The 243,793-nt window shown below is 46.7% G+C and overlaps 1 protein-coding gene across 1 annotated transcript; it reads left to right on the top strand.

Annotated features, from left to right (window-relative positions):
- The first annotated feature begins 7,091 nt into the window (after window positions 1–7,091).
- Window positions 7,092–167,474, top strand: VAPB (VAMP associated protein B and C). Its single transcript, XM_078651956.1, has 6 exons — window positions 7,092–7,294; window positions 97,299–97,451; window positions 112,171–112,274; window positions 130,316–130,396; window positions 154,846–155,022; window positions 166,249–167,474. The coding sequence occupies exons 1-6, from the start codon at window positions 7,237–7,239 to the stop codon at window positions 166,405–166,407; spliced, it is 732 nt and encodes a 243-aa protein (XP_078508082.1). The 5' UTR covers window positions 7,092–7,236; the 3' UTR covers window positions 166,408–167,474.
- The last annotated feature ends 76,319 nt before the right edge of the window (window positions 167,475–243,793 follow it).

Genomic DNA, 243,793 nt, shown 5'->3' with positions numbered 1-243,793 from the left:
GTCCCGCGGTCCGAAACTACCTCCTTCGGAAATCCCACCCGGGAAAAGATCCCCATCAGGGCACGGCCCACCACTGGGGCGGTGACTGTCCTGAGCGGAAGGGCTTCCGGGTACCGAGTGGCATGGTCCACCAAGACCAGGATAAACCTGTTGCCTAGGGCTGTCTTGGGATCCAGGGGCCCCACGATGTCAATGCCCACCCGCTCAAAAGGGGTGCTCACCACGGGGAAGGGTTGGAGGGGTGCCACGCGCTTCCCTCCACTCTTGCCACTGGCCTGACAAGTCTGACAAGACTTACAAAAGGCAGAGACGTGCGTCTTCATCTGGGGCCAGTAGAAATGGGTGACAAGCCTGTGATAGGTCTTGTCTTGCCCCAGATGTCCTGCGAGAGGCACGTCATGAGCCAGACCCAGTAGGAAGTTCCTGAAGCGCTCCGGTACCACCAGCACACGGGCTGCGCCGGGCTCAGCGAACTTAGGCTCACTATAAAGTAAGTCATCCTCCCAATAGATCAAATGCTCCTTGGACCCCAGGCCGGCGGCCTGGTCTGCAGCCTGCTGCCGCACACCAATGAGAGAAGGGCACTCCTTCTGAGCCTGGCAGAATTCCTCCCTGGAGGGACCACCCTCTTGCTGCCACTGGGACAGCTCAGGCAATTCCCCTAGTTCGGCCACCTGCTCCCCTGTAGGTTCCAGGGCATCCCCCTCTGGGTCTGCCTCCTCCTGGACCGTGGGAACAGTGGGGGCCGGTTTCCCGCGCCCTCTACCCCTTCCTCTCTTGGCAGGTCCCTGGGCCATTGTTCCAGGCTCCAGCTCTGTTAGACCGCCCTCTCTTGCTGTCATTGCACGGGTGGACACACAGATCCACGCAGGCAAACCCAACATCTCCAAGTGAGTCCTGTGCTCCACCTCCTTCCATGGGGAGCTCTCCAGGTCATTACCTAATAGACAATCTACAGGCAAGGCATCACTTACAACAATCTCCAAAATACCGGAGACTCCTCCCCATTCAAATGGAACTTTCGCCAGCCTGCAGTAGCGCACTGAACTGTCAGCTGCCACCACAGGCCGGAGTACCTGGGGAACAATTTGCTCTTCAGACACCCACTGACACCTAACAGATGTCACGCTGGCCCCTGTGTCTCTCAGAGCTTCCACCACCTGTCCATTGATGGTCACCTTCTGCCCGTATTTCTTAGTGTTTTGGGGCAGCAAGGTTTCCTGGGCCATCTCTCGGTCTCCTAAAGAGACAAGGGTCATCACTGCTAACCCTTCCTCCCCACTAGAAATCAAATCCCCTCCCAAAGCTACACTGGCCAATGCCGGTGTTGGAGCACCAGAGGGTGCTGGAGGTTTCTTTGGACATTTGGGGGCAATGTGCCCCACCTGCCCACATGTAAAGCAGGTAGGCGGGGGCCTGTTGTCCTGCTTGCCCTTACGGGGCCAGGACTTCTTAGACTTGGGGGGTTGAGACACCTTCTCCTGGGAACCAGTTTGGGGCCCTTTAGAAGACTCCTTTTGATTACCCGTGTCCCCCCCACTCTTCTGCGGAGGACCCTGTCCACCCTTGGCTGGGGTACTTACCACCCCCTTGTGGACCCTGGTGCTAGTCCACCGGTCCGCCTCTTTAGCAAGCTCACTGGGATCAGTTAACTTACTATCCAAAAGATGCTGGCGCAGCTCTGGGACACACAAACTACTTAAGTGCTCCCTACTAATCAAGTGACACAACCCCACATAATCAGTAACTTTGCTGCCCTTCATCCAACCTTCCAGTGCACGCGTGTACATACTCACACACTCCACCCAAGTACTTGAATCAAGCTTCTTGAAGTTCCTAAACTTCTGGCGGTACTGTTCAGCAGTGAGCCCATACCTGAGGCACAAAGCCTCCTTCATGGCGGAGTAGGACAAAGCATCCTCTGCTTCTAAGGGTGCCAAAACATCCCTCCCAGAGGCCTCAAAATGCTTCCACAATCCTGCTCCCCAATTCTTCTCAGGCACTTCATTCATCCTTAGGGCTAGTTCATACGCTCTAAACCACGCATAAATATCATCACCCCCCTGATAATTCTGTACCAGATCCTTTGGTATGTATACCTTACCCGCCTGTACTGGTTGTGCGCTGCCACCATTAGAACTGGGCACCCTCTCTTTATATTTGATGGCCAATTCCTTCATGCCCCTCTCATGAGCCAATTCGAGCTTCTTCTCCTCCAAAGCGAGAGCATCCCTTCTCTCCTGCGCCGCTCTCTCCTGCGCCTCCCTCTCAATTTCCAGGCGCAGTCTCTTCTCATCGGCGTCCGCTCTGAGTTTCAAAAGCTCAATCTCATGGGCCCTAGTTCTCTGATTCTCCTCCACTTCCTCTGGAGAAATATTCCTACTGGAGTGGGTGCTGCCGGCCCTAGACGCTGGCTTCGCCACTGGCAATTCACTGGGCCAAAACCCAATCTCCTGTGCGCCACCCTCTTCCATAGGAGCTTCTGGGACACCATGTTTGGCCTCCCACCAGGCCCTCAGAGCTGTCTGTAGCTCTTCCTTATTTGCGCCGCCCCTCACTGGGCATTCAAGCTGTTTGCAGACCTTTCTCAGTTGCTCCTTGTTATAGGTTAACAACTTCTGGATTTCAAATTCCACCTCCACGTCTCCATTCACGCTTGGCGCTTTCCGAGACATGATGCTTCCTACCCTTTTTCAACTAAAAAGGTTTCACCAAAAAGAAAAAGTCTTGCGCAACCTGTTCTGCTAAACTAGACTAGTGATGTACAAGAAATCACTGCCGGTCAAGTGCAATTATTAGTTCAAAATCCGCACCGCGAGCCACCAATGTTAGAACCGGGCGTCTCTGGTTGGCAAAGGTAAGTACCTTGGCCCAAGTAGGGACCCCTAGCTCCGGTCAGGGCAACGGAATAACCCTCTGAGATAACCCCTGCTCACCCTCTAGGTAGCATGGCGCGAGCAGTCTAGGCTAAACTCGGAGACAATGTGGATAACATTTGCACTTAACACAACAGCAATTCCCAATCCACCACAAACTGAGACCACACAGGTAAGTATATATAAAATATAACTTTATCTAGTTTCAGCATGTAAATGAAGCAGTTGCATGATAATCACTTCTTTAAAACACATAGCATTTCTAACTTAAAGGTTGCACGTTAAACACTTCATTTAGAACAAGGTTGCACTTAATTCTTAGTAGGTCTTGTAAATAGGCAGTTCTTAGCATAAAAATAAGAATAGTCTCTAGTCTCTTAAATCAGCACTCAAAAATATGGCCACTGATTTATATGCAATTCGCTCTCAAAACGAGCCAAGGATCATGCCAATGTTTTATAACATAAACGGGACCCGGCCCCTAGCGTCAGGGACCCTTCGCGCCTCTAGCGCGTCTCACCGCAATGCTGTTGGGAGGGGGGATTCCCCTCCAGGCGCACCTCGCGGCGAGCGCTCACTAGCGCTCCAGCCCGGCCAGTCTCAGGACGCTCCACCGCCCGCTCTCGGTTCTCCAGGGAGCAGCGGGGAGCAGAGACGGCAGGCCGGGGGCTGGAGCACTCTTTCAGGTCCCTCGGCGAGGTCAGGTCAGTCTTCCCCGGGCCCGGCGGTGATCGCGGTGAATTCTCGGCTCCTCCAGTCGAGCGGGCCAATCCAGACGCGGCAGAACGGGCGAGCCTCCACAGCACCCGGGAGTCAGCCTATGGCAGTGCGGCTCCCGGGTCAAGCCTGCGATGACGCTCCTCGCCCTAGCCAATCACCGCACGGCAACAGTGATGACGCTGCGCCGCACGGGCCAATCCCGTCGCGGCGTTTGGTGAGGGGGCCCGGCTCTCTCGGCCAATCGGAGAGCAGCGGGCTCGCTTTCGGTCGCGTTGGTACCAGCAAGGTACGGGGCCCTTCGTCGGGGGTTTACTGACCCCGGGTCGCGGTGGTGAAGCTGCACCCAGGTTGTTTTAGTGCGCTCTGCTCGGGGAAGGCTCACAAACCTTCCGTCTGCACATAACCCGTGTCGATGAACACGGCGACCTCACAGCACGGCACAGCAGCCGGTTGGGCAGACAATGCACAGCGCAGCACCCTCCAGCCAAACAGAGGGTCGACGGTCAGGCAAACAGCAGGGCTTCACGATCTCTTCAGCCCACAGCAGCTTCAGGGGACACAGCAGGGTCTTGGCAGTCCTTGGGCAACCTTTATGTCCCTGGGTTGCAGACAGGGGGCCAGCTCTTCTCAGGCCCTTGGAGATTCAAGCTGTAGGCACAGCACACAGCAAAGTCTCAGCAGTTTCAAGCAGGCAGGGACACAGCCCACAGCAAAGTCCCTTTCCCCTCCTCAGCTTCCAGTGATACAGCAGAACAGGTCAGCCCTTAGAGCACACAGCAAGGCAATCTTCCTTTAGTTCTCTCGCCGTCCTCCTTCCAGCAGAGGGTCCGTCTTGATTGTAGAGTTTCAGAATCTAACTTTCTGCAGACAGGGGTCCTTTCCTTATACCCCCAATGTCTTTGAAGTTCTTGGTGCATGGAGGCCCTGGGTCCAGTCTAAACCAGTTCTGGGGGTTGCGGAGCACTGAGGTGTCTCTGGCTTTCTTCTTCCTGTCAGCTTCAGGGCCAGGGGGGTCAGTTGACCACCAGGAGAGAGCGAATGTGGGGGAGGTAGGCAGGCACAGCCCAGCACTTATCTGGCATTCCTTCCTCCCTCCTTCCAAGCAGGCAGATGTGCCCTTTCATCCCCGGGATGGCTCCGACCCTCTCCTCTGGGGCTCTGCAGCCCCTTCCTGTCACATCCAGACCAGGCAGACATTCCACAAACCCAGGCACACAGAAAAAGGTTTAGACAAGAGAACAGCCACTTTCTAAAAGTGCTATTCTCCAACACAGGATTTAAAAACACCCTTCACTAAAAGATGTGTCATTAAATTCTGAGTCCAGGGATATCTTTCACTTATGTCCCATCTTGTTCCTATGGGGAGATAGGCTGGTATCACATGGGCCCAGCCCCCCTCCATGTTACTCTATGGAGCAAGATAGCCTTACAGCAGTGAGCACACAAAAATGGCTGTAGCCCACTACCAGAGCATAGTACCTGCACTAGCACATGCTCTACCTTATCCCTACACTGCACCCTGCCCAGGGGGGTACCTTGAGCCTTCCATAGGGGTGACTGATGTGCACAGACAGGGAAGGATTGGACCTAGCCAGTGGGGACACTGGCCAGGCTGACATGGCAGTCACTGACTGCACACAGGCCCTGCGCTGGCAGGCCTGAGTCACCTTTTAAAAGCTACTCATGTGGGTGGCGCAATCTGCGCTGCAGGCCCACTAGTAGCATTTGTCATCACCAGCCCTGGCACACACAGTGCCCTCTACTAGGGACTTCGTGGTGATACAAATATGCCAATTAGGTATACTCAATCAATATCACAATTTACAGAAGGAGCACTTACACTCTGACACTGATCAGCAGTGGCAGAGTGTCCAAAACATCTAAATCAGCAAAAACGAAATCCAGCACAGCATCAAAACACATGAGTCAGAGGCAAAAAGATGGGGGAAGAACCACGCCAAAAGGTGTCAGGTCTAACAGCATTGTAAATGACAATGTCATTTCTTTATGTTTTCAAAACAAAAACATTAAAAAAAATAATGTCATTAGCAATGCCAATGGCTCTAACTTTAACAATGCCGAGACCATTGCATTGTAAATGCTTGTTTATTATGCATAGACAGATGCCACTGAGAAACATGACACGTCTTCAGTATTCGTTTAACAATGGGTTGTGTTCTGGGATTATAGTCTAGTATAACTTATTTTCCATAAGAGTTCAACATTTTGCACAAAGAGGCCGTTTACTAAAATTTCTCCCATGACATGATCATTACAGGGTTGTTCTCTTACTTTAAGTGTCACACATATGGGGTGTTAATGCCACACATAAACACACAGAAAACATTAAAATGTCACACATAAACTGAAAACTTGGCAGGCATACAGACGTCAATGATTATACCCATGAGTGAAACCTTAAAAGCCGAAACAGCAGCTCCTCGAGAGTACGGCTTTTTCCAGTTAAATGCGTCCGGCAGTTGACACTTTGCTATATTTAAATGGTCGTCGTGGACACCTTTGAGCAATTGCATTCTTCTTTAAAAAACGTGGAATCTTATGCCCATCTCTGAATGAAAACAAACAGAAATGCCATCATTATAGCACAATAACACGAGTGTCGTACAGAATTTGCAAATTGCAACATGGCTTTTACCTTACAGTACGCAAAGGTGGGGCTCCTCAAGTCGTGCCTTCGCTCTATTGGGTAGGCTTCCTCCGAAATGTAGCCAATGGCGTTTTGTAAATACGATAACCAATCAACCAAATGGAGAAATCTACACGAATGCTAAGAAAACTACGGAGTTTACAATCGCTTTAAAAGAAATTTAGTATTGACTGGAATGAACCCGTTTGATAAACGAACTTGACATTAGAACTATAACGCATAAAAAATCATTTAATTTCTTGACTGAAATAGAACTGTATTATATAAAGATAAAAAAGTGCATTCTTTATGACAGTTGTGAATGTGGTTGAGAAATAGGAGGAACAAAATTGATTCAACATGTAGTGTTTCAAGTAATTGAAATAATTTCAAAATGGCGGCATCCCGGCGAAACAGACGTAGGACTGGCATGTGAAGGTCTCTCAGTTCCACTTTTGGTAGGCATGAAACCCGAGGCTGTCTTCTCAGTGTAACACGAGTAATCTTTTTTTAGTATGCTCCTTCTATATGGAAATACACAATGTTATTAATCCACAGTGTTTTCAAGAGATAATAGTCTCGTTCTTGCAATCGCTACAGATTACTCCAATTACAATCTAGTACAATGCTCTTGTGTTTCCTAAATGGAGAAAATTCATATATGTAATACCAATGTGTTATATATTTAATTTGACAACAGTGGTTTCTAATTTCCTGTTATGGCCGAATATCTACAACAGATTCAGGACTACTTTAGTTGCAGCCATCGGGACGAGGCAGTCTTCCAACATGGCCGCTTTCTTAGTCCACCGGAAAAGCCGAGGCTTTTACGCCTGCGCGGTTGCTAAGCCCGCCTCCTGCTGCAGCCGCCGCATCCCCACCCTCAGTCAGCCTCCCTCTCTGGAACCTCCTCGTCCTGCCGCTTGCCCGGCCGCTGCAGCAGCACCCTGACTCCCTGACCCACGCTAACAGCGCTCGGCGCCCCCCCCCGACATGGCGAAGATAGAGCAGGTGCTGGTGTTGGAGCCGCAGCACGAGCTGAAATTCCGAGGTAAGACGCGAGGGCCGAGGTAACGCCTGCCCGAGCCAGGCCCGGGGTGGCAGCCATCTTCATAGAGCCCCGGTCCGGCCTTATATTCCGCCCGGTGAACCGCCTGTCACTGCCCTGTAGTGCCACTCGGTAGCGCTCCCATCCCAGGAACCTCTTCCCCTGTACCGTTTGCTTTATCAACACAGTTGCGTCATGGTGTGAGAGCATATACCGGCTTCCTTTAATGTTATGTTACGCCAGAGGACATTCGATAACTCCTGCACTGCCTGACCTGATCGCTCTGAGTGTGTAGGGTTAATTATGGCTAGAAGGAATTTAAATGCCTTTGTCAGCGTCCCCAAAATAGCTGTACCAGCACTACTGTTAAAGGTTTGTCACAGCCCAGTTGCATCAATATGAGGGTTTGCTGGAGCAGCCCCCATTGTGCTACCTATGCCACTCTGTTGCTCCATAGCATACTTTCATTGATAAATTGTGAAGCCATGGTCAAACAATACCCTTATGTCTACTTTAAAATAATACGTTTTGTGTTCTGCTCACACCATTAGTAGTTAACCATACGTAAGTCATGTCTCTTATCCTTTCGTATCCATCACATCTCATTTTAGAGCATCTCCTATTTCCATAAATCTCTGAAGTTTCCGCATATAGGTTTGTTTACAATCACATGCACCTTTTCATTTTCTCCGAGTGTTGTTGTATTCTCAGAACCGTATAGATAAACCCACTGTATAAGATGTACTTCTACTTAGTATAACCCACTGTCATAACATGTTTGTGTTCAGTTAATGTGCTAAAAAGCAAATGTGAGCTACTATGCGAAAATAGATTTTACAGCATTCCCACGAACGTTATAAGAATGAAATGCATCGTGTCGTTTGTTTTTGGATAGCAAGCCTGTAACTGAGCAATGGTTGGACAAGATGTAAATGGTGAATTCTTTTGAAGAATGGGAATTTATAATTTTGGGTGACTTAGAGTTGATTTTTCCTTTGAGAAACGACGACACCTGTTTCTGGTAGTCTGTGACCTGACCATTTAAAAAAATAAATTTGCATTCAACACGAAGGTCTATGCATGTTGTATGATTTCTAGTCAATCTATGGTATTCAACAGCGACCAGCTTTTTTTCCTGTAGGGTACCCTTTGATTGAGACCAGCTGAAAGCTCCTCTAGCAAAATGCAGGGCATCTCTGAAAGCGAAAGCATGTGCACAGAGCTCAGCCTACCGTTTTGAAAAGTGCTCGCCACCCAAAGTATCTGTGTTGTTTTTGTCTACCTGTGAGTATTTCTTTTCATGAAGCCCTAGTGTATAACCTCAAATCCAAGTTTACCTTTTGAGAGTTCTATACTTGACATTTCTATCAAGGAACATGTTGAGTGTAAAAAAAAAAAAAAAACAGCACACTGCTACATGCGCCTTTTGTTTATATGCAGTGATGGGGGCAGTCAAAATCTACAGAAGAAATGGCAGAATTTTTTGTTGTTTCGTAGAGCTATATATAGTCCAAACGGGGCTCTCCATGTTTATTTTCACCATTCTCGAATGGATTGTAATCAAGATAATTGAAATATTTAGTTACTCTGTTACTTATGCTTCTTTTCAGCTACAGTTGGTGAGCCTTGATGGCCTTCGTCTCTCACATAACCCTTTCTGTGTTTTGGTATCAGAATATTCACACCCCTATACACCTTTCTCAGGCCCTCTTTATATATTTATACACCTGACAATACAGCCATGCTTGTTGCATTCACCTATATAGTATATTGGTCTAGGTGGCTTCACTGCAAAGACTCACTACACGGATACTCGCAACTCAGCCAAACTGGCATGTGATCTGCTGTCAGAGAGTACCCAAGGCAATGGTGATAATCTGTAAATAACCACTACTGCGGCTATGCCTCATTGTTTTCAGTCATACGTCTTACCATTCTGATAGTTCTACATGCCCTCTTTATGCCTGGAAATTTAGGCAGGTATCTAAAATGTGCAGGTTATTTAACATTTTTAGAAGATATGCAGAATGTCTAGATTCTGGGGAATAGCTTAAAAATTACAATTTCAGTAGCGTAATGTGCACCGTAGAGTATATTTATTGTTCCCAGCTACCGACCGATGCACTTTTTAGGTCGCAGCCTACCAGACAACGCAGCTGTCTGGTTTGCTAAAGACATAATGGGTACTTTAAGAAAGTTGATCTAGGAAGGCATTCCGCCCATAGCTTACCATTGGTTTTGTAACTCACATTTTCTGGCTTTCTGTTTGCTGGCTTTATTTGCTTTAGGCTGTCCAGCTTGAGTTCGTCCTTTCTGTTTGCCAAACCTTGTTTACTGTATTCTTCCACAAACTCACTTTCTGTAGACAGGCCTCTAAACCTTGTCTTTATCTTGTCACATTGCTGTGCATTCAAAGATAAAGATCACATTTTAGGCTGTGCTTTCTAGTGAGCTTGGTGTTTGTTTTTCTTTCTCTGACTTCAAAGTGAGAGGATTTATGTGACCTTCATGCTGTCATGGGGAGGCGGTGCTCCTGGAGTAAGGCTGTACAGAGGATATGTTTACTTTCTAGCACACAACAAAGTTTAAATGTCTAAATGAACTGTGATGACGTTCAAATCAATGCATTGAGGGATGATATTTCCACATATCATTTGTGCGCTGTATACTTTTATCAGTAAAACTGTATGAGTGGAAATGTAATGGTCGTTTCATTTGAAGAAATGTTGTATGTAGTATGCTACAATACAATGCGTACTTCATGTTACCCACTTTACTCTATTCTGCTCCACGCCGCGCTTCTCTGCGCAGCTCTCCTCTGCCAATGCACTCTACCCCACACTACTCTACTATGCATCACTACACTCTTCGCCACTTCACTGTACACTACTCTGCACCACTGCACTCTACTTCAATGCATTCTGCACCACTTTACTAAAACTGCACTCTACAGAATCTACTCTGCACAATATTACTCAACGTAACTATACTCTACGCCACTCTATTCTACTCTGCGCCACTACCCTCTCACCACTGCTCCCTGCGCCACAATACTCTTCGCCAGTGCACTCCACGCCACTCTACTTCTCACCACTGCACTCTACAGCAGTATTCTGTGTACCACTGCACTCTGCAACACTCTACACCTCTGCACTCTGACACTAAAATCTACTCTGAAACAATCTACTCTGCCACTGCATGGATCGCCACTCCATACTACACCAGTGCACTCTACACCACTTTACTAAAAACCAATACACTCTACTTCACTGTATGCCAGTCTACTCTGCACCACTGCACTGTATGCCCCTATACTCTACGCCACTGCATTGTACCTCACTCTACCCCACTACATTCTACAGACACTGCTGTGCAGCACTGCACTCTGACACTGAACTCTATGCCACTCTACGCTAATCTACTCTATGCCACTGCTCTTTACTCTGCATCACTCTACTCTGCCAGTGCACTCTACCCCAATCTATTATGCACCACTGCACTCTTCGCCATTGTGTTCACCACCCCACTTTGCATCACTTCACTCTACTGTGAAACAATCTACTCTGCCACTGCACTTTAAGACGTACTACTCCATTCCACTCTACACCACTTCAATTAGAGCTACTCCACTGCCCTCTACCCCACTACTCTATGCCACAGCACCACTATACTCTACACTGCATTGCATCACTCTACTCTGAAACAGTCTACTGTGTCACAGCACTTTATGCCACTGCACTCTATTCTGTGCCACTCTTCGCTACGCCTCTCTATTCTAAACCACTGCACTCAATGCTAATTAACTCTACACCACTGAACTCAAAACCAGTGCACTCTATGCCACTGTACCTATGCCAACTACTTTGCACCTCTGCACTTTACCCCACTATACTCTACAGCATTCTACTCTATGCCAGAGCACTCTACTCCACTGCACCCCATGTCACTTCATTCTACTATGTACCACTGCACTCTACTGCACTCCACTTCACCACTCTACAACACTGTACTCTGCATCACTTCACTCTTATGCCACTGCATTCTACCCTTCACCACTTAGCTCTACTCTGCACTCTTCCAATGTACTCCACGCCACTGTACTGTGTTGCTCCACTCTAGGCCACTTTTCTCTATGCCAAGCCACGCCACTCTAGTCTATACCACTGCACTCTACAACACTCTACTCTATACCACTGAACTCTACTCTGAAACAGTGTACTCTATGCCACTGCAGTCTATGCCACTTTGTTCCCCTCTGCGCCGATCCACTCGACACCACTCAATTTAATTGTGCTGTACTCTATGCTGCTGCACCACTCTACTCTACATAACTCCACTCTTATGCCAAAGCATTCTACTCTGCACCACTCCACTTAACTGTACGTCACTCTACTTTCTCCGCCCCTAAACTCAACACCACTCTTTTCTGCATCGCTCCACTCTTTGCCACTATACTATATGCCAAGCCACTTTAATCTACTCTGCATAACTGCACTCTACAACACTCTAATCTATACCACTGAACTCTACTCTGAAAAAATCTACTGTCACTGCAGTCCACGCCACTCTAGTACACTCTGCGCTAACCCACACTGTGCTAATTCACTCTATGCCACTCCACAATACGCCGCTCAATTTAATGCATCTGCACTCCATGCCAATGCTCTCTACAATACTTTACTCAAAGCCAATACACTCTTCGTCACTGCACTCTATTGCAATATACTCTCCACCACTACACTGTACTCCCCTATACTCTACTCCATTGCACTCTACACCAGTACACTGCACTAATCTACTCCGTAGATCTGCGCACACTGCCACTGAACTCCATGTCCCTCTACACCACTTCACTCTGCAACTGCACTCTACTCCGCGCACTCTACACCCGTGCCCTCCATGCCACTCAAATCTACTCTGCACCACTGCACTCTGACACTGCATTCTACACCCTGCCAGTCTAGGCCACTCCACTCTGCACCGCTCAGCAACACTGCACTCTGTGCCACTACTCTATACATCTCAACTCTGCATCACTTCAGTCTAATCTGAAACAATCTGCTGTATGCCACTGCACTATTTTTTTTGCAGAGTTTTATATAGCGCAAACTTGAACCGAATCAGTTATCAGAGCGCTTTACATAGCACCACTTGCGTTACATGAGGACTCACTTTCATTTTTTAGGCACGGGGAGATTAATTGATTTGCCCAGAATCACATGGGTTTTTTGGCGTCGTTACCGAGACTCGAACCCAGATCCCCAGGTCCGAGGTCGAGCGCCGTAATTGCAGTTGAGCGTCACTCAACTGCAATTAATGCTGTGCCGAGGTCGAGCGTCGTAATTGCAGTTGAGCGCCACTCAACTGCAATTAATGCTGTGCCACTCTACGTTACACCTCTGTAATCTGACACTGCTCTCTACCCTGCACGACTGCACTCTGAAGCAATCTACTCTGTCCTCTACTCTATGCCATTGCAGCCTACGCTATGCCACTGTACTCTAAACCACTGCAGTCTGCGCCAATGCACTCTACGCCATTTTAGTTAAAACCAATGCATCCTATATGTCAACTACGTTGCACCAGTGCACTTTAATCTACTATATACTACCACGTTCTACTCTATGCCACTGCAGAATACTGCGTGACTGCGCTCTGTGGCTCTGCCCTGCACGGCTGCGATCTGCTGCTCTGCCCTGCACGGCTGCGATCTGCTGCTCTGCCCTGCAGGGCTGCGCTCTGCTGCCCTGCACGGCTGCGCTCTGCTGCTCTGCCGCTCTGCCCTGCACGGCTGCGCTCTGCTGCTCTGCCCTGCACGGCTGCGATCTGCTGCTCTGCCCTGCACGGCTGCGCTCTGCTGCTCTGCCACTCTGCCCTGCACGGCTGCGCTCTGCTGCCCTGCACGGCTTCGCCCAGCAGCTCTACGACTGCCCCTGATGCTGCACGACTACGCTCTGTACGGCCCCCTCTGCCCTGCCGTTCTACGTCACTGCAATCGAGTTTGCACCGCTCAATCCTGTGCCACTGCACTCTATGCTGCTCTGTCACTGCACTCTACACCACTTTCCTCAAAACCAATGCACTCTACGCCAATCTACTCTGCACCACTGTTTTTTATGCCACTTCACTCTACTCACTGTATGCCATTCTACAACAACACTCCTCTCTACGACGCTCTGTGCAACTCCCTGCCACTTTACTACGCTTTGTGCATCTCCACTCTGACAATCTACTCTTTTGTGCACCACTCTACTCCACGCAACACTCTCTAAGCTAGTCCACTCTGCTCCACGACCCTCTACTCTGACACAGTGCTACACTTTACGCCACTCAACTCTACACCCTTTCTCTCTACGACAGTGTACTCCCTCCATGCCACTCCGCAACACTGAGCGCTACTTCATGACATGACATTCCACTCCACTCTACTGTACGCCATTCCTTAACACCCACTTTACGACACTCCACGCCACTCTCCTTTACCCTACTAACTTTTAGCCATGCTGAACAGCAGGTACTCTGGTGTACAACATTGCTAAAATATATTGACAAAGCCAAGAGCGTATGCATAGGCGAGAGCTGTTGGCTTTGGCAGTGCTTGTTCAGCTTTGCAGTGTTTGACAATTCTTTGAAATTCCAACTAGTAGATGAAATCCCTCAGCTTACTTCTGAAATAATACTTTCATGTTTTTCAACTCAAAGGTGTGCTTTGTACATCAGTAATTGTTTTTGGTACTTTGTAAGGTAACCATGAGCAACTGTCTTATTGACTCAACCACCCACTTATCAGTTACAAGCAACAGTTCCCAGGTTGTATCGAGTTTCAGTCATACAGTTAAGTGTCAAAATATTTTCACCTTTGACACACACATTCTTCAGTTTCAGGTTAAGGCAGTGTTAGAAAGGCCTCATTCCCTTTTTTTAAAAAAAATCTTTGTTTCAGGCTGGTCTACTGATAATTGTTTTCTTTACTGTTTTAACAAACGATTTGCGATTGTGTATAAGTAACAGTTACAGACTGGTGATATTGTTACTGCACCCCTCGTTTTCCTTGTGTATGAATCATTTGGATATTGTGGTACTAGTTGGCACGTCCATTCCTAATTATGCAATGGATCTAAAGGTGCAGTGGAACATTTGTAGACCGGACTGTTTAGAAGTTTGCTGTTTGCAGTGCAATATGGTATTGGAAGTGTTGACTTTAAGGAACCATTTTTAGGTCTGTAAAAGAAAACGTAGCTAGTATGCCTACTTGTCGAGTTTAGCGTCCATGGGGGCTCTTAAACTGCCTACAAGACCGAAAGTAAAGCGGCGTGGGACACATAGTGTTGGCAGAGCAATCTGAATTTCAGACATGAAACTATAAATATTTTTGAAGTAAGTTCACCGTAGCTGCTTACTAAAAAGAATGCTCTGAAATGTATTTTATCCTAGTTAACCAAGTAATATGGTACTATTGGACAATGTGTTTCTACTTTACTAGGAATATGCTTTTGTCGCAGAATCTATTTTTAACACTTCATACATAATAGAGAACTTGCTCTGTGTGATTTCCTGTCCTCACCGACCTGTCTCCAACATTGGTTGTAGAAAACAATTCGTCTTGAGTGCTCCGCGTAGCAGCTTAGCATTGTGAAACATCTTGTTACAAGATGTGTTCCTTAGGGTTCACAGTAGTGAGTCAAGCTTTCAAAAAACTTTTGCGAACGTTAATCCTAGAGTATCTTTTCGAGAAACTTCAAGGAACATGCCTGAGTGCAATCACAGATCCACATTTTATTTGCTAGTTGATTAAAGTGCTGGCCTTTGTCCTCCGTGATAAATAAGTTGGTGCTTTGTTTTTGCTTATGTTTGCAATACTCAATGTTAATGCACCGTACTTAAATAAATGATTGCATCTCACTAAAAAAACACATTGTTTTTATTAACATGCAAAATAAAAGATTTTATTAAAAAAAATTCAAGTAGTCCAATGTTAATACCTTTCGTCATCTTTCATCAAATGCTTGTTTCGCACTATTTGCATTACATTTTGAAGGAAGCTTTTGTAAATGACTTCAGTGCTTATATTGCTATGGATAACGTTTGCTCTTATCATTTTTCAACCGTGCACCCGTAGCTAAGACCTTAACTAATAATATTGTTGATTTATAGCTGCAGCTGGGCAGAGTTTGCACGCGACAAGATAGTCTCTGTTTCATAGACCCGAGCTTACTTGTAAGCATGCAGATGTATCCCATTTAAAAAAAACAACAACAAAAAAAACTATACGACGGTGGTGCTCACATCTTAATTCAAGCTAGGCAGTAGTGCAAATCACACGTTCAGTGATGAGAAGCACTGCCTGCTACCAGTAACCAATCGTCATAAGATTTTGTATTCAATACCAGATATCTTGGATGTAAGCGTTATCTCGTTCTTTTATTTTCAGATGTTTGTAACTGCCATGGGAATTTTTTTTAATTTGCATGTATCTGTAAATGTGTTGCATTCTGGAACAATTATAATAGGACACACAAAGAGCAGGCGACATAAGTACATGTTGCCCATAGTTCTAAAGCCACAACTGTTGATGTTGTCAGTGTTTTTATTTTTGTAAAATTATACATTTTCTGTTCAATTCCATTATTCGTAGCTACTCTGTGGTTGAGTAAGAGGTTTTACCAGTTTAACACCATGTTTTTGTCGTTAAGTCCGGATCATAATCTCCAGTCCTCATCCTATCAGTGACTGTCGGTATAAACATTGTACCCTGTGATTTGTTTTCAATTTACCCCTGTGGACACTTGTTCACGGATGTTTGTGGTTGAGACCATCACACTTATTTCGCAGCCTATTGAATAGCCTCTGAAGGGTGAAGTTGGTTACTCCCGGAGAGGTGGCATGAAATTGGGTACATTGTCACCCTAGCGAGTTGTCATCCATTTTCATTTTTTGTTTTTTTATAATCTTTAGTTTTGATGCGAATATCGTACCAGAAAATGTTGTCCGAATGTATTGTCTGAGATCACAAAACGAACTACAGGTTTCTTTGTAAGTATCTTGCACTCCCTCCTTTTCAATTGTTTGGGATCACATGCAGTTGCACCCACGTTTAAAAGGTAGCCCATTTTTTACCAAACGGAATTAGTGACTGAGTGGTGCACGTTTAAACCCCCCCCCCCCCGTATTACCAGGCATTCACAAACAGTTCTGTTTGGTTTTCTGCGTCATGATCATAGTGGCACTGGCTTCTATTGGCATTACTTTTTAGGTTTCGCCTAGGCAGCGCTTGTGCTGTCTCTTCAAGACATGCTGCATTCATGATATGTGAATAAGCGCCGTCCATATTTTGTATTGGCTTCTGTCCCTGTCCTTTGTAAATGGTGACTTTTCATTGGGCAGTAGGCTTAGTAGTTCCTCCTTAGTAACCGCCTTGTTTTTTCGCTGGTGGTGCGGTACCGTTTATTTCAATACTTATTTTATAGGGGTGTGTATTACCTTTTTTTTTAATTTTGATTGGCTGTTAAAGCGCTAGTTTCCTCTCTGCTGAATGGATTTTGCGGGTCACTTTAAGGAATGCATCCGTTGCGAAACTTTTTTTGTGGCTGTTCAACACCGAACATCTAATTTCTCTAAAAAAATAAATTTCTCTTTTTCTTTGCTTAGCTACAGGAACTGTATAGATTTTGCAGAGAACCCAGTCTCCGTTCATGTATTTTTTGTTGAATATTTTTAAATAAAACAACAAAACATCTTTGCAGGGGCATTGCAGTCAAATTCCATTGGCTATATCTAACATAAGTCACAGGAAGCGATGAGACAGCCAACAACAGTACACGTATCATTCTTGCCCCCTTCGTCATCGTCCACCCCCGTAGTTCCCAAATCTCTCTGCTAGGTAGGTGTCCAGAGTGACGTCTCCTGGCCCCCCATGCCAGTTTATATGGCTTTTAATATCTCAGTATCTTCGCCTTCCATCTCTAAATGGTGGTAGCTCAACAATGGCTGCCAAATTTTCCTAAATTTCTGTGGACATCCCCGTGCTCTGTATACCGTCTTTTCAGCTCCCATGTACATATTCATGCCAGTGCGCCACTTTGTTAGGGTGGGAATTTCTTGTCTCCCCCAATATTCGGCTATGTCTCCTTTAGCTACGACAAGGCCATGGTTGCATAGCAGGAGTTGATATCTCGTAATATCCACATCTGTGTGTATGCTCAACAGAATATATTTAGGGTCTGCGTATATTGAGTATATTGTTTAGTTCCTGCAGGATCCGTGTCCAGTAGTCTCGAATTTGTTGGCAGTCCCGTAAAGTATGGAAAAAGGTACTGCGCTCTGTTTTGTAGCGCAGACACTCCAGCGTCTCTGCCGTCCCCATCGCGTGCAGCCTCGCCCTGTCGTAGTATACCCTATGAAGAATTTTATATTGGGCCAATTGAAGCCTAAGCTTGATAGCCCCCTCTCTCGGATGCATTAGTCAATGTCATCTAATGTGCCCACATGGTCCTCCCACTTAACCCGAAATGGTAGTAAGTTATCGGGTGCGTTGTTTATCAAGGTTTTATATGTCCAGCAGACTGCTTTCTCTGGTATCTCTTCCTGAAGCAGCTGCCTTTCTAACTGGGCATATTCCTATAGATCAGCGATGTCTCGTCTACGCGCCTGCCAAGCGTGTCAGAGTTGGATATACTTGTAGTGCTGTGTCTGTCAGGCTATATTCCCTTTGCTAATCAACAAACGTCATTGGGGCGCCTGGTTTCGTTATGTCTCCCAGAGTGCTAATCCCAATGGCATCCCAGCCTTTGAATTCTTTTAACTTTGGCAGTTCGGATAGTCACATGCCTTCCCATAAGGGAGTGGCCTTGGTCAATCTTTGTCCCCATTTCATAATGTGGTCAGCTTCCCTCCACGCCTCAATTGCCCTCTGAGTTGCTGGCAACAAACTTTGTACCCCCTTGCCCCCATATATGTAGTGAAGGTGTGAGCTTTTGGAAAATTGGAGCCTTTCTAGGGCATAGGTTGGATGATCTTGAGGAACATGTCCCCATTCATTGATAACTACGAGGTGTGTTGCCCTGTAGTATGCTCGGACATCAGGCAATGAGATTCCCCCATTATACTGGCTGCGTTGTAGTGTTTGCAGCGCCACACAAGGGTGTCCTCCATCCCAAAGCAAGGTTCGCAGGTCTGTATTTATCGCTCTAAAGATAGCTTCTGGGATTTTGCAGTACATGTTATGGAAAGTATACAATTACTTGGGTAGTGTGATCATCCTAAACATAGCTGCCCTCCCAAGCAATGTCGGGGGAAGATGCCTCCATCTATTCACATCATCTCGGAAATCGGCCAGGACGCGTTGAATGTTGCGGGCTAGACCGGTTGTCACATTCTCGGAGAAGTAAAGTCCTAGGTATTTAAAGCCTTCCTCCGCAATAGGGAGATGCACAGGGATGGACCGCGTGTCCATGCAACCCCCTCGTGGGTATATGGTTGATTTCCCCCAATTAATCTTGTATCCCGACTTCGTACCGTATTCTTCAACCACTCGAAAAATAAGGTGGAGTGTGGGGTCAGTGTTGTGTGTTATGTACAGAAGGATATCATGCGCGTGGAGCGAGATGCGCTCATCCAGCTGCCGTCATCCAAGGTCCTGGAATCCCGTCAAGTCTGGGTGTGCTCTAATCAGGCACGCCAGTTTTTCCAATACGAGAGCGAAAAGTAGGGGTAGAGCCGACCGCCCTGCCGAGTCCTCCGCTGAATGGGGAGTTCAGCTGATTTTACTCCCTTGACTCGCACTCTAGCTCTGGGATTCATGTATAGGTGATTGATCCATATCTGAAAGTTATGGCCAAAACCAAATTGTACGAGGACTCTCTGGAGGAAAGGCCAGTTTACTGTGTCAAATGCCTTTTTGGCATCAAGTGATAAGAGCATATGGGGACCCCACTCCCTTTGATTGTGTCCAGCCAGTTTGCCAGCCTACGGAGGTTGAGCAGTGTGGTGCGTCTAGGCTTGAAGCCCGACTGATCCTTATGAAGTAGAGGTGTGATGACCACCAGTAGCCGTGTGGCCAGAATAGAAGCCAATATTTTGGTCTCTACATTAAGGAGGGGAATTGGGCAATAAGAGCCGCACTTTTCTGGGCGCTTTCCTGATTTGGGGATGACCACATCCGTGGCCTGGGGAAGCTCCGGGGGAAGCGTTCCCTCTTCTCTCGCCACCACAAACCTGTTCAGTAGGTGTGGAGCTAGTGTTGTAGCATTTTGCTTAAAGAACTCCCCCGAAAGTCCGTTCGGCCCCGGAGTTTTCCCAGACTTTTGCTTGGCAATAGCAGCCTGCGCTAAGTGTAGTGTGATCTCCTCGTCAAGGTCGCCATCTCTTCTGCTGGGAGGATGGGCATATCGATGGCTAAGAGATAGCAGTCTATTTCCTTCTCTGGTACAGCCAGATGGGCTACGTATAGGGTAATTGTGGGTGCTGTTGTTTATTGCGTCCTCTTCTTCTATTTGGTTTACCTAATTTGCTTCCGCCTCAACCATGCGAGGAGCTTTCCCACTTCATCACCTGATTCATATAGTCTATGGTGGGTGGTGAGTATTTGGGTACGGGCTTCCCCTACTGCCAGGGCTCTGAGTTCTCTCAGCGTAATCTCCAGTTGCCTAAGTATCTCAGCCTCGTTGTCTGGGGATATACTCTGTTCCAGTTCTAACACCGTACTTTCTAGACCTCTTAGTTGCAACGTCTCTTCCCTATGTTTCCGAGCAATTACGTCCTGTAGCCTCCCCTAAGGACTGTTTTCTATGGCTCCCAAAGGGTGGCATCTGAGGGCACGGAGCCTTCGTTCTCTTGGAAAAACAATTTAGTCTCGATGTCGACGGTACCTGCTACTATTTCGTCGCGTAACTCCCAGGGGTTCAGACTCCAATCTGATTTATGCCTGTGCACCCTCAGGACCCCTACCTTCAACTGTAAAGGTGAGTGATCAGAGATGCCTCTAGCTAGGTAATCTGCGCCGTCAGTGAATGGAATCCCCCCCCCTTTCGGGGCAAAAAGGTAGTCGATTTGGGAAAAGGTATTGTGCGCACCCGAGAAGTAGGAGTAACTACAGTCGGATGGGTGGTGTTGGCACCAAAAGTCTGTCAGTTCCAGGGAGCGTACAAAGTCTGCCAATGGGGTGGGCGCCTGAGAGCCAATCGTCATACGTGATCTATCAAGGCGGGGATCCATCACTTCATTGAAGTCTCCCCCTATTATGTATATTGCTGAGTTTGAATCTAGTAGTATCTTGGTCACTGCCTGTAGCATCTGGGGTTGTAGTCGCGGCGGGCCATACACACTAACCAGGGTAAACTCCCTCCTGCCCCACGTCCCTCGAACTGCTGCATATGCACCCCCGGGGTCTACCCAGGTCTTAGCTACTTGGAAGGGTAGCGTCTTTCTGAGAAGCACGGTCACCCCTCGAACACCTGTGGAAAATCCACCCCTCTCTCAATAAAGGCACATCTAGTACCTTGGAGATGGGTTTCTAGTAGGAGAACTATGTCCGGCTTAAGCCGTTTGATGTACCTATTTACCAGGCACCTCTTGATCTTACTACCCAATCCGTTGGTGTTCCACGTCAACACGGTATACGACGGGTCATGCATGGCGTTCGTGGGTCATGTGGGCCATACGGGGGTGGGGGTCACTAGCCGCCTGTCCCTGTCTACCTGCTTCAGGCACTGTGAATAAAAATGACCCGCTGTTACTAAGAAAACCAAAGGAAAGGTCTAGGATGGGTAGCCTCCTCGCCGGCGCTGTATCGCCGGTAGATTCCTCCGGCACTCCCAAGGTTCACTTGTCTTCGCCACTTCGGTGTTGATGTCAATGATGATCTGTAGCCATTTCTAGGCCCGTCGCCGCCGACCTCTCCGCCTGGTGGATAGCCTCAAGGAGGGGGTGCTCGCAATCCGTATTTTCTGTGGAGTCTTAGTCGGATTGGACAGCATCGTGCTATCCCCATGAGTCAAGTATCCATTAGTGGCCCGTGCCCCCCTCCATCCCAGCTCCTCCGGGAGGCCCCCCTCTCCGTTGATAGGGCGTCCCTGGCTGCGCCGTCCCCGAGCTCATCTAGTTCCTTGCCTTGAGGCGCGGTCTTTGTTTCATCCTCTAGGCTCCCACCCTGGTTGTAGGGTTCCTGGGTGCGATGTGGTACCTCTAGCCTCCAATCCAAGTCTCGGGCTTTTCTCAATCCATGCACAGGCATCCTCTGGTGTTTGGAAGAACTGAATCGAATCTTGAAAGACCACCTTGAGCTTGACCGGGAAGAGAAGCATTTATTGGATGCGTAGGGCCCAGAGTTTGACTGTCACGGAGTCGAAAGACCTCCACATCTCCGGAACCTCCCTGGAATAGTCGGGGAAGATCATGACTCTCGCGTTGGCAAGTTTAAGTTCTACCAGTTTACGGTCTTCACATAGGATTTCATCTCGATCTTGGTAATTTAGGAACCGGGCAATGAGGGGACTCGATGTTCAATGAGAAAGCAAGCGGAAAACTTGGCTCCGGGAAGGACGTCGCGCAACTACGTTGTCAGGAAGGCACTAGGATCAGCGTTCTCCTGCCCTTTTTTAGGTCTCGTGACCTACAATGCGCGCAAGCGCATTGAGGGATCGAGAATTCAAGTGCTCAAAATCCTCATGAAACCACCAGCTTTTTTGCTGGCATTTTCATGAAGTTCACGCGGCCACAGGCACGCGCTTTTGGGCCATAAACTTGCATAGCCAGCTTCCCCCAGGCCGTAGCAGCACTCCTCCCACACCAGCACCTCCGCTCGCAAACACAGCCTTTACTTCTCCTCCCCTAACTTTGCCGTCAGAACTCTGCTCTCCCCTCAGGCGCCGTGACATACTTCAAAGGCTTATCACTTCACACGGCCGCAGGCCGTGCAACCAGAGCACTTCAGTTGGTGCGCAGCCCCCCTCCCAGCACTGCCTTGTTTTCCCTTTCTTTTCTTTACATTTCATTTTAACCGTTTTACTTGGTCGTTAGTCGTTTATTAGAAGATTCTTAAACTATCAACAACAATTACAATACAGCAGCTGAAAGAACAGCACTTTGAAATCGAGCGTTTTGTGTTTTTTACAATATATTTAGTATTAAGTTGTACTGTTTTCTTCTCCTTCCTGCTACCCAGGCTCCGCATTTCACCCATTGAAATAACTTTAGAGCAGCATAAAAGGGTATACAAACAAAGTAATGTAGCTAAACAGAACATATATTCTTAACTAAATGTGGCATATACATGGATAATATATGGAACGTATGTAAGCATAACATACCATATGTAGAGTGCAGATTCAGAGTGCGGGTGCAGAGTGCGGGTGCAGAGTGCGGGTGCAGATTCAGAGAAAACTCAGCAGCACCACCACCACAGCATCAATCTGTGCAACCATTCAACAACAACTGGTTCAATTATGTTCTCTCAATGTTTCAAGCTTTATTACAAATGTCACAAAAAGATGTTATTTCACTTCTGTTCTTGGATTTTCATCACAATAAAATACACTGAACATAATCTTCACAAACGTTATTTACAAAAGTTTAAGCTATTGCCAATATAAATTACAATCACTTTTATTTAAGTATTAATTATTTAAAAAAATTAAAAGCTGTTGCTATTTGTAATATCAATACATCTAAGTCACGTAAATACAAAACATGTTGCATTACAAATGCTATAGTCACATGTGCGAAAGTTATAACTATTGGCATTGAAAATGACAAAGCTATTAATTTAGCTATTTTCAAAATCAACACATAAATAAAAAAATTGTCATTTACAAGACCAATAGCTCAAACTTTCATAATGCGAGACCTATTGCATTGCAAATGCTTGTTTTTTGTAGAGTTTTATATAGCGCAAACTAGACCCGAACCGAATCGGGTATCAGAGCGCTTTACATAGCACACGTTACATTTTTACATGAGGACACACACTTTCATTTTTAGGCACGGGGAGATTAAGTGATTTGCCCAGAATCACAGGAGGTTTTGGCATCGTTACCGAGACTCGAACCCAGATCCCCAGGTCCGAGGTCGAGCGCCTTAGCCGTTAGGCCAACTCCTCCCCTTCAGGTATCCCGATAAAGTGGAGGTTATTTCTTCGAGCTCTGTTCTCCGCATCATCGACCTTCCACATGACCTCTCGTACGGTATTCTGTAGTTCCTTGATGTCGCCCCTGGAGGTGTGCTGCACGTCCTCCACCTCAGATATGGGTGCCTCCGTTTGCATGACGCCATATTGCGTATATCCTGCCGGAGGAGGGTCACCTCCGCTCCCATCTCCACCACTTTGCCTTCCATGCCTTCTCTCGAGGCCTGGATTGCCTGTAGGATAGCTGCATTGTCTGGCACCCAGCGCCAGTGGCTCTGCCGGTCATTCCACCTCCCACAGAGTCCTGGCAATCCAGCTCTGGGCAGAGTGCGTGCGGCTCCGGAGCATAGTTGTGGGCCCAGCAGGGGCTTCTACCTCTGCAGGATCACGGCCTTGTCCCCCTCTCCCTGCAATCCGTCAAGCGAGAGGGAAAGAGGAAGCCTCCCCCTGTAGCACAGTCAGCGGCGCAAGCAGGAAGGGAGGCTGTTCCAGCCGCACGGCAGCATCGCGTGTCTTACGCGCCGTCACTTGCCCTTGAGTGATTGGTAACTCCGGGGCTGCCGATAAGGCAGGGGACTGCAGCGGCCCCCGTTTGGCACGGGCGGGGCACTCCTGGCCCCACAATGCAGCCACCTTCATCCACGTCTCGTCACCCCCGGGTTCGGGTGGCCATCTTGCAATCGGGCCCGTCGTGTAGCCAATTGCTGTGTGCTTAATGTGTGTTCCGACGGCCTACACTGAAGGATCGCCACCTCAAGTACCACACCTTTATTTCTGTGTGTTGCGTAGCAGGGAGTGCGCCTCTCCGGCAAGGGCGCTCCCCCATTTCTAGAGGCCGTCGCACCCAGCCTCTTTCAAGATGCCCAGCCACTGGCCATTAGTGTAGCTCTGTCAAAGATTCTCCTCAGTCATTCGAGGTCTTGCTCCCACCTCCTCCCTGCGGCACCAACATGGAGACCACGTACCGTTAGAGGTTGCACCTGTTTGGCACCTAATTCAGAACTGATTGGCCGGAACACAAATTAGATTCCCCAGGCAGCTGCCATGTTAAATTCGCAGTCGAGAGCTTTCCGTGCTGCTTTTGTGGAACATATGGGAGCAGTCTTTGCAAAAAAAAACAAATGTAGGGCATGGCTGATGTTTAGAGAGCAGATCTCTTGTCATTCACCTTAAAATTGGCCAGGTGAGGCAGGATTATGGCGGGTTGTATCCTCGGACTGGTAGAGCCTCACAGAAGTGCTACCATCTTCCTCGCCGAAATTTCACTCATTGACTAACTTAATTCTTTGTTGAAGAGTCCTGAGTATCAAACAGCAATACCCAAATAAGTGGATCGTAGTAGTTGACGGAATTCTGACAAGCTCATTTCTCTGGCAACATAGTATCAACAAGCCGCCATTGCTCTCGACTATACATTAACTACCAAGCCCAAAAGCCATACATATATTTCAGAATACCACTTCTCCTTTCTATGTCACTCTTTTAATTTCTTAGCCCACTGTATAAAGATTTCATCTGTTCAAAGTGAGCGCCTCCCATTATTTGATGGCCCATTCCATGGCTACCTAAAATTTAGTAATTTCAGCTCTGTTCTTCCAACCAAGGTTATGCCCTTAAGTCCTGTTTGGAATTTATGCCTGAGTGAAATGTAACCCGAACTGTTTTGTTTGTTGAAGAGAGACCCCCCCCCCCCCCCCCTCCTCCATCCCCATGGAAAGGAAGCAAACTACATTACGGACACCACCAGCTTTCCTCATACAAGTAACTGTAAGCTGATACTTGGAACTCTGCGAGGACAAAGTTTTGTTCTTGGCTTCCATTTGCGCTCTGCCTGTGAAAACAGATGCAGCACAATTCTTTAACTTGCTGCAAAGGAGTACTTATAACTGTTAATTTACCTGCCCTTCTTGGAAAATAAAACTCTCCTACAGGTGCTTGATTTGTGGTCTTTACCTCAAAGCCACTAATTTGCTGTTTGAGGTTTATCAGGAGACGAGAGAGGAAGGCTGCTGGGATGTTGTCTAGGCGAGACACACTGCTTATTGAAATAGTTTCTTGTGATTTAGCTCAGCTGGCAAGATGAGAGGGTTAGCTTGCAGTGTTTCTGCTAGTCGTGATTATAGGTGGCTTGTCTGTTCTGCCACACTACTGAGTACCAAACGCTTTTATCATGAAATTAGTGAAAGCTCCCCTACATGCTGTGTAGCCTCTTTGTTGGCTGAGCAGGTCTACCCTCTGACAAGAATGCACCGCAAATGTTAGCTACTTCTGGCTACAAGCATTCTCAAATCTACTCCAGCCATCGCCAGTGTGGTGATATCAGTAGAACGGACCTGTATGTTTAACTGTAATTGTTGCCGTCCCTCAGTTGCAATAAAAAAATTAAACCGGTCCACTTGTTTGAGAATACTGGCTTTGGAGGCAACACGATGTACAGATTTGTAATAATCTCATAGATGTAGAAAAAATATCAACTTGTCCTGTATTTTGGTGGGGATGCTTTGTTCAATTGATTTAACTGAGTTCCGTTTCTGGCTTACTGTCCCATGATCTCATCTGATCCAAGTACGTTAGTCTTTAGAACCATTTTGCTTTCCCTGTTTTATGGTTTAGTACGTTTCTTTATAAAATACCTAATATGCTGTAAGCAGTGTTATTTCTTGGTTATTCTCTGTATTTTTAAATATCAGCTTAAACGGAGTACTCCAGCGTTCTTGAATAATTATTTGGCCTTCTCGAATGTTCCACATTTTAATAGAGAATCTGAACATCCTTTGGATATAATTAAAGAAGTGACTTGGTATTGACGCACAGCTGATACTACTTGGTATCAACAGAGATACATAGTTGTGAAACGCTTCACATTGGACCAAATAGTCTGATTTATGCATCTATACGGGAAGGTAATGGGCCAAAGTAACTTGATATAAAACACCAACATTTATAGTCATTGAAATGTGTGTTTCATTCTGTTTTTAATCTCTAATGGTGGCAACCAGTGTTTTGCATTTATCGGTTCTAGAAGGCCGGCACCATGAAACTTCTGTAGTTTTGTCTCTGACTTCTCTTATGAGTTCTCTGCAGGATACTATATTTAGTTTTTAAGTTAACCAAATATCAATAAAAAATAACTAAGAATACATGAATGTACATAGGAGTTTACAGTACCCTAACAAAACGTATATTTGAAAAGCACACGTTCACCCGTCTGCATCGTGGCACTGAATGGTACGCATATTCTCGGCCTCAGAAGGATGAAAGACTGAGTAGACCCACCGGGATTTGAACCTGTGACCATGAGGTCAAACAGATGCTCCTACAGTGAACATATTAGTCCACTAAGCCACCAGACCCTTCCCCTTTCATCCATGAGTCCATTGCAATGTCATTCATATATGGCATCCACTCAAATAGCAAACGGCAGTGGATCAGCCCTTTCAGTCTTTGGTTGGTTACATTGGTAGAGACAGCCATTTGACAGTACATGAGTGTATAAAGTAGTTCTCTTCAGTGCCGAGGACTAATGCCCACTGTTATTTTTTTGTGAATAAATATTATTCCCTTTTTAAAAAATATTTCTCTAGTTTACAAGGGCCCACAATAGCTCCATGTTCCCTGCTGCATTGCAGTCACGGCTGTTTCATGTGTGCTGTTTCCATCGTGCACACAGCGGCTGACATTTTGGAAATTACTTAATATGAACCACTCAAGATCTCCCACTTATGTTCGTGAAAGCGTACATGTGCGCATGTGGCCATATGTTTAAAGTATATTTCCTTTAACACACACCATTCCAAGATTGCCTTTCATGCATGCGTGCGAATGCTCTCGCAGCCACCTTGGATTTGTTTTTACTGTAAAAACTTCTTAGTTGTCTGCTACATGTGCTTGTACGGGTGGCCATCATTAAGTTTGTTTTAAAGTTTTAAAAACATTCAAGTGAAACCAGCATTAGCAAGTCATTATCATAATCATTGGGCCTGTGCATCTTGAAATTGCATTAACTCTGTTTACATTACCATTCATGAGTTGGACATCAGCATTTAATTTTCATGTTGTAGCCAACTCAGTTGGTTACTTTGAGTTATGCCGTAAATAGATAGTGGATGTGATCCCGTGTACAACTTCGGAAATGCACATTCACCAACACTCCTTTTCCCATCACAGACCTGCAACATACTGATCTAGTTGTTGGTCATTGTGCTCTTCAACATAATAGAATGCTGTCGGGCATCATTCACTTGACCACTAAACTGAAATTCTTGTATCCGTTTACATGTCTGTGTATGTGGCGCGTTATCCATGAGCATATGTAGATAATCAGCGATTCATGGATGTGGGCAAGTGCGATACTTGCTGTACGTGTCCTTTTTTGTGTAATTTTATGCATGCATTAATCAATGTTGATTTATCTTAAAGCACCAGGCTATATTATATTTAGTGGTAAGCAGTGTGCTTCTAGTCCTATAATAATGTTTTAAGTAACTCAGACGTTCTGGTTGAAAAGATTACTTGCTGGTAGAATCTGATTCTAAGGCAACAATGGAAAAAGCTGTGAATTTCTTATCTTATAGTTAGAAAAGTCATGTTAGGCGTTTAACCTTCCGGGAATGTGTTGTTGGAATAACTTAGTAAAAGTAATGGGAAGTCACAAATGCGTTCTAATAAAGAGTTCATAAACTATATTATAGATGCCGATGTTAGTCCTCCGATAGAGGATTGTATAATATTGTGCTTATGAAGTACCACATCTTTATTTAGAGCTTTACGTTTTTTCTGTAAACTCCTATGCCTGCATATCCAATTAATTTCGAGATGTGGATTGGAAATTGTTCACCCGTAGAAGAAGTCCGACATTTATAAATGATATATTTATCTTTAGCTCATCAGCTCATCAGGCAGTGGTGCAATTTTATTTTTCCTACATTTTCTTCCATCTCTCCAAATTAGAATATGAATGTTAACATTGAACAAGACACGACCTCTGTAACCGGTGTTGTAACGATAATAAAGTTGTGTTCTGGAACTGTTATCTCTTTTAATTATTTTATGACTGAATTAAAGTAAACCATATTGTTTTTTGACCTCATGTCCAGTGCATTCACCGATCAAATGAGGTTTTGAAAATGTTCTGCTATTATTTAAGTAGTCAGATACGCAGGTGCGCGGTTTCCACTAAGAGCTAGAAAGCCATCCATGAAAATGTAGAAAAATGCGTTAGTATCTTCAAGTAAACAGATTTTTGTCTCTGTACTAAAGTAACTATGATAATCCCCATTCACTTTCACATAGTCAGTAAAAGGTTACAGGATAATTAAAAAAATAATGCCATAAAACAGTTTCGACCTATGTTTGTTTGTTGTTGAACATTAGATTTTTAGGAAGGCAACGTCATGTTCCTCCATTTGGTGTTGCTAATATATAATGACACAGGTGCTTCAAAATTCTAAGCTTTGGACCACTGACGCACTCATCATGACAGATGCCAAATCAGCCGAGGGTTATTGTCCAGTTAAATTCTTTACTCACATTTTACCAAGTGACCTTATTTTCGCTTCATCTTTTTTGCCTGTTTCTCAGCTAAGTTGCTACGCTTCTCATCGCATCCTTGCTCTGAATTATGTCGCTCACCAATATTAAGTGCATTTTTTTGGGCTCTCCTCAAACATGTTACATTATGTGCTGCACAATGAAATTACACTCAGGCAGTCACTTTTTTTTCTTCTCATCCAGATGTTGAATAGATTTAGGCTTTATTTATTCTTGCTTCCCTTGTCACTTTCATCTATACTGTTTTGCCTCTCCCGAAGACACCACGCCCTTTCTTTCTGGTTTCTTTTTCTCTTGACTGCACTTTCTATCTTTGCATTGCTAGGGTTAGGTGAAGGGTATTTAGTTGAAATTCAAAGTGAATTGTAGACTGTGGCTCAAATGTGAGTCCATTACGGTTCACCTGTATTTAATCACTCCTTCCAATTAAACTGTACACTGAGCAGATTTCAAAATAACGGTGTTAGTGTAAGCTGTTGGCTGAGGAAATGTAAGTAGTTTCTGCCATGTCATCCCAGCAAAGACTTTGCGGATCTGGCAGTGAAGAGCTATCTAACCTCAGTGTTGTACTCACCCAAGTGGAGCTTGACAGTTGCCGATGAAAATAATTGAATTTCGCGGGTTAAAGTCGTTCTGTTTGGGTCTGCTGTTAGCTTGGACCTTTGGAGTTTTTTTTTTTAGTTCTGTTTTAAAAAAAAACTTAATTGATTTTGTACTTGTACGTTGTTGCAGATATCCACTGTAACACAAAGCATACAGTGACATTCTAACCGATAGTGCTACAGTTGGTATTCGCTGATAAATGAACCAATAACCGTATCTGATTACACAGTTGCACATTGTCGTACATACTTAAAGCAGCTAGTTTACGGATATATGCAGTAATAAACATTCTCAAGAGTACTACCCTCCTGGCTCACACCTACCCGTCTGTCTATGAAGGGGCCAGCTCTAGTGGGATTGCACTGTGCAACCACAGTTATTCAGATTTGTGCATTGTTGGTTGATCAAATGCGAGTGCCGTTGTTGGTTATGTGGAGTGTTATTGTCTCATTTCACGTGTCTGTGTGTTCTGCAGCTTTAAATGTTTCCAACATTCCATCGATATCTGGATTTTCCGTAGGCCTCTGTACTCCTCCCTACGTATGACTGCACTTTCTGCCCTCCTCCATCTGATTACTTCCTCATGCCAGCTATCTGTGGCAGGAGGGAGTACAGACTTCTATCTCATAGTGATGGAGCGCTTTGCAACAAGTAAGGCCAAGTCAGCAAATCTTTGCTGTACTCGCTGTGTCTTATGTCGCGTACCCACTAAACAGCTTTCCATTGCTCCCCCATTTGAGATGCCCGTTACAGTACCTATTGTGCTTGTGACATAGGCCCTGGGATAGAGACTTAGGCAGGAACATGTCTGACATAGGCCCAAAAGACGGAGAGATGTGGGCATGTATGATATGTTAAACACTTGACCTCTCTATTTGTTACGTAATTTGATAGCCTCAGAATTAGTGAATTAATGATGTGTGTCTCTTGGAGTAGGACAATATGCGCTTTTCTCCTGTTCAGCTGTGCATATATTCTATGTGTACTGAGCCTATGCCCCTGACGTTCCATGTGATGATGTTATATCTGCCTAATGTAGCCATGGGTGAGTGCATAATGTACAATGACCTTCCATTACACGAGAGCGAGGGATTCCCCGGACAATTATTGGGGGTGAGCCATCTAAACAGATTTCCATTCTATAACCCAGTACAGGGTCTACCCTAAAAACTGTGGTAGACCAAACCATTAGCCAAAACTGTAAACCTTTCAACTGTAGCCAGTGTGCATTCCCTACAGGGGTTACGGTCACTGCGCCTTGCTGCTCTCAGTGAGACTTGATTCACATAAGTAGAGGTCAGCTGCTTGGACTTCGGCTGTATGCTACTAACATATTCTTGCGAGGTGGGGCATACATGAAGGTCATTAGCTCTGATACATCGTGGCAGTGTGTGACCAGGAGCAGTGTCTCTCTGGGGTATTATCCCAAATAGTCATTTACTATTTGCGGGGTGATAGTGGGGAATAAAGCAAGACTATTTTCAGAGTCCGGGTGCACATTTGTGTCTTTAGAGGAGTCTACTGAGGAAGAGGGGTTCTGTTCCTTAAACGTTGCCGCGGTGAGTAGCGCTGATTGTTGAGTCTCCAATACTTGTTCCGGGGAGGAACTGACTGCTGCAGTGTTGCAGTTTATCCGTTGTAGATGCACCCTTCCAGTCCGTAGTGCTTGCGAGTCTCGTTGTGTACTTTGCATTGATCTTCCTGAGATCGTAGTTAGAAATGCCGTTTCTCTCCAGTCAGCAACCATCTCAGATTTTTCGAAAAAGTATGACTTCTGTTAATCCATGCTCTGATGGTGGGCTGGGTATAATAGCGCATATTTAAGATTGAGGGCCCGGAGTCTTTAGGTCGAGGACCTAAAGGCTGCGCTTGCGCAGTCTGGGGAGGAGATTTAATGTATCTTAGTAGGGCTTTAGAACCCGCCTCCCTGGCCCGTCTCTCCTTCATTGGCTGGCTTCCTAAACGGAGGCCAGCCATTGGAGGGGAGAGCCGTCCCTCCAAAGAAGCTCTGTCTTTTTCGGATTTGGGGGCGTAAGTTTTGCTGTTCTTTAAACAGTGACGTTGTCTGTCACTCAAAACAGCAAAACACGCCCCCAAATCTGAAAAATTTCGGAAGCTTGAGTCCGCCATTTTGTTTCCTTCGCAGTGAAGGTGAGCCGTTCCTCGCTGTCCTCTTGCTTTCTTCCCCCTGATTGCACTCGTGTTTTTCCTGTCTTGCCTTCTGCCCCGCTGTCCGTGTATGTTTCCTGCCCCCTCCCGCTGTCCGTGTATCAGAATATTTTGTATAAACCAAAGGTTTTTTTTTTTTTTACCATTGCAGCTAGACCTGCGGGGGTCCAGTTGTTCATTTTGGATCAGACCCGCGAACCGAAACAGTATTTTCAATAATTTCTGTATCACGAGCTGAGGAAGAAATGCCCCACTTGTAATCTTCTTAATGTGAAATTTGTGCAAGCAAGGAAATGAGGTTGTGACACCTATGACTTCATCCAGCAGGTGCTTAAGGCAATAAAGAACACGCCCGGAAAAAAAAAGGAATTTGTATGCAGTTGTTTCAGTCGTCCTCAATTGTGCTGTTAAAGAGTGTATGGCTCACAAGAGCCCCTCCTGTATTGTAGCCCGCAGATTAGGATCGTGGGCATCCCATTTACTACAGAGATTAACTTTTAATATCTCGTGAAGTCGACACACACATACTCGTGTTCTTCAGAATTCAAAAACAAAGGCACAGCCAACGTGATAATTGCTTCGAGGCAAAAAACGCTAACATGTACATTTACTAAATGTTGTTTAGGAATAAGCATAGCAAAAGCACAATGTACTAGTTTGCGCGTAATAATTACTGTGTTGCAGTGTGCGTTGAGAAATGGCAGCCTTTCCATGGTGGGGTATTTACACACTTGATATAAACTTTGCAAGTGTGCAAACAGTGTTATTTGTCATGAATCATATTGCGCATATTTTATTTTCTCTCCCCAGCCAAGTAGCTAGTTGTTTAAAACATATTGTTAAACCTGACTTCACCTTATCGATATTAGGACATTGATCAGATGAACCGAGTGCTGTACGCTGGAAACGACAACTAGTGTCCCTGAGATTGCATCAGGGTAAATCTGCACCTAGCTTAAAACGCATCCTCGCAGACGGCAGCCCACTTCAGAGGCCCTAGCGAGTGCAGCGTTATTGAAATATTAGAGGCACTGTAATTTTAAAACGGAGACCGCACCCTCGCAGACGGCAGCCTAGTTCAAGAGGCACCTAGTGAGCGCGGCGAACTGAACTGTATTTTAATATCACTGCACAAATTGTATTTTAATGCACAAAGCAACTGAGCACTTGTCTGTATTTTTACTGTGATATACCTGTGCTGCCTGGCGTGTTCCCCATCCACCACTGGAAGTCCAGCTAGAGTGGAGGGAACGAGCGCCACAGCCGGAAGTGTCCCCCAAGCACTTTCCGGTTTCACGGAGGTCAACCTTTATTTATTTACTTGCGGGTTTATAACGCGATTAAATCGACTCTTTACCAGAGTATCTCTGCGCCCAAAACACCAGATGCATAGTCAGACAGTCAATGGATAGTAGTTTAGTTCTGAAACAAGAATATTTTGAGCTTCTTTATGAATCTCAGATGTTCAGAACATTGCCTCCGCTCAAGGGGTAGCTTATTCCATAGAATCTGAACCACTACAGATAAGGCCTTACCACCCTGTCTGGCCTTTCTCACAGCTGGTACTCTCAAGAGAAGTTGGTTACTGGACCTAAGAGACCGAACCGGGTTATATGGAATGAATTTATCTCTCCAGTGCAATGGCCCTAGTCCATTTAGGCACTTGTGTATTAAACAACAGGTATTACATTTTACCCTGTTACGGACTGAGAGCCAATGCAATTTCTCCAGGAGAGGTTTGGACGGTGTTCTAGGGGGGGGGGGGCATTTAATACCAGCCTGGCCGCACTGTTTTGAATCATCTGGAGTTTGGCTAGTACTCCATCATTGGCCGATAACAGGAGGCCATTACAATAGTCAAAGCGACTAAGTATCAGCGCTTGCATCAAAGTTTTCCTGGTATCATCCGGTAGCAGGGGGAAGACCTTTCGCAACATGCCAATGACATGGAAGCAAGAACCCACAGTGATGTTACAATGTTGCTTAAAAGAGAGTTCACGATCCAAGCGCACTCCTAGATTTTTCACAACCAATTTAGGGTCTGGGACCGGGCCAAGGTCTTGCGGCCACCAGTCCGGAGTCCACAGGATCTTTGCTTTCCCAAAGAGCACAACCTCCGTCTTACCTACATTACATTGTAGGCAATTAGAAGTCATCCAATTTGCTACCGCCTTCATGCCATTGGAGAAAGAAGTTTTCACTTCGTCGGTTAGAGTTTTGAAAGGAAACAGGAGCTGGGTATCATCCGCGTATGATACAGGGATGAAACCGAACTCTCTCAAGATTTTAGCTTGGGGGGCCACATAGATGTTAAAAAGAGTTGGGCTCAGACAAGAGCCCTGTGGCACCCCCTTAGTAATCTCAGTTTCCGCCGAGCGAAATGTACCCATACTAACCGATTGAGACCGGTTAGATAGGAAACTTCTTAGCCAGGCCAGTGCTGTACTCATAAGACCGATCTTAGCAAGCCGTTCGAGCAGAATATTATGAGATATAGTGTTGAACGCTGCCGACAGATCTAACAGTACCAGGACTACCGAATGACCCATGTCCTGGTACATGTGTAGATCATCCGTTACTGACAATAGTGCTGACTCGGTACTATGCTTCGGCCTAAAGCCAAACTGCGAATGATCTAGACTGCCGGTCTGTTCGATATTGCTCGAAAGGTGCTTGTTTACATGTCTTTCAGTGAGCTTTCTCATGAATGGAAGTAGGGATATCGGTCTGAGATTAGAGAAATCCGTCCAAGGGATTGTGGTATTCTTCCTAATAGGTCTTACCGATGCCTTTTTCCATGCCATGGGCACTCTGCCTTCAGTCAATGATAAATTTACCAGGTATTGAATCCCTGTGCCCAGTGTCTGAGCCACCACCGGCATCATTCTGGCAGGAATAGAGTCTGAAGGGCTGCCACTCTTGGTTTGACTCACCAAGCATTGCACCTCTTCCAAAGAGATAGGAGGGAATGCACTGAGTGGCTGAGCAAGTTTCTTCTTCGACTAATGGAGATGATAAATCTGCCATAGAAAACCGGTTGGCACTCATGATGTTATCATAGATCTTATCAATCTTAGTTGTAAAAAATTGCGATATTTCATCGCATAGCTGTTGTGAGGAAAGTTCAACACACTCACAGGCCACTGGCTTCACAAAGGATTGGACAATTTGGTATAATACCCTGGGTGCATTTCCTGCGGCAGAAAGAAGGGACGCAATGTGATTCTTGCGAGCGACCCGGATAGCCTTGTGATAGACAGTGAGAGCTAACCAATAGTCCTTCCGGTCGTCCACTCTGTGTGATGTTCTCCAGATCTTTTCCAACTTTCTGGCGGCCCGTTTTAGGGAGCGTAGATGTTCCGAGAACCACACTTCCTGTTTGTGTGCAGGACGTGGATGAAACACTTTCAGGGGCAATAATATCTACCGCCGTACGAATGGCTAGATCATATTTGGCCAACGCAGTTTCAACTCCCTCTGTAGGATTGAGAAAGGGCTCAACAAACTTCTCATTGAAAACCTTCAGGGGTCACCTTATGCCATTGTCTCCGTCTATTAGGCAATACTACAGGTCGAGGGAGCAATTTACCTAGATTTAGTGTATCGAATTCCATAATAAAATGGTCTGTCCATTTAACCTGGGTGGGAGAGAAGCAGTTAATATTTGAAGTGTTCGAAAAGGTAAGATCCAGGGTATACCCTGCCTGATGGGTTGGGCCTATATTTTGCTGCGTAAGACCAAGTAGTGCGAGATCAGTCAGTAATGACTGCGCATCACCGCACTCCTTCAACTCACTATGGACATTGAGATCTCCAAGAAGTAGAAATTCACTTCCAGGATCTATATGTGGAGCTAACAGCGAAATGGTGAAATTTACACAGGGGCCCGGGGGGCGATAAACTAAAGCTCCTTTACGACCTGTTTTGTTAGGCGTATTAATCTTAAAAATCATCAGTTCTAGCTCAGAAGTGCTACATTCTTCCAGAATTGTAATGGAAAGATGTTTTTTTATAAACAATGGCTATACCTCCCCCAGTTTTAACTGGGCGGTCTAATCTTAACATCTTATAGCCATCCGGGATCCCTAGTGTAATTATTGGAACTGAATGTGGTTTTAACCAAGTTTCAGTAAGGAAACATAGGTCTGGCTTTCGTGAGGAAATTAGGTCCCAGACTTCAAGGTAATGTTTGGATAGCGATCGAATGTTACATAAAAGGTTCTTGCAGCCTAGTCGCATGTTTGGAACCAACTCTCCAGTGGACACATGCTGTGAATTATCCAAAATCCTATCACACAATGCCTGAAAATGACAATTGTTACACGAGAAAGGGCCCTCTGGAGGGGTTCCCTCCTCCCCTGAACATCCCAGCTGGGAGGGTGTCCGTAAGCCAAGTAGTTCTCGTGCAGTGTAGCTTACCCGAGTAGTAGCATGACAGCCAGAGACGGCAGATAAAAATGCCATGGCCCCTAGCCCCGTCCGGTCGCGGACGGGCGCAGACGGGCTTCTCTCTGGCTTGTCTCAGGCGCGTCCTCAGGTGCACCCCTGCGCGCGACCGCTGCGCGCTCGAGGCGATGAGAGGGCTAAATAGCCTTACTTAATGGGAGACTAGACCGCTACCCGCTTCGTACTAGCGGAAGTGGAGTGTGTGTGTCTGCCTCTTACCTGTCCGCCCTCCGCTCTACGGCGCTAATAGCCCAGTCGGACCGAGCCGGGCAGGCTATACCATCGAGTGCAGACTCCCTTTGAGTAAGTAAACTTTGTTACCCTTGTGACCATGAGCAGCGTGGGAGGTTAATTAAAATTAGAACGAAACAATTGTGCTTTAAAATTGTTAAAGTCGTGCAAATAATAACAACATCAAACATCCAGGATTTAAGATTTAAAATACTTTGTCCAATATTGCTGTGCTTGAGGAAGCTATCTGGCGTCAAGCGGGTCGGGGAGACTCTGCCACCGTCCTCCCTACCGCCTTCTAGTTCTCCGCCTCACCCCCCTGCATAAAAGACCGGAAACAGCCGGTGCTAGCAGACATTGATCAGATGAACCGTGCGCTGAACGCTGGAAACGACAACTAGTGTCCCTGAGATTGCATCAGGGTAAATCTGCACCTAGCTTAAAACACATCCTCGCAGACGGCAGCCCACTTCAGAGGCCCTAGCGAGTGCAGCTTTATTGAAATATTAGAGGCACTGTAATTTTAAAACGGAGACCGCACCCTCGCAGACGGCAGCCTAGTTCAAGAGGCACCTAGCGAGCGCGGCGAACTGAACTGTATTTTAATATCACTGCACAAATTGTATTTTAATGCACAAAGCAACTGAGCACTTGTCTGTATTTTTACTGTGATATACCTGTGCTGCCTGGCGTGTTCCCCATCCACCAGGAAGTCCAGCTAGAGTGGAGGGAACGAGCGCCACAGCCGGAAGTGTCCCCCAAGCACTTTCCGGTTTCAGAGGTCAGCCTTCTAGTTCTCCGCCTCACCCCCCTGCATAAAAGCCAATGCCTCCTGTCCAGCGCAGCGGACGAGCGCAGCAGACGAGCGCAGCGGGCGCGCAGGACTCGCGCCGGAGTCAAGCCAGAGTCCTGCCCGTCTGCGCCCGGACCGGGCTGGCAGCTATGTCCCCTGCTCATACCACTCATACTCAGGGCTCACCCAGAATCCAATACTCCTCCGAGGAATTAAGAGTATTAAACACCACCTTACTCTATCCTCACGTTCCACCTCACTACAAATACTCCGACTCCATAGGAGGTCCATTCAAATGCTCCCTATGCACAGAATCGATAATGCACAACAAACAGGCAAAGGCAGTGCAAGCAGCACTCATCAATGCACGGTCCCTTCCCAAACACAAAATCGAAATTTTAGAGTTCATCACCAGCCATTCCCTGGACATACTTTTTGTCACTGAATGGGGGGACGAAGCCTCGGGGCCGGACTTTAAAGCAGCACTCCCAGAAGACTACTGCATCTGTAGGCAGGATCGCAAATCTATTAAAAAGGGAGGTGGAATAGCGATTATTTACCGCAACCACCTCCAGGTAAAAACGACCATGACTCACCTAAACCAATGCGAAGCTTTCTCCTTTACCATTACCCTTGCTAGCAACCAATCCTTACCAGGCATACTCCTCTACAGACCCCCCAGGCTCCCGCACAAACTTCCTGGCAAATATCAATCAGCTCTGTGAACTAGCTGCTGGAACCAAAAACTACACATTGCTCGGGGACTTCAACTTTTACCTAGAAATCCCAACAGACATCGACACCTCCCGGCTCATCAGCGACCTAGCAGCGGTGGAACTACAACAACTTGTCTCCGCACCAACACATACAGCAGGACACACATTGGACGGCATCTTTACTAACAACCTAGACATTACAATAAACCACATCCTTCCCCTCACCTGGACTGATCATTCAGCAATTTTATTTCACATTAAACCCAAACCCCTTCACTCAAAACATATACACCCCATCCCACAACAGACCACCAGAGACTGGAGGAACTTAGATCTCAAAGCACTCTCAGACACACTCAGCAAATCGCTTAACTGTACGGAAACTAACCAGAAACCGCAGCCAACATGTATACCTCTTATTTAGAAAAAGCATTCTCAACCCTAGCACCAACCAAAACTTTTAAATGCAATAGAAGGACACGGTCAGCCCCCTGGTTCAGAGAACAACTTAGGCTACAAAGACAACACTGTCGAAACCTAGAGCGACACTGGCGGAAATACTATAACACTGAAGACAAGACGGCATAAAAATCCGCTCTTCACAAGTACAAACAACTTATACTCAGGGAAAAAGGCAACTACTTCACCACACAAATTGAGCAAGCAAAATGCTCCATGAAAAAACTGTTTCAGGTAGTGGATCACTAATCCACGCCACCGATCCCACCCCCACAAACTTCCCAGGCCCTCTGCAACTCACTAGCAGAATTTTTTAAGGATAAAGTCATGTCAATCTTTAGACTTTTCCCCACAGTACAACCAAACTACCAAGATACCTAATCTACCTAACAAATCTGATCCCCCGAGCTTTTCGGAGTTTTGCAAGGCACACCCCGATCAGATTTTTCAGCTGATTTCATCCATTAAATCAGGCTCACCCCAAGATCCATGCCACCCATCCATACTCAATACAATTCCAGAAATCATCACCCCCACAATAGCTAATATATGTAACACAATGTTCTCCAGCGGCATATATCCATCTATATGGAAAAACACAATCATCAAACCCTTGCTAAAGAAACCTACACTAGACCCCTCGATATCTGCCAGCTATAGACCCATTGCCTCCCTCCCATTCCCAGCAAAAATCTTTGAGTCTATCATGAACACACAACTGTCTGAATACATCCGCACACATACTCTGTTGGATGACTCTCAATTCGGCTTCAGACCGGGGCACGGCACGAGACCTATGGAGGATCAGCAATCCTGATACTCCTGGATCTATCTGCTGCTTTCGACACGGTTGACCATACCACCTTGAGCAACCGTGTCGAAACAATTGGCATCAAGCACAGGGCTAAGGACCTTCTTACATCCTTCCTTGCCAACCGTAATCAGGCAGTAAAATTAGACCTATTCACTTCGCCCATATTCTCTCTCCCATGTGGAGTACCACAGGGATCCTCGCTAAGTCCGACCCTATTTAATATCTATGTCTCGGACTTAGCGAGGGTAATCAAGGCTTACGATATTAATCTTACTACCTACGCCGACGACACCCAGCTGGTCTTATCCATCCACAAAGACGGTACCAAAATAGCAGCCAACTTTAAAGCAGGAATGAGAGCAATCAGCATCTGGATGGCGGCCAATTGCCTAAAACTAAACTCAGCAAAAACCGAGGTGATGATGTTTGGCAAGGTACAACCACTGTGATCGCCTCAATGGTGGCCAGAAGAAATGGGCGCACCACCGCAACCAGTTAGCAAAGTGAGAAACTTAGGGGTCATCTTTGACGACAAATTACATTTTGAACACCACGCCAGCTCGGTAGTCTCCTCATCATTCCATACTCTGAGGAAAATAAAAAAAACTACTTCCCTTTCTCCCGACATCAGCAGGAAAGTCCCTCATATCTACCCTTGTGTTCTCACGTACAGATTACTGTAACGCGCTTCTCCTTAATGCCCAGGAGAAAGTAATCAACAAGCTCCAAATGGTGCAGAACGCTGCAGCCAGAGTCCTACTGGGAATTCCCAAACATACTCACATCTCCCAACATCTCCGCCAATTACACTGGCTTCCCATCAGGAGCAGAACCAAATTTAAGTCACTCTGCATTGCCTACAAGGCAATCCACAAAACTGCACCCCAATTTCACAAACAAGCATTTAGACCATATGCTTCCATCAGAACACTACACTCCGACTCGGCCCACCTTCTCAATGTCTCTCGAACAAGGAGAGTCAATTGGGGTGACAGATGCTTCACTACCGCCACTGCAAAGCTGTGGAACTCCCTCCCCCTCCACATTAAAACAAGCCCATCTCTCATCTTGTTCAGGAAACAAGTGAAAACCTGGTTGTTCACACAGTAATCACCCTCTGTTCAGCTAGTCAAACTCAATAGCGCCGAGACACCCCTGGGTAATTGTCGCGCTCTAAAAAATTGCAAAAACATGGAAGGCCTTGTGCATAATTCACATGTTGCATTTGGGACACTCATTTCCATCCTCGGCTATGCTCCACCTTATTTACCGCTCGTTATTGGGCAGCTACCACCCAGTCGCACTACGAGGGAGAAAGGAAGACTTAGGTGCCCCTGGACCTGCCTATTGGCAATGTAAATGACACTGCCATTTATTTATGATTTAAAAAAAAAAGTCATGAGCAATACCAATAGCTCTACCTTTAATAATGCCGAGACCATTGCATTGTAAATGCTTGTTTTTTACTGCTTGGTAGAAGGTCCTTTGGCATTGATCTTTGATGGGTATAGGGAGATCTGTTGGTTTTCGTACATTATAGGGGATTTTTGGCTGGCATGGTCGCAGCTGGCCATGTTTTCTGATGGCAGTCACATTGTTTTCTCAGGTTGGGCAAGCCGGATACTTTCCAGCCGGACTCACTCCTTCACACATGGACTTAGAGACAGTGTGGTGCAGTAGGTGCCTCCCCCTTCCCCGCAGATTATGACCGAATTTGTCAGCCTATCCAGGAGCTTAGCTACGGCAGGTACGCCATGTTTGTCAGTTAGCAATGCCCCCTGAGCTCCGACCTTTTGATTTGACTAAAATTATATATGTAATTTACATACAGGAGCTTTCAAACATCTCACTTATTCAGTTGCTCTGTTGTCATTAACCTTTTCCTTCTACCCATTAAAAGCATGGGGCAGTGAGTCAGCCCACTTCAAACATTGACTAATTTCACTGTTAATGACTTCCTGCTGCACTTTGACAGGGGACACATCCGCACACAAAGTAGTAATCTCTAGCCCTAGGGACTACTATGGCAATTTGTTCTTACTGAGACCAAACATCTTTTTGCTTTTAGCTAGTCTATTTTTATACTGTCAAGGGTCCAGCAGCTTCCACAAAAATGTTTTTAAAAACCCTGGCAAAAAAACCCCAAAAGTTACAAAGCCAAAAGGCCGGCAGCTAACACCAGACCTGTTGGCTTTGCCCATGTTTGTATTGTTGTTGTTTATAGGAACCTCCTGGATTTGGTATTTTCAACTTCTGCCTGCCTGTACGCTCTATTATTTCTGCTTTGTGGAGATAAGCAGCGATCATTTAATTTTCTTACAAGTCGATGGTCCAGAGCTGGCATCTGTTATGTCTCTATTGGTACATTTTTCCTCACAAAGAAACAAGCGTTGGATATGAGACTGAAAATAGAAAATAGAAGATTGTCGCCTCACCAATCCATAGCATGATATGTAGCAAAAGGTATTTGCTTCATTTGCGTACCCAGATCTGTATTCATTTTGGATCAAAAGCTTAAATCAATTTCATAAGTTCTGCAAAATTAATTTAGAAAACATTTTTTATTATTGTATGTTTAGTGCTTTATTAATGCTGAAATTAAATACACAATTTCCATATCACTCTCAGTGGAACCATGAATTGCGGCGATTGGGGCAATAATGGGGATTTAAAAGGTATCTGGATTCAAAACTGGCACAGAATCTTGCTGTGTAATAACATACATAGCATTGAGATTTTTCTTTTTCTGAACTCTTTAGGCTGTACTGAGTGTATGAGAATAGTTAAAACGAAGTATCATATGAAACAAACCAAAGCATTTACCAACGTTTATAAGAAAGCACTTACTGGTTTATTGTTTCCTCTGGCTCTGGTGCTCTTAGTCACTGAATCTTCTTGCTGCTTGTTTCTCTCTCTGTCTAACCAAAGAAAAACAAGCATTTGCAATGCAATAGGTCTCGCAGTTACCCAAGTTTAAGCTAATGATGTTCAACATTTCGACCCGAAACTGGGGTGAGGTGCCAATTAGAACCTTAGAACTGGGGCTTAACCACCCCTCTGGGGTTGCACCTCTGTCTGTCCTGGGTGGACTCTGCAAAGTATTTTCTGGTGGCTTATTAGTACCTTCAGGAGTTGGGCTTCTGCTGCTTCAGAATGGACACACTCTTGGGAGCGCCTTCTCTCTATGTGAACGTGCTCGTAGAGAGTGTGGGCCTCATTGGGTGCCCCCTAGAGTTTGGATGGGCGTTAGGTCCTGCCTGTTTCCAGAATCAGGATGAGGGACGTTGCTTCAGGGGGCGTTTTGTCTGTTACAAACATGAAATTAATGTATTTTCTGGGGAATAGTTTAGTACAGGTGCTTTCAGTTCAGGAATTTTTTCATACACACAGACAAAGACGCACACACCCTCTCTGGTTTGAAAGTCTTCAAAAATATTGGCAAATGGCAATTGTTTTTTTTTCTCATTTAGCACCCCCACAAATCTGTATTATTTTCCCTTAACACTGCTTCTAAAGCCCCTCTCATAAGCCTTGCTTGTTTGTATTATGTAAATGTACAGGAATTTATATAGCGCAAATCACCAAGCGGTTTCTAAGCGCTTGCTTAGGGAACCCGTCCTGGTATTCCCCTGTGAGATAACCCCAGCAGGGTATCCGCAAGGTGAAAGCCAGGCATCCCACCGCGAGGGGCCGTTGTGGAGATTAAGCAAGCTATTGCCCAGAGTCGCAGAGTGTGAACCCATGAATTGAGTAGGCACCGGAGCGAGAATTGTCGAGTCCATGGACATTTTAGGACTCAAGACCCCGCCGAGCCGGGAATTGAACCCTGGTCCCGGGCTGACCTCTGCTTCCAGGTCTGCCTCCTCTAACCAGTGAGCCACACTTTTCAACATTCCATCCGAAGTGATTGTTGGAGAACCTGAAGCTCACATCCCCCCCGCGCAATCGTAGTGACCAAGGGACGCCCCTGATCGAACAGACCCGCCTGGCTCTAGGAACGCAAGTCCTACTATACTGCCTTCTATATGAAGTCCGGAAACTGATTCTCACAGCTGCTTGCGTTCTTCTGCTCTCATAACACGCTTTTGCTTGATGCGAAAATACTATGAAGATAATGGGCAAAGTGAAAACAATCTGCTCGGTTCCCAGGAGTTTTACACATTTCAATGAGATAATACACAGTATGGCGCGTGGAGCGTCAGGGCATCAGTGTCTGTAGGGGGTCGGTGAGAGAAGCATCGGTGTTTCATACAGTAGGGAGGCCTGGTGAGGGTGTCATCCGGCGAGCGGAATACTGACGGGTGGCAAGGTCACAGGTGACAGGGTGGTAGTCTGGGGAGCCTGTCAGTGTGGGTGTGTCAGTGATAGGGAGGTGTGAAGGTGGAGTTTGTCGGTGTGCAGTGACATGGTCAGGTGGCTCAGTGTGAGAGGGAATGGTATTGCCTGGGCTGTCAATGCTGGTTCGGTGAGGTATACTATTGCAATGGTGTAGAAGTGAGGGCTGTCGGTGTATGAGAGTCTGTCAGTGCTATTCGCGATTTCGTGTGAGCAATGGCTTGGTGTACCAGAGTGGGGTGTCTGTGTGTAGGAAGTAGTCAGGGGGGCGCCAGCCTGCGGGTGTCATTGTTGGAGTTTGAGGTGCCTGAGTGGAGGGAGAAAGGTGCTTCGGTATCAGTGTATGTCGAGGTTATCATTGACAGTTGTGTAAGAGTGTCTGTGTGAAGGGTGCCATGGTTTTGGAGACAGCGTGGGTGTCAGTGTGCAGGTATGATGGCATCGGATTGTAACTGCAGACCGTGACGGCATTGGGGGTGCTCGTGTGTGCGGGGCCAAGGGGGGCGGGCGGGTCACTCAGCCTGTGATGGTTGGGCCCTGCCCAGTGTTGTCAGGCATGTGGCTCCACTTCCTCCCTCTTCCACGGTTCCGAGGCCACGGTACATTGAGTGCTACCGCTTCCTTTCCTTGGCACTGCCTCGCGGCTCCCCCGACATTCCACGCTGTCGGCGTCCTGGGTGCCTGCCGCTCACCAGCCCTGGGGGAGGAGCGGGCAGAGCAATGTCTACTCCGGGGGCAGTACACAGGAGCCCCGCCCAGAGATGGTGACTGGCACGTCCAGGGCCATCTAGAGGCGCAGCACTGAGGAACACCACCCTGCACAGGACAGCAGCCAGAGCTCCTTCTGAAAGGCAGCAGGCCCAGAGGCGCTACATACATTCATTCCAGCCACCTAGTGGGTGAAGAAAAGAAAGGCGCGGCTCGTAAAAATATACTTTTTCAATATTGTATTTTTTTCTTAAGCAGCGCAGTATGCTACCTTTATCTTAACAATGGTGGGGAAATAAAGGAGTACTGCCATTGTTAAATTTAAAGGTTACATGCTGCGCTGCTTACGAAAACCTTACAATACACCGCAAGCTGAAAGACAGGCGGTGCTCGTGCACATCGGCTGTCCGGGCGCGCATGCGTTTTGCCTCCCTTCCGTACCAAAGCTACAACAATAGAAGTCTCGCCAAGGCGAAGCAGCGCATGCGCTGCGTTCGCTCGGCGAGTCAAGTCAAGTTCACACGCCATTGAATCGCGTTTTCAGGTATTTACTCGGGTAAAGCAGAAGTAGTCTGGCTTCTGATGGAGTAGTCTGGCTTCTGATGCATTTTCATAATTTACTACACAAAATATTGGTCTTTCAGGGATGCAAATCTAGGTCTCTTGACAATGCTGGCAGCTGAATGCATCAGCACAGGTGCTGTTTTGGTTGATATTTAACATCCAGAGTTGACCAAGCTAGGCAGGATGGTTGCTGTGTTTATGCAACTACCTTTAAGATGCTGGGAAGGACCTTTTTGACACCAGAGCGGTATGTGCATGATTAGAAGTATGCAATCGCTCTCCTGTCCTTTGAAAACATTACTGACACTGCTGCACTTTGCGTGGGAATTAGTTTTGAACATCTTCTTAGCCTCCTTTTGTACTGCACATCTTCATTACTAAGCCCCAGAAAAGCCTCTCAACGAGTGGGTCCGGGGAAGAAAGGCTGTAGCGGGTGCCTTTTCCCATGGGCTATTTTTAGGTGTGCAGGGAGATTGAGATGAGAAATGAAAGGTTCAGTGTGTATTCAGGTATGGGATGTGCTGTATAAGAGAATCCCCTCAAATTCATACTTGGACCACATCTTTTCTAAGTCGCCGTTATTCCTAATAAGTCACCAGCATTTAAAATAAGAGCCACTTAGCTCGGACTAGCAAGGTAAAGGCTTTACTACCTATCCATCAACAACACTGTGGGGATGATGAGCCTAATCTCTGATAGGACGGTGACCGTCCTGTCCTGGACACGAACGGCCGCTCCCCTTGCCTCCTCCTGCACAGACTTGGTATCGTAGCGCCTAACTCTGCTGCCCTTTCACCACCACGCTGCTTGTAGCGCTTGTTTCCGCATTGTGGTATTGCAGCGCTTGGCTCCGCATTTTGAATCGTAGCGCTTGTATGCTAAAGTATTACTGTTCTAGGAGCGATTGTGTGTTCTGGGGTAAAAATAGAAATCGGCTGCATTATCATTGCTAGCGCGCACATCCTGGCTGTGTTTGAATAAGAGTTAAAATTATTGAAAGTGCGTCCGTTTAGTGTGCAGCATACCTTGTTGTGCCCTGTTGTTGTTACTGCCATTTTGTTTATCAGCCCCTGGCCCTTCCCCCACCTCGCTCCCGCCTCCCGGCTGACCCTCCCACGCTCCGCCCCCTCCACCATCCTTTAAATGTCAGATGTCCCAACGCGCAGCGTCCACGCGCTACGGCCACGCCGAAGGTGCGCCAAAGGTAAGCCCGTCTACGCCCGTCCGCGCCTGGACCGCGCCCAGCGCCATACCCCCTGCACCTCGCGCTGCCCAGCCCCCCCGCATTACATACGATGCCGCCACCCTCCTAGCCCTTAACCCCGGTCGCGCCCCCAACTGCGTCCAAGCCGCTCCTGGACGCACCCATGGACCGTTCTCCTGCTTCTCCTGCAAATTCATCGGCACCGACAACATCTCCGCTACGACCACACCACAGATTCCCGACCCCAACCACCTAGAATGCATCCTTCTCAACACCCGCTCGGTCCACAGGCACGCCATTGACCTTTGGAACCTACTAGACACCATCTCTCCTGACGTCGCCTTCCTAACGGAAACTTGGATGAACGCTTCCTCCGCCCCTGACATCGCCATCGCTATCCCTGATGACTATAAGATCACACGCAAGGACCGCACCGACCATACAGGAGGCGGAATCGCTATCGTCCATAAGAAAACAATCCGCATCTCAACCAGCTCTGATGCCAACCTCGCCAACTCCGAACACCTTCACTTCCAGATCCACATCGACCCCAAGACCACACTCAGAGGCACCCTCCTCTACAGACCACCAGGGCCACGCGCAAAATTCAGTGAAGACATCACGGACTTCATCACCCCACACGCGCTCCCCTCCAAAGACTACATCCTTCTGGGAGACCTCAACTTCCACCTTGAAAAGATCAACGACCGCAACACCGCCACCCTCTTAGACAACCTCGCCAACCTCGGACTTAAACAACTGGTCACTTCCCCCACCCACATCGCAGGTCACACTCTCGACCCCATCCTCACCTCCAGCAACCATGTCTCCTTCAGCCACACTACAGATCTCCTCTGGACTGACCACAGCTGCGTTCACTTCACCTACAACAAGCCGAAACCCATCATCCACCTCCAACCAACTCTACAAAGAAACTGGAACAAAATCACCACAGAGCAGATCTCCACATCACTCCTTCAAACCTCCCCAGCCCCCTCTTCTAACGCCAACAAAGCCGCCTCCAACCTCACCCTTTGGTTATCCAACACCGCCGACACCTTAGCACCACTGAAAAAACGTCAACACAAACTTGGCATCAAAAAGGCTTCATGGTTCGACGACGACCTCAAGAAATCCAAGAAACTGTGCCGCTCCCTTGAAAAGGCCTGGAAAAAAGACCCATCCACCAGCAACAAGGACGCCTTCAAAAGCGCCATCCGTACTCACCACCAACTGATCCGAAAAGCCAAGAAAACAGCATTCAAAGATCGACTTGACAACAACGCCCACAACAGCAAGGAACTTTTCAACATCGTCAAGGAATTTTCCAACCCCTCGGCCAACTCCAACGACATCACCCCCTCTCAAACCCTCTGCGATTCCCTAGCCTCTTTTTTCCACAACAAGATTGCTGACATCCACAACAGCTTTGACAACCAACCCGGAAGCCAACCCACCCTACCATCAGCTGACCTTCTTCCCCCCGTCAACACCCTCAACGCCTGGAACCCAATCTCCACTGAGAACACCATCCGTCTGATGAATTCCATCCACTCTGGATCCCCCACAGACCCATGCCCCCACCACATCTTCAACAAAGCAGACTCCGTCATAGCTCCGCACCTCCGAGACGTCATCAACTGCTCCTTCAACTCCGCTACCTTCCCAGAAGATTGGAAACACGCTGAACTCACCGCCCTTCTGAAAAAACCAACAGCAGACCCCACCGAACTCAAAAACTACCGCCCCATCTCGCTTCTTCCATTCCCGGCCAAAGTCATCGAGAAAGCTGTCAACAACCAGCTCGCCGCCTTCCTCGAAGCCAACAAATCACTCGACCCCTCACAATCTGGCTTCCGAGCCAAACACAGCACTGAGACCGCCCTCATCGCAGCAACAGACGACATTCGAACTCTACTGGACAATGGAGACACAGTCGCCCTCATCCTCCTCGACCTCTCTGCAGCCTTCGACACAGTCTGCCACAGCACCCTTTTACAACGCCTCAGAAACATCGGAATCCAAGGAAAGGCACTGGAATGGATCACCTCGTTCCTCACCGGAAGAACCCAGAGAGTCCGCCTCCCACCATTCAAGTCCGAGGCCTCTGAAATCATCTGCGGCGTACCACAAGGATCCTCACTCAGTCCCACCCTCTTCAACGTATACATGAGCCCCCTCGCGGCCATCGCCCGCCAACACAACCTCAACATCATCTCTTACGCGGATGACACTCAACTGATCCTATCTCTCACCAAGGACCCCAGCACCGCTAAAACTAACCTACACGAAGGAATGAAAGAAGTCGCCGAATGGATGAAACAAAGCCGTCTGAAACTGAATTCAGACAAAACAGAAGTCCTCATCTTAGGTAAATCCCCCTCTGCATGGGACGACTCCTGGTGGCCGGAAGCCCTCGGAAATGCACCCATCCCGACAGACCACGCACGGAACCTTGGCGTCATCCTGGACTCTTCACTCTCTATGAACAGACAAGTCAGCGCCGTATCCTCCTCCTGCTTCAACATTCTTCGCATGCTCAGAAAAACATTTCGCTGGATCCCCTCCGAAACAAGGAAAACAGTCACCCACGCTCTAGTCACGAGCCGACTGGACTACGGAAACACCCTCTACGCAGGTACCACCACTAAACTCCAGAAGAAACTACAACGAATCCAAAACGCCTCAGCCAGGCTCATATTAGACATCCCACGCAACGAACACATCTCTGGTCACCTTAAAGACCTCCACTGGCTACCCGTCAATAAGAGGATCACTTTCCGACTGCTTACCCACGCACACAAATCACTCTACGACATCGGACCAGATTGCCTCAACTCTCGACTGTCCTTCTACACCCCCTCCCGCCAACTTCGCTCTTCCAGCCAAGCCCTCGCCACTGTACCTCGCATCAACAAGTCCACCATGGGAGGCAGATCCTTCTCATACCTGGCTGCCAAAACATGGAACTCACTCCCCGCTTACCTCCGCCTCACCCAGAATCACCTAGCGTTCAGAAAGCAGCTTAAAACGTGGATATTTGACAAATAATCCACCTCCCCTCCCTAAGCGCCTTGAAACCCTCTGGGTATGTAGTGCGCTATATAAATGTTATGACTTGACTTGACTTGACATAGGCTGATTTATTATTTTAAAATGTTTTTACTAACAGCTTTTTTGTTGTATTACAGTATTCGTCAGTGGTGCTCCTGTCTTAGAAATCCAGTGCTGCAACATCATTCAGTAGAGGAACATCAGGATCATGCATCACCTTCTGTTAGGTACAGGTTGTAGTAATTCTACCAATGCCCCTTGCTTGGGTTAAATCGTTACGCAAGGGGTAGCATATCAAAAGAGCAATAAGTAATGAACCATAAACCATTACAAGATCTCGGTAGTTCCAAAGCAGCTGTTGGTGATAGGTTGGCGTTCACACAATTGCTACGCCATCGCAAACGTGTTTCTGATGGTTAGTAGTGTCATCGTTCTCATAAATAAGAGCCTGTCGAGGTGGGTGTGGGAGGGCAATGCATCGTCCGTACGTGTTAGAAAGCGGCAAAAAATATGGATGTCTTATGAGCATTAGTCTGTTTCCAAATATGGAAATAGCCAGAAGGATGCATCACTAGGCAGTTCATACAAGCCGGGATCCAAATGTGGTAATAGCCAGAAGGATGGATCACTAGGCAGTTCATACAAGCCGGGATACGGGAAAATCATTTGAGCGCGAAGCTTTGCGTGTCGTGCCCGTGTCAGTTGAGTAGTCAGTGTGACACCCATCAGGCTAGCTTTAGTCCGCAAAGGGAGTGGTTGTCATTCAAGAGAGTCGCTCGTCCATTTTAGCCCCTACTGCTAATCAGGAGGTTTCCCAGATCTCTCCCCCTGCTCGACAGGCACCACTCATACCGAGCAGTCGGAGCGTGTGTTTCAGCCCTAGTCCAGGTTAACAAGTCACACAAACACCGATGCGTATCTGGGGGTGCAGGAGACTTCATGCCATTGGCATATTGTGTTTAAATAATATAAAAGTCAAATCTATAAAACGGGCGCAGTCCCAATAGACACAATTCGAGTATGGGATTGAGATTTGTGTGCTGCTAAGCCAGTAAACGATGCACAAGGTGGGGTGGAGCGATCACGCAGCACATCTGGGACAAAATTAAACTCCCCACCCCAGAGTCCGGGAGAGTATGGGTCTCTGAGAAGTGCTGGTGTTAGGGCATCTAACAATTCACACTGTTGAGTGTTGGGGGCATAGATTGCGGTTAACGTGAGGGGATTCACCATCTAGATGACCTTCTAGGATCACATACCTACCACCCGTATTCACCCTCTGAGTGTCTACTGTGTAGGGTACTCCCAATGCCACCCACTTAAAGACCCCTCCGGCAAAGGAGGATTCTGATGATTCGTATACCTGCCCCCTCCATTTCGCAAGGATTCTTTGTAATTCCACAGTAGGCATGGCAATATAAATTGTGTCCGTTTAAAAGAGGCATAATCTTGATGTCATTCAGATGGGGAAGGTCATACCACACACAATCTAGGTGATTATATGGTATTGAGGGGCACGTGTATCTGGTGCTTCTGACATGTCCTGTATTTAATGTATTTTGGATGCCTCATGTCTGTCAATCACTTCCTTGTTGTGCGTATGAGTCAAATAGACACTGCGTATGTGCCTGATGCACGGTGCTACTGCAATGACTGAGTAGAACATTAGTGGAGCATCTCAATTAAACATGAGAATAATAAAAAACAATATCCCCCTGGGACAGTAGCCGTCGGAAGGCCCGCCTATAAATGGATCCCCATGGTGCGAAGAAATAGAAGCACGAAAGAAAAGAAAAGAATCAATATTGGAATCCACTTGTACGTATGGGGTGCTGTGGTACCAGGAATTAAGTCTGTGGCCTTGAAGAGATGGCAACTTTACTCGGGTAAAACTCAGTTCAGGCCCTGGCTAGAAGCGCACAGTTATCCTGTACATACCACCTCTTACCTGCCGGCCAGCATCCTGTTTTATGACCTATACATACAGTGCAGCACCAGGGTAGTGGCAGGCACGTAAGGCAGTCACAGGTCATCTGCTGACCTAGGGGTAATCTTCGGAACTTGACTGTCCCCCATGCCGGAAGAGAGTGAACTGCCAGAGACCGAACCAGACTCCGATAGGCATTCATCTTGAAACGGTGCATAAGGATTCGTGCTGTGAAAGGAAGCTTCTGCCACCGCTCTGGCCTGTTCTTTAGCGGCCTGGATCTTGGATGGGCGTGTCTTCGGAGTACGGCACCTGTGGCCTCTTTGGGCAATAACCAGTCTGTCTCCCGTTGATCCGAGGCAGGGGAAGGTAGCATGTATTTATCATGGAGCCATGTTCACACATACTCTGGTGAATGGAAAATGTGGGTTTTGTCGCCACCAATGACACGTAACCTGACAGGAAACGGAAGGGCATATTTCAGGTCCAGTTCTCAGAGGCATTAACGCAGAAGTACAACCCCCACCGACGTTGAACCTCTGTGGTTAAGTTAGGATACGCTGTGAGGTAGGAGTTTTCGTGTGCTATAGGACCCATGGTGCTTTGTAGGAGTAGGTCACGATAATTAAGGAGTCACGCTACGATGGGGTGTGGAGGAGCCCCCAGGTGAGTGGATCGCCCTGGCACGTGATGAGCTGTTTCGACTAAAAAGAAGGCAGGCACATTGTCATCCAGGACATTTCTCACCAGCCATTCCTCCAAAACAGTTCCATACAAGGACCCTCCGTGTGTTCAGGGAATCCCATCAGGCGAATATTATTACACTGCGACCCACCCTCTGCGTCTTCTACTCTGCGATGTAGTGTGAGAAGGTTTGCTTCTACATTCTTCAGACGTTCCTGTACGTCCTGCAGTGAGGGCCTCGCAGCTGCGAATGTGGACTCTGTCTCCTCCAAACGTTTTGCTTTTTTTACGATGATCAGCACACAGCAGGTTGACCTTCACCATGATGGAATCTATGCGGGTCTCCAGAGAGGTCTTATCTGCTGGTTTGGTGTCTGTATCTGGGCCACTGGAAGGCAGTGGTTTATTGGACTTTGGTTTTACCATAATGAAGGAATGTTGGCGTAAATCCACAGGGAGAATGAGAGCGAGCAACCTGGGCCCTCTGTTATGTATGTCACCGGGATTCACCATTAGTTGGTCTGCCGGATGTAGGACAGTGAATGATGGGAGGGGGGAATAACCCAGTGATAAGCCCCTCTTTCCACAGAGCAAACCCCCGCTGCCGTCCCATCAGGTAGCAATAGCGCTTCAAATCCCGTGCACGTGGTGTGTCCTGATAGTCAGTGTTCTGAGGTCAGAGGAAGCACCTGGGCAGTAATATTGAGGGCACCCCGCTCTTAACTAAGGGAGCTCATTTGCAGCGGGTCCCGCGGCCCTCTGAAAGCAAAGCGAGATCCCACACACTGGCGCCGACTCCCAGCGCGAGCACCGGAGGGACAGGGAAACCGCTACGGCTGACAAGTAGCCCCGTAGCGAGATTCCCTTCCTCCGCGCCCACTGGCAGAGCTGAGGCAGCGTCCGACGAAACACCCTCAAGCTGGAAAATAGCAGCGAGAAGGTACAAAACACAATAACAGCATTCCAAGTGAAATTCTCACAGCGCTCCCAACAAGAACTACGAGCTCATGTATGAGAGTGCGGGAATCAACAGTAACTAAGCAGAAACACTGCCAACCTATAACGAATGGCCACAAGCAATCTGTAAGCACATATATAGCCAAAAATTGCTTGCATACCATCCAACATAGCATAAACGTGAGAGAAATAGAGAAACCCAACTTAACTGCATGGCAGCAGGAAAGAAAGAGGAGGTGACCCAGGAAGCACACGCCTTCGGGGATGACGGGGCATGCTGATTGGTGGACACTATGGACTGACCAAGGCACCTTGGGAGTGCTAGTTTTTTGTTGATTGTTGAGTTGAAAACTGCTGGCTGTAAGAACAAGCATTAAAAACGCAATAGGTCTCGCCTTTCATTAAGTTAAAGCCATCTGCGTTGCTATAAAATACCATTAGCAAAGCAAATGGCTTTAACTTAATCAAATGCGAGACCTATTGCATTTTTAATGCTTGTTAAAGCTTGTAGCCTTTGTGCATGTCCATTTTGCCTTTGGGTCCACATTCAAATGACTCAAAGGGTAAGAATCTGTCTACCCTAAATCAGTGCAAATTCTATCCCCCACTCCTTACATGTGGAATAGTTGACGTGCTGCGGCTTGCATCTTTGGCCAGGTTCTACTGTACCAATCAACTTTAAACTTAATATATGAAGACACATTTGACTTTTAACCATGAATATCAAAACACCTGCTCTTTACACAGTAGAATCTGTTTTTCTAAAAACCTCCGTTTGCACTATTTTTTAGGGTAGTTAGTGCAATTTTTAGCCATCGTAATCAGCTAATCATTGCGAACAACTTATCCATACATGTAGTATTTTTGGAGGCTAGCTCACAAGCCTTCTACTGGACAGCACAGCCTTTGTAAGCAATATACATTGCTTGTAGGAACTGCAAATGTATCTGCTCTGTTAACTGCTATGTAGGCTATAAAATACCAAAATGTAGAACCAAACAATTATCTTTATATATCTACGTCATTAATAATCCTTTTTTTATTACAAAAAAAACACCAAAACACACTGGCTCGATATTCCATCTTTGCAGCCACTATAATCATGACAATTTATAACACCTCTATTGACGTTCGCTTTGACTACTAAACCAAGCTACCACGGACAAAGATGCTCCAACTTTCAGTCACAGACCAAGTAACTAGTATCCAGCTTTGAGGCAAGCACCTACAATCCCACTTTTAATATTGCTAGATTGTCGGCCAGACTGCAAGGATGCAGCGAGGGGGTGGCCCAACACATTATACTTGTATAATTTAACACGTTTATAGTCTATAACCTTATCACAGCCTTTGTTTAGGACATTAAACCTCTCTAGCCACAGCAGCTGAGCTTATTGAGATAACATAACAACAGCGACCGATATTAACGTCAGTCAGTTAATGATAACATACTATTAAGACAAGAATAAAATTTATACACATTTACCCCAACTTCTAGAACAGCAGTATACATAAGACAAGTCGGCCTGGAGCGCAGACCAGCCTTGGAAGAGACCGGGAGGGCAGGAGCGTGACGCCGTGAGCGTGCACGTTGGCGTTCCCTGCGGCTTGTGCTAGTGGCGGCGCCTGCAGTCTTCACCCGTTTCTGGGAAGTGCGTCTTAGATGTGCGTTCACAGACCGGAGTCTGCTCGTGCACCGGTCTGTACCGCTTGGGGAGGCAACACAACCACAACAAGTGTAATCCCAAAGTACTAGCAGGGAGCCCACTGCCATTGCGCCGCCAAGCCAACAGTGCTTAATTTGTAAAAAAATGAAGTGCCAGGGCCCTTCTCAGAAGCCTGCACCACCCATACCCTGCCAGCGCTGCCAATGGCAGTACAAACACCTGAACTGTAACGAGAGCCGGTGCAGACAATTAAGTACAGGTGCCGAGCACCGGAAACCAACCAGCACAAATTAAGCAATACAAGCATTTGATCTAAATTCTGCCTCTTATCTGGGTCATCAGCTGTGTTGTTGACCAGGTCCCAGGCTTCAAGAACGAGAGAGTAGGATTTCTATACGAAACAAAATAGACAAAAAGTGGTGAGAGGAAGTGTGAGGACCATTAACGTTTCACTTAGCCAGCACGATTTCTCCAAATAAAGTACCAACAAACATCATCTTTGTTTAGGGCCTCGGTATTAAACCTGTTTCACCTGGCAGAAATTGTATGGGATAAAAGCTGTGGGTTTTTTATTACCACACCAGATATAATCCTGGTTCCCAGACCAGTCTGCACAGGAGTGAAGAAATTGTTTACATTCTCTATCTGGAAATAAGCATTCCTGCACACAGTGAGATTGACATATATGCAAACGATGGGAGACAGATATATATTTGAATCAGGGACATTTTAAGGGATTTGAAGGCCCTGGGCCAAACTTTTTTGTGGGCCCCTGTTCTGAACAGTTTTGAATGTATGATTAAATTTCCGATTTTACATGCCTACTCTGGCCAGATCACTGACAGTGCACAGACATACGTCCAAATTCTGAAATGCAGCAGTAGCAGCTCACTAATGTTACTGCAAATCTCCATGACACCCTCCCAATTCTCATATGTAAGGTCCCGTTTTGATCTAAAAAACTTTTTTATGGGTGTTGCATGAAGCATAAACATAATATTTCTCTGCAAAATGTCTGTAATGGACTATCACATCACCCACATTTGAAATAAATGAAAAGAAAACGGTATTTACAATAATCTGTTTAAGAATTATTCAAGGTCAACAGGACAAAACACTGTGTAGAACAATCAGCTTATATAAAACGTTTATTACACAGTCGCTACAAACAGTTGCGGTTATGGTACCCAGATTACCTCGTGCGTGACATCCGAGCAGGATTAAGACAGATGAGAACAAAAGAGTAGAAGGATCCTTATTGAATGTAGAAGTAACACGACATCAGCCATGGGCAATGACCACATTCTCTATCTGAGTATTGCCCACCGAGAACTGCTGCCTTGACCCCTTGGATAGGGCCTTGTGTTTTAAAAGCCTTGTCAACATGGGTGACTTATTTGAAGAACAGCTTCGTTCACTCTACACTGCTTATCAACAAAATCCCTCACACTCAAGGGTGGTTTTACCTTTTGGACCCACACTCTAGCTGGTATTATTCGACATTATGTAAAAGAATTGCATTTTGCATTGGCATAGCCATGCAGATGCATGTGCACCAAAAGGACTGCACAGCAGTCATAATACACTGAAAGTGAAGCTGCTGCGACCAAGGCACAAGAAAAATGCTCACATTCTTTCCAATCAACTATAGTGTGTCAATCAAACATCATGATGTCGCGATATTGCTTCAGTTGCTCTTTGAACACACGAAGACAAGAACATGAGAAGATTTGCAACAGCTACCTACACTTCAAACACTACAAAGGTCGAAGTCTAACCTAGAGAAAAGATCTTCAACTATTTGCCAGAGACCCAAATTGGCAGGAAGGACTTCAAACAATATGACCATTAACAATACAAAAAAAACCCTGCTGAATCGATGTAAGAATGTAACAGAAATACTCTGCGGTTTTTTCACCGACCGCTCCGTTCAAGGTCATTTGGACAACAGGGAGCTGTGCATTAGTCCAATAATACTACATCTCCAAGACATCCCATTATCTCTTCAGAGATAAGCTACATGGTGCATAGGCAGTATTAGGGAACGCAGGAACATCATCCCCAACACTAATTCACCCAGACATTCTATAACAACACTTGCAATGCCAGCACACACCACTTTGGCAAAAACAAAGATTCTGTTAGTCCAACAAGACCTCAACAAAACAGGACCCACCAAACTAGAGTCCATGGTATCTACTGCCAACTTTACCTGTGATTTCCTGGCATCTCCAGCGAAAGCAGTGATGACATGTGGCTTACGTTATCACTGGAAACACACAAAGCAGTTATGTTCACCCTTTCTCCTACATGAAAGTACAGTTTATGCCACTAATACATTTCTCACACCTCAACTCTCAAAGATCTTAATGATATTCCTTCTATTCTCTTACCAGTCTAATTATCTTATCACACACACACACCATTTATATATCCCAATGAGGACACACACACACACACACACCACACACACACACATTGTTTATAAATCACTATGAGCACACACCCACACACCACACACACACACCTAGACTGTTGCAGTTGCGCATACTACCAGACATCAAGTTTGATATTTCTCTAACGGATTAAACCTCTTGCTCGCCATCCACCATCTTTTCCCTATTTGGTAACCATTCATAATCTACTTCATGAAACTGGCGAGAAAGCAGTCTTTGTTGTATGCTGCTCTCTATCCCTCCTTTGAAGTGGATCGTAGCAATAAGGAACTAAAATTACCTGAAACAATTGAGTGCGAGTATCCTTTTTGTTGGTAAAAGTATTGTGCGGAATTTGATCCAGTCTGCTACTCTCACCGGTCGAGCTGCACGGAGGATTATTTGTTGGGAAAGTTAGAGCAGCAGCAGCGACCGACCACAAACCTGAACTACGTGCTGGAGTTTAACGTGAGAAATGGACACCGATGCCTAACATACTTTACCCTGTGAAGAGAAGTGGCTGGACGCTCCCGATACACAGAGGGGAGAGTCTCTGCCATGCGCCAGGGATCTGCAGCTCCAAACAGGAAACAACCGGGCCAGCGGAGGCGGAGGATGCCATAGGAATCTGAGAAACTACCGAGAGGTAAGCGGCTGTGTACTGAGAGTGGGGGTGAAAGGAGTAAAACAGGTTCTCTGCCGAGACTGCGATGAGAGCATAGAATCGAATGCCTCAGTCCTTGACTCTGTACAAACGCCGGGAGCAAACCAAGGCATTCAAACGCGCTGCATATTGAATTAACGTGACAGCGTGAGCTGCGCCAACTAATTAAATACATTGAATCACCTACATTGTGCTCTAGTCCTAAATCAAGGTATTTAACCAATAAAAAGTGGGAAACTGAACCAACTAATATTAAAATAGAAGCAAAAGTCTAGTTGTGTGCGCGCTCGGCCAATGCTTACAAAACAAGTCGGCCTGGAGCCAGGAACGTGACGCCGTGAGCGTGCACGTTGGCGATCCCTGCGGCTCGTGCCAGTGGCGGCGACTGCAGGCTTCGCCCGCTTCTGGGAAGCGCGTCTTAGAAGCGCAATCACAGACCGGAGTCTGCTCGTGCACCGGTCTGTACCACTTGGGGAGGCAACACAACCGCAATAAGGCTCGCTGGCGACAGCGCTTTGCGCTGCAACGCCAGGCGAGCCCTAATAAAGGAAGTTGCAGCATAATCTTCGCCTCCGCGTCCTTAATAGAATTGAAACTTTCCGTCATGGTTACTAGGACATTTTTCATTCTCCCATGTAGATTAAATTCCTCTAAATGATAATAGAGTAATGAACCATGCGGGTGTACAAGTATATCAGTAACATAGACCACAAGATTTACTAATCACCACATGTTTGAGCAGTCCTCCCTTAAATCGGTGCAGTCATACAAGGTTTCTAACGTTTGTGTATGTTACATCTTGGCAGTGTTCTATATGTGAATTGTTTACTTTATCTTGAGATAATTACAGAATTCATATGAACTATGTACTTTGCCTAAGAATTGTCTAGAAAACTAGACCTGTCAATTTCACTCTAATTGGCCCATTAATATATTACCTTTATATAATAAATCATCATAAACATTTCCCTGTGTCTTCAAGATCTTGCTTTCAATATTCTGACTATGAGAGCAAAGTAAAAACCAAACCATTCTCTGTGCCATCATTGGCCTGTTAATATAATTTTGCAAATTGCAGCAGTAATACATTTCAGTTTGAAAAATATTAAGATCTTCCTAGGCAACCGACATCTTTAATAAACGCTATTGCTCACGTATGTGTCGTGCATCTTTTGCCTATGTGGGATTTATTAATGCGGGAGTCCATGGGCAATCATTAATGTCTGGGGCCTTTGTTTAATAATGCCTAGAATCATTGCTGCCCATTAGACTTTATAATGTCCTGGGCCATTAAGGCTTGGAACTGCTTGAGGCGCTTATTTATTTGAAGTGTTTCCGAGGTCCATCCCATGCCACTAAGCCAGCAGAGCTATTAATAGTTAACACAGTTCATGGCTTTTGATATATGCCGTTGATGCCCCCTTACTGCCTGGTGCTGTTGGCGCCGCCTGGGACCGTTGGCGCCGCCTGGGGCCGCTGGTGATCCTTTGCCGCCTGGAGATGCTGGCACACCTTGTTCTGGCTTTGTAAGTGCTTGTCAACCGAAAAGTGCCGTACAATATTTACTGACCCTTCAAAATATCTTTAAAATGTGTTCATGTTTGCTAAACCGAATTAAAAACGTACAAAAATACTTCATGGAAAGCATGTTCTGATGTAATGTAACAAAGTCACTCTGGATTTGGGTCACATTTACAAATTAACCAGCCTCTAGAATTGTAATTTATAGCACTTCATCTGAACTAATAATTATATTTATTGATTTTGTATGCCACTAAAACATGGATGATTAACAGAAGGAAAAGATGGGAAATGTAATGTTTTTCTCAGTTTGGTAGACAGAGAGGTACTTGGTGAGAGGTCAAAGGAGCACAGTTTGTATTCCCCAGGATAAAACAAGCATTGGCATTGCATATTAACTAACTTGTTTTAGGCATGTTTTACAACTGCGTACAGCATATTGTTGTGCGACATCCCTGAAAGTTTAACAATAAAAACAATGACGTGGTTGACACTGGCCGCGTTAAAGAGTTTTTTTTGTTTTGTTTCGTAGTGTATGGTATGGCATTTCATTTGATGGTATAATATGGTATAGCCTGTTGTATGGTATAGCTTGTAATTCTATATTATAGTATTACCTTCTGTAAAGTGTGGACAGTCATGGTACAGCATGGTGGGGTGTGTTATGATCTCTCATTGTATAGTGTGTTGTAGTATAGCTTGTCATTTACTGCGGTTTGGCTTGTCATTGTTTAGTGTTGTATGGTATGGCCTGTTGTTGTTTTGTATATGGTCTGTCACTGCATAGTATGGTATGGTTAGATCTGTATTTGTATTCTATGGCCTGTCATTTTAATTTGATATGTCATGTAATTGTATGGTAAGGTAAGGCCTGTTGCATGGCCTGCTGTTGTATGATATGGCCGGTCATTGTGTAGTATGGTATGGCCGGTCATTGTGCAGTATGGTTTGGCCGGTCATTGTGTAGTATGGTATGGCCGGTCATTGTGTAGTATGGTATGGCCGGTCATTGTGTAGTATGGTATGACCGGTCATTGTGTAGTATGGTATGGCCGGTCATTGTGTAGTATGGTATGGCCGGTCATTGTGTAGTTTGGTATGGCCGGTCATTGTGTAGTTTGGTATGGCCGGTCATTGTGTAGTTTGGTATGGCCGGTCATTGTGTAGTTTGGTATGGCCGGTCATTGTGTAGTATGGTATGGCCGGTCATTGCGTAGTATGGTATGGCCGGTCATTGCGTAGTATGGTATGGCCGGTCAGTGTGTAGTATGTGTGATACGGCGTGGCTTGTTGTTGTGGGGTACGGCGCGGCCTGTCATTGTGGGGTACGGCGAGGCCTGTCGTCGCGGGGTACGGCGAGGCATGTCGTCGCGGGGTACGGCGAGGCCTGTCGTCGCGGGGTACGGCGAGGCCTGTCGTCGCGGGGTACGGCGAGGCCTGTCGTCGCGGTGTACGGCGTGGCCTGTCGTCGCGGTGTACGGCGTGGCCTGTTGCGGGGTACGGCATGACCTGTCGTCGTGGGGTATGGCGTTGCCTGTCGTTGCTGGGATTACCTTGCTGGTGCTTATTTTTTGCTTTGAAAGGGAATCTCTTTATTTCGAACACTGCCAATTGCATAATTTATTTTAAATTGTATTGTTTCCTTGAAATGAATTAAGTGCAGTAAAGCAACTTAATTTATTTTATAAACAGTATGCCCTAAGCACATTTCCAGAAGTGACACTAAACAAATGTCATTATAGTGGTTAAGCCATTATCCTCCCCTTTCTGGTAAAAATAGTAATTAATTTTGCTAAACCAGTATGGTGAAAGGGCTACAAACAAACCTGGCTTCTGATACATTGAACTTATTAAAATAAGAAAACATTTCCTTTTATATGGATTGGCCCCAAAAGCCACTGTGTACTGTGCCCAGAGGTGGACATTAAGAACTTGACCTAAAGGGTAGAACGTGAATTTTAAGACTGTATAGCCACAAAGGTTAAGGCATTTAGAGGTTGTTTGTTATTTATAAGCGTGAACAACAGAAGTTGACTTTTAGGTTTGGGTTATGACAGCGCAGCTATCAAATGGATCTGTTACTAGCAATGTACATTGTGGACTTTGGATAGGCCCATTTTAACTATTGCATTTTTTCAGCCAGCTTCTTTCAGCCATTTGCTTGAGATGTTGTCAGTTACATCTTTGCTCACCCCAGAGGAGTATTCATCTCTCATTTAATGCTATTAGTTGTTTGGGTGTATCCTTCTTCCTCTACTTGCGTGCTAAACTGCAAGGTAAGCTTTCTTTTTAGTTACAGTTTCTTTATACTCCCAAAATAGCCCAAGAACATTGGAGCACTTCGCAATAGAACCAGATTACGTTAAAAGATTTTCTTTTCCTTTTTAGGCATTGGGAGATGAGCGATTTGCTTAGTCACAGGATGTTGAGCTGAGGCCGACATTGGTTCCCCCATATTGGAAACCTGGCAGCTCTTGCCTCTAGGCCACTTCGATCTCCTTTTACGTACATTAGAACTATGGCCCTCTTCTGCTCCCACCCTTGTGTCTTGCTCTAAAGTGCTAATGGTGCATGTGTTAGCACATTAAACCCAGTCCTGTTGGCTGTGCCAGTGTTTGTTCATTGTTCATCACTTTGCTCTTTTATTCTTGACTTCCTTTTTTACTCTCTACGGGAAACATCATTTACCACGAAGGCATTACCACTACTAACATTTACCACGTGACACTTACCACGCAGGGTGCCTTCCACGCAGGGTGCCTTCCACGACGTCTTTACCACGGGCTGGGGGGGAGATGTGGTATTCCTTCGAGTCGTTCTGCGTGGGCTTGGGGGGCAGAGGGGGGCTGGGGGGGGTCTCCCCCCCCAAAAATAACAAGCGGGGGCAGAGGGGGGCTGGGGGGGGTCTCCCCCCCAAAAAATAACAAGCAGTTTACTTTAAAAAAAAAAACGAACATAATTTTAAAAGAAAAAGGAAAGAGCCTCCCCCAAAGACGTGCCGTGTACGTCAAAAAAACAGTCCTTTTTTTATTTTGGTATACGTGTTTTGACGCTTGTTTCAATGGAGGATGGAAGTAAGGGCTCGTAGAGAAAGACGTGCAGGTAAGACGTTTCTAGGCGTAGTAAAATCCTACGTTGTAAATACCAGCGTGGTAAAGCCACTTGCGATGTAAAATTCGCGTGGTAAAGCCATGCGTGGTAATTGAAATCGTGGTATAATCATATATTCACTCTCTACAGGAGCATGTTGTATTCTAGAATACTTCAAATTAAAACATTAGAGGTTGTGTGTTCTTTGCAGAATTGTAGGATTGCCTACCCGCCGTATAGATAGTGTTGTATGGTATTGCTAATGAGTATTACTGGTTCAGTTATCAGTAGGATGATTTCAGTCTTTATGAAAATTGATTAAAGCAATAACAATCACCCACGAATAAGTAATTGATTAAGCCAGGATTTTTAGAGCATTGCAGGCCTTGCTAAGAATGTTCCAAAGCGTTCACATTATTGATCATTTATTGAAGATGTTATTTTATTTGCTTCCACTATTTTCTATATAAATACCTTCAATAGTGGGCACGTTATTTATTCACAAACAAGCTCACGTTTTTTATACAAGTGTTGTATTTGAGTATTCCATTTCTTTAGCAAGCTACACATTAAGTTTACTGCATACTTTGTCTGACCTGTATAGGGTAACACACCCTTCTGTCCAATGATGCATAAAATATCTTGATTCTTTGCATCCAATAATAAAAACTCCACTAGTGCAGCAAGTTTTGTGCGAATTAATACACAATGCAATTTGGCTTTCAAATGGACTCGTATTAACATTCAAGTACCACATTTGTTTTTCAAATTTAAGTGCATCTACATTTCCGAATAACTTTATATTGAAAAATATAAAGACAAACATAACATATGCAGTAAGACCGAAACTTTACCTGGATTGTGACATTTCCTATCTTTTGGTTCACCTTTTTGTTTGATTTTCTCTAATGATTTTACCTCTACTAGTGTATGCTGTTCCATAGGCATCCTTTATGACCCAGTTCATATATTCAGTTTCCTGTCTCCATGTCCTTGTACCAGTCTGATATGATGTGATTATACCACCAACTCACTGCCGTTTTCTCAGCCATTCTAGGTCTGTCCCATTGATCTAGTTTCCTCCAAGTCTGCACTTTCATTCATTATTATTCCTGTGTCTAACTTTGTACCTTCATCAACTCTTTTCCCTTGTTCATGTCTCTGCAACTCGTTGTCCCTCACGGATTCTTGTATTTTTGCACCTGTAAGCCATTGGCCCAGTCTAATATTCTTTTGGTTTATAAAGAGGAAAACGGTATTGCTATGTGGCTATAAAATGTGTGTGTGGTTCAACACTGTGCTAGCTGGGTGTGTGGGAGCTGTTGGAAATTGGCAGTTGTACAAGAGGTCTCCCAGCTGTAATCTAGCTTCATAAAATGTTATCTAGCAAGCTACATTAATGAAGAACTATACTCTAGTCACTTTGTAACTAGCTCATTATTGTGCTGAAGGGAAGATGGAAAAGGATTTTCGATGGCAGGAAGAGGCATCCGAAAAGAGGATATTTGTGCTGTGGCAGGGAACGTTGACTTAGGGGAAGTGTTAGATGAATTACATGGTTTTCATGTTATACACAGCAGCGTATCAGTCTCATATGTGTTCTTTCATTTATGTACTTGGAGTTTTTTACAGTGGAAGCCTGTACTTTCACACCAGTTTGATATGTGAAGTGCTGTTGCAGGGATTCTGCACATACACTGAACTATGCGCAGGAAACCAGGACCTTGGTGTGTAGTGGTGTACCAGAAAATCCACCTCGGTACCCAGAACCCCAATCCGACTAGCTATTGTGTCTCATTTGTTCTCCAGCGAAGCTACCAATGATTAGACATCCTAGAACATGTCACTCTGTCCCTCTCAGGAATCGCGGGAAGAAGTACACTTTCGTTCAAACACTCATACTTGTCCACAACGAGAGTAAACAGAGACACAATATAGTTTAATTTGTTTAGTTTAACTAACATGCTGTACACAAGCCAGTACTAGCAGCGAAATGCATAATAATATAATCAGCATGGTTACAACTCCATTAAGCACACAAGGGGAAATCCTATTATAATAACAATGGAAACAGGACTACAGCGCCTTACCACTCTCCCCGTGCGATCAGGTAGTTGTATTATAAGTATAGAAGACCTCTAGGCTTTGTCAGGGGGACCCCATGCCTCCAAATTTAGATCCAAGGAATTACATCTCAGGACGAGCACAGCTCTTCTTCATTTGAATGAATCTCTCAAAGTGCCTTTTCATGCATGCCATGCCATATTAAAAGCACTCGACTTTCAGTAGTGCAGCTGTGTTTGATGTTGTGTCTATGGGCGTGGGACTGACCAAAATGAATCAACAGCATACATTGTTTTTCGACCTTGAACATGTTGTAGAGACGAGGAGCACAGTGTACAGCTAAGTGTGTGGAAAGCAGACAGTTCTCGTGTGAGAATGCACCAGCAGCCTAACCACGAGAATAAAGCCATGTACTAACATGAGCAAAAAGTTGCAAGATGGCTGACAAGCATATACTAACTAATGCTAACTTAGCAATGTCTGCAGTTAATTATATGACCTCACTCCAGTGCAGCGCCTCATCATGGCAGTATCTATTACTAGAGATTGCAGCTCATGTTAACCAAATCTGTGCCAGTGTAACTGAGAGCATTTTGGTCTTACTTGTTGACCGCCTCAGTGGTTAGTCTTTTATTATATTATTGATAATGCCATTACTTAGGGCAGTTTGGGTCAGCCCATTGCTTGTTATTGGTTGGCTTTCTTGTCTGTCTCATTGCTTGCTTCTTATTCAGTGTCTTTCCTTCCTCTTCTTGTGCATGTCTCTCTTCTGAAGCATAGCTTATGCACTGTCCTTTTGATTGGATAACTGGTTTCCTTCCTCTACTCACATTCAAGGGGCCACTATTTTTTGTTCTTTTTAGCACTCTATGTGTTAGCTTGTGTGCTTTTTCTCTCCATTGCGTGCCTCTTCCTACCACAGTCTCCCTCTGTTCTTCCCCCAGGCCCAGCTCGTTATTTCTTCCACCCATTCCAGTCTGCTTTAAAAAAATATATATAACCCCTTCTTCGCCCACGTTTGTTTCCCCTCATTCTGCTTGCCGACACGCCTTGGTGGTATTTACTTGCTCTTCCCTCTTCTCCTTTGCTCTCATGCCCATCCCATTTAATAAAATGTATTTCAAAGGACGGCCAGCAGCTGCAATCTGCTATAAAAGCTGCTTCTTTTCTGAAAATGTGTGTATGGGAAGATTTTAATTTTTTTTTATTTACTGCTTCAAATGTCTTATCTTTGAATTATACATTTTTAATACAAATGGCAGTCGTGTCCTGAGTTACGTATCTATCTTCGTGCCAACAAATGCACACGTTAAAAGCAACCACAGCTTCACTACTCATGCGTGCAGATCGGTTTTGGCCTGTATGCTCTTCACAAAGCAGTGGCACAATAGGTTGGCATTACCAAAATTGAAAGGCAAGACCTATTATCTTTGCCAATCCTTGTTGAAAGTGAATGCCTTAGCAATCGTGAAGGAAAGTTTAAACTTTAATTATGACATGGAGGGTAGGAATATGATTAACGTTTATTCCACTCCGCAGCCTTAAACACAACAGCGAAAAGACAACAAACCCCATGAGCCTTTGCAGTAGTCTATAATAATAACCATATGGAACATCCTAATAAATTCAGCATCAAGGAATAGAACTTCCTCTTTCGAGCAAACATCCAGAATTCTGCTGTATTGTCAAAATTTCTGCTTCTGGTCCGAACAGATAGGAGATAGGCAGTAATTAGTTTTCTCTCCATTGAGCAACTCTTTCTAGCCCACAACAGCATCAATACACAGTCACTGGCAGTATTGCAGTACAATATACAACAAATTAACCATGGAAGATATTTTGCATAGAACCATACTTGTACACCTATTTACCCAATCAAAGGCACCGTAGTTCATAAGATATTTTTACAACATTGCAGACTTCAAACACTGGGAGGGCTATGGTTGTGCCTAGATGGTTGGGATAATCCTTGCCTCTGTGTCCTTAATAGAATTGAAACTTTTCTTCACAATTACTAGGAAATTTTGCATTCTATATCAGGACAGAAGTTTCAGGTTATGCTACTTTAAAGCTTGTCAACAACCAGAGAAGTGGGTTTAAAATAAGATGCCACAGAGGTGGAGTCCGAAGACCAGTCGTTGGCTCTAAGGATATCTTCCGGTCTGCCAACAAGAGAGAAGGCTTTAGACACCATTGCTCCTTTAATAAATTGGGCCTCAAATGAAGACGTGTGAATACCAGCTACTTGCAAGACCCGTCTCATTCATCATGTGATCGTAGTCACCGAGACTGGTTTTAAAAAGCTTCTTGAGGGAGGTTAAAATTTGTACTGTCATATTTCCGTAAGCAATGACATACCCCTCCAGAGTAAACATATGGACTAAAACATCCAGGATTCTTAAGTCACTCTTGTTTACAGGAACTAAGGCATAAGAGATTTTCCAACTTCCTTGTTGGCATCTTCCATGATAAATATTGATTGTCTGGACAGGAATCTAATAACTGGAGGCCCACATTAGCGTTCCAAAAGGAGGAGTACTTGAGCTCTGGAGGAAAAAATACGTGAATGCCTTGCAAGAGTCTGCAAACTAGTTTGTTCACCGGTGGGCGCATCACGATTAGGAACCTGACCTGCCAGAATGGCTGATCAAAAAGCCTGGATTGTATGAAATGCCAAACCCTTTACCGATTGCTCAGACAGGAAATCAATCACCTAGACTACATCCGCCCCACGGGATCTAGCTCTAGCTGCAGACACCAGTGGGTCCATATTCTCCAAGCCGAGCCATATCTCTTAACCAAGCAGGACTGATGAGAGAGACAGCCTGCTCCGAAAAACCTCTGATTGCCGAGCGTTCCCTGTAATCTTCCAAGCCATGAGAAGAGTTAGTCCTGAACCAGTAGGTGTAAGTTGGCATGAGGATACGTCATCCGACGAGGAGTCTGGGGACATTGGATTGGAAAATCCACGGAAAGTTTCAGAAAAACTGGATACCAAACTTGCAACTTCATGAGCTGTGCCATCAAGATCCCCTTTGCCTTCTGTCATCTGACTAATGCTGTGATCCTTGCTTTCCTCAAGAATGGGGGAAACGTGTACCCCTGAAACTGGCTCCAGTCCTGAAGGAAGGAATTAGTCTCCTCTGCCAGAGGTTCTAGACGCTAACTGAAGAAACGTGGAAGTTGCTGGTTGAGTGTCGAGGCAAAAAGATCTACATGGCAGGGCCCCTAGTGATCCATTATCTTCTGAAAAAGATATGGGTTCTTTTTCCACGCACTCTGTCTGCACTTTGGACCCTGTGCCCCCTTGTCGGATTGTGGAGATGTTGTTCATCTTTAGGAGAATGGAGCACAACACCTTGTCTGATCACTGTCCTCCCAACCAAGGCGAATTGCATCGGACTTGATGTTGTCGACGTGTAGTTCCTAGGACCCCCCCCAGGATCTGTGCTTTTTGGATGACCTAAACTGAGGGCTTGGTGTGCAGACACTCTAGACACCTCCACAGGAGGAGTTCGTATTTAGAACAGCTAGATCTGCAGTGCCGATATCAACCCCATATATTCTACAGGGGTGTAGGTAATTTCTGGCAACCACTGAGCATGACAACCCTGACTCCTTCCGGTATCGTGTAAACATTACTGTGTCTTTTTCGCGCAGTCACTTGTGCTTACTTTTTTCAGAATACACATAGAATGACTATTGGAACAGTTTCAATGATTATTGATCAAGCGTCAATCTAGTTTGAAATCTATTCACTGTGACACTCAAAAGACAAGAGCAGACAAATGTAAGTGCTAGCACCAATATCGTAACTAGCAGATACATTTCTACCATAGTGCTAATAAGATAAATAAAAACAGACTATATAAAACAATAGCATTGGCGTACTCCTATGATGCGTAGCCTGCCTAAATGTACCTAGCCTAGATGTGTAGGGGAAGCATGTGTAGGTAAATGTCAAGATAGATACTAATGTTGCCAAGAAACCCCCAGGGAAGTACTAACCCCATACCTGATGATTCTGAAAGTAGTACCCAGTCTGCATCGAGGATGGCACCCCAGAAGGGATGTCGGGTCTCTAACTGTCGAAAGATCAGCCTGCAGAGTCTCGGTCCAGCCAGAAGGAATTCTCCTTTCTATCTTGTAAGGGGGAGTGAGGGTCTTTTATACTAAAGTGGTCACTCCAGGGTTTCTAATAGTATCGATTTGTTTTGAAAACATTTGGTAATCCTCTGCTAATCCTTTTCTAAACTAATATGATCATGCTGTTGGCCATGGATGAAAAAAGTGGTGACCCTTATACAGAATAAATCTGCTGTGACTGGGGCCTGGTTTATGCACATCAGGTACAGGTATTAAGATAGAGTACCAAGAGCCTGATGTTGGAGAGACAGAAGTAAGCTACTAGCTAAACGGTCACCTGTGCAGGACCGTTTTATTGTTTGGATCGGACAAAATGTATGTATTCGGTGTGTACATGATGGGACTAACATAAAGAACATGACCATGTCTGGGGCTGAACAAAAGATGGCCCTGCCGTTGCAGGCGTGCATGTGGTCGAGATCACTGGAGTTCCATCCTTGCCTCCGAATAGAGAGAAATCTCCTGTGCATATGTCAACCCCCACCTAAGGTGTTGTGCTTTCAGTCGTAACGCTAGATAGTGGAGGGAGGCTTGGGAAAATTGCTTGTATCAATGATGATAGTATGCAGACTATACTGGGCAGGTGACGGATGGAGAATTTTTTGTCCAGAGTATTGCGACGTTACGACTAATCTGAAGCATCTTCAGTGACAATCGCAGGTATTGGCGTACCATGTCCACCTCGAATCCCAGAAAGGTCATCTGTTGGGCCGGAACAAAGTCCAACTTTTTTACAGTCCGCATAAATCCAAGATCCTGTAGAAGATTTCTTTGTCATCTGAAGGTGGGATATTGGGATGGCCTTGTCCTGGTGCATTAAAAGAATGTCGTCCAGGTACACCATCAACCAAACTCCTCGTGCCCAGAGCCATTCCATGACCGGTCCCAGCTCTGTGGTGAAACACCAAGATGCAGAGCCCAGTTCGAATGGCAGACAGATGAATTTGTAAATCTGGTATTCCCATTTGAACAAATAAACAAAAGGAATCCAATCCTTTGGGTGTTAGGTGTGTCCTCCACGAGTGGGGATCATCCTTGTTTGTTTTATGTCCCCTCACACACCAACAGGCCCCTTTGGGTCATGCTTCATCTTCGGGGTCCGGCGTGCTGCAACCTGCGAGTACGCGGGAGCACTTATAAAGACTGTGTGGTGTGGATGAGGTATTTTTAGGTGTTTTTTAAGTGAGTGTGTAGTGGGGTTTTAGTGAGTGAAGTTTAAAAAGTACCTGGCTCGTGGGGTGGCAAAAAAAGTTTTTAATGGGCCCCCGGGCTGGTGCTATTAAAATTAAGTGTGGGAGGTTTTTTACGCAAAACAATGTGCGTCACCTCCTTTCTGTGTGCGTCGACATGTTGCGGTGTAAAAACACCTTTTCAGGACGGGGTACACAAATCCCCACCTTACTCACGTTTCTCTAACTTTTTTGAAATTAAAAAAGTGAGATATATAGTGCAGGTAAAACAGTGTACCTAACAAAACGCCGCTTAGTAGTCGACCCGTTAAGAAAAAGAAGACAAAAAATCTTTTGTGGTGGTCCGCTTTTCTTTTCAACAACCGTGGTTAAAGTGACCAGTGGTTTACAGGTGACCAAAATTGCGGTATAGGAACATACTATAGGTGTAATTCGTGCCTATAGTGAAAAATTATTAAAATATGGGACAGACAAGACTCACTTACACATAACATAAAACACACACGTTGTAGATTTAGCGTACAGCGTTATTAAAATGAATAGTAACTCATTTGTAGTCCTAGATATTTCTCATATTGTTTTGTGCCCCTGTAAGGAAAAAATAGACACTGCATGACCCTGTGTCTATGTAACATACTGTTTTGAAGGGGTAGAGATGCCCCATGAGCCAAGTATCCAAACGTCAGGGTCCCTTCTATTGCTTTGCACCTGGATAGAAACACTTAGGTCAGAGGACTGATTTTACTTATATTAGCGTCATGCAGACAGCGTTGCCCAGTGTTGTATATAATCACAAAAACGGCGAGGTAATGTCTCCTGACCGACCCCTTCGTGGCTGCGGTGATTATGCCGCTGTGAGTACGAGTCTCTGGTATTTATACCTTTTCCGGTCTTTAAGTTAATTGTTAGTGTATAATTGGCGTTTCCGCCCTGCCCTTCTAAGGGCTTGTTCCCGGTTCTGCTCGCGGCTCGGAGGCAGGCTGCAATGGCTTAATCACAATTGGATGTCCATCAGGGGGTGCATGGGTGCTGCAAATGAAGCAAGGGTTTCACAAAGAATACTACAGCACACCCTGCTAACTCAGTCGGCCTCGTCCTTTGGCAGAACCTTCCATATTTGTTGTGGTCTTGCCACTGTATCAAGAGCCTAATCTGTTTTTGGGTTTGGAAGTATTCGAGTGGCTGGAGAAGCGCCACCTTCCGGCCCCTCTAAAAACCTGCTGGATAAGAACTTCTTGATAGATTGCAAGGCTTTATCAAGAGACGAGAAGATTTTTACAAAAAGTGACAGTTCCTTTATGAAAGGGTTCCCGAAAAGGCTCCCATTGGCCACCAGTCTGGCTTCAGTTCACCCCCGCCCCCCGGTTTGGGGTAGATTTTCTCTTGACGTGCTTTCGCCCTACCTGGTGCCTCGGAACTTATTGCTGTTGTGCTGGGGGAATCTGTGTGGCTGTGTGATCCCGCTCCCATTATCGCCGGACAAAGGAGGCTGCGTGTCCCGTGTGCTGCCCCGGGACTAGATCTCCCAGAGTCCCCTGGGGGGCGCACACCACAGTCGTCATTGTGAAGCGCCCAGAGGTGCTTAAAATAACTCTACGCGTGTCGGCGTGCCCGGGCCAAGGGCGGGCCCGGAAGAGGCTGGGCTGGGCTGGGCATCCCCCCTGACATTTCCACCACCTGCTCTGGACAAAAGGAAAAAGGAACTAAAGGTACTGTTCAAACATCCAAAATTTAGGTATTTTTGCTTCTAGCACAACCTCTACATTAGAAGAGCTTGGACGTCTGATTCACCATCTAAATGTCCATACTGAATAGCCATACTTTGACTACTTTAGGGAAAACATTCTGTGCACAGTGGAGATTTGCTCACCCCACCTCTGATGATGAATAATATGGGGAAATATAGCAAGCCCACTACCTCACGTCCTATGACTAGGCATCAAGCAGCCACGACACAACCACTCCCGAGCCTCACAGTCATCGATAAGATGCTCCAGAAAATGATGGGGGTAGTAGCAACCGCTATCGAAAATACAGAGAGGCGGCTCTCACGTACCCCTGCTATTCCCCCTCCCCAGGCTGTAGCGTATTCCTCAGCAGTTACAGTCAATCCTCCCGAGTTAGCCTCAATTCTCAAGTCCTCCTTTGCCGAGCTGTCCTGCGCTCACGTGGCGTCCGACGTGAATATCACTCCTGAGGATGCCCCGTCCCCACCACATCCAGTAGGCAGAAAGGCCCCTAAACCCCGTACTAGGAGTAGGAAACCGAAGCCTCCAAAGAAACTAATAAAAAAAATAGCGCCTATACCCGGCTCTCCATACTGTGTCCCTTGTCCTCCCGTGTCCCCCCCAGGACCTCCACTCTGGGCTACTCACTTAATATCTGAGTTGCAGGCCCACATGGAACAGCTCATTGGCTCTCATTTCAAATCCCTGTCTTCTAGGATTGACAGATTAGTGTCCATGATAAGCAATAAAGGCCCAGGAAGAGTGCAGCCAGCTAGTCCAACGAGGAACTTGGCCGCTAGACCAATTCTTGGTCCATTTGAGACTTCATGTAATCACAAAACCGTGGCAACCAGCAATAATAGCCCAGTTGCTCCTCTCCGGGTAGCTCATAATTCTATGCCTGATGCTATTCTACCACTACTAGGGGATAGAAATGCAGAAAGCAGTAACACTTTACCCACAAGGGGGCCATTGGAAGGGGGCATAGTGGACTTGGACCAACCATTTAAAGTTGGCAGAATAATCGCTGAAGACGGACCTCCAATAGTTCTGCCCTGCATTGATCTTCCACCTGAGTTTCTACTATATGTGGTGGGGCTTGCTGGGGTGCCAGCGCTAAGCCAGGGGAAAAATGAGGATCATACGGAACTCAAAAACAAATGCATACATTTGCTCAGTTCCAACAGGCCTCTGCCCCCAAATGTTCCTGGGGAAATTCTCTGTGTTAGACGAGTCGACTGGCTGGGGTCGGGACCAAAAACCATTGTAGGAAATTGTCGTAATTAACTTTCGGCACACCTGTGCTGTAGAATACATATGCACTTGATCTAAAACACAAATTTTGACCTTACATCTATTGTACTTTTACCCCACCCCTCAGCTAGGACCCAGGCGAAATAGAGGTGTTCAGCCCCAAGGGGGCCAGAACATGCTACCCCATAGATTCCAACAGGGGACTTTAACTCGGGAGGGCTTTTTCCCATACACCCCCTTACTCTACTTTTTTCCTCAAAGTAATAGGTTTAGTGCTTTGGAACAGGTGAATTGACGCCCTTAGAGACAGAGCCCGACACCTCAAATAGCTAGCAGTCCAGGCCTACAAATAGCAATAGTTAAGGGTGATGGTGCCATTAATACCGCTGAAAACCAAAATACATCCCAACAAGAGAGTATAGGGGCTAGGGTGGAAGTGGGGGAAATTAGGGGCCAGGTGGGGGCCTGTGTCTCCATCGTGGAGACGTCTAGTGACGAGGCAAAAGACAAGACGTCAGAGAAGGAGACCCCAATGTCTTCTAGTGGGCTTAAACTAGGTAAAGGCAAACACTCATCTACTCCTGGGCCAAATGATGGTAGCATAAAAATCCTGCCCTGGAACGTGGCTGGGATGAAAAATAAGTTGTCTTTACCTGAGTGGGGCCTCTTTATGGGAAAGCACGACATCTGTCTGATGCAGGAAACATGGGCGTTGGAGGAGTGTGTATGGGCCAACTTTGCCACTTTTGCTACCCTCGCAATATTTAGAGGTAGAGGTAGAGGGAGACCCTCGGGCGGGCTGTCAATTTGGGTGGGCACGCATTTAGTCCAGATGCCCACCAACTCTTCTGATGTCCAATGTGTACTTTTAACGCTCCAAGACATGACCCAGGTGGCCATATTAAATATCTATTCAAGGCCACTACAGAGTGGACAAGAATCTGGCACTATTGAAGCACTAAGGCAGTTTATACTGTCACTTGACCCCTCAGTTGCCCAAATAGAAGGAAGCGATTTTAACTGCCAGTTCGAGCCACTTGTGAGCTCAGATATGGGAGAACTAGACGATGAGGACCAGTTTTGGCACATCCCCGACCCCTTGATCCCCCCCCTGTTAGAGCATGGACTCCGCTGGTCCTTCAGATTAAATCACTCTGCCTTACGTCTCTGCGGGCGTGTAATGGGAGGGTGGGATCGGACAGACCAGGGTCAGTTACTTTTAACAGAACAAGGCAAACTTCTATCATCGATTTATATATTGATGGAAGCCAGACACTGGGACAGGGTGCTGGATTTTAGGGTTTACCAGAGGCATGACAGTGACCACAACACCCTTGTCCTAACACTTAAACCTGGGAGTTTTGGGCTGTCGAGTACGGCCCCTGAGCCCAATAGTGTTCTGCCGCCCCTTTTGATATCAAATAATAGGCGGAGGATTAAATGGTCTTATGTTCAGGGCTCTCCTACCAAACTCGGTGAAATATATCAGCTGGTCTTACCGCAGCTCACAGATATGGGAGAAATAGGCAATAAGAATCTAGATCCAGATTCCCAGGTTAGAGCCCTGGAGATCCATAAGCAGTTGGTTGTCAGGCTTGCTGAGGTGTTCTGCCCTGTGGGCAGTAGAAAAGATCCCCCGGAAAAAATGCACCCCTGGTATGATGTATCTTGCAGGCAAGCAAAAAAAGATCTGCTGACTGCAATAAAAGCAAAAGACAGAGTTAGTATAAAGAATTGTCGCCTTGAGTACAAAAGGGCCATTACTAGGAGAAAAAAGGACTGGGAGGAGAGCAGATGGGAAGAACTTAGAGTTGCACTCTTACGCAAGGACTCCAGGGCGTTTTGGGCGATTGTCAGCTCTGGTGCGAGTGGGGGTGGTCCAGCCCCTCTCCCGAATATAGCGCCTACAGCCTGGGAAACCCATTTTGGAGCACTCAATGCAAGCTCTGGTGAAGAGCTCATATCCCTCTTAGGTCCCGAACCCCTTCATGAGTATAGATTGGTGGGGATGAGGGATTTGGATTTGGGGGAAGCCGTGGAGATTCTTCTGCCGGTTATCCCAGGACCCCGCTATGAGGATCGACTGCGGGGCCCTCGGATGCTGGACAGATTCAGAACTCCGCAGCTCATGGGTATGAGTATCACCAAGACGGGCTTGAGGCCATCACCCTCACTGAGGTTGAGTCCGCAATAGCTAAACTGTTACCTAACAAGGCCCCTGGATTAGACAAATTGCCTGGGGATCTATTTCGGTCCCAACCCAAAATCTGGGGACCGTACCTGGTTATTTTATTCAATGCAATACTTAAGGGGACTGACCCACCAGGTACTTGGCTTGGAGCTGAGATCGTCCCCATTCACAAGAAAGGTTGTCCTTTAATCCCATCAAATTACAGGCCCATCAGTCTTATTGACACTACTCAAAAACTAATGGGCAGGATCATTCTAGATAGAATTCAGGGGTGGGCTGAGGAAAACGAGATCTTTACTATATTTCAGGCTGGATTTAGGGTATTTTAACCCTAGACCAAATATTTCGGTTGCAGGTATTATTTTGGAAAACCGCTTTTGACCTAGTACCCAGGGAGAAGTTGTGGAGAATTTTAGCAGAGCTGGGTCTCCCAATTTATTTATTGAACATCTTAATCAGACTCCACACCAACAACTATGCCCAAGTCGGGTGCGGGAGGCATGGTGATCTGTCGGCCCGCTTTCCTGTATCGAAGGGGGTACGCCAGGGGTGCGTCCTGGCTCCAACGTTATTTTGTCTTTACATCAATGGTTTGGTAGATTATTTAATTGGTGTAAGACAATAATGCCCCAAGACTGGCTACCCGGCGGGTGCCCGCTCTGATGTTTGCAGACGACACTTTACTGTTGTATAAAACATCAACGGGCATCCAGCGTACCCTGGATGGATTTGCAGCATTCTGTGCCTCACGTGGACTTGAGATAAACTTGGACAGACCAAGTTTATGATTTTTAATCCCCCGAGGCATACCCGCCCTAACCCCCTTCTGAACGGCACCCCTTTGGAAAGAGTCAAGACATTTGATTATCTCTGTATCACCCTCACGGAAAATTTTGATTGGGGCTTCCAAGTTTCTAAACCAGCTCTTAGGTTATCCCAAGTAGTGGGGGGTATTAATAAAATCCATAGAATCTTGGATTTCAAACCAGCAGCCCCGGTCCTTGAAATTTATAGACTACAGGCTAGAACGGCCCCAATGTATGGTGCCGAACTATGGGGCCACTAAAGTACTTCTAATCTCTTGAGGGTGGAGCATGGCTTTATTAGGAGCCTTTTGGGCTTTCCAGCAAGTACACCGCTCATCACCCTGTGATTGGATCTGGGGCTGGAATCAATAGAGGATCTAGCAGCATTACGACCTATGCTCTACTGGAAGAGACTCTGGTCCGTGCCTGAACTGGTTTCCTATAGAGAGGAATTTATAGAGGTTTGGGCTCTCTTAAAAAGTAAAAATATCCAGTGGCTACATCACATCAGGGCTCTCACTACTCTGATTGGCTTACCCGTATGCATTGAAGACAGCCAACACGTTTCGTCCATGACAATGGTTTACTTCAAGGCTGTAATATAACAAATATATACAACATATATAAACCTAGAGCATTGCGTCACGTTTGAATGCTTTGGTGCCTTTCATGTTTGATTTTATATATTGTATATATTTATTGTATTGCCTGCCTATCTGCGGGAGCACTGCCATTTGTGGATTTTAGGGCAAATTACAATGTAAAAGCCTTCAGCTGTAAAACCGCCTCTGTTCACCTTTGTAGGGATATTACATAAAATCATGAAGGTTTTAATTCTTGGTTTAGTTGAACCTTCCACTGTCAGCTCAAAAAACATTTGAGTCAGCAGCTTGGTCTTTTCTCTTTTTCTTTTTAAAGAAATCAAACCCTGTTGAATGCATTTTTTCTTTTCTTAGTCCATGCAATTTTCCGTCCATATTAGGAATGTACCTATTTTACAGAAATCTTCAATTACTGAGAACAAATCTGTGATGCCACTTACCGTGAGAAACGTTTTATGCCCAGCCATTCAAAGGAAAGGTGTTGTCTCATTTTCTGTAGCATGATGCATTTAGAAACTTGATTTCTGAAGTCTGAGACGGAAATACTTTTTCAAGGGCGATATCTTGTACATTGGATTTTTCCTTTGCACTATGTCGCTATAAACGGTTTGATCTAAAGACATGGGAGTTTGTGAGGCGTGACCAATACATTATTCATGCATGATCGCATTGGGGAATGCCTCGTGCACAGTGAGTGCATTTGGAACCTCAGTGGCCTAGCTAGTAAAAATGAGGACATGGAGTTCCTGCAATATCTACAATCATTTGACTTGTTACTACTACAGGAGACCTGGTAAGATAAGGCCTTCGAGCTCCAAGGATACACTTCTTGTTATATTCAAGCAAAAAAAGCACTCAGATTTTGGTCGTTGATCAGGGGGCCTAATGATCCTGGCATCAATAGCAACAATAGGGGAAATTACACCCATAGACCATTCAAACCGCACCATCAAGCGCCATACAGGCTGTAAAGATAGCACTTGAGCTCAACCAGGTGGGCCAAGAAGTTTTCCTAATCAATAGTTATATCCATCCTAAATGGAAATTAAAAGCTGCAAAGGAATTGATAGAAGCCACAAAAAAGATAATGGATGTAGAGGACACCTATCATATCATCCTGGCAGGTGACTACAACATGTATCTTATTGGTTCTGGTGTAGGCGACGTCCTCGTTCAAGAGCTCAATGCAGCATGGGAAGTGCCAAGACAGGGCTCCCCAAAGATGTAAAAGCCTACAAACTGCTCAAAACACCTGTTATGGCAACATGAACATCTCAATTTAAGAACTATGAACAGGTGTTTTCTGGAGGATAAACCACCCGTTTCAATGTTCCATTCAACAAAGCAATCCTCACATCTGGATTATACATTTACATCACTGAATATGCTTTGTAAAGTAGAAACCTTCAGGATAGGGGTTAAGGAATATTGTGACCACCTGCCCCAAAAGTGATCAGAGCCAACTTGCTCCTTAAAATCGAGCGATCTGTAGGAGCGAACATTGAAGTGGCCACTAATCTCAAGCGGCTGCAGTGTAATCCTAGCAATATTGGTGCAGCATCTCTTGCTGAAAAAAACACTATATACTCAAGCAGCAGGTCTTATGATAAAACCAGTAGATACTTGGCAAAACTTTCCTGCAGCCATCGCTGACAAATTATTGTAAGAGTCAGCTGCAAGGTTGAGTCAGCAAGAGGGAGCACTGACCAGGATATTACCTAGCCCAGAATTGAAAATGTTAAAACAAACCATAAATCAAACATTGAGACAGATGCGGAAAAACATACTAAACCGGGTCCGGAAATTGGCTCTAAGGAAAGCGAGGGCATTATTAAAAAGAAGGAACTGGGGAAAAAAGAAACAAAAAACATGAATTATGGGCCAAGCTTTTCCATGGAGTCAAACAAAAAAATAGTGCATGGTTCTGGCAAATAATCAAAAGAATAAAGAATCCAAATCACCCTGGTATAAATTCCAACATAATGGAGGAAGTATGGACAGTATATCTTTGTACTCACTTTAATGGTACTGCTCCTGGCAATAAGGAAAACCTTGAAGAAGCAGGGGATATGGAATACAGTGGCAAAACTAATAGGATAAAAACAGGTAACGACCAAGATTCAGATCGAAGAGGAACTGTGTTAATCTCCAGCACAGGCAAATCAGTGTCCGGTCTAAATCCACCTCCACCTGCTATAATCGAGCATCATGACTCCACACCAGCTGACATGAAGAGGCAAATAGCCAGGGGCAGACCAACAGGTGCCCCTGGTCCAAACGAAATTCCACCTATGCTATATAAACCTGATGCAGAATTTTGGGGTGTAGCATGAACGCCGGTGTTCAAAGACATAAAGGAAACCATGACCGTACCAGAGTCTGGGCTAGGATCAATAATAAACTCAATTTTCAAACAGGGCGAAAGGAAACTACCAAAGAACTATCGGCTTATTGCCCTTTTAGGTGTGGAGGCAAAGTACTTTGCAGGAACAATCTTGGAGGAGTTAACATCATGGGCATTCAAAAATTCCATCATCCCAATCAACCAAACAGGTTTTTACCGGGGTCAAGGGTCCATTACAAACATCTTGGCATTGACCCTACTGATGGAAGCAGCAAAAGATGCCAAATCCCCCCTATTCCTTTGTTTAATTGATTACAAGGCCGCTTTTGACCATGGTGATCGTAATAAGCTCTCGCGGAAATTGGGAAACTGGGGAGTACCGAAACTACTTCTGGATTAGTTACTGCATACAAACACTTGGATCAAGGTTAAACTAGGAGCGTGAACACATGTTTCCAAACAAATCCAGACGACAAAAGGGTTAAAGCAGGGATGTGTTCTAGTGCCGCTTCTATTTAACCTCTTCCTTGCAGACATTCCAGGAGAACTTGAGTGTCCCGGTCACCCACTAAAATTGGGGAAAACTCCGCTGTCAAATGTGAATGATCTGGTGATAAGCCGGACACCCATCGGCCTCCAGCGCCTTCTGAATGCAACTCACACCTTCTCAGAAAGTAACAGCCTGCAAATAAGTGTTTTTAAAAACCAAGAACATGGCAGTGAATTATCGAAAAAAGAGAAAGATCAATTGGCATCTGAACGGGTTGGATCTGGTAGCTAATTACAAATACCTGGGAGTATCTAGTAACAAGAACATGTTTAAACCCCAACTGGACTCCTTGTGGGGGAAGGACATTGCGACTTACCTGGCAATAAAATCAATAGACAAACTTCCCGATTTAACGTTTGACTACTTGCTTCAGGTATTGTGTGCAAAATTGCAGCCGACTCTCACGTATGGGAGCAAATCTCTTCAAGGAAAGGACGCCGTATTACTGGCACAGTGATAGCAAATTCATACAGAGCAATTTTTAACTTGCCTAAATATACCTCCCCAGCGCAAATATGGCTGGAATTTGTCCTCTTAAAACAAACACTGGAAAGACGGGGAGCCTTCGTTATTAGTTGGCATAAGATTTGCGGTCCGGAGGCAGTGAGTGCAGCAGCTCTCTGAATGCAGGTTTGCCTATTCACTACTAAATGTTAATCTCGCACATGCTGTTCATGCTCACTGTATGCAATTTAGTTTTTGAATGCAAAAAATTACCCCGTTGCAATCTGGCATGATGATCTGATACCTACGATCTGATCACTAACTTCCTACTACGGTCATCTTCATTGTATTTTGCTTCCAAAAGTGCACTCCACCTGGTCACAAAATTATAGGCTGTATCAGGCGCATGCAGAGCATGTTGGACTTTTTCTACCTGATTCTCCATTAAGTTGAATGTGGACTTTGCGTCTTGGAGCATTTTGATCTGCCCCGCTAACGCTTTAATTAGCCCTCATGAAGCTACTGTGTAGTTTGCACAGATGTAATTGTTTCGACAGGTGTGCATTGTAATGTCCTTATTGTCTCCAAGGTGCAGTGCCATGGCCTTGCCCTAAACAGTCATGGCTTTAGGCCCCACTGGCTTTGGCAACTCATTTTGGCCATGTTGAATAGCATGGTTTTGGAAACGTAGTGAAAACAGAAACAAATAGCATACGCCTTCTGACAGCTTGTACCTAACAAGCCATAAACCGGCAGGCATGTGCTTAAGTGGAATAGGAGGTAGATGGACCATTAAAGGAATTAAAGTCATTAACTCACGTACTCAGCCGCCACTTCAACTGAAGGAAGTGTTAAAGAAAGAAATATTGTGTATTTAATCATATTTGCATTCTGAGGTGATTTAAAATATGTATGGTGTCAGCTAGAGAAGGAAGCAGTAAAAAGATGGAGCAGGCTTCACAAAGGAAGCGCTTCAGGAAGAGGTAGTAGATGGGGCAAAGGGAAGGCATGGGATGCAAAAGTGCAGGCTGCGATGTACAGCCCTTTTAGTGCTATATGAAGGCTGTTTTTTTCCCTTCTGTCTGTTATTGTGAACTTGTGTGATGCACCTGGTACTCATGTAATATGCTCCAGTACCTATGCGAGTGCAAATAAATTTGCTTTGCCAGAGCTTGTTTGTAAAGCATTGTTTAAAAAGTCAAACATTTCAAAACACGGGCGGGAAAGCAAGCACATATCTTAATCTGGCCGTGGACCCATATACCTAAACGCAGGTGCCCCCTTGCAAAACCAGGTCATTTCGCGATAGGGGCATCTGCGTTTTTGGTTCTGGGCTCGGCGGCCATCTAGGGAAACTTACCAAACCCAGAAATTTCTGGAAACTAAACTCCCTGGGGAGTCAAGGGAGGTGTGGCTTGAGTGGATCCCCCACATTTTCTTAAACAGAATCCCCTGCAAACCTCCAAATTAGCTGAAAAATCTAGTTTTTCTCACACTTCTGTGTGGGAAAGTTGTGAGATCACCGGGTTGGCACAAATGTACTACCACCCAGTGATTCCCCAGGTCTCCTGATATAAATGGTACCTTCCTTATGTGGGTGGGCCAAGTACCCGTGGCAGGTAATGGTTCAAAATGTATCGTACAGACATCAAAATTATCACAAAACAATGCGGGTGTTTGGGGAAGTATCAGGGCTTCATCTGATTTTGCGGAAATCCACGCTGTGGACACTAGGAGATCGCACGGCACTGGGGTCCTGGGCGTCGGCGTTGCAGGAGGCGGCGGGGAGCCTTAAGTATCTTGGGGCATTCCTAACGGACTTACCTGGGGTCTCTTGGGAGCGTAATGTCGTTCCTGTCTGGGACCGGGTCCGATCGGAGATGAAAACATGGTCCCGTATGCCCCTGAATATTTATGGCCGCTCGGCCATTTTCAAGATGGTGGCCCTCCCGCGTCTACTGTACCAACTGCAGAACCACCCCTACCTCGCCGCAGTGGTTTCGACAGGTCAACTCGGCGTTAGGCCAATTTCTCTGGGCCGGGGGTGCGGTGAGATTGGCACTCTGTACCGGTATCCTCTCCACATATTGTGGTGGATTGGCATCGTCCGATGTTGTGTCCTACTATCAGGCATCTCACCTATTGATATTGAACGAGTGGTGGTATGGGCACCGGGGAGACCCAGCATACGCCCTTGAGAGGTATCTAATGGAACCAGACACCCTACACACTATATTGTATTCGCCTGGGAAGAGGAAGAGGCTGCCAGTTGTTACTCAGGTGGTTTTCCGGATTTGGCGACAGGCGCTATGCCGCATGTGATGGTGGAACAGACTGACGGATGAAACCCCATTGTGGCAGAATGGTCGGTTGCCGGCTCTGGCGTCCCTACAGGGGTTTCGCGGCTGGGACGCGATAGGAATATCGGCGTTGGGCCATGTTATGAAAGGCACGACCCTTAAATCGTTCCAAGAGCTGAGGGACGACTATGACATGCCCCGAACCCAGTTCTTTAAATATTTACAGTTCCGTCATGCCATCTCCCCCGCCCTAGAGGGCCTAGACTTCTTACCTGAATTCAGCCCCCTAGAGGCCAATGTATTCATGGGAGAATTGAAAGATAAGAAGATATCCCGCATCTACCAGACGTTAGTTACGCATTGCTCCCCTTCGCTATATAAACTGTGGACCGCGTGGGAGGGGACGTGGGTGAGCTGGCAGAGGAGGATTGGAGGGAGGCCCTTGCAGCCGCTAGGGGAGCGGCCATTGCCGTACGCCTATGATTCATTCAGTTCAAATGTTTACATAGAGCTTACTATACTAGGGAGAGGCTATGGCGAGCTGGCCTGATTGCGTCCCCTGAGTGCTTGAGGTGTGGTCGGGAGGTAGGCACGTTTATTCATACGGTATGGTCATGTGGTGCACTGGAGAGGTTCTGGACAGGTGTTTGGGACTGTTTGTCCGAGGTGTTGGGTTAGGAGCTTCCCCGTACGCCGCAGTTGGGCCTTCTCCATGTTATGGAGCAAGTGGGTGGTAACGTCTATAAACAGCATTTACTGCTTCTTGGCCTTACAGTAGCAAAGAGGGATGTGGCTCGAGCCTGGAAGGTCCCCAGGGCCCCCCCGGTGGGAGTGTGGAAAAAGGGCTTAGATTACTGCATGGGGTTGGAGCGTCCAGTGTTTGAAGCCCGAGGCTGCCCCAGGAAGCACTATAAATATGGAGGAGATGGGCAGACTACAGAGAACTGTGGCTGGAGCCGCCAGCGCACCATGATATGGATGCAGGACAGATGAGCTTAAATCCTGGGTGAGGGAGAGTATACATTGAATGTTTCATAACTATTTTTTATTAGTAATGTGTGGACATCGTGCAGGGGGTTAGGGTGGGATCTGGGAGGGGGAAGTTGGTGGGGGGGCAGGGGAGTGGAAGGGCTGAGGTAGTTGTGTTCCTTTAAACTATTGTATAGATTGCCTTTCAGCGAATGTTGCTTATATGCTCGCAGCTCCTCCGGTGTTCGGAGTGCTGCGTCTTTCTTGCAATCTCTCAATAAAAATTTTGTTCTGAATTTTTTTTTAATCACAAAACGACCTGGTTTTGAAAGGGGTTCTTCACCTGAGTTTCTGGTCGTGCCCGTGATGGCCATCTAGGGAAACCTACCAACCTCACACATTTCTGAAAACTGGACACCTGGGGGAGTTCAGGGAGGAATGGAGATTTGCCACATCTCCTACCGCATCTGCTATACACGAACCCTATCATAGGCCCGCACAAATGCCCTACCTGTACTGCCCCCACCCTCTCTATTCCCCCCACCCCCCAGGTTTTAGCAGCACTTATCAATGTGCGCTCTGTCCCTAAGCATAAAACTGGAAAAATGTCAACCCTTCCCAGCTCACTGCTCTGCTGTTCGACAGCATTATCACTACTCAACACGATCCTTCACTAGTTCCGGCACAAATGTCCTAGCACCCAACGTTCCCCTTGGTCTCCCAACAAAAATGATATCTCACTTGTGTGCGTGTTTAATGCAGAGTCGGCCTAAAATCTCATATTAAAGATAAATATATTGCTTCTAGCTCGCTGTGCTATCCCCTCAATCTCTATTTTTGGCCCTTGGGCCCATCCACACAAGTGAGGTATCATTTTTCACGGGAGACCGAGGGGAAATGCTGTGTGGTAGGTATTTTGTGCCGGCACAGTAACACCAGATAGAAATGGGAGAAAAATTTGATTTTTTTTTCTTTAAATTTATTTTTTTGCTACATTTGAGTTTTCCAGGGGATTCTGGTTAGGAAAAAGTTGGAGGATCCACCCTAGTCACACCTCCCTGGACTCATCTGGGTGTCTAATTTCAGAAATGTCTGGGATTAGTGGATTTCCCTAGATATCTGCCAAGCGCGGGGAAAAAAAAAGCAGGTTACTCCCTCGCAAAACAAGGTCTTTTTGTAATTGATGATTTTGAAGTCTACATTACGTTTTAGGCCTTTTCCTGTCGCAGGCACTAGGCCTACCCGAACAAGTGAGGTACCATTTTTCAGGAGACTTGGTGGAATGCTGGGTGTGTGGAAGTTTGTGGCTCCCCTCAGATTTCAGAAGTTTCCATCACAAGAAATGTGAGAAAATGTGTTTTTTATTACAACGTTTGAGGTTTACATGGGATTCTGGGTAACCGAACCTAGTGAGAGCCACACAAGTCACCCCATCCTGGATCCCCCTGGGTGCCAGTTTTAAAAAATGTATAGGTGTGCCTATGTGCCAGCTGAGCTAGGGTCCAAAATCCACAGTTTGGTAGACTGCGAAAAAAGGGTCGGTTTTCAATGGAAAAATGTGATGAGTCCATGTTGCGTTTTGGGCCATTTCCTGTTACAGGTCCTAGGCCTACCCACACAAGTGAGGTACAGTCCTTATCAGGAGACTTTGGGGAATGCTGGCTGGGTGGGTGGAAGTTTGTCGATCCATGCAGATTCCAGAACTCTCCATCACACAAATGTGAGGAAAGTCCTTTTTTTTTAGATCGAGCCAGGGCAGCGCATGCGCTGCGTGACATGCTGTATTAGGGTTTGTACTTTAAGCTGCGGCCACTCTCCGCACATATTTTTCATTGGCTTGTGTCATTGTCCTTTGTTTAATGGTTGCTTCCGATTCGTTAATAGGCTTGTCCTTAGTACCACCTTGTCTTTATTTGTAACCTCCCATAAAGACTGGCCCTTTTACTTCTCTTTTTACACAGTATGTATTATTTAGTCTGTAAGCACTATCTTCTTTAATGAGTTTCTGCTACAGCAGGCACAACATGATTTTCTGCAACGTTCAGCGCGTCATGTGCGCTTTCAATTTCCAAGCAGCCCGGGACAATGGTGGCCTCTTCTTTGAAGTGAAATAGGTCTCGCATTTACAAGAGTTTGAGCTGTTGGCATTTTAAATGACAATGCCTTTTATTTATGTGCTAATTGCACTGGCTTTTGGGTAACACAACCTAGTGTGAGCCGCATAAGTCACCCCATCCTGGTTCCCCTGGGTGTCTAGTTTTCAAAAATCTGTAGGTTTGCTAGGTTTCCCTGGGTGCCGGCTGAGCTAGGATCCAAAATCCCTTGCACCCCACTAACTACTGACATTATCTGGTGCACTTGGTGGGGTTTGGGGGAGAAAAGACATTCCGAAAGAATTTATTGACATGGCGCCAAATATTGTGAGGAAGTAAATGAAGTGAATAATGCAAAAGACCCTTCCTGACCCTGTCTACAACAATCACCTTTGTGTGCACCGGTTATAGAGATTTATGTCGTGAGTGTGGAGGTGTCGAGGCACACGCTAGAGCGCGCGAGGACGGGATTTGAAATCTTAATTATGCTCGCTCTGCTCTTGGAGACGCGCTGGAATGTGGCCCTCACTTCCACACGGGATGATTTCATCCAGAGTGTAGATGGCGGGAGAGGGGGCTCTGGACCTGAGAGAAGAGACCAGCTCTGCGACATGGGAGCAAAGAATCGAACTAGAGCAGAAGGGAGAGGAGAGACAGAGGCGAGAGAAAAGAGAGAAGAGATGGGCACTAAGGTGTAACGACTGGCATAAGAGATAAGAAAACAAAGCAGGAGCAGATGGGGGAGAGACGGGCACTAAAGAGAGTGAGAGGGGAGGGGGTGTTTGGAAGAAACCTAAGCGTCACCGTAAAGACTGGGAGTGAGTCAGCGACAGGGGAAACAGAGGGAGTGACCTAGACGCTGCGAGAGAGAAATGAGAAGGGAAATTGAACAGAGAAAGAGACAGACACATAGAGATAGAGGCAGGGGAGAGACAGCCAGGAAAGTAAGGCACTTGAATGCAGAGCGAGTAATGCAGAGAAAGAGACGGGCACAGAAAGACACGTGGCAGTGACGGGAGAGCAGAGGAATGAGCGTGAGGCCTCGAAGAGGTGGAAACGGGCATACTACAGCCACAGATTTGAGGTAAGGAGGGAGGCATGGACAGGGGGGAGACTGCCAGGAAGAGCGAGACAAGGCACAGGAAGGCTGCAGGGAAGGGTACCGTGAAACAACAAAGATAAGGGGGCGTGGTAGCCATAGAGAATGGTACACAGTAGAACAGCTGAGAGGAGTGGCGTGAGATGGAAAGATACACCAACAAGCATTGGAAATGCAATAGATCTCGCATTAGGAAAGTTTGAGCTATTGGTCTTATAAATTACATTTTTTTTATTTATGCGTTTTTTAAAATACCTAAATTAATAGCTGTCATTTACAATGCCAATAGTTATAACTTTCGCAAATGTGACACCTATAGCATTTGTAATGCAACATGTTTTCTATTTACGTGACTTAGATGTATTGATTACAAATAACAATGGTTTTTGATTTTTTTAACCACTTGGCTGCTAAGGGGTGTGTGCGAGGTCCATTGACTTTCCATTGAAATCAATGGAAAGTCCATGACGAGTTACCCTTGTCATTAGCGCTGAAGGGGTTAAATAATTAATACTTAATTTATTTAATTTGTAATGGCAATAGCTTAAACTTTTGTAAATAACTTTTGTGGAGATTATGTTCAGTGTTTTTTATTGTGCCGAAATTTCAAGAACAGAAGTGAAATATTAACATCTTTTTGTGATTTGTAATAAAGCTTGAAACATTGAAAGAATATATTTGAACCACTGATGCTGTGGTGGTGCTGAGTGATGCTGTGGTGGTGCTGAGTGATGCTGTGGTGGTGCTGAGTGATGCTGTGGTGGCGCTGAGTGATGCTGTGGTGGCGCTGAGTGATGCTGTGGTGGCGCTGAGTGATGCTGTGGTGGCGCTGAGTGATGCTGTGGTGGCGCTGAGTGATGCTGTGGTGGCGCTGAGTGATGCTGTGGTGGCGCTGAGTGATGCTGTGGTGGCGCCGAGTGATGCTGTGGTGGCGCTGAGTGATGCTGTGGTGGCGCCGAGTGATGCTGTGGTGGCGCCGAGTGATGCTGTGGTGGCGCCGAGTGATGCTGTGGTGGCGCCGAGTGATGCTGTGGTGGCGCCGAGTGATGCTGTGGTGGCGCTGAGTGATGCTGTGGTGGCGCTGAGTGATGCTGTGGTGGCGCTGAGTGATGCTGTGGTGGCGCTGAGTGATGCTGTGGTGGCGCTGAGTGATGCTGTGGTGGCGCTGAGTGATGCTGTGGTGGCGCTGAGTGATGCTGTGGTGGCGCTGAGTGATGCTGTGGTGGCGCTGAGTGATGCTGTGGTGGCGCTGAGTGATGCTGTGGTGGCGCTGAGTGATGCTGTGGTGGCGCTGAGTGATGCTGTGGTGGCGCTGAGTGATGCTGTGGTGGCGCTGAGTGATGCTGTGGTGGCGCTGAGTGATGCTGTGGTGGCGCTGAGTGATGCTGTGGTGGCGCTGAGTGATGCTGTGGTGGCGCCGAGTGATGCTGTGGTGGCGCCGAGTGATGCTGTGGTGGCGCCGAGTGATGCTGTGGTGGCGCCGAGTGATGCTGTGGTGGCGCCGAGTGATGCTGTGGTGGCGCTGAGTGATGCTGTGGTGGCGCTGAGTGATGCTGTGGTGGCGCTGAGTGATGCTGTGGTGGCGCTGAGTGATGCTGTGGTGGCGCCGAGTGATGCTGTGGTGGCGCCGAGTGATGCTGTGGTGGCGCCGAGTGATGCTGTGGTGGCGCCGAGTGATGCTGTGGTGGCGCTGAGTGATGCTGTGGTGGCGCTGAGTGATGCTGTGGTGGCGCTGAGTGATGCTGTGGTGGCGCCGAGTGATGCTGTGGTGGCGCCGAGTGATGCTGTGGTGGCGCCGAGTGATGCTGTGGTGGCGCCGAGTGATGCTGTGGTGGCGCCGAGTGATGCTGTGGTGGCGCCGAGTGATGCTGTGGTGGCGCCGAGTGATGCTGTGGTGGCGCCGAGTGATGCTGTGGTGGCGCCGAGTGGTGCTGTGGTGGCGCCGAGTGGTGCTGTGGTGGCGCCGAGTGGTGCTGTGGTGGCGCCGAGTGGTGCTGTGGTGGCGCCGAGTGGTGCTGTGGTGGCGCTGAGTGGTGCTGTGGTGGCGCTGAGTGGTGCTGTGGTGGCGCTGAGTGGTGCTGTGGTGGCGCTGAGTGGTGCTGTGGTGGCGCTGAGTGGTGCGGTGGTGGCGCTGAGTGGTGCGGTGGTGGCGCTGAGTGGTGCGGTGGTGGCGCTGAGTGGTGCGGTGGTGGCGCTGAGTGGTGCGGTGGTGGCGCTGAGTGGTGCGGTGGTGGCGCTGAGTGGTGCGGTGGTGGCGCTGAGTGGTGCGGTGGTGGCGCTGAGTGGTGCGGTGGTTGCGCTGAGTGGTGCGGTGGTTGCGCTGAGTGGTGCTGGGGAGAGGGAGAAAAAGGAGAGCAGGGAGAGGGTAAAGAGGGAGAGAGGAGAGAGACGGAGAGAGGAGAGGGAAGAGAGGGAAAGGGAGAGAGGGTAGAGGGAGGGTAAGAAGAGGGGGAGGACGAGAGCGAAGGACGGAGGGGAGAGAGAGGGGAGGGAGAGCGAGGAGAGCAGGCAGAGGAGGAGATGGGGAGAGGGAGAAAAAGGAGAGCAGGGGGAAGGTAAAGAGATAGAGAGGAGAGAGAAGGAGAAGGTGAGAGGAGAGAGGAGAGAGGGGAGAGGAGAGAGGGGAGAGGGGAGGACGAGAGGGAAGGAGTGAGAGGAGAGGGAGTGGAGTGAGAGGAGAGGGAGTGGAGTGAGAGGAGAGGGAGTGGAGTGAGAGGAGAGGGAGTGGAGTGAGAGGAGAGGGAGTGGAGTGAGAGGAGAGGGAGTGGAGTGAGAGGAGAGGGAGTGGAGTGAGAGGAGAGGGAGTGGAGTGAGAGGAGAGGGAGTGGAGTGAGAGGAGAGGGAGTGGAGTGAGAGGAGAGGGAGTGGAGGGGAGTGAGGGAGTGGAGGGAGAGAGGGAGTGGAGGGAGTGGAGGGAGTGGAGGGAGTGGAGGGAGTGGAGGGAGTGGAGGGAGTGGAGGGAGTGGAGGGAGAGGAGAGGGAGTGGAGTGGAGTGAGAGAGTGGAGGGAGTGGAGGGAGAGAGGGAGTGGAGGGAGAGAGGGAGTGGAGGGAGAGAGGGAGTGGAGGGAGAGAGGGAGTGGAGGGAGAGAGGGAGTGGAGGGAGAGAGGGAGTGGAGGGAGTGGAGGGAGAGAGGAAGTGGAGGGAGAGAGGAAGTGGAGTGAGAGGAGAGGGAGTGGAGTGGAGTGGAGTGGAGTGAGAGGGAGTGGAGGGAGAGAGGGAGTGGAGGGAGTGGAGGGAGTGGAGGGAGAGAGGGAGTGGAGGGAGAGGAGGGAGTGGAGGGAGTGGAGGGAGAGAGGGAGTGGAGGGAGAGAGGGAGTGGAGGGAGGGAGAGAGGGAGTGGAGGGAGGGAGTGGAGGGAGAGAGGGAGAGAGGGAGAGAGGGAGTGGAGGGAGAGAGGGAGTGGAGGGAGAGAGGGAGTGGAGGGAGAGAGGGAGTGGAGGGAGAGAGGGAGTGGAGGGAGAGAGGGAGTGGAGGGAGAGAGGGAGTGGAGGGAGAGAGGAGAGCAGGGAGAGAGGAGAGCAGGGAGAGGGATAAAGGAGGAGAGAGTGAGAACCATGTTATCGACTCCAGCACCATGAAATACCAGAAAGGCACGTTTGGTTTAGGAGCTTGATGCATAATAAAAAAAAACAAGCAAATAAATGGAAGCACTCCTCATGGAAACGGGGAACCTTACAGGCTGGATTTTAATTGGGGTCAGGAACTGTGAATTAAGGGGATTCCGCCACGCAACATTACACTGTAGAAGTTGTGAATACAACGTAACTGGGTGTAGGCAGAGAAATGAGGTCAAACAAATGATATTCCGGAATACACTTCAGTCTTGAATCCGAAAATTTACCATGCAGGCAGTACACTGTAAAATATTTAGGATAATGCTAAGTTTGGCAGGCACATTTTTACTGAGCAGCCGAGTGCTTTGCAGTGGCATGCCCAGTGTGAGGCAGTACAATTTACTAAGGGTGGGCGGCCAGCTACGCTCCGTGCACGGAGTGCGCGTAGTGCCGTCTCCTACGCATTTTGCGTAGCGGGCGTAGCCAGGCGGCACTACGCGCGCTCCGCAGACGGAGCGTAGCCGGCCGCCACCCGCCTCCCTCCCGCCCTCCCTAAATATGCAAATAAAAGGATTTAAAGGTTTTAAAAACACTTACCTGTCCGCCGCGTCCCCGGGGCTCCCTCTCCCGTCCCTGAAATCGCGCCGCCGCCATTTCGGATACTAATGCGCATGCGCATTTCTCATGAGAAATGCCGCCCGCGCATGCGCATTAGTATCCGAAATGGCGGCGGCGCGATTCCAGGGACGGGAGAGGGAGCCCCGGGGACGCGGCGGACAGGTAAGTGTTTTTAAAACCTTTAAATCCTTTTATTTGCATATTTAGGGAGGGCGGGAGGGAGGCGGGCGGCGCGTAGTGGGGCTACGCGGAGTGCGCGGGTGGGCATAGTTTTGCGCCCACTTCGCGTAGCTCTGCGGAGCCCCACTACGCACACTACGCCCAGGGTTACAATTTACACAGCGACTACAACAAGCATTGGGGTGTATTAGTCAAACAAAGACGCAAGCACAGTGTGAGGGTGAGGGGGCAACGCAGGGGTGAGTATTACAAACGCCACGGGAGAGGGGAGCAATTGGAGTGCGGCAGAAGCATCAAAGGGCTGGGAATGCGTGGGGGGAAGGGGCGCAACACGGTGAAATGGAGCAAGCTGGCCACGCGCGCATGCACGCAAGCTTGCAGCCAGGGAAAACAGGGGTAGCAATTTGAAAAGCCCCTATACAAAATGTCGAGCAAGCTCGACCTAAAAAGACCATTATGCTGTTTATATGGAGGGCTCTGGCTATCCAATCCGAGCATGCGGACTCCACCCGCATTTGTATTGGAATGCATGATTCTTACAGCCCTTTAAAACCTATCGTTTAGATGTTTGTTTAAAGGGACCTTTACCAATCAAGTTTGAAATAATGCAGTACGCGTGGTACTTTCAAACTGACCAATCATATGGCCAGGCCTTTTGTACTATATGGTTTAATGCATATACAGTCGAAAAAGTATTGTAGACATGGTATTCAAGTTAAAGTTACCTTTGTTTAAATGCACGCGCGGCACTGCATCCCCAGATGTTAATCGGAAATGATTTTTCGGCATGGCGTATGTTCAGCCCTCAGTTCCCTGCACAAGAGTAGCGGAAGAAAGGAATGCTGCACTGAACTTTCCATGATAGCTAGCCCTGCAGTGTGTTTAAGACATTAACAGGGTGTTTATGTAACATATGATGCTCTGCTAAATTTTACATCGCGGCTGGCAAGCTTCACTTCAAAGGTGTGGGAGGAGTGCTGCTGGTGATTGACTGGCGATTTGATGATGTGCACGCGCATTTTAGGTCAATGCGCTTGCGCATTGACCTAAAAGCGCTTGCGCATTGACCTAAAAGCGCACGGGCACAGCATCAAATCGCCAGTGGAATCGCCAGTTAGGTAAACTCTCGATAAGCCCCTATATATCTCGCTCCCGCTCAATGCACATGCGCATTGAGATGTCGCTCGACCTAAAAATGAGAACGTAAGACAGTGGTTTGGAGAGAAAGACAAATAGCGACAGATCGGGTAAAAGAGAGAGGCAGGTGAAAGAAAGAAATCAGGAGAGAGGGAGAGTGCTCATACGGCCATTTAAAACAGATTCAGAGCAAGAAGAGAGAGAGGGGACGAGAGAAATTAAACATAGAGACGCTGGAAGAAAGAGCAGGAGGAAGAGACTATATCGTTCTGAAAAATAGAAACAGACTTAATATTGTTGTGTGTGTGATGCATGTATTTTTGGTATAAGATTTGTTTTTGGTTTTATTACCTGTAAAAATGTTATTAGTTATTAAAATAAATGTTTGTTCTAATTTTGCATTTTTAGTTCCATAATGGGATGTGGGTTTATAGGGGAATAGGGTGGGAAGTTATGTAATTGCCTCAAATTGTAAAGCGCTCTGATATCCTTCGTGACCAAGTTTGCGCTATATAAAACTTTATAAATAAATTAAAAAATGTAGTGTGTCCACGTTGCATTTTAGGCTGTTTGCTGTTGCAGGTACAATGCGTACCCACACAAGTGAGGTACCATTTTTATCAGGCGACTTAGGAGAACACTTTCTTTGCATTTCTGCCTTCCAAAAGGGGCATGAGTCTTTGTCTTCCCCCTCCCAGCGGGGGTGGGATCGGGGTGTTTACTCCCAGTCTACCCCCATGTTAGGGGGTGGGGTGCCAGTGAGCCCACTGTATACTGGAGAAATTGCTCTGAACCTAAAAGGGGAAATACAGCCTTTCTGATTATAATCATACAATCCTAGTGACACTGTCTTATAGAATGTGTGACCTTGCAGTAATTTAAATTGCTATAGGTGTGTACAGTTTCCTATTCTCTCTAAAATTATTATCCACTTAAATATTTCACATGACTAACAGTTTTAAGTCAAGTGCTGACTGCTATTCGTTTGCTATAGATAAAGACTCTTTCTCTCAGGCCCTACGGGCTATACTCCACAGCTTATGAAGAAGCACTACATACAGCACTGATATGGCCACAGTGGCATTCAATCTTTGAGCCATGCTTACATCACCAAAGAGAGCGAAACTGGTTCTGGGTAGCACACTACTACATTCTATGATAATCAACAGTATCCAAAGCCTCAAAATATTTAGTGTTGTTCACACATGTACACTCAGTGCTGTATATGATTATGATGTCATAAATGATAATGTTGATTGTCATTTAACATTGCATAAGAGATGTAATATGTGATGTCACAAGCAGTGCATAGCGGGAATGCAAGTCATGGTATCTCCGTAACCTAGAACTAGTAAATTTCATTGTTTAAAAAAAGTTGTAAACAATAGTTATTATACTACTAGGCCTAAATATAAAGTCACTTTAACCTTTGTTTTTTTCAGTGAATTTCTAGGGGCCTATTTACTTAGTTAGCTATTACCATTCATAGCTATAGCGTCACTTTAACCTTTGGTTTTTTTTTCATTGAATTACTGGGATTTTATTTCACGTGTGCCCTTCATGGGCATACGTTTTAACTTTCTGTTGCATGGGGTTGGCATACAGAATGGCACTCCACTCAACCCATCTTGGTCAGCCTGTGCCCTATTGCAGGTCATCCCACCCACAGTCAAACCACCATCTCTTTCCTCCCTCATGGATAACCACTGTGCATTTAGTTTTTAGTTTTTTTGCTGCTGTCCTGCGATGTTCCTGTGGTGCCTCACGAGGCCTTATTGGGTCCTACTGGAGTACTGAGGCCGGGCAGCACAATTTAGTTTGGCACCAGGGACTTACAAGGGCCAGGATTTCAGGGTACAGTGCCCAGTAATGACAGCTACACACTTATTTAGATGATGCGGGTAGCCTATATGATTACTTGGTACTAGTCCTGCAGGAATGTGATGGACAAAGGGGAAAATAAATCCTTCAGCCAAGCAAAATGTGGTCTTGTTAATTTTGCTGTACTACAGGACTCTGGCTTGACCACCTGTCGAGATATCACCAACTTTTAAATCTTAATTTCTCAAAAGCCACTCAACGGATTTACACCAAATCGCATAAATCACTTTCTGAATGAAGATCAAGCTGTCTGCCACATTTGCTATAATTCTGATCAGTTTTTTCTAAAAGGTTTCCTAGTTTACTATGGAAGATTGCAGGGGGGAAATGTGTTTTGGGATCTCACCCTTTTGTATCGATTTTCCTGATTAATATCACATGTCTAACTCTTTAATATGAGGTCATTAAATTCTTAGTTCTGTTCGATGCTCTGAGTCCAACTTTCATGAGATGCTATACCAAATACAATCCTCAAAATGTGTAGTTGGGTATTAACATATTCTCCACCAATCCCCTTGTTGCATGGGCTGAACTTAAGTATTGGTTCATCATTATCACACGTATGGCCTTTCTATTTCGAGCCTGACCATGTTGGTTGGTATAGTCGATGAGAGCTAACACAGCTCTTGCACTTTTGATTGTGATAGTCTGGAAAACAGCTTGTAGATGCATACAGTAAAGGAGAATGTGTAAAGAGTTGGTAGGTAGAGTCTTCGTTTGGCCCACTTACCAGATCAGTGAGGTTGAAGTGGAGAGTAGCCAAGGCACAACCATTCCGCACACACATTACATTTTGAATGAGTGTTTCACCTCCTCTTCCTTCATTCAACAATTAAGTGTATTATTAGGATCCGTTTGTGGTTGCTTGTAATCCGCTGCAGATGCCCACAGTGCATGCTGGTATGAGAGCTTTGCAGACTGTCATTAATCTCTGCAAATCAGTAAAAATTAACTACAGGCATTGAGGTGTGTGTTCATGGGGAGGTGGTGGGTGTTGCCTTTCTGTGAGGTAACTGAAGGAGTGCATTAATTGAATTAGTTCTAATCCCTGGAATACTTTCATATTTATCTTCATAGTAGGTAATTGTATAAGGAGTTGTGTTAATGTGTTAATATTTTCGAACACTGATCATATCTGAGCTTGTATTTGTATTTGTATTTGTATTTATTTTACTTGTAAAGCGCTAACATTCATCCTGAAAGGACATCACGGCGCTGAGAAAGAATTGCAAGTGACTTGATGACAGCAGTAATTGGAAATTATTGATCTGGCCTGGGAAAAAGGAATGTTTTTAATTGTTTCCTAAATGAAAGGAAGCAGTCAGTAGTTCTGAGTTTAGGAGGTAACTCGTTCCACTTTGTTGCGGCAATGTGAGAGAAGGCCCTCTCTCCCATCCTGACAGTCCGAGCTCGGGTGATAGATGCTCTTCCTGAGGTCATAGATCGTAGGTTTCTAGAGGGTTTGTGGAATCTAATCCTGTCATGTAGGATGATGGGGCCTGTATCGTGAAGGACTTTGTGAGAAATACACAACAGTTTAAAAGTGGCTCGCTGTCTCATTGGGAGCCAGTGGAGCTCACGCATGCATTTTTTTGCTGAGTCGTATTTCCTTTTATTACAGATGGCTTTGGCAGCGGCATTCTGAACCAACTGCAATTTGGAAAATAGGTAGTCTGCCATTCCCACAAACAGTGAATTACCGTAGTCCAACCTGCTCATCAGTAGAGCTTGGACTAATGTTTTCCTGCAATCTGTCGGAACCCAAGGAAATAGTCGTCTAAGCATCTTCAAGAGGCCGAAACCTCTGCCGCAAACTATGGAAACATGAGATTTCATGGATAAATCTTTATCCAGTGTTATTCCTAAATTTTTAGCTTTTATAGTTGGGTTAGGAGGCAAGCCCAAATCACTAGGCCACCAACTGTTGTCCCAGACATGTGTGCTTCTGCCGAACAGTAGAATTTCAGATTTGTCAGCATTAAGTCTAAGACAATGGTCCTGCATCCAAGTTGCCAGTTCAGTTAGGCAGTTCGTCAATCTAGTTTTGGAGTCATCATTTTCATCAATGGTAACCATCAACTGGGTGTCATCCGCATAGGAGCACATTTCGACACCCCACTTTTTGCCGATGGTTGCCAACGAGGAGACGAACACGTTGAACAAAGTTGGGCTCAACGATGCCCCCTGAGGAACTCCGTATTTTATAGGTCGTGGGGGGGATGTATAATCACCCAGGCGAACTGATTGGGTGCGATCCGCTAGGAACGATTGTAGCCATCCAAGTGCTTTATCTTGAATTCCTTTCTCTGCCAAAGTATTCAATAGTTGATGGTGGGGTACGGTATCGAAAGCCGCTGATAAATCAAGGAGTATCAGAACGACTGTACTACCTTGATCTACCTTGGTTCTAATACTGTCTGTCACCGCCAAGAGAGTGGTTTCGGTGCTGTTATTTGTCCGAAACCCTGTCTGTGATGCGTCCAGCAGACCATTAACTTCCAGAAATGTGGAGAGTCGTCTGTTGACCAATTTTTCCAGGACCTTTGATAAGTAAGGTAACTGGGATATTGGTCTGTAATTGGCCGGATTGTTCACATCTGCCCCGGCCTTCTTTACTAAAGGGGTGACTAGGGCCTGTTTCCATGATGTTGGGAATTCGGCAGAACTGAGGGAGAGATTAAATACTCTGGTAACTACTGGACATATTACAGGGGTAAGCTGGGAGAAAATGTGATGTGGACATGGGTCAAGTGAAGAACCAGACTTGACCTCTAGCATGGCCTTTTCTACTTCCTCTTCTGAAAAAGGACCAAAAGTGTGACAGACAGTATGTGCAGCAGTTGGTATATATTGGTCAATTTTTTCCATCTTTGGTTTTGGAAAAGAGGCATAGATGGTATCAATTTTTTCACAAAAAAAATCATTGAGCTTATTACAATTCTCTTGTGAGGGAGTGAGGTGTGCGGAGAGATTAGTTGGGCTGCATAATTCTCTTACAATTTTAAAAAGTTCTTTTGATGAATTTTTATTCTCGGACACTCTGCGTGTGAAATAGTCCTTTTTTGCCTTTCTAATCGCTCTGTGATAGAGTGCTTGAGCTTTCCTAAAACTATCTTTGGTCTCATCTGTCTTAAATACTCTCCATTTGTGCTCGAGGGAGGTGCAGTTTCTTTTTAAAAGTTTAAGCTCAGGTCCGTACCATCTCTCTGATTTTTTGTTGCCTGGTTTATGACGAGATTGGATGGTCGAACAGTGTTCAAGAGCATTTTTAATATTATTGTGAAGAAGGTCTATTTCCTCCTGGATATTGGTACTTGTACAGGAGGGATGTAAAAAATGATTACTGAATTTATCAAGTGTGAAGGACTTCCAGTTTCTTGTGTTTGCTGTAAATGCACTATGTTTTGTAGTCTGGGGGGTGGGGAGATTAATGCGGAAGGTGATCATATAGTGATCGGTCCATACCAATGGGATTAAAGGGTCGATGTCAATAGATTCGATATTAGAAAATATCAAATCTAATGTATGCCCTGCATTGTGTGTTGGTTGATGGACTCTCTGAGATAACTGCAGGATGGACATATCTTCCACTAATAGGTTCGTCAAGGAGCTACTGTTGTTATCCAGATGTATATTAAAATCTCCAAGAAGGAGGATGTTCTTGTTCTTCAAACAGACAGGCATGATCTGTGTGAGTAACTGTGAACTAAAATTTAATGTACAGCCCGGAGGATTATAAATTAAAATGCCTCCAAATAGCACACTGGTGTTTATAGACACCGTAAATGCCAGAGCGTCATAATTTCCAACCGGTGCAATACTTTCTTGTCTGCATGAGAGATAGTCTCTAAACAGTAGAGCTACACCGCCACCCCTTTTCTTAGCTCTGTTAACATTCAGTATCTTATAGTCCGGGGGAAGGGCTATGACTATGTCTGGGATATTGTGGTCATCTAGCCATGTCTCAGATAAACACACTAAATCTGGTTGTTGTTCATTAAGAAGGTCCCAGATATACGTGGAATGTTTAGGTAGTGATCTTACATTCATATAGATGCATTTTAAAGGAGATGTGGATAGATGTAATGTCACAGGGTTCAGTGTTAAGCTTTAAAACATGGTAATTGTTTTTTTCTTTATTATAGGTCCATTTACAGATGTTGTCACCACAACCTTGAAGCTCACAAACCCTCTTGACACAAATGTATGTTTTAAAGTGAAGACTACAGCTCCTCGCAGGTACTGTGTTCGGCCGAACAGTGGCATAATCGATGGAGGAGCCTCTGTCAATGTATCAGGTAAGCCTCCGAGCCTTCACACAGTTGGTATATTACAGACAGCAGTGATGGTAACATACATCTGACCGGGCCCATATGAATCTGGATGTCCAGAAAAGCTACCCTTTGCCTAATCTTGTCTTCTCGGATTTGTTAAAGCACCACCGAACTAGATGCTTGCCTTAGTTTTCCTTGTTATCTTTGTTGTCTATCCACGATCTTTCAAATGAAATACCTGTGTTTCCACAACATAAGCTCAACAATTGTTTTTTAAGCCCAGTATTGTGATTTTGAAAGATCTGAGCGCAGACCATTTCATTAGCCTTCTTACTTTAAGTGACCAAGAGATAAGGGAACATAAGCACATACTAAAGTCGCACAAAAAGCAGTTTCTTGACTGGAAGAGAGAAAGCAGAGATTGCAGTCAGTCAGTCAAAATACACTTTATTCGATTTTTTTAAAATCATAAAAGCCATAAAAACAAACAAACAATATATACAATTTAAAACATTCAAATTGATTTGTATATAGTTCATACAAAACAGTCATTATATACACAGTGTGCAAAATAGACAGGGCAAGAAATTTGGACTAGTCATACTACACATTATTTCCGAAGTTTGAATTACAGCAGTGGCAGACAAGGACCTTGTTTTGATTCTATATGCAGCCACTAAAAAAACTGGCCAGAGTATGTAATGCGGATACTACCAAGGGACTGTAGATACGCCAAAGCTGGCCTTACTTGAATGAACCCTGCTTCTTTTAAAATCGGTAACAAATATTTGGTCCTCGGCTCCCTGTATAAAGTGCAAAACATAAAAAATGCATCGTATCCTGAGTGGAAAATTCATCACATTTACATGGGAGTCCTCTTTCCGGTAGACTCCAAGACTGAAAACTACCCAACACATAGGGGATTAAATTAAATCTAAGTTTAATTAACAAATGTCTATGGAAGGGTTTCGTTACATAAGCGAGGTAAGGCTCCAAGGAAAGGGAGGTTAACAGCATATAATGTAATCTAACTGTTTTTTTTTAATTCTAGTTCCTCCCGGGCCAATCTCATGTTTCCCAACAGGTGTTTTTTAACCCAGGCAATGTCCTCCATTCTAATAGAGGATGGCAGATAGAATAAGTTTCGACGTGTTCAAAAGTCTGTCTCACATATTCCAGCCAGGGAGTTCTCTTCCTGTGATCAAGGGACATGAGATCCCCCAGAATGGCATGGTTAAGAGTTAGTTCGTTGTTAAGCCAAGTCTTTAACCACGATATTAGGGGAGCCAATCTGAGCTGATCTGTTACGTGATCTATACCCAACTCCCCATGAATCGAGTAAGTGGGGGGGGATTGGGGGACAGAAAGGAGTTGTCTTAAAAACTTATTTTCTGCCCTTTGGAGCGTTTCATGCGTCAAGTACCCCCATAGAGGCGCACCATACATGGCTATGGATATGCACTCATAAATTTGACTTCCTGTTCCCAATAAAGTCAGTTTTTTCCTGCCCCTCAAAGTTTAAAGTTAAGATAACCATGTTATAAGAGGGCACAGTATGGGGTTAATGGAAAATAGACGTTACACATTTTAAGGGTTCTATCCATTTTCATTGGTTTAAAATACATGTTGTTCTTCGAGTCTTACATTGATGAATACTGCGATGAATATAGCTGCCTACCTTGGAAGCATTTATTGCAACTTTATTGCAATAACAAACTAAAGTGAATACGTGAATTCCTTAGAACGCGTACAAAGTATGCCAACCACTGTTTGACCCCCTTATTATAATGGTCTCAGCTAGTGGTTGTAAAGCAAATTGATTTGCTAAAGTGCAGGTATTCAGGCGATGCTGTTGCTTCGGTAAGACCGCTATGTCTTCTCCAGAGCTTACCTGTTCTATGAGCCCTTCTATGCTGATCTTCTGGATCCCTCAAGTTGGCCTTTGGAGGTTTTGTGTTGAAAGTAATGTTTTTTTTTTTTTTTTTTAAGAAGTGCAATTGAATGTTGTTTTTGACTCCGTATAAGCATCCCTGCATTTCACCAAAAAAACATGCGTCATCGGGTCAAAAATTAAAAACCTTATGTGGTGCTGTGAAATGTCAGAAACCATTGGCTTAAAGTAACTGGAATGATTCTGTGACGGATTATTGCATTTAATGTTAGAGGTACTAATCGTTTGCCCAGATAGTGGTAATACTTGTTTTCACAAATTAGGGAAAATAGTAATATCTGAAAGACCCGTTAATCCCCATATATCTGTAAGAGACATTAGTTAGTGATAGATTCCTTACCTTAGAATATCCCCAGGCATCAGACTGGATCCGGAAAATTTGTGTCGGCAGTGCCCCTGCGCGTCGGTAGGTGTCGTCATATGGCTCCGCGTACATCGTTGGCGTCTTAGTCGGCGAGATGATGTCGCTGGAGCTACTTAGACGCGCCCACGTCAGTTCTTTCTTTTTCCACGCCAGCAAGCGCAGATCCGGAGAAAGCGGTACCCCCAGTCATTTTATACTGAGCTTTTTGGAACTTTTGTCTCTGTTTTTTGAGTACTTACACTCCAGATGCATAAGGATGCCCAGTTTTAAGTCTTCCGCGGCCTGTCCCTGCACGATGTCGGTGACGGACCCGCATCGTGAGTGTCTCTACTGCCAGGGGCGCGGGCCCGATTCAGAATCGTGCCCCCACTGCCAGGCCATGGCTCTGAAAACTTTGCGGGAGCGGTCCCAAAAGTGGCTAGAGGCCTGGGAGTCTGCTCCGCTCTGTTCCAGCTCCCTTGGGAGGTCGAGTAACCGGCCGCGGAGTCATCACCATCATTCAAAGTCTTCGCACTCTGAGTCAGGTAAGGCGAAGCACAAGAAGTCGAAGAAGCGTCGTCGCTCTTGCTCTTCGCCTAGCCAGTCTGCGGCGCGGCTGAGGGCGCATGTGACGCCCCCCGCGTGGCTCGTGCAGAGCCGTGCAGTTGCCGATGGCCTACCCGCCTTTTCCGGTTCCATCGGCTACTCCGGCCCAGCTGCAGGACTTCCTGTCAGCCATGCCACATATCTTCGGACCGTCTGCCCTGCCAGTGTGCCTTCTGGCCCCGCGGGCCCGACCGGGGGTCCTCCTTCTTTGACGTCACCAGCTCCGACCCAGTCATCGACGTCGGTCTCGACACCGAGAGACCCCCAAGGATCCCCGTCCATGTCGCGTGGCCATGTACGACTTCCACCGACATCGAAGGTGCCGGCCGCCTTCCCGGCTTCCCCCCGACGTGGAGACGGTGCCGGAAGGGTGTCGACCGATTCCGCCGCCAATGGGGAATTTCTTCCACTTTCTTCACCCACCTCCTTTTGTTCCACCTGTTAGGTAGGCTGTGGAGGACTGGGAAGACCGGGAGGACTGGGCGGGGTATGAGGACCATCTCGCAGCACAATGCAAGTTAGACCCAGACTGGGATGAGCATCTGGGAAATGCAGGTGACCTTGATTATACTCCAGAACCTAGCTCACTGTCTCCTTCTACCGTGGCTACGGAGGAGGGTGGTTCCTATTCTATGGTGTTGCGTAGGGCGGCCGAGGCTCCATCTCGAGCTGCCTACCATGGCCGTCAGGACTAACCTCCTGACAGAGGTGCTGCGGCCGGCGTTTTCTTTTACAGAGCCGCTGCTGCCCTTTAATGGTCCACTCTCGGACGTTCTTTTGGGCACCTGGTTCAGGGCCGACACAGGGGCTCCTGTGGATAAGAATGTGGCCCATCGCCCGGCCCCGGCGAACCCGTTTTCCTCTCCCAACTTACTACCCCTGAGAGCTTGGTTGTCCAAGCCTCTGCGTCCCCGAGCGCGTTCCCTTCCGCACCCCCGGGCAGGGAATCCAAGAACCTGGAGCAGTTTGAGGTGGGGGAAAAGATTTTTTTTTTCCGCCAGTTCAGGAATGCGGTCTGTGAACACCGCATGTCTCTTGGGCCATTATTCCCATTCTGTGTGGGATACGGTTGTGCAAGTGCTGCTTCAGTGTCCGGTGGAGGCTCAGACACTACTCTCCCAAGCTATTGCTGAGGGGAGGGGAGGGACGCAGTCAAGTTCACAATCCGGTGTGGTCTTGGCACTGCTGACTCGCTGAGCCGCCACGCCTGGCTGAGAACGACTGGCTTTTCTGGTGATGTCCAGAACACATTGATGGACATGCCCTTTGATGGCACTCGCCTTTTTGGCGATAAGGCGGATTGCGTGTTGGAGCGTTTTAAGGACTTGCGGGCTACGGCTAAGTCCTTAGGTCTTTTGGTCACACGCACTCCTTCTACTTCTGCTTTTCGCTCCTTTCGTGGTCAAGGAAGGGGTGCCCCAGCACGTTTGTTTCAGAGCCACAGGCGTGCGCAGCAACAGTCTCAGCGCTGCCGTGGACGTGGGCCCCGCAGTGCCGGGTCACGGGGTCAACTTGCGGGTCAGTCCACCACCACCCCCCCCTGCCGCCACTGCCTCCAAACCTTCCTAGTCCGGTGTTTCAGGCCCACCAGACACCAGTGGGTGTCAGGATTCGCCATCACTTCCACCTCTGGCGCACCATCACATCGGACGGGTGGGTTCTGCAAATTGTCCGAAGGGGTTACTCCCTCCCCATCGAGACTACACCCCCCCCCCCCTCCCCCCCAGTATCACAGTATGTCAAGGGATCACTTGGCACTTCTCCAGCAGGAAGTTAAGGCCCTCTTGGACAAGGGGGCCATCGAATGCGTTCCAACGCTAGAAGTAGGTTGTGGTTGTTACTCCCACTACTTCTTGTTTCCAAAGAAGGACAAAGGCCTGCGTCCCATCTTAGACATTCGGAACGTAAATCGCTTCCTCTGAAAGAAGAAGTTCAAGATGCTCACACTTGCTCAGGTCTTGTTTGCCCTCGACGCACAAGACTGGATGGTAGCATTGGACCTGCAGGACGCTTATTTTCATATCCCCTTCATGCCGACCCACTGGCATTACCTGCGATTCACAGTAGGGCAGGAGCATTTTCAGTTCACTGTGCTCCCCTTTGGCATTACCAGCGCCCCTCGGGTGTTCACGAAAGTGATGGCGGTGGTAGCAGCTCATCTGCGCAGATCAGGGCTTTGTCTTCCCCAATCTCGATGACTGGTTGTTGAAGGCGGGCTCGCCCCAAATAGTCACCTCCCATCTGCAGACTACGGCCGACCTCCTGCATTTGCAGGGGTTCTCCATCAACGTGCCGAAGTTGGACCTGATTCCCTCTCAGAACCTCCTCTTCATGGGAGCGGTTCTTGAGTCAGCGCAGTTTCGGGTTTATCCTCCCAAGCAGCGAGTCCGGGACATTCGGGCTATGATTCTGATCTTGCAGCCCTGTCCTGTGTTTCCGTCAGGACGACCTTGAGGCTGCTGGGCCTCATGGCCTCCTGCACCATGCTAACCAACCATGCCAGACGGCATATGCGGACTCTGCAGAGGGACCTCGGACCTGGCACAAAGTCTCTTTCACCAGTGGGAAGAGCCTTGGTTAGATCTATTCGCCACCGAAGAGAAGGGAGATGAGTTGGCCTAATGGCTAAGGCGCTCCACCTCGGACCTGGGGATCTGGGTTCGAGTCTCGTTAACGACGCCAAACATCCTGTGATTCTGGGCAAATCACTTAATCTCCCCTTGCCTAACAAAAATGAAAGTGTGTCCTCATGTAACGTAACTGGTACTATGTAAAGCGCTCCGATACCCAATTCAGTTCGGGTCAAGTTCGCGCTAAAAAAAAAAAACAAACAAAAAGAAAAACGTGCAATGTCAACTGTTCTGCGTGTTGGAATTTCCAAGGTGGCTCTCGCTCGGCGACACTTTTTGTTGCGAGTAGAGCTGCGGTCTTTTGTACGCATTTCCGCCTATACCACTTCTACCAAGAGTGCTGAAGAAGATTAGGCGCAACCGGGCCCAAGTCATTCTTGTGGCCCTGGACTGGCTTGAAGAGTTTGGTATCCCGAGCTACTCAGTATGAGCATGGATTTCCCAATCCAACTGCCTCTTCAGAAGGATCTCCTGTTGCAGCAGCAGGGGACGGTTCTCCACCCGAACCTGTCCAGCCTCCACCTACATGCGTGGAGATTGACCGGCAACAGGTAATTCCATTTGACTTGCCTCCTGAAGTTTGTGATGTCATTCTGGCAGCCAGGCGTCCCTTCACTAAATCGATATATGCCTGCAGGTGGAACAAATTTGTGGCATGGTGCACAGCAAAGGCTGTGGATACCCTTTCTGTCCCTCTTTCAGAGGTCCTTTGGTTCTTTCTTTCCCTGGCCCGGCAGGGCTCTGCTCTGGGCACTATTAAAGGCTACCTTTCTGCTATTCGCTGCTTTTCTCAGGCTCCCTGATCAGCCCTCTCTTTTCAAGTCCCCTGTTAATATATTTCTCAAAGGCATTACTCACCTTTTCCCTTCTATTCAGTTTGTGATGCCGCAGTGGGACTTGAATCTGGTTCTTACTTTTCTAATGTGTGCTTCTTTTGAGCTGCTTCACAACTGTCCTCACTGTTTATTGACTTTGAAGACAGCTTTTCTGGTTGCAATCCCCTCCGCTAGGCGGGTGAGTGAGCTCCAGGCTCTTTCCTGTAAGCCTCCTTTTCTGTTGGTTCATCCGGATAAGGTTGTGCTTCGCACTTGTCCTTCCTTCTTGCCAAAGGTTGTCACTGCAAACTATCACCTTGCCCACATTCATTCCGCCTCTGCACACTTCCAGGGAGGAAGAGAGGCTCCACCGTCTGGACCCAAAACTCTACCTAAATCACACACAACAGTTCCAGGTGGATGACCAGCTCTTTGTTGCCTACGTGGGAGCCAAGAAAGGCCGGGTTCCCTTCTGTCTTTATTGAAGGAATTAAATCGGTTTATCAGAACCCACGAGCCAAAGTCCTGGTAAACGGATTGGTTTAAAATTTCCCGTGGAACCAGGCAGGGTTGTCCCCTGTCCCCTCTTTTATTCAACATCTATATGGAGCCTTTTGTCTGTGCAATAGGAGCTGATCAGGTTAGTCGACCCTTTAAGATAGCAGACCTGGAGCTTAAAGTAGCTTTGTATGCTGATGACCTCCTCTTATATACTTCCAACCATGAGGAAGCAATTCCTAGGCTATTTCATCTTGCCGAGGAGTTTGGAAGGTTTTCCGGGTATCAAATAAACAAGGAGAAAACAGAAATAATGGGGTGGAACAACAGCACGGTTATTTAGGGGGCTAAACATAAAATGAGGTATTTAGGAATCCACTTGACCCAAAAATTGGATGACATTCCTAAACTTAGCTGGCAGATAGCTGTACGAGAGATTACCAAAATACTAACAAGGTGGGGTAATCTGCCACTGAATATATATGGATGGGTGAACCTCATTAAAATGACAATACTCCCCAAAATAACTTTTCTTTTTAACAGCATCCCTTTACCCTTTGCTCTGAAAGACATCAAGAGCCTCCAAGGCAAGATCGGTTCCTTTATATGGGCTTCAAAATCTCCTAGGATAGCCTGGAAGAAATTAAGGAGTGGGTTGAGGATAGGTGGTCTAGCTTTACTTTCATATTGTCATGCCTTTCATTTTAAAAACTTTAGACTACTGGCAAATAAACTGGACTCCTCGTCACAGGGCCGCCTTTTCAGGCGTTGTTGCATGATCAACCACAGGGCCAGGAGTTCTTCCTTTTTAAATTTGGAGATGAGAAATTCTATAAAAAAGTCCGACTTAAGATCTTACGGTCAGCACTTAAGAACTGGGTACATGTCTGAAGAGTTCTGGGGATTCCATATTATAACACACATGCTCCAATTTGGGACTCTCCGGGGACTCCAGAATGCCTGCAGGATCAATTGTCTCGGCCATTAAAACAGCCGACTTAACTAGATGGGGAGATCTCTGTGTTAACTCAGTCCTTATGAACTGGGATTCTCTTGCGTCCCTGACCAACGCGTCTTTAACAAGATTCAAAATTTACCAACTTTCTGCCTGGTGGTCTAGGGAGACGCTAGAGTTTGACGATGATACTGGGATTCTTGATTCGGTCTGTAGGGAAGGACTTTGGAAACAAGAGCTCTCTTGCTGGTATAGGTGGTTAACGGGGGCGAAAAAAAAACGTTATATTCAGAGCTGGTGAGTCTTTGGGGTAATGTGATAGCAGATAGTCCCGAAGAAACTCAGAAGATCTGGGTAGATGCATTTTCCATGTCTCAGAGTTTAATAAAACCGGCTAACCTACGGTTTACTGCCTACGGGGTATACTGGACCCCGGCTAAATTATCTAAGGTTACATTAAATAACTATTGTTGCCCCAGATGTAAACTCCTTGCAGCAGACGATCTGCATATATTTTTAGAGTGTCCAGATATTACTGACTATTGGAAAGCTGTCACTGTTTTTTTGGAAAAAGTTCTATCTGCTCCTATTACCTGCTCTCCAAGATTAGTCTTTTTTGGATTGCCAGCTGGATATAATGTTAATAGTTTTTCCTCACAATTTATATTTTACGTGATGGCTATAGCTCGAAGAGAGATCTGTAGAGAATGGAAGTCTGTTTCACCGCCTAGGTTTGCTGACTGTTTAAGAAACATAACGTCCGCCAGTAAGTTAGATATGGCATGTCAAGAGGCAAGCGCAGAAACGGTATGGTCTGCTCTGGTGTCCTGGTTTAATATCTAATGGCGGTCCAATGATTATGCCAGAGGTGTGTGGGTCCTGTCCTCCCAGTTCTATGAGGCGCTCCATCGGAAAGAATGGGAGTAGGAAACAGCCTACCTCTGGGAGATTCCTGTTTGCTGCACGCTGACTCCAGGGCAGTAACTAAGATCGACAGTGTGAAAGGCTTCAAGAGTTCCCATCTAGAGAATTTATCATGTGGTGGCATGTATGAGGACAAAAAAAAAAGGCCGGGCTATACACAAGAGGACTATCTCCCGTTGGGTCGTCTTGTGTATCAAAGCCTGTTGTTCTCTGGCTAAAGAGGAACCTTCGGTGGGGTTGCGCGCTCATTCTACCAGGGCCATAGCAGCTACTCCTGCATTTGGACGTGGTGTTCCCCTGCAAGACATCTGTCAGGCAGCCATGTGTGCCTCGTTGCACACTTTTACTAACCATTATTGCCTAGACAGTCAAGTCCGGAGAGACTGCTTCTTTGGCTGTTTTGTTCTCCGTGACTTTCTGGTGTGATCTTGGTTCGCAGACCCACCGCCGAGGTTGGTATTGCAGGGGTATCTATTCTAAAGTAAGGAATGTATCACTAATGTGTCTTTCAGATGCACAAGTTACTTACTTGTGTAACGTTGTATCTGTAAGACATTAGTTAGAGATAGATTCCATACTGCCCCGCCCATCCTCCCCGTTTTGTGACTTCTAGGGTTAAGGTCATTCCTTTTAGGGCCCTAGTTTCAATGCACCAGTGGTCAGTATCTTGCATGGCTCTGCTTTCCTGGCGCGGAAAGTCGTGTACAGAACTGACGTCAGGGCGCGTCTAAGTAGCTCCAGCGACATCATCTCGGCGCCAACGACGTACGCGGAGCCATATGACGACACCTACCGACGCGCAGGGGTACTGCTGTCGAAAACTTTCCGGATCTAGTCTGATGCCTGGGGATATTCTAAGGTAAGGAATCTATCACTAACTGATGTCTCTTACAGATATATCGTTACACAAGTAAGTAATTTGTGTGCCATGGAAGGTGCCACGTACGTGGCATATTTTTTTTATCATAATTTAGTTAACCTTCAATATAATTTGATCCTGCATTGAAAACGAGTCTTTTTGTAATATTGTGTATGAGCCCATGTATGTGGCTTCTCAGCCCAGATACCCCAAATTTGCATTTTCTGGGAGCCTTCAAGACCCCTCCGGCTTTTCTAGCTAAAGAGAAAGTTCACAACAACTTATATCTTGCAAAGGGCAGACACTTCGCCTATTTTTGTTATCCCTGCTAGCAAATTATGCGCTTCACAACAGTGCTCTTTTGATATTACGTATGTTTAGCAGTTGGATGCCAGCCTCCCTGGTTTACTTATCAGAGGTATTTGAAAAATAACCAAATGAAGAAAAAGTGAGATGGGACGGATGTGACTTGTCCAGTTTGTGAACATGTAAATGCTATACTTTACAAGCCAGGGTGAGCAGGTGTAAAGTTCTTTATTATGTTCATACATTTAAAGCCTGTTTTTGTAGTTGGTCACATAATGAGCTTATTGGCGTCCAATAATGCAGATAGCATTTAAAGCATCTCCCAAGATCCACTAGTGACTTTTGCATAAGAGCGGAGTAAGGGTAACTGACTTGTCCGTAAATAAGACTACAGTAAATTGCAGTAAGCTGTAAATAAGTGATCTACTATAACTTGATGCCTTAAAGTATTCTCATTCCTCTTGGTTAGTGATTGTTTTTGGACTAATGCGTTGGTTTCAAAGACATCTGTGACAGTTGTCTTTTAAATCCAGTTTATGAATTTAGTCAGTTGAGCGCAATCCAGATATACACTAGAAAACAAAGTCTGGCTAATGTGGGGGGGGAGGGGCTCCCAAGAAATGAGGTGGAGTTTTTTCCACAGTACCCCCTACATTTTGGTCACCAATCGTTTTGGAGGAGTACTTAATCTATGCTACCTACATACATATTGGCATCAGCAGGAGTTTCTGTGATACATTTAGGGTAAAAAAAAATAAACGCTTTCCATGTGGGATCAGCATGCGTTGTATAAATTTAAGTTCATAACAATAATTTGTTTTTTGGTTTGAAAAATTGAAGTTTAAGGCTTTATGATGTCTTGCCCCTTATTGACGCATTAAAAAACAGGAGTATGTTTGTAAGGGGTGCTTTGATGCAAATTAAACGTATCCAATTAAAGTTGAATTCTAAAAGGATCTTACATAGTTTTGGGTCCGGCAATGTTATTCTACATATATTACACTAATCTTATTAAAATCGTTCTGTGCCATAAAGGTACAGCTCTTCAAGCAGCATTTTGCTGCTGTATTCACCGCGGAAAGTTGAAAGCATGATTAATCCCCTCCCTTTACATGCCACTCCCTTAACCCTCCACGGTTTTTGAGGTGACTCCTTTTTAGGTTTCGCCTGTCGAAAGCTGCGCAGCTTTTCGGCGCAGGCGAAATCTAATGTTTACAGTATGTGTGTGTTGTCCCGCCCTCTCTTTCCATTGGCTAGCTCCATAAATGGAGGCTAGCCATTGGAAGAGAGATCTGCTCGTCATTCTGCGAGCAGATTCGTGGGCGTTCCTGCGATTTTTAGGCTTTATGCCACGTCATGCGGCGGTGGGCGGATGTACATTTTTTTTTCCAGGCCGGCATCCTTCGTCACACCAGCCTGCTCGCTCTCTCTGTGAGGACGCAGACCCGACCCGCTCCCCACTCCGAGCAGGGGTGGGCTGCGCCATTTCACTTTTCTTGCAGGTAAGCGGCATTTTTTTCTTTTTTTTACCGGTTACTGCCCCCCCCCCCCCCGCTGTCCGTGTGCCCGTTAACCCGCCCCCCCTCCCGCTGTCCGTGTGCCCCCCCCCCCCGTTGTCCGTGTTTCTTGTTTAAAATAGGGTCACATCAAAAAAAATCTGAGATGTCAGTCCTTTAGTACAACGTTGCTTTTGTTGGGAGGCTGTCCCTTGTGGAAAAACAAGTTAGATTGTCTCTGTTCACTTGAAAAATGACGCACGTTTGCGCCTTTGAGCAGGTTGTTAAGTTAAACTGTTATTTTTGGGCCAGTGAACACCTTTTATATATGTGGATTCTAGTGAGAAGTGTTCGCAGGTGGCTGTTTGGGGTTGTACAGTTGGGCCACAGCATATGTTTTCGTGGAAACGGAATATTGGTAACAGAACGTCATTTTTGCCTCCAGTAATTGTCAGTCTGCACTTCAATCACCGAAGGGCTGACTCTTAGAAATGTGCAGCCGCATTTTTTCCCGGCTGTTGGGTTCACTTTCACGCCTGTACATGCCAATGAAACAAATTACGTTTCCATGTTCCAACTCCATGTTCAGTGTAGGAATGTAACTGCGCCCCACGGCCCTCACTCATCGTCGACGATTGATTGAGTGTGAGGTCGGTAGTGCGGATGAGACCTTAAACACAAAAGGATAACACTCAAAAGATCTTTGGGTAGGGATTGCAGTACTGAGAATAAATCAGTCACTTTACCCAACAGCCCTATGTCGTTTTGAGAAAAAAATGATCACAACGTATCTTACTCCACATATTCAAGCGGCTACGAAATAAAGGAACATTTTAAAACTTAATTTCACTCACCCGAGTTATATAACCTATGACGCTCCCAACTCTCAAGAGTTAAAAAAAAAATTTGACATTGTTTTTCTGTGAGATAATAAGCAACACCTGTGCAGTTGTAACAGGGTACCGAATCTGGACATTCCCGGTGGTGAGTCCAATCAATGCACCTTACGTACTTCAGAACAATCCTTATTCTGTTTTGAAGTCCTCTCCCTAGCCCTTCTTAAACAACTCTTGCTCTCAGCCAAATGTTGTTCGCTTTGTGATCTTTGCCATGAACGTATTTTGCACTCAGCTAATTATTCACTTGGGGACAGTATTTACACGCTTTCGAATGTCTTATTGCCTTCCGCTGTCTTTACTGCGCGTGGATAATGTCCTTGGGAGCTGAATTTGGGTGGAGGGAGAGATGGGGGCGCAGAATTCGTATGCAGTGACAGTGTCGCAGTATAATGCGGTCCTTCCCTCCACCCCCAAAGTGTGAAAACTAGTAGATGGGCCTTCAGTGCTCTTTATGGAAAGCCCCCGCCTGTGGAACTTTTCAGGGGAAGCTGACAAGTTAGAAAACACTTTCTCGATCGCCATGTGCATCCTGAAATTGGGGGTATCAGGGTAGTGTGACTGGAAGCCCTCTGCCGCATGCTGTGACCCTCACCCTGATCACGTGTCATGCGAAAGTCACTGCACACAGGGTCTCTCCCTCAGAGGGGGGAGGTTACTGTCAGCATAGGTAAAATAATTTCTCCATTTTACTTGGGAGACCCCCCAAAACCGCTTTCCCTAGTTTGTGACATTCCCTCTTTCATCTTGTGGCATTCTATTAGACAAGTCGTGGCCCCAGTTATATTTTTGTCCCAGGTCCTGCAAAAAACCGCATGCCTGAAGACCACTTGAAACAATTTCTCTTCTGAAACCCATTTTTCTCTCAGCTAAAGGGACGTTGTTGCCCCTTAATAAATGTACTGTTTTTAAACTCTGCCTTTACCTGATGCGGAAAAACCCATATAACAATGTTTGTATTTTGTATATAAAGCTTATAAAAAAAAAAAAGAAGAAATAATTTAAAAAATTCGGAATGTGTTGCTGCGCCAAATTCGGTAGCGCCGCGCTCTGACATTTTCAAAACACAGGGATGTACCGTATTCACAAGAATACGGTGCACCCTTGTGTTTCCCTTAGCGCCAAAAAAACTGGCTAGTGTAAGCGCAGGCACCGTGCCGCCATGTTTCAAGTGTGCCTGCGCTGTAGAGACGATTGGTTATGTACAGGAAGGGACTCCTTGTCTCCCTACTTCCCTGCCCCCTGGCTGTGCTTGCTCCCTCGCCCCCTGGTTCCCCTTCCCCTGGCTGTGCTTGCTTCCCTGCCCCCTGGCTGTGCTTGCTTCCCTGCCCCCTGGCTGTGCTTGCTTCCCTGCCCCCTGGCTGTGCTTGCTTCCCTGCCCCCTGGCTGTGCTTGCTTCCCTGCCCCCTGGCTGTGCTTGCTTCCCTGCCCCCTGGCTGTGCTTGCTTCCCTGCCCCCTGGCTGTGCTTGCTTCCCTGCCCCCTGGCTGTGCTTGCTTCCCTGCCCCCTGGCTGTGCTTGCTTCCCTGCCCCCTGGCTGTGCTTGCTTCCCTGCCCCCTGGCTGTGCTTGCTTCCCTGCCCCCTCGCTGTGCTTGCTTCCCTGCCCCCTCGCTGTGCTTGCTTCCCTGCCCCCTCGCTGTGCTTGCTCTCCTGAGTGGGTGTGTGTGGCTCTGGGTGGGTGTGTGTGGCTCTGGGTGGGTGTGTGTGGCTCTGGGTGGGTGTGTGTGGCTCTGGGTCTGTGTTTTTGTGTGGTATTTGCCAGAGATTAAACTATTGCCATTGTAAATGACAATACCATTTATTTATTTGTTTTCAAAACCAACACATAAATACAAATTTTGTCATTTACAATGCCAATAGCTCAAACTTTTCAAAATGCGAAACCATTGCATTGTAAATGCTTGTTGTTCAGGAAACTAATGTGGCCAAACCATTGTACATTAATGTCCAACTGCTGTGCTGTCCGCTATCTCCCCGTCTGCCTACACGAACCAGTCCTTTGTCGGTCAGGAAGTGGGCCTGTTAAGATTCCCTTCTCATTCGAGCTGCTTCACATGGAGACATTTTTTTTTTGCTGAAAAAAGTGCACATCAGACTGCTGGGCCCTAAATGCCCCCAAAACTGCTCCCCTCTCTGATTCTAAGTGATACCTTGTAAGAAATGTTTAAGTTTGCGCTGCTACTGCTTTATACAAAAAGGTCCTTCATACAGGTTTGTTGAATAATTCAGAAGCGTCGGGTACAACACTACAGTTTGATATATTTCGCAGTCCTCGATTTTTCCAATTCGATTTAGATCAGTTGTTTTGGCTTTTGTACATTGCAGAAAAAAAATCAGTTTAGTTATCAAGCATAAAGTAACATCTGTTAATACTCCTGTATGTGTAACTATACATTATTACTAATTACTCTGAAGTAAAACAGTTTTTGTAGTTGCTAACTGTTCAAAACATTTATTTCTCAAGTGATGCTACAGCCTTTCGATTATGACCCCAACGAGAAAAGTAAACACAAGTTCATGGTACAGTCCTTGGTTGCACCGCCGGATATTTCAGATATGGAAGCAGTAGTAAGTATAAACTCTGCTTTTGAAATATAAAATTACCTGTTTTTATTTTGACTCGTATAGTATGGTACCCAACTATTGCTGTTAGTCAAACTAACATATATAGAAGTAGTGGTCATGTTTATTTTCTCCATGATTATAGGTCGTAAATTGCCCTCAGTTTACAGGTTAATAGAATGTTCTGTTAAGTCATTAACATTAGGATTTTCTAATAAAGCATCTCAATATCTTTTACAGAAAAGCAAGGCTTTCAGTTACACTAGATAAAGAGCGGACCACTTAACCTCTGCCAGCTTTAAGTGTTGAAAGAACAATTTCAATTACTTTTGAACATCATCTGAGGGATGTCTCTGAGGATGAAGTCGACAATATACAAGTTTTCTATGTTCCATTGTACAGGTCTAGCAAGAGGCCGTGTTTTGCAGATTAGGATTAATCATTGGTTTGTTGCTGGGAGCTACTTTTCACTGTGTCGTTCTATATACAGTCTTTACAGAAAGGACGACCAGTGAACACCTTCAGGTTGCTACAACAGTATCTTTATCTTTGCTCTAGATGCCAGTCAAAAGAAGTGTACTGTTTAGGCATTTGGGGATCACCAATTTTTCCTGTAATACAGGGAATGTGGAAAAAGTCTGCTCTAAATCTCCGCAGCCCAGAAGTCTATACTTGGCAAATAAGTTGCCTAGCCTGCTTGAAAAATCCAGACGTAACAGCCTGCCCAGTCAGTTTTTCTTTCAAACTGTGGTTCCTGTGCTAGTCAGCAAGTCGACTTTCTCTTTGATTTTCTGCTCAACAGAGGACATTATCTTACGCACCCCCACCAACATTTCAGTGTCTGCTCTCATGTGTCTTTCACTGTACCATTGCCTCCATTTGAGCCAACCATGCCTCCGATTACCTGGGTCTCAAATTTGGGTCTGACCTATATTTTCTGGTCTTCCCCAGTTTCATCTTTTCATCTAAAGAAAATGCTGCCTTAGTTCCTGGGTGGGCGGGCTATTTGATTGCCTTAAGCTACATCGATCCCCATTATTTAGGCTTTCATTTGCTTTTCTCCCCACAAATATTTAAGTCATTCTCTTGCCTCCTAGATTTCATAGCTACTTTTTCTCCTGCAGATCACCCTATTATGTGTTTCACCTCTTCTCAATGGCAAAGCAGCGCCATTATTCTTTGTGTTCACTCCCAGTATCTTCCCTTTAATGCCAATCAGGAGCTGGCTTCCCCCAACCCTGGCATTCCAGAACCGCCTCTGCACCTATTAATCTGTATGGTCACTTAATGCAACTAAGTTAACATTAAGGAAAGCAACAAATTCAATTGAGTGGGGGCAGTGATAGTGATGGGTAGGGCTTCTGCGCATGTACAGCTGTTAGCTAGGGAATTAGGAGGCAATGGATGAGCTGAGGAAAATTTTGAACAGCGAGTGAGAAGTCTCCACTGGCCAAGTGACAAAGCCATGCACCGTAACTCATATAAATGCTGCACTAAAATTGGTAAGCAGATTTAATGTAGTACACCAAGAGGACCCAGAAGACATAAGACACTCAAAGTGTCATCTGTTAGGAAGATTGAGATAGCTTGAGTCTGAGTTCATTAGAGTCCCTCTACTCCAGCTTTAACAAACCGGGTCCATTCTAGCACATTAGGAAGTGTATGAGGGGTGTTAGACACATTACCATCCACATTTTTGGCTCTTTTGAAAGGTTTTTTTGGGGGAAGTTGAGGAGGGGCATAAAGCGCAAAAAACATGGAACCACTTGGGGGGGTGAATTCTTTACATTGGAAATTTCAGATGTTTTCGCAGTGACTAAATATCAAGGAAGAAAACCCAAAGTTCATAGTTTGGTGGATGTGTGGGATATCAAGAAACCCTCTGATACAGGGTATACTTTTTTTGTCAGGGCATACTTTTTTTTGTCCACACAAAAAAATGTCAGATTAGACTATTGGTTTCTATACGAATATTGGATAAAGTAGGAATAAAGGAATTACCATGGCTTTTGAGGGATCATAATCCCCTAGTATTGGACATTGTGTTGTCCAAGGGAGCTTTACTGGTCAGGCCAAATGGACTTTTGATAGGATGCATTCAAAGCAGTATTGAGGGGGGGGGGGTAAATCAGCTTTGTGGCACAGAGCAGGAAGCAGCAAGAGATTGAGATCAGGCAGCTGTTAGAAAGTTTAGCAACGCTGTAGAAAACTCATACAGAGAGTAATGGCGGGGGCAGGAATAGGCACAAATACAGCTAGAAAATGTAATGTTAAAATATGAGAAACTGTTACTACAGCAAGAGAATCAGAAGGATTTCAAGCATATAAGAATTAGTTATCAATAAGGAGAGTTGGCGGGGAGTCTCATAGCACTATGCATAAGGCAGAAGGTAGCTAGGAGTAATATTACAATAATTAAAAGGAAAGATGGGTCCCTTGTAACTGATCCTAATGACAATCTTGGAGTATTTGAGGAGTTCTATAGAGTATTATACCACAAGGATGTCCAATGCCATATCCCTGGGTGGAGAAGTAGAGGTGGGGGTGGGACTCAGGAAGGATCGATCTAGCTGTTAATCAGGGGCCAGAAGCAGACATCACACTAGAGGAAGTTCTAAATGTACTGCATCTGTTGGCGTCCGGAAAGGCAGCAGGCCCTGACAAAATTGCTCTGGAATTGTACAAGGCACTCCAGCCAGAATTATCTCTGCTACTGTTAGACCTGTTTCTAGCAGTACAACAGAATGGGTTTCTCCCCTTAATCTTGGTAAGGCACAGACATTGTCATTTTTCCAAAGCAAGGCAAACCTTGGGATAACCCAGCTTCATACCAATCTATTTCCCTCAAACTCGGACACCAATCCTCTACTGTAATATCCTGGCGGTCCGCTTGGGGAGGATCATAGCTCATATTGTCATACCATGGCAACATGGATTCATACCTGGTCAGGGAACTACTGATCATGTTAGGCGTGCTATATCCCTATTTGATATTGCAGAAGTAGCTGGCAGTCTCAGGGCTATGATCCTCCTCCATGCAGAAGAAGCATTTGACCAATTTTCATGAAGGTATTGGGGAATTTTGAAGCAAAAAGGTTTTGTCCATGTTTGATTACTGCTATCTTGGGCAGTGTACTGTAACCCATTGGCCCGATTCCAAATGATGGGGAAAGAGTTTGGCAGAATATAGGTGCCTAGGAGGACAAGGCATGGGTGCCCCTGCTCTCCAATTCTGTTTGCCCTTTATATTGACCCAATTATTGAAGACTTCCTGCAAAGGCAGGTAATAAAGCCAGTTCAAATGAATGGCTACGATACTAAGGTATCGACATACGCAGACAACATATCTTTGACGTTTAACTCTCTCTCAGGAATGGGGTGGTTTGGCTGTGCCTAATCTCTTGTTTGTTTAGGTCTCGCCTAGCGAAAGCAGCTCATGTGCTGCTCTTGCTTTTGCGAGTACCTTTTGTAATCAGTTCTGGCAAGGGCTTTCGTGCACGTGTCTGCATGGACAAACATGGCTGCTGTTGCCATTTGTCCATAGAAGACAGCATGCACGTGTCCGTACGGACTGTGGACAGTCCGACGCCATCTTGCAGCATTTTCGTTGCTATGACAAAGAAAGCTTCTTTAGTTGTCATAGCAACGGAAATGCCGCAAGATGGCGTGTGCTCTTAACGCTGCTGCGGCCTCGTCTGGGATACTGCCGAGTCAAGACCCATTCCAACCTAGTTTTTGATGTGACAGATACCCAGTTCTTTATAATGTTGAAAGTCATGTTTATCCATCTGGGCGATGCGTCATAGGAGAGACTGGCGGGTGGCCAATAAGATTGCGGCGTAAGTGGTTTGTGATAACGCACCATGCACACTAGCCCTCCAATGAAGCAGATGTCTGTATTTGGGTTCAGTGAGTAGAATGATAGTGCTCTTGGTCCTTTTCATAGGCTCTCCTCTTGTTGGTATAGGGCATGAAATTATATTGGAGTAAAATCCATCAGGTAAAGTTTAAACCCAGAGTCAGACCTAAATAGAGGAGATTTGTTCTTCGTTGTGGAAAGTAACGTACTGTTGCTCTCGACCGCCCGATGTGTGTTTTAACTTTTCTTGACTCTTGTGCTATGAATTTACCCGGTGTGCGCTTAAAATTCACTCAACATATGCTCTATAGTTTTGCAGAGTGTGCTGTGAATTTTGTCCGCGTGCGCTACTTATTACTCAACGTCTTCCCAAAATGTTCTACATGTGTTTGCCGTGTGCCCAGCCTATGCTCTGAATTTCCTCAAGCTGTGCATTTCTGTGCAACCTCTGAATTTCTTGAGCTTCTCATGCGCAGCCGTTTTAGTTCTATTTTTAAGTTTTTCCTCGCCCCATGGCCATTGGCGAACTCAAGTGACCATTTTCAGCCCCTAGACTTGCAGGTCGGCGGAAGCAGAGCTATTGGTGCCTTCCCCCGGCATTGGCAAACCGGGTTAAATGGGGGCCTCCTACGGAGTGCCTTGCCTCTGCCTGCTTTTTCCACAATGCACCATTTTGAGGCACTTCAAGTGGGCTCGAGAAGGCTCCTTTAAGAGGAGGAGCCGGTGCTCTCCAGAAGAAATGACACTTCACTTTAATACTCTACATTTCTAGAAGTGCCCAGGACCAAATAGTGTTAATTAATGAGACTTCTTGAATTAAAGCAAATGTATTAAACATTTTTTTAAAGCGTTTTATATAGTGCAAACTTAACATGGGCACATTCATTTTTGCTAGGCACGGGAGATTAAGTGATTTGCCCAGAATGCTGTGCCGAGGCTCAAACCCGGTTCCCCAGCTTCAAGGTTGACTGCTCTAGCCATAAAGCTATATTCGCTGCCCCTGTAGATCATATCTGTTTGTGGTGTCGCAACTCCTGGCTATAGTGAGCATGTCATGACAGAAGTAAAAAACGTAGCTTTTTTAAATATAATTTTACTATCATTGTCGTATCTAAAAAGCGGCTATTATCCAAGTCAGTGGTAATCATGTTATTCAGGCTAGACGGATACACACTGATTTTGGGAGCTTGGGGCCGAGACACACACGGCCAGAAGCGGCTTCAAAGTCCGCAGATAGGGCATCGCGCATTCCAGGTTTTACAAGGCACGGCAGGCAGGCACGGCTCGGTGTCACGCCGGCTAAGCGCGCAGCCCCGGGGCACAAAGTTCAGTTTCAAGACAGGAGATACAGATCGCTTTGGGGGAGCCCCAAATGGACGTGCTAGGGCATTTTTAAACATGCTCCTTGACGCCGAAAAGAGGGGCAAGATAGCTGTGTGTGTGTGGAGGGGGGAGGAACACGATAAGTACCCTAGGTGCGGGGAAGACCCGGCTGAAGTGGTTCCCATGTTTTATTTCTGTGAAAAACTACAGCCTATGAAGAAAGGTATGGAGACTTTTTGCCTGAATTTGTTTGGGAGAGGTGTATGTATTAGCTCACTCATGATGCTTCTTGGGTATGATTGTGGTGAACAGGGTTAGACTCAGATATAAGTCATTTTTATTTGGGTTACACTAGCTCGGTTATTAATAGACCCAAGATGGTAAGACCCAGAAGCCCCTGCGTTCCAGGCGTGGTTTGGACAATTACTGGGTATATATGCAACAAAGAAAGAGCCCTATAGAACTGTAAGGCAGGCTGCTAAGAAGCGGTGCTGAAAGTTATGGTCTCCCATGACAAATAGGTTGACTGGTGGCCTAGGCTATAAGGATTGGCTTGCCCCCGACTCCTAGGGGAGGGAAGGTCTTGCTTGGACCGGGTGCTTTTCCTCTTCTTTTATTTTTTATCTACAGTTCAGGTTTCAGTACTTTTGTGTGTTTTTTTGTGGTTGTATTATTTATAAAATGGCCATATTAGGCATGAGCCTTATATCAAGGTATTGTCCAGTCTTCTTGATTTATGACGTCATAAGACCAAGCATACTGGGAGGCTAGTTTTTTTATTCTCCGCTGGATTTTGTATTCTGAATATATATACTGAATATGATTATGAATTGCCTTTTAATGTAAATGAAATGAATATATTCTTTATAGTAGTAGTAGAGGCTTTTATTTGATAAAAACATATCTTAAAAGCATCACATTTTATACAATACATTTACACATTAAAAAGATGACATCCCAATTTGACCATATTTGTTAAAAATTCCAAGTTAAACATTTTGTTTAAGCCTTTTTGTCCTAATGGACCATGCCCATGATAAAAACTTCGAGAGACCACAAACATACAATGACCGTGTGTCAGACATCAAAATACAAAGGGCCTCATTATGGTGCCTGGTACCCAAAAGCCAACATATTAGTTTAAGCCAGCTTTTCCTCGGCAACGCATATGCCGGACAGGCAAACAGGATGTGAGCAACAGATTCTGTTCTGGTTTCGCAGATAGGGCAAAATGGTGTTGTTTGGGACGGGGCTTTCCAGCGAGCAGTTAAAGCGCGCAGTGGAAGAGCCCCAACTCTAAATCTAAAATACAAAGCCCTATCAACAGATTTCCAATCAATATCCAGGTAGGGTTCCCGAAATGCCACATCCTTAAACCTTAGGAACTCTTCCGTTAATCTGCCAAGGGTTGGGTCAGTGCTGGTTCTAGATGCGACCCAACTCCAATAGAGGGTCTTTAGAGTTGCCTTCGGGGTAGAGGACCTACTTACCCAGGCTTCATTTAAGCCCAGTTCACAAAGTAGAAATTTTACATCTTTTAGCCATTTTATTTTATGCCATCCAGCCATCGACATTACTTCTGATAACCCCTTCGCATACTTTGCCAGTTCCGGCACTCGCCATAGCCGGGCCCATAGGAGCAACGGCCGGACTTTTGCCAGATCATTAATAGAATGGCATCCTAAATCGAGTAGCAAGGGTGTCATTGGGGTGTTCTGCGGGAGTGACATAAGGTCCCTTAAGAACTTATTTTCCGACCTTACCAGTTGATCTATATTGGAGATACCCCACAACTCTGCCCCATAAAGGGCAGAGCGGACTCCCTTTGCTTTGTAAATATCAATGACAGGGACAATCGGTCTGATTGAGGAGGAGCGCGGCTCCTTAAGGAGCGCCCTCGTAACCCTCTTGTGGCTTAACAGCATTTTATAAAGATGTGGGGTCCACTGCATGGTATCAGAAATGCATATACCTAAGCAATCAAATACAGTGACCCTTTCCAGGGATACGTGATTTAGTGCTGGGGGTCGCCCAATTTTTTTCGGGGGGTTCAACACCAAATACTTTGTCTTGTCTGTATTTATTACGAGCCCACGTTGAGTACAGAAGGCCTGGAAATTATCAAGGAGGCTTTGGAGGCCCACTGGGGTCTTAGATATTAGAAGCGTATCGTCAGCGAATAAGAGGGTTGGAATTCGCTTGCCTGCCAGGGATGGTGCATCAGATGGTTTTTCCAGCAAGTGCTCAACCACTCCATTCACATATAGCGAAAAAAGGGTCGGAGCAAGAACACATCCCTGGCGGACCCCTCTCTCCACTGGAATTCTGTTGGTTTTCTGGCCCTCGGTGCCCCACCTCAGTTGCGCAAAGTTTCCTTCGTGAAGCCTCACTAGGATTGACAAAATATTAGGGGGAATCCCCATCTCTGATAACACTCCCCAAAGGCGGTCCCGTGGCACAAGGTCAAAGGCAGTCTTTAGATCAATAAACGCGAGGTAAGGACTGCCTTTGCCTATAACAACCACTTTCCAATAAATTAGCAATAGTCTAAAGGCCTGTTCTATTGTTCCAGTGCCAACCCTGAATCCTGCTTGATAGTCGGAGAGAATCTCATTTTCTTGAGCCCATTGTAGGATTCTCTCTAGTACCACCTTTCCAACGACCTTCTGGGTGGAATCAATTAGGCTTATTGGGCGGTAGTTGGAAGGGTCGTCCCTATGCCCCTTTTTAAAGATAGGGACGACCTCAGCCCCCTTCCAGGATTCAGGGATAGCGGCACCTTCATTAATAGCTATAAGTAGAGTATAGATAAGCTTCCCCCATTTGGGCAGATCGAAGCGGAGCAGGTCCCCGGGGATGCCATCCGGGCCAGCTGCCTTTTGGGGCACAATGCGACTAATCGCATATTCAACTTCCTTAATTGTAAACGGATCTGTGGTGCTATCTCCTGGAGATATATGGAGATTACATGGAGCAGGATCACTAGCAGCTCCTTGCTGGTACGTGTACAATTTCAAAAAGTGATCAAATCATGCCTGGCCGGTAATGTTACACGTAATAAGATCGCTATCAGGACTATTCCTAGCTCTTATGGTGCTCCAGAAGTGACACGCATCCCTCCCAGTGCTGGCCTCTTTTAGTGTTTAACAAGGTTTGGTATTGCACTCAAATGTTCAACAGTTTTTATCCGTGTTATCCAAGTTATGTTTTAGTCGTCGGTGCATAGGTCGGTACCCTACTGAGCAGTTAGGGTGTGTATACAAAACTTAACGTGTGTTCTGTGACTACAGGACACACTCCTTCCTTGCACTCCTTTTCTCCTTTTCTTGTGCACCACACAGCCAAAAGGTCTTAATGAAAGGATGGACCTTAATTGCTTTCTATAAACTGACTTTACAATTTCGATATTTTTGATATGTATATATATTTTTGATATGTAAATTTTGACTGTCACTAAATGTATGTGTACATTGCAATTTAGGCAATGTATCATGATTACAGTAGGAATCACCTTAAAACCTTTACATAGGCTACATGGTGCTCATAAACTTTTGCAGAAGACGCCCGAGGTTGAGGGTGTTTTTTAACCTCATTGTAAACACGGACGCAGTTGTGGTCACATGATCGGAACTAGGATATAGAGTTGCACACGGATGTAGAGCTAGAGCGACGCACGCCAGAGTAGCGAGGGGAGAGAAGCAGTAAGACATATCGGGTAAGAGCAGAGCTTTAGAATATAGAACTCCTTAACGCGTAACGCATTTTTGTAAATACACGGAGAAACTGACGGTTTGTCCTTTTTTGGTTTACAGCGCGTGAATAGCAATGAAAAATAATGAAGGTTTGTGAGTAAACACAACGCGGTTACGGGTTATAAGGTGCAATGTTTGCACATGTTTCCGATCACAAGAACCAGTGGGTTTACAGATGTATAAGGGCATAAGTATTCAGTGAATAATCTTAAATGGATGTGATATAAACAAATAGGTGGCTATGGGTTATAAGGTGCAGAATAGTGCACGAAGTTACGATTTATGGAGAACGTACACATTGAGACATTGTACAATTAAGGTGAAATTTACCAAAATGTTGTTTTAGAATGTATGGGTAAGAATAGACCCCAGTACTTACTTTGTGTATTATGATTTCAGACTAACAAATCCCCTGAAGAAGCTTGAAAAGCATTGGGATGAGATATAATCATGCAAACAATTATGAATGAAATATAATTCTGATGAATTGAAAACTCGCTACAGAATGAAGTTTGAATAAATTCTACGAATTGTCACCTACACGTTTGGAGTAAATTTGTATGAAAAGCAAAAGGAGTGCAAGGAAGGAGTGTGTCCTGTAGTCACAGAACACACATGTTAAGTTTTGTAACTCTTTTAGTGTTTGCCAGTACTGGTCCTACCACTCCTTTTTAGCATTTGTTATCACCAGCTTATACTCTTTCCTAGCATGTTGAATCAAAGGTTGCGACTTCGCTTTAACAGCCTTGATTAGAGCAGACTTCTTTTTTCTACATTTGGATGTGTATCACCCTTGTTTACCCTTGGGCCTCTGAGGCCCTCTCTCGGTCCCCCCTCGGGTTTGTACCAGGAATAGGTTTTCCACCGACTTACTGGTATCCTGGAATACTGCCGTTACCCTTGAGGGGTCGCAGTGATCTATGAGGGTCGTGTCCATCTCGCTTTGTGAGGCTACCAGCAATGTTCCTATAGTCTGGACTTTCTCTTCATCCAGGGCAACTTTGCGCCACTTAAGGCGCCTTCCACAATTAGATGGAAAAACTTTTGAAGTGGACTTTACTATGCTTGGTACAACTGGGCCATTTTCGCTTGGCCACAAATAATATAGACTCAAAGAAAGCAGGTTATGATCAATCACTGTCTACAGTGGGTAATATTACCATGTCCTGCACATATTACCAAAGCCTTAGATCAAGGAGAATATAATCGATCCTTGATGAATGGTTGACCCTGTTATACGTATGGGCCCCGGAAAGATCTGAGATAGTTCTGCCATTTGCCGCTCTTAGACCAAACTCCATAGTCCGTGCATTCAGGTGGATGGCCCTTTGTCACCATCTTTTTATTGGCTGAATTGCTAGTGTGGGTATACCCCTTCTAGTATCATCCTCAATAAGATCCAAAATGTCCTCTGTCGCAAGGGGCTCGAATGTACAATTAAAGTCCCCTGCGACAAGGACTTGCATATCATCGTGACAATCTGAGTTCACTTTCTAACATTGTTATTGTGGGGGATACGGAACCACCTTGTGTGCCCCTGGCATATATATTAAATATATCTAGAGTTCTCCCCCTATGGGGGCCTCTCAGTGACATCTTTAAAATGTCTGGTGAGCTACATTGCCTTTGTGTGATACCACAACCCAGGGAAATGCTCACCCAAATGAGGAGCCCACCTGAAGGACGACCCCTCCCAGATGTTGTAGGTACCACAGGCAAAAAATAAGTAGTGTAGCCGACTCTATGGTTTGGTTCCAGACTCCAGGTCTCCTGGAAGATGCAGATCATATATGACTCCACCAGGGTATTCCAGTCTGGGACATCTAACTTCCTGGAAATACCTGCTATGTTCCAGCTAATAACTTTTATCATTGTATCGGCCATTACTTGCTCCTGGGAGCAATTTAGTGGTACACTAAAAAAAATGTGGTTGCTCTCCTACAGTCTCCCGTCGCCGGACACGGCGGGAGGGGAACATGCACCAAAGGGGCATTGCTCTGGACAATAGATTGAACTGCTGGGGTCATACAAGTACCTGTGGGACCAACATAAGTGTCCCGATCGTTGATCGATCCAATCCCAGACTTGGGCTCGTTGGCTGGTACCTCCACCTCAATACTCCAGCAATTGTTATTCTCAGCAATTAAAGGTGCTAGCCCTAGCCTTTTCCCCAATTCGGTTTCATCAAGGGAGGTGAGATTGAATGGGACAAAGGAGGTCCCGTGAAATTTGGTTGGCATCCAGTGCCTATGGGGTCTTTTATTGTCATCGAAGACAAGCAAGGAGTTAGTAAGTGAGTAATCTCTATGTCAATACCCAACATCAATTCCATAACAGTCTGAACCTCTGCCAAAGACAGAAGTTGAATAGATGTGGGGATCACCTATAGGCCCTCCCCCAAGTTGGTTCCCATTACTCTGTCTTTGCTGCCAATATGCAGGTTGTGGGTGAAAGTATCCCAGATCTTAAGTGCCAATCCCACTACTACCATCATGCATGTTCTGTTGATTACAAATGGACCTTACGACTCGCATATCCCTGAAATTTACAAGGATACAATCGCCTGGGATATCCTTGGTCCTGCTGCCCACCCAGCTAACTCGTCTAACAAAGAGGACCTCGCCATCAAGTTGCCTTGGAAGGGGTCTGTTTTTGTTGAGCCAAAATCTAGTTTTATTTTTTTGTTCGGTGTATGATTCTGGTCTACCCGGCGTTAGCCGTGGAACTCCTGTTAGGACCACTACATAAGGCATACAAGCAGGAGGCAAATTGATGTGAATAGAACTGGTATCAGTACTGCCTACCAGATCTGGCTTTTGGGGTGGGTTGCATTGATCTTTTCCCTGCCTCGCTACGTTACTACGAGTGTGTTCACCTTTCTGGCTCAATATGGATGCACTATCACGAGCTCCCCTATCCCCTTTAGTCAGTGATTGGCTTATTGGTTTACTCAACAGATAATGAACAAGTTCTTAATCAACTTGTATTCCTGGGCACTAGTGTATGCTGTAACCAGCCAGAATTTTCCAGTGAATGATAGCTCACTTGTATATTTGACAATCTTTTCTTTATTGGTAATCCATAGTTCAAAAGGGCATTCCAATGTTACTCCACATTAAATGTTCCCATCAACAAGATTGATCATTTCTTTTCTTTCAATTAGTTGCCAAAAATCTGGCCTTCCATGGCCTCCCAATGCATTTCGGCGCAAGCCAGCGCCTTTATCAAGGGATCTGTAAGTTTAAATAACGATGATTACTACTACATAGTAAGGGACCAACAAAACTACATGCAATACATTGCTACTGATGTGAAGGTGTAATTAAAATACCAACATGCATGCCAAGTGGTTAAACTGATGCAGGAAAAAAATGCTAAACAAAAGGTGCCTATACGCACGCTAAATGTAACTGCAAATACTTAACAAGGTGAGAAAAGGAGTGTTCTGCTTAATTCAGATGCTCTGTCCATCACCACCCCCTTTTATGAATCGTTTTGGCCACTACAAGTGTGGAAGGGTATGCTCAGACATGAGGCCCTTGCTCACTGCACCATCAGGATTCAAGCAAGCCGGGCCGAAGACGGCTGCAATGCCAGAAACCGGTCCCCGGAAGCTTGTTTCCTTTCCAGTAAAGAATTGGCTTGGTAGTTTGGTCTGCCCGTTCCCATGATGCACTGGGCCAGGGACAGACTAATTTGCATGTAGCCAGGTTCTGAACTGGGATGGTGCAGTGAGCTAAAAACGGTGATGGATCAAGCCCTGATCTTTTGACTGGGTAGGGGTGTTCTGCTTAATTCAGATGCTCTGTCCATCACCACCCCCTTTTATGAATCATGAACATCGCCACAACAGCTTTTCGATTGCTAGCTGGTGCAGCAGTTCTTCGTCGCCAGGGATGGCTCAGGGCAACTTGGTTTAGACCTGAAATTCAGAATAATATCCTGGATCTACCTTTTGATGGCGAGGCGTTGTTTGGGAAGCATATCGATGACACTCTCCAAGATATCAAGAAGGATACAGAGACTGCTAAGTCTCTGGGTACACTTAAGTACCGAAAAGCTCAGTTCAGAGGTGCAAGGGGTAAGAGGACAACATACAGAGGCTCATACCAGCAGCAACGGTACTCATCATATGAATCAGGGTCACAGCAATACCGCCAGCATTATCAGCAAAGACCAGGCCAGACCTCGAATTTCTCTCGATCGAATAATAGAAGAAAACAGAATCGCCAAGGACGTGATGCGTCCGAGGCAATAGCGGCATCCCGGCTCTTCCTACTGTGCCCTCCTCCACAAGATCATCGGTAGGAGGCAGGGTATCTCAATACCTGCAAACACAACAATGATGGACAGAATGTGGATCAATGTCACACATTCACCCCAGTCCAAAGATCTAAGCCCAAATCCATCGTTTTTCCACTCCACACCACCCTGGGTTAGACAATGGCGATATGCAAATCAGCGCTGACCCTGTGCCCCATGGGAACAGTCCAGTCCGAACTACAAAAGCCATGTCCTTCCCAGAACGGAAACAAGCATCCGAGGACCGGCCCGGTTTTGAGGTAACACCTCATCAGCCCGGCCAGCTTGATTCCAGTGGTGTGGAGTGCCTGGGACTCACGTCTGAGCATCCCCAGTACACTTAGAGCGGTACCTGCAAACACAACAATGATGGACAGAATGTGGATCAATGTCACACATTCACCCCAGTCCAAAGATCTGGGCCCAAATCCATCGTTTTTCCACTCCACACCAATACCTTCATAACTGGTCCAAGATTACATCAGACCTTTGGGTGCTAAACATCATTCGAAAGGGCCATACTTTGGAATTCACACAAATCCCACCTTCCAAGCCCCCGGCCGCCATCCCATCAAAACAGCTGCGTTTCATGCGGCTCGAAGTTCATCAGATGCTCCTGAAAGGTGCTGCAGAGCCGGTCCCCTCCTCTCAAAGAGGGGAAGGATTCTATTCCAGGTTCTTCCTGGTAAGGAAGACGCTAGAGAAATGACGCCCCATTTTAGATCTCAGGGAGCTCAACACCTATCTCATTTCCCTATCCTTCCGGATGGTCTTGCTTCAAGACATACTACGTCTCATCAATCCAGGGGATTTCATGGCCACGCTCGATCTTGAAGATGCGTATTTTCACATACCTATTCACCCTGCACACAGAAGGTTTCTACGGTTTACAGTAGCCAAGAGCCACTTTCAATTCAGGGTTTTACCCTTTGGGCTTCGCTCAGCTCCAAGAATCTTCACCAAGGTGCTGGCACCGGTGGCAGTGTTTCTGCGGAAGAATCACTTTCAGGTCTTCCCTTACCTGGACGACTGGTTCCTGAAGGCTCCGTCCAGGGAGGTTGGCGAAGGAAGCAGTCAATGCGTGTACAAACCTTTTTCAGAATCTGGGTCTTACTCTCATCAAGGAGAAGTCCTCTCTGGTTCCGTCCAGGACTGCACGCTTCCTGGGGGCCATCTTGGACTCAAATCTCAGCAAAGCTTTCCCAACCTTAGAAAGACAGGAAAAACTGCGATCCATGGCAATGGTCTTAAGAAAAAGAAGGTATCTTTCAGTACGTCGTTACAAATCCCTTCTGGGAGTGATCTCCTCATGCATCCTTCTAATTCCTCACTGCAGATTGCTGGTGCGTCCTTCAGGAAAAGCTAGACAATCAGTGGAAGCAGATTCACGGTTCATTCGACGACAAAGTGACGATCACCTCGGCAATGTAAAAAACTGCCTTGTGGTGGAGGAAGCAGGAAAACGTATCCCAAGGTCTATCCTTTGTAAGCGATCCGTCTCCTCAAGTTGTGACTACGGATGAGTCATTGGACAGCTGGGGTGCAGTACATGCAGGATCTTCATGTCAGCGGACATTGGTCACCCCAGCACCGTCTTCTTCACATCAATCTCCAAGAAATCAGGGCTATCAAGCTGGCTCTTCAAGCATTTCTCCCTCGACTGAGAGGTTCGAAGGTTCTCATCCGGACGGACAACACCACGGCCATGCATTACATAAACAAAGAAGGAGGAACCAGGTCTCTCCCGTTGTCCCCGGAAGCTCAAGAAATCTGGGAATGGGCTATCCTTCACGAGATTTCACTGCAAGCGGAACATCTGCCGGGGATCCTAAACGAAAATGCCGACAGACTAAGCAGGCTATCCTCAGTCAGTCACGAGTGGGAACTCAACCAAATGGTTCTGGGCGAGATTTTCCAATAGTGGGGCAAGCCTTCGATAGATCTATTTGCCACTCTGACCAACAAGAAATGCCGGTCTTATGCAAGCAGGCTTCACCATCGAGGATTATTGGGGAATGCGCTTTCGATAGCCTGGTTAGGGGCATTTGTTTACGCCTTTCCCCCATTCCAATGATTCCGAGGCTTATCAGGAAGATCAAAGTGGAACCATGCAAGATGATCTTGATAGCTCCTGCTTGGCCGAGACAGTTCAGGTTCACGGAACTCCATCTGTTGTCGCTTGTTCCTCCTCTTCCCTTGCGGGCCATTCCGGACCATCTCACAATGTCCCAGGGGCAGATGTGGCATCCGGATCCAGAGGTGACCTGACTGCATGGCTCCTGAGCAGGGAGAATTCATGAACCTTACCATATCGAATGAAAATAAAACCGGTTCTCTCCCAGGCTAGAGCCCCTTCCACGAATAAGACTTACCATCTTAAATGGAGAAGATTTTGCATTTGGTGCAGGAAAGAAGGCGTTGATCCTTTCTCTTCTCAAACTCATCAACTTCTGCCTTATCTTTTGCCCTTAGCCAAGAATGGACTGGCGCATTCATCCATAAAGGTTCACTTAGCGGCAATTTCTAGATACAGATGTTCATCATCGGGACCTTCTCTCTGGTCTTCAAGAATAATGAAACAGTTTCTCAAAGGATTGTTTAGAGTTTATCCCCCAGTGAGGCCTCCGCCTCCTACTTGGCAGCTGAATCTGGTTCTCACACAACTTATGAAGGACCTATTTGAGCCTATACATCGGACAGACATGAAATTCCTTTCATGGAAATTGGCTCTTCTTGCCCTCACATCGGCAAGACGCATTGGGGAGCTACAGGCTCTTACGATTCAGGAGCAGTTTCTCCAATTCAAGAGGAATACAGTAATCTTAAAAACGAATCCGAGGTTCATACCTAAGGTACCTTCGGACTTTCACCTGAATGAACCAGTGATTATTAAATCTTTGTTTCCTCACCCTTCCGCACCAGCAGAGAGGTAACTGCATTCTCTGGACCTACAAAGGTGCTTGAAATTTTATTTGGATCGCACCAAGGAATTTCGCAAATCTTCACAACTATTCGTTGCTTTTGGTGGTCCTCGTAAGGGCCTCCCTCTTTCGAAACAAAGTATTGCGAGATGGATTTCCAGTGCCATTTTCTATTGCCATTCGACAGTGGGTAAGCCGCTGACCAGCAGAATTAGAGCACATTCCACAAGATCTGTGGCTTCTTCGACAGCTCTCTTCGCGGGAGTACACATCAGACATTTGCAGGGCTGCAACATGGAACAGCGTGTACACCTTTACGAAGCATTACTGCTTGGAATCCTTGACGCAAGAGGACACGGCTGTGGGCCAGGCAGTCCTGAGGAACCTCTTCCAATAGTTGGTGAGCTTTCCTTACTATCCCTCCTTCCATTTTTCTTATGCACATTTTGTATCTTTGACATACTGATGGTTACTGCAATGTATATTTATGCCACAAAATGTGCTTTATTGTATACTGCTTGCTACTCTGATACAAAAGCATGGGAGTCTATGAAAGTTCCAATACTGGGGCAAGAAACAAGTTACTTACCTGTAACTTTGGTTCCCCAGTATTGGTAACTTTAATAGATTCCCATGCGCCCACCCTCGTCCCCTAGGAAAGCTCAGCCTCCAAGAGATATGGTTACTGTTACAAAACGGCTGCGAAAATCTGAGGCTCCGAGGTTCCTTCAGGAGGGTTCTAAGGGATGAGGCTCTTCTGATTGGCTGATGATTAGTTTGGTCTCTTTAACAAAAAGAGGCAGATATGCTACATAAGGGAACGAGGCCTAGGCCTTTCCTTTCTCTTTTGCACCTACTGCTATGTAATTTTTTGTTACCGAGACTATCATTCCGACGACGGGGAATGATGCCAAAGCATGGGAATCTATCAAACTTACCAATACTGGGGAACCAAAGTTACAGGAAAGAAACTTGTTATCTTGTTGCTGGTGACGACCACCCCATCGCCTTGTGAGGTATCCATAAGACTAGCAAAGCCCCATACTGATATTTCTACTTTTGTGCAGATTTCCAGCAAATCATCAATTTGTCAAAATTCTGCTAACCCTCCCTGGCACTCCAGAATCCTCCTTAAGATTATGTACAATTATGCTATCAGTATGTTCAAAAATTACAAAGCACCTGGAATAGGGCGCACTGTCCCGGTTTGAGCCCATTGAACCTATTTAAAGTTGTGCTGCGATGCGAACAAGGACCGTGCACCGATCTGTAATACTGGCCCAGATGGTTTGATTTGTTACCTTAATGTCCGTTTAACAAAGGAGGTTGTAAAATGTGCTTGTACTTTCTTCCTAAAGCCCTACTTGCATTTGCTTTTGAATCAGGAAGTGTATTTCTCTTTATTCCGTTGCTGGTTTTCCATCCACAGTAGAGCAATCTACATCTATTTGATGTTCTTGGCCATTTCAACCTAGAGAATTATTTAGTTAAGTCTAGTCTTCTATAGTGAAAGCTACAACATCAGTCTCTTAAGCAGAAAAAGCATATGAAAACATTTAAACCTTTTCTTTTTTTGTTTTGTTTTTGCAATGAAGTTAAACCTTATAGAGTTTGTAATAAACAAATAAAGTTACTATGATTTAAGAGCATTCTTGAAATGCCAGTTTACCTCCGATAATGTACTTGGGTCATCTAGGATCTCAATTAATAAAAACTACAGTTGGAGGTAAGAAACGTTTTCTTCTCTGAAACGTGCCACAAATGTACTTTCAATTCCAGAAGTAATAATTTGCCTTGTTTCCAACAGCTAGTGATATTCTTTTTGAAAGAAATGTATTCATCCTAGGATAAACTGTTCTCTTACCTTCGTGCCATTTTCCTTTTTTTTAGTGGAAAGAGGCAAAACCAGATGATCTAATGGATTCTAAACTTCGATGTGTGTTTGAGCTCCCTTCAGAGAACGAGAAGTCTGTAAGTATCCCTAGCGTGAGCAGTGTTATGAATTTGCATGCTATATATTGAACGTATCTTTTGTGACCTGTCACGTTGAAAGAAATGTAAGACCAGAATTATGATCTGGCAGCATTCACACACCACCATGAATCAAGCCTCAATTAAAAAGCAATATACAATGGGTGTTTTAGGTATTTATACCAGGCAGAGAACATTACTTGAGTTGGGCTGGTTCTTCTCAATCATACAATTAAAACTGTGTTGTTTGGCTGACAAAGTTGTACTCCCATGAAAACAATTCATCATATCTAACACAACTGCTCACAATCTGATTGAATGAGAGATCTAAGAAGAAGAAATTCTCTAGAATTGGGGGTATGCAAATTCAGTACTACAGCAACCCAAAGTCAATATCTCACAGGTGCTGTTTATCTGTCTGAAGCAGATTACCCACATCAAGAACAAGAAAAAGCCCTGCCCTCTTGAGTTCAGAAACTGTCTCAAAACAGACTTCTTTTGACAGTTTCTAAACTAATTTCAGCAGTTGATAATTAGCATATTCTACGTTGTGACTATCAGCCTTTCTTAGTCCTACCCACGCTTAATCTTGATTATAGTGTGATGCTTAAATTTGTTGCGATGGAATACATACAATTGCAACATAATTAGACTGCTTGTTGCTGGCATTATTCTTTCACATGCCAAATTGTTTAAGCCCAGGTTAAAGCCACTTTATCATTATCTGCATGTTTGTCAGTATTCTTTTCAAATACCACAAATGCTGGGTTTGCCACCTCCACCCTTTGATCGAGCATTCCTCTTTTTTATCACTTTTACTGCTGCTCCGCCTTCCCTTCAACTGTAACCATTTCCCAGGCAAGTATTGTTCTTCCCCCAGGGCTGTTCATAGGACTGTGCCTTATATTTAGGGCTCCCGGTTTTATGGTATTTATTTTTTTGCCTTTTCCGTCTGTATTTATCTGTATTTATTTTTTGGGCATTTTTTCTGTATTTATCCACATTTATTTTTGCCACACGCAAAAGACGACGCTACAGCTAGTATTTTTCCACATTTATTTAAATTGAAAACACAGCTAAAATAAAATTCCTTTCTACACTTGAAGTTGAAGGCATTGAGTAAACTTAGTGCTGCACTACTTCTATAATATACAAGAAATGCATTGCATTTGTTAGTATCACAGTATATTAATTGATCCAAATTTCGAGTGCCATGCTACCCTGCATTAGCTGCATTTTTCATAGTAATGTTTAGGTCTCGCCTGTCGATGCGCATGCGCATCGAGCAAGGCGAGAGTATTGGGACTTATCCACTCTTTATCCACACTGCAAGGAATCGTGGCGATTCCTTGCAGTGCCCGTGACTTTTAAGCTCAATGCGCATGCGCATTGAGCTTAAAAGCGCGTGCACGTCCGTCTTTGTTTACCCGCTCCGCCCCCTCCCCTTCCCGCCGTGTCGCATTTCTCCTCCCCCCTCCCCTCTCTTCCCTCCGTCTTGTTTATTTTACCCGCTCCGCCCCCTCGCATTTCTCCTCCCCCCTCCCCTCTCTTCCCTCCGTCTTGTTTATTTTACCCGCTCCGCCCCCTCCCCTTCCCGCCGTGTCGCATTTCTCCTCCCCCCTCCCCTCTCTTCCCTCCGTCTTGTTGCCTATGGGCGGCTGTGCTGGCAAGCAGCGCTGCTTCCTCTCCTCTTTCTGTTGAAACAAACAGCAGGGAGGGGAGGCGTTTCCAGGGCCAGCTCACTCTCGCTCTCTTCGTCTTGTTAGGGTTTTCACCACCAGAATCAAGGAGTGACAAACCAGCCAGTATGTACATTTTCAATTCAGAACGCCACCTTTTTTATGCACACGGATTTACACAATATTTCTTCGCAGTGTCCCGTTATTATTTCAAGGCGCTACATTTGCTCGTGACAAACATCTCACAAACCATTTCAGCGAGCAAAGACGCGCCTCGCGCTGCCTGCGTCTATGTGACAGCGCGAGACGCTTCTTAAAATAGAGCAGCGGTCGCTGAGCTCCGGTTCAAGCCCTCGTAAACTTTCTTTTTTCAATGCAATACGTCTGTTCCAAAACAAGCAGGCCCTCGGCCCGCCGCTGCCGCTGCACACAGGCTCCGTTGTGCCGCCGCGGTGAATCACTCCTCCTGCAGGCGGCTGATCTCCTGGGGCTGGCGGGAGGCCAGGGCGGCTGCAGCTGGGCCTTGCTGTCTGTTCTCCAGGCCTGGGGGGCAGGAAGGCTTGGCGCTCACCAGCGCGCCCTGTTATGAATGCTGCCTGTACCCAATGTGCCCTCGTTCCTCGCCTGTGCCCGGACCCCGTCTTTTGCCTCTGGCTGTGGAGCGCTTCTCTCTGTTTCCACCTCGTTTCCCCGAGCGGGGGCCGCACCTGGTACCCCCTCCAGCCTCACACCCTTTACGCTTCCTGTCTAATGAACTGTGTTTCCATCACTGCTCTCTCTCCCTGCCAATGTCGCCTTTCTCTCCCATTGCCCTCTGTCTATGACCCTTCACCAGTCGCTGTCTCTTCTTCTCTGCCCGTCACCTCTGCAAGGGGGTCTCCTTTCTTCATGCCCTCCCGTCCTTTGTTGACATTGTCACTCTCAGCTCTCCTCACGCGCCCTCTCTCCTGAAGTGTCAGTAATCGCGGCCGCCGTTTCTCCCTCCCCTCACCTCTCTCCCTACTTCCCTCGATCTGTCTGTAACAGAGTCACTGCTCCTCCCACTCTCTCTCTCTGTCTGCCTGACGCCCTCTCGCCTATCCTCCTATCCTGCCATCTCTCTCACATCTCTCTCACATCCTGACATTTCTCTCACACTCTCTCCCATCCGGCCATCTCTCTCTCCCATCCTGCCATCTCTCTCCCTTCCTGACATCTCTCTCCCTTCCTGACATCTCTCTCTCCCATCCTGCCATCTCTCTCTCATCCTGCCATTTCTCTCACACTCTCTCCCATCCTGGCTGCTCTCTCCCATCGGGCCACCACCCTCACCCTCACTCACCCTCACTCACCCTCACTCACTCACCCTCAACCCCTCACCCCCTCACCCCCTCACCCTCACTCGCCCTCACCCTCAACCCCTCACCCTCAACCCCTCACCCTCAACCCCTCACTCACCCTCAACCCCTCACCCTCACTCACTCACCCTCAACCCCTCACCCTCACTCACCCTCAACCCCTCACCCTCACTCACCCTCAACCCCTCACCCTCAACCCCTCACTCACCCACCCTCACCCACCCTCACTCACCCTCACTCACCCTCACTCACCCTCACTCACCCTCAACCCCTCACTCACCCTCACTCATCCTCACTCACCCTCAACCCCTCACCCTCACCCACCCTCAACCCCTCACCCTAACTCACACTCACTCACCCTCACCCTCACTCACCCTCAACCCCACTCACCCTCAACCCCTCACTCACCCTCAACCCCTCACTCACCCTCAACCCCTCACTCACCCTCAACCCCTCACTCACCCTCACCCACCCTCACCCTCACTCACCCTCAACCCCTCACCCTCACACAGTGCAATAGGTCTCGGAGCATTTGAGTTAGAGCTTTTAGAATTGTTTATGGCTTTTTTTATTTGTAACTCTTTAGCATTGGCTACAGGAAACAAAAATGCTAAAGATTTACAAAAAAAACCCATAAACAATTCTAAAAGCACTAACTCTAATGCTGCGAGACCTATTGCATTTCCAATGCTTGTTTTTTAATGTTTCCTTACCGGTGCTTTTGTAGCCATAGTTCATTCAGGGCCCCTGTTCCCTTTAATCTGCTTGTCATTGAATTAAAAATAAAATCAAACAGCCCGAAGCACACCGAGCAAGTGCTAAAATCTACAGAGCTCTCTTTGAATCCCGGCTCAGCAGACTCAGGCTTTCATCCTTCTGAGTGCAATAAAATGAATAAGATATAGTTGGGTGTTAGTGGCAGTAGTTATTTGTAGCTCTGTGAAGCTGCAAACCTGAAACAGCAAGCGCTATATAAATGAATACATTGTCACATTACACTCTGTGCTGGAAAACGCATCTCTGTACCTTGTGTTTGCCGTGTCTTTGAAGCATTGCAAGGGGTTGAAAGGAGAACGCCTCACTCTCTGTGTCTCGATCGAGCCCAGCGGGACCTTTCTTCATGGGGACGAAACACCTGGGGCCTCATTTATGAGGCAGTGCGACACTTTTACGCCGCCGGTGCGTCACTTTTTGTGACGCACCAGAGGCGTAAATAATGTGCCTTGTTGCACCATATTTACAAAGTGACGCATCTAGGTAGATGCGTCACTTTGTAAACCCCTGCGCCACATTATACCTGCGCCAAGTATAATGTATGCAAGGGGGGCGTATTGACGCAAGGAAGGGTCGTAGAAGTGATGCAGTTAAATCTATGAGATTTCACTGCGTCACTTTTGGGACGCAGTTGCGTCAAAATCATGCGCCTGCCTCACAGCAGACGTAAGACTGACGCAGACCCTTTCATATGGGGCTTGCCCAATGTGAAAGGCCGCATTGCTGGAGTTGCGTCACTTTTGTGACACACTCCAGCAATGCGTCACTTTTGCGCTTACAGATACGTCAGAAATACTGACGTATCTGTAACTCCTTGCGACATGATGCGTCATACATTAAATATGACGCATCATTGGTGTCGCAAGGAGTGCGCAGTGAAAAGTGACGCATCGCTGTTTTCACGCAGCGATGCATCACTTTTCATAAATGAGGCCCCTGGCATTCCCCGAACAGACTGGGCCTTGTCTGCCTTTCATGACATCGAGTTCAGGGCGGGAGGGCGAGGCGGGAATCCTCTGCTCTAGTGTAACAGCTCCTGGCAACCCCCGCACCAGCGCCTGGTGGCAGAGGCAGGCACAATGGGATAGTGTCCGCTTTCTCAAGGCCCCTGCTTTGTTCAGCGTTTATCAGAGCACCTGATAACAATGCCGAGACCATTGTATTGTATTGTAAATGCTTGTTTTAGGACTTGTGCCAAGCAGTAGGGTCTTGCATTAGGGCCTAAGGCCTCCTTATTTCAGGGCGAGTGCCTAGCCACCAGGCACCTTCCATTTTTTTCTTCCTGCCAGGCCCACACTACAAAGCTGTGCTCCAGCCGGCGAGGAACAGCTGGCCGGGCTGAGCCGGAGGCTGCCTCTGCCTTCCTCGCGTGGGAGTGGGCGCGCCGGACCGCTCGGGTGGGTAGCGGCCCGGCGCGGTTGGCATCTGCACCGAGCACCTGTTGGGAAGCGGCCAGGGGGGACTTTAAAGAGCGCCGCAGACACAGCACAGCTTACGGGCCGCATAGCTGCTCCCGGCCCCTGAGACGGGCGCTTTGAGGCAGATCTTATCGACGCATTCCTAATGCAGCATGGGGGTCTTCGAGGCACGTCGCCCGTCTAGGGCGTGAGGGCATGGGGCCTGCATGCCTAAAAGCAAAGCACCAGCCAACGTCTTGCAAAGCCGGTCTTTGGTCTCACGGGTGGGGGCGGTAATTCTTTTCAATTCATATGCTTTAGAAATGCACAGTTCTCTCGTGTAAAAACATGTATTACTTTCTTTTGTTCAGTTCAGTAAAACTCGTATGGCCGGGTCTGTGCAATCCAGAATTTAAGTACCCACATTTATTAGCAGTAACCTTACCATACTAAGCTACCTTACAGGAATTTAATAACAATAACAATTTTGTATGTATTGTTTAGTGCTTCTACCGTAACCAAGGGCGAAAAATAACAGACGGTATTAGTGCTCAATATAAACGTTCGCCATTCACCAGCCTCAGAATAAAGGAAGGCCGAGTCAGCAGCGCCGGGATTCGAACTCCTGACCTTCAATTGACTGCATTTCATAGAAGTGAGCATCTGAAACAGAAACCATCATGCTGGCTTTTTGGACCTAGAATCGCACTTCGCACTTCTTTGGAACTCCACGGGATTCAAACGCCCCTCCCCACCCTTGCACAGGCTGTGGACAGCCCATTGTCATTCTGACTGCAGATGATTTCCACATTTAGAATGACAATGGGCCGCCGCCTGCCTTTAACATAACGTGCACTGCAAGTGTCTTTGAGGCGAGTGACTCGCTTGGTGCCAGAAGATTGTAGCAGGAGTTTAACGTGCGCCCGAGGTGTGCTTCCTCACTGCTGATTAGCACATGCCAAAAGGTGACCTCATCCATATACCGTTTTACTAGTATTTTTCCATTTCTACATATAAATACAGACAATGGAAAAATAGTTTTCCGTCTGTATTTATGTGTATAAATCCGTAAAAACGGAAAACCGGGAGCCCTACTTATATTATTGACTGCCTCATTTGATAAGGACCTCTGCAACCAGATTCTTGTTGGGATTTTGGTGCTCCTCTGCTAAAGACAAGTAGTCAGTCATTCATGCAAGACTAAAGTGATAGTTTTCTGATGTCACTCACTTAAAAAGTGGACTCTTTGGTGATATCCTGTAGCACTGAATGTCCTCACCTATGCAGGACCTCTGAACACCTAGTAACAAGATGTATTTTTTTTATTTTTGTTTTTACTGTTGTGCAAACATTGAATTTGTTATTATTGCATCTTAAAATTTAAAAAAAAGTTACATTAAAGCAGCTGTGTTGCTTTTGAGTATGCAGGGCTTTGTAAGTCTCACTACAGTTTACCTCTTTGGTGAAGTATCTCAGAACATTAGACTTTACCTTTTCATCTGTTCGAGCAATGTGTGCTGTAGATACACATGCATTGCACACTCCTGCCATCTAGTGTTGGGTCCAGATGTTTGCAAGTTGTTTTTCTTCGAAGAAGTCTTTCTAGTCACAAGGTAAGGTGACTCCTCCTTTCAGTGATAGTGCGCATGGGCATTGACTCTATTGTTAAATTGTTTTTTTCCGCCATCGGGTTCGGATGTGTATTGCTGCTGTCTGATTCGAAATCCTTCTCCGGGTTCCCCTCGGTGCATAATCTACTCTACCCTTGACGGTATTGTTTTGTACTAGTTTCCCACTTCTCTGCATATTGATTAGGTCAAAGAAATATCCAATTTAGATCAGAAACTTTCATGGGCTGCCTTTGGCCTAACTATGTCGGTCTAGCTCTACTTGATGGACCGGACTTTATTCAAATTCTGTCCTCTATGCCACATCAAGTACCCGCGTACCGACTCGCACCTGGAGTGTAACTTGGGCTTGTCTCGAGCACAGTGAAGAAGACTGCGATGTCTAATTAATTTAGATAGAAAAAAACTCTCCACAATCATCGGGAGATGCATCACCAACACATCGACGGCACGCCGGATATCTTCAGTGAAGGCTCTGAGCAAGATGACCCCGAGTCCTCCGCGACTGAGGAGGAATATGCCTTCTCCGTATCGGACTCCGATTCAGAGTTGGAGATAGACCTTCACGTCAACGATGTGCAGCCAGGGACAGGGTGACCTGAGTACAGAAGAACCCTTGCCCCCTCCACCCACTCTCCAAAAAATCAAAGGCTTCGGCATCCTCTGCCTTTTGGCCAAGGTCAGCTCAGATGTTTCTGATGCTCCGCCTCCCGGTTCAGCACCAAAACATGTCATCAAGCCTTCCGCCTCAGGACCAAGTAGACCAGAATCCATTACGGAGCCAAAACCATCTGGTCCCAAGCACAAAGTTGGTTCGGAGCCGAAAACATTGACACTGAAAAAGAAACAGCCTTCAAAGCCTAAACCTTCTGTGCCGAAAGGCCATTCCATAACTGCTTCGAAACTGTCGTTGACGAAAACCAAAGATGTCCCTTCAGCACCTTCCGATCCGAAATCAAACATTGTACCATCCAAATCAGATCCCAAACTAAAGAAACTGCACATTTATCCTGATACAGGACATACTCGCGCCAAGACGCATTCTGAGCACAAGCTTCCTGATGACGACAGTCATTACAAAATCCTTCGAAAAACAGAAATGCCCTTTTCATCCACCACCGCCATCTCCTCCACCACCCTCCTCCCCACTTTCAGATCATTTGCACATCACTCCTCACGACTCTCCACTATCTCACCATGAAGGAGACGATATTGATGAGGGAAACCCACACTTACCAGGGGATCCATAGACAGATTATTCAATTGACCCTCCATTGGATTATAATACAGACATTTACCCTGCCAAGCCGTCTCCACCTGATGACAATGTATCCTATCAAGAATTTATTGCCAGGGCCACACAATACCATGGGGTGGTACTCCACAAAGAATCCTTAGACGATTTTTTATTTGAGACACTAGGATCCACACACAGGTCGAGCAAAACACTCCCTATGCTCAAAGGAACGACTAGGCAGGCAGACTCTGTAAGTGCACGAATCCGGACTCCTGTAGTCGACAAAAAATACAAACCTTCCCCAACAGATCCAGTGTTTATTAAAGGCCAACTACCATTTGACTCTTTGGTAGTATCCAATGCTCGCAAGCTAATTCCTAAACCTCGGGGGATGATCCTCCCCCCAGATAAATAATCAAAACTCATTGACGCTTCTGGCAAATGCATAGCTGCTCAAGCTGCCAATCACTGGCGTATTGCCAACACGCAGGGCCTTCTAGCCATATTTGACCAGGCGCACTGGGACGAAATGGAGCAATTACTACAATATCTCCCAGATGAGCATAAAGCTAAAGCCCAAGACTTGGTCCAAGTAGGGAAATTAATGTTCGAGCCATGTGAGCTGTAGATCACATGCTCTGCAGAGATATCCATCTAGTGTTGGGGCCGAATGTTTACACTTTGGTTTTTGTTGAAGTCTTTCCAGTCGCGAGGTAGGCGACTTATCCTTTTGGTGATAGTGTGCATCTCCATCTTCAGATAGTTTTTTTTTTTTCTGCCATTGGTGCAAGACCCTCACCCTCGACGGTATTTTTTCCGATCGCGTGTCTTGTTTACTGATAAAAACCCCTCTTTCGATCGGGCAGCCCGTGATAGGTCGTAGGGCGTACCCGCGTTGGTTCGACTTGCAGTTGATGGAACAAACTCCCTTTAAATTTTGCCCTCTGTGTCACACGAATTACCGCCCACCAACTCACATGGAGTGTGTAACCTGTGCTTGTCTCCAGTGCACAGAGAACAGGACTGTGACGCGTGGCAGGCTTTACGCTCCAAGAGGAAGCTCCGGGACCGTCGGGCTCAACATCGTGACATGCAGTGTTAACACATTCTCTATTCCGGACCTCTTCAGACCTCAAATCGCATGAAGAAGCCGGCGACGCTATAGGGGCAGGAGAGAAACAGGAACAGATATCTATTTCCGAGAACGGCTCCAAACAGGATGAAGACATCCCGCATGAACAGCGTAAATACAGAATCTTCCTCGCCCTGACATCCATCTCAACTGAAAAAGAAGGCTCCGAACCAACCTGCGCCTCCGGTCAGCTTCAAATCCACGCTACTGACACCCCGCCTTCGGGCTCTGCACCGAAGCCTGCAAAAAAGCCTTCCGACTCCGAAAAGCCCCACTTCAAAATGGGCACCAAGCCAAGACCTTCAGCATCGCAGACAAAGTCCGGATCTGAGCCACATTTCTCCGCACCGAAACACACTTTGGATCCAAAGACACCAACACCTAAAATGTCGGCATCAAAACCTTTGGCGCCGAAACAACCAGATGCAATGAAGTCACAAAAAAAGCACTGTTTTGACGAACTGCTCAATAAACTGGACCCGAAACAGGTTTTGTGTATTAATCCTCAGACGGGACATATTACCACAAAAGTGACTCTAAAAAGGACTGATGCAGAAGAGGAATATTACATCCCTTTGAAGAAGAGAACTGTTGGAACTAACCTTTCACCTCCAACGCAATTCGACGTCCAGAGGAGAATGCGCAATCAGGGGGCCCCCTGAACGCAAGACATGGACAACACACCATTCAAATTCTGCCGCAACTGCCACCACAAGTACGCGCAGAAGGACCAACACCCAGTCTGTAACCTCTGCCTGCCGGTCGACCACGAAAGCAAGGACTGCAATGCCTGCTCCGCATTCACGCCGAAGACACTTCGAGTGAGAGAGAGGCAAAGAATAGCAAACTACACCATGCAGGGCAAGGGCCAACCACCGTCCCTTCGAGACCTGGGGCTCTTGACCGACGAGGAGGATTACGCCGCCGAAGAAGGCATCGGCTACACGGTCGCAGAGACCGATAATAAGAAGACTACAGAAAAGGTAGGAGATTCGACGCCCCAAAAAGGCCCGAAAGACTCTCGACAGTCTGCCCAAGACTCTCGAAAAAACGAGGGCAAGACCCCGAAAGCGCCGATGCCGAAAACCTCGGCGTCCGCAGCGACTTCCAGGCCCAGTGGACCTTCACAGAAGGACTCCCTGGCGCCAAGGGACGGCGACCAGCCAAAGTCGTCAAAGCGTCCAAGAAAAGGAGCGCTCGACTCCGAAAACAACTTCGAAGGCGGCGACGAAAGACGCAAGACCAGTCTTGCCGCCGAAACCAGTCTTGCCGCCGAAACCAGTCTTGCCGCCGAAACCAGTCTTGCCGCCGAAACCAGTCTTGCCGCCGAAACCAGTCTTGCCGCCGAAACCAGTCTTGCCGCCGAAACCAGTCTTGCCGCCGAAACCAGTCTTGCCGCCGAAACCAGTCTTGCCGCCGAAATCAGTCTTGCCGCCATCTTGCACGGCACAACCACTCGACACCGACCAGGCGGCGAAGATGGAAAGAAAGAAGAGGAGACTCGAGGCAGAGATGGAGAACATCCTTCAGCGAAAGAAAGATTTCGACGAAAAAATGAAATCTTACAGAATTCCGTCGAGGCCCAAGTCACCGGTAGTACAGTTGGTCGAGGAAGACTTCGAGGTCGAAGCAAAACGCCAGAGAGCTTGGAAGATCTGACTTATCAGGAAGATGATACCCCCTATTAGGAAGAGGAGGGAGATGACGACCAGAGGGCGTACCAAGAATCGACATACTCGGATACTCAGGAGGTAGAGTGGCAGGACATCGAAGCCGAGAGTCCAGAAGAGGGAGTAGACACATATCCAGCGAGGCCCTTGCCGCCTGACGACATCGGCCTTTATAATGAATGCATCAAGAACGCAGCAACAGCGTTCAGTCAAGCTCGAGGAGCAGGTGCCGAAAGGGGATTTCCTAGTAGAGACACTACTCCCAATGCACACTAGGAACCAGTACTTGCCAATGCTTGAAAGCATCAAAGGACAAGGAAGAGAGGCATTCAAGGAGCCTGCTACTTGTAAACCCGTCACGCCAAGGACGGAGAAAAAATACAAACACTCCTCAAAGGACCCACCCTACATACAGGGGACGGTCACTGCTGACTATATCATTACTGCAACAGCAAGGAAAAGATCCAATGTCCCGACTACTTCAGGTCCACCCCCAGACAAAGAGAGCAGAAGGATGCACCTAACAGAAAGAAAAATCGAAAGAAATGCCGCTATGCACTGGCGCATGGCTAATTCCAACGCACTGCTCAACAGACACCATTACCAAATAATGGAAGAACTGGGACAGTTGGTGAAACACCTCCCTCAGGAATACCAACCAAGGGTTTTGCACCTGGTAGAGGAGGGGAAGAATTTGTCAAACTCTTGCCTAAAAACAGCACTGGACGGTGCAGACACTGCCAGCAGACTTATGATGCTGGGCATCACAGAAAGAAGACAAGCCTGGCTCAGAATATCAGGCTTTAAACCAGAGGTGCAACACAACATCCTGAACACTCCGTTCAACGGTGAAACACTGTTCGGAGCACCAGTGGACGACAAGCTCTCACAGCTCAAAAAAGACAACGACACCGCAAGATCCATGGGGGCCTTGCATTTCAGGGGAGCAAAGAGAGGGACCCCGTCACGGAGACCACACGGGAGAGGTGGGAACCAGCCGGGAACGTCGCATCAGTCCTTCCAACATTCCCACCAAAGCGACACCCATACGCAACAAGGCCAGCAAAAACAGCACTGGCAATATCAACATAGGGGCCAGTCCTTTCGCGGGAGGGCGAGTGGACTGGAAACAGGAGGGGTGGACAGCAAACCACCTCCAAGTGACTCGGCCACATTGATAGTGCTCACCCTTCCAAGTACAGTCGCAGCGCACTTAAGGAGGAAAGGGATACACGTATACCCTTACCTAGACGATTGTACAATCAAACAGCGTTGATCCAGACGGATAACACAACAGCGATGTTCTACATAAACAAGCAGGGAGGAACACAATCAGCCCCGTTGTCAGAACTAGCGCAGGAAATATGGAAATGGGCTATACCACTGAAAATAGATCTACTGGTGGTACATCTGCCAGGAAAGGACAACGTGGAAGCAGATTGGCTCAGCAGACAGACATCGGCCTCACACGAATGGGAGCTAAATGCACAAGAAACAAAGAAACTGTTGGACAGGTGGGGAACCCCGTCAATAGACCTGTTTGCAACACACCAGAATGCAAAATGCCAACATTTCGCATCGAGGCAACCAGGGAAGGGTCCCTGGGGAATGCCCTATGGATAAGCTGGTCAAAGACATTTGCCTACGCCTTTCCGCCGATCCCCCTGATACACAAAGTACTCAGCAAGTGCAGGACAAGCAACATGACCCTGATACTGGTCGCACCCCAGTGGGCCAGGCAGACATGTTATTCGCAGATTATGGAAATAACACAGAGTGCACCACACAAATTTGGGAGAAGAAGAGACTTACTCTCCATGCAAAACGGAGAGGTGTGGCATCCAGAGCCGGAAAGTCTCAGCCTAGCAGCCTGGCTCCTGAGGACATTCGCACACCTTAAGTTACCTGAAAGCACCCTGAAGGTACTTCGAGAGGCAAGAAGACCAAGCACACGTAAGTGCTACGTGGCCAAATGGAAAAGGTTCACACTATGGTGCAAAAAGGAGCGACTGCACAACAAGATGACAAGAGACTCTACAGTACTTAAGTACCTCACGCGCCTGCTCGAGACAAACCTGAGCTCATCATCGCTAAGGGTACACCTAGCAGCCATTGTCGCCTACACTAGAGGAAAAACGGGCAAAAGCTTCTTCACTTCTTGGATTGTAAAAAGATTCTTGGAGGGTGCAAAAAGGATTGCACCGCCTAAAAGGTTACCAGCGCCTGCATGGAACCTCAATATCGTACTGACAGAACTCATGAAGGCACCCTTTGAACCAATGCATAAAGCCTCACTACAGATGCTAACGTTAAAAACAGCATTCCTAGTGGCAATCACCTCGCTGCACAGAGTAAGCGAGCTACAGGGCTGGATCGTCTCTCTACCACCTGTAGACTTTGCGACGTGTCTATCTCCCTATGGCTCTCCTGGGGGAAATGAACTTGCTTCTGGGTCTTCCCACGTCCTCTCTCCCAGTTGGGTTTGGGAGGGTATTGGTATCTCGGTGCGCCCCTCTGCCAATTCCCTCTGCCTCACAGTGGTCGCCATTGTCCCTTTCCTAAAAAAGAAGACTGGGGATGGAAAGGACCTTGTGGATGGTTCCACTCGCCTTGATAGCCGTAGCCTGTGCTCGGTCCTCCTTGGTCGTTGTCACTGTCAGTACTGTAAGAGGAGTCTGAGAAGGTGGTGTAGTTCCTACGCCCACGATAACCAGCTCTCCCTCTCCTGGAGGCCTAGGGCCCACTATTTTCCCTTTTTCCACGTTGCCACACTATTGACAGTGGCACTTCCGGGAATTATTTGATTTGTTTCACTTATGCATCCAAAATAGATGTCATTCCCTCAGCCTACCCTGATGTTTTATTATAGGTGCCCTCCCCCAGCCCCCCCTTGTTCACCACCTCACCAGTCCTGATGAAGACCCCGCAGTAAGGTGCAAGTGAACCTACACCACAGGGGTCGAAACGTCGACTTATCTTTTTCTTGTCCTACCCAAGTACAAAAGAACATTTTTGACTGTGTTGAAACTATTGGGATAGGAGTATATATGTATAGAAGTGTTTAATGGCGACACCAGTATGCCCATGTGCTGTCAACTTGCTAAATGTACCGATGTGACCACATGTGACTTCTGTCTATTTCTTTTACACTACCCTTATCCTCACCAAAACACCTACCTCCCCCTCCCTTTACCCCTTTCACCCACGCCTCTCTTTAAGCATTTAAATGTTTCAAACAATTCAACAAATGTATGCATAATAAACTTATGATCGAGGATGTGAATAAATAACATCACTCATGAAATAGAGCTGTATTGGTTTGATTTTGCAAATTTTCTTTGTGGAAATAAATTTCGCAACTGGGACCCCTCTTTATGTAACATCTTTGTGATGTTGGGCCACTCTAACTCGGGCCATGGGCGTCGGGTGCAGAGTGTTGTAGACTCACGGATTCGGCCAGAGTCTGGTTCTTGAGCAAGTCCGGTGCTCACGGGAGAGTCTTTGTAGGGGAAGACAGGGCAGGCCTTCCAGGTTCTGGGTGGCTGTTAGCTGCAGGACAATCAAGGATTCTGCTGGATCAGGTCGAGGTCAGTATAGGCCGATAGGGCTGGGGTCAAGTCTGTTGGTGTTTTCCTCTTCTTCCTTAAGCACAACCCTTCAGTCCTCCTTGCTTTTCTGAGGAGGCAAGGTTCAGGGATGGCCCTAAATACTAACTTTAGGGACGTTCAGGTAGGTATAGGTGGGGATCAATGGGACCCTACCTTGGGGTGGGTACACCCCCTATTATGCCACCCCCCAATGGGAGGGGGCATAAGTCTCACTGGTTGGCTGCGTCCCTCTATCTTCAGGGACTGATAGTTGTGATTCGCCTCGCCTCCCCCACCTGAGCAGTGGGGTTGGGAAAGGTGAGCACACCTCTCCTCCTATCTTGGTTTTCCCGCCGATCATCCCTCCCAAAGTGGGGGTTCGAACAAGTGGGGGCCAGTTGCTGGGAGCAGCAAAAGGCAGTGTCCGCTCAAGCTTCCCCTTAGTGGACCATGCCCATCATGGGGGAGGAGGCTTCGCAACTCCTCCCAGGATGTGCTTTGTTTAAGGGCCCTGAGAGCGGGAGGCTCTAGATGCAGGGGTCCAGAAACCTGTCTGGAGGTGGCAGCAGGCGAGCAGCCACTCTGCCAGGACACTGGAGTTAGGTTGATTTTCAGGGGGCATCTCTAAGATGCCCTCTGAGTGTTTTTGGCATTAAACCCAACAGTGGCATCAGTGGGGGTTAAATGGGTTGAGAAGTTTAATACCAAACTTCTCAATATTCAGTAAGGCCATCATGGAGCTGTGGAGTACGGGGTGCCAAACTCCCAGACCATGGTTTAAAAGTATCTTTACTGCACTTACAATACCTTTGAATGGCACAGGTACTGTAGTTGCCCAAGGGTTCATGCACCCTTCCTTATGGCTGTAAGGCCTGCTAGAGGGGTGACTGACCTATGCCACAGGCAGTGTTTTGGGAGGCATGGCACACAAGGATGTGTGTCATGTCGACTTGTAGTTTTAGTGTCTCCCCTTGACCACAGACTGCGCTGGCAGTGCCTATGGGTCAGGCGAGGACTCTCAGAGAGTGGCAAAATATATGCTTCAGCCCTCAGACTTTCTCTGGCTCCAAGGCCCTTTTTAATCCTGCTACCTTTTACGTGGGACTTAAATGTAGGCCAGAGAAGTGCCAATGTGGGAGCAAAGATAATATTTTGGGGAAAGAACACAGGCCCTGGGTACCTGATTAGCAGGAACCCAGGGCACACTTAGTCAAGGAGCATAAAACAGGTAAAATGTGGTGGGAACCATGCAAAAAAGGGCACTTTCCTACATCCCACACCTGTTCGGTTGAAAACTGGGGTTATAACATCTTCAGATGGAGGAAATAATCTCAGATCAAAGGCTGTTACACCATAGTCTTTACTGATTGAAGTTTCACACCACCCTTCCAAGTTCACAGAATCCAAAAGGATCATCTCAACCTCCTAATGGAAGAGGTGCATGCACTTTTATGAAAGTGTTTTTGTAGGAGTGCCAGTTTTTTTTTTTTGTTGTTTTTTTTTGGGGATCAAAAACTTTTATTGCATCTTACAAGTACACTGCAGAATGCCTACAACCCATTGGGCCGGCCGCTAATACCCAGTCATGGTGTTAAAGTTATGTTATACAGTTTTCAGAGCGATATCAAACAAAATTAGTAGCTTGACAACTGTTACATTCACAGGTCTTGGCATTTCGAGCAGTAGGTCAGAAAGTGATGGGTGTTGATTTCCCAGTTTTATAATCAAACAAACAAACAAAATAACCTTTAGGAACATGAGTGCAGTCAGGTTTAGTGCAATATTGATCATCTTGAAGTATCTCACTGAGGTTTCCCACTACAGATCCTTCGAAGGTGGCAACCCATCCTGCAGGAGGTAAGCCTATTTCTAATCCTGCGGACCTGTAATGTGTAAGTCCATGCCCTCCTGGCCCTAGTTCTCTGCGGGGTAGTGGAGCAGTTGTCTCCCCTTCTGTATCCGCGCCTCTCAATCTCACACACCGCCCACCTAACTATCCCTCCTCCCCCTCTTCATCTGAGTCTTCCGGGTCATCCTCTGGCAAAGGGTCACATATCTCCCCTCTATATGTATTCCACCTGGACCAGATTTTATTCCATTTCCCCGGGCAGGCGCGGCTAGAGTAGACCGCCCTTTCCGTCACCATTGTCTTGTCCATGTTCAGACACCATTGTGATTTGGTCGGTGTTTCTGGAACCCCCCAGCGCTGCGTGGCATCTCTCTTCGCCACCACCAACCCCACCGTGACCCAGAGTCGACCGTGTCGTGTGAGGTCTGTAGGTTCCCATATATTGAGGAGGCACCTCCTCGGGTCTGGCAGTAGTGTCAATTCTAGTGTTTGCGAGATTGTCCGTAATATCTGTTTCCAATATTCTTGAATTCGAGGGCAGTCCCATATGGTGTGGAAGAATGAGCCCTCCTCCCCGCACCCACGAAGGCAGTAAGGGTGTTCTATCCTGTGAATATGATGTAGCATTGTTCTAGTGTAGTATACCCTATGTACTATCTTCACTTGCACTAGTCGTAATCTAGATGAGATTCCGACCTCCCTAGGCGATGCCAGTGCCTCATTCCATTCATGTTCGTCCACCTCACCAATGTCCCCCTCCCACTTAGCCTTCAATTTTAGTGTCGGGTCTGGTGAATTATTAAGTAGTTTGCGGTAGACAAGGGATGTTGCACGTTCTACCATGAATTCAGTGAGAAGACGGTCCTCTAGCGGGGAGGATTCCGGCAGGTCGGTGTTGGCAGGCAGTACTGCCAGTAGTGCGTGTCGTATCTGGATGTACCTGTAGAGCTCCATTTCACTGAGGTCATACAATTCCCTCAACCTACTGAAGGGTAGTACCCCGCCCTTTTCCCAAAGATCTCCCACTGTGGAGATCCCTATCGTGTCCCAATGTGAAAACCCCTTGCTGTTTCGCAAATGACCGAGGACTCGGGAGTCCCATAGTGGGGTCAGCTTGGTGATCACCCCCTTCCATCCTAGTGCGGCTGTCGCTGTGTGCCATACCGCAACCGTTAATTTAGTGGGTCCCACTAAGGAGCGAAGTTTGCGGTGATCGTATAACGGAGCCAACATGCTATCAGAGCCCAGTTGTCCCCTGTCCGCCCGGAACGCCGGCTCACCCTGTGAAGCATGTAGCCAGTGGTTAACGGGTTTAAGGTGCACTGCCCAGTTGTATAATTTCAAGTTGGGAAGGGCGATACCCCCATCAAACCAGCCTCTGTGTAATTTAGATTGGGCGATACGGGCAGGGTGGGTCCCCCACAGGAGGTTGGAAACCAATGCTGCCACCGTTTGAAAGAATTTGGGGGCTATCGGGTATGGCGTGTTCTCGAGGACATATAAAAACCTGGGCAGAGCCATCATTTTGTAAAGTGCGGCCCGTCCCAAGAGCGTCAGAGGAAGGTCCGACCAGAACTTAACGTCTCGTCTGAGTCTATCGACGTGGGGTTTCAAATTTTTTTCAACGAATTCTGTAGGGTCCCTGGTGACATGGATGCCCAAGTATTTGAACGATGAACTTGCCACCCGTAGAGGGCAGCTCGGGTCAAGGGCCGGAGGCTGTCCCTTCAGAACAAACAGTTCCGACTTATTCCAGTTCAACGTATATCCCGAGATCCTGCCATGGGCGTCACAAAGTTGTAACAAGGCCGGAATTCCGCCGGCGGGATTAGACAAGTAGACCAGCATGTCGTCCGCGTATAGGGACAGCCGGTCCTCCCACCCCTCCCTCCAGCAGATGCCCTCGAGCAGGGGCGAGGTTCTGATGAGCGTGGCAAGGGGCTCCAGGGTATACACCTGTTACAACGCAATTTTTACTCCGCACTACCACTACAACGCGACCATTACAACGCATACCATTACAACGCATTGCGCTGGGGGGCGCTCTAGGATAGGGAATAAGTTTAATTTTCTATCCAACACCTTCCCTAGTGTCCACGGGGACTGGAGTTGGAATAGAAAATTATACTTACCACTATCCAGCACCTCTAAGCGCTATGCGTTGTAACGGTATTCGTTGTAAATACCGCGTTGTAATGGTATGCGGAGTAAAAGTATGCGTTGTAACGTCATACATCCGGCTCCAGCGAGATCGCAAATAGCAAGGGGGAGAGGGGACAACCTTGTCTCGTACCCCTTCCCAGGGAAAACTTCCGAGAGACATGGCCATTAGCTATCACTCTAGCCTCTGGATCTGTATAAAGCAACCTGACCCATGCAATGAAGCGGGGCCCAAATCCTAGGCGCGACAGCGTCTCAAACAGGTACGCCCATTCCACCAGGTCAAACGCCATCCTGGCATCGAGTGCCAAAATTACTGCCTGGGACGTTATCGAGTCTGCCCTTGCCAGCACGCCATGTAGGCGTCGCAGGTTCAACGCCGTGTTCCTGTGTGGCATAAACCCGGACTGGTCCGGGTGTATGAGAGAAGATAAGTGGGGCAAGAGTCGTGTCGCCAAGAGTTTGGCTAGTATCTTCACTTCCACGTTGAGCAGTGAGATAGGGCGATAAGAGGAGCATTCCTCAGGTGATTTGCCCGGTTTGGGGATGGTCACTATAGTTGCTATTCTTTGATCAGGCGGGAGTGTACCCTTCTCCTGACATTCCTTGAACATGCCAAGCAGATGTAAACCAAGGGCCTCCGGCATTGCTTGATACCACTCAACCGGTATCCCGTTGGGCCCCATGGCCTTACCCGGGTTCAGGGCCTGAATAGCTAAGTGTATTTCCTCAGCGGTGATATCCGCCTCCAGTTCTCCTGATGCTTCCTGGGACAGTGTTTGGACTGCGATCGGCGCTAGTGCGTCTCTGGCCATGTCCGAGGTGACCACCCGGACAGGGGTGTAAACCTGTTCAAAGTGGTCTGCAAGGAGATCCACAATGCGCTCCGGATTGGTGTGCAGCGTGCCATCTGCGTCCCTCAGACGCGGAACCCCCCTAGAATTCCCTTCTCGTTTATCGAGCCACGCCAGCAGTTTCCCGGCCTTATCACCCACCTCGTAGACCCTATTCTGGGTGTCTTGCAGCTGACCCTTGACATACATACGGAGATGGTCGCTATAGATCTGCTGGTGTAATGTCAGTGCGTGTAAGGTGGAGGGCGTGGGGGATTGTTCATGCCTCTCCGCTAGGTCCTGCAAGGTCAGGTCTATACTGTCCAATTCTCGGGAGCGTTCCCGCCTGTATCCTGTGATGGCGTTTATGGCTTCCCCCCTCAGAACTGTCTTATAAGCCTCCCACAGTATCTCGGAGGAGTGCACCGAGTGTACATTTTCAATAAAATACTGCGATGTCACCTTTTTGAGCACCTTGCGGACCTGGGGAACCTTGAGATAAGCGGCCTGTATGGGGAATAGTCGCCTACGTGACCTTGTCTGTGAGGAGAGTGTGAGTGTAAGAGGAGAGTGATCCGAGATCCCTCGAGGATGGACCGTCATGTCCTCCGCGAGTCGGAGACTGTCCCCCAGGGTTAAGAAAAGGTCGATTCTCGACAGACTCCCATGTACTGAGGAGTGGAAGGTGTATCGGTTAGTGTTAGGGTAGAGGTGCCTCCAAATATCAGCTAGGCCCATGGCAGTTAAGAATCGTTGGAGGCGGGGGACCCCCCCCCCGCGGGGGCCTGTGTGGGGAATCTATCGAGTTGTGTGTCAAGGACTGCGTTGAAATCCCCTCCAAGGACAATCTCACCCGCCGGGAGAGCCAGAATAAACTCACCCAATTTGGGGAGGTGTACTGAGTGCAATGCTGGGGGAATGTATACCGAAACCAGGGTGAGAAGCTTTCCCTCCCACTGTCCCTGCAGGGCTGCGAAGCACCCTTGATCGTCAGTTTTTGTGAGCATGGGGATAAACCGTGTATTCTTCTGCATCAGGATTCCGGTGCCTCTGGATCCGGACGTAAAGTCCGAGTGAACTACCATCTTGTACCCTCGTCTATCTAGGGCTTTGACCGCCCCCCCTGTCAGATGTGTCTCCTGCAGTAGTATTATCATGGGTCTCTGTCTCCTGATCGCGGTAAGGACCAAACCTCGTTTAACCTTGTCCCCCAACCCTCTCACGTTCCAGGACATGACACGCAAGGCCGGGCATTGCGCTTCAGCATCCCCCCCTCCCCTCACGGGACTGGAAATATCCGCCATTGGGTATTCAGGGGCTGGTAGTGTAGTGCAGGAGAAATGATACCCGGGTACCGGGCGTGCCTCTGCCCACCAGGAATCAGGAGGGTCCCACGAGGGACACCCCCCCCCATCCGGGGTTGACCCACCGTCAAAGGCTCTGCTGGGAGTTGCATCTCCCTGTTCATTACTCTCGTCTCGCTTGAACACATATGGAAACCTAGGTATTTTCCCTGACCGTGCATGTACGTTCCCAACATTAACAAAACCCCCCCCTCCCAACTGCCCCCTCCCTGCATCCCTGCCTAACGGACTCCCAACTGCCCGCCTCCCCAACTGAGCAGAGCGCTTTACCCATCCCACAACCAGAGTACTTGCGTGTAAGGGGGGAGAGTGTCTCCCCGAGCAGGCGGCATCCCTGCGTGCTTCTGGGGTAGTGTCGCCAGAGTCCAAAAACAGCTACAAAGTGATCTGACGACGATCAGCAGTTGTCAGTGAAGCCATCGTCCGAATGGGAGTCATTCTTCTTCGCCATTCCCAGCAATTCCATGCGAGTGCGATCCCTCTGCCCCACCTCGGCCAGATGATTGTGAGCCTGTCCCGTTGTGTCCTCCGCGGTCGTTATGGTGCCTGGATGGCTTGCGCTGGCGGTCCACCGTGTGCCATCCCTCCAACCAGTCCCGGGCAGCGTCCGGGGTGTCAAAGAACCACACCTTCTTGTCTGCTACCACCCGCAACCGGGCCGGAAACTGCATCGAGTATTGTAGTTCCTTTTCCTGCAATGTTTTCTTGACCTCCAGGAATGTCCTCCTCCTCCTGGCGACCTCCGCCGTGTAATCCGGGAAAAACGCTATCCTCGAGTTCTGGATCTGGATGGCTGGTGCCACTCGTGCGGCCTGTAGGATGGTATCGCGGTCTCTAAAATTGAACAGTCTTGCCAGTATTGGCCGAGGTGGCCCTCCAGTCTTAGGCTTCCCCCCCGGCACCCTGTGGGCCCGTTCTACCGAGAAAAAGTTCGATAGGCCCTTAGGTTGGAGCTTGGTCCTAATCAACTCCTCCACGTAGAGATCCATGGCCCCGTGTTTTCCGATTCCGGCACTCCCAAAATTCGGACGTTGTTGCGTCTGGAGCGCCCTTCCTGGTCATCCAACTTGTCACGAAGCAGTTTGTTGTCCGTCTGCAGTCGTTCCATCGCCGTCTGCAGTTCCGATACATCCTCGACCAGGGATTTGGTGACTACCTCCATTTGCTTGACCTTTTCCGACATTTTGTGGAGGTCTGCTCGGATTAGCGTGACCTCAGTAGCTGTAGCACCCACCGTCGCCTGCACCTGCGCCAACGCCGCCGGAAAGGAGTGCCAGTTTTGTCTGAGACCAAAAGGGTACTCTGTATATCTCACAATGCCCTAAAAATTTTAAATTCTAAATTGAAAATGTTCAACTACTACATCACTACGAGATGGTCATCTTAGAAAGTGAGATCTCTATTCTGGTTCTGGGAAGCTACTTGCCAACTCTTGATCTGAAAGAATATACGTGCTTTTGGTACATGCTATCTCTTCATACATTTGAAGTATACAGTTAAGCCCCTACTCAGTTTTATCCCTTACTTTGATTCCATTCAGCCCATTGCACCATTCATGGTGTTATTTAATCTGCAATGTACATCTGTTGATACATTGTACTGCATAGTGGATGGATCAATAAATAAGTCCCATTCCTTTCCTTATGACGATATCTAATGTATTGATATTGACTCTGTTGTCTTCCCAATTAATCTTTCCTTTTGGCCATAACACGGGAGAGGAGTGGCGCAAATGGTGCCCCCAAAACGTGTCCACCCCTGCAAGTCCAGTCATCATGGTAAAAAACCTTGGAGTCAAACTGGACGCGGATATGTCTATGAAGTCCCAAGTACAAACTGTGGCGGGCACCTGCTTTGGCCTTCTGAAAATGATGAGGAACTTTCTCCCCCTACTCGCAATTAAGCACAGAAAAACAGTGGTTCAAGCCTTGGTTAAGTCCAGGCTGGACTACGCAAATGTTTTATACCTTGGCCTTCCGGATTATTCAATACATGGTAGTTTTTGATGGTGAAAATATGCAGTATATGAGCACATTTTGATACCACAGACTATTGTGATGTAATAGTGATCCTGGAGATGCACCACATGTTTTTCTTCAAATGTTAACAAGTTTCCTGTAGAAGGGGGCCAGATGATAGCCTCCTCACAGATTGAGAACCATTTCATAGATGAGGGAGAAGTTTTGATCCCCCCCCTTGAGTTGCTCAGTTTGGGTTTGGATCTGAAAGCTAGCATTCGTACAGGTACACCATTATTCTTTTTGTCCTGTTGCCCAACTAAAAAAATAACGTACTAGGCTTCTGTACAAAAGCAAGTGGTTGAGAAGGTTAAAATAGGCTATATCCACACAGCAAGCCACTGTCTGGGTATTTTAATGTCATTCACCAGACTACTGATAAGTGTTTCAAACCATTGATTTCCTGCTGTTTGAAACTATAACAGAAGTTTGACTTGTACACCAGAGGGAGGACCCTTACACCTGTGGACAGTTCTAGCTCTGGAGGACTCAAACCAGCTTTATCCTACAAGCACTTAGATCTTGATGCTTCATCCAGTAGCGATGCACACCCTGACAAATGGGTTTTACGGAGGCCTGGCTGACCATTCTGTAATTCTGCATTTCCATGGTAGGACTCAAGCTAGGGAGCTGCTTAGAAGGTGGGGGTAATCTATGTTCTTTACTTAAAATATTCACGGCTGCATCCTAGGCCGCTTCAAAGGTGTTTTGAACATTTCAATTAATCATTTAGTAAGGTCTGCATCTAGTCGGGAAGTCCTACACAAATGCATTACTTCAAGTTTGGTCTCGCACATTCTGTCTCCTTCCACTGATCTTATTTTGTACAGTGGAGTATTCTAGCAAGATTGAATGGAAACCAAGCAGTTCATAAGAATTGGAAAACAATGCAGTTAAGCAGATTCATCTGTCGCAGGATCATCCTAGCATCACCTGGAACCATATGCCTTGCTTCAGTCTTTGATGTTGGAAGGAACTAACTGGAAGTAGTTGGTGTTAAACATTTGGGTTATATATCCTGCTCCTACTAAAACATTTGAATTGAGGTCAGTGATTATTTTTTTTTGTTTTTTTTGTTTCGACATGTCTTGTCAAGAAAGTTTTACTGGTTCCGCCTGTGCCTCCGGGTAATTTGTTGTGGTAGTAAGTGAGAGCAATTCCTGTATATCGAATTCACAATTAAAATATTTTTTTATTTTATATTGGTAGCATACATGCCTGTTTATGAACCTGGCTTACACGGCTAATCATGTACAGTCAGGCCCTAAATCGTTTGCCCATAAAGGTATGGTCCAGTCTGTGTTTATTGTAGGCTTATGATCTGCTCCAACTATCATCCCTGCAAGTTTAATTATATCTGGTATTTGATGTTATGCATTCCATGTTCAAGTTTCTCCGGTTGCTTTTACGGATCTTCAATATGGTTTGCAATTATGGAACAGATAGAGTAAAAATTTTAAATAAATTCTTCAGTCACTATTTCAGGTTTCATTGTCTTAATTGAAAGAAATATAAGGTGTAAGTTTAGCAAGAAGCGCAGTGTAGGGTGCTATTAATAGTTGTAGATTTAGTAGCTGATTTGGAATTTTACTAAATTAAATAACTTTGATGTAGGTATGCGAGAAACAACAGTATAGCGTAGACCCAGACCTTTCGCTAATGCATTGCCCAGATATAGCAACTCTTAAGTTATTCTTTTGAGAAAATATAAATGTGTCCGTTCTAAAACAGAAAATAGTTTGCTTTTATCTACCCTGACATTGTTTCTTTTGTTTCAATTATAGCATGATGTTGAAGTAAATAAAATCACATCCACAGCTGCAGTGAAGACAGAATCTTCGGTCATGTCCAAATCAGTAAGCTCGAATTTGGATGATACTGAATATAAAAAAATCACAGATGATTATAGGAGGCTGCAGCTTGAAGTGCAGAGGTTACTGGAGGAAAATAAGCGTTTTAAGGTAAAAATGTCTGTTCAAGTGTGCTAGGCCTCTATTTGCAGTTTGTGCAAGGGGTGTGATAATTTCTAGCCCTCATCTGTGCATTAATCTGAGGTCTAGTTAAAGGCAATTTCTGTTTTTTTAACTCGACAAGTTCAACTATTTTATTTCCTGAAATGCATTTGCTTGTCAACATCATTATTGTGCCTAAACATAATGTTTTATAAAACAAAACTAGAAAATAAACCTTTTAAGTGTTAGTAATTAGTAGTAACCTGAACCCGGTCAAGCACGGGGAGGCTCCCCGGGCACCACGGAACCCCGTCCCGGGCCTTTGGCAGTGCGGCAGGCCGGGGGACAGGGCCCTAGCACCCGACCAGGGGCCCGGCGGGGCCACTGGACCCAGCCGGGGCTCCCAGGGCCCGGAGGCGCAGGGGAAGCCTTCCCCGGGCACTCTGGACCCCGTCCCAGGCACCCTGCCACACGGCAGTCCCAGGGACGGACCCAGGTCTGGGGCGGCATCCTGGCCCACCTAGCTACCGGCTGATGACCGCTAGGCCGAGAGGGGTCCCTGAGGACCTTGTCCCTAGTAATCCGGAGGAAGGCTACCCCTCTTTCGGGGAACAAGTGCGCACCGCGAGGCTCGGGGGACCCTAGGCGCGAACGTGCCCGACCTCCTGGAGCCCTGGCTGGGAACTGGGAGGCGAATGGCACCTCATCGGGACTTCCAGGGAAACCCGGCCATCTGGTCGCCCCATAGGAAAGCATTGGGCACGACCAGATGGCCGGGACCGAAATGACACCATTCTGCCTGCCCCGAGCCTCCGTGTGAGGGCTTCCGTCTGCCCTTCCAGGGCTCCGGGGCTCTGGGGTTGCAGGGCTCCAGGGGCTGCAGGGCTCCGGGGTTGCAGTGCCCGCGACCCATGGAGCCCGTCCCGGGTACTTTGCACGCCACGGGCCGGAGCAGGGAGCCCCGGACGCCTGGGAGGTATTGCCCGGGAACACAGCCTATCTGGTCTGCGGCAGGAAACCGCCGGCCCGGGAGGGGTCCCAGAGTACCTTGTCCGTAGTAATCCGGAGGAAAGCTACCCCTCTTTCTGGGAACAAGTGTGCACCGCACGGCTCAGGGCACCCTAGGTGCGAACATGCCCGACCTCCTGGAGCCCTGGCTGGGATCCGGGAGGCGAATGGCACCTCATCGGGACCTCAAGGGAAGCCTGCCCCGAGCCTCTGTGGGAAGGCTCCAGCCTGCCCTTGCAGGGCTCCGGGGCTCGGGAACTGCAGGGCTCCGGGGCTGCAGGGCTCCAGGGCTGCAGGGCTCCGGGGCTCGGGGGACTGCAGGGCTCCGGGGGGCTGCAGGGCTCCGGGGGGCTGCAGGGCTCCGGGGGGCTGCAGGGCTGCAGGGCTCCGGGGGGCTGCAGGGCTCCCGGGCTTCAACCAGGCCGGGGAGATCAGGGAGTCTGCCAGGCACGAGGGACCCCTGTCCCGGGCACACGGACCCTCAGGACGCGCCCCCGTTTTCCACAATTTGTTTTCCAAAATTTTGCGTAGTATGCGTAGTGGCACTACGCAAACTACGCCCAGCCCTAGTACTAACCCTTCTTCTCCTCTTCCACCACTTCCCACTACATCTTCACAACGGTCTCGAGTATTGGGACATTTAATTATCACACCCTACAAATGCCCACCCTCACAGCCCGATGATGGAGACGATGGCAATATTCAGTTACCTTTAGATCCTTGGAAAGAGTATACCATTGATCCACCTACAGATAACGATCCAGACCTTTTACCCTGCAAAGCCTTCCCCTCCTGACGACAATTTAGGTTATTTAGAGTTGCTTGCCAGGGCTGCACAATATCATGGAGTGCAACTACATACAGAATCCTTAGAAGAGGATTTCTTGTTTGAAACTGTCTAGTACACAGAGATCTAGTCAGACTCTCCCTATGCTCAAAAGCATGATGACATGAATGACATTTTTAAAGTCCCTGTTTGTGCCTTTGTCACGGTGACAAAGGCCATTCAGGCTGAAACGCGTTGGTCGAGTTGGTGTGTGGTATGAATAAATAATACCAATAAGTAACCTAATCTGGAGTGCCGCGTTGTTTGTGGAATAAAAAATATATATATGTGTGTGCAATTTTCTTTGAGGAACATGGGAGTGCTAGAGGGGGAGCCCCCAGAGTAGCCGCCAGACATAGGACCGAGGATGACAGCAGTGGGAGACCCGCACCCTGTAGCGGGGCGGTCTTTCGACTGCCAGCATGGTGTTTGCATTTCCCCAGCTAGAAATGCCTTGCCCGTAATACTTGTGCCCTCTGGTGACTGGGCACCACAGACGACAACGCGGATGTGGTGAGGACTGTGCGGTGTATTTGATTATATTAATTTGATCTCCTTCGAGCCCGAGCTATTTGCCTGGTTGGAATCCATATCTAAGTGCTGATTGGTTTTTAACACTGCAAGACTTTTTATTTTACGAGACTTCATTTTGTTGTCCTTGTTTATTCATGTTTCAGTACTTGACCCCCAGCAGAAAGGTTTCAGGACATTGACTTATAAACGGTTTATAAGCCCAGATTTATTGAGTTATATGATTGCCACAGTGCTTTATGGGAGTGGTAGTTCTGCGGTGATACAAGTTTGTACCCTGTGGCTGTCATTCATGACAGAATTTCATAAATGTTATGTTCTTTTTGGCCCTGGAGCATGAACACAATCACCATGCCCTTCTACTGCTTGTATTATTGATTGTTACAAATTTAATTGGGCACATGCAAACACGGTCTATTCCGTTTTTGATGCATGTCGAGCAACGAGGGTGGTGGGGGGGGTGGGTGGTGATCAGGTTTCGCAACCTCCCAAAAATAAAAAGCACTTTCCAACTCCAACCACTAGATGGCGGAATATGCACAGTTTGTGACTCTAGAAGAGTCTAGGCTGCAAAACTATTTTTACAGGTAAGTAATATTTTTGTTACCCTTAGACTTGCGTGTTATCTCCAATGCCCGTAAACAGGCTAATTCACAAATCTCTGGGGATCTCCCCCCCACCCTCCTCCAGACAAAGGCTCAAAATTAATAGACTTCTCTGGCAAATGAATAGCTGCCCAGGCAGCAAATCATTGGCACATTGCGAACACCCAGGTATGATAGAACCCAGTTGCTCCAATATCTCCCAGATTAGCACAAAACTAAAGTAAAAGATTTAGTACAAGAGGGAAAGCTCGTCTCCAATTCCTCTATTCGATGTGCTTTAGATGCGGCTGACCCCGGAGCGCGAGAGATTAACACTAGTGTGTTACTAAGAAGATATGCCTGGTTAAGGATTTCCGGATTCAAACCTGAAGTCCAGCAGTTCATATTTAACAGTCCTTTTGATAAAGAGCAACTTTTCTGGCCCAGATCAGGCGTTGGAGAAAATGAAAAAAAGACACTGAGGTAGCTAAGGTTATGGGAGCCCTACAGTCTCCTTCAAACCAGAGTACTTTTCATTGCTCCTTTTACCGGGGGAGGGGGCGGGAGGGTCCAGGACCACATCCTTAGACACCAATGTTTCCTCTTGTGAAGGCATCAATCAATCTTCCTCCACAAGAGGTTTCTTTAGAGAAGGATATAGAGGGAACAATGGCAGAGGAAAGGGTACCACACCCTGTAACTCCCCTTCCACTGACGAGCAGTGACTTACCTACTCTTCCCACCGATCATTTATCACCTGTCTGTGGACGTCTTCTAAAATTCCTCCCTATTTGGCAATCTATAATAACAGACAAATAGGTGCTAGGAATGATCCAACATGGTTATTGCCTAGAGCTTACTAACAGTCCTCCAAACATTCCACCTCGTTCTCACAAACTGTCACCAGAACATATGCACCTCCTCAAACAAGAAGCCCAGTCTCTCTTGCTAAAAGAAGCAATAGCGTTGGTACTATTACAATATCAAGGGTCGAGTGTTTATTCCCTGTTAGCAAAAAGGACTGCTCGTTAAGACCTATACTAAATCTCAGAACTGAACATCTTCATACTGTCAGAACATTTACACTTGGTGACACTACAACAGGGAGACTTTGTCTACTCTAGACTTAACACGCTTATTTTCACATTCCAATTCACCTCGTTAATCGCAAATATCTCAGATTTGTGATAGCGGGTCAACATTACCAATTCAAAATACTACCCGTTTGGAGTCACTACTGTTAAACATTTGGTCAGTACTCTGGGAGCAGTAGTCGCAGCTCTTCTGAGAAGACCACATATCCATTCCTCATTTCCAGCCAGTGTCTTAATGCAATTGCTGGGAATGATGGCCTCTTGCATTACAATCGTCCCCCATGCAAGACTTCACATGCGTCCCCATCAAGAATGCTTAGCTTGTCAGTGGAACCAGCCGCAGGGTCAATTAAACAATCTAGTTATGATAGACTGCCGCACCCATCACTCCCTCCAGTGGTGGAACCCATAAACTTTATCCGAAGGGCAGCCTCTCACCTACCCTGTACCACAGATAGTGTTAACAGCGAACGCATCGCTCACAGGATCACACAATCCAAAGATTGTGGAGTCTGAAGCACAAAAGTCTGCATATAAATCACCTAGAACTACTAGCAGTCTTTCTAGCGCTCAAAACCTTTCAAATTCACCTTGTAGGCATAGCTGTCCTAGTCTGCATGGATAACATGACAGTTATGTACTATATCCAAAAACAGGGGGGGGACACTGTCCGACTGTCACGCCTAGCACAAGCCATTTGGAAATGGGCTATACAAAACAGGATTTATATCCTGACAGAGCACATTCCAAGAATAAACAACCAGATTGCAGACCTCAGCAGACAGAAGCAGCAAATCCACGAATGGGAACTTCATCCTCAGGTTCTCCTTCCCTACTTTCAGGAATGGGGTTTTCCTCAGATAGACCTGTTTGCCACAGCAGAAAACGCGAAATGCCCAAACTTCACCTTAAGGTTTCCACACCCGCTCTCCAAAGGCCATGCCCTATGGATGACTGGGGAGGAATATTTGCCTACGCTTTTCCGACTATGAATTATTCCTCTGGTAGTTCGGAATGCTCATGCAAACATCCCTTACACTAATTCTCATAACTCTATTAACTCCAACATGGGCACGTCAACCCCGGTTTACCACCCTGCTGGAACTGTCAATTTTTCCACACCAAAAGTTGCATCTCTCATGCCGTCTCCTCAGTCAGCCATAGAGAAATCAGGCATCCAAATCCCCAAAAACTCAACCTGGCTATCCGGATCCTGAAGTCATGGAGTTTGGATATTTACACTCAACACCAGACTGTAGGAATATCCTAAAAGATGCTAGAAAGCTTACTACTAGAGCATGTTATGTAGCTAAATGGAATCAATTTGTTATCTATTGTAACATTAATAATATCAATCCTTTTGATGCTTCTGTACAAAACATCATCTGTTACCTGTTACATTTACAGCAATGTAGGTTAGACTACACATCAATTCGCTTACATCTTGCAGCAGTAGCTGCATACTTATAAAGAGGGAACACATCTCTTTTCATAGTACCAATGATTAAAGCCTTTATGAAAGGATTAAAAAGAGTAATATCACCAAGAGTCCCACCTGCACCAGTATGGAACCTAAACATAGTTCTAACAAGACTAATGTGTCCACCATTTGAACCAATTCATAGGTGCCAATTACAATTCCTCTTATGGAAAGTTGCTTTTCTCATCGCAATAAAGTCACTGAGGAGAGTTAGTGAACTCCAGGCATTATCTATACAAGAGCCTTTCTTTCAGCTTCACAGGGACAATGTGGTTCTTTGCACCATTCTTAAATTTCTCCCTAAAGTAGTTTATGCCTTTCATATCTATCAATCAATCAGTTGAGTCACCTGTGGTCTTTCCTCAACCTGATTGTGGCAGAACGAGCTCTGCACACCCTTAATATTAGAAGAACTCTACTTTATTACATTGAAAAAACAAAAGAATTTCGCAACATAGCAACTCTTTATTGCTTTCTCTCCACCACACAAAGGCAATCCTATAACTAAATCAGGCATTGCAACATAGATCGTAAAATGTATCCAAACATGTTATGCAAAATCAAAAAGAACTTTGCTAATACCCCCGTAGAGAGCATTCCACTTGCAAAATAGGGTCTACTATGGCCTTCTTAAGGAATATTCCACTAGTTGATATCTGTAAGGCAGCAACATGGTCTACTCCGCACACATTCACCAAACACTATTGTGTAGATGTGTTAGCAAAGCAACAAGCTAATGTAGGCTTAGCAGTACTTAGAACACTGTTTCAGACAACTACAACAACTACAGGTTACCCACCGCTTTGGGAGTATACTGCTCTATAGTCCATGCAAAGCATGTGATTTTATGTAAAGCATGTGATGCCTCGAACGGATAATGTTACTTACCTAATAAGCATCTGTTCTTGGCATGTAGAGCTGTAGATTCACATGCGCCCACCCGCCTCAACGGTCTCCTGTAGTTGCAGTTTCTCGGTTTACATACATATGCATGGACATCTCTATTCTACACTTCCTAACTCTCTTCTCACCCTCTGCGGGGAAAACAATCTAACAATGGAGTTAATGCCCATGCGCACTATTACCAAAAGGAGGAGTCGACTTATTCTGTGACTGGAAAGACTTCTTCAAAGAAAAACAACTCGCAAGCATCCAGACCCAACATTAGATGGCAGGAGTATGCAAAGCATGTGAATCTACAGCTCTACATTCCAAGAACACATGCTTACTGGGTGCGTAACATTATCCATATATCCATAAAGAGCTATACAGGCCTCCTAATCGGACCTGTTATAGTGCCAAATGGAAAAGATTTGTTCACAATTGTCAATCAAAAAACCTTGATCCATTAGCTGCTAAAGTACAAGACGTTGTCTGCTACTTCATTTACAAACATCCGGTCTAGCTTTCATATAAAAAATGCTACAGCTGTAGCAGCTTATCTTCAACATAGACAACACATTTCCTTGTTCAGAAATCCAGTTGTCAAAGCCTACTAGGGGGACTCGAGTCATTCCTCCTAGAGCTTCACTAGCTCCCACATAGAACCTCATTATGGTTTTAAAAAGACTAATGGGCCCTCTATTTGAACCCCTCCAGTATTTATCATGGAGGGAAGCATTTCTAGTCACTATCACTTCACTCAGAAGAGTCCTTGAGTTCCAGGCATTAACATTAGAAGAACCATTCTTTCACGTACATAAAGATTGGGTGGTGCTTCGTACTAACCCTGAATTTTTACCTAAGGTGGTCTCACAATTCCATCTTAAATAGTCTGTTGAACTACCTGTTTTTTCCCCCCACAACATGACTGTTACAGTAAGAGACCTACATACCTTAGATTTAAAAAGAGCTCTAATGTATTATATTGACAGAACTAAACCATTTAGAAAGAGAGAACAACTATTTGTTGCTTACACAACCACCCAAAGGAATGGCCATCTCAAAATCAGGCATTGCGAGATAGATTGTTAAATATTTACAAACATGCTATGCGAAAACTAAAAACTTTACTTGTTCCTCTTAAAGCTCACTCCACTCGTAAAAAAGGCCTTCCTGGAATTATACCTATAGCTGACATATGTAAAGCAGCTACATGGTATACACCTCATACGTTTAGAAAACATTGTTTAGTAGATGTATTAGCGCGCCACCAAGCCAATGTAGGAGGAGCAGTCCTATGGACACTTTTTCTAACAACTAACTACCACAGATTAGCCACCGCTTAGGGAGGAGAAGTGCTTTACATTCAATGCTAATCTAATTCCTGCGAAACTGAACCAAAAGAGTGTATGAACAGTGTGTTCTGTAATCCAAAGGAAATAGACAGAGGCCTATTGAGTCCATGAAGATATCTTCAAAACTGAACAAGTGACTGGGTCAGGTTTTACCAGTGGGCATTTCTTTGGAAACTCATAGCTTGGAACATGACACAGAAATGAGTCCACTCTTTCATAAATCTTAATAGAAGTAGCAAATCAAGAGGAGGATCCACCTACACTAGTCTGCCCAGTTGGTCAGTAAAGATTCAGTATAGTGGATGAGTCTCTGTGTGTGCTAGGATCTCAGGTCCAACTCTGCAGGCAGCACTGGATGCTTGAGGCTTCAAATTGCTGTGCAAGAGTTACTTTCGGAGCTATAAGCAGCATCTCTTCTGGTGACTGGTCTTGGGTAATAGGAAACCCTCATCAAATTGGGGAATCACCTGAAAACTGAGCCCTTCCATCTCATCATGCATTCTAAAATTGGGGATTGGACAATGTTGCATTCTGTTGAAACTACCTGGTTTCTTTCAGCAGTGAAGACTTGCTAAAATGAGCATTCTAATAAAGCCAGGCCAAGTTGGAAACATCCAGTTCGACGTGAGGTGAATCTCCAGTAGAACGTGGTTTGGTGGAGGAGCGAGGAGAATGTAAACAGTGGAGGGGGGAATGTTGGTGGCCAGCTGTCCTACCCCCTCACCGCAGATTAAAGGTGGACCATAAATGTGAGAGCAGAGGAACTCATTTAGGTCAACTGGGCAACCGAAGAGGAAGGGTGACAGCAGATTTTGCACAAACCAGAGAAGGAATTGCAGATGGGAGGTTTTGAGGACTTTGCCATCAGAGCAATATCCCAATTGGAAGACGGGAATGATGGCAAAAGAGTTCAGGATAGGAATAGCAAATTTCTCCACGTGATGTTGGCCGTTAAAATTGCGGAAAGTTGCGGAAGACCCACCTTGCCCCATGACTGTGATTAAAGCAAGAAGGCGACTTGGAAAAGGCCGTTGGAGGAGAAAAGGGGGGAGGAGCAGGAATGAAGTTGTAACACAGCAGTTGGAGATAACTAGAAACAAGAGTAGGCATCAAAATGAGAGATTTGACCCTTAATAGGATTTACCCCGACCAGAGATGCGACCCAAATTAAAATGTACAAACTGCAAGCCTTTAACCTCTTCGATGCGCATGACGGCTCCCTGCCGTCATGAGTCACGGTTGGGTGTGTGCTGATGACGGCCGGGAGCCTCCATGACCACGCCCGCGATTGGAATGTTCAGCACTGCAGCGGAATTCGCGCCGCAGTGATGAGGTTAAGAATGATCATGTGACCTGGGGATTAAATAGAGCAAAGCTATTTGTTTCTGTAATGCGTTTTGTATGGGAACACTGATAAGAATTTAGCATTGGCAATGTTTTTTTCCATCAGTAAAATGATTGATTTAAAAAAAAAATGGCTTTGACTTGTATTCTACAGATCTTATAAGTCGCTGTCAGCCCAGTATATAACTTGGTTGTTACAAAAGGCATTGCTATGAGTCAGGACTCTGCATAAATCAGTATCCTATCTCGCTCCTCTTATTTAAGTGATTTAGTGAGCTCTTAGTATATTAAATAGCAATTAATATATGCCCAAATCAATTTAATTTTAGAAAATCCCTACCACTAAATTAGTCCTATTTGTTGATTGTATTTATTGACACATTAATATCTGGACTAATGTTTTATTCTTAAAGAAGTTGCATTTCACAATGTCTTGTATTCCATAATAGAAAGTAATTCTTGATAAACTTCTTGTTCTATGTCAAACGTTATTCAGTGAGAGGAACAGGTGGTTCATTCAGATAACTGAAAACAGAGAAGAACTATATTTAGGGTTAATTACTTTAGATTTTATTTGGTGCTCAAAGTCTTTGAAAATTGGATTAATTGCTTTTGAGTCATCCTGCCTGTTAATAATTATGCTTTTCTACTCTGCAATACGAACAATTTAATTACTACGTTCTGAATTAATAGATGAGTTCACTTGTCACTATAAGGCTGCAAGAAGTTGGAACACAATGTGTCTCCTTAAGGTGTATTGGTTTCCAGTATCCGGTTTTACAAATTATCAGCTGTCATGAAAAGACCATCTTTATTTTTATGTCCAACTGAAACATGGGCCTGAGGGGAAGTAACTATATTGACTTCATAAATTACCTTCACACATTAGTCTTTGCATTGATTTGTGGAACAATCCATTGAAATGTACCTGATGTCAAGCTACCAAGTGTACAAGGTTTTTAGGATTTAAGAGGCTTATTAGTTTATGAATCATTAATCCAAAACAAATGAGTCACAAGATTAATTTTGTTGCAGATGGCTGAAGTTAAATTGTTCCAAGTACGATAAGAATAATAAACTCTGTCCACATCGTATTTCTGAGCACATTTAAAACCTTTACCACCATTCTTAAAATTGCAAAATAAATCCCTGAGTTTGAAACAAACTGTTGATAAGAAAAGTACAATAAAACATTTGTCAGCTTGTTTTTAAAGGCATACTTTATCACTAGCAGTTTACACTATACAGCAGAAAAAATGAGGGTGAATGCCTCCTTCAGATGTCCAGGATCTCTTTTGAATCAATGGTAAATATTTTAGAAAAATCAGGGGCAGAAGAATGGATCATATCAAATGGCCAATTAAAAAAATCTCTGATTTATTCTGCTGACGATGCAGAAATGTCCATGCTGCCAGCCACAGGATTCAAAACTGTCAAATCATATACAATGGTGGGTGAAGTCAGTGAGTATGGAATGCTCTTGGATCTTTTTTAGGTCTCGCCTGACAGACCGCTTTTTTACTGTGTAGGTGAAAACCTCTAGTGGACCACTCAAAAACTTAGTGGGCTTGAAGTCCACCCATTATTTACCAGTGGTTGGCTTTGTCCAGCAACTGTATGCTTCTTATTCGATTACTTGCTTTCCACTTATGTTTGTCATTCAGTAGGCATGCACATGTGTGGTGATGCTTTCTCTCACATAAATCATCACATGAATGTTGTAACAACTTGATAGATATTTCGTTATCACAGTTTTGTATTGTTTTTGTTTATTTTGTATTTGCTGATGCTGTACAGCATCGGCAAAAAGCATTATGCCTTAAAAGTGTTGACAAAGCCAATAGTTCATAAAAGTAATACCTATTGGCTTATCCAAGGACATGGGGCAAGTAAAAGATTTCTTATCTATCATGACTGGATGTTGAAGAAGACGTGCTATTATTTTGTGCTCCATCTTAATAACTTTGTGTTCATTCTATGATGCATCAAGAGCTCCAAATCTGTTTGATGTATGACTTTGAATTGTTTATTTTCTTTTAGAGGCAGATCAGATAAACATCCTGCATTTAGTAAGCACATTGAAAGATTTGTGTTACTTAAAACTGCTTGTTCTGTTCCCTCTTTTCCGTAGGATGACGAAGGACTGCGGATGAGAAGGGCACCTCAGACAAGTCACACTGTATCTACTTCATCAGCCATGATCAAGGACGAAGGACTGAACACACGACTACTTGCTCTTGTGGTGTTGTTCTTTATTATTGGTGTAATTATAGGAAAGGTAGCCTTGTAGAGGCAGCATGCAGTGGGTTGTAAATTGGATTGATGGATCTGCCATATCATGGGAATAAAATTATTCATAACAATGTTTAAAAAAATGTATGACATCTCACAGGTCTTGCCTTTAAATTACCCCTGCACAATATAACATAATCTTCTAAGGAAAAAGAAATTGTACAGTGAGTGATTTACAAAAAAGAATGTTCTTGATTAAATGACCCGGAAAATCATGATTAATACTGTAACGGCATATTGTAAATGTCATTTTAAACATTTTTAGACCTTGGTACATGTTGCTGGATTTTCCTCTTTTAAAAAAAAAATGTAAAGAAATTATTCCTCGTCTGCAGGAGCTGGCCCACCTCAGAACGCTTGTAACCAGACAGTGCAGGCGTGGTTAATAACTTCTGCAAAAAAATGTGCACATTAATGATAATTCCACCATGCCACCCATAAGTTTGAAAGTCTGTCAGTATCTTCGATAAGTTGAACTAGTAACCAATTTCTTGAACTTCAAACGGAAGCCTTGTAACTCGAAGAACTTGTGTGTGTGGCTGTCAAACGTGCTAGTCAGTCATGGTAAGACATTGTTTTGACTGCGCACTCTATTGTTGGGATTGAGGTCAGTGTTTCGTCCTCTTAATGGGACCGAGCTTCATTGCCATTGGTTGCATTTAGTCAAATTGAAACTGTTATTTAGAGATGTTCAATGCAGGTTTATCTTATTTAATGTATTTCATCTCGTGTACCCCTTACTGTCAAGATCATGACTAATAGAATGGCATGAAAAGGCACCTGTTCCCAAAACTGGTGGATAGTACAAAATATATGCTGCTGAAGAGCTACTGGATTTCTCTACCCCTTCTGTTGTCTTGGGCACTACATAACTATTAATGCATCTTGGAGCATCTGGGAAAATAGCAATCAGGATTTCTTTTTTTATGTAAATAAAATAACATTTTATCTGGGATAACAAATTATTAGTAGGAAACTAGCTCTTTGCCGTAAAGACCAATCCTCTTTGACAATGTAACATCCTTGAAGCATAAAAATACTAAATAAAGCTCCCCAAGTAACCAAGTTGAGTAGTTATGTTTTTTCCAATATCAAGCTGTCAGATGTAAATAAAATATGATTAGGTTTCCTGTGGAGCGCCGATGTCCAAGAAAGGTTTTCCAATGATAAAAACTAAATGTTTTTCAAAATCCAAACATATGAAGGGCATAGACCACAAAGGTCGGAGAATGTACATACATACATGATGGAGCAAACCACTTTTACATTCTGCCCGAAGAGCCACCACATATATACACAGTACAGCCATGAGGTGTGTAACCTGTGCCTACCTAAGCACCACGATGCCTAGCCCTACAAAAAGTGTGCAGATTTCCAACTTAAGATCCTAAAGACAAAGGATAACAAACTTGGGCAGAATACTCCATGGCACAGTCAAAAGCATTGTTGAAAGGCTTAACCCCCTCCAGTGATGAGAACTTCATAAATTTAGGTAGCACAGGGAGAATGCTCTGACACCAAAGAGGCCGTCGAAACAGAAAGGAAGCTATCAAATAAGTTGTCGAAGGACAAGTTGTAGATGTGGCAGGTAACAAAGGGGCGCAGTGGGACCAAGCTGAATCATACGGACTCGAAAGTGAAAGCTATCCCAACTCCAAAGGCAATAATGAGGATTAGCATAAGCACTGTGAAACCGACAGGGTCGAAGTCAAAAGACAACATTGATAAACCTTAAGAACCAGCCTAGACTCAGAAAGGCTATCAAGAACGCAGGAACAGGAAGGCTAGTCACAAAGAGGAAGAGCTTGACACTGCGAACAGAAAAGTCTCTACGTTGAGAGAAACAACACCAAGGCTCAAATCAGAAATGGAGGCCCTCGTGAAGAGGAAGAGGAAGTTTGACTCCCTAAAGGATATTGCATCGCACTGATGCCTCAACTAGAACACTATACAGCTGGTGGAGCTGGAACCTCCAACAACACCTGAGCCCTAAAAGGAGGAAGAAGAGGAACTGCTATCTGAACAGGGAGCCACAGAAGGTGGTCAGTTCAATCAGGGTTTCCTACAAGTCCAAGAGGAGGAAGAGTGGCAGGACATAGAGGTTGACTTCCTGAGGAAGGGGGTAAACACCTACCAATCAAGGGCCTCTGTACAATAGGCCAGCGCACTGTACACTGTGTCAAAATTGGAGGACACATGGGGTGCAACTAGAGAAGAACCAAAGTTCTGTTTTCCTACTGGAAATCCTCATACCAAAGCAGAGAAAAAACGTTTCTCCCTAATGCAACCAATTGTCCTAGATGAAGACGAGGCCTTCAAGGAACCTGTGCCACCATACATCAAAGGCAAGTTAGTGGCGGACCGCATTATCATGGCTACTGTACCAAAGAAGGCTAATGCTCCCTCCACCACAGGGGCCCAGCCGGAGAGGCAAAGCAAGCAAGAAAGAAGGTGGTAATGGGTGGGGCAGATAATGGAGAAGCAGAGGCTACCCACTGGCACATTGCCTTCCTGAATCGATGAAGGACATGGGCAGTGAGAGAAAATGGAGGAGTCAATACAACTTCTCCCTGAACATTCCCAAGCCAGAGCAAAAAGACTCATCGAAGAAGGCAGAGCTGTCTTAAACACAAGCCTCCACTAGATTTGGAGGATACTACAAGCAGAGAGCTGTGTAAAAGTTCTGCCTTAAGATGCACATGGCTGAGCGTCTCAGGGTTTAAGCAGAAAGGTCAAGCAGCGGTTCGGAATATGCCTGTAAGAAATTGGGCTCTTAGTTTAGGGGTGGGGGTTCCTGTCCACCTTAAGGACCAAATCTAATCCTGGTCAGGGTGAACCACTAAAGTAAACTGAGCTCAGCCTCATGGTAGCCATGACCCAGAACAGGCAGGCTTAACTATGATTAGGCTTTCCTGTTTTCAGTTTCTATTTTTGGTAAATTCTGGTGGGGTTATTTCAGTGTTTTGAAGTGATTTCAATAACTTAAACAGTTAACAGTGGTTGCACATTTAAAAACAATGTTTTTCAGGTGTTTATGGAGCTTTTTGCTTTTATTATTGCTTACTTTCTGCACTGATAATGCATGGTATATAGACTGTGTACGTACATTGTAAATGAGATCCAAATACATTTTTTTGTTCAAAACTGTTTTATTGTGAACACAGCGATAAGCCTACAACCCCAAGTCGGGGCCGGCCGCGCAAAAAAGGAGTGTGTAAACTCACGTTGCCAGGGGAGGATGGAGCATTAACACAGCGCCCTGCCTACAACCCCTGGAGGGGGCCGGCTGCGTGGCTTTAGGGGCAATGGCGGCAGGAGGCAACCATACGCTGGCGATGCATCGTTGTGCGGGGGAGGCGCGTATAGGAGAGGGAGCAGTGATGTCACATTTTCAAAAGGCCCAACGGGGCCCAAACTGCCCCAAAGAGGGGCGGAAGCCAGAGAGGCAAGTAGGAAAGAAGAAAAAGTCGGAAGAGGACTGAGCAGTAGCGAGGCGGAGAGGGGTCTAGGGGGAGAAACTGCAGTCGCCGGTCGGGGATAGGAGACGCAAGCCTGCACCGGGGGAAGCGACTAAGAGCCTAGTCTGCTCGGGTCAGCAGGGATGAGGGCGTCCTCAAATAACTGCAGGGCGCGAAGTCTGGGAGGCATATGGCGGGCATAGCTGATGGAGCACAGATGGCGCACAAGAGGTTCCCACACCGCCTTGAAGCGTACCCCCTTCGATTGTATCCGCGCCGTGAGCAGCTCCATAGTCAGGACCTGCCAGAGGCGCACGAACCAGGACGCTATCGGCGGTGCCTCAGCCCGCTTCCAGTACAGAGCAATGAGTTGTTTGGCAGCGCCTAACATGTGAAGGGTGAGGATCCAGTCGCTGCGCGTGAGGGCCCTGAGTGTGGGGGGTCGAATGCCCAGCAGGAGTGTGCATACCTCCTCGGGGAGGGGGAAACCCAACACCTTCTTGATGTGACTAAGGACCTCTTTCCAGAAGACAGCCAGGGTAGAGCACGACCACCAGATGTGTACGAAGTCGCCAGTCGCAGTGCCACACCTCCAGCACAGTGGGGAGGAAGTGGGGAACATTTTGCTGAGTCGCAGGGGGGTGTAGTACCATTGCGTAAGCATCTTGTATGCGTTTTCCCTCTGCGGAATGCTGCGATAGGTTTTGGGAATGTCAGTCCACAGCCTAGCCCACTGAGAAGGTGTGATATCGGCGCCAGTCGCCGACTGCCATTGCCTTTGGTAGGGGTGTGCGGGCGGATTGGTGGGGTGTTGCAGGATGTTGTAGATCTGGGAGATGAGCCGCTTCAGTCCCCCTAGGGAGCGTGCCAACTTCTCGAATGGAGTGTATGCCCTGGTAGCAGCCCGAAACATGTCGTCTCCCGAAGTCCAGTGGCGCAGCTGCGCATATTGTAAGCTGGCGGTTAAGGGGAGGTTAAATTCGTCCCTGCAGTCTGGCCACGATTTAGGCGACCCCCCAAGAAAGAGGTCCCCCACAACCCTGCAGTCTCCCTGTGTCCAGCTCTCAAAAGCCCGGGTCCGGGCGGCAGGAGGGAAGTGCGGATTACCTGCAATGGGGGTGTGTGGTGAGGGGAACGTCGTTAGTCCCTTGGGCACTGCCACTCTGTCCCACACTTCAAGAACCGTCTTCGTTGGGACCGCCATGTAAGCACTTCTGGAGCGCGCCACACGCGGCAGCCAAGGGAGATCCCATATGGTGCGCCCCGTGACTACTCGGTCCATGTGGAACCAGTGCTTGTCGCTTTCGCGTGCACCCCATTCTATCACGAACCGAAGATGCGCCGCCCAGTAGTAGTGGAGGAGATTTGGGCAGGCGAGACCGCCCCTGTCTCTCGGTTCCATGAGAACCTTCTGCGAGAACCGGGGTCGCTTGCCACCCCATATGAAGGACGTGAGGTCACGTTGGAGATTCCTGATGCAGTGGAGCGGGATCGGGGTGGGTAGGCACTGGAAAACATATAGAATACGGGGGAGGACCGACATCTTGACCGCATTCAATCGCCCCAGCCAAGAAATCATCAAGGGCTTCCATTTCCGCAGGTCCGCCAGAACCTCCTTGCGGCAGGAGGCCCAGTTCCTCGTGGACCACGAGTCGAGGTGGGGCGTGAGGTCCAGGCCCAGGTATTTAATGTGGTCTTCCGCCCAACGATAGGGCGCGACCCCCTTCAGGAGAGAGACCTCCTCCTCGGGGATGGTAAGGTTCAGAGCCCAAGATTTGGTGTGGTTAATCTTAAGGCCGGACGCTTGTTCAAACAGTGTGAGGGCGTTATGCACCGCTGGGAGAGAGTCCCGAGGGTGCGTAAGAGTAAGGATCAGATCGTCCGCGAACAGTGCTACCTTGTTGGAGCGCCCCCCGTGGGGGATCCCGTGAATGTCAGGAGTGCGCCTAATCAGCTCCGCCAGGGGTTCCACCGCTAGGGCGAACAGGAGCGGGGAAAGCGGGCATCCTTGCCTCGTGCCCCTGTGGATCGAGAGTGGCGATGTCAGTTGGCCGTTGACCCGAATTCTGGCCTGCGGCCCGAGGTACGGGGCCATGCACCTAGAAATCATGGTAGGGCCTAGGCCTAGTTTCCGGAGGACCGCCCGCAGGAAGGACCAATCCACCCGGTCGAAGGCCTTTTCCGCGTCTAGTGAAAGGAGGCAAGCCGGGATATCCCAATGCTGCACCTTCCCCACCAAATGTGCCAACCTGCGAACATTGTCGGCCCCCTGACGGTCCCGTATAAAACCCACCTGATCCGGGTTTACCAATCCCGGCATGTACGGGTCCAGCCGTTTGGCCAGGATCTTAGTGTAGATCTTAAGGTCAGTGTTCAGGAGGGCAATGGGGCGGTAGGAGGCACATAAGGTGGGGTCCTTCCCCGGCTTGGGGATCAGGGCGATTTCCGCCAGGCCCATGTCAGGGGACGGGCCGGTGGTGTCCGAGAAGGAACCGTATAGCCGCAGCAGGTGCGGGCGGAGCTGGGTCAGGAATAGGCGATAGAAGGCCAACGGCAGGCCGTCCGGCCCCGGGGTCTTTCCAGTGGGAAGGTCTTTAACAGCTTCCGTTACTTCCTCCTCCTGCAGGGGGCCCTCTAGTGTAGCTGCACACGCCGGAGACAGTGGAGACCCCTCGAAATCCGCAAGAACGGCCTCCCGCGCCTCCGCGGAGGTAGGCTCCTCAGCATATAGAGAAGTGTAGTAAGCGACAAATGCGGCCTGCTTGGCTTTCTCAGTGGTGGCGCAGGTGCCGTCCAGCCGCTTGACGTTGGCGATGTGGGCCCTAGCGGCACGTGCCCGCAGCCTGCCGGCCAGCAGGCGGCCAACTTTGTCCCCGCCCTCGTAGTAGCGTTGTTTGAGCGCCAGTAGGGAGTGTTCCGCCTTGTTGGTGCGCAGAGCGCGGAGTTGCCCCCTGAGGTTGGCGAGAATTCTCTTCGACGCCCGTGAAGGGGAGTCCCGGTCCCGGGCCTCCGCTTGTTTGATCTCGTTAGCCAGGTCGGTTTCCATCTTGAACTCCTCCTTCCTCCGCGCCACCGCCAGGGAGGTGATATGGCCCCGAATGGTGGCCTTAAAGGCATCCCAGATCGTATGAAAGGGCAAGTCAGGGGTGTCGTTGACAGCGAAATACGAGTCTATGGCGTCACGGATGCTGGCGACGTCCTCCGGGTCCCGAAGGACTCTCGGCGGGAGCACCCATCGGCGTTCACGAGTGGCGTGGGCCAGGGGGTCCTGCAGCAAAAGTTCCACGTGGGCGTGGTCTGACAGGGAGATGTCGGATATAGCGGCAGCCAAGGAGTCTCGGGCCAATGCAAGGGATGTGAAGAGATAGTCGATTCGGGAGTATGTCCGATGGGAGTGTGAATAAAAGGAGTAGTCCCGGGTCCCCGGGTTGTGGTAGCGCCACACATCCACGAGTCCCAGGTCTGTAAGCTGCGTTCTAAGGGTAGCGGACATCGCTCCCGTGCCATTGAAGGAGGCCCCCGCACGATCCAGCTCAGGGTCCCAGACAAGGTTGAAGTCCCCACCCAGGATCACGTTAGGGTCACCCGATGGGAACTGATCCCGCAGGAGTGCCTGGAGGTATTTGTCCTGCGACTGGTTGGGCGCATATACACATCCGAGGGTGAGCTGTATACGACCCACCTGCACCGTGGCTCGGAGGAAACGCCCGTCAGCACTCTTGAAGGGTTTCGTGGGTCCCCGCCTAATGCCAGCCCTGCAGAGGATTGCCACCCCCGCTGTCTTGGTGTCGGAGGATGCCCAGAACTGTGTGGGGTATCTAGGGTGCGCCATGCGTGTGGTGTCTCCCCTGAGAAGGTGCGTCTCCTGGAGGAGGATAATGTCAGGGGAGTGGTGTAGGAGGTAGCGCCATATCTGATTTCTCTTGTTGGGGGAGTTGAGCCCCTTGACATTGAGTGAGAGGACCTTCAAGGGTGCAGGGACGTTCGCTGTCATAGTACCAAGGGGGAGTGGAGCAGCGCAAGACCCAGTGTAGCAAATCTCCCCTCAGCCAGGGCAGCGGCAGCCTCAACTCGCCTCCAGCGTGTCAACCCCTGTAGGACCCACCACGCCACCCCTCCGCAGGCGCGGGGAGAGAACAGTAAGAGAAGGCAGAGCAAGAGAAAAGGAGGAAGAGATGAGAGAGAAGAAATATAAAGGGCGCAAAGAAGAGATATAACCAAAACAGGCCAACTGGGCCAGTGTACATTGTCCCAGGTACCAGACATCCTTTACCCAAGGGTTCGGATGAACTCAGGAATGTCACTTCCTATGGGACAAAGGGGGGGAGCGGAGATCTAGGTAGATGAAGTGGAATCCAGTCGTCTCGCAGCTCGTCCACCCCGCTGCCGCTAGGTAGTCCGGGGGTGAGTCATGGGTCCGCATGCGCGGACCAGTCGCCAACAGGGCATCGAAGCTCAGTGGAGTGGAGCAGGACCCAGGAGAGGTGTCGGCCAGAGTCAGATGTTCCCGATCCCCACAGGGGGGGAAGCCGCAGGGGCGACCCGCTAGAGAGATGGGGGAGGTCCCCCTCCAAGAGCAGTAGGAACAGGCCGCCGTGACACGATAGGATAAGTCCGTGTGTCCGATGGGCGAGTGGAGGCAGAAGGCAGCTCGGGTCTCAGTGGTCACAATCAGTGGCCTTCCGGTGTCGTAGGACGGTCCCCGCCCTCAGCGCCAGAAGCGGGAAGCTGTGAGTCCTGCTCCCCGCGGTCGCCCTCGAGGGAGCGGATGTGGGCAATAATGTCCTGCTTGGTCTGCGAGGCAGAGAGGGCGTCCACAGGGGGGGACCGGCGACGTTTACGTACAGTGGACCAGTCGGGGCGCGGAGGAGCCTTCTCTGTGTGGTGAGAGCGGGCCGGGCTGTGATCCGGGGACCCCGGCATTTCAAGCAATTGCGCCGCTTCCTGGTAGGACCGGAGGGCCCTTCGCTTGCCCTCCCACTTAAAGATGAGAGCAAAAGGGTGGCCCCATTGATAAGAAATGTTGAGGGTCCGGAGCTTCTCCGTGATCGGTCGGAAGACCCTCCTCCTGTGGAGCGTGGTGGGGGCCAGGTCCTGAAAGATCTGGATTCTGTGGCCTTCGTACCGCAGGTCCGGGGCATCCCTAGCCGCCTTGAGTATGGCCTCCTTCTCCGTGAAGTAATGAAGTCTGACGACAATGTCTGGGAGGAGGCCAGCTTTGCCCCCCGCTCCAAAGACGCGGTGTGCGCGGTCAAGACGCGGTGGGGGAGCATCCTCTTCGCCCCACACCGCTTGCAGGAGTAGCGCCACATAGGCCATGGTGTTAGTCCCCTCTTCTCCGAGTGGCACACCCCGTATGCGGAGGTTGTTGCGGCGCCCCCTGTTTTCCAAATCCTCCTGCTTGATCTGGAGCTGGATGTGCTGCTCTTCGAGGGTCGCCACTCTCTGCCAGAGCTGCTCGAGGTCGTCGGTGCGGGAGTCGACCGTCTTCTCCAGGCCATCTACCCGGTCGCCGAGGTCGGTGACCTCCTTGCGTAGTTCCTTGACGCATGTGTGGACCTCCGTCCTGAGGGACCCAATTTCGGACTTAAGATCTGCCATGAAGGAGGACATGAAGGCCTGAGTCACCGGAGGGGAGTCGGCCGGCGGTAGAGGCTTCTCCCCCGTTGGCGGGGGACCCCCAGAAGATGGCGACGAACCCGCCTTACCCCACATGGAAGCCACGGATGTACCCCTGGTCGTCGCTGGGGGGGGGTCCGGCTTGGTCCCTCTGCCCCGAGTCATGACCAACTCGGAGTGACCAAGGATAGTGAGAAGCAGGGCAGGCTGTTGCGTGGATCCTCCGGGTCGTGGTGAGGAAAAGATCGAGGGAGGTCGCACCAGCGCCCCGGTGGTCGAGCAGCCCTGGTCCTGCGATCAGGGGTTCAAGGCCGGGGATCAGGAGGCGGCGCGGGACAACTTCCACAAGCCCGAGGTAGGGCAGTCCCGGCCCGTTGGTGGCAGGTGAGGCTCGCCCGGGCAGCAGGGGTCCAGTACGCTGTGGGGTCGCTTGTGCAGTCGAGGTGGCAAGCAACAGCACTCCAAGGCCTGTCCAGGATAGCGGGCAGCTCCTCCGGCGCTCTCAGTCACTGCGCGGCAGCTCCAGGCGCCGCCATAGCTCCAGGCAGCCGGTCAGCCCAAAGCCCCCCCCAGGTGTCGTGGGGCAGAAGTGCAGATGAGGGTCCAGCGCGGGCACCGGAGCTTGACCAGTGGGGCCCGACCCTCTCTAACGCCTCCCAGAGGGTCCCCAAGGGTAGCGGAGTCAAGCAGAGGCACTGATGCAGGGGCCCAAAATGGCGGCTCAGTTCCAGGATATGGAGGCAAGCCGGCCGGGAAGGTAATCAGCGTGACCGGTCTCAGCGCCTCAGCCCAGAGCGCCGGCAGAGCAGCAGTCCGCAGGTCAGGAGGGGGGCGCCAAGGACAGTCCAGCAAGGGTCAGGGGGAGCGAGACGATACCCCACCAGGGGAGCCGGCAGTCGTCCCGCACCCAGAGCGGCCTCACCCCTTCACTGAAGCCGGGTCCCGGAGTAGGACCGGCGGCCGTGCAGTCACTCCGCCTCAGTCCGGGGAGCGCGCCGCCACCCGCAGCTCCACCACCCCGCTCCGCTGGCTATTCAAAGGCGGGACAGGGACCCGCTGTGGCTCACAAAGCAAAGGCCGGTTCCCTCAACCCCAGTGGCAGCGCGGTGCAGGGAGGGCCTTCTCCGCAGCGCCCGGCCCCGCTCTAGCAGGCGGGCACCACCCGACGGGGCCCGCAGTGTCCAGCCAGGTCGCGGGAGGGCAGGGGGGAGTGAGCGTAGGTGTCCAGCAGTGTCCAGCCGGGAGCGCGGGAGGGCAGGCACCCGGGCGGCGGGGGCCGGTAGGGGAGGCAAGATGGCGGACAGTACCTTGAAGGAGCCCGGTCGCGGCTCAAGGGACCAGGGCTCAGCCGTCAGCAGGCAGGCGGCGGGCACAACGGGAACTGCACTCCAGGATTCCTCAGCAACCGATCGTGGTCCCGCAGCAGGGCGTCGCAGCAGCAGTTCTGTCGGCCGTCTCCCCGCGCCAGTCGCGGCCTTGCGCCTCAGCAGAAGCCGGGGTCTCGCGTGATGTCCGCAGCCGGGCTCCAGCAACACCCCCGCCAGGGGGCCGCCTCTAAGTCGGCTGCAGCTTTCCCTCCGGTCTCTGGTCTCCCGACGTGTAGTCGGCAGCTGGGGAATCCGCCTCCGGAGACCGCTCGCTCCTCCAGGTACCTCTGCAGCTCAAGGGGACGCCTGCTATGAAGGCGCGCTCAGGGTGCCAGTCGCCGGGCTCGGCGGCAAAATGGCGGGAGCACCCTGGCCGGTAATCGTTCTGGGCACTGGCTGGCCCCCACTGGGTCTCTCGCACCGGGGCGATTTCCCCGGAGGTCACCCCTTGTCCAGGGAGCAGTTGGCAGGCAGATTTCCCCTGAAAGCCCCCCGGGTTCCGCTTATGATGGCTAGTTGGGGCAGCGGGGCGACGGAGCTCGCCCGAGATGTGTCTGTTCACATCGCCGCCTTGGCCACGCCCCCCCAAATACATTTTTACAAATCAAACTTATTCTAGTACACCATACAATACTTCTTCAGTTAGTCTTTGGTCATGCACGCTCACTCTTCCCATATAAACTTTTATCTGTGAAAATGCCCTCTCAACATTGGCACTAGAGACAGGCAACATCAAAATAGCCAGTATACAATTAGCTAATTCTGGCCACTGACATAGCTTTCCATGCCAATACTGGTGCGCCTGAAGATTGTGATTCTCTGCAACAGGTTCCACAACATATGCGTTGAACTGGATGCATCTGCCCTCAGTTATTGAAGCAATCAAAAATGAGCCGCATTTTTGAAACTTCGGAGAAAACTTCCCTTTACTGAAGGAATCTATAACTTGTGCAGAGTAACACAGTGAGGCTTCATTGACTTCAAATGCATGGTTGGTGAAGGGCTATTTCTCAAACATTGAGTTACTGAATTGCTTCTCAACATTTCTTTGCTAACCAAGTTGCAAGCACTCTAACATGAATATGTTGCAGTGCCAAAGTCACTGAGTGTCCCCCAGCCTACTCTCAAGGAGATGTTTCACATCTACACCAATTATGCTGAACACTTGGTAGACAAGGGTGTTTTCAAACTGTAGTTTATTTTATTATGTCCACTACAGTAGTCATGCTTTCCTTTATTAAATCTAAGAATGCAGTTAAGTGTACTTTTTTTCAAATAACTATCAATATGTGACCAAAGATCCTCACATTTCTCGCCTTTGGCATCATCACTCAGTAAAAGTTCTGTAAAAGGTTGCTACATGGATAAAATAGCATTCATGGACTCTAGGACTAAGAACCACCAGATGAGTGATACGTTTGGGATGACTCTTTCGTTGATGCCACACAAAGCACAAAATAAGAAATATTTGCGTTTTAGTTTCCGTGAATAACAAAACAGTGCACCAGAAAGGACTAAAAGGTCAGTAGTGTTCTTCATTAACTTTAAAGATTGTAAAGATGCTTTCAGCATACCTTCTAATAAGTGGCAAGGATCGTACAGGGAAGCACTTCAGCTCAGGTATTGATTTTGACAGGTCATCACAACTTTTTCATACATGTAGCTGAATCCTTGCAAATACAAAGAAAATCACCCCAATCTTTGTTGAACTTGGTAAGAACTTTTTGCAGCAGCATTCCAAGCGACACTGCGTTCCATGGTTTCCAAAAGTCTGGTGTCCTGTTTTCACCAGTATCCCAGATGCTTTGTGACTGTACTATGTTCACATATACCTGCCACTATACCTTGCATTGAATGTTTAAAGCCTGGAGTGTTTGGCAATCCACCTACTATCAATACTGACTCACTAGAAAAGTGGGCGGATGTATTAAGGGTTTTTACACATTCTCTGTGGGTAAATGTGATGGTACATATTGAGAAAAATTCTTATAAAACCTACATGTTCAAGGCATATGAGCTGCAGAGTGTACACTTAGCATTATATCGCCACCTGGTGTTGGGCTCGGATGATTGCAGGTTGTTGTCTTCTTGGAAGAAGTCTTTGTAACTTTTCCAGCAACTTCGAAGCGTAAAAACTTTATACAAACAATATCGACATCGAATAGACTACTTTCGACACATCAGCTACATTCCGGTGCGTCTACACGGGCTGTTGGGCCTATCGGTGCCGTACGGCCTACGCCTCATGGACAGAACTCCATTCAAGAGATGCCCGGTATGTTGAGCAAAATTCCCTCATAGCGACCATCACGAGGTCTGCAACCTCTGTCTATCACCGGAACACGACGAGTCGATCTGCACAGCTTGTGCATCCTTCTGATTGAAGAAGACCATTCAGGGTCGGAGGGCACGTCGACACGCGATGAGGAGAACGGCCCCAGCACCGAAGGCCATCTTTGAGGAGATCTTCGAAGAAGACCTCTCCGAGGACTAGGCTCCACTCGCCGCCGAAGAAGACTTGCCTGATCTCCAGATCATATCAGAGGCAGAGGACTCAGATGACTCGATTCCATCTCGTCAACCCGTGAGTACTCTTGCCCCAGCACCACAGACACTGCCCAAGCCAAAGGCAACGGTCAGCACTCCGCCCATGGGGCCCAGTCGAGACCGAAATATCCCCTCAGACGCCCCGCCTTCGGGTTCGGCTCCGAGGAAAACGACTATGCCTTCCGGTGCCTCGGCACGATCAAGCCACACGTGCCAATTCCACCTCTTCCATCTGCACCGAAGCACACACATCCTTCGACACCGAAGGATTCTTCAACACCGAAGCCAGAACACCCTTCGGTGCCCAAAGACAAAGATCCTTCGGCACCCAAACCTAAAGATGCACTGGTGTCGAAGCCAAAAACTGTACCAGATCTGCAAAAAGCTCCTGCTCCGAAACCTTCCGGTTCCAAGAATAAGGATGGAAAGCCAGCATCCGACGCCTCAAACCCAACGAGACCTGCTTCCACTCCAAAAACTCCAACCTCTGTACCAAAGACTCCAAGGCCTGATTCAGAGGCACCTAAACCCTCTAACAAGCCTACCAAGCCAAAACCACCTTCGGCACCGAACAATTTGCAGCGGGACTCTGTAACGCCTCCTACAGCAAGAAACACAAAACAACCCCTATTGGCACCGAAATAATTGACGCCGAAGAAGGTTGTAGAGGAAGAAGAACTGTTAGACCAGATCCTAAACAAAAGAAGGTCTATATCCACCCAAAAACTGGACATGTGGAAGCTATTCCTCACAAGAGGAGACCAGCAGACACACCACTTCTACCTGTGAGGATTGTGCAACTTAGCCAATGCACCCTTCCTCTCCTTTACCGTCTTCCTCCCCTATTCCTCCTTACTTTTCACCAAGAGTTTCTCCTGTTCAATCTCCTGCATCATCACACCACACTGATGAGGAGTATGATATAGGTGGGGGGGGATGACACACCAGACCCACACACATACCCTGTAGATGAAGGTATCAACCCAGATACATATCCTACAGATGAAGATATGAGTACCCACCAAATAATGTGCCTGACATTCCTGATCCTCAGTCCTACCCAACAAAACCTTCCCCTCCAGAAGATAGCATTGGGTTTAATCACTTCTTAAATAGAGCTGCTCTCTACCACGGGGTTGCAATGCACTCTGATGCCATTGAGGAGGATTTTTTTACTAGACACATTTGAGCACTCACAAAGGTCTACACAAATACTACCCATGATCAAAGGAGTCATTAAACATGCTCCGGAAATATTTAAAGACCCTGTGCGTTGTAGAGTGTTAAATCCAAGAATAGAAAAGAAATATAGACCAGCACCATCTGATCCAGTCTATATTAAGGGACATCTGCCACTAGACTCCCTAGTAGTGTCCAATGCACGAAAAATAGCTAATTCCCAGACTTCTGGTGACACGCCCCCTCCTGACAAAGAATCCAAGGTTATTGATGCATCAGGTAAACGGAATGCTGGCAGGCTACAAATATCTGGCGCATAGCAAATACACAAGCCCTGCTCTCACGCTATGACAGGGCTCACTACAATCAATTAGAAAAACTGTTAGAGCACCGCCCAGATCAATACAAAGATCAGGCAACAGCGCTCATACAAGAAGGCAAATTAATATCCAATGCCTCAATTAAATGTGCACTAGATGTAGCTGACACAGCATCCATAGCAGTCAATACTAGTGTTATACTCAGACGACATGCGTGGTTACGCGTTTCCGGGTTTAAGACGGAGGTGCAGACTACCATCTTGAACCAGCCCTTCAATCAAAACCAATTGTTTGGGCCGGAAGTAGACACTACACTAGAAAAAATAAAAAAGGACACAGACACAGCTAAGTCTATGGGAGCATTAAAATCCACACAGACTAGAAGTTCTTTTCGCCGCTCCTTTTTATAGAGGAGGCTCCAAGCAAACCGGTGCAGATATAATCATCTTTCAAAACGCACACACGGACCTCCTCTAACAAAGGCTACTTTAGAGGAGGATACAGAGGCAATAATAATAAGGGAAGAGGTAGAGGTAACAACAACAACCGCTCCTCTTCCACTCCCAAACAGTGACTTCCCTCTGCTTCCCCTACAGCATTCCACTTCTGTGGGGGGCAATTTATCACAGTTCCTACCTGTCTGGAATTCCATCACAACAGACAGGTGGGTGAGACAGATTATCCAACATGGCTACTGCCTAGAACTCACACCAACCCCCCCCCCCCCCAACATACCACCCAGGCAGCGTCCATGTCTACAGACCATCGGACTCTGCTTCAACAGGAAGTTCTAGTGCTCAACAAAAGGATGCTATTCAATTAGTTCCTTTAGAAGAACAGTGAACAGGAGTTTACTCCCTGTACTTTCTAATCCCCAAGGAGGACGGGACACTACGGCCAATTCTCGACCTCGGGCCCCTCAACCATTACATACAATCAGATAATTTTCACATGATCACTCTGCAACAAGTACTCCCACTACTACAACAAGGCGATTTTCTTTCAACACTAGACCTAAATGACGCCTATTTTCACATTCCTATACATCCTGCTCACAGGAAGTATTTAAGGTTTGTCATACAAGGACAGCACTATCAGTTCAAAGTCCTTCCATTCGGGGTCACAACAGCACCACGAGTGTTCACAAAGTGCTTAGCAGTAGTAGCGGCACATCTCAGAAGACAACAGATACATGTCTTCCCTTACCTCGACGATTGGCTCATAAAAGCAACATCATTCAGTCAATGTGTCCAACACACAAATCAAACAATTCAAACATTGCACAACTGGGGGTTCCCAATAAACTACACCAAGTCGCACCTGCAGCCTTCGCATGTGCATCAGTACCTAGGAGCTACCATAGACACATCTATAGCTCTAGTGTATCCCAGTCCAGCCAGGATACAGAGCATTCAAACCTTAGTCTCCATTTTTCAACACCAGCAGTCTCTCCAAGCCAAAGTGTCCATGAGACTAGTAGGCATGATGGCATCTTGCATCTTCATAGTTCCACATGCAAGACTGCAAATGAGCCCATTACAAGAATGTCTAGTACAACAATGGAATCAGGCTCAAGGTCAGCTCACAGACCTGGTGTTGGTAGACAGCCGTACATATCGCTTTCTGCAATGGTGGAACACCAAAAACTTGACAAGAGGACGGCCGTTCCTCGAGCCTGTTCCACAGATAGTGCTCACAACAGACGCATCCCTCACAGGATGGGAAGCCCAGCTCTTACACTATACCACACAAGGCCAATGGAACAACCAACAAAGACTGTTCCATATCAACCATCTAGAGCTGCTAGCAATTTTCCTAGCACTCAAAATGTTTCAATTGCAAGTACAAAATAAAGCTGTCTTAACTCGAACGGACAATATGACAGCCATGTACTATATATATATATATATATTTTTTTTTGGAGAGTTTTATATAGCGCGAACTAGACCCGAACCGAATCAGGTATCAGAGCGCTTTACATAGCACCAGTTACGTTACATGAGGACACACTTTCATTTTTGTTTTTTTTAGGCACGAGGAGATTAAGTGATTTGCCCAGAATCACAGGAGGTTGTTGGCGTAGTTACCGAGGCTCGAACCCAGATCCGAGGTCGAGCGCCTTAGCCGTTAGGCCAACTCCTCTCCCCCTATATACAAAAACAGAGAGGGACACACTCTCTGCAACGGTCCCAGGTCGCGCAGAACATTTGGAGATGGGCCATTCCTCAAAACATACACCTGACAGTAGAAGAACACCTTCCAGGAATTCACAATCGAATAGCAGATCTGTTGAGTCGGCAGTCGCAACAGATTCACGAATGAGAAATACATCCACAAGTTCTTCAGCTATTCTTCCAAATGTGGGGGCATCCACAGATAGATCTGTTTGCCACCCACGAAAATGCAAAATGCCCAACCTTTGCCGCCAGGTTTCCACACCCATGGTCGGAAGGGAATGCGATATGGATGAACTGGTCAGGCAGATTTGCGTACGCTTTTCCGCCTCTCCCACTCATTCCACTAGTAGTGCGCAAACTCAGACAACAGTCTCTCAAACTAATACTAGTAGCTCCCACATGGGCACATCAGCCGTAGTTCACCACACTACTAGATACCTCGCTGGTTCCACATCAGAAGTTACAGCTCACACCCTCCCTGTTAACACAGAACCAAGCCAACTGAATTTGGCAGTCTGGCTCCTGAAGTCTTGGAGTTTGGTTACTTAAACCTACCACCAGACTGTATGAACATCATTAAAGAAGCTAGAAAACCCACTACCAGGTCGTGTTATGCCGCTAAGTGTAAAAGATTTGCAATATATTGTAACAATAATCACATTGATCCACTGAATGCTTCCATCCAAAATATCATTTGTTACCTTTTACATCTACAAAGGTCCAATTTAGCTTATTCTTCCATACGCCTGCATCTGGCAGCAATTGCAGCCTATTTACAGAATAGGCAAAATCTATCTCTCTTCAGAGTACCTGCAATCAAAGCATTCATGGAAGGATTAAACCGAATAATCCCACCTAGGTTACCACCTGCTCCGGTATGGAACCTGAACATTGTCCTTACAAGACTCAAGGGACCCCCTTTCGAGCCTTTACACAAGTGTGAATTGCAATTCCTAACATGGAAAACTGCTTCCCTTGTTGCCATCACCTCTCTTAGAAGAGTTAGTGAAATACAAGCATTCACAGTACAAGAATCATTTTTTCAAATACATCCTAATAAAGTGGTTCTAAGGTCTAATCCAAAATTTCTGCCAAAGGTTATCACTCCTTTTCATCTTAACCAATCTGTAGAGCTACCTGTGTTTTCCAAAACCCAGACTCTGTTGCAGAAAGGGCTTTACACACCTTAGATGTTAAAAGAGCTCTGTTATACTATACAGATAGGACTAAATCCTTTAGAAAGACAAAACTATTATTTGTATCTTTCTCTCCCCCACACAAAGGCAACCCTATCTCTAAGGGGGGATTGCCAGGTGGATTGTAAAGTGTATACAAATATGCTATCAAAAAGCTAAACGCACACTAACAATTCCTCCTAGAGCGCACTCCACTCGCAAACTAGAAGCCTCTATGGCTTTCTTAGGAAATATTGGCGAATGAAACAAAGGCCTCCTGAGCAATAAAGAATAAACAATTCCTAGATCAGGGTAAATTCATGTGTGTAAATATATATCTAGGCAATTGTAATTGCTTGTCTCAAGAAAAGGATTATAGGCTAAAGACCATTCTCAAGGATATAGTACTACAATTTTATTAACATAACATCAGTTCATGAAAATTATTAAAAACAATCATTTTAATAAAACAAAAAGGAATAAAAATGATCCTCAAAGGGACATACAATACATCAACAATATAATATACAAGAAACAATAATAAATGAATGAAAAATATATTAAAAATGTGGCACAATTATGTATCTTCTCGACGCGCGTTTCGACGACCAGCGCCTTCTTCAGGAAAAGCCACGAAGCAACCTAATTTATAAACAACATATAATCTCTGTTAAGACACTTGAAATTATTTAACAATTAAAAAACTTGTTATAACATTTAATACAAAACTTTTATTATACAAAAGGGGATTACTCTAAAGCCTATTTGTACGACAAGTCTACCTCATGGATGGACATGAGCGGAAAAAAGTTAGGATTTCTGTGCTAATTTAACAAAGGATTTAGCAAAGGCATTCCCTTATAGACATTTAACAGTAGCATCCCCAGGGAAGGTTTTGATTACCTCTTCTGTGTATATTAGAAAACAACAAGGGGACCATATCTACTTATGATGTATATAGATATACATATAACATCACTTACTTTTTTATTTATAATATAAGGACTTGATAATTTCTAAAATCTTGAATGATGAAGTAGAAGATAGTGCTGATAATGCCTTGCGGATATGAGGGAACGAGATATCAATTCTGTTAATAAATAAAATGGTTATATTATAGAGTTTATATCTCATAATACCAACATTTCATTCAGAACATTTTAGCTGGTAGATTTCAGGGCTAGAGATCCAAAATAAGGAAGAAAACTGATACCTGAATAATTTTACAATTTTCTAAAATATAATGGCAGAAGGGAACCTGAATTATAATATTTACCCGATATTTAGAAATTCATTGATATCACCATCGAACGGATTAAAATTCTTCAAATATATCTCCAGAAAAATATAGAACCTGCAACAAATGGCGAAATACGAGAAGAAATTTGAAGACCTCTTTCTCACTTATCGATAACCTTTCTATTAATTACTCTCATATCACCAACCTTAAAAGAGATGATATTCCTTTAAAGGGGTGTGGCATACGGACAAGGTGTGGACCGTGACCACTGTCAATTCAAATGTGTTGCGAGGTTGCGGAACCAATGTTTAGGTTATGACCGCAAACAATGACATAATCTATAAAGGAAGATGATAACAAACGTAAAAATAAAACTAATTAAAAATTGATGAAAAACTGAAGTTGAGTAAATAATAAAAGTGACAGCTACCTGATTTAAAATAAAAAGCCTTCGGTCTCCACGCTGACGTACTAGATGAAGGTCGTAATGCTACAACGGGAAGAAGGCGAAAGAAAAAAGGGGGAGATTAATTGCTGGCTAGCCACAGCCCAATTTATCTAAAAATCAAACAATTTTATAAGGCCCACGAGGTGAACCAAACTTAAAAGAAAACATAATTCAAGGGGACGATATTCGACATGTTGTTCCAAACATTAAAGCCAAAAGGGGTTTTAACGATTCCAACCTTGGTTCCAGTCATGCCGATATAAAGATACGATAAGGAATAAAGAGGACAAAAGAAGCAAACTAAACATGTCATCCAAGAATAGTGCTCAGTCACCTCTAATAGTTAAAAAAGACGCATGCCGCTATGTATATACCCGTGGCTGATGGTCCAAGCAGCATAGGCGTGGAGGCTGCGATGAAAGGCAGAGACCCTCTCGGTTTGGCGGGTAAGGACGCAAAGGGGAAAATCAAAGGCAGCTGAGTGAAAACTTTGTTTAAATATTCACTCTCGATAACGCTGATTGGTTGCTTGCCAGTCACAGGGTTGTACAAGTCAACCATTGATGTGCAAAAAGTAAAACCCGGTCAATGGAATGGGTCCATGGTCGGCTGTTTGTCGATCGCGCGATTGTACAAATCATTTGTTAATGGGCAAGAATAAGACCAGGTCGATGAAGTGTCATATGACTCCAACATATATCCGAGTCAAAATTATAATCATTGACATGGAATAATAAAAGCATGCGTCGATGTTATTTCAGAATCCGCTCGTATAGGTGGATTATTAACGTAAGCGGAAAGAAAATAGCGAATTCTATAATCAGATTCCACAATTATCAATATATAGAGTGGGTGCTGACAGCACCGCTGTGTATATCTCCTAGGATATAGACATGGATCTTTCATCGCAATACTTAATGGTTATAGAATATTGGTTTCGTTAGCAATGTTGTCCACTCAACTAAGTACAATCGAATGCCAATCAGTTAACGAGTATATGGATATTTAGGTAACTGTTAATAATAATGCTGATAAAAGGTCCGAGTGAAACAGAAAGTATAACCTAAATTAATAACAAAATTTATAAGTATATATAAAAATCTCTCGATCATATAACAGAATCAGTCATACTATCAGGCACAGGCCTGGCAATATTAGATTTTCAAGAGTGAGGAGGAATTGCGATTCTCCTATTAACATGACCATAGAATCAGGATTTCATTAAAGACACGGAGGCTGACATTATGCATTATCCTTTAATAGCAACTCACAGCAGCCGCACTACATCATAAAGGATAAAGCTCTAGAGTTTACACAACAGTGGACAAAGGATGTATCCAGGAGATGATCTGCCTCTTTTAAAAGAATCGCAGCAGGAAAGAACTTCATAAACGGAGAAATCCAAGTAGAGCTTGAGTACCTGAAAGGAGAAAGAAAGGATTAAGAACCAAATCCATAGTGAAGAGCCTAGAGAGCCAAAAGACTTCATTACATTCAATAAAGATAACAGAAGCATAGGCATAAATCATAGAATAACAACAATTGAAGTAATCAATAAGTTCATAAAAGACTTATCAAAAGTTGTAAAAGGGAGGAGGGAGGGATAATGTCAGCCTCCGTGTCTTTAATGCAATCCAGATTCTCTGGTCATGTTAATAGGAGAATCGCAATTTCATTACAAGACCGGAGGCTACATTATGCATGTTCGTAGCCTCGAAGGACAACATCAGACATATGCTCGATAGGCTTACAAAAATGACGAGCAAAGGTGTTAGCATTTGACCAGTCAGCAGCTTTCAGGATATCATCCAGCTTACCACCTGACCAGAAGGATTTACTGGCCATAGCTCCTCTGATAGAATGTGCTTGAAACTTAGAGAGGTCAATACCAGCAAGACTCATGGTAGACTTAACCCATCTAGATATCGAGGTGGATGAAACAGGTTTAAAAGGTTTGACAAAAGAAACTAAAAGTTGATTTGCATCGTTAGGACGTAGAAGAGACATCCTCGTGTCATACTCTTTCATACAAGCAACCACACAAAGTTTAGGGAAACTGTCAAAACGAGGGTAAAAGATAAACTCTGACATGGTTTTAGTTCTTCTTAGTAATTCAAACTTAACACCAAACATATCGTAACATCTATTTGAAATATCTAAGCTTCTGATGTCGGATACTCTCCTACAGGAGATTAAACACAAGAGAGTGGCGAGTTTGAAGGAGGGAAATGTTCTATTAAGGGAAGAGTTATCTGGCCAAGAACAAAGAAGGTCTACAATACACTTGACATCCCAAAGTGTCTGATACTTAGGTCTAGGAGGTCTCCTTAGTCTTATACTCTTGAGGACTCTACAAATGATAGCATTTTTACCTACCGATTTACCGTTGATAGGGGGAATGGCCCGCGGAGATTGCGGATCTAAAGCAATTAATAGTACGATAGGATAGACCTCTGTCAAATTGTTTGACAAGAACATTTACGATATTGACGACAGGAGCCTCCACGGGATCCAGACTCCTTTCCAGGCACCAATGAAACCATTTTTTCCAAATGTTGTTATACCTAAGGTGTGTTCCGGGAGCCCAAGATTCTCCGAGGAGAGAGAGAGCTGTCGACGAAAGTCCAGACAACTCGTTAGATTGCCTGACACTTTCCAGGCAAGAAGGTTCAAATTCCCCTCGAAAATAAGATGATGATCTTCCCCGTCTGCGTTTGAGACCAGGCCTGGAGACGCTGGGATCAGAAAGGGAATGTCGCATGCTAGTTCCAGGGCTGTCGGGAACCAAGCTTGGGACGGCCAAAAAGGAGTTATTAGGATCAAAAGCCATTCTTCCATTCTGACTTTCTGGAGGACCCTCTGAATCATGGCAAAAGGAGGGAAGGCATAATCCAGGAAGTGAGACCATGGTTGGAGAAAGGCGTTCACAGCAAGTGCGCCCGGATCTGGCATCCAACTGAAGTAGTTGGGTAACTGGAAGGTAAGCCTGCTGGCAAATAAGTCCACATCTATGGGACCCCAAAAAAGGAAGAGGGCATTGAAGACGTTCACATTAAGTTTCCAGTCTGAGAAGTCTAGAAGGAATCTCGAATTCCAATCTGCAGAAATGTTCGATTTCCCAGGAAGATATTCCGCCCTGAGGGAAATTTTGTGTTCCAGACAGAACATCCAGAGTTTCCTGGCAAGATTGGAGAGATCTGCAGATCTTGTTCCTCCAAGACGATTGATATAGGCCATGGCAGAAATGTTGTCCATTTTCAGAACAACAGACCTCCCTTGAATAGAGTGTTTGAAGCTCATAAGAGCTTATAAACCCGCTGTCAATTCCAGAAAATTTATGTGAGGAGAAGATTCCGGCAGTGTCCAAACCCCTCCGGTATTCTGGTCTTCCAAACGTGCGCCCCAGCCATGAAGACTGGCATCTGATTCTAGGATGAAATCCGGGGATGAACCGAAGATAGCTTTGCCATTCCAGGCGTCTTAGTTCTCCAGCCACCAATAGAGTTCTGCTCTGGCATCTGGGTCCAGAGAGATAAGATCTCCATACCAGAGACCTGAATTGAGCGCTTTTCTCTTTAATCTCTGGAGTGCGCGGTAATTCAGAGGACCGGGAAAAATGGCCTGGATAGAAGAAGAAAGAAGCCCAAGAAGTCTGGCTAGTTTGCGGAGTTTTAAGGATTCTTGTTTTAAGACGGACCTGATATCCTTCCGGATCTTGGCAATCTTTTTGGCAGGAAGAAGGAGAAGACATTTCACGGTGTCTAGAGTGAAACCAAGGAATTCTATGGTCTTGCAGGGAGAGAGAATGGATTTTTCTCTCTTGATGATGAATCCTAGACTCTCTATTAAAATTATGGAAGTTTTCAGATCTCTTAGGAGGTCTGAATGGGATTGGGACATGATAAGAATATCGTCCAGGTAGATGATGAGACGGATACCCCTTTCTCTTAGAATTGTAAAGATACACTTCATAATCTTGGTAAAACACCAAGGGGCAGAAGAGAGGCTTGAAATTGGAATAGACGTTCCTTCCAAGCAAATTGAAGGAAAGCTTGGTGTTCTTTGTACATAGGGATGGTGAAGTAGGCATCCTTCAAGTCCAATTTGACTAACCAATCTCCTTTGAGAAGGAGATCCCTTAGAAGGTGGATACCCTCCATTTTGAAATGACGATAAACCAGAAATGTGTTGACTTCTCGAAGGTTTATTACGGGTCTCCACCCTTTGTCCTTTTTCTGAACAAGAAACAGAGTGCTTATGAATCTTGCATGGGACCTCCACTATAGCGTTCTTTTTGAGCATAGAAATAATTTCTTCCTCCACGATCTTTTCTTGATCCTCTGAAAGGACAAAGGGTTTGGGAAAACGCGTTTGGAAGGGGACCTGTAAAAAGTCTATCTTGAAGCCCATAACGGTTTCTAGAACCCATGGATCTTGGGTGATTGAATCCCAAACATGATAAAACTGTTTTAGTCTGCCCCCTACTATGGGAGGGAAAGAAGAAGGAGTAGTACTTACTTGTAGAGTTGGAGGTGATGGAGTACCACGACCTCTTGAACCTCGGTTTCTTGGACCTCTTTGGGGGAAGAAGGGTTGTCTAGGGGGGGTAGAAGCCTCTTTCAGTTCCTCTGAATGACGAGTAGGGTCGTTGGTTGCCTCGGCCGGAAGAGCGACCCCTTCTCCCGGCCTGACCAAAAAGGTTGGTGTTAAACACCCGTCTTAGGTTGTTTTGTGCCCTGTCAAGAGCAGTGAAGGTAGAAACATATTTACCAATCTCCTTGATTATATCCTCCCAGAAAATAAGGTCTTTAGGGTTTTAGGAGGGTTCCTTCTCTGCTATGTCTCCTAATTTTGGGTTAATTTTGTTTGAAATGGACCTCCTCCTTTCAACGTTTAAACTGGAATTAGCGTTGCCAAGGAGAACAACGGCTCTTTGGCTCCACCCTCGAATGAGATCAACATTTAAAGGGGTAGAGGAGAGGTGGTATTGTTCAGCCATGTCCAAGATTCTAACAAGTGGTCCTAAGACATCTAAAAGATGGTCTTGATAGCCTTTAAGAGCTCTCTCCAGTCCTTTTCTAGGGTCTCGCCCTAACTTAAATAGGAATTTGATAAGGTCTGGATCTAGGTTTGGAGTCTGACAGACCCTCTCCTCAATAGTAGGTCTGGGAGATTCAGATCTCATGGTGTTTCTAGTATTTCTATCTAAAAGGTTTCTTAACCAACGTGTGACAAACTGGGAAACATGTTCCTGTGGGAACCACTTCGAACTATTAGGGTGAGAGATATTTAGGGGAGAGAACACCTCTTCTCCGATAGGGTTCAGAATAGTATTTTTAGAGGCCGGCTCCGGATCAGGTTGAGAATTAAAGTCATGTTGGACCTCATCTAGGTCAAAGACGAATTCGTCGGAGGGATCTTTGGAGGAGTCATCATCAAAGGAGGAGGAAGAGGAGTCAAAACCAATATTCTTTTTCTGGTTAGCACTATTCCAAAGCGTGCCGCTAGGGACACCGTTCATATTTGTGCCGCAATGGGCACCGATCAGGGGAGTGTCCCGAGGGACATCAGGTTCAAGTGAGGCGCAGTGGCCTCCCATCCAAACTGAGGTGCTAGGACCTCCCGTACTATGAGAGGCGCTAGGGCCTGTAGTGCTTTCACAATGTTTCGTCTTTTTGGGTCTCTTACCGTGTATAGGGCGGAGATCTTGGGAATCACACGGTCTTTTAGAGAACATGACTTCTTTGAGGGACGACATCATACAGGATTTAATCTCCTGTTGAAGGAATTTCTTAAGTGAATTGCCAATAGGCGCAGGTGAGCTTGCAGTAGCGTCATCTGAATCCATGTCAGACATGGTGTAGTAAAGATCTCAGAGGGTATTAAGAGATTTGAAACAAGGAAATGAAAGAATGTTATTAATAAAGATAAAGTATTAAAAACTTCTCCTCTCTTTCTCTTTTTTTTTTTTTAAATTCAAACTCAGAATCTAAAAACGACTTTTTTTCTTTTTTTTAAAAATTATATTACATATGTAAGGTAAGGGTGGGAGAGGTAAGGTAAGTTGAGAAGAGAATTAATATTCTTATCAATATTCTTGGGGAATTCATATCCTTATTTAAATATTCTTGTTAATATTCCTGAGGAATTGAGGTATTTGTTGATGATAAATGGGTATTGTTATTAAAATATTGGTATTGGTAAATGCGCAAATAGACAGAGTATCTCAGGCGGCTGAAGCAGAGCAACTGACAAGTTATCGAGGAACGCTCGAGCTCAGCCGCCGCAGAAGAGGAAAGTCGCTTTGGAAAGGAGGCACGCAACGCGGGTGTTGCTAATGCCCCTTCCTTTAATATGGAGCGTACCTCAGAGCGATGCGGACGAAATGAAATGGGAGCAGGGACAGTGCTAAAAACGCGGCGGATATCGGTAAGATTACTGCGCGATCCCGCGCTGAGCGGAAAAAAGAAAGGTCATGTTTAGGGTGAGGGACAACCATAAATTGGAAGTCCATGGGAGGGGTGGGGGGTGGAATGGGTAAACCAACGCCACCCATGGGGAGAGGGTGAGGGTTTAAACCAATGCTAAAAAGCACAAGGCAATAAGGTTAGTAACCAATGCGAAAAAGCACAAGGCAATAAGGTTAGATAAACCAGCTAAAAAACAGCATTAAAGGACGAAGAAAATGGTATAAAACCATAATACAAGAATCAAATTGGCATTCAAATGTTTTAAATTATTATAATACACGAAATATAAGCCAAAAGTGTCTAAAATAAAGGAGAAATAAGTAGTAGTGACTTATCTGCTGGCGAGCCGCTTTTAAAAGAGGCAGATCATCTCCTGGATACATCCTTTGTCCACTGTTGTGTAAACTCTAGAGCTTTATCCTTTATGATGTAGTGCGGCTGCTGTGAGTTGCTATTAAAGGATAATGCATAATGTCAGCCTCCGGTCTTGTAATGAAATCAATAGTTCAGCTTCCCCTCGCATTAACTCATGGTTGCTTAAATTCAGAGGGAAAGATATCATTCTACAACAAAATGATAAAGATCTGAAATAGACTGGGGTCAAACAATTGCGTTCTCCCAAGGTATTTCATTATTTAATCCATTTCTGAATGTATCCAAGCTAAAAATCCAAAAAACTTCACGTTTTTTTCGGATTTTTTCACCACCATTTTTATCTGGGGTGTTAATCTTCTCTAAAATGCACCACTGAAATTCATCCGGGCCATGGTTACAGTCCACAAAGTGCTTCACAATAGGTGCAAGAAGCGTCTTTGTCCTAATGGCAGAACGATGTTCTGTTAGGCGCATTTGGATAGGGCGTGCCGTTTCGCCTACATATCCGCACAGGCACGGACATTGAATAAAATAGATGACATTGGCGGTTTTACAATTCCACATATTTGTGGCAGATACAGTATATCCATTGTGATCAAAGGTCTCCCCTTCTAAAATGTTCGAGCAAGATTTACAACTCGAGCACTTGAAGGTTCCCTTGATGGCTTGTTTGCTTGTTTCGTAAGTATTGATTTCTGTATCCAGTCACTTTGATTCACATGTCCCGTGAATCTTGAATGTACAATTTGATCTTTAATATTTATGTTCCTTCTATGAGCAAACAGAGGCTTTTCCAATTTTTGTTCCCTAGTACAATTACTATTTAATATATGCCATGAGGAATTAATCACCTGTTTAACTTTGGCATCAAATGTAGAATGCCTGGTGACACATACTAATTGTTGAGTTTGTTCTTTAGGTTTAGATTTTAAAAGGGGGTCTCTATCAAAGAAACGTCCCTCACTAAACGGTGGGGGTAACCTCTCTCCATGAACTTTTTTCGCATGTTAATAGACTGTTTATCATAGTCCTTAAGGTCCGTACAATTTCTCCGTACTCTCAAAAATTGAGCGAAGGGGATACTCTGCTTTTGACTCCTGGGATGGAAACTTTGAAAGTGGAGTAATGTGTTTCTTGCTGTTGTTTTGACAAAAAGATCCACCTTCAGTTTACCTTCATCATGAAAAATCATGATGTCTAAAAACTCTAATATATCAGCACTGACATGAGCAGTGAATTTAAGATTTGTATCGGCGGCATTGATCCAAGCCAGGAATTCAGTTAGAGTCTCCCTCCCATCGGTCCAAACAATAAATATATATTAAGAACAAGAAATCCATGTATTTCAGATCTGCTCTCGACAACGCAAAAAACAGACCCAAGGAGCTCTTCAGTATTATCAAACAACAAACTTCCAAACCGGATTCCTCGCTTGGACAGGCCTCCAAAGAACGTTGCGCTAACTTCGCCAACTTCTTCAATGACAAGGTCTCCAAGATTGAGCGCTCACTGGCCATCAACTGCTCTCCCCGACCCCATAGCAGCATAGGGGGGATGCTTGGTTGCGCGCCACCACCAAATACTAAACCATGGTCACTCTTCCAGCCCATTCTAGAAGAGGAAATAGTCAAACTTATCTCCACCGCGAAACCTTCATCTCATACCCTTGACCCCCTTCCTGCTCTTCTAGCCAAAAAACTGAAACTCTCCCTAGCCCCACTTTGGTGCAGGATCATTAACAGCTCCTTAAAAACCAGAACCGTCCCAGATTGCCTGAAAGTGGGACAAGTCACCCCATTGCTAAAGAAACCAGGCCTTGATACTAATGACTTAAATAACTTCAGACCCGTCTCCAATCTTCCTCTCCTTTCCAAAATACTAGAAAGGTGTGTTCTCCAACAACTAACACAGCACTTGAATAATACCAACCTCCTTGACTCACATCAGTCAGGATTCAGGAAAGGGTGTAGCACGGAAACTGCAATCCTTAACATAATTGATGACATACACAAATCACTTGACCAAGACCAATGCTGCCTCCTCATCCTCCTCGACCTATCTGCAGCATTCGACACAGTTGACCACTTTCTTCTCCTCAAAGCCCTCGAAGAAAGGGCTGGACTAGATGATGTGGTCCTCAAGTGGTTTTCTTCTTTCCTGCATAATCGCTCTCAAAGAATCAAAATGAGAAGCTTTGAATCCGACCTTCATCCAGTCAATAGAGGAGTTCCACAAGGTTCAGTGCTCTCCCCTCAACTCTTCACCATCTACATGGATCCTCTCTCCACCCTACTCAGGAAAGCTAACATCCCCTTCCACCTCTAGGCAGAAGATACTCAAATCTATCTGGAAATCTCCTCTGCTAATGACATTCACAGACTCAACGAAACACTAAAGGAAGTCCAATGCTGGCTATCAAGCAACCATCTAAAGCTGAACCCTGACAAAACGGAATTACTCATCTCAAACAAAGAAGAAAACCCACAAATGATCGAATGGCTAAAAGATATCGACGCGCTCAATAAGAATCTCTCCCTAGCGGACTCCGTCAAATCACTAGGCATCACACTTAACTCCAAACTAGATCTGACCAAACACATCAAGATCTCGGCTAAGAGCGCCTTCCTTAATCTGAAGCTACTAAGCAAAATAAAACCTTTCATTCCACCCAATGATCTCAAACAAGCCACCCAAGCATTGGTGTTATCAAGACTTGACTATGGGAATGCAATCCTCTCCGGAATACCCAAAATTCATCTTGCTCCACTGAAAACAACCCTTAACGCCGCTGACAGAATGGTCACTGGAATAAAGATATTTGACCACATCTCTCCGGCACTAACGGAACTCAAATGGTTCACACTGGCAAACTTGAATATCTGGTGGCCAAACTTAAAAAAGCGGGTCAGAACAGGAACCTCAGAAGCTCGAACACCCTACTCCTGATCCCACTAAAAACTCAGAAACAAAAAACCAAGGACCGGGAATGCACCCAAAATTTGGAACTCTATCCCCCCCCCCCCCCCCGACATCAGAACTATCCCTTCTTTCCCTAAATTCAAAAGTCAGCTCAAAATCCTGTTCCTTGATCGCTCCTTAACTATCAGATAGGATCACCCTGGAATGTCCTAAGAGATTCTGCTCCCCGCCCGGACGGGGATGGCCAAAAAAAAACCATGTAATGGATTTCTCCCTCTTCTTCCTACTGTGACTCGCACCTTGAATGTCTCTGTGCACTATATTGTACTTTGCCATGCTCTGTTTGCTTTCTTTTTGCACCGTCTTGTAATTATGTGAAGCGCTCCGATACCTTGCGGTCTGGCTAGCGCTATACAAAACTTCTTAAATAAAAAAATATATATCAATATATCTGGACCAATGGGAGACACTCAAAAGAAGGGGGCAATGTCATTATAGATGAATTTCTTTTCGAAAAAGGCCATATAGATATTAGCAACTGAAGGTGCTACTGAAGCACCCATACTAACGCCCTTGATCTGGCAATAGAGGTGCAGACCGAATTCAAAAATATTCTCAGTAAGTACTACCTTAAGACATGCGAGAACAAAGGCTTTCGGACATGGGATATTATGGAGATCGATAAAGCATTCAACTGTTTCTAATGCTTCAACTAGGGGAATATTGCTATATAAGAACTCAACATCCATGGTGACTAAAAGGTCTCTATTAGGGTTGAAGCCAATGTTTTCTACTTTGTTAATCATTGAACCACTATCTTTAACATAAGATGTTATATTCGGGATAAATGGGCGAAGATGAAAATCTACATATTTGGAGAGAGGTTCTTTTGCAGTGTCGATAGTTGAGACAATAGGTCTATATGGAGGGTTCACTAGATCTTTGTGCATCTTCGGGAGACCATAGATGCAGGCCGTTTTGCCAGAGTTACAGTTGAGGTACTCTTATTCTTTGTTTGTAATTTCTCTTCTTTGTTTTGCCTCAGTTGTAAGGCACCTAATCTCTTTAACAATATTATTTATAGGATTTGATCTGATTTTAACAGGGAAAGAAGGGTCATCTAACATAGTGAGCATCTTTTCTTCATACGGGGACGCTGTTTTAGCACGAGAAGAGGCTCACCCTGTTTGCTGAGGAGTTCTGAGGGCAGTTTCGCCCACACGGCTTGCCGCTCCCGCTCCGCGGGAGCCGCTGCGCACAGGAGTGCGTGTGTTACCACCAGCACCTGGACACTGGAAGCAGAGGTAGGGGTAAGAGGAAAGGCGTGGGCTGCGAGTGTGCAGGGACTCCGTTATCCAGGAGTCCCTGCGAAGACCACGGATTAACATCCGGTCCGCTCTCCCCGCCGGCCCTCCCCCCGCCCATCTGACAGTTTAAAGGGCGCTTCTACCACCATTCCCGTGGGACGCTGTTTTAGCACGAGAAGAGGCTCACCCTGTTTGCTGAGGAGTTCTGAGGGCAGTTTCGCCCACACGGCTTGCCGCTCCCGCTCCGCGGGAGCCGCTGCGCACAGGAGTGCGTGTGTTACCACCAGCACCTGGACACTGGAAGCAGAGGTAGGGGTAAGAGGAAAGGCGTGGGCTGCGAGTGTGCAGGGACTCCGTTATCCAGGAGTCCCTGCGAAGACCACGGATTAACATCCGGTCCGCTCTCCCCGCCGGCCCTCCCCCCGCCCATCTGACAGTTTAAAGGGCGCTTCTACCACCATTCCCGTGGGACGCTGTTTTAGCACGAGAAGAGGCTCACCCTGTTTGCTGAGGAGTTCTGAGGGCAGTTTCGCCCACACGGCTTGCCGCTCCCGCTCCGCGGGAGCCGCTGCGCACAGGAGTGCGTGTGTTACCACCAGCACCTGGACACTGGAAGCAGAGGTAGGGGTAAGAGGAAAGGCGTGGGCTGCGAGTGTGCAGGGACTCCGTTATCCAGGAGTCCCTGCGAAGACCACGGATTAACATCCGGTCCGCTCTCCCCGCCGGCCCTCCCCCCCGCCCCTTCCGCCCCACACGGCCACTATATTTTGGCTCGATTCTCCCGCAGCGCGGGACGCAGCACGGGCGAAGACAGGGCTAAGACTGGGCCGTTTGAGGCCGTTAGAGGACGGTAGAGGACTGGACTGGCCCACTCTCTATCGTTTTTTCTTTAGATCTTCATTTACTTGCTCCATACGAAATGAGTACTAGAGAAACTCGGAGTAAGACCTCCAAGGCTGCCTCACAAATCAGCGGCCCTATGGATGACTTTATCACCCGCACTAACATTGCCATTGATAATGAAATATTTAAATTGCAAACCCGGGTGTCCTTAGAACTGGATGCTGCTAGACGCCTGTCGCAAGTGATAGCGCACTCAAAAAAATCCTCTTTAGGCCACATAGCCACTGCGGTTACGCCAGAACGCCCTATTGTCCCTAAAAGCATAGTCACACAGGCTGTTGTTCACCGGAACTCAACTAACTCTACCCCCTCCCCACTGTTAGAGCAATATATCAATGTAGAAGAAGCCAAACCCCTACCTGCGTCTACACTTTGTGCCCAGACTACGACCCCTAACCCCCAGCTATCCTCAAACCCTACTACTAGCAAACCACCTAAAAGGAAGCGTCGAGCAGGCACTGCTTATGCTCGTAAAAAGGCGAAAATTGTGCCTCCCCAAAACCTAAACATAACGAGAGCCCTATCACCTAATGCGCCATCAAATGCTTCCCAAGGGCAATGTCTGGGGTCACAAACACTTAGGGAGGGTGGTATAGTGGTTCCAGAAGCCATTTTAACTAGTATGGTCCAAGAGACTGAGGGCTTGCAGTCCGAAGGGTTAGGCAACAATGATAGGGCATTTATAGAATTGGTTTGGACAACTTTAAAGAAACTTCTTTCCCCTCTCGATCTTAGACTCTCGAGAATAGAGAATAACCTGCTCGAGATGGAAAAAAGTATTATCGCTCTGGCAACTCTCGGCTTGAAAACCCTTGAAAATCAGGGGCAGTTTGCCCCGGTCATTACACCACCAATTTCTTCAACCCAATCGCAGGATGTTCCTCCTCGTAACCCTGCCCCACTATGTCAGGATAATCCGCCCCCAGCACCACCCCCTTCCCGACCGATACCCAAGCCAAGGTCGGTGGCAGTGAATCAAATCCCTCCTGCCACTAAATCTAAAGTTTCCCAACGAGCCACAGAGCCCCACTCATGTAAGCCCAAATCTGATGCCCAGCCCAAATCCACCTCTGGTACTGCACAGGACCCGCCTTCGAAGGAGAATTTTAAAGGGGGATATATTGATCTTCCCCCTGAGGCCAACGACTATGTGGTGGTCCTAACGGGCGTCCCTCAGATTGGTGTAGACCAATATGAGAACCACTGGTCATTAAATAATAAAATAATGTATTGGCTAAATAATAATAGACCTATTCCCAATGGCCAGAAAAGTAGAGTACTGATGGTCCGCAGAACTCGCTGGGTGGGCCCCACAAAGAAATCTAGTCCAGGGGATTGCATTGTGGTGACCTTCGAGGACCCGCATACGGCACAATTTATCTGCTCCTGGCCGGGTCCTGAAGGGTCCCCCGTAATACCTAGACCCCTGTCTTTCTTTTACCCACCCCGTTTCCAGCATACCCCAGTGGATAATTGGTCCATAGTTCAACATCAATCTTGGAAAAGCCATCCTAAAGTCCGCAACCAATTCCAGCCACTTTGGAATGGCTTTCCCACTTCAAACAGATATGGTGGCCTGGAGGAGGTGGATTGACTCTCTAGCCAACGTTTCCAGCATAACTCCGATAAATCTTTTGATTTGTTCGTCGGAAGCCCATTAGAGCACGTACCCCCAGATCCCGTAGTGGACTTAGTGGGATGCACCAATGCCCTGGATACTAAGGTAGGGTTGACGCCCCCTGGCACTCTCGTCTCTCATACTTCGGAAGGTTACACAGTTCCATCCTTTACGACTCCTCATCCACTGAGTCTAGGGAGTGCTGCAGAGGTGAATGGGGCTGACCCAACCAAGACTCCTCCTTCGCAGCATTCTAAACCTAGTCCAAATGTCTACAGAGATGTTGTATTTGAAGCTGCTCCGCCCATCCCTGCCTCTCCACAGCATACCTCTAATTCAGCGGTATTAAAGGTCCTGAGTTGGAATGTGGCTGGGCTTGATCGTAACCTTGATGATCCGGATTGGACTGCACTCCTAGAACCATATAATATTTGCCTCTTTCAGGAAACTTGGTGCCAAGAACCAAGGCACAGAGTGGGGTTCACGACTTACTTCGTCCCTGCCGCACAGCTTCCTGGATCTAAAGGTCGCCCATCAGGCGGTCTATTGATTTGGATTAGTATCGCCCTAAGGCTAGGTGTCACCCAAAGGTCTACTAAATCTCTTGACCTACAATGGCTATCATTGCATTGCAAAGGAGGGAGGTCCTTTGAAATCTTCAACATTTATTTGAGGGGCACCAATGGTGGGTCTTCACGATTATCATCTACAGGCCTAAGCAACGAACTAGCCTCTTGTAATATTGATTCTTATGTCCTGCTGGCGGGTGATTTTAACTGTTGCTTTGAGCCATTGTCTAGGGATGACACTCTGGACACCTTCGAAGAGGACTCCAGGAGAGGTATCCCCATTCTAACCATCGATCCGATCCCCAAATGGACTCAAAGTGCAATAGAAATCAATGCCCTTTGCCTGGAACACAACCTAAGAGCAGTCAACGGTCGCTCCAAATCTGACCCCAATGGAGCCCATACTTATAACAGAATTGGACGGACCTCAAGAATTGATTTTATTATGCTTAATTTTAATTTGTGGGCTTTCCACCAAGATATGGAGGTCATCGCATCTAGTGACAGTGACCATAACCCACTTTCGATTTTGATCACTAGCCCATGGAAAGAGGGGACCTTTGCTAGTTTAGATCATAAGTGGAAAACCTCTCGCGAAATTGTTCCCACTAACTGTAGTAGGCGCTTGAAGTGGGCAAGAGTCTCGGCGGACGAAGAGAGGCTATCGCAAGCGGCGTCTATTTTGCTAGAGGCTGATTCTAGGCTGGATGCATTGATCCCAACGGACGGAAAGACCTTGCCCCTGTTTGTAAAGACAATGGAGGCTTTGAGTGATCTTTTTCTTATTTCCCAGAAAAGCTCCAAGGTTGTCCGTAATGGTGCTTATTCGTCCAGGTCATCGTGGTACTCTTCGGAATGCCGAGAAGCAAAGGGGGCCCTTATCTCGGCAGTAAAAAACGAGGAACCTGACAAAGTAAGGGCTGCAAGGAAGATCTACAAAAAAGTCATAACAGCAGCAAAAGAAGCATACGACCTAAACTTCTGGCGGGATCTGGCCGAAGCAAGTAAAAAGAAAAATGCCAAAGAGTTTTGGGACCTACTAAGAGCCAGGGAAAAGCCTATTGATCACCAAATAACCTGCAACATCTCCGGTGCTGCATGGTTCGACCATTTCTTCAAGTTGTATTCGATCCCACTGGGGGTTGGTGATCATATTTTGGCTCCTTTGCCTCGCCCTACAATAGTTCCTATGAGCAGTGGTGGTCCTTTTTCCAGGCAGGAGGTAGAACTTGCAATTAAGGGCATTGTTTCCAATAAAGCTGCAGGCCCTGACGGAATTCCGGGCGATCTGCTAAAAGCCTACCCGGCGTGGTGGAGCAGATTGATCACTTCCCTTTTAAATGAGGCCCTGTTAGGAGCCGCTTTTCCTGACTCCTGGAGGGGAGCGGAAGTGGTCCCCATTTTTAAGAAAGGCTCCAGAGACGACCCGGCGAATTACCGCCCTATTAGCCTGCTGGACTCTACCCAAAAAGTGGCGGGCAAAGTTGTCCTAAACAGGATATTGCAGTGGGCAGAAGAAAACCAGATACTGTCCAACCTTCAAGCAGGTTTCCGGAAGGGGACTGGCACTATTGAACAGACATTTCGCCTCCTTATCCTCTACTGGAAAGTGGTGGTGTTGGGAGGGGGGAGTTTGTATTTGATCTTTATCGATCTACGTACAGCTTTTGATCTGGTCCCGCGAGCATCACTTTGGAACACTCTTAATGAGTTAGGCTTACCACCATACCTACTAGCTTTACTGAGAAAATTTCATGATAGCAATTTTGCCCAAATTAGATGGGGTTCACAAGGCGAAAAAACATCCCGCATTCCGGTTAACAGGGGCGTCCGCCAGGGTTGTGTACTTGCACCCACTCTGTTTTCTCTCTATGTTAACGGAGTGGTGGAGCACCTTTTACGAGATCCATCTGATGCTCCGACCCTGGCGGGGAAAAAAATCCCAACGCTCCTGTTTGCGGATGACACCCTTCTAATTTCTAAGACCCCTGTGGGTATTCAAAAATTGCTATCCAGTTTCAAGTCTTTTTGTGATGTCAAAGGTCTGGCCATTAATATAGCAAAGACCAAATTCCTTGTGCTTAATCCCCCGAAAAAAACAATCGCTACCCCTGTCCTTGACACTGTGCACTTAGAGAGAGTCAAGGAATTCGACTACTTGGGTATTCGGTTATCCGATTCCATGAGTTGGAGGTCACATCATCAGAAGGTGTTTCTTGCTCACAAGAGGGTAGCTGGAGCCCTGCTCAAACAACAGCGAGCTTCGCCACTGAAACCCATTGGGGCTGTTCTTGACATTTATAGGGCAAGGGTTGTAAGCGCAGCACTATACGGCGCGGAACTGTGGGGCTCACAGAAAATTGACACTCTTGCCTCCCTTGATAACAACTTTCATAAAGATCTCTTGAGGCTGCCCCACAGTACCCCTACAATCCCTATTATGCTTGATGCCGGCTCACGTCCGATATGTGATCAAGCAAAACTACGCCCGCTTTTATTATGGTCTAGAATCTGGAATGTCCCAGAACTCCAAAGCTATGCAGAGGCCCTGGACGATCTTTTGTCCCATACAGGATGCCATAAGATCGCTTGGCTTAGAGATGTTAAATCCCTCCTCTTTAAATTGGGGTTAGGAGATTTTTGGGTTAGTAAAACATCACCCCCAAAACAAGTAATAAAAAAAGCCTTCTGGTCGTGGTTGGACAATGAAATGCTACGCAATCCTAATCACTGCAAAACTGTTGTTCAGTTCCTGTTAATTAAAGAGCTTCCTTTTAGGGAACCCTACCTGGACTCCATTCATAACTCTGGAGACAGAGCACTGTATATAAAATTCAGGTTAGGTGTCCTCCCTCTTTGCCAATTTACCTCATCCTGGAAACCGCCCCTGCAAACGGTGCCATATTGTCCCTTTTGCGAATCCAGGGTTGAAACTGTTGCACATATGTTGTTTGAATGTAACATCTACGTTGCACCCAGGAAATTGTGGTTGAAACCACTATGTAGGACCCTGGGAACAAGATCGCATGTAGAAGCCTTACGCATATTGTGCACTGATTCAAGACCCTTCTTCGCCTGCTGTTTGGCAAAATTTCTAGGTTGGGCCTGGCGGTTACGAACTGCAAAAAAACTGTTGATACAGTAGTATGCTTTTATTTTTCTCTTCTCCTCTGCTTAAAGAATCCCTTATGACTATTTAGATTGTTCTTATGGTACAATATGTTAAAATTTTACTGTATTGTATGCGCCAAATATTGTTTTTATTTGATGTAAAATGCAGCTTTTATGATATGTTTTTATATCGAAATAAAGCTTATTCATTCATTCATATTTATCAGAATCTATTATAACTATGCCACCGCCTTTGTCACTGCTTTTAATAGTAAGCAGTTTGTTAGAGGCTTGGGATTTTAAGGCATCATGTTCACCTTTCTTTAGATTATAGAGAGGTTTAGGAACAAACCTGATTGCTTGTTCTAATTTCTTTAAGACCACTAACTCGAAAGCTGCCACTTCAGGCCCTAACTGATCTAAGGATGGGCTGAAAGTTGAAGGTAGAGACAAATTATTAACAACATATTGTTCTGCTTCAATATTCTCATGTGCAAAATATTTTTTGAGAGAAATTTTTCGAAAGAAAGAGATAACATCACTGAGTAACTCAAAAATATTAGCACCTGAGTGCGGAACAAAGGAAAGACCTTTCGCAAGTAGATTTGTACTATATTCATCAAGATGCGATTTTGAAAGATTAAAGATTGGAATCACATCCCTGCTTTCCAATATTGAGGAAATATACCACTAGAGGACATATGCAAGGCAGCAACATGGTCTACACCACACACCTTCACTAATCACTATTGTGTTGATGTGCAGGCCAAGCAGCAAGCTGTGGTGGGACAAGCTGTCCTTAGAACACTATTTCAAACCACTGCAACAGATACAAGCGACCACCGCTAGGGGAGACACTGGTGCACAATCAATGCTAAGTGTACACTCTGCAGCTCATATTCCTCGAACGGAAAATGCTACTTACCAACATGCATCTGTTCCTGGCATGTAGAGCTGCAGAGTCGTACACGTCCTCTCGCCTCCCCGGGACTTGTATCTGTTCCAGTTCTCATCTTACTTAGATGCACACGCATGGACATCCTTTCTCTTTGCTTCTACTAACTCCATCATTTCCCATCATGGCGAAAAACTATCTGAGGATGGAGTCGATGTCCATGCGCAGTATTGTCCAAGGGAGGAGTCACCTATCTCGTGACTACAAAGACTTCTTCCAAGAAGACAACAACCTGCAATCATCCGAGCCCAACACCAGGTGGCGATCTAATGCTAAGTGTACAACTCTGCAGCGCTACATGCCAAGAACAGATGCATACTGGTAAGTAGCATTTTCCTTTTCCTATCACCCATAGCCAAAAAATCAAATATGATTTTGATATTTCCTGATTCTCTACAGTTTATACAATAAACAACACCTAAGCCATGCTTCTTACCCTTGTATCTTTAGACCAAAGACCACAAAACTGAAAAACGGAAGAAGAAACAATATTTTTGTGACATCCCTACACAACAAACTCAAGCAGAATAATGTTAGACCAGTCTTTCTTACTGCTACCTTGTATAACAAAGTTACATTGTATTTGCCCCTTCAGGAAGAAATAAAAAATGACTCTTTCACTCTCCTTTTCCTTTCTTTGAATGGCTTTAGTTTGTGGTTGTGCAGAGGTTTTTTCAGAGTTTTTATGTTTACACTGGTGAGGGCTATTTCCCTTCTGGTGGGGTTTTATCATTTATTATAGGTTTAAACCTAAAACCGGACAGCCTAACTATGATACAGTACCCAAACAGTAATACAGTGTAAACAGAAGACAATCCCAAACCATTTGAAAACACTATATGGTTAAGTGCCAACCGCGGTCAACTGGTTGCGGTAGACCTGGACGCTATTTTAGGCTAAAGCAATGGAATTCAGGTTGGCCACTGAAACTAGGTTCGGCCCTGTCGGAATTTTTACCCAGGTACTTATTCTCAAAAATGACAGTCTAAATTTACAGGGGGGCACCCTTTTGGATTGCTGCCAGACGCAGTCTCTGGAAGCAATTATTTTTTTGGGCCAGAAAGCTCTTAGCTGTAGAAATTGAATTTCGTGCCCTGGAAAGGTCCCTCACTAGTTGGATACTTTTGGCACCTTGATTCAGTCAAGATTCTTTAATTCGTACCTAGTCACTTTTTTCCACCACGGATTCCTTTAGTAGGCAAGACTGCGGGCTGCAGCTAACGAGGACTCCACTAGACAGTATACTATCCCTTTGAAGACCTACTGAATTGGATTTGCTGCTGCAGAGTAGCACAAAGAGGTGGGAACCTAAATCTTCAGCATAGCGGGAACACATCGTGGTTGGATCGGCTTGGCAGGTTTACCCCGGTCACCTGGAGGTCTTTGGAGACAAAATATCCCAGGTTTTCAGGGATGGTAAGCAAAGTTCAACCATACAAAGTCAAGAGTTCCAGGACCTCGAACAGCACTTAGGGGTTCAGGCCTTAATTCAGGTAAGACCAACAGCTAGGGCCAGGGCAGTTCCAGTTGGAGTTGCGAGGAGGGAGGAGTAGGGGGATGGGGTTGCGGTGTGCAATTAAAAAAAATAAAAATTAAACGTACCTTGCCCGCGTCTCTGCTCTCTTTGTCTTGGAACAGGAAGCACAGCCTGGCCCCACTGACCAAGGACAACCCTGCAATGCAGCGTTGTGATTGGTCTGAGCTCTGTGACATGGTGCTCAGCCAGGGGCTGGAGGGGTGGGGATGTTCTCCATGCAGGCTGTAATGCAGCCTGCATGGAGAACAGGGAAGGTGCGCCTGACCGGTTTGGGTGGCCCGAGAGGGCCGACCAAACAGTCACTGCGCACCACTCCTCCCCTGCTCCAAGAGGAGAGTAGCCCCATCTGCCGGACTGCAAAGCAGCACGTAGCTTAACAAAACTCAGTTATCATTTTGTGCTTCGTACTTTGCACTGCTTAAAAGCAGGGTGGCAACTCTCTTTTGCCATGGTAGAAGAGCTGCCACTTTTCGGAACCGATGGTTGAAAGACCTCACGGACACTCTTCTAAACAGAAGAAAATCCATGTCTCTGGGGTTTCAAAACCACAGACTGTTTCTAAAGACACGCCACCGGCACCCAGGAAACTCAAACTACCAAAATCACTCAAGACCATGGGGTAGTATTTATTTGAGGGGCTGTAGCATTTTATAAAAGAGAAAGGAGGAGACTGCAAAGGCAGAGGATGACCAAATTCTTCAACCTCCACCAAACATTGTACCAAAGCGCCAGAAGCCCTGTAATTTTTAGTTCGCCTGCCTCGCCTCTAGATCACTCATCCTCTCCACAAGAAGAAGAGTGAGAAATACAAGACACCGACTCCCAGGGGACACAGGATTCTGATCACACACCTGACCCCTGGGAAGACTATGACGTGGTCGTACCAGATCCAGATATTGAATTACCTGTGCCGACAAAAACTCCCCTTGATGACATGTGGTCTTATTGTAGTGTCATACAGATAGCTGCAGAGTATCATAAGCTCCCCTTGCTTATGATTGGATCCATTCTAAATGTTTCCAAAGAGGTGTTCAAGGACCTAGTCAAATCAAGGGTCTTAACGCCACAAATTGAAAAGAAATATAGACCCTCACCAACAGACCCATTCTACATTTGCGTGCATTCCCCAGCAGACTCCATTGTAGTCACCACTGCTAGAAAAAGGGCAGCTGCACAAGGCACTGGAGAGGCACCTCCTCCAGATAAGTAGAGTAAAAGGATTGATACAGCTGCAAAAAGGGTTCACACGGGGTATGTTAATCATTGTAGAATTAACAAGTCTGTGGGCCTGCTCTCATGTTACAACAAAGCAACTGGGGATGAAATACAGGAGCTCATGCAACATCTTCCAGAAGAATATAAAAAGTGGTAGAAGGTCTAGTCAACGAGGGTAAAGAGACTGTTAGTTGTAGATTCCTTACCTTAGAATTACCCCCAGGCGTTTGGTGGTTCCGGAGAACTTTTTCTTAGTAATACCCCTGTGCGTCAGTGGGTGGCATTGGTCGACTTCGCGTCCATCGTCCTGGTCGCCGGGGTGATGTTGCGCTGTCTACTTTCTCAGTTGTTTCTTTTTCTGCTCCAGACTAGCGTAGGTCCAGAGAGAGCTTGCCCCTTAGGCATTTTTTGAATAAGCTTTTTCGACTTTTGTCAACCTCTTTTTCGAGTCTTTGACTCCTGGTGCTCGAGGGATGTCCCATCGTCGGACCGGCTTCAAGCCTTTTGACTCCTGTCACAAACTGATGTTTGTGACGGATCCGCGCGTTCGTGTGCCTCTGGTGCCTGGAACGTGACCACAACCCGAAGTTGTGCTCCGACTGATGGGCCATGAATCCTAACTCTTTGTGGGAGCGGCCCCTAAAGCTTTTGGAGGTCTGGCAGTCGGCTCCGCGTCGCTCGCGGTCTCGCTCGAGGGGAAGGTTTCAAGACAGTCGCGGAGCCATCGCACCTCGTCCAAGTCTTCACACTCCTTGGTTAAGTCGAACCATAAGAAGGCGAAGAAGCACTGTTGCTCTTCAACTTCACCTCATCGGTCGGCTGAAGCGACGTAGGACCCGGAGCATCGTCACTCTAAGGCTCTGTCTTCGGCACCTGGGTCAGGGACGACTCCACGCCTCCCCCTGTTTCCTGGAGCTGGAGCGTCCCCTGCCCAGCTTTGTGCATTTTACGAAGCTCTCTACTCCTTCTTTGGGTCGCCTTCAATGCCGGCAACTCCTGCCCTGGCGCCGGAGGGCCCCCAGGGATCCAGGCCTGGATCCAGATCGACGCTGGTCGACCTTACTCGACCTTCCCCGGCACCGGCTGTGCACCCGGCCGATGCCGTCCCCATCCTCATTCCCGAGATGGACATGGTGCCGGATGGACGTCAAATCTGACACCGGAGGGTACTTTTGTTCCCAGGTGTTTCCTATCATCCTGATGAGGACTGGGAGGGGTCGTCTGTCCCTTTAGCAGACCAGCTAGAAGAGCAGGACTGGAGAGAGGACCTGGGTGATGCCAGTGGTCTGGACACTTCTCCTGACCTTTACATACTTTCTCCCCCTACTGTGGCTACGGAGGAGGGAGCGTCCTATGCTGTCGTGGTGAGAAGGGCAGCTGAAGTCCGGGGCCTGCAGCTCCCTTCGGTGGCATTCAGGACTAATCTACTGACGGAGGTGCTCCAACTGGCGGCGACTTCATCTGAGCCCCTTTTGCCGTTCAACGAAGCCCTCACTGACATCCTTCTGGGCCCTTCGTCCAAGCCCAGCACAGGGGCTCCTGTAGACAGGACGATTGCCTGCCGGCCGTCTCAGGGCAACCAAGTTTTCCTCACTCAGCACCCTTCCCCAGAGAGCTTGGTGATCCAAGCCTCTTCATCCACGGGCGCATTCCCTTCTGATCCCTCAGATAGGGAATCCAAGAGGCTGGATCATCTTGGGAAGCGTATGTTCTCTTTCTCCACTGGTAGACCATCACATCGGACAGGTGGGTTTTGCAAATAGTCCAAAGGTGCTACTCCCTCCCCTTCGAGACTAACCCTCCCTCCTTGCCACTGTCCTTCGATTCCATGTTGGTGGATTATTTGGCACTTCTCCACTAGGAAGTTTCGGCTCTCGGCCAAGGGAAACATCGAGAGGGTTCCTACCCCAGAAGTAGGTTGTGGTTGCTATTACCGCTACTTTCTGGTGCCCAAGAAGAACGCAGGGCTGCTTCCTATTCTGGACCTCAGGGTCCTCAACCACTCCTCCGGAAGGAGAAGTTCAAAATTTTGGCTCAGGTTCTGTCTGCCCTCGACCCTGAATCCTGGAGACTGGATGGTTATGTTGGACTTGCAGGGCGCCTATTTTCACATCCTTGTCTTGCCGGCCCACAGGCACTATCTGCAGTTCATGGTAGGCCACGAGTATTTTCAGTTCACAGTGCTTCCGTTTGGCCTTACCAGTGCCCCTCGGGTGTTCATAAAAGTGATGTTGGTGGTTGCAGCTCATCTGCACAGATTAGGGGTTCCAGACTTTCCCCTATCTCAACGACTAGCTGTTGAGGGTGGACTCTCCCCAGGCTGTAGTCTCCCACCTCCAGACTACGGCGGACCTCCTGCACTCATTAGGGTTCACTATCAACTGACCGAAGACCCCCCTCTCAAACGCTTCCTTTCATTGGGGCGGTTCTAGGCATAGTGCAGTTTCTGGCCTATCCTTCTGAGCAGCGAGTCTGGGATATTTGGGCTATGATACCAATGTTTCAGCCTCTATCCCGGATTTCGGTGAGAATGACCCTGAGGCTGCTGGACCTCATGGCCTCCTGCTAGTGGATCATGCCAGATGGCATATGTGGACTCTGCAGTAGGACCTGAAGTTCCAGTGGGCGCACCATCATTGCAATCTTTCCGATTATGACCAGATCACGGAGGGGACTGCGCAACTACGGCAGTGGTGGCTAATGAACCACATTTGGGTCAGAGGCAGATCCCTCTCCCTTCCCAAACCAGACCTCACAGTGATGACTGATGCGTCACTCCTGGGATTGGTCGGCCATCTGGGAGAGGCGAAGCTCAGGAGTGTCTAGTCTCCGGCAAAGTCTGGGCTCCACATCAATCTACTGGAGCTCCGGGTAATTCGACTGGCACTGAAGGCATTCCTTCCCTCTATCAAAGGGAAAGTGGTGCAGGTGTTCACAGACAATGGCACCACCATGTGGTACTGCAACAAATAAGGCGGGTGGGGTCGTGGACCCCATGTCAAGAGGCTCTTTGTCTCTTGACATGGCTGCAATTGCGCCAATATCTGCCAGGTGCGCGTAAAGGCTAAGGCACAGGAATTAATAAATGACGGTAATTTCATTTCTAATTCCTCTATACGATGTACTCTAGATGCTGCAAACACCGCAGCTAGAGAGGTTAACACCAGCATACTGCTTAGGAGACACACTTGGTTTAAAATCTTGGTTTAAACCTGAGGTCCACCAATCAATCCTTAACACACCCTTTGATAAGGAACACCTATTTCTATTTGGCCCTGATGTAGACCAGGCTTTAGAAAAAAAATGAAAAAGGACACTGAAGTAGCTAAATCTAATGGAGCACTCCCGACTACATCTAACAAAGGCTCCTTTCATCGCTCCTTTTACAGAGGGTCAAAAACCCCATCCCAAGTTCAAAATACCTCAACTTACAAAGGTGACAACCAATCCTCTTCTTCCAGAGGTGTTTTTTCGAGGAGGTTATAGATTGACACTTCAACAACTTCAAGTGTAAGGGTAACACACCCCATAACTCCCCTTCCCCCAACAAACAGTGAATTGGCCACTCTTCCCCCGATAACACCACACCTGTCGGGGGAAGACTTCAACAATTTTTTCCCATTTGGCAGTCTATAACATCAGACAAATGGGTGCTTGGAATTATCCAACATGGTTATTGCCTGGAGCTTACCCGAACACATACACTTGCTAAAACAAGAGGTCCAGTCCCTCTTACTAAAAGGGGCAATAGAGCCTGTTCCAATACAGTACCAGGGTTCAGGGGTTTACTCTCTGTATTTTCTCATCCCCCAAAAGACGGGTCCCTAAGACCTATTCTATGCTATACCATTCTATACCATCAGGGCACTTTCACATGTTACACTTCAACGGGTACTCCCACTTTCACAAAGAGCAGATTTGATGTCTACTCTAGATTTAAAAGACTCATACTTTCACGTTCCGTTTCATCCGGCTCATTGCAAATACCTCCGATTTGTTTTAAAAGGTTCCTTGGGACAGATTTGCCCCCAAGTTTTTTTTGCAGGAATTTTTGCTGATATCTACACTTTGCTAACAGGCGAAGATGTTCCGTGTCACAACACTACCTTTGTGACATTATCACTTCAAACCACCTTATTGTCCACACAGCTGTTGTTTAGCGCATGGCAGAACTTGCCTTACGTCAGCGATGGACTGTTGCGCTAATATTCCTGTATTTGATCTGTTGTGGTGTTTCATTCTTAATACAGGATCTCCTTTCATGAACTAACATGGGAACGGTCCTGCAAGGGAAATGGAAAAACCTTGGAATTTAACATCTTTTGGTTGCGCCTAATGTAAATAATGATCTCACTAGATGCAGGACTCTCCAAGAAAGAAGAAAACTCAACCCAGCTGTTCTTTGATGAACTAGGAAGTTTGTCATCTGTGGTAGAGTATCACCTGTAGAGTCCAGATAGCAGGCAGGTAGACAGCTGCACCCCAGTGGAGTAGAGACCACTCCCTGGAGCAGCAAGCAGCCTTCCAGGCCCCTCTGCTTTTTGTGAATCCTTAACCACACACACACACACACACATCTTGAAAAATATGCAGTTAATGAATGATTTCAAGGCTTACTGTGAGGAAACAGAGTATGCATTAAAATAGTTTAACGTATAGAGAATTGTTCAAAAATGGGAGAAACCTGAATATGCAGTGTAGATCGTAGAGTCCACTTTTATTTGTCCTTCGCACCTTTCCCAAACTTGAACCCTCCCTCCCCGTGCTTTATCCTTCACTGACTTTGTCACTCCGAGCTCAATACAAAGAACAATTCCAGAGCCATGGAAAAAGGCAGAGCCATCCTCAGGTGCCTTTGTCCCCACTTGCCTCCTGCTCATGAGTAGTCACCAGCAGTATGTTTCACCCTTTCGCTCTGGAACTGCACTTCTTGCAGTCCTTGCCTGTTCCTTTTTGTTGTTTGCACTCCCGCTTTAGCTTTACACATCGTAAGCTAAAGCGCAGGTGCTGCAAGTGCTTCACAAATATAGAAATAGAAAATACGCTTTTTTATTTTTTATATCTTTACTTTTGAAGCAATCGCAGCACCCGTGCTTTAGCTTAGAATGTTTAAAGCTAAAGCGCGGGTGCCATCATTGTAACAAAAGTAAACAAATAGAATAAAAATGGCTGCTGCTTGCTTTTTTTTTTACACTCTTTACTTTTGTTAGAATGATGGCACACTTGCTTTAGTTTTAAACATCTAAATCTATGGGACTGCGTTCAGCCCCGCAAATAGCAAAAGAAAGGCACGGCCGCCATTATATCAGCTTGGGCATGCCGCACTGGTTGCATAAAAAAAGAAAGAAAGAAAATGTTGTGGGAAAGCATGTCCTGCCTACAACAGCAGAAAGACATGTAACAAAAGAGTGCTCCAAGGCTGTAATTGAACCTTACGGAGTACCAACACAACGGGGTGTCTTCATGAGAAGTTATGAGAAGAGAAAAGGCGGTACTAAAGGTGGACTACTAAGCCAATTGACCAATAAAAAGCCACCATTTACAAAGGACAGTGACGGGAGCGTATTAAAAAGATGGGCCGAGCTGCATGCCTATATCCTGATAACAGCATGTCTCGAAGAGCCAGTGCTGCCAAGGCGAGACCTAAAAAGAACACCGACACTGCCAAATCAATGGGTGCCTTAAAACCATGACCCAAAAACAGCCCTTTTGAAGGTACCAAGGTAGGGGAGCCGCAAAAAGCCTCTATCTCAGAAAATAATACCTATCCATGTCAACAGCAACACCACCAGCAGAGGCGTGGTTACTATTGTGGCGGCTACAACAAAGGACATCTCCGTTTCCCTCTACCCCCGCAGACAAAATTACTTATTCACACTTCTCACCTCCCCCACGCACAAAACAGTTGGAGGAAGCCTACACCAGTTCAATCAGTTGTGACAAAACATTACATCAGACCAATGGTTAAATTTAGAAATTGTCAGACAAGGATATTGCCCAAAACTTTCAAAACCGTCAAATATTCCATCCAAAAAGTAGGTTGTTAAGCCACAGCATCTACACCTACTCATAGAAGAATTAAAGGCATTACTACAAAAAGGGGTCATCAAAATAGTCTCACACAAATATCAAAACAAAGGCGTATACTCTGTTTATTTTCTAATATCCTAAAGATGGAACCCTAGACCCATTCTGGATGTGCAGGCACTCAATTTATACTTTCTAGCAGAACATTTTCATGTGGTCACATTAAAAGATGTGATACCAGAACTTCAAGCAGGCAACTTTCTGACCAGCACACAGAAAATTCCAGAGGCTTGTGATAAGTGGACCACATTATCAATTCAAAATACTACCCTTTGGAGTAACAACAGCTCCAAGGGTATTCATAAAATGCCTAGCAGTATTATCAGCAAAGTTGGCTGATCAAGAGTCCAAACAAGAACCAATGTCTATCAGACACCCAAAAGACAATGAATCTATTGCATCAATTGGGTTGCTCAATCAGTGTGACAAAACCACATTTCCAACCATCCAAAATTCAACCTTATCTGGGGTCAATCCTCCATACCGTCTCAGGGCCAGTTTACCCTAATCTCCAAAGGGTTTTCAATCTCTAGAACTAACTGGATCTTTTTCAGCCACATCATCACCTGCAAGTCAAAACAATAATGTGTGTACTAGGAATGATGGCACCTTGCATAGTAATGGTGCCTCATGCTCACCTACACTAAAGACCTCTCCAGGAGTGCTTAGCATCTCAGAGGTCACAAGATGTAGGGAACATGGAGGATCCGTGTTGGTTTGACTCAATGTTCATCAAGCTCTATTGTGGTGGAACACTCCAAACATATTAGCAGGTAGATCCCTCAAGGATCCAATCCTGCAGATAAAAATCACAACGGATTTATCAGTTCTGGGATGGGGAGCTTGTAAGAAGGACATTGTGGATCAGGGACACTGGTCAGCACAACAGGTTCTATACCATCATGTTAGACCTACTGGCCATTGCAGTGGTCCTCCAAGCCTTCCTCACAAACATAGCAGGGCAAACCATCCTATGCATAGACAATATGACTGCAGTGTATTACATTACATACAATTATCCCAATTGGCACAAAATATATTGAATTGGACAAACAGTCAAAACATCCACCTCCTAGCACAATACATACAAGGGGAGGCCAACACAATTGCAGGCCTACTCAGCAGGACACACCAGCAGATTCACGAGTAGAAAATACACAGCATGTTATTACAAACATACTTTCAATGGTGGGGAACTCCCACAGCAGACTTGTTTGCAACAAAAGAAAATGCCAACGCTTCGGATGCAGACATCCTCAATTCAAGGTCAATGCTCTATGGATGATCGGGTTTGAGATATGTGCATTCGCTTTTCATCCTCTCCTACTCATACCTTCTGTGATCATGAAACTCAGACAGAATTCAATTACTTTACTTATGATCGCATCCTAGTTGGCTTGTCAACCATGGTACATAACACTATTGGAGCCCTCCCTACAATCTCCCGAGAAGATACCCAATTTTCCAAATCTTCTCACATACTGCAAGTGCAGGGTGAGACATCCCAATCCTCAACAGCTCAAACTTGCATTCTGGCTCCTGAAGTCATCGAATTTGGATACCTCTATCTACCTGACCAATGTATGACCATTCCCAAAGAAGCAAGAATACCTACCACAAGGGCTTGCTATGCAGCAACATTGAATCATTTTGTGCATTTCTGTACAACACAGCACATCAACCCATCTTCCCCAACAGGACAACAACTAATATGTTACCTGTTACTTTTATAAAAGTCACAGTTGGCATTTACCTCAATACGCCTACACTTAGCAGCTATTACAGCATATTTGCACAGGAAACACCAGATACTTCTCCGCATTCCTGTAATCAAAGCCTTGATGGAAGGATTAAAAAGTCATTCCACCGCACACACTTCCAATACTAGTGTTGAATCTAAACATCCAATCAGGAGACAACCACCAGGTCCCTGCTACACTCAAGACCTGTATGAGTCAGAATCGTAATGTTCCTTAAAGAATGGGAACTAATCACCTCCGACAAATCAATGCAAAATATAATGCTACATGGATACTGTATAGAAACCCACCAAACAGAAGGCAGGAAAACCGAAGGGTCCAAACAGTTTACTTCCTAGTACCAAAGCTAGACCAGCAAGCCTTAAACAAATGTATAAAGATGTAAAAGCTCAAGAGATTATTCTGTGCCTGGGGAAGGGAGACCTTATAGCAATGGTATACCTCAAGCATGTCTGCCTGCATGTGCCAATGCACAACAGAAGTTCCTAAGGTTCATCGTGGACAACGTACCTTGCCGTTCAGGGTGTCACACTCCACAGACTGGGATTCTCCCTAAACATGGAGAAATTAGGGTTATGAAGTACAAAAAAACATCACAGTGGGCAGGCCTTTCAAACACCCAACTTCCTCAGTGACCATCATGACCGGTGCATAGCACACAGGGTGGGGGCTCATCTGGGGAAATTAGATATATGAAGGCTGTGGAGCCAGGGAGAAGCAGTAAAACACACAAACTTGAGCTCAAGTCAGTTTTCTGGGCATTGACGATCTTCCAGAAACATATCAACGGAATCCCAGTCCAGTTTCATCCAGACTAATCAATCACACTGTTTTACTTCAACAAACAGGGTGAAACATGGTCACATTCACTGTCCCAGTTAAAATAGGACCTATGGAGATGGGCCATTCAGAGAGGTACAGCTCTGCTACTAATGCCATCTATCTTCCATGGGTTGAAAACACAGAAGCAGATGGTTAAGCAGTCAAACTACTCAGAAGAGTATGAATTAAAAGGGCAAACAGTAGAAAACATCTTTGCATCCAGGTACCCACATTTCTGTAGTAGGGGATCTCTGTGTATAGTCATAATCTAGTGAATAGTCCCGCCCATGTGCGTGGACCCCGGCAATCAAAAATAATCTCTTAAATTGTCAGAAAATTGCAGAACTGCAAAGACACTTAAGAGAAAATTTAAAGACAAATAATGCAGCCTATATCCACAGGCTACACTGTCCAGTACTTCAACTAGAAAATTCCACCAAAAATCCACAAACAGCAAAGCCTGTCCAGATTTCCCTTGCTTTAACAGCAAACACCCTCAGAAATGATAGAGAGGAAAGTATGGACAGACAAGCCCCATAGGCTGCCATTATGTGGCTTAAATAGGATACTGTGCCTTTAAGAGAACTTTCCAGAACTTCCAGTATCCCAGAATGCATAGCAGGTCCCTCTCACTTTCAGTTCTTTTTTCCGGCTCCTGCTTACAGGACCCTGTGCATTGAGCTCTCCTTTTTTCAAGAGTTTATTGGATTTTTTTTTTACACTTTTTGGATTTAAAAGTGTTCTCATTTGATTCTTGGTGTTTCCTTTTCACTTCTGTGTGTTTGTTCAGGCTTTTAGGGATCTAAAATGCCTGCTTTATTCGACAAGTGCCCAGCATGTGGAAGGAAGAAGGCCAAGACTGACTCACACGACGTCTGCATTCTTTGCCTCCCTGATGATCATGTCCCTGAAGATTGTGACATCTGCCAGACCTTTTCTACGAGGACCCTGAGGGAAAGGCAGAAGATTAGGCTCCAAGGCCTGGAAGAGAGGCGACTGCAGGCTGCAGGTGGGTCTGGGCAGGCTGGGAAGGCTCCCTCTGCCCCTGCTGAGGCCTCTGGGGGCTCCCCAGAGGCAGGAAGACCAGCAAAAGGTCCCGGTCTCCGTCGATAGTATCGACGACGACGTCGAGAGGGATGACGACGGTGTATTCCCCTTCTCCCCGGGGGTCCGGGTCGAGACAGCGTGGAAGATCGACGTCGAGAGGCCTGGCTAGGCCGCCGTCGAAGTCACCGCCGTCGACGTCGAGGCATCGCCGTCGACGAAGACACCGGCGCTCGCCATCGAAGCGACACCGCCGGTCGCCGTCGACCAGCTCGACGTCGAGGGGATCCTCGGCGTCGAGGACCGCGAGGAAGCGGTCGCCGAGGAGAAAGAGTCGACGCTCGCCGTCGAGGTCTGACCGCTCGTCGTCGAGGAAGAAACACTCGACGTCGAGGAGACGGCGTTCGACGCCAGAGTCGAGGGATCGCCGTTCCACGCCTGAAAAACGACGCTCGACGTCGAGCAGGAAGAGATCAGCGTCACCGAGGATCTCAACCTCCTCTAAGAGGCGCAGGAGGGATTCTGGCACCAAAAGTCACGCTGGATCTGGTGGAGGACGTCGGAGGCGTCGCTCACGCTCTGGAGGGTCTGGATCACAGGCCCCTCCCTCGAAGAAGTCATCGGGCACGGTGTACTCGGTGGTATATACGCCGCCAAGGCCTGTGACCCCTCCTCCTCTACCGAAGGAGGCTCCTCCGGCTAAGCCACCTCTCCCCTCCCTGCCTCCCCCGTCTCCTGCAGGGCAGCCTCCACCGCCGGTCCCTCCTCATAGGCCGCCGAGGTCGGTGTCGCTGCCTCTGCTTCCGACACCTCCTAAGGGTACGCCTACCCCGAAGCCCCAGGACAGGCCACGGAAGACGCCTCCACGGAAACCGGTGGAGCGCCCACGTGCTGGGAGGTCGCGCTCCCGCTCCAGGAGAAGGGAACGTTTGCGTCACAGGTCTTCTACACGATCTAGACGGCGCCACAGGAGACACAGGTCTCGTTCACGGACCCGGTCCTCTGGGACCAGGGACTACTCCCCGACCTTGTCAGATTCGCCGGACACGAGGGATTCACCGGTCGGCGATCTGGTGTCCTTCCAGGACGTGCTGTTACGGGGTGCGGCGAAATTGGGCATTACTTTGACGGTACCCACTCCAAAGACTTCGGTCATCTTCGAGACGCTCCATCAGAAGCATTTGTCTCGGCCGTTACTACCACTGGTGCCGGGCCTGGAAGAACCGGCCCTGGATCTTTTCCTCACTCCAGCAGTGACGAAGGCGGCGCCTTCCAGACTGCAGAAGAAGTACCGGGCTCCGGACTCGGACCCGGCCTTTCTCGGTGATTGTGATGGCGGCGCGCAAACAGCATGCCACCACGCCTTCCTCCACAGTTCCGGCAGATAAGGAATCTAGGTGGTTGGATTCATCTGGGAGAAGAGTTTGTGGGACCTCGGCGACCTCAATGAAAGCAGCTAGCGCCACTGCCTTGCTGGGTCGGTATGACAGAGCCCTCTGGGAATCCCTTCAACAATTTGCGGAGCTCCTTCCGCGGGACAAGCGTGAAGACTTCCAGGAGGTGCTTAACGAAGGAATGTTGGTGGTGAATCAAGTCATCAGCGCTGCAGCCGACTCTTCTCTTCTGGCGGCGCATGGTTTCTGCCACGGAATAAACCAGCGACGACATGCATGGCTCCGCCTTACGTCTCTGAAACCGGACGCTCAGCAGAGGGTTGCCAATCTGCCATTCTCTGGCGAAACCCTGTTCGGGAAGCACGCTGATGATGAAATGGCCCGCATGAAGGCGGAAGCTGAAACGCTCGCAGCGGTGGGTTTGGAGAAACCCAAGGAGACCAAGAAGACGTACCGTCCGTTCCAGCACCGGTTCGGTGGTCAAGGCAGAGGGCGTGATCAGTCTTCTGGACAACAGCAGCAACAACAACAGCAGCAGTTCAGAAGACCATTCCAGAAACGCCAGAGGGGCAGAGGCGGCCATCAGTCGGCACCAGCGACTAAGGGCCAGGCCGGGTCTAGGCCCTGAGCACTTACTTCCCCAACAACTGTTACCCGCTCCGGTGGGGGGAAGCATTCAATCTTTTCTGGCAGAGTGGAGAAAAATTACTCAGGACAAGTGGGTGCTGAATATTGTTTGCAATGGATACAGTCTTCGGTTCACCAGCCCTCCTCCATCGATCCCTCCGGTCGGCTCGCAGTATCAGCTGGCGAGCTCCAGGCGGAGGCCGATATCCTGTTAAGGAAAAGGGCGATCGAAGTCGTACCTCTGTCTCGAAGAGGAAGAGGCCTGTACTCCCGTTTTTTTCTGGTTCGAAAAAAGGACAAGAACGAATTCAGGCCCATTCTGGATTTGCGACAAGCAAACAAGTGGATTCGCAGGGAAAAGTTTTGCATGCTGTCGTTGCATCAGATTTATCCTCAGCTGCAACGGGGGGACTGGCTGTGTGCCATCGACCTCCAGGATGCTTACTTCCATGTGCCCATTGCACACAAACACAGGAAGTTCCTGCGGTTCCAAGTCGGCGCCAATCACTATCAATACACAGTGCTGCCATTCGAACTGAAGTCTGCGCCGAGAACATTCTCAAAGTGCATGGCGGTGGTAGCAGCACACCTAAGGAAGAACAAGGTGTTTGTCTACCCGTACCTGGACGACTGGTTGATCAAGGCCTCCTCCTTCACGGAAGCGCAAGCACACTTCCAGAAGACGTGCGTTCTTTTGAACAAGCTGGGGTTGCACATCAACATGTCCAAGTCGGTTCCGACTCCAGTCCAGTGCATTCAGTACTTGGGAGCCTCCATCGATACGCTGTCAGCAAGCGTGTCTCCTTCGGAGGAGCGACGATTATCACTGCTTCGGAAGGCTCGGGCTCTCATGGCCGCTCCATCCACGACAGTGAGGACGGTGTCTTCTCTACTGGGATCGATGGCCTCCTGTATCTTCCTGACGCCACATGCACGGCTGCACATGAGACCGTTGCAAGAGTGCTTGGAGGATCAGTGGGATCAGAGGAGAGGATCTTGGGACGACAAGATACGTCTATCTCTGCATGCTCTTCAGTCCCTGAAGTGGTGGTGTTCAGCGGAGAATCTCCTCAGAGGGGTTCCCTTCCAGAAGGACATTCCTACTCAGGTTATCGTGACGGATGCTTCTCTCCAGGGCTGGGGAGCGCATTCCGGAGACCTACAGATTCAAGGGACGTGGTCCCCGATGGAGTCCACGTACCACATCAATTTCCTGGAACTCAGAGCTGTTCACTATGCGCTGAAGGCCTTTCATCCGTCCTTCCAGACCGACTCTCTACTTGTGCAGACGGACAATACGACCACGATGTATTACCTCAACAAGCAGGGAGGATCGAGGTCACGCACCCTGTCGCAGGAGGCGCAGGCGATCTGGCGCTGGCTTCTGGCTCGAGGACTGACGATAACGGCTACCCATCTGCCAGGTGTGCAGAATGTTCAGGCAGACGCACTGAGCAGACTGATTCAGGAAAACCACGAATAAGTCATAAACGACGAAGTACTAGGAGAAGTCTTCGCAAGGTGGGGAACTCCAGACGTAGATCTGTTCGCCACCGCCGAAAACAGCAAATGCCGAGGCTTCGCCTCCAGGTACTACCAGCCGGGGACGCTGGGGAACGCGTTATGGATCGACTGGTCGAACAGCTTTCTGTACGCTTTTCCACCCATTCCCCTGATTCCGACGGTTCTCATCAAGCTGTCCCGGTCCAGGGCGCGGATGATACTGATAGCCCCGGAATGGCCCAGACAGTGGTGGTTCACAGACCTGCTTCACCGGTCTCTCCTTCCTCACATTCGGCTGCCGTGCAGGCCGGACCTTCTCACGAAGTTCGGGGGGCTGATGTTGCACCCCAACCTCTCGTCTTTGAGTTTGGCGGCATGGCTCCTGAGTTAGTGCAATATGGTCATCTGAATCTTCCTGCAGATTGTATGGACATACTGAAGGAGTCTAAGAGACCTTCCACTAGGACTTCCTATGCTTACAAGTGGAAGCGATTTTGTATCTGGTGCAAGTCTACGAACTATGATCCGACGACTTGTAAGGAAGATGTCATCCTTCCTTATCTTCTACAGTTGGCGCAGTCTGGCCTTAATGTCCATTCTATTAAGGTTCATCTTGCTGCTTTGACTGCCTACAGGAAATGCCCTTCGCAGACTTCCTTCTTCCAGATCCCTGTGATCAAAGATTTCTTGGAAGGCTTGAAGAAAGTGTTCCCTCCTGTCAGGCTTCCTTCGCCGTCGTGGGAATTGAATGTGGTGCCTTCCAGGTTGATGAAGGAGCCTTTTGAACCTATTCATAAGGCTTCGTTACAGCACCTGTCCTGGAAGGCGGCGTTCCTCGTGGCCATTACATCGGCCCGCAGGGTGAGTGAAATTCAGGCGTTGTGTTGCCAAGAACCTTATACTGTATTTCATGCTGCTAAGGTTGTTATGCGTACTCACCCTAAATTTCTTCCCAAGGTTATTTCTGATTTTCATGTCAACCAGACCATAACTTTGCCTACGTTTTTTCAGAATCCTTCATCTCCAGCGGAAAGGTCGTTACATTCCCTGGATGTTAGGAGGGTCTTGAAATTTTATCTGGATAAGACCAAAGATATTCGTAGGTCTGACCAATTGTTTATCAATTATGGATCTGTCAGGACGGGTCTTGCGACCTCTAAGCAGTCTATCTCTAGGTGGATTGTGTCCTGCATACAGTTATGTTACCAAAAAGCTAATAAGACCTTAGGAGGTAAGCCTAAGGCTCATTCCACCAGGGGAAAAGCTGCCTCGACAGCTTTGCTCCGTAATGTTCCGATTGCAGAAATCTGCAAGGCGGCCACTTGGAAGTCGGTTCATACCTTTGCTAAGCATTACTGCCTGGACACTGATGCCAGAGCAGACGCTCAGGTTGGGCAGGCTTCGCTGCGGAATTTGTTCGCACAATAGTGGCGTTAATTCTCTTTTCTCCACCGCCGCTTTGGTGTGGGGATGGGCTTGCCATTCTATTCACTAGATTATGACTATACACAGAGATCCCCTACTACAGAAGGAGTAGTTTCTGTCCTGTAACTCCAGTTCTAAGCGCCCTCCCGCCTCCCCGGTGGAGAGAGATGTTCATTTAAGGAATGCGACAGGTCTGGCGTGTTACGCCTTCAAAAAGAACTGAAAGTGAGAGGTACCTGCTATGCATTCTGGGATACTGGGAGAAGTTCTGGAAAGTTCTCTTAAAGGCACAGTATCCTATTTAAGCCACATAATGGCAGCCTATGGGGCTTGTCTGTCCATACCTTCCTCTCTATCATTTCTGAGGGTGTTTGCTGTTAAAGCAAGGGAAATCTGGCAGGCTTTGCTGTTTGTGGATTTTTGGTGGAATTTTCAAGTTGAAGTACTGGACAGTGTAGCCTGTGGATATAGGCTGCATTATTTGTCTTTAACTTTTCTCTTAAGTGTCTTTGCTGTTCTGCAATTTTCTGACAACTTAAGAGATTATTTTTGATTGCCGGGGTCCACGCACATGGGCGGGACTATTCACTAGATTATGACTATAATAGAGATACCCCTACTACAGAACTGGAGTTACAGGACAGAAACTACTCCATATGGTTGGAGGGAAATGCTCTGCCTATACATAGGTCATGAAAATTTGCATACACTTTTCTTCCAATTCCAGTGACACCTGTGGTGTTCAAAAAGTTCACATAAGTACCCATGATGCTGAGCCTCATTGCCCCTTAGTTCACATGACACTAGTAAGAATGACATAGGGCAGTATGATGCGGCTACCACCTCTTCAAGACTTGGTAACAAAGAAAAGAGGCCATATTTTACAAAATAGAAACCCTCCCCCTAGCAGCATAGTTCCTGATGTCTTAAGAGTTTGATCTTCTAGGTCTCCTACAGAGAATCATACAAATCATTAAAGAACCTATTTTGGTCATGAGTGAACACAGATAATGTGTGTGCCTTATGAACGGGGCTGTCTCACAGATGGTGGGCTTATTACACTGGAAGGGGTGCGCAAAGTGCTACTTGTGCAGTGGTAAAGGGCTACTGCCCACACCAAGAGTCAAGTCACACAAGGGTGGTGGTGGTAGGCAGGTCTCACCCTAGACAGCGCATGCCCTGTTGCTTGCAAGACATTTTGTTTACATACAGGTTGCTTCCAGCCCACTAACTGGGACGGCAGAAGCTTTACCGTGGGTGCTACGAAGCTCTGAAATACCCTCCCCATTTCTATCAGAGTCTCCCTTCTCTGACATCCTTCAGGAAAGCTCTTAAAACCTGGCTATTCAATGAATAGAGGCTCTAACTTGCTTCAGGACTGTTAGTGTCAGGACACTGTTTGGTATTCGCACACTATATACATTTATTTTAATAACAACTCTTTGCTTGCCAAAGGTTGACTTAGTCTTCATTCATTTGCTTGCTTCCCATTAGTCTGGATGTGCAGTCTCCACTTTCTCTTTTTACGGTTAGCCCTCCCCTGGAACATGGCCCAAGAACGTTTAACCTTCCACTGTTCTCGCTTTAAGAAAATACTTTTTTCATTTTGTTAAAGCACTCTACAGAGTGCGTCTTTTGAAGCTGGCTTCCTCCTGTATTTCTTCCCTATCCACTTACTCAATCCCATCCTCCCTTCTATTGTCTGTGTTTTCTTGCTTCCTCCAGTTGTCTGTGTTTGCTTGTTCCCTCGCACCTTCCTCCCGTTGTCCGTGTTGCCCCCTCCCACAGCCATTAAAAAAAATAAAATCTCTAAGATGCGGACACCCCAGCTGCATCATAGCACTTTTCCTTCTCCCATTTGTCCTCCCTCTTTTCATCATCTGCGTTTCCCCTCTCCCGCCTGCTATTCGTTTCATGCCAAAGATCCGTAATTGCTCCTTTTTTAGGTCCCGCCTGGGCAGTGCATGGGCTGCTCTGCGAGGCATGCTGTATTCAGGTAGGAAGTAGAAGCTCTGTCCACTCTCCACCAATATTTTTCATTGGCTTGTGTCATTGTTCACTGTAAACTGTGGCAGTTCATTGGTCAATAGGCTTAGTAGTCTCCCTTAGTACCACCTTGCCTCATTTTATAACCTTCCATGGTGACACCCCCTGTTACGTGTTTTGTTACTCAGTAGGCTTTAATTACAGCCTCCGAGGACTATTCTCTCAAATAGCTTTGTCCTGCCTGCTGTTACAGGCAGGACGTGTCTATTCTAACGCTTTTTTAAAAATATGCGTATTTACGCGAGTTTAAGCTAATGGCGTTGTAAATGACTACCGTTTATTTTGTTTTGATTTTTGAAACATAAATAAAAGGCAAAGATATTTTCAATGCCAATAGCTTGAACTCTTGAAGATGCGAGACCTATTGCATTCCAAAAGCCTGAAGGCATCGCTGAGTTGCTCCTTTCTGAGAAGATGTTTACTATGAGTTAAATAAACAAGCAGGTAGTCACAACTGTGCACGAGAGACCATCCTGCCCTTCTGCAGTAAGAGAAGCTCATTAAAGAAAATAGTGCTTACAGACTAAAGAAGATGTACCGTGTAACAACCGAAGTAAAAGGGCCAGTCTTCATGGGAGGTTACAAATGAAGACAAGGCAGTAGTAAGGAGGGACTAACAGGCCTAATAACGAATCAGAAGCCAGCATTTACAAAGGACAATGACCAAGCCAATGACAAAAATGGGCGGAAAGTGGGCAGGCTTCAAGTACATACTCCAATACAGCATGGGCTTGCAGCACATGCTCTGCCCAGGCTCGACCTAAAAAGGAGAGGCTCCCAAATTGGCAAACTGTAGCTGTACATCCGTGTGGAGAACCTCAGCAAGACTTCTTCCTGTTGTTACTAGGACCGAGGTCCAATTTTCTGCTAGTTTTCCTGAAGGGTGAGGGCATCCACGAGAATGAGGATCACTGGCCCTGGAGCACCAGCATCTGCCTGCTGAGACCAGAGGACCCTTTGAGGTGGAGAAGAGTGCCTGGAGGGAGCGAGGTCCAATGCAGATCCTGTTGAGTGGATCACTTAATCAAAGTGTGAGACTCTTGGTCCAATCGAGACCACTTCATAGATTGGGCCATGAGCTGCTAAAGTTGGTGACCTGGTATGTCAGGTGGGGCCGTCACCCTGTTGAATCGCTGTGACAGATGAGGGCCGTTTTCAAGTGAAGCTCCTGCAGTCCAGGTGGGAGCTGTGGAGAACAGAGAGGGTTGCGGTGTGCGAAGTGTAGTGGGTTGAGACCCATGTAACTAGATCATTGAACACAAGAAGCCTCCCTAGACCTGCAGCCAGAATAAGAATAATAATTTGATTTTTAAAGCACTTGTGTTCGAGGCATGTGAACTGTAGATCACATGCTGTGCATAGCTCGCCATCTAGTATTGGGTCCGGATGTTTGCACTTGTTTTTCTTCGAAGAAGTCTTTTCTGTCACGACGTAGGTGCCTCCTCCTTTCGATGACAGTGCGCATGGGCATCGACTCCATTGTTGGATTGCTTTTTTCTGCCTTCTGGTTCAGACATCTATAGCTGCGATCGGTTTGACACCGTCCCTTCGGTTTCCCTCGGTGCACAAGATACTCCCACTTGACGGTATTGTTTTTGATCGAGTTTTCCCATCTATCGGGTATTGTATTTACTTGCAAAAAACAAACTTTCGATCAGAAAGCCTACCTGCGTCAAGCTGACCCGCAGTCGATGGAACAAACTCCCTTTAAATTCTGCCCTCAGTGTCACGCAAAAATACACGCACACCAACTCACACGAAGTGTGTAACTTGTGATTGTCCAGCGAACACAGAGAGCAGGACTGCGACGCGTGGCAGGCTTTCCGCTCCAAAGAGACACTTCCCGACCGTCTCGATCGATGTTGCGACATGCAGAGCCAGCACACAAGCTCCATTCCGGACGTCTTTGGACAACAATCAGACGAAGAGGCCAGCGAGGCCATGGGAACCGAGGAGGAGCAGTAGCCGATCGCCATCCCAGAGATCGACTCTGACCAAGAGGACAACAACCCACATGGACAACTTACCGTAAGTACAGCTCCCCCCCTCGTTCAAAGACCCAACTCCACAGAGGAAGGTGGCTCCGGTCCAACCGCGCCCTCGGCTGCCGGTCGGAACCGAGATCATGCTTCCGACGCTCCGCCTTCTGGCTCGGCACTGAAGCCTACCGAAAAGCCTTCCGGCTTCGAAAAGACTCCCTCCAAATCAAGTTCTGAGCCGAGAACTTTGGGGTCGAAACACAAGTCTGTCGCCGACACCACCCCTTCGGCACCGAAACACACTTGAGATCAGAAAACATCAACATCCAAGACTTCGGCACCGAAACCTTCGGCGCCGAAATAGTCTGATCTGACGAAATCAACAAAAAGAGAGTTTATACGCTCTGATTGACAAACCTGATCCAATACAAAAATTGCTGTATATTCATCCTCAAACTGGACATATCACCACTAAAATGACTTTAAAAGAAGGACTGACTGCCACCCTTGATCGCTCTGGACCTCATACTTTGCACGCACACGCTACCTCTTTTCTGCAGTCCTTACTAACCAACAATTTACTGCTCGATGCGTGGAGGCACACCAGCCCGGAAGCGCACAAGGGTACGTGTGTGATGGGCTCTCGGTCCCTTTTGGACCTCTGGATCACCACTCAGGACGCCTTTGCATGGGTCACCTCCATGGAGCATATGGAACACACCCTCTCTGACCACGTTCCTGTATGCCTCTGCATACATCCCCCGCATTCCTAACCGCCATATGTGTGCCTGGCGGCTGCCCCCAATGCGCTCCGGTATTCTGCCTTTTGAGATGAGATTAAAACTGCATCACATTGACCTTAACGTCGGCTCCGTCGACTCCCCTTCCACGCTGTGGGAGGGTTTTAAAGTGGTGATGCGTGGCAAATGCATCTCCAAGCAGTCTGGCGTACTGCGCTCTATTCGCGGAGCTCATGAGCGGTTGGAGGGGGAGATCAAAGCTCTGGACTCCTTGCACTCTCTCGACCCCTGCCCCGACACCCTCGTGCAGCTCAGGAGCAAACTTACCGTCTTTAATGACGAGGCCAACAGAGAGCTCTATTTTTTTGGTAGGGAGTCAAGGGCACGTCACTTTAGTGAGGGCCCTGGCAAGACTGTAGCTAATCTTTTACGACAGCCTCATGCTGCCTCTCATATCACTGCGCTTCAGGACGGAGGCCCGGAAAGAACAACCTCTCCCGAGGTGGTGGCGGCTAGATACACTGCCTTCTATTCTCAACTCTACACCACTGGGGCTGCTCCCTCGCGCGATATCCTTGATCAATACGTTGATACTCTTCAACTCCTTTGGCTGGGCAACAGCTATCAGGAGTATCTCGATGAACTCTTTTAAGGAGGAGATCCTGGCGGCTATCAGTAGCCTACCGGGCGATAAGGCTCTCGGCTCCGATGCTCTGCCTGCGTCCTTTTAATTAGCTTTCACGCCTCTCCTGGTCCCGCACCTCGCCACTATGTACAACAAATCTTTCGAGTGTGTACATTTTCCCCCTTCTCTTCGCGAGGCCCTGCTAACGCTTCTCCTTAAGCTGGACAAGTCCCACGAGCTCCTTGACTCTTACAGCCATCTGTCTCTCATCAACACCTGTATAGAGAAGGAGAGAAGGCACCCTGCCTGATATTTCTAGTGGTCCTAGCTAGAGGATCCAAACGTGATAGGAGAAGGGGGGGTGGTTAGCCCAGAGGCTGAAGCTGCACAGGACAAGAACCAGGTCAATCCAAACAGACTCAACAATATATATTGTAAAAATACATATTTTTTATTTTTCTCTTTTTGAATATATTATTTGTAATTTTCAAAGGACAGACATGTATAAATTAAATAGTCAAAGTGATATTTTACAAAACACATAGCAAAGATTCTTTTCTGAATTAAGATAAGCCCAGTACTGACCACACTTCAAACAAACTACCACACTCATTCACACAAGGGTTTTCTCTAACTATTATTGGAACATTCAACTTTCATTCCTCCATTCATATAGTCCTGGCGTAGACAACAATAGATATTCAGTAAGTTGCCTAAATCGGGGGGTTCATCCAGGCAGATGGTATTAGTACGGGTCCTGGTGTAGTTAGGACAAAATGCCGTATTCCTGGGAAAACGTGCCGACGCGCGTTTCGGTGAAAGGCCAAGGTGGCCACACCTTCGTCAGGGCCAGGGTAGTAAGCTGGGCAGGGGACAGGAATAAAATCTGGAAATAAAAAGCTGTGTCTTAGTTCCGCATTCTTGATATGTATACACAAAGACACATTCCAACATTTCTTTTTCCTCATATTACTTTTTTTAAAAAAAAAACATATATCAAGCATATTGATATGATACATGCAGGGTTGACATTCTTGACACTGTGCAGTAACAGACTACTTGGAAACACTCCCCAAGTAAGATTCCCTGTTTCGTGGAATCCGAAGAAGGCAAACTGATAGCCTAAGCTAAATGAACCGTAGAGTCTAATTCACAACACTATACAAACATTTTATAATCACACACTCATTATCGTCCACCTAAGACCTCATGGTTTAATTCAACCACTCTTCATAGCTGTTTTTTGAAAGAGGGTTGAAGTAAGAAAGGAAGGATTTTAACACACAGTAGGGTAACCAAATTTATCCTATTTAACCAAAAGCAAATCATCAGTTGTCTAAACAAGATGTTACATTAAATGGTTCGCTCTTATTGGGGTTACCTGTTTGTTTTGTTGGAAAGGCATACGATTTAAAGACCACCTTCACAAATTCAGGAGGAGATGAATTCCAGTTGTTACCTTAATGAAGGGGTACATATAGTTACTATTTTCAATCTGAAGTTTTTAAACTTTGTACAGTACGCATTAAAAGGAGATATTGATTTACCAAGCTATTGGGTATCAACTCGTGGTTCCTCTGGTGGGATTTACAAAGCGCCTTGCTCAACCAGGTGGCTCATATAGATCGGGAACCAGGGATAACGAAAAGCCGGTCACTGTTCGTCGTATTCTCTAAATTTAGAGAAGAAAAGGTAACTGTATCTCTATCCTTTATATTTAAAGGAGCAATCACGCCCCACTACGGAGAAACAAACTGACAGGAATGGTACCTTCCGTGATGTTAGTCTGTCAATTATTCTGTCGTCTTTTCAGGACAGTCCTGTAGGTCATCAGGTAAGCGGTTGATCCTGTCACATAGCTGTCTATGACGACTTTTGCGATAGTAGGTAGTCCTGTTGGTAACACAGCGCAATGAGACAAACCCATTAATTACATAGTTCGCCTGATTAGTTCCATTAGCAAAGAGGATTCCCCTAACGTTAGTTACCTGCAAGCACTAATACTGTGCCTTCAGTGCCGCGGGCAGATTCGACACAATTAGGTCAGATATTCCTGTAAATGGTGAACCAAGACAACAGATAAAAAAGATGAATGTAAATAAGGGGGACTCCTACTGCTAGCGAGTCTATCACTTTCGTCACTAAGGTAGTTCCCTTCAGGGCCAGAACCAGGTTTGTTTGTAGTTAAAGAACCCCCTGGCTAAGTTACACTGCATGGGGTCATAACATGAGACCGATAATTAGAGGTTCCAAGGGCAGACAGAAAGAGTAAGAAATGCCCATTACGTAGGAGTTTACCAAAACCCTTTTGAAGTGTCGAACAGAAATTCGAGGCTACACGAACGAGGGCTATATTAGAAATAGCTCTATTGGTTGCGGCGTTATTTGGTTAAACACAGTGGTTACCTTAAAATGGACAGAGCCGGGCTTTTAGGTTGGTATTCCACCGACTATGTTGGAATCATGCCGGAATGCCGCTCACTCGAGTTCCTGGGCACAAACGAGAGAGAAGCATACTACTCGTTACGTAGGGGCATTACAGGGTCCATTTGAGAAATTAGGCAGTCGCTCAGCTGTGCTTACCGTCATGAAGTCGGTCGTCGTCTTCCGATGGGATTCCGCCGGCTGCCTCGGTCGGCCAAATGCGCGATACAGGACACTTGCCTGTGCGCCCTTTGATGACGTTTAAATAGGTATTTTTTTGCGCTTTCCTCAACTCTCCTCAGCCGTGTCTCACATTTAGAGAACACAGAGAAGGGACTTCTAGCTATGGGGAAACAGTCGCCGCCATCTTGGTTAAACTACCAAATAATGGCCGAGTTGTTGCTAAAGCTACTCCTCATTTACAGGGAAACAGGTTCCGCCATCTTATGTAAACCAGTAATTCTAATATATAATAGAGGACGATTTTATTATCACTGGATAGCGAAGCCTCGCTATACCTTTTTATACAAATATAGTGTGAAGTAAAGGAGATGATAGCGCCAAGACCAGAAACATTCTATTACTCACATATAAGTATAGGGGGTCTGATTGCGTAGGTTATATCAAGTTCGTTTCTATATAATCACACCAGGTATTCAAATTATACCTTATGTTCAGTCGGACTGCCCTACATTTCATCTGTATTAACCTTTAGTTTTCCAGCATATTTCTACAGAATTGCTTGGTGCCAAGGGCATTCTTCATTTAGCCCTTTTTCCACCGCATTCAGATAAAAAATCCAAAAAACCTCGCGTTTTTTTCGGAGGTTTGTGGTGTTAGTTCCTGGACAAGTTTATATTTTTTCTAAAATGAACCATCGGAGTTCTAGCTCTGTGTGATTTTTCTCCACCCAGTGGGCTACCAATGGGGCTGCTTGCTTTTGGTTCCTGATATTGGATTTATGCTCACCAATTCGTACCCTACATTCTCTGCCAGTTTCTCCAACATAGGGGAGATTGCATGGGCACAATATCAAATAAATGATGTTGCTGGTACGACAATTAGTCATGTTTGCATTACGTCGTACGGACACAGTGCGGGTGTTTGTACTGACAGTGTCTCCAGTAATGGCTTGTGGGCAGATACGACATGTCCCACATTTATGGTTACCATATACTGGATCCAATCCAGTAATGGTTGTTTGGCTGTTTCCAGATGTCTCTTGGATCTTACCCCGAACCAGATGGTTTTTAAGATTGGGGTTCTTTTTAAACGCAAAGATGGGGCGGTTTAGATGTGGTTTTTCATTTTCTAGGTTCAGGATATGCCAGCTTGAGTTGATGGCTTGTCTTATTTTGTGGTTCATCTCAGAATGGCGGGTCACACATACAAGTTGCTTTAGTTTCTCCGACTCTCTTTCCACGAACATAGCCTCCCGGTCGGTGTACCTCGCTCGTTTGAACGACTCCTTAATGAGTCTGGGTGGATACCCTCGGACACGGAGTTTTTCCTGTAGAATGTCTGCTTGGATCAGGAAGTCATCCAAGTACGTACAGTTCCTTCTAATACGAAGGAACTGACTGTATGGGATACTGTCCCTCTGGCTACGCGGATGATAACTGGCATATTGAAGTAGGGTGTTTCGTGCCGTAGGTTTGGTGTATAGTGAGACTTTGATGATGTTCTCGTGGTGCTCGATCCAAATGTCTAGGAATTCTATTTTGGTTGTACTTACATGGCTAGTAAATCTCAAATTGGCGTCCGCCGCATTGAGCCACTCAATGAATTCGTGAAGTTGTTCCTGGTCCCCCTTCCAAATAAAGAAAATATCGTCAATAAACCTTTTCCAGTTTTTGACGTTTTCGTAGAAGGGGGCCATTTCGTTAAAGATGTTTATTCTTTCAAACTCACCCATGTACAGACAGGCTATGCTTGGGGCACAACTTGCTCCCATACTTACTCCAGATGCCTGCCTGTACATGGTGTTGTCGAATTCAAAGTAATTCTCAAATAAAACTAATTTGAGACATTCCAGGATGAATTCCTTATTAGTGATCTCGGTGTTTCTAGAGAGGACGGTTTCAATCGCATCATATGCTCCTCTTTGGGGGATGTTAGAATACAATGCTTCCACATCTAGTGTGACCATGACTTCAGAGTTCTCAAAGAATTGAGTGCCTTCCACCTGCTGAATAAAGTGTCCTGTATCACGCACATAAGATTCTAGCTCGATCACCATTGGACTCAGGAATTTATCAATATATTTGGACAATGGCTCGGTAGCCGAGCCAATCGTCGACACAATTGGTCGCAGGGGTGGATCCAAGCTGCATTTGTGGGTCTTGGGGAGCCCATAAATTATGGGTATTTTGGTGTTGCTGGGAGTCAGGAATTCTGCCTCATCTTCACAGATTTGATTCTGTGACACGGCTTTCTGGACCATTTTTAATATGCGCTTTTTTAAGGCGTTCTCAGGATTCCGGGTGATCCGTATATAGTGGCCTGAGGAAGACAATAGCTCAGTCATTCTTCTTTTGTAGTCAGATGTGTCAAGTAATGTGATTCCTCCCCCTTTATCACAAGGTTTTATTGTGATATTTTGATTTGTTTCAAGTTCTTTAAGGGCTCTATTCTCTATGGTAGGCATGTTGGCCTTAGGAATGGGTACATACTTGGTCATTTTGTTTATTTTTCGCATGACTGTCTTTTCAAAGATATTGACCTCAGGTCCCACCATTTCTAGGGTGGGAGTGAACGAAGACGGTGGTTTACAGCCTGATCTATTATGGTCATTGTCAGTGGGTGGTGCCTCTAGGAAAAATTTCTGAAGTCGGACCTTCCTGAAGAAAAGCTGTAGGTCCCTGTTCAATTCAAATTTACTGAAGTTCGCAGATGGTACAAAGGACAGGCCCCTTGATAACAGCATGATGGCTGCTGGGTCTATGTTTTCACTAGACAAATTGAACACAGGGAGCCCCCTTATGTTCGCCAATATTGCTGATGGCGGGTCTGCACATACATTTGCGGTTGGCCCCGACCCTGATGGTAATTCCTCGTTTGTGTGGTTCTCGACGGTGGTCGGGAATTGCCCCGGCGATTCCCTAAAAAACGGTTCTGTTGATGGTTGCGCTCAAACCCTCCATTCCTATTGCCTCTATTTGTGTTGTGACCACGGTTAGAGCTATGGCTTTGATCATAATTAGGGTCATAATTAGGGTCATACTCATCGGGGGTATCCCCCTCAGAGTCAGTTGTTTCTGAGAAGGTGGTGACCTTCCTCCCTTGGCCCCATCTAGGTGCCTGACCACGAGGTGCATTTTCTTCTTGGATGGTATAGAAATCATTTCCCAAATAGGGGTACGCCCTTTCTTGATTAAACATTCGGATGTCCTTTCTCAATTTTTCGGTTTTCCTTTTGAGTAGGTAGTCGGAGAAGGATTCCAATTCGAATTGGATCTCTTCTAGTTTTCTCTTCCCCTCATCCACTGCATCCCCCTCCTTCAGTTTGTCCTCTAGCTCACGAATCTCTTTATTCAGAATGTCAATCACGGTACGGGCCGTTTCCACAATCAGCATCATCCAGTCCCTGGAGCAACGGTTCGAAATGAGAGCCCATCGCTCCAGGAACTGCCTGATTTCAATAAACATCCCTGGGATGTTTCGTACTCTAAGTCCGATAGGGATCGTGCCTGCTCGTAGGTAGTCGAGCATGAATTTAGCATGGAGTTCTGTTCTTTTAGATTTCTTACGGAGATTAAGTAGCTTGTTCCAGTCTCCATTTAACCCTCTAGGTACCGTAAAATCTTGATTGCCGTCTGTGGGGAGGCCAAGCATCTTGGCGAAGTCATCGTCCGTAAACCCAAATGTTTTTATAGTATCCATTGATATGTATTTGGGTGGTAATTGATAATATCAGAATATTTAGGACGTCTTATTTGTTCAAGACCAATCTAATTCTGAGAAAAGGTCAGAGGTGTTTTACATATAAGCACACATTCATACTGTCTCACAAATATCTCTCATTCACACTCTCTATTAGTTCATTTAGCGTGGAGACCCAAGTAAACCCCCACAGCTCAAGGCTGTGAGAAACAAAGCAAAAGAAGGGGGCTCCCCGTAGGGTTTTGATGATATAGGCAGGCCAAAGGGGAACGAACAACTGTATAGAGAAGGAGAGAAGGCACCCTGCCTGATATTTCTAGTGGTCCTAGCTAGAGGATCCAAACGTGATAGGAGAAGGGGGGGTGGTTAGCCCAGAGGCTGAAGCTGCACAGGACAAGAACCAGGTCAATCCAAACAGACTCAACAACATATATTGTAAAAATACATATTTTTTATTTTTCTCTTTTTGAATATATTATTTGTAATTTTCAAAGGACAGACATGTATAAATTAAATAGTCAAAGTGATATTTTACAAAACACATAGCAAAGATTCTTTTCTGAATTAAGATAAGCCCAGTACTGACCACACTTCAAACAAACTACCACACTCATTCACACAAGGGTTTTCTCTAACTATTATTGGAACATTCAACTTTCATTCCTCCATTCATATAGTCCTGGCGTAGACAACAATAGATATTCAGTAAGTTGCCTAAATCGGGGGGTTCATCCAGGCAGATGGTATTAGTACGGGTCCTGGTGTAGTTAGGACAAAATGCCGTATTCCTGGGAAAACGTGCCGACGCGCGTTTCGGTGAAAGGCCAAGGTGGCCACACCTTCGTCAGGGCCAGGGTACTAAGCTGGGCAGGGGACAGGAATAAAATCTGGAAATAAAAAGCTGTGTCTTAGTTCCGCATTCTTGATATGTATACACAAAGACACATTCCAACATTTCTTTTTCCTCATATTACTTTTTTTTTAAAAAAACATATATCAAGCATATTGATATGATACATGCAGGGTTGACATTCTTGACACTGTGCAGTAACAGACTACTTGGAAACACTCCCCAAGTAAGATTCCCTGTTTCGTGGAATCCGAAGAAGGCAAACTGATAGCCTAAGCTAAATGAACCGTAGAGTCTAATTCACAACACTATACAAACATTTTATAATCACACACTCATTATCGTCCACCTAAGACCTCATGGTTTAATTCAACCACTCTTCATAGCTGTTTTTTGAAAGAGGGTTGAAGTAAGAAAGGAAGGATTTTAACACACAGTAGGGTAACCAAATTTATCCTATTTAACCAAAAGCAAATCATCAGTTGTCTAAACAAGATGTTACATTAAATGGTTCGCTCTTATTGGGGTTACCTGTTTGTTTTGTTGGAAAGGCATACGATTTAAAGACCACCTTCACAAATTCAGGAGGAGATGAATTCCAGTTGTTACCTTAATGAAGGGGTACATATAGTTACTATTTTCAATCTGAAGTTTTTAAACTTTGTACAGTACGCATTAAAAGGAGATATTGATTTACCAAGCTATTGGGTATCAACTCGTGGTTCCTCTGGTGGGATTTACAAAGCGCCTTGCTCAACCAGGTGGCTCATATAGATCGGGAACCAGGGATAACGAAAAGCCGGTCACTGTTCGTCGTATTCTCTAGATTTAGAGAAGAAAAGGTAACTGTATCTCTATCCTTTATATTTAAAGGAGCAATCACGCCCCACTACGGAGAAACAAACTGACAGGAATGGTACCTTCCGTGATGTTAGTCTGTCAATTATTCTGTCGTCTTTTCAGGACAGTCCTGTAGGTCATCAGGTAAGCGGTTGATCCTGTCACATAGCTGTCTATGACGACTTTTGCGATAGTAGGTGTCCTGTTGGTAACACAGCGCAATGAGACAAACCCATTAATTACATAGTTCGCCTGATTAGTTCCATTAGCAAAGAGGATTCCCCTAACGTTAGTTACCTGCAAGCACTAATACTGTGCCTTCAGTGCCGCGGGCAGATTCGACGCAATTAGGTCAGATATTCCTGTAAATGGTGAACCAAGACAACAGATAAAAAAGATGAATGTAAATAAGGGGGACTCCTACTGCTAGCGAGTCTATCACTTTCATCACTAAGGTAGTTCCCTTCAGGGCCAGAACCAGGTTTGTTTGTAGTTAAAGAACCCCCTGGCTAAGTTACACTGCATGGGGTCATAACATGAGACCGATAATTAGAGGTTCCAAGGGCAGACAGAAAGAGTAAGAAATGCCCATTACGTAGGAGTTTACCAAAACCCTTTTGAAGTGTCGAACAGAAATTCGAGGCTACACGAACGAGGGCTATATTAGAAATAGCTCTATTGGTTGCGGCGTTATTTGGTTAAACACAGTGGTTACCTTAAAATGGACAGAGCCGGGCTTTTAGGTTGGTATTCCACCGACTATGTTGGAATCATGCCGGAATGCCGCTCACTCGAGTTCCTGGGCACAAACGAGAGAGAAGCATACTACTCGTTACGTAGGGGCATTACAGGGTCCATTTGAGAAATTAGGCAGTCGCTCAGCTGTGCTTACCGTCATGAAGTCGGTCGTCGTCTTCCGATGGGATTCCGCCGGCTGCCTCGGTCGGCCAAATGCGCGATACAGGACACTTGCCTGTGCGCCCTTTGATGACGTTTAAATAGGTATTTTTTTGCGCTTTCCTCAACTCTCCTCAGCCGTGTCTCACATTTAGAGAACACAGAGAAGGGACTTCTAGCTATGGGGAAACAGTCGCCGCCATCTTGGTTAAACTACCAAATAATGGCCGAGTTGTTGCTAAAGCTACTCCTCATTTACAGGGAAACAGGTTCCGCCATCTTATGTAAACCAGTAATTCTAATATATAATAGAGGACGATTTTATTATCACTGGATAGCGAAGCCTCGCTATACCTTTTTATACAAATATAGTGTGAAGTAAAGGAGATGATAGCGCCAAGACCAGAAACATTCTATTACACACATATAAGTATAGGGGGTCTGATTGCGTAGGTTATATCAAGTTCGTTTCTATATAATCACACCAGGTATTCAAATTATACCTTATGTTCAGTCGGACTGCCCTACATTTCATCTGTATTAACCTTTAGTTTTCCAGCATATTTCTACAGAATTGCTTGGTGCCAAGGGCATTCTTCATTTAGCCCTTTTTCCACCGCATTCAGATAAAAAATCCAAAAAACCTCGCGTTTTTTTCGGAGGTTTGTGGTGTTAGTTCCTGGACAAGTTTATATTTTTTCTAAAATGAACCATCGGAGTTCTAGCTCTGTGTGATTTTTCTCCACCCAGTGGGCTACCAATGGGGCTGCTTGCTTTTGGTTCCTGATATTGGATTTATGCTCACCAATTCGTACCCTACATTCTCTGCCAGTTTCTCCAACATAGGGGAGATTGCATGGGCACAATATCAAATAAATGATGTTGCTGGTACGACAATTAGTCATGTTTGCATTACGTCGTACGGACACAGTGCGGGTGTTTGTACTGACAGTGTCTCCAGTAATGGCTTGTGGGCAGATACGACATGTCCCACATTTATGGTTACCATATACTGGATCCAATCCAGTAATGGTTGTTTGGCTGTTTCCAGATGTCTCTTGGATCTTACCCCGAACCAGATGGTTTTTAAGATTGGAGTTCTTTTTAAACGCAAAGATGGGGCGGTTTAGATGTGGTTTTTCATTTTCTAGGTTCAGGATATGCCAGCTTGAGTTGATGGCTTGTCTTATTTTGTGGTTCATCTCAGAATGGCGGGTCACACATACAAGTTGCTTTAGTTTCTCCGACTCTCTTTCCACGAACATAGCCTCCCGGTCGGTGTACCTCGCTCGTTTGAACGACTCCTTAATGAGTCTGGGTGGATACCCTCGGACACGGAGTTTTTCCTGTAGAATGTCTGCTTGGATCAGGAAGTCATCCAAGTACGTACAGTTCCTTCTAATACGAAGGAACTGACTGTATGGGATACTGTCCCTCTGGCTACGCGGATGATAACTGGCATATTGAAGTAGGGTGTTTCGTGCCGTAGGTTTGGTGTATAGTGAGACTTTGATGATGTTCTCGTGGTGCTCGATCCAAATGTCTAGGAATTCTATTTTGGTTGTACTTACATGGCTAGTAAATCTCAAATTGGCGTCCGCCGCATTGAGCCACTCAATGAATTCGTGAAGTTGTTCCTGGTCCCCCTTCCAAATAAAGAAAATATCGTCAATAAACCTTTTCCAGTTTTTGACGTTTTCGTAGAAGGGGGCCATTTCGTTAAAGATGTTTATTCTTTCAAACTCACCCATGTACAGACAGGCTATGCTTGGGGCACAACTTGCTCCCATACTTACTCCAGATGCCTGCCTGTACATGGTGTTGTCGAATTCAAAGTAATTCTCAAATAAAACTAATTTGAGACATTCCAGGATGAATTCCTTATTAGTGATCTCGGTGTTTCTAGAGAGGACGGTTTCAATCGCATCATATGCTCCTCTTTGGGGGATGTTAGAATACAATGCTTCCACATCTAGTGTGACCATGACTTCAGAGTTCTCAAAGAATTGAGTGCCTTCCACCTGCTGAATAAAGTGTCCTGTATCATGCACATAAGATTCTAGCTCGATCACCATTGGACTCAGGAATTTATCAATATATTTGGACAATGGCTCGGTAGCCGAGCCAATCGTCGACACAATTGGTCGCAGGGGTGGATCCAAGCTGCATTTGTGGGTCTTGGGGAGCCCATAAATTATGGGTATTTTGGTGTTGCTGGGAGTCAGGAATTCTGCCTCATCTTCACAGATTTGATTCTGTGACACGGCTTTCTGGACCATTTTTAATATGCGCTTTTTTAAGGCGTTCTCAGGGTTCCGGGTGATCCGTATATAGTGGCCTGAGGAAGACAATAGCTCAGTCATTCTTCTTTTGTAGTCAGATGTGTCAAGTAATGTGATTCCTCCCCCTTTATCACAAGGTTTTATTGTGATATTTCGATTTGTTTCAAGTTCTTTAAGGGCTCTATTCTCTATGGTAGGCATGTTGGCCTTAGGAATGGGTACATACTTGGTCATTTTGTTTATTTTTCGCATGACTGTCTTTTCAAAGATATTGACCTCAGGTCCCACCATTTCTAGGGTGGGAGTGAATGAAGACGGTGGTTTACAGCCTGATCTATTATGGTCATTGTCAGTGGGTGGTGCCTCTAGGAAAAATTTCTGAAGTCGGACCTTCCTGAAGAAAAGCTGTAGGTCCCTGTTCAATTCAAATTTACTGAAGTTCGCAGATGGTACAAAGGACAGGCCCCTTGATAACAGCATGATGGCTGCTGGGTCTATGTTTTCACTAGACAAATTGAACACAGGGAGCCCCCTTATGTTCGCCAATATTGCTGATGGCGGGTCTGCACATACATTTGCGGTTGGCCCCGACCCTGATGGTAATTCCTCGTTTGTGTGGTTCTCGACGGTGGTCGGGAATTGCCCCGGCGATTCCCTAAAAAACGGTTCTGTTGATGGTTGCGCTCAAACCCTCCATTCCTATTGCCTCTATTTGTGTTGTGACCACGGTTAGAGCTATGGCACCTATTTTATTATTTTATTATTAGGGAGTTTTCTAAAGCGCCTGGTTACGCTCAGATGGCGTGTCCCCACGCTATGGCAAGTGGAAAAGGCAATGCTGGGCCGCACGGTAAGGTGAATTACCGTGTGTAAAGGTAGGTTTTAAGCTTCTTCCTGAAGCCGAATTCAGATGCCTCCAGTCGAAGGTCCAGGGGCAGGGCATTCCAGCTTTTCGCCGCCAGGTAGCGAAAAGATCTACCTCCCATGCGAGCCTTTCTTATCCTGGGGACCTTTAGTAGGCCACCATGGGAGGAGCGCAGGGCGCGAGTGGGTGCGTATCGAGTAACCAGACTCAGAAGCGGTACTGGAGCCTTCCCAGTGAGGATGCGGTGGCAGGTGCAGAGGGCCTTAAATTCGACCCTACTCCTCACTGGGAGCCAGTGAAGGGTCTGAAGGGCTACTTTGGAAACAGATCTCTTGGGGAATTTGAGAATCATGCGGGCTGCCGCATTCTGCAGCACCTGGAGGCGGTTTATTGCCTTACTGGTGGCTCCCAGCAGATTGCCGTAGTCCAGGCGCGATGTGACGAGAGCATGCACCAGTGTCCTACGGGCCGACGTAGGAAGGAGATCTAAAATCTTCCGCAGACTTTTTAGGACACTGAAGCAGATACCCACCACACGGCCTATCTGAGGGCCAAAGGACAGGTCCGTGTCGAACCAAACTCCAAGGTTCCTAGCTTCCTGACAGGGAGTTGGAACTTCACCTAAGCATGAGGGCCACCACTATAACAAGATCTTCGCCAAGTTGCTGGCTTTCCACCTTCTCCCTCTCATGCCCCTGAGAGCTTGCCCAGACCAATCCGGCTTCATTCCCGGCCACGCCACATCGCACAATCTCCAGACCATATTTGCAGTTCTTCATCAGATCAACCCCGCTTTCCCGGCAGTGGCTGCCCTTCTAGACTTCACCAAAGCTTTTGATGCTCTCGAGTGGCCCTTCCTCTTTTACGTTCTCCCTCGCTTTAGCTTTAGCCTGGTTTTTCTGCAAAAAGTCCAGTTTCTCTACTTTCTTGCCACAGCTCGCCTTCGGGTCAATGGTCAAATCACGGAGCCCATTCCTGTTGCCAGGGGCAAAGGGCAGGGGTGTCCACTCTCACCCATGCTCTTTGCTATCGCTATTGATCCCCTCGCCGCAGGGCTCAGGCTATATTCTATCCAGAGTGTCTCGGCTTCGCAGCCCGTGCCTTGGTCGTCTCCATGTATGTGGACGATGTCACACTCTCTCCGCCAACCCCAGGAGAATCTCGGCCCCATGGTCCGTGAGGTGGTGCATTTCGGGGGCCTGTCCGGCATCCAGGTTAACTGGGGCAAGTCCATTATTTTCCCCCTCACGGACCCCACTGTCCCCTTCGCACCGGACTGCCCGTTTGTATGGGCGCCGGGACCCACTAGATTTCTTGGCATCTGGCTCAGCAGGGACTTGGACGAACTTTGGAAGGCAAATTTCAGCCTGGCAGTGGACTGGCTTAAGTCCAAGATTTACCTCTGGCGATGACTGCCCCTATCTCTGGCGGGACATATAGCTATCGCCAAGATGGTGGTGCTACAGAAGTTCTTGTGCCTTTTTCCACAGACTCCGTTCACTCATAATCACCCTTGTCTGGGCCGGGTGTCAACCCAGGATCGCATACAACATTCTCAGACTTCTCTTATCACGCGGCGGCCTAGGTGCTCCTGATTTCAAACTATACGCCCTTAGCACACAAGCCAGCTTCCTCCACTTCTGGCTACACCTAACGCCTTTCCAGCCCCATGTGGCGGTGGAGGCCGACCTTGCTGCCCCCTGGCCACTCTGACTGCTCTTTGTTCCTGCAAACCCCTGCGCGGTGAAATCGAAATGGTGGAGACCTTGCGTTAGGCCTGGGACGGACTTCGGAGATACACCGGCTCCAGCATGCTCTCCACAAATGCCATGCCCATTGAGCAAAATCTGTCATTCCCCCCTGTGCAGACTACCGGAATGGTTAAACGCGCAACTCGTTTGGGGTTGGCCACGGTGTCGGACCTTTACCCTACCAATACCTTCTTCTCCCTTGCTGCCTACTCCGGCCCCATGGACACTCTGCTGTATTTACAACTCAGAGCCTCGTGCAGGGAGCTCCATCCTACGTTTCTGCAGCCCCCACCCTCGATGGCTGTCCTTGACTGCATACACATCAAGCTTCTCTCGTAAGCTGGTCACCAAGATTTACGCCCTGGCAGCTTCTCCGATTTCTGCTGACAGCACCCGCGTAGCTTGTAGTGAGGACCTGGGCGCTGATCTCTCTCAGGCGATCTGGGTGTACTGCTGCAATCAGACTAAACGTCTGTCCCCTAACTACCTCCTGCACCTCCTACATTTTAAATATTTGCATAGATTATACCGCTCCCCTGCCCAGCTGCACAAAATGGGCCTCATCCCCAGCGACGGATATTTACGGTGCTCTGCCCCCGCTGCCGACTTTTCTCACCGTGCCTGGCTGTGCCCAAGGGTCTCTGCATACTGGCGCCATGTCTGCACCACCATCACTGAAATCACCTCCACACCTGTCACGCCAGACCCGCTGCTCTGCCTCCTTGGATATGTGAAATACTGCCCAAGCACCTCCTGACGGCTGATCGCTATGCTGCTTGTTCTCGCGCGGCGCAGGGTCGCCATGCATTGGGGTCGGTGTCTGTGCCCAAGGTCAGCGCTTGGCATGAAGACTCTGCGCGTTGTCGGACACTTTTATCAGAATTCTGGGATGTGGTGCCTGCAACCAGACGTCCAATTGACATTTGGGGCCCCCTTGTTTCCCACGTTCTGTGCCGGAGCGCCTCACCCTCCGTGGCCTCTACCGCTCTCCCCGCCGGCACTTCGCCCGTGGCGGCTGCCGGAGATGGCTCTTGAGGTGCAACCTCACCATTTGTACACTCTACTGCTACCCTGCATCCCTTTTCACCAGCACTTTGCCTCTCACGGGTGCTCCTCACTGCCCTTCCTGCTTCACTAAACGCTACTTCTTTCTGTGTAATGTAAGACGATGCCTGCGTACTTTTGTCCCTACAATGTATGTAAAGGATGTGGTTCTCCCTTTCGAATATGGAGCTTCCGCCTGCATATATTGTAACTTGATGTGCAAGTTTTTCAATAAAGGTTTTTGAAGACACAAAAAAAGGACTGATACAGAGGAAGAATACCACATTCCTTTAAAGAAGAGAATGTTAGAAACTAACCTTTCCCCTCTTCCTCTTTCTTCACCTCCTTCACCTCCATTTCAGCCTATTTCACCAGAACATTCACCACCGTACACACCTGACAACCAGGATGATAGGGATGACAATCGGGATGATAATCAACCAATGCAAGACACATGGGATGATTACAATACCAATTCACCCCCGGGCAATGATCCTGATTTATATCCTAAGAAGCCCTCTCCACCAGATGACAGTGTAGGCTAGATTGAGTTACTGGGTAGAGCTGCCAACTACCATGGGGTGCAGCTACATAAGGAATCCTTAGATTTCCTCTTTGAAACCCTCAGTACCACACAGAGGTCATCACATACACTACCTATGCTCAAAGGAAGATCAGGCATGTAGATGACATTTTTAACGACCCGGTCAGAGCTTGTATTATTACCCCTAGAGTGGACAAAACACACAAGCCAGCACAATTGGATCCAGATATGATTAAAGGTCAGTTGCCACTAGACTCGGTGGTTGTGTCCAATGCAAGGAAAAGGGCCAACTCCCAGACAACAGAAGATGTTCCACCACGGATAAGGAATCCAAATTTATTGAAGCCTCTGGGAAAAGGGTAACCTCTCAGGCGGCCACTTTCTGGCATGTCCCCAACACGCAGGCATTGCTAGCACAATATGACCATGCGGGCTGGGACGAGATGGAGCATTAATACAATATTTTCCCCAGGAACATAGATCTAAGGCACAAGACCTGGTGGGTGAAGAGCAACTTATTTCCAATAACGCTATAAGATGCTCCCTAGATGCTAGATGCTGCAAACACTGCTGCTAGAGTGATAAACACCATTATCCTCTTGAGAAGACATGCTTGGCTTTGCATATCAGGGTTCAAACCAGAGGTGCAAACCTCCATTTTAAACACTCCCTTTAATAAAGAGCATCTATTTGCCCAATGGCGTATTCTTCACTAGAGAAAATTAAGGAGGACACTAAAGTGGCCAAATCCATGGGAGTCCTTCAATAAGCACAGAGCTGTGGTTCCTTTTAGTGCTCCTTTTACTGTGGCGGCTCAAAAAATACCTCCTCAGAGACCACCACCTATAAAGGCAATAACCAACCCTCTCAGTCATGGGGTTACTTCAGAGTGGGTTACAGAGGTAACAAAGGCAGGGGTTCAAACACACACACCTCCCCCTCCAATACAAAGCAGGGACTTGCCTCCACTTCCCCCCGACCACCTAACGCCTGTCGGGGGAAGACTGTCAGATTTCCTACCAATCTGGCAGTCAATAACAAAAAATAATTGGGTACTACAAATGTTCTGTTCTGGTTACTGCCTGGAGTCCATCAACACTCCTCTAAACATTCCACCAAAGTCACACAAACTTTCACCAGATTACCTACACCTCCTCAAACAAGAGGTTCAGTCTCTACTTCTAAAAGGAGCTATGGAACCCGTACCACCGCAACATCACCGGTCGGGCGTATACTCTTTTTACTTCCCAAAACAGATGGTTCTCTCACACCAATATTAGATCTCAGAACTCAATTTTTACATTTCAGTCAGATCATTTCCACATGGTAACACTTCATCAAGTACTTACTCTTCTGAAAAAAGGGGACTTTATCTACTCTAGATTTAAAAGACGCCTATTTTAATATTCCAATCCACCTCGCGCATTGCAAATTCCTCAGGTTT

The sequence above is a fragment of the Lissotriton helveticus genome, chromosome 7, assembly GCF_964261635.1.
Source record: "Lissotriton helveticus chromosome 7, aLisHel1.1, whole genome shotgun sequence".
Classification (NCBI taxonomy): Eukaryota; Metazoa; Chordata; class Amphibia; order Caudata; family Salamandridae; genus Lissotriton; species Lissotriton helveticus.
This window is presented reverse-complemented; position numbering and strand designations above follow the sequence as displayed.

Excerpts from the sequence above, each read along its gene's own strand:
- VAPB (XM_078651956.1), top strand. The coding sequence starts at position 7,237 with ATGGCGAAGATAGAGCAGGTGCTGGTGTTGGAGCCGCAGCACGAGCTG. Across the intron at positions 112,275-130,315 it reads TTTCAGATATGGAAGCAGTA|TGGAAAGAGGCAAAACCAGA; the intron begins GTAAGTATAAAC and ends CCTTTTTTTTAG. Across the intron at positions 155,023-166,248 it reads AGGAAAATAAGCGTTTTAAG|GATGACGAAGGACTGCGGAT; the intron begins GTAAAAATGTCT and ends TCTTTTCCGTAG.